Source organism: Delphinapterus leucas, unplaced genomic scaffold (assembly GCF_059928025.1).
Source record: "Delphinapterus leucas isolate spDelLeu-1000000601 "Yukka" unplaced genomic scaffold, BTC_Dleu_Yukka2 spDelLeu_asBTCV2_sq25, whole genome shotgun sequence".
Taxonomy (NCBI): domain Eukaryota; kingdom Metazoa; phylum Chordata; class Mammalia; order Artiodactyla; family Monodontidae; genus Delphinapterus; species Delphinapterus leucas.
The window spans coordinates 14013251-14299071 of NW_028322234.1; the positions used below are offsets into that span (position 1 = coordinate 14013251).

Sequence of the window (285821 nt, forward strand, 5' to 3'; positions counted from 1 at the left end):
CTTCTCTAAATGTTTGATAGAATTTGCCTGTCAAGCATGTTGTCCTGACCTTTTGTTTGTTGGAAGATTTAAAATCACAGTTTCGATTTCAGTGCTTGTGTTGATCTGTTTATAGTTTCTGTTTCTTCCTGGTTCAGTCTCGGAAGGTTTTACTTTTCTAAGAATTTGTCCATATCTTCCAGACTGTCCATTTTATGGGCATATAGGTGTTTGTAGCAATCTCTCATGGTCCTTTGTATTTCTACAGTGTCAGTTGTCACTTCTCCTTTTTCATTTCTAATTCTATTTATTTGAATCTTCTCCCTTTTTTTCTTGATGAGTCTGTCTAATGGTTTATCAATTTTGTTTATCTTCTCAAAGAACCAGCTTTTAGTTTTATTGATCTTTGCTATAGTTTCCTTCATTTATTTTTCATTTATTTCTGATCTGATATTTATGATTTCTTTCCTTCTGCTAACTTTGGCGTTTTTTTGTTCTTCTTTCTCTAATTGCTTCAGGTGTAAGGTTAGGTTGTTTATTTGAGTGGTTTCTTGTTTCTTGAGGTAGGATTGTATTGGTATAAACTTCCCTGTTAGAACTGCTTTTGCTGCATCCCATAGGTTTTGGGGCACCGTGTTTTCATTGTCATTTGTTTCTAGGTATTTTTCGATTTCCTCTTTGATTTCTTCAGTATTGGTTATTAAGTAGTGTATTGTTTAGCTTCCATGTGTTTGTATTTTTTACAGATTTTTTTCCCTGTAATTGATGTTTAGTCTCATAGCGTTGTGGTCGGAAAAGATACTTGATACGATTTCAATTTTCTTAAATTTATCAAGGCTTGATTTGTGACCCAAGATGTGATCTATCCTGGAGAATGTTCCATAAGCACGTGAGAAGAAAGTGTATTCTGTTGTTTTTGGATGGAATGTCCTATAAATATCAATTAAATCCATTTTGTTTAATGTATCTTTTAAAGCTTGTGTTTCCTTATTTTCATTTTGGATATTTGTCCATTGGTGAAAGTGGGGTGTTAAAAGTCCCCTACTATGATTGTGTTACTGTCGATTTCCCCTTTTATGGCTGTTAGCATTGTCCTTGTGTATTGAGGTGCTCCTATATTGGGTGCATAAATATTTGTAATTGTTATATCTTCTTCTTGGCTTGATCCCTTGATCATTATGTAGTGTCCTTCTTTGTCTCTTGTAATAGTCTTTATTTTAAAGTTTATTTTGTCTGATATGAGAATTGCTACTCCAGCTTTCTTTTGATTTCCATTTGCATGGAATATCTTTTTCCATCCCCTTACTTTCAGTCTGTATGTGTCCCTAGGTCTGAGGTGGGCTCTTGTAGGCAGCATATATGGGTCTTGTTTTTGTATGCATTCAACCAGTCTATGTGTTTTGGTTGGAGCATTTAATCCATTTACATTTAAGGTAATTATCAATATGTATGTTCCTATTACCATTTTCTTAATTGTTTTGGGTTTGTTTTTGTAGGTCTTTTCCTTCTCTTATGTTTCCTGCCTAGAGAAGTTCCTTTAGCGTTTGTTGTAAAGCTGGTTTGGTGGTGCTGAACTCCCTTAGCTTTTGCTTGTCCGTAAAGGTTTTAATTTCTCCGTTGAATCTGAATGAGATCCTTGCTAGATAGAGTAACCTTGGTTGTAGGTTTTTCCCTTTCATCACTTTAAATATGTCCTGCCACTCCCTTCTGGCTTGTCGAGTTTCTGCTGAAAGGTCAGCTGTTAACCATATGGGGATTCCCCTATATGTTATTTGTTGTTCTTCCCTTGCTGCTTTTAATATTTATTCTTTGTATTTAATTTTTGATAGTTTGATTAATATGTGTCTTGACATGTTTTTCCTTGCATTTATCCTGCATGGGACTCTCTGTGCTTCCTGGACTTATTAACTATTTCCTTTCCCATATTAGGGAAGTTTTAAACTATAATCTTTTCAAATATTTTCTCAGTCCCTTACTTTTTCTCTTCATCTTCTGGGACCCCTATAATTCAAATGTCGGTGTGTTTAATGTTGTCCCAGAGGTCTCTGAGATTGTCCTCTTTTCATTCTTTTTCCTTTATTCTGCTCTGCAGTAGTTATTTCCACTATTTTATCTTCCAGGTCACTTTTCCATTCTTCTGCCTCAGTTATTCTGCTATTGATTCCTTCTAGAGAATTTTTAATTTCATTTATTGTGTGTTCATCATTGTTTGTTTACTGTTCTTCTAAGTCCTTATTAAAACGTTCCTTGTATTTTCTCTATTCTATTTCCAAGATTTTGGATCATCTTTACTGTCATTACTCTGAATTCTTTTTCAGGTAGACTGCCTATTTCCTCTTCATTTGTTTGTTCTGGTGGGATTTTACCTTGCTCCTTCATCTCCTGTGTGTTTCTCTGTCTTCTGGTTTTGCTTAACTTACTGTGTTTGGGGTCTCCTTTTCGCAGGCTGCAGGTTCGTAGTTCCCAGTGTTTTTGGTGTCTGCCCCCAGTGGCTAAGGTTGGTTCAGTGGCTTGTGTAGGCTTCCTGGTGGAGGGGACTAGTGCCTGTGTTCTGGTGGATGATGCTGGATCTTGTCTTTCAGATGGGCCAGACTGCATCTGGTGGTGTGTTTTGGGGTGTCTGTGACCTTATTATGATTTTAAGCAGCCTCTCTGCTAATGGGTGGGGTTGTGTTCCTGTCTTGTTAGTTGTTTGGCATGGGGCGTCCGGCACTGGAGCTTGCTGGTCGTTGAGTGGAGCTGGGTCTTAGCGTTGAGATGGAGAGCTTGGGAAAGCTTTCACCATTTGATATTTCGTGGGGCCAGGAGGTCTCTGGTGGACCAATGTCCTGAACTTGGCTCTCCCACCTCAGAGGCACAGGCCTGACACCTGGTCAGAGCACCAAGATCCTGTCAGCCACACAGCTCAGAAGAAAATGGAGAAAAAAAGAAAGAAAGAAAGAGAAAAAAAGAAATAAAATAAACTTATTAAAATAAAAAATAGTTATTAAAAAAATTAAGAAGTAATAAAAAAAAAGAAGAGAGCAACCAAAACAAAAAACAAATCCACCAATGATAAGAAGCGCTAAAAACTATACTAAAAAAAACAAAGGACAGACAGAACCCTAAGACAAATGGTAAAAGCAAAGCTATACAGACAAAATTACACACAGAAGCATACACATACGCACTCACAGAAAGAGAAAAAGGAAAAATATATATATATCCTAGTTCCCGAAGTCCACTGTCTCAATTTTGGGATGATTCGTTGTCTATTCAGGTATTCCACAGATGCAGGTACATCAAGTTGACTGTGGAGATTTAATCCACTGCTCTTGAGGCTGCTGGGAGAGATTTCCCTTTCTCTTCTTTGTCCGCACAGCTCCTGGGGTTCAGCTTTGGATTTGGCCCAGCCTCTGCGTGTAGGTCGCCTGAGGGCGTCTGTTCTTCTCTCAGACAGGACGGGGTTAAAGTAGCGGCTGATTCGGCGGCTCTGGCTCACTCAGGCCGTGGGGAGGGAGGGGCACGGAGTGCGGGGCGAGCCTGTGGCGGCAGAGGCCAGCGTGACGTTGCACCTGCCTGAGGCGCGCCGTGCGTTCTCCCGGGGAAGTTGTCCCTGGATCCCAGGACCCTGGCAGTGGTGGGCTGCACCCGGGAGGGGAGGTGTGGAGAGTGACCTGTGCTTGCACACAGGCTTCTTGGTTGCGGCAGTAGCAGCCTTAGCGTCTCATGCCCGTCTCTGGGGTCCGCGCTGTTAGCCGCGGCTCGCGCCCATCTCTGGAGCTCGTTTAGGCGGTGCTCTGAATCCCCTCTCCTTGCGCACCCTGAAACAATGGTCTCTTGCCTCTTCGGCAGGTCCAGACATTTCCCCGGACTCCCTCCCGTCTAGCCGTGGCGCACTAACACCCTTCAGGCTGTGTTCATGCCGCCAACCCCAGTCTTCTCCCTGCGCTCCGACGGAAGCCCGAGCCTCAGTTCCCAGCCCCGCCCCGGAGGGTGAGCAGGCAAGCCTCTCGGCCTGGTGAGTGCCGGTCGGCCCTGATCCTCTGTGCGGGAATCTCTCCGCTTTGCCTTCCGCACCCCTGTTGCTGTGCTCTCCTCCGCGGCTCCGAAGCTCCCCTGCCTCCCTCACTCCCCGTCTCCGCCCGCAAAGGGGCTTCCTAGTGTGTTAAAACCTTTCCTCCTTCACAGCTCCCTCCCACTGGTGCAGGTCCCGTCCCTATCCTTTTGTCTCTGTTTTTTCTTTTTTCTTTTGCCCTACCCAGGTACGTGGGGAGTTTCTTGCCTTTTGGGAGGTCTGAGGTCTCCTGCCAGCGTTCAGTGGGTGTTCTATAGGAGTTGTTCCACATGTAGATGTATTTCTGATGTATCTGTGGGGAGGAAGGTGATCTCCGCGTCTTACTCCTCCGCCATCTTGAAGGTCTCAAAGGTATCATCTTTTAAGTGATACACTGCAATAAATGAGCAATTACAGCTTAAGATTCCAAACTTTCCCTCCGTAATCCAATCATGAGATTCTAGACACCATCATCAATCTAAAATGCAAACCTGATCAGCTACCTTACTTTTTAAAAGTCTTAAATATCTTTTTAAAAAACTTTTATCTTTACATTGGAGTATAGTTGATTAACAATGAGGTGTTAGTTTCAGGTGTACAGCAAAGTGATTCAGTTATACATATACATGTTTCTATTCTTTTTCAAATTCTTTCCCCATTTAGGTTGTTACCTAATATTTGAGCAGAGTTCCCTGTGCTATACAGTAAGTCCTTTTTGGTTATCCATTTTAAATATAGCAGGGTACTTTTAATCTTTCATTTATGTCTTCAGCAGATACTTACCCTGTTTTCCTATCATAATTATTAACGTTGCCCTTTTCATTCCCCAATATATCCCAGTTGAGAGGGACAATTATTTGGTCTCCCTTTTATAGAGCACACACATTGTGTGCAAACTCTGGGGTAAAATCTGTGATCCAGAAATAAACTAAAGAGACTCACTGCCCCTGTTGAAGTTAACCTTACTGAGAGGAAAGAGTTATAAAGAGCGCACAGAATTTATAACACACTGTATAGAAATAACTTCTGTGATGAACCGCAAGGTTTTATCCAGCCAACAGCAGTAGAATTAGAATGACGTGGCCTACATAATTTTAAATTTGGTGGAACACACATTGAGGAAAGTAAACATGAACAGAGGAAACTGTTTTTTAACCCTTTTATTTAACCGAAGAAATTTAATATTATCATTCAAAATGTAGCCCCATCAGAATGAAGTGCAAGATATGTTATATCCTTTTCTTGTTTCTGAGCCTTGAAAGAGTATTTTAACATTACAGCCCATCTAGTTCAAAAGTTAAATTTGATCTGTATCTAGATTTTATAAGATTTCCAGTAGCAAGAAAGATTCACACAAAGTATTTTTTAATCCTCTTTCGTGGATGTCTATTCTAGAGTTTGACTCGTTTTTCTAGAGCAGTTTTAGCATTGTTTCATGACAGAATTACTATGTTTATATAATGTCTTGATGTACTTTACCAGATGAGGGTAACCCAGAGACTTTCCTGGCGGTCCGGTGCTTAAGACTCTGCCCTTCCACTGCAGGGGGCATGGGATCAGTCCCTGTCTGGGGAACTAAGATACCACATGCCGTACAGTGCAGCCAAAAAAAATAATGTGACTCTCCAGATGTATGTAACTCAAAATTTTTTCCCACTCATATTTTCCATCCCTTCTGTCTTCCTAGTGAATTTTGGTGAACTTTGACTCCGAATATAGCTTAACGTGATGGAAGTTACAATTTTTTATTATCTATTTGCGATTAATTGTATCAAAAGGAATAATTTCCCCCCTCATTGTGAAACTGCTCTCTCTTTTCTTTAAAAATAAAGCTATAGGGCGTCCCTGGTGGCGCAGTGGTTGAGAGTCTGCCTGCCGATGCAGGGGACGTGGGTTCGTGCCCCGGTCTGGGAGGATCCCACATGCCGCGGAGCGGCTGGGCCCGTGAGCCATGGCCACTGAGCCTGCGCGTCCGGAGCCTGTGCTCCGCAACGGGAGAGGCCATAACAGTGAGAGGCCCGCGTACCACAAAAAAAAAAAAAAAAAAAAGAGAAGAAAGCTATATATTTTGTTTTTGTTAGAGTGAAATTAAGCATTTAAGTGATTATGAAGGTGTTGATTCCAGCAAAAGACTGGATTAAAACTGCAAGACAGTTCAAGAGTAAATATCCCAACAAAAGCACAGTGTGGACAATATTGAAAAACTCAGGACAGAGTAAAAAGAGAAGTGGGATGTGATTAAAAGGGGGAGCAGAGGGAATTTGATGAGAAATTGATATCACAATGAAAATATACACAAGCATGTTCCAAACGGATGAAAGACGTCAACCCATACATGCAATTAACTCAACATTCTTTAAGCAAAGAAAATACATGGGAAACAATAATGAGCTACACTATGGTCTAAAAATCAGAGTGAATATCAAAGATTTTAGAAAATGCAAAGGCCAAATAAGCAAGAAAATTCTAATTGGGGATGTCTAAACATAAATAAGATATAGATCAACAGAGCACCATTTTTTTTTCGGTATGCGAAAAAAACTAGTTTATAGAGAGAAAATGTAAAAATAAAAGAATTAAATTATAGTGAAATAAAGACAGTAAAGTGACTGTTTATGTCAGAGGGTAGGGAAGGAATAAGATGGTTGGAACCATCTCGAATTTACCAGTAATTAGGTGAAATGTACAAAATATTGAGTTCTTTTCAATGATTCTGTGATATAGACTTCACAGACTTGTTAGTAAATATTTTGGACATTCTTTTATTGATAAACATTTATACAATCTGTAGTTTTCTCTATGAAAACATAAGTTGTGTGGAAATTTTAGCATATAGAAACGTCCATAACTATTTTTGTAGAAGGCATCCATACTGAGTGAAAAAGGAAACATTAAATTTTTGATAGAAAGTACAAACAGCACCCCCATTCACAAATGTATTAAATTTTTTAATATAGTATTTCATATTATTCAATAGTGTCTAATATTGTCAATAGCCCCCAATCCTTGTGTTTGTGTGGAGAGATTTGGGAATCTCTCCAATGCCTCTGATCTGAGATGGAGTGTGTCCTCTCGATTGGGTTGTCTCCTGATTGGGTTGTCTCCTGATTGGGTTGTCCACTCTCTTCCCCTATAAAAGGGGTAATCAGAGGCAGAAGTCACTGCGTTTTCCAGCAAGACACAGGCTGTCTGCATCTCAAGGGTGGGTCCAAGGACAGCTCTCGGAAGATGGGGGAACCTGAATGGACCAGTTTTCCAAGCCAGCCTCTTCTGGTGAGTGTGGAATCCATACTGATGGCAAAAGTGTACATTAGAATGCTTTTTTCTTCTGTAAAATCTAATTTAGCAGAATTTAGCTCTAAAAACAAGAAGGTATGTCATTGAAAGTTATTTCCCAGGTATTAATGTTTCTTAAGAAATAGTCAAGATTGTGTATATTTTTGTATATGAAGTTTTTTTGGATAATAGATGAAATGTGTGTGTGTGTGTGTGTGTGTGTGTGTGTGTGTTTTAGCCAAAATCACTAGGTAGTGGAAGTAGTATTTGGCCCTAGAGTGTTTAAATCATTCTCCTCTATGGACAATTATTTGTCCACAATGTGTTTGGTCTTTTTTTCTTCTTCTTTTTTTTTTTTTTTTGCGGTACGCGGGCTTCTCACTGTTGTGGCCTCTCCCGTTGCAGAGCACAGGCTCCGGACGCGCAGGCTCAGCGGCCATGGCTCACGGACCCAGCCGCTCCGCGGCATGTGGGATCTTCCCGGACCGGGGCACGAACCCGTGTCCCCTGCATCGGCAGGCGGACTCTCAACCACTGCGCCACCAGGGAAGCCCCTTTTTTTCTTCTTTTTAAAAAACTTCTGTTCCCTGCTTCAAATAGGGCTCTCCAGTTTCTTTGTCATCCATCATTGTAGTTAATTTCTTTTTCCTACTCTCCCTTCTCACTTCTATTCCTCCCTATTCCGCTCCTTCCCTCTCTGTCTTTGTGTTGGCCTTGCTGTAGATCATAGCACCTAATTATACCTAATGCTATTACTAGACATTCCTTAGTCTAGAGCCCTTTTCTCTCACCAAGATTAAAATAATCTAGGGCAATGACTTTGTTAAGTTAAATTCCGAGTAGTGTGTTTTAGTACACAACTTGGCATATAACAGCTGCTCTATAAATAGGCAGATCATTTTTCTATCAAACATTTTTCTATCAAGCATTTTTCTATCAAACATTTCATTACACTTTGAGTAATGAAAGGGGTAGTATTAATTATAATGTCAGGACAACAGGAATAAAGTGAGTTTTATGTTTTCCCTTTAAAAAAATGTCTTCGAAGACAGAAGTGTGAGATTTAAAAGGAAAGGTGCACTGATTAGGTTCACAGTTTACACAAATTACTGTGAGGAGACTTAGAATGGATCACAGAGAGAAAGGATTGAAATCTTTGATTGCAGTCCACCACAAAACAGACTAACTCATTTTATCATTGTAGTTGTGTGCATTTATTAGAAAAATTTGGAAAGTAGTTTTTGGAGTTTGCATAACTTCTCTTAAAAAAAGATATCTGAGCACCTTGGAAAGCCAAAGCACTAAATGACTATATCAGTGGAAACATTAAAATTCTTATTATCCTCTCTTCATTGAGTACCCAACTTAGTGAGAAAAGCAATCTCAAATAAGTAGATAATAGTCCACATAAAATTAAAATTTACACAGAGAAAATGTAAGATTAATTTTGATATGGGAACAGGAAAGGTTATTCTGTGGCATTTTGTAGGTCAAAGGAAAGGTGCTCAAGAATTATTCAAAAGTTGGGAATCTTCAGGTAGATTCAGGAGGGCAAATGGAAGGCTAATTGGTATAAGAATGTGGGATGGTAGGGCGTCCAGAATGCCATTCAGGGGCAAATGCGATATTACTTCCAACAAGTGAGTTTGTGGAGACATTGAGATAAGGATGAACTATTTGGGGAATTGGCTGGTTCAACTTGGGACCTGGTCACAGTGAGTTGAGTCATGGATATTATCACTGATCTGGTGGGTAGGCAGATGGATATTTGGGTCTTAGAGTTGAAGCCAGATCGGTGAATCTGTGAGCATTTCTAGTTCATTAATGCTATTTGAAGGCAGGGGAATGGATGGGATTTCCTAGAAGACGGTTTGGATGTAGAACAGATGTGAGAGCAGGACCGACTTCTAAGAAGCATCAATTGTTGTGTTGAGATAGTAGAGAGAGGGTAGGAGGAGGGGAAGGATGGGAGTCAGGGAGTAAACATTGTTATTTACAGGGCTTCCCTGGTGGCGCAGTGGTTGAGAGTCCGCCTGCCGATGCAGAGGACACGGGTTCGTGCCCCGGTCCGGGAGGATCCCACATGCCGCGGAGCAGCTGGGCCTGTGAGCCATGGCCGCTGAGCCTGCACGCCCGGAGCCTGTGCTCCTCAATGGGAGAGGCCACAACAGTGAGAGGCCCACGTACCAAAAAAAAAAAAAATGTTATTTACAGTGGAAAAAAGGAACTTTATGATGAGAATGTGGCCTTTCTAAGTTATGTTATGAGCAGGAGAATATTTGAGTGAAGATGGGACTTGGGTTTGAAAGAAAAGTATCAGAGTGTTGAGAGGTACATGATCTCACTGAAGATGAGGCACTAAAGAACTATGAAAACTAGGTGATTGCATGTCTTAAAGCAAAGTAAAAAAGAGATATCAAAAAGTTTAATGTCTTGGTATTCAAAGAAACCTGTGATCTCTTTGTCCAGATAATGTTGGATTAGGGGGTACCAGCATGTGCGGAGTTGACAGTGACAGGGGTGGTAAGAGGAAAACATCCTCAAAGGAGGATGGAGGAGGGGAAAGTCTGGAATTGGTACTGGGCAATGACCTGGAGCTTTCTGTCCTTGACTCCTATCTGTTTGATGTCCCAGACTTCAGTTCTCAATGTGTGGTGCCGGTACTAGAAGCAGCAGCGTCAGTTGGAATCACCTAGAAACGCAATTTCTTGTCCCCACCCCAGACTGACTTGCATTGAGATCCGGAAATCTGAGTTCTAACAACCCTCTGAAAGACTGTGACGCAGAGTAAATTGAGATTCATTTCTCTAGGGAGACAGGAGAGTGGTTATCCAAACGAGCTGAGGACATTCTCCATGACTGGCAGTGGTTTTCCTCCCCCACTTTATTCAAATGTTACATTTCGTTTTGTTTTCACAGGGGAAGCTCAAAAGAAATATGATGCCTGAGTCGTTGGAGAAGAAAAGACAAGACCATTTAGCCAAGGCCAGACAGAGACATCGTGACGGAACTGCACTTCCTATGAGGCTGACCAGCTGCATTTTCAAGAGGCAAGTCACAAAGATAACTTCTCATCCTGACAATGCAGTCAGGCGCCGTCGATGCGAGGGGACCTTGGAGAAGCCCCAGCAAGCCTGTGCATTCAGGAGACTGCAGGGGCTCCAGGTCTACAGCCCTGAAGGAGAACCTTTCAGCACGTTGGACAGCACAATTATTTTCGGAGTAATTGCCCTGCGTGGTGCAGGTGAATCCCTGGGCCGTGCTGGTGCCGGGTCTCTGCACACCAGCCCTGAAGCCATCACTGCCCAGTGTTCAGACGGGGCAGAGATGATCCCAGGATTGGATCTCTTCCTCCCACAGACCCTCTGCAGGCAACGAGTAACATATGCAGATATTCGCCGACAGGCTCAGAAAGTGAAAAGAGCAAGGGAGAGACTGGGTATGGCCTTGAGGGCAGACAGGCTTGCCAGGGAGACAGAGAGAACCAGGAGCCCTGAGAACTAGATGAAAAATGGACAAGACTGTGCTGAAGAAGCCGAGTGCTGCGGCCCCTGGGAAGTGGTTCACTGAAGGACAGCCCTCCGTTCTACTTGTCTCTTTAAGTGTCAACTGTGTTTCTGGACTGAGATGCTTTGTTAGATTAACATTGTACTCTATTAAACTCTTCTTAGACAAAAACGATAAGAGTAAACGTTTTTGTGAGTGAGAGATTGGGTTTCATGTGACAAGAAAAATGATTTTTCCTTACCTTTGTACACTTCAATCTCTGTCAGGATTTCACTATTGAATTCTACAGAGGTAATGTAGTCTGGGGGGATTATTTAATGTATTTTGTTATAATATTTTCTTACATTGCTTACACTTAGGCAAAAAATGATACCTGCTGTAGAGATTATTTTTTATTATTAATGCTATAAAATTTTATTAAGCTTGCTTTTTACTTCTCATTTTAACATCTTTTTTTTGTCATTGTGTCAAATGCTAAATCAGACATGATTTTTTTTTAACATCTCTATTGGAGTATAATTGCTTTACAATGGTGTGTTAGTTTCTGCTGTACAACAAAGTGAATCAGCCATACGCATACATATATCCCCATATCCCCTTCCTGTTGCATCTCCCTCCCACCCTCCCTATCCCACCCCTCTAGTTGGACACAAAGCACCAAGCTGATCTCCCTGTGCTATGCGGCTGCTTCCCACTAGCTATCTATTTTACGTTTGGTAGTGTATATATGTCCATGCCACTCTCTCACTTTGTCCCAGCTTCCCCTTCCCCTTCCCCATATCCTCAAGTCCATTCTCTAGTAGGTCTGTGTCTTTATTCCCGTCTTGCCCCTAGGTTCTTCATGAACAATTTTTTGTTTGTTTGTTTGTTTTAGATTCTATATATATGTGTTAGCATACGGTATTTGTTTTTCTCTTTCTGACTTACTTCACTCTGTATGACAGACTCTAGGTCCATCCACCTCACTACAAATAACTCAATTTCGTTTCTTTTTATGGCTGAGTAATATTCCATTGTATATATGTGCCACATCTTCTTTATCCATTCATCTGTCGATGGACACTTAGGTTGCTTCCATGTCCTGGCTGTTGTAAATAGAGCTGCAATGAACATTTTGGTACATGACGCCTTTTTTTTTTTTTTTTTTGCGTTACGCGGGCCTCTCACTGTTGTGGCCTCTCCCGTTGTGGAGCACAGGCTCCGGACGCGCAGGCTCAGCGACCATGGCTCACGGGCGCAGCCGCTCCGCGGCATGTGGGATCTTCCCGGACCGGGGTACGAACCCGTGTCCCCTTCATCGGCAGGCAGACTCTCAACCACTGCGCCACCAGGGAAACCCCATGACGCTTTTCGAATTATGGTTTTCTCAGGGTATATGCCCAGTAGTGGGATTGCTGGGTCGTATGGTAGTTCTATTTTTAGTTTTTTAAGGAACCTCCATACTATTCTCCATAGTGGCTGTATCAATTTACATTCCCACCAACAGTGCAAAGGGTTCCCTTTTCTCCACACCCTCTCCAGCATTTATTCTTTCTAGATTTTTTGATGATGGCCATTCTGACCAGCGTGAGATGATATCTCATTGCAGTTTTGATTTGCATTTCTCTAATGATTAATGATGTTGAGCATTCTTTCATGTGTTTTTTGGCAATCTGTATATATTCTTTGGAGAAATGTCTATTTAGGTCTTCTGCCCATTTTTGGATTGGATTGTTTGGTTTTTTGATATTAAGCTGCATGAGCTGCTTGTAAATTTTGGAGATTAATCCTTTGTCAGTTGCTTCATTTGCAAACATTTTTACATACTCTTTTTAAATGTACTTTTTAAAGGTTCATTTTTTTTTCCTAGAACTTGATTTTGAAAATATTATTGATGAGTTGGCTTCTAGTAAAACAAAGAAAGTAAAATTTTCATAAATTCTGGTTGTTATAAATAAAATATTTAAATTTAAAATAATATTTTACATCCTAATATCCTTACATTTCAACTTTTCAATTTTTTTCAACTACTTTAATGATCAGGGATGGGAAGGCACATTGTCAGTGGTCAATAAATATTACTTGACTGGATGGATTTGTATTTTGCGGTGTAAGGACGCCATAAATTATTTGGATTGTAAGAAGACAATGTTATTGCACTTTATGGGATTTAAGAACTATGCAGGTTTTATCCTGTGTCTTTTCTCCCTCTAGTGGAGGCATATGAGACATGGGGGTGAAGAAATACACCAAGCTTGATGTTTATAGTAAGAAAAAATCCTATTGTGGAGATCACAACTTTACCCACTTACTTTAGAAATATAGGATTCCTGAAGGTGACTGTATTTTAGACCAACATGTAACACTGTTGCAGAAACAGATAAAGCCTTGCACAGATCTTCTTCAGAAAGAACTTTAATTCAACCATTATAGATTTATAGGTCCTAATAACTAAGAGGAAATGGAGATCCAACCTTTCTCTTTGTCTATTTCAAGTTGTAATCAAATGCAAAATGTTGACAACCCATTGGCTACTGTGTCAGATGGGGCAATTGTCACAAGTAATGTTTCATAGCAAACCACCCATGAAACTAAGTGTCTGAAAAAAATGAGGCTTGATTGTTGCTGCTGAGTCTGTGGGTTGGCTGGGGCAGTGTGCTGATCTTGGCTGGGCTCACTCATATGACCACAGTCAGCTACAAGTTGGCTAGGTGGCTGACTATGGAAAACCTCAGCTGGTATAATAGGATTACTAAACTCTCTTCCATATGTTTCTCACATATGTCCAGCAGTTTATCCTGGGCATATTCTCATGGCAGAGGCAGGTATGCCAAATCAAGCAAGATTAACCATGTAAAGGGAAAAAAGGATGGCACACTCACTTTTGAAACCTCTGAATCACACTTGCTAATATTCCTTTGGCCAAAGCAAGTCTCAAAGCCAAGTCTGAGTCAGAGTGGGAAGGAGTTACAAAGTTGCAGGGAAGGGGTGTGGAGACATGGAGACCCGTCTTGAGGCCACTGATGCAATCAATCTACCTATATTGGCTAAATGTAAGAGCTGTGCAATCTCATTTCAATATCCCTTAGAACTGTCACCGCTGTACTGAACACTCTGGATAAGCCAAGCATTGAAGACCCACCCATCATAAATGAACCCTTGTTTGTAAACATGTGTCAACCCCCTCCCAAATTGTGGCTGCCACAAATGACAAAAACCAAGCCTCTGACAACCAAGTTTAATGTTGCTATCAAATTTTCCAACACATGATTATTACTGAGCCAATTGAATCCTAAGTGGTAAGTTGATTCAAAGTAAATATTTAGTCTCTTCTCTGTGTCCCCAAGAATTCCTGAGGTCAAAGGAAGAGAAGGCAAGGGGCCAGGGATCTGGAAGAGGAGCTCTGTTATCAAGAGCTCAAAGCCCAGCTCAGCCACCTACAGCTGTGTAATGCTGAGAAAGGTACTTAAGCTCTCTGGGTCTCATCTTAAAAAGGAGAGAATTCATTCATTCCCTCATTCATTCAACGTATTTATGGAGAACCTACTAAATACAATTCTCTGTACAGATGGAGTTCAGAGTTTGTTGGAGACACCCCCCCCCCAAAAAAAGGGAAATTATAGTACAGGGCTAGAAAGCATGAAGTTGTACAAAAAGAATTAATAAACAGAAAGCTAAAGTAAATAGATTTGGGAGGTTAAAAAAGGGAGTTCTCAAGTCCTGTGTTGATAGCAGAGCCCAAGAAAAAGAAAGACTTCTCTTCTTTCCTGGCAAGGACTCAGCCAATAAAAGCCTTGGACTCTTTGTTTACTATAGCCCTCTTAACTTCCTTTTCCTCTCTTTTAAAAGAATTCTCTTTCCCTTGCTGTACAGGAACTTGCATGTGGCTCACCACACGTTGCATATTGCAGACCCTGAATTGCAATTCTCCACTGATACCAAATAAACCCATTTTTGCTGGAGAAATATCTGGCAGTCTATTTGTTTCAGCTCAACAAAGCCTTAGGAGGCACACAGAGATGATATCTTATCCTACTTCAAGAGATTCAAAGAATAATATAATATGGTAAATCAACTATACTTCACTTTTTTAAAAAAGAGAGATTCAAAGAATATTTCCTAGTGGAAGGGATGACTAAGCTGAGACTCAAAGAGAGGATAACAATGAATCAGATTTTGAGGAAAAATGTCATAGGAAGAGGGAATGGCAGGTGTAAAGTCCCAAAATAAATGTTTCCTTTCTGGCTTTAAAGACAAGCTGAGCTATCAGCATGGAAAACAGAAGAATATTCTAGAATATTCTAGAACATTCATGAGTACAACACAAATCCCCTGGGGATCTCATTAAAATGCAGGCTGTCTGTGCTCTAAAGCCCGCGAACCACAACTACTGAGCCCACACGCCACAACTACTGAAGCCCACGTGCCCTAGAGCCCACGTGCTGCAACTACTGAGTCCATGTGCTGCAACTACTGAAGCCCGCATGCCTAGAGCCCATGCTCCACAAGAGAAGCCACCGCAAAGAGAAGCCTGTGCACCACAACGAAAAGTAGCCCCCACTCACCGCAACAAGAGAAAGGCCGTGCACAGCAATGAAGACCCAACGCAGCCAAAAAGTACATAAATAAAACAAAATAAAAAGTAAAAAAAAAATGCAGGCTCTGGTTCAGCAGATCTGGGGTGGCACCTGATGTCCTACTTTTCTAACAAGGTGAGGCTGATTCTTCTGGTCCACAGACTACACTTTGATTAGGGAGCTATTAAAGTGGCCACAGAGGGGAGATCTACATGTTGAATTTTCACTTCCTTCTCTTTTTTTCAATTGAAGTATAGTTGACTTACAGTATTATGTTACTTTCAGGTGTACAGCATGGTAATTTGATATTTTTATAGATTATACTCCATATAAAGTTATCATAAAATATTGACTATATTCACTCTGCTGAACCTTACATTTTTGTCACTTATTTATTTTATACCTAGAAGTTTGTACCTCTTAATTCCCTTTGACTGCTCCTACTTACCAACATAACTCTTTTAAGTGTTTCTGCCTATAAGTGTGTGTGCTTTATTTATCCCCTGAGGCTCTCCTTACAATTTTACTGACCATTTCTATAAAAGCAGGAGGGTTCTTTGTTGAAAGGTAAGGCAGTCAGTCAGAAGACACATCATTTATTGAGGGCTACTCTCTGTGTCAAGCATGTGATAGATGCTGGAGAGGCACTCTTGAAACCACACATCAATGGACTTAGGACAAAACAAAATGGTAGCCAGAAGTTCTTGGTCCCGCCATTGCACTGCGATCTGTTATCTCCGCAAAACTCTGGAAAGTCAAAGAGTTGCAGAACACAGAAGATAAAATGGTAAGCTGGAACAGGAACTCTTGTTTCTCAGCAGGGCGTGAAGCCATGGGAAGACCATCCCACATATCCATCCATGATCCGAATTTCCCAGAGAGTTCTGGGGCTGGCAAGATCCTGCATTTCCATATTAAGCCGAGAAGAAAAGATTTCAGCGAAGGCTCCTGCAGGCACCTGCTTTCCTGAAATGTTGTTTCATAGTGTATTTGAAAGCAAGAAAGGACTTTAATCCTGTGAGAGAAATTAGAATCAGAAACAGTGGCAGGATTAGTACAAATGTGGGTCCAGGGATCAGATCTATGTGGGCATGGGTCTTAGAAATACAGACAGAGATAAATATGACAATAAAAACTAGAAGGATAAACATTTAAATGTTAACAGTGATTACGCCTAGTGTGGCAGGCACTGTTGGCAGACTCAAAAGCTATTCTCAACCTCTTTACTATTGATATTCCCATTCTAGAAGCTAGAAAGCAGAATACTTGTTTTTTCAAATTCCTTTGTAACTATGAGTAGTCATGTGATGCAGTTCTGACCAATTAGGTGAAAGGGAAATCTGCTAAGGGGCTTCTGGAAAAGCTTTTGTTTCCTGTTAAAGGGAGAAGGTTGAAAGGAGAGTTTACCACTCTGCACCATCCCTCTCCTTCCTGCCTTGAACGTGGTCACAATGTCTGGAGCTATGGCAGCCATCTTGCAACCTTGAAAATAATTGATGAAAAGTCAACATGCTGTCAGTGGAAAGGAAATCTAGGGAGAGCTTAGATCCTTAACAATACCACTAAGCAACAGAACCAATACCAGCAACACCTAACTCTGGACTTCTATTCTTGCAAGAAAAAGAATTTCATATTTATTTAAGCCACTGGATCTTAGTTACTTGTGCTTGGAATACATCAGTGAAAAAAAATAAGACCTTCTAGTGGGGGATGGAAGACCATAAAAATTAAATGAGATGAATAAGGAAATTACAGTGTTAGAAAGTGGAAAGCATGGAAAAGAAAATCAAGGCAAGGTGCATGGAGGAAGCATGAACACCAGGGTAGGGGAATAGGAGGCTGCACAAAATACAGTTGTCAGAGGAAATGTCATTGATAAGAAATGACTGGAACAAAGATTTGAAGGACGTGAGGGAAGTGAGGGAGTTGTCCATGCAGGTATCAGGACAAAAACATTCAAGGCATTCAAGAGCATTCAGTTCAAGGTTCCTAAGGAGGAAATGAGCCTGCCATGTTTGAAGAATCTTGAGCAGGCCAGTGAGGGTGGAGCAGAGTGAAGCGAGAGGTCAATTAATAGAAGACAAGGTCAAAAAGGAAAAGAGAGTCAGATTAGACAAGGCCTTGTGGGCCACCAGGAGGACTTTGGCTTTTACTCTAAGGTGGGAGCCATGGAGTGTTGTAGGCAGAGAAGGAATGTGACCTGACTCAGGGGTTCACAAGTGCCCTCTGGCTGCTGTAGGGAGAATAGACCAAAGGTAGGGCAGGGAAAAGGTAAGAGAGGCAGCAGAAGAACGCTTTTGTGGCTATTTCCATCATCCTGGCTAGAGACTTGCACTTGGACCACAGTGGAAGGAATGAAGGGAAAGAGAAGCGATCAGACTCTGGATCCATTTTGAGAAAAAGTCATCAGGATTTGCTGATGAATCAGAGATGGAAGAGAGTGAGAAGAAAAGCAGAGTCAAGGTTAACTTCACACCTTCACTCCCGAGCAATAGAAAAATAGAGGACCCTACGTGGAAATGAGAGGTAGGGGAATCAGAAGCTTATTTGGAATGTGTTACATCTGCGACATCTATCAGACATCTAAGTGGGGGCATTTGGAAGGTGGCAGGTTATATGAGTCTAGAATTCAGGAGAGGGGGCTAAACTGCACATTATTTATAATTTGGGGGTCATTGCTAATAGATGGTGTTTGTAGCCATAAGATTGGATGAGATCCATTGTGTAGAGGAAAATGTGCGCTTCGAACAAAAATGATGCATTGTTAGAGGATACCCCTTTGGGTATTATCTGATCTATGGTGGAGCTATTTTACAATTCTGTAAATTTTAAATAACTGACAGTGATGGAAAATAATTTCATGGAAAAATCTGTTTTTCCTTTACTTGCACTCTCATTTCAATATTATTGAGATTATATATGTATTTAATTCACATATATTAATACATAAGTAATACACATATATGAATTTTAAATATATTATATGATACTAATAATTATATATGTCTGTATATTTATAATTATATGTATGATTATATTATATTAATAATTATATATAATGCCTTTATATTAATAATTATGTATGAAATACAATTATGTATAATTATGTATAATTTATAGATATTATATATGAAATTTATATATAATATATATATTATATAATATAAAATTTATATATTGTAATGTGAATAATTATATATAATGTCTGTATATTTACAATTATATGTATAATTATATAATATATAATTATATGTTCTATATATTACATATAATTATCAATGAGGAAACCAGGCAGATATTATAATTGGTTCAAAAGAGAACACAAAGAACATACATATATATAAAGTAGTAATATTATGTATTAGGTATACATTGTGAACACTGTGTACATTATATGTGTGCTATGTATTATGTGTACATTATATACATTGTACACATTATATGTATGATGTAATACACATACACGTCTGTTCTTTGCGTTCTCTTGTGAACCAGTTATAACACCTGTTGCTTCCCTCACTGATTAATGAGCAGAATAAAATCCTTGACAGGTGCTTATTTTATATCTGTGAGTCATGACTTTGTCTCTTTTAGTTTGCATAGCTACTGAGGGGCAGAGCTGGCATTTAAACCCAGGCAGTCTGGCTCCCAAACCCCCACCCTTAAACCCCAAACTTTATCAAATGAGTTAATACCCGTGTACGTGTTTAGCTCACAGTAGGTACTCAACATAGAGTGCTGTCTAGTATTGCTAAGAAGCAGACATTCTGTCTGACCAGAACCTGCGTACAACATGCAGACTCTCACCGTTTTGGAAGTGGAGGGAACGGATGACAGTGCGATCCTTGAGGTGTCGGACTGGGAGCTGGGTTTGGTCTTCCTGGTCATGCATCTTCTGTATTCTTCCCGTACCTGAAGGTGGAGACACATCACGGGGAGTTGAATCACTCTTAGATGCAGGGCCATGTGTAGGCAGAGGCATGAGCCCTGGAAGGAAGGGGACTGGGAAGGCGGCAGCTACCTACCTGGCGGTTGAGCAGACAATGAATGAGGAAGATGAAGGCTCCTTGCAGGCTGTTGATGATGGTGAACAAGTAAGCCATGATATTGGCCATGGGTCCAATCTGGAAAATGCCCAACACCCAGGAACACCCCAAGATGAAGATCTGAGCAAAGGCTTTGAATGTCAGTAACCTGGAGGGGAAGATTTGCAGAGGATAAGGTTCTAGGAGGTGGCTGTTGTCCTCATGGGCCACCACTCTCCCAGGTTTAGCCTGAGGCTGCCACCATGTGACCCGTCACCTGGGTGAGAATAAATGTGGAACAGAGGCTCCAAGCCTAGAGGTAGGAAAATCAAGTCCTACAGACATTGAAAAGGCAATTGGCCTACAGATACACGTGGACACAAAGATGTGTGGACACATGTATTTAATGCAATATTGTCTGTAGTAATAAAAGGCTAGAAGGCACTATTTACAATAGACAAGACATGGAAACAACCTAAATGTCCATCAACAGGTAAAGAAGATGTGGTTTGTGTGTGTGTATATATATATATATATATACATATATATCTCACATATATGTTGTATATATATGTATATATGTGTGTATATATGTGTACATTTCTATGTATATATATATATACACACACAAAGGAATATTTACTCAACCATTAAAAAGAATGAAATAATGCCATTTTTATCATACTAAGTATGATAAAGTATGTAAGTCAGAAAGAGAAAGACAAATACCATATGATATCACTTACATGTGGAATCTAAAATACCACACAGATGAACTTATCTACAAAACAGAAACAGAGTCACAGACATAGAGAACAGACATGTGGTTGCCAAAGCAGGGGGAGGGGGAGGGATGGATTTGGGGTTTGGGATTAGCAGATGCAAACTATTATATATAGAATGGATAAACAACAAGGTCCTACTGTATAGCACAGGGAACTATATTCAATACCCTGTGATAAACCACAATGTAAAAGAATATGAAAAAAGAATATATATGTAAAGCTAAGTCACTTTGCTGTACAGCAGAAATTAACACAACATTGTAAATCAACCATACTTCAATAAAAAAATTTTTAAAGGCTAGAAGGACCTACCTGTCCAAGAATTTGGGACACATCAAGTGAACCGTGAAGCCATCATATGAAATACTATGAAGCTTTCCTTTTTATTGGAGGCAAAACTCACATACCATAAGATTAACCATTTTGGCCACTGAAAGTGTGCAACTCAGTGGCATTGAGCACAATGTACAAACATCATCACCATCCAGCTCCAAAACATTTTTATCACCCCAAAAGTAAACTATGTACCTATCAAGGAGCCGTTCCCTATTTACTTATCCCGCAACTAAAACAACCCAAATGTCCACCAACAGATGAATGGATGCACACAATGTGGTCCATCCATATACTGGAATATTATTCAGTCATAAAAAGTAATGAAGCACTGACGCTCGCTACAATGTGGATGAACGTTGAAAACGTGCTGCTCAGTGAGAGAAGCCAGACACAAAAGGCCACATAGTGTATGATTCAATTGATAAGAAATGTCCAGAATAGACAAATCTATAGAGATAAAGAGTAGATTATAAAAACTTTTTTTTTTTTTTGCGGTACGCAGGCCTCTCACTGTTGTGGCCTCTCCCGTTGCGAAGCACAGGCTCCGGACGCGCAGGCTCAGCGGCCATGGCTCACGGGCCCAGCCGCTCCGCGGCATGTGGGATCTTCCCGGACCGGGGCACGAACCTGTGTCCCCTGCATCGGCAGGCGGACTCTCAACCACTGCGCCACCAAGGAAGCCCTAAAAACATTTTTCAAATGAGATGAGAGTCACAATGTACTAGAGTGGATAAGGATACAGGCTCTGGGTCAGACTGCCCACAAATAAATTCTGACTGATTCATTCACTAACTTTATGGCCTTTGTAAGTTACTTAACTTCATTGTGCCTTAGTTTCCTCAAACTGATATAGAGATAATAATACAGTACCTATACAGGGATATTGCTTGCTCTACAGATGAAATAATGAGATGGGAAGACACTAAGGGTGCTTAGAACAGTGTCTGGCACAAAATAAATATTTTCGTTAGTTGTTTTTTGTTTGTTTGTTTGTTTTTATTTTTTGACCATGCCATGTGGCTTACAGGATCTTAGTTCCCCAATCAGGGATGGAACCCGTGCCCCCTGCAATGGAAGCATGGAGTCCTAACCACTGGACCGCCAGGGAATTCCCTTTTGTTAGTTGTTTGTTTGTTTGTTTTGCGGTACGCGGGCCTCTCACTGTTGTGGCCTCTCCCGTTTCAGAGCACAGGCTCTGGACGCGCAGGCTCAGCAGCCATGGCTCACGGGCCCAGCCGTTCCGCGGCATGTGGGATCTTCCCGGACCGGGGCACGAACCCGTGTCCCCTGCATCGGCAGGCGGACTCTCAACCACTGCGCCACCAGGGAAGCCCCTTGTTAGTTGTTTTTAACCTTAAGTATTGATATGATGTAAGCTACATAATATGTGGAAAACACAAAGTGCAGAATAATACGTACAGTATCCTATCATTTATGTAATGGATATATAAGTATAGAATGTTCTGGAAGGAAGGTCAACTTAAGTGATAATGGCTGCTTAGGGTAGGAGGGATCTGGGGACCCAGGGGGTCAGGGGAGAGATAGAGAATGACTTTATATGTGTTCCCTTTTTCACTACTTAATTTTTCTTACTATTGTATGTATTAACTTTGTTTTAACTTTTTGCACTAACTTTAAAAAAATAACTTTAAAAAAGTATTCAAGAGGAGTGAGGGATTGGACACTGACAGGAAAATAAGTAAAGGACGTTATCAGTTTACTGCTGATAAAAGCTAGACAATGTCTGGTTTGAGTAGGTTCTTAAAATGAACTTTAGTTGAATGATGAAGTTAAGAAAACAAATGGCCTATAAGAATATGAAAAAATCCCACATCTGTAAGATAAAATATATATATATGAAACTAAAATAATGAGATTGTAAATTTCATATATTAATTCAGGAAAACAATAAAAATGATAAACACTAGTTTAGTGCAGGTAAACAAGCACTATTGTAAATGGAAACACTAGTTTAGTGCAGGTAAACAAGCACTATTGTAAATGGAAACATTTTCTGGAAAATGATTTGCAATATATACTAACAGTGTTACAATACAACCTACTCTGACTCGGGCAATTTCATGCCTATTATTGTATTTTTTTTGAATTTTATTTAATTTATATTTTTATACAGCAGATTCTTATTAATTATCTATTTTATACACATCAGTGTATACATGTCAATCCCAATCTCCCAATTCATCCCACCACCATCCCCCCTCCCACTTTCCACCCTTGGTGTCCATATGTTTGTTCTCTACATCTGTGTCTCTATTTCTGCCTTGCAAACTGGTTCATCTGTACCATTTTTCTAGATTCCACATATATGCGTTAATATACGATATTTGTTTTTCTCTTTCTGACTTACTTCACTCTGACAGTCTCTAGATCCATCCACATCTCTACAAATTACCCAGTTTCATTCCTTTTTATGGCTGGGTAATACTCCATTGTATATATGTACCACATCTTCTTTATCCATTCCTCAGTCGATGGACATTTGGGTTGCTTCCGTGACCTGGCTATTGTAAATAGTGCTGCAGTGAACATTGGGGTGCATGTGTCTTTTTGAATTATGGTCTTCTCTGGGTATATGCCCAGTAGTGGGATTGCTGGGTCATATGGTACTTCTATTTTTAGTTTTGTAAGGGACCTCCATACTGTTCTCCATACTATTATTGTATTTAATAACAACAGATGTGTAAGAAGATTTGCCTACAAGGGTATTTCAAGATAGGATGGTTTATAATAGTAAAAAAAAAAAAAAGAAACAACTTAAATGTCCATAAATAAGGGATGATTTAAATAAATTGTGCTAGGTCTTTACACTGAAACCCTATATATAAAAAAAAGATATTGTCAACAATTTCTAATTAAATAGAAAAATATTCATTACATGTTGTTAAGAGAAAAATGGTTATAAAAATAAAATAGTATGATTCTGGTTTTGTAAATATGTACATATAAGTATGCACAGTAGAAGAATTAGAGAATATATTAATAGTTCTAATACAGGAAACGCTCACTCCTCCTAGGAACTGTACTAAATGCTTCGTAAGCCACATGAAATGGGCAGTGTTAGCATCCCCGTTCTACAGATGAGGAAACTGAGTTTCAGAGAGGTTATGTAACTTGCCTAAGGTCACACAGCTTTTAAGTGGCAGTGCTGAGGTTTGAGACAGCCTGATCCAGACACTGTGCTATTCCATTTGGGGCACAGGACCAGGCTTATAAAAGGTACTCAGTGAACATTTGGGGAAAGAAGGAAAGGAGACTAGAAGAGGAGGGGAAAGGAAGGATGGACAGTACCTGGTGTATTTGAGCTTGGAGACTTCAGTACTGACGCTGGAAATCTGCTGCCTCAGGATCCACAGTGTCCCAGTCAGGAGGATGGAATTGATCTACAGAGTCAAGCAGAAGGGATGGAGAGACTGGATATACAAAAGGATAATGGCCAGACCATCTATAAAAAATAGAACTCTGACCCACAGTCTACAGTAACCACTGCAGGAAGCCACACAATAACTGACCCCAAATGACCAGGACTTGACTAATAATTGACAGCCTCCCTCATTTCTGCCCCTGCTTCCAATTTAGGGCCAAAAGGAGAAAGCCAGTACGTAACCCTAACCAATCACATAGAATGCCTTGCTTTCAGTTAGCCTACCCATAGGGTCCCCATGCCTACAGCCTCCAAGCAGGGCACACATGAAACCTTCCCTTTTTTCCTCTATAAAGCTTTCCCACTCATCTGCCTGGTTTTTAGTCTCTGACCAATGCAAGCGATTTGACAATGCAAGTGGTTGACTCCCTTGCCATAGCAATCTCCTAATAAACAGCCTTTGCTTGCTCTTGGATGATCTTGCTTTATTTCCACTGGATGCATCTGGGAAGTTAGTATCAAGACCAGTGCCCCATCATGGGTTGAATTGTGTACCCCCCACCACAAAAAATAAGATATGTTGAAGCCCTAACCCCCAAGACCTCAGAATGCTACCTTATCTGGATATAGGGTCTTTACTGAGATGATCAAATTAAAATGAAGTCATTAGGGTGGGCCCTAATCCAATATGACTGGTGCCCTTATAAAAAGGGGAAATTTGGACATAGAGACAGACATGCACAGAGGGAAGACAATGTGAAGAGATACAGGGAGAAGACAGACACCTACGAGCCAAGGAATTCCTGAGACTACCAGAATTTGGAGAGTAGACGGGAACAGATTCTTCCCTAGAGCCTTCAGATGGAGTGTGGCCTGCTGACCCCTTGATTTCAGACTTCTAGCCTCCAGAACTGTGAGTCAATAAAATTCTGTTGTTCTAAGCTACCCAGTTTGTGATACTTTGTTATGGCAGCCCTAGGAAACTCACACATGGACCCCCAAAACCTGATAGAAGTAAGCAAAACCCCTCTGGAGGAGTAAAACCTCAAGAATTCCCAAGATTTAGATCAGTCAAATATGAGCTCACAATTAACAATTACAAATGACTCAAAGAAACAAGCCACCATGAGTGAGAGTCAGAAGACTCTCATCTTGCAGGACTGTAGAATCTAGATTGGAGGCAAGGAAGCAAGGAGATGGTACTCAACCTCCCCAGGCTTCCCAGAGAGTAGAAGGGTGGCTCCCAGGGGATGGGAAGATGTTGGTCTAAGGGTACAAAGTTTCAGTTATGCAAGGTAAGTTCTAGAGATGTAATGTACAACACGGTGACTTCTGTTACAATACTGTATTATAAACTTGAAATTTGCTAGAAGGGTAGCTCTTAAGGGTTCTCACAACAAAGAAAGAAAAGGGAAAAAAAAAGGTAAGTATGTGAGGTGATGGATTTGTCAATTAGGTTGATTGTGGTGATCATTTCACAGTGTATACCTACGTCAAAACATCAAGTTGTACACCTTAAATATATATAGTTTTTGTCGATTAAACCTCCATAAAACTTTTTTTAAATGTCCATGGGGCTTCCCTGGTGGTGCAGTGGTTAAGAATCCGCCTGCAGGGGACACAGGAGCCCTGGTCCGGGAAAATCCCACATGCCGCAGAGCAACTAAGCCCATGCTCCACAACTATAGAGCCTGTGCTCTACAGCCCGCGAGCCACAACTACTGAGCCCACGTGCCACAACTACTGAAGCCCGTGCGCCTAGAGCCCATGCTCTGCAACGTGAGAAGCCACTGCAATGAGAAGCCCGTGCACCGCAACGAAGAGTAGCCCCCGCTCGCCACAACTAAAGAAAGCCTGCGTGCAGCAACAAAGACCCAACACAGCAAAAAAATAAAAATAAAAAAACCTCCAGGTTTCCCTTTGCCTCTTTCCCACCATTTCCCTCTCCAACCCTCCCCCCGCCACCAACCAATTGCTCTTAATTTCTTCCTACCTTTTCTCTTATTCAACATCTGTACTCAGAAGAGAGCAATAGACCCATTCTTACTGAAACACAAAGGATTGATAAGATTGTGGTCCCTTCCAGGGGATTTGCACGCTGGCATTAAAAAAAAATTTACAAATCAAAGAAATTACACTCTAACTTGGAAATCTCAGGAATCATGGATCAGAATGGTGCACGCTTTTGAGGAATAAGTGACCAGAGCTTTGCAACATCCACTGGCACTTCTTGATCCCTTGGGTGTCCTTGATCCTCCTCCAAAACACACTGCAACAAGCAATCAGCTTACCACTATAATTGTGCACACTGGCCCCAGGAAACTCCAGATAAACCCTGTCTCTGTATTCAGCCAGCAGCTATGGAGAAAAACAGGAGTCAGTGATTGTCTCAGAGTCCTGACCCTAAAATTACTCACACCCTGCCAGATGTGCTAATGGGAGAGAATATTGGCAGATGAGACTGGCGTGAAAATTTTCATGATGGACCAGGTCACATTTCAGTTTTCCTCTTTCAGACCTTCTTCCTGGGTTAATGTTCCTGAAATATTCACTTAATGCCTTGTGTAGAGCTCATTTCTCAAGTCATAACCTCTGTAACCCCTTTATCCAGACCTCTCCACTAGTATACCTTGTCATTCAAATCTCAGCTCGAACATCACCTCCTCTGAAAAGCCACTACCCTGGTCCTTTCCTAACAGAGCTTGCTGCTTTTTTTTTTATAGCACCTATCATAAATTATCTTCTTCAGTTATTTATATATTGTAAATTGTCCATCTTCCCCTACTAGACTATGAGCTGCATGAGAATTTGGACTTTGAACGTTTTAGCCATCTCTGAATACCCAGCACTCAGTGCAAATCCTGGCATGGATGAGGCATTCCATAATTATTTGTTAATAGGAATGAAGCAATAAAGGGAGGGAGGGAAGGAGGGAAGGGAGAAAAAGAAGGAAGAAAGGAAGAAAGGAGGGAGGGAGGGAGGGAAGGAAGGAAGGAAGGAAGAAAGGAAGAAAGGAGGGAGGGAGGGAGGGAAGGAAGGAAGGAAGGACGGACGGAAGGAAGGAAGGACTATTCTGCCATGTTTTGTAACAGCACCCCAATATTCCTTTAGCAGAAGTGTGCCTTCCCCAGCAAGAGAAGGAAAATAATCAAGTTTGGCCAACCAGATGTTCTCTCCCTGGAACGTAAGTCACCAGTAGTAGAGTGATCAAAAGGCAAGAAAATGTTTGCATCGTGAGAAAATGCTGCCCATATCCTTTCAAGGATAACTACTTCAGTAAATACGGGCCAATTTCCTCATTAGCATCTGCATCTCTGCCTGAGGGCATCAGACTAAAAGCTTTAGAAAATTTGTTCCCCCAGGGAGCAACCCTCAACCAATGGCTGATGGGAGGTAGCTGGATAAATATGCCAGCTCCCTCACCTCGCGGGTGGGATAACTGTGGTATGTGCCCCACACGGTCCCCCAGAGGTACCTACTGGGATTGAGCCCCAGTTACCTACAGCAGGACCTTCTCAGGAATGCACCCTGTATTTCCTCCTTCTATTCCCTGTCTCACTTCCCCACTCCCTAGTGCCTCCTGAGATCATTTCAAAGCCTTGCCAATGTTACTCCTCTCTTCCAAAACTTTCTGTAGTTCCTACTACCTAGAAGGTATTCACCAAATTCCATGCCCCCCCCAATTTCCTCTTCTTCCAATCCAATCCATCTATTCTCCAAATACAGCTTGAGCTCTCCCTTAGGCAAGATTTGTCCTCACTTATGTGTACATTTCAGTAGAGCTTTCAAGGCTCATTCAAAATCTACCTCCTCCAGGAAGGCTTCCATGAACTTTCCAGCTCCCATATGCCCTCATCCCTCTCTGGTCTGTGTCAGGGCTTATACTACCCACACCAACATCAGGCACTTCATCATGGTGGCCTTGCATTGTCACCACTATCTCCTGACAAGATAGTCAGACCTCACAGACATAAAAAACAAACTTATGGTTTCCAAAGGGGAAAAAGGGGAAGGGATAAATTTGGGATTAACAGATACACACTACTATATATAAAATAGGTAAACAACAAGGACCTACTGCATAGCACAGGGAACTATATTTAATATCTTGTAATAACCTATAATGAAAAGAATCTGAAAAAGAATATATGTATATATTCTTATGTGTAACTGAATCACTTTGCTGTACAGCTGAATCATTGTAAATCAATTATACTTCAAAAAAAATAAATAAATGAATATTTTTTTAAAAGGCAGTCAGACCTGAACTCAACTTGGACGCTTACTAGATATGTGACCCTGGGCAAATCCTGCAGCTGTGCTGAGCCTCAGTTTCCTCTGTAGCTACCATTTATTAAGCTGTTACTTTAGTCACTGTTGGTCTTGGGGCCGCCATGTACCGTAGCACAGGCGGTGCACTGCACAAATCTAGAGGGCAGTATTAACACTGTAGTGTCATTGAATGGTGTTGCTGTACACAGTGGAAACATAGGAATTTTGTTGAGAAATACCAGAGATAATATATATTTGTAAAGCTTACAGGGTTTAGATTATGAAGGGCACTCTTTTAACATGAATTCCATTCCCTCAGCCTTTATCTCATGACCTCACCTGAAGTATAAGCCATCAGCAGGCAGGGAGGAAACCTAGATATTTAATCCCCCAAACACAGCTCAGCAAAGTGCCTATAGCACCAGGGTGATAAACAGGGGCCCTGGGATTGGAAAGACCCAGATTCAAGTCCTCACCCTGCCACTTTTTCACTGTGTGATAGTGAGAAATTCTTTTCACCCTTCTGAGGCTCACTTTCCTCATCTGTAAGTTACAATAACAAGGGTCCATCCTAGGATGAAATGAAGTAACTCACTGAATTACAGTCTCTACCCTATCCACATACTACTTGTCCTGTCACTTACCTAATTTTTCCCTCAAAATTGACTCAACTTTTTACTTATACAATGGAATCATGTCTATACAATGGAATCATGTCTGTGAAATCATGAGTTTGATATGCCAGCAATTTTTTTCTAATGCCCTACAAAATAAATACAAAAATATTGTTTAATTAGGCCTCACTAGCATACTACCTAAAATCTTCTCACATAGAATCATGTGATAAACCTACCTCACTTTAAAACAGTCCATGGCAATAATGATGGTGGTAAAAATAACATATATAATGCTTTACACTGTGCCCAACACGGTCTAAATGTTTTGCAGATAATAATTCACTTAACACTCACAACAACACTATGATCCAGGCATTGTCATTCCCTTGCATTTAATAGATAATGGAATGAAAGCGTACAGAGTTTAAGTAACTTGCCCAAGGTAACACGGTGGTGGAGCCAGGATTCAGACCCAAGCAGGTTGGCTCCAGAGTCCACGAATTGAAACCTTGTGCCATCAAGGTCATTGTTTACATCACCACCATCCACGGATACTATAGTGCAAACAATGGCTCCTGGATTTGTGCAGTGCACAACCTGTGCTACTGTATATGGCAGCCCTGAGACCAACAGCACATAAAGTTAATAATTTTCAGGGAGATAGAAGGAGGTCACTTACCGATTATACATCCCATAACCTTGTGGTTGTATGACGGCAGAGACAGCCACCACCAGCGCCGGGAGCCCATAGCCAAAGGCACAGAGATACCTCATCTTGATGTTTCGAGAGCTGAAGTAATTCACCACTTTCAGGTTCCTGGCCATAAGGAAGAGCATCACAGCCTCCACCAGCATCCAGAAGAAGCAAGCGAGGAAAAGGTAGTGCAGAAAGCCCGCGATGATGGCACAGCCCATCTGCAGGGAAGAATCAGGCACGTTCAGGATCCCCTACTCCAGAGAGCAGGTTCAGAGGAAGAGGGCAAAGGAGAAGCTACTTTGATTGGAGATCCCCAAACATGGCCCCTTCATTCATTCCACAAGTACTTATTCTTCACCAAGGTGGCTCCATCCTTTTGGTAGGGTAACCAATCATCCAGCTTTGCCTGGTTTTCTCAGGACGTATAACTTTCAGTGCTAAAACTGGGAGAGTTTGGGGGGAAACAGATATATGATCACCCTTCTTTAGGGGATGGTTGAAGATATGGGGGAGGGGAAGGGGTCCACAAACTACAGCCATGGGTCGGCTGCCTGTTTTGTAAAGAACGTTTCATTGACATACAGCCACCCCCATTTATGTATTCTCTATGGCTGTTTTCACACTAAAACAGCAGAGCTGAATAGTCACAGCAGAGACCATAGTATCTGCAAAGCCAAAGATATTTATATCTGCCTCTTTACAGGAAAAGTTTGCCCACCCCTGGTCACGTGATAAGAGTGAGGCGCACTACTAGTCTTTAGTTCTCAGGGGGTCTGGAAAGCGAAACATCCCGCAGTGAGAGGGGTAGTTCTGCATCAAGAATGATCACCCCACCTGAAATGTCAGTAGCGCTCCCTTTGGAAAAACCCTGAGAGCCTACTGTTTCTGGCACAGTTACTGGGGGTAAATTGGCTAAAGTTCTTGTTCTCACGGAGCACACAGTCTCATGGGGGAGGTAGATACACAATCAGTAAAATAACCCAAAAAATCAATATGGTTTCAAATAGGTGCTGAGAAAGGAAGCAAAATAGAGTGATAAGGAGTAGAATTTCTCAGCTGTGGATGCAACTAGAGATTATCATACTAAGTGAAGTAAGTCAGAAAGAGAAAGGCAAACACCATATGATATCACTTATATGTGCAATCTAAAATATGGCGCAAATGAACCTACCTACGAAACAGAAACAGAATCACAGACATAGAGAACAGACTGGTGGTTGCCAAGGGGGAGGGGGGAGGGAGAGGGATGGACTGGGAGTTTGGGGGTGGTAGATACAAACTATTAAAGATAGAATGGATAAACAACAAGGTCCTACTGTATAGCATAGGGAACTATATTGAATATATTGTGATAAACCATAATGGAAAAGACTATAAAAAAGAATGTATATATGTGTATAACTGAGTCACTTTGCAGTACAGCAGAGATTGGCACAACATTGTAAATCAACTATATTTCAATAAAAAAAAGAATTTCTCCACTGTAGCATTAATGATATTTGTAACACGACTGCCAGATTATTTTCTGCTGGGGGAAGGGGGGCGGATGTCTTGTGCATTGTAAGGTGTTTAGCAGCATCCCTGGCCTCCACCCATTAGCTTCCAGCAGCATCCCCTCCCAGGGGTGACAACTAACAACGTCTCCAGATATTGCCAAGTGTCCCCTGAGTGAGGATGGAATCATCCCAGGTGAGCACTAATGGCTTAAAGAGTAGTAGGAGGGACCACTACAATATATAACATGATCAGGGAAATGATTTTAAACTGAGACCTATCACAAGATGGAGTCAACTAGGTGAGAAGCTGGGGAACGAGTATTGAAAGAGGGCACAGCACATGCAAAGGTCCTGAGGTAGGAAGTAGCATAGAGGGAGTTGGGTAACGATGAGCAGAGGCAGATTCGGAGATGATGGGGCTGGATGGGGACACAGCCTGAAGGATATGAGACCTGATTGTTGGTCTTGTCTACACCGGTGAGGAAGAGAATCTTGGCCAAGAAGAGGCACACGCAGAGGTGCAGGTGGAGGTAGGTGTTGTGGTTTTGGATGGTACGACACAGCAGGAAGGTGATGATGGCCACGGTGAGACACACCAAAGAGATGATCATGCCCACGTGGCTAATGATGTACAAAGTGAACTCCATCTGTCAGGAAAGAGATAACTGTTGGTCTCAGAGAAGGATCAACATACCCCCCAGGCAGGAAAATGAATTATCCAGCCTCCTGGCTTGGATATATAGAGCTTGGAGGCCTTTTCTCCCTCTGACACTCAGCGTGAACTAGATATTGTCCATCATCATCCTTTGGCATCCATCAGCACCCATTCTCACCTCTGTCCTATGCCCTGTTCTGCGAGGGCAGGACGTTTACAAATGACATTTCCCATGATCTCTTGGGGGTTAAGATCCTGAATGTCATTTAGGTTCTCCAGTGAGATGTATGCATGAAGGTTTTGAAAGGCAGGATGGAGGCAGATACCAGCCTTCTGCAGACAGGAGTGAGCTGTGGCTGGACTCCACCTGCCGACTATCCGATCTTTAATCTTTAATTTCCTGGATGTGGGGTGAAATGACAGCTGCAATTTTTGACCTCTGCATTATTGCTGCAGAGGGGTGATCTTGAAGCCAAAAATCCAAATGGCAGCCCCCTGACTTCAAGTCCTCCATCCCTTCCTGTGATTCTGCGAGCATCCAAGTCCCTGTATTAAATACTTTTCTGCTTGAAATACCTTGAGTGGTTCCTGTTTCCTGCTCTGAACCAGGACTGATAATAGGTGTTCAGAGATGCCCCAACTTCTGGGAGTAGAAATGGCAAGTTGAGTCCTTCTCTATGCCATAATTTGTAATTAATTTTAAGTTTATTTGGGTGCTTTCTGTGTGTTAAAGATATGCCAGGCACCATCTCATGAGCTCTTCTCTATGATATTGTGATGTAGCAGTTAAGAGAACTGACTACAGTTTTAGCTGTTTGAGCTTGGGCGAGATACTTAACTGCTCTGTGTCTCAATTTCCTCATCTGTTACAAAGAGGATACTAACAGTAACTACCTTATGGAATTGTTCTAGGAGGATTCAGTGAAAATACTTGAAGTACTCACAACAGTGCAGGAAACATGTATGATATAAGTGTTAATTTTCATCATTCTTTTTTCTTTTTTTTTTTAATGAGATGTTGATGCTTTTTAGTTTTGGTTTTTGGCTGTACTTTGTGGGATCTTAGTTCCCTGACCAGAGATTTGAACCCGGGCCGTGGTAGTGAAAATGCCAAGTCCTAACCAGTGGACCGCCTGGGAGCTCTGACATCATCATTTTTTACTTGTTCTCATTTATTTATTTATTTAGGCCGCATTGGGTCTTTGTTGCTGCACGTGGGCTTTCTCTAGTTGCGGTGAGTGGGGGCTACTCTTCGTTGCAGTGCGCAGGCTTCTCATTGAGATGGCTTCTCTTGTTGCAGAGCATGGGCTCCAGGCACGCGGGTTTCAGTAGTTATGGCACACGGGCTCTAGAGCACAGGCTCAGTAGTTGTGGCACACGGCCTTAGTTGCTCCGTGGCATGTGGGATCTTCCTGGACCAGGGCTCAAACCAGTGTCACCTACATTGGCAGGCGGATTCTTAACCACTCCGGCACCAGGCAAGTCCTTCTTTTTCTCAGTTTTAAGGTGAAAGAACTGGGCTCAGCTCAGAGAGGTTGAGTGACTTGTCCATGGAAACACAGCTAGGAAGTGACAGAGATGGGGCTTGAAACTAGACTAGTCTTGCTCTGGATCGAATACTCTTAAGTTCTAAGCCTTACATTCCTCTAAATAGCATTTAGGACCTCCCTGACAAGGAATAGAACCTCCCACCTGGTAATATAGACAAGGATACTCACCACAGCACTAATGTCTATTCTCTCTATCGAATCTAACCCCTCACCAAGGCTTATTTCAGGTTCCATCTCCTCCCTGATCTATCCCCAGTCCTCACTGACACAACACTCAGTTCCTACAGCACAAATTCTTACACCATTTACAGGCAGACCTCAGAGATATTGGAGGTTCAATTCCAGACCACCACAATAAAGCAAATATTGGCAATAAAGTGAGTCACATGAATTATTATCCCCAGTGCTTATAAAAGTTTTGTTTACACTACACCATATTCTACTAAGTGTACAACAGCATATGTCGAAAAAGTGTACATACCTTAATTAAAAAATATTTTACTGCTAAAAAATGCTACCATCATATGAGCCTTCGGTGAGTCTTAATCTTTTTGCTGGTGGAAGGTTTGAAATATTGTGAGAATTACCAAAATATGATGCAGAGCGTGAAGTGAGCAAATGCTGCTGGAAAAATGGCGCCAATAGACTTGCTCAATGCACACAGGGTTGCCAAAAACCTTCAGTTTGTTAAAAAAAAAAAAAAAACAAGTATCTGCAAAGTGCAATAAAACGAGGTATGCCTGTAGATGATTCTGTAGAAAGAGACTTCTGGACTCAGACCATCCTGGGTTCAAATCACAATCCCACTAATTACTGGCTTCATGACTAGACTGGCTGCTGAGCTCCAGTCTCCCATCCTGCAAAATGGGTCTAAAAACACTTAAAACAAAGGGTCCAGGGCTTCCCTGGTGGTACAGTGATTAAGAATCCACCTGCCAATGCAGGGGACACGGGTTTGAGCCCTGGTCCGGGAAGGTCCCACAGGCTGCAGAGCAACTAAGCCCGTGTGCCACAACTACTGAGCCTGCGCTCTAGAGCCCCCGAGCCACCACTACTGAGCCCGCACGCCTAGAGCCCGTGCTCCGCCACAAGAGAAGCCACCACAATGAGAAGCCCACGCACCACAACGAAGAGTAGCCCCCATTCGCCACAACTAGAGGAAGCCCACGCGCAGCAATGAAGACCCAATGCAGCCAAAAATAAATAAATAAAAATTTAAAAATATAAAAAAGTAAAAAATAAATAGAGCGTCCAGCCCATAGGAGGTGCTCAGTAAGTGGGGTCCGTGATTGTCATCGTGCCTGCACCTGTTTAGGGTCATTTATCGTTTTATATATGAGTGTCATGGCTTCCCAACCAGACCATGAATTCTCTATGGGCAGAAGTATGGCACACACCCCTTCTATCCCCCATAACCCCTTCCCACAACACCCAATGCCATGAGAGGCATACTATGGATGTCTAGTCAATGTTTTCCCACTGGATCTGGGGAGCTAGAGTACAGAGCATCAGTACTGACCGTGAGCTCCCCAGCAGCCATGATGATGGCCAAGTTCACCATTCGATTACAGCTGCAGCCAGTGTGCGTCTCAGAAACTTCAAGGATTGCACAGCCAGACGGTGTCCATCTACCTCCTTCAACATCTGTGCTCCAGGAAACGCAGATGGGACTCTCAAAATTCCGCTTTGGCTGAAAATTCAAAGGCTTTGGTTACCTGAGAATCCCTCTATTCAGGAATCCATTCAGGATTCAACTTGATCAACCTCAAGAAGATGTGGGTATGTTCTGTAGGGAAGGGAGAAAAATGCTGATATTTCAATGTGCAGTAATGAAAAGAAATGTCTTGGGTGCCAGACCTGTCTCTACCACTAACTTGGTCATAGCTAATGTAAAATACCTGTGTAAATGTTCCTGCATCAACACGACTTAATCTAACCTAAACCTTGCCCATTGATGAATGGGGAAATGCCACATAGAAATAGGAGAGCTCATTTTTCTAGTGGTGGATTTTGGGAAGTGGCTTGAGTTATCAGAAATTGTGGACACTTGCTGCTTTAATGGGTCCCCATCAAAAATGAGAGTTAAGCTCACTTGAGAATGGGGAATTCTCAGAATGCAGATGGGGGTCCAATGGAAACCTCTTCACAAACCTCAATGTTCTCCAGAGTGTAGATGACTGGTTTAGAGAACCCAACTTTCTTCTCTCCTGTTATGATGCCCCCAACAATGCGAGAATTCAACTTCAACTTCCTCTTGGAGTTGGCCAAGGGGATCTGAGGGTCTTGGAAGAAGCGCTCATCCAAAACGGACTCCATACCCGCAAAGGAGACAAAAGCCACCCCGTTGATCCCTGCAATTTCCCCCAAAAGCAAAAAAAACAAGGGGGGGGGGAATCATTTGCTCAGTAGTTATTATAGATGACCCAGCCCGTCCACACACATGCACACTTTCATATCCCATGCATCTCTGCACCACTGGCTTGCTCTGAGAATTGAAACGCCAGTGGACTTCCAGGTAGGTGAGCCTCACCTACCAGAGGCTCTGGTACCAAAGGTACCATAACCTTTAAAAAAAAAAATCTGGAGGTGCTATCACCTGGAAAAAATCTTGGCTATATTTAAAAGTAAATTTGAATTTGTGTTTTTAAGGGACAATTCAACTCAGCAGTGGGAAATAAGTTCCCCTCCCACATTTATGGTTATTCTTGTTCAGTCTCTTTGGTGGGCTTCCGCTTTCAATGTTGGTGGTCTCCAGGGATGTGTCCTAGCCTGTTCCTTGTGCCCTCCAGAGAGCATATAGATCAGGGAGCAATGAACAATGACCTACAAGCTAATCTGGCCATTGCCTGTTTTTTGTAAATAAAAGTTTCATTGCAACACAGCCTCACCCATTCATTTACATATTGCTTATGAATGCTTTTGCACTATGACGGTAGAGCTGAATCATTGAGACAGATTGTATTGTCCTCAAAGCCTAAAATATTTACTAACCATGCTCTACGGGAAAGGTTTGCCAATCCCTGATACAGATTAGCACTGTCTGCCAGAAATATCGTATAAACCACATATGCAATTTTACATTTTCCAGTAGCCACATTTCAGAACAGTAAAAAAAAAAAAAAAGGTCATTTTAATTATATATTAACTCAATACCTACAAAATATTACCATTTCAACATGTAGTCAATATAAAAAATATTAATAAGATAGTTTACATCCTTCATCTTTGGCACCAAGACTTTGAAATCCAGTATGTATGTCACCTTCACAGCCTAACCACACTCGAAGTGCTCAATAATAAAACATGACCAATGGCTGCTGGATTGGACAGGAAATGGCTTGACACTCCTGTACTGTGAGATTATTTTTTTTATTAATATTTTATTGGAGTATAGTGGATTTACAATATTGTGTTCGTTTCTGCTGTACAGCAAAGTGAACCAAACATACATATACACATATCCACTCTCTTTTAGACTCCATTCCCAGAGATAATTTATTTAATGTCTGACTTCCCTAGCAGATGTTAAACTCCCTGAAGGCATGGGCTATTTCTGCCTCTACCATCATTTCTTTTTCTTTTTTTGGACATGCCTTGCGGCATGTGGGATCTTAGTTCCCCAACCAGGGATTGAACCCGTGCCCCCTGCATTGGGAGTGTGGAGTCTTAACCACTGGACCGTCAGGGAAGTCCCCCTCTACCGTCATTAATTCCCTCACATCTTGGCACAGGTCTTGGCACCTAGGAGGCGATCAATAAATATTTGCTAAAGAAATTAAAATTAAAAACAAAATAAATACATGCACCCCAATGTTCATTGCAGCACCGTCTACAATAGCCAAGACATGGAAGCAACCTAAATGTCCATCGACAGATGAATGGATAAAGAAGATGCGGTGCACATATACAATGGAATATTACTAAGCCATAAAAAAGAATGAAGTAATGCCATTTGCAGAAACATGGATGGACCTGGAGATTATCATACTAAGTGAAGTAAGTCAGACAGTGAAAGACAAATACCATATGATATGCCTTATAGGCAGAATCTAAAAAACAATGATACAAATGCACTTATTTACAAAACAGAAACAGACTCACAGACTTAGAGAACGAATTTATGGTTACCGGGGTGGGGGGAAGGGTGGAGAGGGATAGATTGGGAGTTTGGGATTGACATGAACACACTGCTATATTTAGAATAGATAACCAACAAGGGACTGCTAGAAAAAAATTTTTTTAATTTAAAAAAGTTTTAAAAGGTAATAAATAAATATTTGCTGCTTGAATGCACAATAACCACCCTCTCTGATTCTCAGGAGTGGGTCTGTACCTGTGGATTCAGATTCTTCGACTGTGGAGCACCAAATCTTCATCTCATCCCCTTTCGCTTTCAAATTAAAGGCCTCATTCTCTTCAATGCATCCTTTGTCGATAATTTTGCTCTCAATGTCTAAAAGGGAGAAAGGGAGAATTTACAGGAGGTCACCCAGAAAGTGGGTCTTGAATTTGGTTTCTGGCCAAGAAAGGGACGCATCCCTGGTTGCAAGAGAAGGAAAGGACAGACAGAAAGGTCGTGGGAAAGATCCTGAGGCCCTTGATGAATGACAGGAGGACGGTAGCACCAAATAAATGAGAAACCCAATTGTAACTCTAGGAGTGAGCGCTCACATCCTTAGGGGATGCGTCAGGGAAAGATGGGCTTGAAGTCAACAATGATGGAAAGCAGCAGAGTCATGGCCCTCTGACTACTCCAAATTTAGACAGGTTTTCCAAAGCCAAAGGAAATTGAAAGAGTCTGGAGCATGTCCAGCATAGTGGACAAGAAGGGTTCAGGTTCCACAGTCACTAACTAGGAGGCCTAGCTCCGCCACTCACCAGCTGTGTAAACGTGACCAGTGAATTAACACAATGCCAGGCACTCGATAAATGGGAGATGTTGTTACGATAATTGGACTTGCTTTGCTGTACGTTCAGAGGTTTGAAACAGCTGGGGAAATGGTAAATGGCAAAGCCATGCAGAATCACATGGCCAAAGTCACCCGTCTAAATCACCCCCCAGGTGTGACCTTGACACCAAGGATATGTCCTACCTAAGTGGTCCGTCTGAATCGTCTGACTGACATTCGCTGAGGGTTTCAGAAGAGCTGCCAAAGTGGTGCTTTCCACGCTCTCCAGTAAGACTGTGGCCAGGGTAGATGTCTTCTCTTTGGTGAAGTTGGACCACATGGATGTTTGTTCAATCACAGAGGCAAAGCTCTCAGCCGTACTCTGCAAGGAAAGGTGTGTTTGCTCTCTCTCTCTCTCTCTCTCTCTACTCTTTCTCTTATCAGTTAAACAGCAGCTGTCCCCTCTCTCATCAAGAGAATGGGTTGACAGTCTAGGATAATGAAGAATGTAAAAGGACATTCACTCAGCCTCCTTTTCCTGATTCAAGAAGCCCCACTGGGAATGCAAATTGGTGTAGCCTTCATGGTGTGCAGTAAGTCAGCACTTGTCATGGCATAAATTGCACATATCCTTTTAACTCAGCAATTTCCCTTCCAGGAATCCCTCCTGCAAGAAATACTTAAAAATTGTGCAAGGATCTTGGCCAATCATGTGCATTTCAGTGTGGTTTGTGATAGCAAGAATTCGGAAAGCCTGAATGTCCAACTGATTGGTTAAATAAAAGATGATAAAGTCAAATCATGGGAGAGTATACAGCTGTTAACAAAAGAATGACTTATATCTATGTATATTAACAAGCAGAAAGGTCCATGAGCTACGATTACGTAAAGCAAATTACAGAATCACATGTTATATTATCTCCTTTCGTTTAAAAAGAACAAGTACTTTAATTTAAAATTTTATATTTATGGTATTTATGTTTCTGGCACTAATTGAGATTTTAAAATAAATATAATTAATACTTATTATGAGCCAAGTATTAAGTGCCTTATATATACTAATTTATTTAATTTTATGAAGATACTTATGAGATAGAAGCTATTATTATTTCCATTTTGGATGAGAAAACAAAGATACATATCTAGTAGGTGGCAGAAGCAAGATTTGAACTTTGGCAGTCTGGTATCAGAGGTGGAATCCTTAATCACTGCTCTAAACCACTCATAGTAGGTACTCAATGTGTGCGTCAATGTGTGTGTGTGTGTGTGTGCGTGTGTGTGTGTTATACAAGCATTCACAAAGCAAAAAAAGATATGGAAAGCTATGCATCTAAATGTTAACATTGGTTATGCCTACGGAATAGAGTTAAGGAAAGACTAGCAATAATAATATTAATATTAATGCTGATACTGTGCCCTTGATTATTGATTATTGTTAATAAACTGACTATAAAAATGTAATCCCAACAAAAAAATATGAAGAGAATTCACAAGTTCACAACCTAATAAATGAAGGGAAGAAATTAGTTGACTCCAATCCAATGGTGAAGGAAATTAACTAAAATCTTAGCAGGGAAACCAATTTCTATGTATCCAAATTTGATGATAAGAAGATGAAAAGAATTTCAATAAAAACTGGATCAGAGTGAAACTTGAGAGATGTTTGTCTGGGAAAAACAGGATGCACTGAGTTTTGTAACCATATCCCAAATGAAAGGCATGAGTTTGGGGTCCCTCCCCACCGACAGAGCAAAAAATCTCAGCTAGACTCATCCTGAAAAACTGTGGTTCTCAATTCTGTGGCTGCTGAAATCTCATCCAAATCCCCTTTGACATTAAATCTCTTCTGCTTAGCTAGGAAGTTTATTTTATATCCTCAGGAAAGAAAAAAAGTAGCAAGCAAGCTAAAACTCCATAGTAGTAATACTTTTGTGTTAATTTTAGAAGGTTTTGTAATCTTTGGCATAATTTGGAAATCTATTGTTTAAAGGGCTGGAAGACTTTGACACATTAAAGGAGACCAATTAACCGCATGATTTCATGGCAAAAAGCAATTAGATGTGATTTTAATACGAACAATTTAAGAGAACATGGCTGTTGATACACCGTATTACACATTTTTTAAAAACTCTGAATTATTATATTTATGCATGTGACTGAGTGGATTTATGAATCCCTTAAGGGCATAGTGACCTTGCCTTTTAGGTTTGTAAATCTTCCTCATTAAGTACTTAAAATCTGGGGAGAAATGAGAATATTTGTAAACATGGTAGAAAATGTTTGAGGGAATTTAAATAAATTTGTTGACAGCGTTCATTGTTTATACAAATTTCATCTGAAAACCCTATGAATAAGTGTACACTTCATGAATAAATATGTTATACTAATAAATTAATTTAAAATTCACCAGAATACAAATGAAAGTGTTCTTCTTATTTTCATACAGATTTATAAATGACGTAACAACATCCATAAGTTGCAACTTAAAGTCTTAAGAGAAACTATTTTTTTAAATCTGCAATTGTAATGACCTAGTCATCCCACTCCTAGGTATTTACCCTAGAAAAATGAAAATTCAAGTACACACACACACACACACACACACACACACACACAGATAAATGTTTATAGTAGGTCTATTGATAATCGCCAAAAGCTGGGGTGGGGAGCTTCCCTGGTGGCGCAGTGGTTGAGAGTCCGCCTGCCGATGCAGGGGACACGGGTTCGTGCCCCGGTCCGGGGGGATCCCACGTGCCGCAGAGCGGCTGGGCCCGTGAGCCATGGCCGCTGAGCCTGCACGTCCGGAGCCTGTGCTCCGCAACGGGAGAGGCCGCAACAGTGAGAGGCCCGCGTACCGCAAAAAAAAAAAAAAAAGCTGGGGTGGGGATGGAGGAATGAAGAGATCTTGGTCAAGTGGAAACAACTCCAATATCCTTCAAAGATGAGTGGATAAACAAACTGTGGTCCATCCAGAAAATGGGACACTACTCAGCCATAAAAAGGAGTGAAGCACTGACACAGGCTACAATGTGGATGAAACTTGAAAACATGGTGCTCAGTGAAAGAAGCTAGACTCAAAGGGCCACTTACTGTGTGATTCCATTTACAAAACACTCTTGAAAAGACAAAACTGTAACGACAGAGAACAGATCAGGGATTCACAGGAGCTAATGGTGGAGGGAGTGAATATCTGACTATAAAGAGGAAGCCCAGGGCTTCCCTGGCAGTCCAGTGGTTAAGACTCTGTACTTCCACTGCAGGGGGCACGGGTTTGATCCCTGGTCAAGGAACTAAGATCCCGCATGCCCCGCTACACAGCCAAAAAGTTTAAAAAAAATTAAGTGAAAAAAAAAAGAGGAAGCCCAGTGGCGTGGGTGGGGGTGGGGGGAGGAGAGGAGGGTCAGGGGAGGGGGATGGAACTGTTCTGTTGTCCGACTGTTTGAAACTCGAAACATGATTATGAAGACTTCACTGTTACCTTCAGAGAGACGACGGTGGTTTTGTTTTTACAGACGTCATCCAGAATGCTGAGGGTGGCATTCATCAGTGCACAAAAGGAAACCTGCATCCCAGAGGGAAGAGCATTTGTGAGCGTCGATCAAGTGTGCAATGTACAGACTGGGCCATTGAGCCCACCACGTGGGATGGTCCTGGATTCCTGAGGTGTCACAAGTCTCTAGAATTCTCAGGGAGATGAAAACTCACCTTTTGATCAGAATTGGAATCATAACATCTTTCTCTTCCATAAATAAGAAGAGAAAACATCAACCAACAGCAAAACTATTGAGTGGGGTGGAAAAGACCAGTGGTCCAAGTGGAATATAATTCAGCCATGAAAAGGACTGAAGCACTGACACAGCTACAACACTGACGGACCTTGAAAGCACGATGCTCAGTGAGAGAAGCCAGACACAGAATGATACATAGTGTGTGATTCCATTTATAGGAAATATCCGGAATAGGTAAATCAATGGAGATAGAAATTAGATTACTGTGTATTGGGGGCTGATGCCAGGGGGGAATACAGAGTAACTGTCAATGGGTACATAGGATTTCTTCTGGGGGTGATGAAAACGTTTTGGAGATAGAGGTGGTGGTTGCACACCATGGTGAGTGTACTAAATGTCTCTGAATTGTACACTTTAAAATGGTGAATTTTATGTGCATTTCACAATTTAAAAAAAAAAACAACAGTGAACCAAAGTGCATGGGAATTCCAAAGCTAATTTACAAACTCGTATTTAATATAGTGACATCAATACCTGAAGATGCTTCTGGAGTCTTTACTTACTAGAACGACTTCATTAGAGAACCAAGACATCCAAATTCCTCTGCCTGGCCTGGAGGCTGCGTTATCACCCATCCCACGTCACACAGATGCAGCACATACACCTTCACTAATAGTGAGACTCCAATACCATTTCTTCTTTTAGTAAACGAATCCCCAAGTTTTAGATAGACAAATGTCCTTCCCGTCCAACTGTCCTTGAAGCTATGTGTAAGCAAAAGTGATACTGGGTCATACTCTTAAAGGGAAGGACTGTGCCTTTCACTTCCCCTTCTCTTCTGCCCACCAGCTGGAATGCAGACTTGATGTCAGGAGCCGGAGCAGCCATTTTGGACTAAAATGGGGGAGACTTGTGTTGCTGATGGTAGAGTATTATGAAGCCATCATGTGAGCTCTCAGCAGCTTATACTCAGACTGTTACAAGGAGAGAAATAAATTTATACCTGGTCTAGGCCACCGTATTTTTTGACTTTGTTAAAGCTGCACAGCAACCTTCTACCTAAGTGCCTTCTGGGAAAACTTCAAGAACTAGGAACCTTCAAAAATATTTACATATTCAGGCTCCACTGCTGCTCCCACTTGGCATAGCTGGGCCCACTCATTGTTGGGTATCACATCTTCTTTACACTTGAAGGGAACCCCTGAGAAGAAAAAACAAAAACAACCAAATCAAACGTAACCACAGCAAGATATGATTAAAAGGCAAGTCTGATTTCTTCACCCCCTGCTTGAAATCCATCCATTGTCATATTATACAACAGTGGAAATGAACAAACTACAGCTACATGCTACGTCAGCAACGCTGAGAAGCATGACGGTAGGTGAAAAAAGCAAATCAGAAAAGACTATACATAATATGATACCATCGTTATAAAGCTCCAAAGCAAACCAAACTAAGGAAGGAATGTTTAGAGGGGGAATATTTTAAGTAGGGGAATTACAAAGTTCCATGTGGTTCCCTCTGGGGAGGAGTCAATGGTACGGAACAGGGAAGACACATGTAGGAAACTCAATGGCATTGATGATGTTCTAGTTCTTATGTTGCCAAGGGCCTCAGATGTACTCATTTTATTATTATACTTCATTTCCTCCATATAAGTTATCTATACTTTTAATATATCAAATAATCCATAATTTAAAAAAATGTAAACCTTTCAAACTTCTCCATGGATTGATGCTTCAAAAATAATTTATCAAATGAGTGATTAATGAATGAGTAAATGAACAGAAAAAGAGAGAATATGTGGACGAGGTACAAAAAGAAGAGGGTACAGAGGTTGGGAAAAGTGAGGATTCTACAACCAAAGCAAGACACAGATTGCATTGCCAAGACATGCAAGGAGATTATTACTTTTGCAACTGAAGTTGCCATATTTCCAGGAGACTTCTGGATTGGGATGAAAGCCCACCATGCAGCCACAGCTGTAGGAGCCCAGGGTATTGGTGCAGACAGAATTTGGGCCACAGGGTGATGGATCCTGGAGGCATTCGTCAATATCTGTGAAGAACTCAAGAATATCAAACAACTCTGAGGAGTAAGGAGATACTTCTTTCCAGGGATGTCCAGCAAACCCTCCACTCACCTATGCAGTCCACTTTTGGGTCTGTGGAGTTGAGCTGTCCATTGCTTGGTGCAAAGCCAAGGTGGCAGGTACAAAAGTAGCTCCCGGGGGTGTTGGTGCATGTCGCATTGAAAAGGCACTTATCAAGGCACTCATCAATATCTGTGGAGTAGAGAATGGGCATGAGGCAGAGTGGGCCACCAAGCCAACAAAAATCATGCTTCGCCTTCCAAAGCAGAGAGTGGTCGCTAAAACATGGCATCCCAACCAGGAACTACATTTCCCAGAATGCTCCGCATGTAGATGGGATCATGTGACTAGCTTTCACTTATGGGAACATGACATATGTCACTTCTGGGCCAAGGTGGTTAAGAAGTGGGTGTGCCTTTTCTCTCTTTCCCCACCGCTGGCTGGAACCAGGAATTCTAATGCCCTAAGGGATAGAAGAACCAAGAGATACAAGGAGACTGGACACCTGTGGAGGAAAGCTGCCCTTTGGCCAAGTATATCCATATTGGATTCATTTGAGAGTAAGAAATTTCTATTATGTTGAACTAGTGGTTCTCAACTGAGGGAGATTTGCCCCTCTGGGGACCTTGGGCAATGTCTGGAGACATTTTTGTTGGTCGCTGGGATCCAATGGATCGAGGCAAAAGATCCTATAATGCGCAGGACAGTCCCCCAGAACAAAGAGCTATCCAGCCCCAAAAGTCAATAGTACCAAAGTTGAGGAGCCCTGACCTAACTAATCTCCCTCAGAGGGTTTCTGAACCAGCTGCCATGCTCTGAGGAAGCCCAAGCAGCCATGAGGAAAAGTTCATAAGGAAAACTGAAGGGCCAACTGAGCTTCCAGCCAGAGACCAGTACCAACTACCAGCCATGTAAGCAAGGTCATTTTGCACCTGCTAACCATCCTACTGCCCCAGAAACACCATATGGTCAACCCACAGAATCACGGGCAAGAACAATTCATTGTTGATATAAGCCACTACCTTTCAGGGTAGTTTGACCTCCGCTGAGAAGTCCCCAAAATGGCTGGAAGAGTTACCTGTACACTTGAAAGCCTCAGGTTTCTCAGGGCTCCACAAATCAGGTGAAAAGAACCCTGGCAGGCAGGAGCAACTGTATTTTCCCAGGTTGTTGGTGCAGACGGAACTGGGACCACAAAGTGTGGAGTTCCTGGAACATTCATCCACATCTAAGCAGAAAATCAAAAGGATGAAGGAGGCTGAGGCTACAGCAGCAGTTCATAGCCCTACCACTGACCTAAAGCCAATGGGTTTCCCCAGCTCCTCCAGGCTCACCTTCTTAAACGCATTTGCATCACTATGAAAAGGAAACATTTAGAGGCGTGTGTATGACCCATGCAAATCTTCTGATGAGACTCCCCACAGCTCAGGATAGAATCCATACTCCTCATTAGAACATATAAGACCCTAAGAGTCTGTTCCCAGCTGAGCTCATCCTTTCCTTCTAATCCCTTCATAATTCATGACCTGGATTCATCGATTACCTGTAGGTGCACAAAGGCTCATTCTCTCTCACCTGTGTTCCCTCAGCCTCAAACCCATTGATGAATCTCAATTCCTCTTCAAGAAATCACTATATCAGAGTGGAGGGGTAAAGAGCATGGACATCTTGAGTTCAAAGCCTGGCTCTGCCCCCTTATAATCTGTGTGTTACTGGGTGCTATGGAGTGAATTACGTCACCTCCCCCCAAATTCATATGTTGAAGCCCTACCCCCCAGTGGGATGGTATTTGGATGTGGAAAATAATTAGGTTTAGATGAGGTCATGAAGGTGGGATCCTCATGAGGGAGAAGGAGAAGAAACACAAGCGCTTTCTCTGCCATGGGAGAACACAGCAAGAAGGCAGCTGTGTACAAGCCAGGAAGAGAGCTGTTTCCAGAACCCTACCATGCTGACACCTTGATCTTGGACTTCCAGCCTCCAAAACTGTGAGATAATAAATCTCTGTTGTTTAAGCCCCCCAGTCTCTGGTACTTTGTTATGGCAGCCTGAGCTGACTCATACACCGGACAAGAGAATTCATCTCCGTGTGTCTCCTTTTCCTCATCTGTGAAATGGAAGTAATCATAGAGCCCACCCCATAGTGTTGTTCAGAGGATTACATAAGATGATACGTTATCTTTAAACACTCAGAACAGAACCTGGGACACAGCAAGTACTAGGTTAAGTATTCGTTAACTAAAATAAAAAGTTAATGGCAAACGTGTTGAGCTTTCTTTGTGGCAGGCAATGAGGAAGATCCTTTACATGCATCCACTCAACAACGCTCCCAGCAGCCCTGTGAGGTGCAAACTAATATTTCCATTTTTCAGAGGAGGAAACTGAGGCTTCAGAATTGTGCAAAGTCACATAGCTTGTGAAAGGCACAACCGGGATTTAAATTCAGGTTCTGTCTGGCTCTGGAATTTTTACATGACAGCTTTCCAGGCTTTCTTGAGTCTCAGAGACTGGAAATTTGGTGATTAAATTGATATCTGTCCTGCACAAGCCCACCCTGAGTTACCAGCAGGTGTAGCCTCATTCAGAGGCAGCAGATCATGGTGGCTGAGGTATGAAGTCACACTAGGCATAGTTCTACCATGACTCTCTTATTTCCTTTCTACTTGACCTTGGGAGAGGTGATTCCACCACAATGGAGCCTCAGTTTTCTCATCTATAATATGGGTATAAAATACCACTGATAGCATCAGGTTGTTGGGACAACTGAATGAGCACATATATAGAAGAGCTTAGTGCCTTGGCTGGGATCCTGCCTTTAGGACTGTGTACCTGCTGTTTCCCCCTCCTGGAACAGCTTTCCCCAGATAACCCGTATCTCACTCCCTTCAGGTCTTTTCTCAAATATCAACTTCTCAGCATGGCTTTTCCCTACCACGCTATTAAAACTACAACTTCACCCTCGAGTATTCCCTACCCGCCTGTCCTGCCTTCTTTGTCTTCATCTCCTTTAACTATCCCTGACACACAATATGTCCATGAACGTATTTTGTTTGTTCCCTATCTCTCCCCACACTGGATGATAAGTTCCATGACAACAAGTATTTTTGCCTGCATTACACACTGCTGTATCCTCCATCCCTAGAATAGTGCTTGGCATGTAGTAGGTGTTCAGGAAGTGTTTGTTGAATGAATGCATGAATGATTATTGGCTTCAGCTTTGCAGATGAGGGCTTTGAATTCAGCTGAGACCCACCTCAAATCCTCCCCCACCACTGGTGTCTTTGCAAACAGATTGGACTTGATTCCCCAAGAGACCCATGAACCTACCTTCACAAGTCTCTCCCAGGCCCTGGAAACTCATCTTTCCCCTGCTGGATTCAAATCCTGGGTTGCAGGCACAAGAGTAGCTTCCAAGACTATTGTGGCAAGTTGAATGCTCTGGGCAAGTTCTGGGATCAGCACATTCGTCCACATCTGGTGAGTGGAAATGGAAACCCCGGTCAAGGCAGAGGAAGCAGTGAGGACAGGAGACTGCAATCAGGAGATTCACTCCACCGGTTCTCCACCTGATGCTCCCCAATACCCAGACTTTCCCCTTCTCTCTAACGTCCTTGCAGCTAAGCATAGTCTTGAGAATAATGCTGGCCAACCGTATGCAAGCAAAATGGTGGCAAATAGTTTCAAGTCACAATGATCATAGATTGCAGAAATGGCTGTCATCCTTTACTCCTCCCTGTGTCCACAACTTGGGATGAGGTTTGTGCTGTACCATGCGACATTGCCACTCCTCTCTTTAAGATGTGGAGTTGTTTCCCCAGCCCTTGACTGTAGCTGGCTCTATGACTTGCATTGGTCAATAAATATGGCAGAAGCAATGTGGTGCCAGTTCCAGACTTATACCTCAAGAAACTTACTTGCTTCTGCTCACACTTTGGACCCATTGCCTCTGCCATATGAACAAACCCCAGGTTAATTTTAAAAAAAAAAGACAAAGTGCAAGAGAGTTGGATCATCCCAGATGAGCCCCAGATATGTGAGACCCACAGCTGTCCACAAACACATGAACAAGCCCAGTGGAGACCCAAAGAACTGACCAGCAGAGCCCAACCTAAACTGCCAACACGTGGAATCCAGAACTAAACAAATGGTGGTTGTTTTAACCACCAACTTTCTGGAGTGATTTGTTACTCAGCAATAGCTAACTGCTACAAATAGATCAGAAATGTCAGAGATGACTTCAAATATCTCTAACTCCAAGCCAAGGGTGTATGTTGAGGGCTTGATCACTCCATGCCTTGCTTGATAGAGTCACCCTCCCTTTAAATAAATAATAGTGCTGCAGCAGACTCAGGAAGATGGAGCCCTTTTCTCTTGGTGAGAATATTCTGGTTGCAGTGCAGAGGATAGATTCAAGGGATCAACACTAGAAAAAGGAGAGACTAGTGAGGAGGCTGTTGCAATACTGATGAAACCTAAACCAAGGATGGAAAAGAGTGAAGAGATTCAAGACATATTTAGCAGGCATTTTGCCCAATGACATGATGACTGATTTAATATGGAAAGGGAGGGAGGATCAAGAATAACTCTCAGGTCTTCATTCAAATACCTTTCAGGGAAAAGTTTTGAAGTTTGGGTCTGAGCTCTCCCCAGGATAGAGTTTATCTCAGTGCTACTGACACTTCAGACCAGATCATTCTTGGCTGTGGGGAGGCTGTTCTGTGCATTGGAGGATGTTTAGCAGGGTCTCTGGTCTCTACCCACCAGTTGACAGTAACACAAACCACCCGCCTCCACCACCAGTTGTGACAACCAAAAATGTCTCCAGACATTGTCAATATCTCCCCCCCACAGGGTGGTGAGTGAATCACTCTAAGGATCGAGCTCCCCCCCACCGTTACTCTCAAGTACTGCCTGACCCACTGCTTAACTCATAGTAGACCCTCAACGGGAGTTCAAATTCAGGTTCTTCTACTTAATAGCTGTGTATTCTTAGACAAATGACTTTACCTCTCTGAGCCTCGACTGGATTATTTCTAAAATGAGGATCATAATCCCTACCACATAGGATCACTATATGAAGTTCTTAATTAATCAAGTAGGTAAAGAAGATGAGGTTCTCTATACCTTCACAGGTGGAGTTTTTAGAGGTGTATCCAACTTGGCAGCTGCACCTGTAGCTTCCCAAAGAGTTGGTACACTCAGAGTGCTCTGGGCAGACCCCACTGTCGAGGCATTCATTAATGTCTGAGGGGCAGTGGAGGACATTGGGGAGACAAAAGATTAGGTGTCTATGGTTAGAAACACAGGTACCCAACTCAGTAGGAGCTGTCCACCAAAGACCCGTGCCTGAGAGCCTGAGCGCATTACCTGTACAGGCGAAATGACCTGGCTTTCCTGGGTTCCAGTTATTTCCAGTGGGAGAAGAGAAACCAGGCAAACAATTGCACTTATACCTCCCCGGCAGGTTTCTGCAGACTGAGTTAGGACCACATGGTGGCTGGCTTTGAGAACATTCATCTATATCTGGAGAGAAGAAGAGTCAGAGTGTTACAAATTTTCTTCATCTTGTGAAACAGTTTGTATTTTCCAAAGTTGGTTGAAACAATGTCTTCCATCCCATATGCCCTTAATTCAACGCCCTTTCATTGGTATTCCTTCCGTCAAGCCCTGGGGTCTATATTTCCTCCCCTTGAATCTGACCATGCTTGTGACTATGGTGGTGGTGACACTAGGTCCTAAATATACCATGCAAGTCATAAAAATGTCACACACTTCCACCTTGCTCTCTTGAGAAGCCGGTGCTTGACTCAGCCGCCACACTGTGAGGAAGATCAACCAGCCATGAGAAAGCAGCCCACGTGGAGAAGAACTAAGACCTCCAGCCCACAGCCCTGGCAGAGCAGCCAGCCAACAGCCAGCACAAGCTTGCCAACCTTCTGAGTGAGCCCCCTGCAAACTGGATCCTCCAGCCCCAAGTTGAGCCGCCCCAACTAACAATGTGTAGAACAAAGTCAAGCCATCCTCAGCAAACTCAGTCCAAATGGAAGATTCATTCATGAGCAAAATAAATGATTGCTGGTGTTTTAATACACAAAGTTTGCTGCTCCCCAGCAATAGATAACCAGAAGAGTTTCCAAACCCACCTCTAGGAATTTACTCATTGAAGCACCCATAGAATTGTGCAGTCATGGTACCATGGGGTGGTCCTCCCCTAATCTCCTTCAGACCTACTCTGTCAAGTCACCCTAAATAAACACTTACGATGCACTTGTTGTGCAAACAGAACTTAAAGGCAAGTTCCCTATAGCTCCCTCCCAGCAAACTGTGCCTCTCCTAGAGAGAAATCTGTACCTGCCACTATATATCAAGATAAGATCACAGGAATGTTCATTCCAGCTTTAAGTCATGAAACATTAGAAAGACCTAGTGTCCATCAATTGCAGGGTGATTAGGTCTGGAGTTGACATAAAGAATAAGGTAGCATGGTCCTTCATTTGATAAATATCTATCAAATATTCACAATGTGTTAGACAACACAGGTCAAAGACATAGAGCGGACAAGATCCTTGCTGTAGTATCCACCATTATGTAGATGGGGAATGTTGCCCTCACCCCTTATTTAAAAACAAGGGACCAACAAGACTACTGTGCTTACTGAATAACCCATGAACTGTAGCCTAAAGATTTTAAAAAGTATGTTTGTACAGATGACCAATGAAAAGATGCTCAACATCACTAATTATCTGAGATATGCAAACCAAAACTACAATGAGGTATCACCTCACACCAGTCAGAATGGCCATCATTAAAAAGTCTACAAATAATAAATGCTGGAGAGGGTGTGGAGAAAAGGGAACCCTCCTACATTGTTGGTGGGAATGTAAATCGCGGCTGCCGCTATGGAGAACAGTACGGCAGTTCCTCTTAAAAACTAAAAATAAAGTTACCATATGATCCAGCAATTCCACTCCTGGGCATATATCCGGACAAAACCATAATTTGAAAAGATACATGCACCCCAATATTCATAGCAGCACTATTCACAATAGCCAAGACATGGAAGCAACCAAAATGTCCATAAACAGATGAATGGATAAAGAAGATGTGGTCCATATGTACAATGGAATATTACTCAGCCATGACAATGAATGAAATAATGCCATTTGCAGCAATGTGGATGTACCTAGAGATTATCATACTATGTGAAGTCAGACAGAGAAAGACAAATACCGTATGATACCACCTGTATGTGGAATCTAAAATATGACACAAATGAATTTATTTGCAAGCCAGAAATAGACTCCCAGACATAGAGAACAGACTTGTCATTGCCAAGCGAGTGGAGGGGAGGACGGAATGTGAGTTTGGGATTAGCAGATGCAAAGTATTGCACATAGGATGGATAAACAACAAGGTCCTACTGTACAGCACAGGGAACTATATTCAGTATCCTATAATAAACCATAATGGAAAAGAATCTGAAAATATACACACACACACACACACACAGACACACATATACATATATATATATAGCTGAATCATTTTGCTGTACAGCAGAAACTAACACAACATTGTAAATCAACTATACTTCAATAAAAAATAATTTTTTAAAAAACTGTGTTTGGGGTTCCCTGGGAACTATAATAATACAAATCAGTTATCTTGTTCAGAGCTCAGCAAATGATTTACAGCCCATAAGTCAAATCCAGCCTGCTCCCTGTTTGTGTAAATAAAGTTTTATTAGAACACAGCCCCACTCATTTATTTATGTATCATCTATGGCCGCCTTTGCACTACCCCTGGAGTACTAAGTAGTCAAGAGAGATCATTCAGCCAGCAACCTCCAAAATATTTACTATCTGGCCCCTTACAGAAAAAGTTTGCAGACCCCTGCAAACTATGTCAGAGGCATAGTCGGACCTTTACAGTCAAGAGGAGAGTTTGGGTCTAAATATAAGGAATACAAACCAAAAACTTAGCTTATTCTGGGAATTATTTTAGTTTCTATTATTTATGTTGATAGTAGCTCTTGGGACTGTACATGTGCCTAACACACGGTATACACTACCGCATATAATCACAAATACCCTTTAATGTAGGTACTCTTATACTCCCATTTTACAGATGGAAATAGTGAGGCTTAGAGAGATTAAATACAATTTCCCAACGCTTCACAACTGGACTGTGGCAAATAGGTAAGTGGTTGAGAGATCGCTGTTACACTCAAAAAGACCTGGGTTTGAATTCCAGTTTGACTGATCCTAAAGAAGTCGTTTCAGTTCTCCAAGCCTCGGTCTTCTCATCTGTACGGTGGAGATCATCACAACGACTACACTTGACGTAATGTGAAAATGCACATAAAGCCCCTCACACAGGGCCTGGCACTCAATACATGCAGAAAATCTTGTGATTTGCATGGAGAGGCGACCAGAAGGAAATCAGTGGTTATTTCCAGATATTGACAAACAGCATAATTTTGTTTCTTTTTATTCTAACACTTGTCTCTAGTCATTGGAGGTTTTTGTGACCAGGAACAGTAAGAAAGAAAGAGGGGGGGAGGGGGAGGGAGGGAGGGAGGAAGGAAGGAAGGAAGGAAAGAGAGAAAGAGAGGGGGGAGAGAGAGAAGGAGAGGGAGGGAGGAAGGAAGGAAGGAAGGAAGGGATTAAGAAAAAAGAAGAGAAAGAAAGGAAGGAAGGAAGGAAGAAAGAAAGGGAGAGACAAGGAGGGAAGGAGGGAGGGAATAACGCTTGGGAAAAAAGAAAAAGTACCTACATCTGCTGCCCAACCAGCTTCCACCTGATTTTCCAACTAAATGCTAGCGGATTTTGAGGGGGCATGAACTCACCTTTGCATTCCACTTGTGGGTCCCTGAACTTCGTCTGTCCATTGCTGGACAGGAAGCCTTTTTTGCAAGTACAGTAGTAATTTGTTGAAGTGTTGGTGCAGGTTGCGTACGCCGGACACATGGTGGTATCAGCACACCCATTCTTTTCTAGGCAATGGAGAAGAAAGGATTTGGGTTAGAGCACCGAGTGGGGCTGCAAGGGAAGCCAGCGCAAGAGAAGGAAGGTGACTGTTATGGGTTGAATTGGGTCCCCCCTCCCCAAAATGAGTTATTGAAGTCCTAAACGCTGGTCCCTGAGAATGTGACCCTATTTGGAAATAGAGTCTTTGTAAATGTAATTAAGACCTAAATTAAGATGAGATTATACTGGAGCAGGGTGGTCCTTTAACCTGATATGATTGGTGTCCTTCTAAGAACAAGAGGCGAGGCACAGAGACAGGGAGAACAGCACGTGATGATGGAGGCAGAGATCAGAAGGGTGCAGCTACAAGCCAAGGACCACCAAGCATGACCAGCAACGCCAGAAGCTAGGAGAGCTTGGAATAGATTCTCCCCTACAGCCTTGAGAGAAAGCACCTTGATTTCAGACCTCTGGCCTCCAGAACTGTGAGAGGATACATTTCTGTTGTTTTGAGCCACCTGGTTTGTGGTAATTTCAGCAGCCCTGGGAAACTGATACAGCCACCAAGGGAGCTCAGTGAAGGACCTTATAGACCCCAGACCCTTGCTGCTCCAAGTGTGGTCCACAGACCAGGACCTGCCTCATCTGGGATCCCCAAGAGATCTTGGGAAATCAGACACTGATTCGGATCTCGGGATGGACTTAAGATTCTGCATTGTTAACAAGTCCCTGAATGAGCATCAGAGCTCTAGACAGAAGAGTTATGAGCGAACATTACAGCCCTGCAACTGATTTTATTGCAGCCCCTGCTGACATCCGTTTTTTTTGTTTGTTTGTTTGTTTTTTGCGGTACGCGGGCCTCTCACTGCTGTGGCCTCTCCTGTTGCAGAGCACAGGCTCCGGACGCGCAGGCTCAGCGGCCATGGCTCACGGGCCCAGCCACTCCACAGCATGTGGGATCCTCCCGGACCGGGGCACGAACCCGTGTCCCCTGCATCGGCAGGCGGACTCTCAACCACTGCGCCACCAGGGAAGCCCACCTGCTGACATCTTGATTTTAGCCCAGTAGGACCCATTTCGGACTTCTGACCTCCAGAGCCGTAAGATAATGTTTTTGTTATTTTAATCCACCAAGTCTATGAGAATTTGTTACAGCAGCCACAGAAAACGAATCCAGTTCCGATTATACAGCTGTGGAAAACTGAGGGTCAGAGATGTTCAGTGACTTGCCCAAAGACACACAGCTGGCGAGGGGTGGCAGCAGATCTGTCAAAATCCAAAGTGTGTGGTTTTCACTACTGCTGGGCAAGAAGAGGTGGGTCTGGCTGGAAACGGAATAAATCTTCAGGCAATTTCTAAGACAATTCTATGCAAAAACTTTTTCAATTGGTTGTTTCAAGTCTTTTGTCTTGATGGACTGTAAGCTCCCAGAAGGCAGGGGTTTGTGTCTGTCTCATTCGGTGGGTGCTCGGTAATGAAGACCTCACTGAGAAGGTAACATTTGAGCAAAGACCTAAGGGAGCTGAGTGAGTGAGCTACGAAACTATTTAAGGCAGAGGAAACAGCAAGTGCAAAGGTCCTGTGGCAGGACCATGCCTAGTGATGTCATGGAATTACAAGATGGGTGTGGTTGGAGCAGAGTGGATGACAGGTGCATGGGAGGAGGTGATATGACAAAATCACGTAGGATCTGCTGGACCGTTGTAAGGTTTCAGCTTTTTATCAGAGACAGATGGGAGCCATGGGAGAGTTTGAGCAGAGGAGGAATACAGCATCACTTGGGTTTTAACATGATCCTTCTGGCCACTGGTTGGAGGATGAACTGTATCGGAGCAGAGGTAGGATGACCAGGTAGGAGGCAACTGCACTTGTCCAGGGGAGCGATGATGGTGGATACAGCCCAGGTGAGAACAGTGGCGCACATAAGATTCTGAATTTATTCAGACAGTCATGCTAATGGGATTTGCCGATGGATTGGATGTGGGATGTAATAGAAAGAGAGAAGTCAACAGAAGTGCCCCCATCAATTAGTCAGATTTATAAAGTGCTGCAAAAACAAAAGGGACAGATTTTCATTACTAAGGTCTTGAGAGCCAGAGTCTTTGCTACCTGCACACTGCCTTATTTATCCCTTCCCTGCACTATGCCTCAGGTTGTATCTCTCTTCTCATTTCCAGCTTCCTCTTTCATCTGCAAAGGCAACATTTCTTTTTGCAGATTTACTGTGTGTTACCACTTGTGATCTCTCAACTCTGAGTTTCCCATTACTTTCTTTCTTCCTCTAGCTCAATCCCTCAGGACTCAAATCCACCCCAAACCAGAATAGCAACACGGTCCTGTGTGACCGGCCACCTGCTAGCTTCTCTGGCTCATCTTCTACCTGGTCCCACCACCCACACTCACCTCTGCTCAGTTCTCCAAATTCTTTCTGGCCTGCAGATCTTGAGACGTGCCAGAATCATGTGAGCCAATTCCTTACAATAAATATTTACATATACTTATATGTAGCTATCCATTCTATTGATTCTGTTTCGCTGGATAACCCTGACAAATACAAACACCTACTATATGCCAGGCAATATTCTAAGCCCTGTGGATTCAGCAGAGGAACAAGACATACAAAATTCCCCACCTTCACGGAGATGATAATCTGATGAGACATACAATGTCAAAACTAGGGTAGTCGCTGAGAAGATAACTCATGAGCTGAAGCATACAGAAGGTGAGGGAGGGAGCCATGTATATATAGGGAGCAAAAGATTCCAGGCAGAAGGAACGGCACATGCAAAGGCCCTGGGGCAGGACAGTGCCTGGTGTGTTGCAGGACCAGCAAAGAAACCCAGGTGGCTGGAGCAGAGTGAGCGAGGGGGAGAGAGAGGGAGGAGGGGAGGGCAGGGAGGAGACAGGGCAGGTCGTGCAGGACTTTGTGGGCAGCAGGGAGGACTCAGACTTTTGCCCTGAGGGAGGAGGGAGCCCTGGAGGGCTGTGGGCAGAGGTGGGGCAGGACCTGACTCAAGGGCTCACAGGCGCCCTCTGGACATTCTTAGAAGGGCAAGGAAACAGGAGACCGGGGCAGAAGCCACTTCAACAATCCAACCGAGACATGCACGTGATCCTCAACCGTGAGCACAACAACTTAATAGATGGTCACTTAATTGACGAACATAGAAAATGAGACTCAAGGAGGCAAAGAGACTTTAAAAAATATAACTAGAACTACCATTTCCTAGGTGTCTTCCACCTGCCCAGCCCCTTCCTTAGATGTTCTGCAGTCGTCACGATAATGTTTTGAGGAGAGATGACCAAGCCATCCTGGTTTTCCCAGGACTTTCCTGGTGTTAGCACTCAAAGTCCAGCATCCTGGGAAACACCCCTTCCCTCCAGTCTGGGTCAAGCCAGGATAGTGGGTCACCCTACTTCAAGGTAAACATTAGGACTCCTTTCTACAGATGTGGAAAGGGAGGCCCAAGAGAGTTTGGAAAACCGTTTCCAGGTCACACCACGAGTCAGGATGCAAGAGAAGAGCCAAGTAGAGTGGACGGGTGTTAAGAGGGAGACATGTGCATCATCCTGGCTGTGCTCCACCACTGGCTACAAGCTTTGGCGCAGCTGCAGCCGAGCCAAGTAAGAACCAGTTAATTTGTGATGCTCAGAGGAGGAGACAGAGGAGGAAGGGGGGAAGGAAGAGGGAGGGGAGGAAGAAGATGAGGGAGAGGGAGTGGAAAGGGGGAGGGGTTGTCATTAATCAGGTGACAAGGGAACTATATTCAATTTCTTGTAATAACCTATAATGGAAAAGAATCTGAAAAAGAATATATATACACGTGTGTGTGTGTGTGTATAAAACTGAATCACTTTGCTGGATACCTGAAACTAACACAACATTGAATATTAACTATACTTCAATTTTTAAAAACAGTTTAAAAAAAAAGGGGGGTGGGGGGAATTCTCTGGCAGTCCAGTGGTTAGGACTCTGTGCTTCCACTGCAGGGGGCATGGGTTTAATCCCTGGTGGGGGAATTAAGATCCCGCATGCTGCGCGGTGAGGCCAAAAAAAAAAGTTTTAAAAATATGGGTGGGGGGATAGCAGCGTCTCTCGGCCCTACCCCCATCCAATTTACCTGATTGGCATCGCATCCCCGCCACTGTCTCGCTGGCCTAGAAGTATTGCCTGACAGATGCAGGAGTGTAACGGTCTCTGAGCAGGTGAACCTCTGTGATGTAATTCACACTCCAGAGCTCCTCCTGGGATCAGGCTGTGGCTGAAACTCTCCTGAAACACCTTCTGAGTGGCTAGTTCTTCCCCTATCCAATCCTGCTTCCCTCCCTCCCCTACAAGTGTCTCCTGAGAGTCCTTCCTTACTAAATTACTCACACAAGAATCCTCACCTCAGACTCTGCTTCTGTAGAAATTAACCAAAAGCAGGCGGTGATCCTTATTTTTGTTTCTTTGGGTTTTTAAAAAAAATTGTTTTTATTGAGGTATAGTTGATTTACAACGTTGTATTAGTTTCGGGTGTACAGCAAAGTGATTCAGTTCATGTACATATATATATTCTTTTATATATATACATATATATATTCTTTCAGTTCATATACATATATTCTTTTTCAGATTCTTTTCCATTATAGGTTATTCCAAGATATTGAATATAGTTCCCCGTGCTATACAGTAGGACCTTGTTGCTTATCTATTTTATATATAGTGCTGTGTATCTGTTGTTTCATTTGTCTTTATCTTTTTTTAAGAAGGTAATAATTACTTATAGTAAAAAAATTCAAACAATGCAGAAGTATATAAAATTAAAAGTGAGGATTTCCCTGTGCCCCATCGTTATACTCAGGGGTCACCACTAGGTTAGGTCCTATTCACAAGCTCAGTCATGTAAATATAACATCAAATATAATTGAATTTATAAATTCACACAATTTTCTGAACACAAATGGTATCACTTAACATACAGTCCACTGTGCTGTCCAACACAGTAGCTACTAATCATATATGGCTGTTTACACTGAAATCTATTAAAATTAAATAAAATGAAGCATTGATTCTTCAGTTGCACTAGCCTCGTTTAAGTTCTCAGTAGCTCCATTGACTGGCGACTACTGTAGATCTAGAACGTGTTCATTGTCATAGAAAGTTCTTTTGGACGGCTCTATTCTACTATTACTTTCTTTTTCATGTAACCAAGAGCAGCAAAATTTGCCAAGGGTTGAAGTTGAGCAATGGGTACATGGGAGTTTGTTATACTATTTTTCCTACCTTTGAATGTTGAAATACTTCTACAGTTAAAAAAATTAAGAAAATAATGTTTGGGGCAATTTTCCAAGTCAGTTCACATGACCAAACTTAAGCTTTTTATCAGCTGTATAGCATTCCATTATATCCAGGGGCTCTAACTGTGCCAGAGATAGCTAGGTAGCCCAAGACCAAACAAAAACTTCACACTCTCCTTTCCGTGGTGTAGAATTGACAGTAGGAGGCAACTACCCTGCCATGGACTACATTTCCCAGCTCACCTTGCATCCAGGTATGGTCACGTGACCATGAACGGCGTTGACGTGTGTCACTGCAGAGCCTGAGTTTTAATAATGTGGCTTCGCCACTGTCTGCAGAGTCTCTGAGATACTAGTATGGCTGAGCCACAAAACAGAAAGCATCTGGGTCCCCGAATCACTACATGTAGGAAAACCACCCACCAGCCAGAAATATCCTCACTGGGCTCTTAAACAAACAAGAATGAAATTTCTTTTTCTTAAGCCACTGACAGTTTGGGGTTTATTTGTTACAGTAGCTTGAGCTGGTCTCACAAATGCAACAATTTATCCAGCCAGCCCCCTGGTGTAAGCATACATTTAGTTTATTCCAAGTTGTTACCATGTTTTTTTTCCCCAGCGGACAAAACACCCCATTCAGAGGCCACACTTCACTGCTGCAAGATGCCATAAGCTATCCCTACGCAAACACCCACACACCATCTCGGGAGGAACGAGAGTAGGGTGAGGAGATTTGAAAGATTAACTCTTCGTACCATAAAGGCTGAGTTTCCCAAATAAGGCTGGGCCAGGAAACTGAGACACTGAGAACACAGAACTGGCCATGTTTCTCCTCCTGGATCCAGCAGGAGCTTGTGTGGAAGATCAGAATACTGAACAAAACATCTAAAAATGCACTTTTTTTCCCCACGTTGAGTTGTAGTTTAAATAAATCCCATCCCCATCCCCACTGCCCCATCATTCATGAAGCTCTTCTCACACATGCCAGGTAGTATACAACGTTACCTCTTTGGTTTTAAGCTTCACAACATCCCTGTGACATAGGAAACCTCGTTACCTGTATCTCGCAGCTGAGGAAACTGAAGATCAAAGAGGTCGTGTGACCTGCCTGAGGTCACACAGGAAGTTTAAGGCACAAGAGAAAAAGCTTGGGTGGGAACCAGGAGACCTGGATGTTATCCCTTGCCCAGCCACGGACTAGTTTGTGGCAAGTGTCCACCTGTGTCTCTGCCTCCTGGGTCAGAAGATTCTCCTCCCCGCCACACTGGGCATATAGATTCCCCAACTTACGTCTTGCCATTGATTCCAGTGAGGGTAATGTGAACATTCCCCAGGTGTATATACCACAACACTCTGTGAAGAAAGAAAAGAAAAACACCATGACCCATCAAGAAGCTCTTTGGACTCAACCTGAAAAACTACTCTTGGTGTAGCCTCATAGAAACGGGTTTGATGAGCTTAGATGAAAGCCCCAAGTGAATGACAAGCATACATTATTTTATATAACATTCACAGCCACCATTCCTGCTTTTCTGCACTTCATTTTCGTTTTTCATTTTGTTTGTATTATCTTCATTTTTTTTTCATTTATAAAGAGTTCCAGATGATTTTCAAAAACATACATTGAGGAAATTCCCTGGAGGTCTGGTGGTTAGGACTCCGCACTTCCACTGCAGGTAACATGGGTTCGATCCCTCATCGGGGAACTAAGGTCCCGCAAGCCGTGCAGCACGGCCAAAAAGAAAAAAAAAAAAAAACTAATAAGAACCTACTGTATAGCCCAGGGAACTCTACTCAATATTTTGTAATGGCCTATATTGGAAAAGAATCTAAAAAACAGTGGATATATGTATATGTATAACAGATTCACTTTGCTGTACACCTGAAATTAACACTACATTGTAAATCAACTATACCCCAATAAAAATTAGAAGGAAAAAAACATCCCCATACATTGAAACATGCATTCTCAAAAGAAATAATATCTGCCCCCAAGAGCAAAGCTTGGTTCTTGGGGAGAGACGAAAAAATCTTACTCTTCATGTATAAGACACATACAGATATACATATAATATATAAATAAGTATATAGTATATCTGTAGTATTAAATTTTAATGGGAGGGTAAGACAATTTTTTTAACATCTAAAAGGCAGTGCAGCCCCCCCAACATTCAGCTCCTCTCCATCATCACATCATATCATCACATCATCACCAACACCATCACCACCATCGTCAATGTCAACATCACCACTCTTTGCTTATTAAGGGCAGAATAGAGTGCTAATGGCCAGCACCAGTGCTGACACCCCAAAGAAACAAGTCTGCATCTTAGCATTTGAGGTCCACAAATTACCTGCTCCTTCTAACGAAACCCGCCAGTCGACAAGTCCCACGGACCCAAACTCCCAACTTTCTTATTTTCACTAACTGAAATTCTCTCGCTCTTTACTTATTTTAAAGGCAACAGAACATCGTGTTTAAGCATACCAGTGCTAGGGTCAAAATGCTTGGGCTTAAAACTCTGCTTCACCAATTACAGACTACGTGGCCTTGGGAAAGTTACCTAATCTCTTTGTGACCACATTTTCTCCTCAGTGAAATAAGGGAAACGGATCCAATGTACAACACGGAGAAAATCCACACTTGTTGCTTAGATAAGGTCTCCCATTCTTAGAGTTGAACCAAAGACCCAAACTCACGAGACCCGTGAAGGAAACCATGACATGGAAGATAAGCAAGACCCAGAAAAACTGAGAGCTGAAGAAAAGTAAATGGCTCCATCGCATTGTTCAGGCCTCAGCACAAACATCACTTCTGCAGAAATACCTTCCCCTGACTTCCCTCTTCTACGTAAGCCCCAGTCACACTCTACGACAATTTCTTTCAGAGCGCTTGCCACTCCCTGAAATGCTTTTGTTTATTTGTTATTTGGAGCGGCATAGTTTAGAGATGTACAGACTCTGGATCCGGGATGCCTGTTTTTAAATCCTAGCTCTACCCCTTACTAGCTAAATGGTCTTGGGCAAGTTATTTAATCTCTTCGGCCTCATTTTTCTCCTTTGTAAGATGGGACTATTTTATTGGAATTGGGGTAGAGTTGCTTTACAATGTTGTGTTAGTTTCTGCCGTACAGCGAAGTGAATCAGCTATGTGTATACATAGATCCCCTCTCTCTTTTGGATTTCCTTCCCATTGAGGGCGCCACAGAGCATCGAGTAGAGTTCCCTGTGCTATGCAGAGGGTTCTCATTAGTTATTTTATACACAGTAGTGTGTATCTGTCAATCCCAATCTCTGTATTCATCCCACCCCCGCCCTTTCCACCCCTTGGTGTCCATATGTTTGTTCTCTACATCTGTGTCTCTATTTCTGCTTGCAAATAGGTTCATCTGTACCACTTTTCTAGATTCCACATACACGCGCAAATATACGATATTTGTTTTTCTCTTTCTGACTTACTTCACTCTGTATGACAGTCTCTAGGTCCATCCACGTCTCTACAAATGACCCAATTTTGAAAATAAAAACAAAAATAAACAAATGGGACCTAATGAAACTTAAAAGCTTTTGCACAGCAAAGGACACCATAAACAAGACAAAAAGACAACCCTCAGAATCAGAGAAAATATTTGCAAATGAAGAAGCTGACAAGGGATTAATCTCCAAAATATACAAACAGCTCATACAGCTCAATATCAAAAAAGCAAACAACCCAATCAAAACATGGGTGGAAGACCTAAATAGACATTTCTCCAAAGAAGGCATACAGATGGCCAAGAAACACATGAAAAGATGCTCAACATCACTAATTATTAGAGAAATGTAAATCAAAACTACAGTGAGGTATCACCTCACACCGGTCAGAATGGCCATCATCAAAAAAGCTACAAACAATAAATACTGGAGAGGGTGTGGAGAAAAAGGAACCCTCTTGCACTGTTGGTGGGAATGTAAGTGGGTACTGCCACTATGGAGAACAGTATGGAGGTTCCTTAAAAAACTAAAAATGGAACTACCATAGGACCCAGCAATCCCACTAGCCTGAGAAAATGGGACTATTAATGACCCAATATCAGAGGCATTTAGTGAAGACTGAATGCATTCTCTATTTGAGGAACTTAGAACGGTGCTACTTGGGAGGTTGCTATCACCGTTAGTGGCTTTCTTTCTTCCTATCTCCTCCCACCGGTATGTCAGCCTCACAAGGGCAGAAACCTTGTTTGTTTGTTCACTGCTCTCTTCTCAGTGCCTAAAACAGCACCCAGCATACCGTGGGTGCTCAGGAAATACATGTCAACTGAATGACTATAACGAAACTCTTCCTTGACAGATGAATTCCCTGAACCGACTGATTTTGGTCAAAGGTTCCCCAGTGAAGGTGTTTGCAGTGTCTAGCCTAGAATTATGATCTCTTGGCTGGACAGTTGAGGCCCTCTCTTTTCCTTACCGTCTATTTCCAGTGCAGGCTCTCCCCAGACCCCCTATTCAGGCTCATACTCACCCCAAAAGAGGAGAAAACTGAAGCTCCACATCGTGCAGGTTCTGTCATTCAATGAAGAGTACTTTCTCGCTGTTCCCAGGGTTTTCAGTAACAGAGGGTGCGGGGAGAGGGGAAGGGCAGAGCCAGAATTGCTCAATGCAGCCAAGGCATCATGGCCCTTTTTGCTAAGTTGCCTCCACTCATAAAGGAGAGTCTGACAAGCCTCTAATCCTCTCCTTTCTCCACAGTGAAGAGAAGTTTGTCTGGCTGATGGGTCCCTGTGTGGGTCTATCTCCCTCTCTCTCTCTACTTCCTTCCTGCTCACTTTTTTCTTCCCCCAGCAACATCTATCTCCTGTCTCTCATCACCTTATTTTATTGCACCCAATAATAAATAAGCTTCCACTACCCAATGAAGCAAGCCCCAAACTCAACGGTCTCCTCCCAGCCTGCCCCCATACAAACCATCATCAGAGCCCTCAGGTACCAGGCACTGTGCTAAACATATTTCCAATAAAATTTAAGTTCACCGTCATGTCAACATCATATACTAGGGATTCCTACCCTCACCTATTTCACCAAAAAAGTACAATTAAAATGGAAACCAAGGTTGAGAGAGGAGATGCGACTTGCCCAAGATTACCCGGACCCGAGCTTTGAATCCAGAACCCTCTGACTCCAAGGTCTAGAGCTTTCACCATTTCATTTGCCTTTAGCTCCCCACAATATCTGATCACTGGACAGTGACACACCCCATTCCCAGCACTGCCCCCAAACCAACCCAACACACACACACACACACACACACACGTGCCATCTCATAAACACGGTGATCTAGGAATGTCTTAGTTAGGGTCCCCCAGTTGTAGATGCTCAGACAAGGATTCTCGTGAAGGTAGTTCATCAGGGAGGTGACCCCAAAAAACTCCATCTGGGGATGGGGGAAGTGAGAGAGGGAAGGGAAAGAACCTGCAGTGAATTTTATCAGGCAAATTACCCAATAAGAAACTGAAACTTAATGTGGCTGGGGACCTCTGGAAGGTAACCTAGAGCACACTCTTCAGAGTGATCCCAACTGTCAGGGGAGGGAGTTGGGGTATTTATCCACCAGCTACTGTCAGTCACTGATTGAGGCTTGTGTCAACCCAAGACCTGGCCTCCAAGCAGATAGAATGGGCTCCAGTTCATAACCCTGTTGAAGACAAAATGCAGTGGCTGGCACATGTCAGTCTAGTGTGCCTTAAGGGTTGAAGGTCATAGGTGTGGACGGGCACCAAGAACACCTGCTCCAAGCCAAAACTTAGGTGCAAAGACCAGTCCCACGTTCTTGGGAAGAAGAGCCCCACTTGCTTTTATATTCTTCTTTTTTGCTCTGTGCAAGGCAAAATATACACCTTGGAGTTATGGTAGCTGAAGCAGATCCATCAGTGGTTCCATCTGTTCATCAGGAGACCCTACCCAATGAGGCTGCAATTACGAGCCAGCACAGAAATACAGTAAAGTTCACCAAGAAGGGAGATGTTAAGAGAAGCTCTGGAGGATAAAAACACTCTAGCACCAGATCGCCAGGGGTCCAAATCTTGTCTCCACCGCTTGCTAGTTATGTGTGGTCCTGGGCAAGTTCTTTTTTTAATTTTTTTTAACGTCTTTATTGGAGTATAATTGCTTTATAATCGTGTGTTAGTTCTGCTTTATAACAAAGTGAATCAGTTATACATATACATATGTTCCCATATCTCTTCCCTCTCGCGTCTCCCTCCCTCCCACCCTCCCTATCCCACCCCTCTAGGTGGTCACAAAGCACTGAGCTGATCTCCCTGTGCTATGCGGCTGCTTCCCACTAGCTATCTGTTTTACGTTTGGTAGTGTATATACGTCCATGCCACTTTGTCACAGCTTACCCTTCCCCCTCCCCATATCCTCAAGTCCATTCTCTAGTAGGATAAAGAAGATGTGGCACATATATACAATGAAATATTACTCAGCCATAAAAAGAAACGAAATTGAGTTATTTGTAGTGAGGTGGATGGACCTAGAGTCTGTCATACAGAGTGAAGAAAGTCAGAGAGAGAAAAAGAAATACCGTATGCTAACACATATATATGGAATCTAAGAAAAAAAAAAGTCATGAAGAACCTAGGGGCAAGATGGGAATAAAGGCACAGACCTACTCTTTTTTTATTTTTTATTGAAATATAGTTGATTTACAATGTTGTGCTATTTTCAGGTGTACAGCAAAGTGATTCAGATAGATATATACATATATATATATTCATTTTTTTACATTCTGTTCCGTTATAGGTTATTGCAAGATATTGAGTATAGTTCCCTGTGCTCTACAGTAGGTCCTTGTTGTTTATTTAGTTTATATAGAGTAATGTGTATCTGTTAACCCCAAACTCCTAATTTATCCCTCCCCTCCCTTTCCCCTTTGGTAACTATAAGTTTGTTTTCTATGTCTGTGAGTCAATTTCCGTTTTGTCAATAAGTTCATTTGTATCACTTGTTTAGATTCCACATATAAGTGATATCATCTGGTATTTGCCTTTCTCTGGCTTACTTCACTTGGTATGATAATCTCTAAGTCCATCCATGTTGCTGCAAATGGCATTATTTCCTTCTTTTTTATGGCTGCGTAATATTCCATTGTATAAATATATCACATCTTCTTTAGCCATTCACCTGTTGATGAACATTTAGGTTGCTTCCGTGTCTTGGTTATTGTAAACAGTGCTGTTGTGAACATTGGGGTGCATGTATCTTTTCAAATTATGTTTTTCTCTGGATATACACCCAGGAGTAGGATTGCTAGATCATATGGTAACTCTACTTTTAGTTTTTTAAGGAACCTCTGTACAGTTCTCCATAGTGACTGCACCAATTTATATTCCCACCAACAGTATAGGAGGGTTCCCTTTTCTCCACACCTTCTTCAGCAATTAATTTCTCTATGCCTCAACATGCCATCTGTAAAATGGGCTTGATAAGCAGGACATATTTCATGGGGTTGAGGCGAGCATCAGAGGAATGGCTGTATATGACAGATCCTGACACACAGGAAAATCTCCAAGGCTTGGCTATTACTCAAATTCTTTGATAGTCCTTCCTTCAAGAGGGGGAAACCTAATTCTTCTCTCCTTGGGTATGAGCTGGACTTAGTGACTTGTTTCTAAGGAACAGAGAAAGGAAGATGTGACCTTGTGTGGGATCTGAGACATCTGAGGTTGTAAGCATCATGGTGGTTTTCCCCCCCCTCTTTCTTTCCAGGATCATTCACTGAAAGGACATCAGTTACCATGTTGTGAGGACACTCAAGCAGTGCGATGGAGAAGCCCACACGAGGGGGAACTCAGATTCCAGCCAACAGCTTGACTGTGACCTCCTGAGAAGACCCTGATCGAGCTCCACCCAGCTAAGCCACCCCCAGATTCCCAACCCTCAGAAACTGTAAGAAAATTAAAAATGTGTTGTTTTAAGCTGTTACATTTGGAGAGTGATTTGTTACACAGCAGGAGATAACTGATACACTTAGAAGCAATTGTCCCTGTCAGTTAAAAAAAAAAAAAAAAAGGATCATCATAACATCATAGGGTTTGAGGTTTAATGTGATAAAGCCATAAAATCCTGCCTGGCAAAAATTATACTCAATATTATCAGTTATTATTGACATTGTGTCAATAATAAGTGGTCACAGCTACTGATTGGAGGCATGGTGCCAGCAGTGACTCAGTTAGAAGAGTCAGCAAGTCCATTTCAGGCAGGACCTTCCATTGAACATGAAAGAATTTAGACCGTCTCCGCAGGGCAATAAAAGAGATTTTAGTGAGGAAATAATGGTCACATTGGTATTTTACAACACTTGTGTTGTGTAGTATGGGTGTCATACAGGATGTGGTCATGGGTGGGGAGATGGAGAGAAGAAAGGTGTGATGACCTGGAGGAGGGCAAGGGCTGTGGAGACGAAGAGGAATTTAGGAGGCAGGAACAGCAGAATGGGGGGATGTCTGGATGTAGGTGGGGCGTCTGGGACCGAAGGAGGAATTGACCGTTGGAGGTAAGGTTTTTCAACCAAGTCCAGATTCCTCAGGGGGCCTGGGGGCGAGACGAGGTTGTGGATGAGTTTCCTGATGCTCCCAAAACAAATCGCCGTAAACATAGCGGCTTGAAACAACACAAATTTATTACATTACAGGTCTGGAGGCCAGCGTCCCAAATGAGTCTTAGCGGGGCTGAAATCAAGATGTCAGCAGGGTTGCGATCCTTCTGGAGGCTCTAAGGGAGACTCTATTCCTTGTCTTTTCCAGCTTCTGGAGAGAGCCGACATCCCTGGGCTCAAAGCCCCTTCCTCCATCTTCAAAGCCAGCAATGCAGTATCTCCAAAATCCCTCTCTCTCTTTCTCTCTCCCTCTCTCTCTCTCTCTCACACACACATTCACTCCATGGATGGATGGATAGATAGACAGATGGATAGATGGATAGATAGATAGATAGATAGATAGATAGACAGTAGATAGATAGATGATAGATAGATAGGCGATAGATAGATAGATAGATAGATAGATGATAGATTTGTCTCATTCCCTCTGTCTGCAGTCTCTCTCCCTCTCTCTCTCCGTCTCCTTCTCTCTCTGACCCTCCTTCCACCCCCCTTTAAAAGGATTTTGTGATTACATTAGACCTACTCAGATCACCCAGAGTATTCTCCTGTCTCAAGACCCTTAACTTCATCACACCCGCAAAGTCCCTTTTGCGGTAGAAGGTCATATATTCACAGCCTCCAGGGACTAGGATGTGGCCAACCTGGCGGGGGTTGGGGGGAGCCTCATTATTCTACTGACCGCAGATGGGGTCTGGGATCCTGGTGAGTGATTGGGGGTGCAAGCTGCCAGTCACCCTTCAAACGCTAAAGAAGTGACCGAGGCTATGAAATCTGGATGGCAGAGATCCTCCGGGGATGAGGGCAGGTTTAGGGGGTGAAGAAAGGGAAGGAAATGCACAATTCTAGTAAAGTGGCTTGTGGAAGATGAACTATTGTGACTTTCCCGGCAAAGGGGAAATTGAGGGACACTCAAGACTACAGAAGTCAGTCTGGAGGAGCCCCAGAGACGTCACTCATCTGTACTTCCTTTTTCTTTATTGGAGTGTAGTTGCTTTACAATGTTGTGTTAGTTTCTGCCGTACAGCAAAGTGAATCAGTCATGCGTATACATATAGCCCCTCTGTTTCAGATTTCCTTCCCATTTAGGTCACCACAGAGCATTGAGTAGAGTTCCCTGTGCTCTACAGTAGGTTCTCATTAGTTATCTATGTTATACATTGTAGTGTATGTATGTCAATCCCAATCTTCCAGTTCATCCCACCCCCCCTTCCCCCCTTGGTAACCGTAAGTTTGTTCTCTACATCTGTGACTCTATTTCTGCTTTGCAAAGAAGTTCATCTCTACCATTTTTCAAGATTCCATATATAAGCGATATTATACAATATTTGCTTTTCTCTTTCTGACTTACGTCACTCTGTATGACAGTCTCTAGGTCCATCCACATCTCTGAAAATGGCAGCACTATTTCGTTCCTTTTATGGCTGAGTAGTATTTCATTATATATATGTACCACATCTTCTTTACCCAATACTCATCTTCACTCTTAATGAGGGTGTCGGAGGGAGGGTGGCTCCAGGGCAGCCCTACCCAACTTGACGTGTTCCTCCTATACTCTAAAACCCCCCATGGCTCCCTAGTACCCTCAGGATGAAGTGCAGGCTCATTAATACAGCACTCAAGACCCTGCCTAATATACCATAATTCAAAAAGAAACATGCACCCCAATGTTCATAACAGCACTATTTACAATAGACAGGACATGGAAACAGCTTAAATGTCCATCGACAGAGGAATGGAATATTACTCAGCCATAGCAAAGAATGAAACAATGCCATTTGCAGCAACATGGATGGACCTATCACTCAGATTGTCATCCTGAGTAAAATAAGTCAGACAGAGAAAGAAAAATATCGTATGATATTGCTTATACGTGGAATCTAAAAAAAAATGGTACAAATGAACTTACAAAACAGAAATAGAGACACAGAGGTAGACAACAAACTTATCATTACTGGGGGGGTAAAGTGAGGGAGGGATAAATTGGGAGATTGGGATTGACATATACACACCACTATATATAAAATAGATAACTAATAAGGACCTACTGTATAGCACAGGGAACTCTACTCAGTACTCTGTAATGACCCATATGGGAGAAGGATTTTAAAAAGAGCAGATATATGTATACACAGAGCTGATTCACTTTGCTGTACAGCAGAAACTAGCACAACGTTGTAAATCCACTATACTCCAATAAAAGTTTTTAAAAATTATAAAATAAAAACCACAATGCAAATACAAAAAAAAAAAAAAGACTCTGCCTAGTCTTATATTGGTCCCCCTCTGACTTCATTGTTTCCTTCTCCCTCCAAAGCCCCAGTCATCCTAAACTAACCAAAGTCTCCTGTAGTGGACACTGTCGATGGCATGTCCAGCCACCCTTGAAGCTGGACACCCATCCGCCAGCTGCTGTGGGTGTTGCCTGCTAACGGCTCACAGCTTCCTGTTCTCCAGAGAACTGCTCTCCAGTTCAATGCCTGCACAAACCCTCAGAGCCAGCCCACGGCCAATAACCGATGGTCATGGAGGTCAAAACCTCACTCCAAAGTGAGGTCAAGGGCTTCCCTGGTGGCGCAGTGGTTGAGAGTCCGCCTGCCGATGCAGGGGACACGGGTTCGTACCCCGGTCCGGGAAGATCCCACATGCCGCGGAGCGGCTGGGCCCGTGAGCCATGGCCACTGAGCCTGCGCGTCCGGAGCCTGTGCTCCGCAACGGGAGAGGCCACAACAGTGAGAGGCCCGCGTACAGCAAAAAACAAAAAAAACAAAGTGAGGTCAGCTGGGTGGTGTTATTCAGGCTCCAGGGATGCCCGTGGGGTCAGGCAGAGGCTGGGCTCCAGCTAGGACTACCTCCGTGCTCAACTCTTTCTTCTATCCTACCCTGTTCCCCTCACTTGTCCTCTGCTAAATGCCCTCCCTCAATCAACCCTGAAACAAGAATCCTCATGGCAGAGTCAGCTTCCAGGAGGGCCTGAGAATCCCTTCCAGCCATTAAACACTAAGCTGTCTCCTGACCCCAGGTCTGACATGGATACTCACCCCATATCCTATGCATCTTTCCCATGGAAATATCATCTCCTCCCGTGGGGAGTGGGGGAGGGAGCTTTCCAATATAAATACCACCTCCTCCAGGGAGCCTTCCCATGTAAATTTCACCTCCTCCAGAAAGCCCTCCCTGCCCTCCACTTCAGGATTAGCACAGACCTCCTCTGTGCTCCCCGAATCCCAACACTCAGTATGATCTATGCTTGTTTGAATGTCTGTTTCTCTCCAAAGACTGGGAGCATCCCCTGGGGTAGGGAAGGAATTCCGTTGGCTGTTGTATCCCAGAAAATTAAGAAACAAATGAGACGGAAGAAAGAAAGAGGAGCTGATGAATCTCCTGACCCTCCCCTGGCCCCAGAAAGATGACCAGAGATTTGAGGGCGTGGGAGCTGGACAAAAGGAACAGGAGTCCTAGGAGGGATGCAGTTGATGAAAGACAGAGCCACAGCTTCCTTAGAAGGATTCATAGTTATCCGGGCTCCTCAGACCCCTGCCAAGCAGGGGTGGTTTGTTGACAATCCCCGAGAACCACACCCGGTTCAATGACTCCTTAGGATGACTTACAGAACTCAGCCTATAGCCATCGTCACAGTGAGATACAAAGAAAATCAACAAGAGGAAAGAGTTGAGGTCCAGAGGAAATTAGGTGCCAGCTTCCAGGGTTGCCTAGGGCCAGGAGTGGAGGGAGGGAAGGATTACAAAAGGGCTCAAGAAAACTTAGGGATATGATGGAAACGTTCTGTATCTTGATTGTGGCAGAAGTTATCAAAATGCATCCAATTTTACACTTGTGAAAGGAAGCAGATTGTTGTACATAAATCACCCCCTCAATAAATTTGGTAAGATGGGCTCCAAAGTAAAGAGTACCCAGACCCAGCATTCCGCCAAATCATTTTACTGTGCATGCCACATGAAGGGACCCAATTGTTATATTGCACATACTGTGTATAAAGGGACCAAATTATTTTATGCTATGTAAAGGGATCAGAAGACATGAGTTTAGAGTTTCTCCAGTGAAGTGTGGTCTCTTTTTCATTTAAACATTTGTTTAACTAGAAAGCTGATGTTATTTCACAATGCTAAATACACATGACCCAGCAAGTTTAGGAACGATCTAAATCTATACTTCCTTTAAAACTAAAATGAGACAACAAAAACTAGTACAGTTCATGTTTCCTAACTGCACCCTGACACGTAAGAAATGTTTCTTGGAAATCCTTCCACATCGATAGTTAGAGCCTGGGTACACCCCTGAACCTACATAGTGAATGTGTAATAATTTGCATTTCCATTTCCCTGTGGGTACATCACTGGTGTTTGCAAGCATTGCTGTACACCTACTCTCCCTCTGCAAAATAACTGCAGAAACTCAGTTCCCTGAATGGTTTTCTAGTTATCATTCCATCTCACAGCTAGAGGAACTGCAACTAGACCTCGTTTGGACAGAACCAGAAGCAGAACCAGAAGAAGATGTGGATAGACAGAGCTATGAGAGAAAAATAATACATCATCATATTTGCTCCCTAAACCTAGGGCCCCCCCACCCCAAAGTGCAAGCAAGTAGGAGCCAGTATTTGAGGAAGCAGCTCTCCAACAATGTAAGAAGAAAGTGGCCCTCGAGGTCTGAGCCTCTGAAAGGAAGGAAGATTCTGGAAGGAGAGGAACTTCAGGAGACAGCCCAAACAAGAAATATTCTAAACTCATATTCCATGAGCTTAGAATATGCTGGCAGATAGAACTAGTTTCAGTGTATTCGTTTGCTGGGGCTACCCTAACAAAATACCACAGTCTAGGTGTTGTGGGCTTACACAACAAATATATATTCTCTCATGGTATAGAGGCTGGAAGTCCACAGTCAAGGTGTTGGCAGGGCTGGTTCCCTCTGAGGCCTCTCTCGTTGGCTTGTAGATGACCGTCTTCTCCCTGTGTCCTCACATGGTCGTCCCTCTGTGTGTGTCTGCATCCTAATCTCCTCTTCTCTTAAGGACACAGTCCTATTGGATCAGGGTCCATCCTAATGAATTCATTTAATGTAATCACCTCTGTAAAGACCCTCATCTCCAAGTACAGTCACATTCTGAGGTCCTGGGCGTGAGGACTTCAACATATACACTTTGTGGGGGGACACAGTTCAACCCATCACACTCACATTCCAGCTCCAACCACTTAGCATGTGACCTTAAAACGTGATAGCCTCTTTGACCCTCCCTTTTCTTATCTACTAAAAAAATATGTCTACTTCTGGAAGCAACCTAAATGTCCATCGACAGAGGAGTGGATAAAGAAGATGTGGTACATATATACAATGGAATATTACTCAGCCATGAAAAAGAATGAAATCATGCCATTTGCAGCAACATGGATGGACCTAGAGATTGTCATACTAAGTGAAGTAAGTCAGACAGAGAAAGACAAATACCATATGATATCACTTATATGTGGAATCTAAAAACATGATACAAATGAACTTATTTACAAAACAGAAATAGACTCACAGACATAGAAAACAAACTTATGGTTACCATAGAGGAAAGGGGAGGGAGAGATAAGTTACGAGTTTGGGATTAACAGATACATACTACTATACATAAAATAGATAAACAACAAGGTCTTACTGTAGAGCTCAGGAAACTATATTCAATATCTTGTAATAACCTATAATGGAAAAGAATCTGAAAAAGAATACAGATGTAGAGATAGATAGATAACTGAATCACTTTGCTGTACACCTGAAACATTATAAATCAACTATACTTCAATTAAAAATTAATTAGTTTAAAAAATATATATGTCTACTTCAAAAGTTATCATCGGGACTAAATGAAGTAACACATCAAAAGCATTTAGAGTAACAAGTACACAGTCAACAAACATCAACTATATCATCACTATTACAACACACTACATACATACACATACATGTACATGTATATTATTATTACAGGATATGATGGTGGGGCTCTCTCTCGGTCAGGCTGCAGTTCCCAAACATGGGAGAACATAACAATAAAATGCAATAAAAGAGTTTTATTATATCATCCAAGCAGAGCTGGCAAAATAGATGGCTAAAAGCCAGGCTTGTGATCCCTTAGCTCAAGGGTCAGCAACTTTTTCTGTAAAGGTCCAAGTAGCAAATATTTTCTACTTTGGAAGCCTTTGGGTCTCTGTTGCCACTTTGTCATCTTACTGTGAAAGCAGCCATAGATGGCATGTAAATGAGTGTGGCTGTGTGCCAGTAAAACTTTCCCTGTGGATTCTGAAATTCAAATTCCATATACTTTTCACTTGTCATGAAATATTGTTTTTCTTTTGATTTTCTTCAACCATTTTTTTTTCTTTTTTCTTTTTGGCCGTACCACGCGGCTTGCAGGATCTTACTTCACCTACCAGGGATCGAAACTGCGCCCCCTGCAGTAAAAGCCTAACCACTGGGCCGCCAGGAAATTCCCTCTTCAACCATTTACGGGTGGTAAAAACCACTCGTAGAAGCATTACTCCCAATAGCCAAAAGGTGGAAACAGCCCAAATGTCTGTCAACAGATGAGTGGACATACAAAATATGGTATATCTATCTGTTACCCAACCAAACTTGGGTCCAAGCTACGGTGTGAATATATTATGCATATTTACCACAATAAAAAAATTATAAATTTTTATAAACCTTCAGTAGCTTCCTGTGGTAACCACTGAAGTTCTGCAAGAAGTCTTTGTGAGAATTAGAGAACAATGCCCCCCTTTGACAACTGCAGTTTAACTCAGGATGAGTTTCAGTATCCCCTTATTCCCCTAACCAAGCACTTTTCTACCAGATGCAAGTATATACAGAAACACTGGCTTCCCATTAAGGTTAGAAAAAATCCCAAGTTTTCACCATGGTTTGTCCCTGTCAACCTCTTACTTCTCTCTTTTCTCTATTTCAGGCCACTTTGACCTTATTACTAGTTCTTGATTTCACCAAGCTCATTCCTCATACCTCCATAAAGCGGTTTAAAAAAAAAGAAGGAGAAGAAAAAGAAGGAGGAAATTTGTCCCATGTCTGACTTCATTGCCTGAAATTCCACTATTAGAGAGTCATTCCTTTGGCTAAAAGCATTTCCCTTCCAGAAAATACAGGGTACTGACTCAACAGCCTCCTCAGAGGCTTTTCACGTGCCATTTCCTCTGCTTGAGGTACAAGTTTTTCCTTCCCGCTTTTCCATGGTGCACTCTCTCCATTCACTCAGGGTCTCAGTTCAAATGTCAGAGATGCTTCCGTGACTGCCTGATCAATAATAACCACCCACCACCATCAAGATACTCTCTACCCTGCTACTCTACATACTTTTTCTCCACGAAGCTAATCTCTAAGTAAACTCAAGATGAGGCCGCATCTTTGCTCAGCTTTCTCTCCTGCCCCTTCCTGCTTCCAGAGGTCAGTGCGTCCAGGGAAAGAAGGGAGATGCAAATTATACAGGGCCCTGTGGGTCATCCTAAGGGTTCAGCCTGGTGCCTGGACTCTATGATATTGGTTGTGCTTTTGCAGAATGGATTGGAAATTGGGGAGATATTACTGGAGACAAAGAAAGTGATGGTACTTTAAATGACTTTAAATCAGCCATAGCAGGTGTAAAATACCATGCCAACATCCACTGATTAAATCCCCTTACTCCATGGCTCCCTACCTCCTGCAGTTTAAATCTCAAACTTGTAAGCCTGGCCTGGAGCCTGCTCTTCCAGCCTGGTTGGGGAACAGTCTAAGCAGAAAGCTTAAAGTCGGAGAAGACAACAAGGGGGCAGCACACAGCTTCAAACTGGTGAAGTGAGGACACAGTGGGGAAAGATTTCACGGGACCTGAGCACCTCCTGCCCCGTCTCAAACAGCGTGCTGGGTCCCCGAGGAGAGGATTTCGTCAACAGTCCCCATGAAATGTAATGGGGTCCCAACATGAAAATCCACCGCAGGAGTAAACTTTGGGAGGTGATGGATATGTTGATGGCCTTGATGGTGGTGACGGTTTCGCAGGTGGATACGTATCCCCAAACTCATCGCGATGTATACACTCAACGTGTATAATTTTTCATGTCAATCATACCTCAGTAAACTGGGTTTTAAAAGAAAGAAAGAAAATTTGCCCTGTGCCTGATTTCATTGGCATTCCACCATTAGAGAGTCATTTCTTTGGCTTAACTTTATCTTCCAGGAGATACAGGGTACTAACTGAGCCCTGGAAGGGATTAAAGAGGAAGAGTCTTTGGACCACAGTAAAAGGCTCTGGATAGAGCCCACTCCACCTACAATAGGTGCCTTCTCAACAGTATAAACACATGCTTATCCTTCAAAGACCAAGATCCAACCTCTCCTTCCAAGAAATTCATCCCTCTAGGCTCCTCCGACTCTGTGTTTCTCCCTCTTGCCCCACCCACATGAGGCTGTGAGTGTTTGTATCCAACAAGACTCTGAAATGAGACCTCTATGGATCCCTTCCCTGTGCTTTTGGGTGAATGAATCGGGGGTGGGGGGAGCGTACCCCTGGGCAGTGTGATGATGCTGCAAAGCCAAAAGCATCAGGGGCCCTTTCTGGTGCCCAGACCTAGGCCCATATAGACAGGTTTGTGAACAAGCACACACACCACACACACACACACCCCTACCTTTCTCTGGTCTCTCCTCCCTGCCCTAAGCAGAGATCCAGGTATCAGCCAAAGAGGTTGGGGCACTACTGCTAGTGTCCACCAGGGGGCAAGCTTGGCTTAACTTTGTTGCTATCTGCCTTTGTAATGCCCTCGTGTGTGTGTGTGTGTGTGTGTGTGTGTGAATGTGTGTGTGTGTGTGTGTGTGTGTGTGTCTTTGTGATGCTTATAAATGTTTGATCCAATGGGTATCTGTCCGATTTCACCTGTGGATGCCTTCATTGGAGTTAGTAAGGTCCCAGGGCAGGGTGTATGAGTGAATATGTTTGAGGTGTGTTATCTGTCAGTCTGTCTTCCTATTTCAGGTACCGTCTGTTATGTGTTTGGGGTGTGTTTCCGTGCCCGGCTGAGTAGATATATGTCTCCGTATCTATAGCTTTATATGTGCACCTGTGAATTGCAGGTTGAAAGGAGGTGTCAGTATTTTTACATCTGTGTATGTGTTTCTGTTCATATTTCAGTCCATTTTGGTGTTTGGGGAGGGGAGTATTTGTGTCTGGGGTCTGTCGGCCTGTCGCAGTGTGGGGGAGTATTCCTGTGTCTGTGCATTTCTGGAGCTGTCTGCTTGCTGCTGTGGATGTGGGTAGATCCTTTTTGTCTGTCTGTCTGTGACCACCTGTGAGTCTTCTTGCCAGTTTCTATTTGCTGTATTTGCCCGTCTGTGTGTATTTGGGGGGCTGTGTTTCTTCATGACAGTCTGTGCATATGCTTGGCCTGTTATGTGGGTGTATCTTCACAAGGGGCTTTGTATCCATCATGTGTGTTATGGGTTAAATTGCACTCCCCCCCAAAAAAAACCAAATTCACATGTTGGAGTCCTAACCCCCAGAACCTCAGAATGTGACCTTTTTTAGAAATAGGGTCTTGGCAGATGTGAAGAGTTAATTTGAGGCCATGCTGGAGTAAGGTGGACCCTTCATCTAGTATAACTGGTGTCCTTATAGGAGGGAAAAATTTGTTTTGTTTTGTTGTGGCTTCGCAGCCCTCGGCCCTGAAAGTCCTAACCAATGGACAGCCAGGGAATTCCCTAGGAGGGAGAAATTTGGGCACAGACAAACCCATACAGGGAGGACACCATGTAAACACTGGAGTTTTGCTACTACAGGCTAAGAAAGCTCCCAGGAGGTAAGAGACAGAGATGCCTGAAATAGATTTCTTTCTGGCGTCTTCAGAGGGAGCACGGCCCCACTGAAAACACATTGATCTTGGACTTCCAGTCTCCAGAACTGTGAGACAATACATTTCTATTGTTTAATTAAGCCACTCAGTTTGTGGTACTTTGTTACAGCAGACTGAGCGAGCTAATACAGTGTGTGTGTGTGTGTGTGTGTGTGCGCGTGTGTGTGTGTGTGTGCGTGTGACAGCCGGATGTAACTGACAGCCAGCACCAGAGATCTTCCGAGTTAGGTCATCATGGGGTTGCCCTGTGTTCTTTTCCTTTCTCTGCCAGTATATTCGGGTGACAGCTGTTCCCTGGATCCAAAGTCTCCAACCATCAGCAGGCCACTCCAGGGCACACCTGAGGCCCCTCCTCCACCAGCCAGCAAGAGGTGGCCTCCTCCAGCAGAGGTCTGCCTGGTCCCTCTGGGGGCACATAAGGAAGCAGGTCCAACCACTTCTCCAGGCCCTCACTCTCTCCTCCCCCTCTAAGCAGAGTTAATGCTCATTTGCACATTCCCCGAAATTCCCCCCATTTTTCTTTCTTTTTAAATCGAAGTATAACTGATTTACAATATTGTTAGTTTCAGGTGTACAGCAAAGTGATTCAGTTATACATATATATATATACTTTTCCATTATGGTTTATTACAGGATATTGAATATAGTTCCCTGTGCTCTACAGTAGGACTTCATCGATTATCTATTTTATATAAAGTAGTTTGTATCTGTTACTCCCATACTCCCAAATCATCCCCGCCCCCCATGCTTTCCCCTTTGGCAACCATAAGTTTGTCTTCTATGTCTGTGAGTCTGTTTCTGTTTTGTGAATAAATTCATCTGTATAATTTTTTAGATTCCACATATAAGTGATATCATACAGTATATGCCTTTTTCTGACTTACTTCACTTAGTATGATGATCTCTAGGTCCATCCATGTTGCTACAAATGGCGTTATTTTATTTTTTATGGCTGAGCAGTATTGCATTGTGTGTGTGTGTGTGTGATGTACACACACACACATCTTCTTTATCCATTCATCTGTTGATGGTGCATCCCAATTCTTAGGGCACCAGTCACATTTGATTAGGGTCCATCCTAAAGACCTTGACCTCATTTTAACTCAATTACCTCTTTAAAGAACCCATCTCCAGGGCTTCCCTGGTGGCGCAGTGGTTGAGAGTCCGCCTGCCGATGCAGGGGACGCGGGTTCGTGCCCCGGTCCGGGAAGATCCCACATGCCGCGGAGCGGCTGGGCCCGTGAGCCATGGCCGCTGGGCCTGCGCGTCCGGAGCCTGTGCTCCGCAACGGGAGAGGCTGCGACAGTGAGAGGCCCGCGTAACGCAAAAAAAAAAAAAGAACCCATCTCCAAATACAGTCACATTCTGAGGTCCTGGGAAGGTTAGGACTTCAACATACAAATTTGTGGGGACACAGTCAACCCATAACTGCCAGTGTCACAAAAGTGAGTGAGGGGACTTCCCTGGTGGTCCAGTGGTTAAGAATCCCCCTTCCAATGCAGGGGACGTGAGTTTGATCCTTAGTTGGGGAACTAAGACTCCACATGCCATGGAGCAACTAAGCCGCGCGCCACAACTAGAGAGAAGTTCACGCGCCACAACAAAATATCCTGCATTCCGCAACAAAGATCCCGTGTGCCGCAACCAAGATGCAACACAGCCAAATAAATAAATGAAGTGAGTAAATGAATGAATGAATGAATGAATGATAGAACGGGCTCTCTGGCAGGTTCTGGTTTTGTTCCAAGTATTCACTGCCTCTCCCTGGAAGAGGAGTAAACCTTTCTGCCCTACTGATGCTGCTCTGGGCCATACGACTTGCTCTGGCCAATGAAATGTCTTCTTGTCATCCCCAAGAAGAAACATTAGGAAAAACTGAGTGGTCCTGCCATCTCTCTTTTCCTTCTGCCACAATCCTGACACATCCCAAGGCTGGAGGTCTCCAACAGTGTGATTCCTGCAGCACCTTCTCCTTCCAGAAACTTCTTCTTCAGCAGAGTTGAGGCCAATGTGTGAAGGAGCTGTTTGTGAGATGTTGGGAAGGGGAGTCATTTGTTACAGCAGCAATACTCAGCTCAAGGTGACTGATACAGGTCGTGTTGTGCTGGGGCTTAAAGACACAACCAAAGACCCCCCAAGACCAGGGTTAGAACTCAAGTTCAAAGTTCAGCCTGGGGCTGGAGGACAGTGATTCAAGACCTCCAAGAATAAGTCCATGACCTCAACCTCATTGACACCACTGAATTAGACAACCCAGGTAGCCACCTTAGGTAAATTCATGGCGTGGCTCAGGAGGAAGTTGCGGGGGAGGGCAGAAGCCCCTCCCCATAATCCCTGACCCTTGGAACTCCATTCCCTCTCCAACACCCTGTTTCCAGTTTCACAGCCCTTCAAACACGGAGCACACGTCACACCAGACTCTGGAGTCTGGATCCTGCACCTGGCCCGGTGTGCACAGGTGCCATCTGAGCACTGGCTTACCTGGGGTTGGGGAGAGAACCAAGGAAATGATTAGGTCCCCACCAGCTACTGGAACAATGGTTAAGAAGGTGAAGAAGGCGTCTTTACACTTAGACACAAACTAACTATGCTCTCAAACAGGTGATTTATCTTTCTCTGGTTCAGAAAGGTGAAGTCACTTTTCCAACATGTGACGGCTAACTTTGTAAGGGCAGAGCTGACCTTAGAATCCTCCTGGAACCTTGGCCAAGATGCTCAACTGCACACGAAGCTGGTTGTGAGATTATATTAGATAACGTCTGTGAAGAGCTTACTATCGTGGTACCAGGCAACGTTGAATGTTCAACATGGGGGCTGCCTCCATCATCAGGGGGTGGAGTAATATTCACAAGTCTTAACTATTTTCCATCAAATTAATATATTGCCCATGGGCCCTCCTCAGCCTTGGCCACCATCATTTTTTTTCCTCCTAAGAGTTATTCCTGCAGGAGATTTACCAAAGAAGCACCTTCCTGGCTTTCGAACTTCAAAAGCCTAATTAAAGATGCTTATTCTTGGGTTTTGAGCCCCCACCATCTAAGCCCTCAAGGGCTCTAGATAAAAGTCTGGCCAAAGTGGTTGCCAGGGGACAGTGGGAGAGGGAAAAGGGAACTCATCGCTCAATGGGGACGGTTTCCCTTTTGCCAGATGACAATTTCTGGAGATTGATTGCACAACAGTATAATATTCACCCCATTACTGAACTGTACAGGTAAAACAGGTTAGGATGGTAAATTTGATGTTATGTGTGTTCTGCCACCATTTTTTAAAATAATAAATTCTATTAAGTAAAAAGAAAGTCTGGCTATAGATGCAGAAAAGCATTCAGGCTGAGTCAATCTTTTCTGCAACAAAATAGATCATGGTTTCCCAGTGTGGACGGGAGGAGCTGGGTGGGAAAGACAGTTAAACTCAGAGACAGGTCCAGAGATGCATCCCTATATCTCATTAGCCCAACCCCAGTCTAAACAGCTTCAGGATCAAGTGAAATCTGAGACATCGTCCTCCCAAAAAAATGCAGATATATGCAAATCCTGGATTTTCTTTCAGAGGATTCAAAGCTCCTCAGGGATCCACGGACCACTGGTAGGATCCATGTGCCTTTGACCAATGGGTTCAAGATGTCTAAAAGATAGCCCCAAATTACAGGGCACCAAACAGAAGCAAAAACACTGGAAAGGCATTTGGATTCTCCATGGAATGGTCATTAATCAGATTAAGCAGAGCTAAGTCTTGAAGTCTGACAAAAATAGGGGCTCTGCCATTCTGTGATACCAGATGAGGACTAAAGTTTCCCTGGAGCCCCCTGGACCCCAGGATAGAGCAGGCTCTACGGAGTTTCCCCACACCCTGCATATGGCAGCATCCATTGAGTAGGGATGGCTGCCAAGGACTGTGCAGACCCTGTCAGCATCCCACCCGTAGCGCCCCAGTACTGACAAGGTCCCTACAGGTCAGTGGCTCCAAATATGCCTGTGGTTCTCTGGTCACCAGAGAATGTACTGCCTATATAAGAGCAGCTCTCAAGCCATGACGAATGGAAGTTGGTGGATAAATACCCCAGCTCCCTTGCCTGTCAACTCCAAGGCTTGTTCTATACTGACTTCCAGAGGTCCTGAATAAAGAGGAGCCCCCATTGCCCAAAGCTGTCACCTCATCCGTGCTCCCTGTGTCTCCCTCCCCTTCCCATCTCTCTTCCCTTGCTCCATCCCAGCTGCTTCCTTGGATCACCTCCCAGATAGATTTTGCACCCCCAAATCCTTGTCTCAGGCTCTGCTTCTGGAGCAGCTCAACCTAAGACAGTGACTGTATAATTTATCATCCAAACCAGGACACTTTGGAGAATGAAAAGGATCGTGGTTAATAACTACACTAGGGCAATAGCCAGGACTGTCCCGGGGAAACCAGGATGTAGAGTCATTCCACTCAGCATTTAAGGGGAAACAGCCAGATGCGCTGCATGAGCCAAGAGGGATGTGGAAAATGCAGAGGCACCAAAGACGAAACAGAAGCAATTACGTCTCAGCAGGAGGCAGTGATGGAAGATAACCACCAAGAACCAGCAGTCTTTGCAACACTCCAGTGCCAAAGCCCCTGGAGTTGAAACATGACCTTGGAGAGAATTGACTCAGGAGACCCAGATTCAACTGAGATGAAGGTTTTTACCACTTAGCAGAACTGGAGAGGCTCCAAATAGTAATTATGTCCTATTACAGAAAAAAAAAATGAGAGTTCCATTTTTGTGATCTGGAATCTGTGAGCATAGAATTCTTTCCTGCCACGTGGGGGTCCCATTTCCTATTTCAGGTTTTCTTTTAAATGGCAGAGAAAGGTGATGGAGCCGGAAAGCAGGAATTAGTGAGGGGGCTTTTGTCTGTGTCCCAATGCCCTTTCCCATCTTTCCCTTCCCAGGTCTGACACAAGTCCATCCATTCATCATTTTATTAAAAGCAGTTGACTTGAGCCCTGCCTTCTCAAGGGGACCCAAGAGGAAATCAGTGTATTATAAATTAACCATGGCAGGGCATCATCCCAGGAGGCCTGCCAGCTGGACGCTAGCCCTCCACAGTCCATCCCGGACTCTCAGCCCGCCAGGAGCTTTCACAGCCCCAAGGCCCACTGCCTGCTCATCCCAGGCTCAGAGCCTAGAGTTTCTCATCGCTCTGGCAATGTGCCAAAGCTCAGCAGTACTCAGAATAATCCTCTTCCACATAGTTGGAGGGGAACCAGCCAACCTGGAAAGAGACAGGGGAGTGGTCAGGGCAGCCTCTGCACGTTCTCCCACTGTTCCTCGACACACCAGGAAGGTTCCCTCCTACCTCAGGGCCTTTGCACCTGCCATACCTTCTACCCCAGAAAGTACCTCCCCTAGATACACCCTCGGCTGACCACTCCCACCTCCTACAGTCCTTTACTTACATGTCACCTTATCAGTAAGGGCTTCCTAACCATCCTATTTAAAATTGCAAACCCCATCCACCCCAACAGTCCTTATCCCCACTTCCTGCTTTTCCATAACACTTTTCACCATCTAATTGATTATATATGTTACTTATTTATGGGCTTCTTGTCTGTTTCCCCTCCCTTCACTACAACAGGCCAGGGATTTTTGTCTGTCTTATCATCACTGAGTTCCAAAAGCCTAGAATAGTTCCTGGCACACAGTAGACACTTAATAAATATTTGTTGAAAATATGGATGGATGATGCAAGAGGGCGGAGATATGGGGATATATGTATATGTATAACTGATTCACTTTGTTATAAAGCAGAAACTAACACACCATTGTAAAGCAATTATACTCCAATAAAGATGTTAAAAAAAAGATGGATGGAATGATGGATGGATGGATGGATAGATGGATGGATGGAATGATGGATGGATGGATGGATAGATGGATGGATGAAATGATGGATGATGGATGGGTGGATGGAGGGAATGATGGATGGATGGAATAAAGGATGGATGGATGAAATAAAGGATGAATGGATGGATGGATGAATTCTTTACAGCCCAAACCTTCCTAAACATCCCAAAATCCCTCCTCAAGCCCTAACTGTTCTCTACCACGCACTAAATTTACCCTCCAAAGTTCCTAAAGCTGTCCACCTAAGCAATTATCTAGGTCACTTTCCACATGTTTCCCTCTGGTAGAATTGAAGCTTCTAACCAGTGTCTTTACCTGCATTCAACAAATATTTCTTGAGAAACCAATACAAGCAAGGCAGTATTCTAGAGGCTAGGAATTCATCAGCAGATGGAATAAAGAATACTTTCTGCCTTGTGAGACAAAAATAAGAGCCAGGCAGAAACTTTTTTGAGAAAATTTAAGTTCCCTCCTGAAAGTCCAAATTCAGGCAGACAAAAGAGCACAAAAGGCAAAAGCGGTTGGTCTCAGCTCTGCCTTTTCATGCATTCAATAAATATTGATTGACATACTATGTGACAATCAGTGTTGCAGGCACTGGTGATACTGCAGTGAACAAGATAGAAAAATCCCTCCCCTCGTGTTCCCCAAACATGCCAATCACCCTCTCACCCCAGGGCCTTTGCACGTGCTGGTTCCTCTGGAATACTTTCCCACACCTCCCACCACCCATGACTTGGCTGACTTAACTCATCCCTCAGTGATCAGCTTCGTCTCTCAGAAGGCGCCCTGACCTGCTCCCAGGATGAGCTGGGGGTTCCTTGGGGGCTCCCAAGGTGCCTTATGATTCCCCATCTCAATCTCAACCACTCACTGTTGTAACTGCATGGTTACAGGTCTGTGCTTCTCACCAAACTATGAGTTTCAGGAGGGCAGTGATTCTACTGTGCTCATTTTTGTCTCCTTGGCACCCAGCTAAATGCCCAACACATAGTAGGTGCTCGATAAATAAATGCAAGGCGCATAAATGAAATCTGTCCCTTCATCCCTTCCTACCAGGGAAGCCCTTCACACGAGCCCCTGCCCACTCACTCCACTCCATCATCCCGTAGAGCTTCACTAGAGCCAGCTCACCCCACACCCTTTCCCTGGGGCTGCCAAACTCCGCCCCAACTCACCCGGCCATAGATCTCCCCTCGCCACCAGCCCTGCTGCCCCTTCTTGTTAAGGATCTTGATGATGTCACCCTCTTTGAGGGACAGCTCTGATCGGTCCCGGGCGCAGAAGTCATAGCGGGCTTTGGCTGTGCCAAAATACTTGGTGCTCCCTGCTGTGTGGGAGAGAGCAGAAGTGGGAAAGGGCCCTGGAGCAGACACACACCTACCGTCTGGGGGCAGTGGGAGGACAATGCTCCAATAGACCAGGATGAAGAAGGGCTCCTCAATGCTTCCTTCCACTGAGTGTTGGGTGGCCTGTGTTCTGAGTGTACACAGCTGTCTTCCCAGAATCATCCTTCTAGCCCAACCAGCATCCAAACTTAGAAAGTAATACCAGTTATGATCTTTTAAATGTTACGTATATATTCATAGTGAAAGAAACAGAAGAGAGGTGTGGAAGTTCTCATTCTAGATAATATTAATTATACTAAAGAAGTCCAAGGGTTGAAAAAGAGAGGGAGAAAGATAAGAAAGGGAAAAACTTTCCAAGGTACAATATTAAGTGATATTGTAGACTATAAAATTAATTTGTAGTATTTCTGCAAATATGCTAAGATTGAACATCCAAATATCCACCGGGATGAATAAGTAACTTGCAGACAGATAGGAACATCTATTTGATTGGGTGATGAGAATAGGGATAATTTTGGTCTCAGTGTCTTAATGTTATGCTGGTGTTGCTTTTTCAAAAATATAACTTTTTAAGTGGTGAATTGTTATTTTATTGGTAAACATTTTAACAATAATTAATTTTAAAACCCCTCTTTAAAAATTTTTTGGACATGTATGTAAGAATTCAGAAACTCCACCACCCAGGCGACTTTTCTGAAAAACGTACTCCAAAAGGCACTCCAGAAAAATAAAATTCGAATCAGAATAAGAAATTTTAAAAATAAAGGGAAACACAGAAAACAAGAAATATAGACAGTCTGAATAGTTCTTGATATTGAATTTGCAAAGTGAAATGCAATGGTGAAGAAAAAATTCCTAAAATATAAGGTATGATTGTTTTCATTCATAGCAAACCGTAGCCTACATTCCAAATAACTTCAACAAACCAGGTGGGTAAGAGATACAAAGGAAAAGGAAAGAAAGAGCGTACTAAAGGTCTTGCCTTTCTGTGGGAGAAGGTTATTGATACTAATTCATGCCTGATATTGATACAAAAATAAAGGCTTAAAATGTGTAGGCGAGAACCCTTCTGGTTCCTAGTGTCTTCATCTTCCCAAATATGAAAGTAAACTCTTTCGTCCAAGTAAATGGATATGCAAATCTCTCAAGAGCAAAGGGACAAACTGGAGGTGGGAATTAGCTCAAGCTGTTTCACAGATAGGACTTTTCTATGCCCACAGGAAGGAATGTCCACGGCATCCCCAAACTTTCCCTCCACAATGGGAAGGAGCTGGCACAGCAGGTCCCCAGCTGGAGACAGCCTACCTGGTGGTTTGCTGATGGCTCTCCTCTCAGGCTCCTTGAATGGGAACTGCAGGGTGGTGTCCAGTGACTTGAAGCAGTCCTTCAGAGAATTCTGTTGGTAGAATTCTACAAGCTCCTGCAAAGAAAACAGCAGGACAGATGCTCTCTCAGAGGGCCAGCCCACAATGGGGACACAGCTGGAAGGAGCCACATCCAACTCCTCATGTGAAACAGGTCCTCCTTCTGGCCTCCCTGGCAAAAGACACCTTGAATGCTCCCCACGATGGGGAGCTCACTCTCTTCCTGGTCAGCCAGGACCATTTTATGGTGAAGAAATCACATTGCCTCAAGACAGTTCTCCTAACAGCCAGTTCATTTCATGATAAATTTACCAAATAATCAACTTGCCTGACGACCAGCTCACCAAAACCAACCCTCCGTGGGTGTCAAGAGCACTATTTTTACAAATAATTGTAATAATAATAAATGCTGTTTACTAAGTACCTACTGTGTGCTGGTCAGTGTGCAACCACACATCATCAAAAATGGGCTGTGTATTATTATAATAATTTTGTATCAATGTTCAACTTCCTGACTGTGATAATGATACAGCAGTGAGGCAAGAGAATGTCTTTGACAGTCGTGCTAAAATACTTATAGGAAGGATCATGATGCCCGCAAATTACTCCTAAATAGTGCAGAATAAATGTGTGAATGTGTGCGCAGAGAGAGAGAGGGAGACAGAGAAAGCAAAAGAGGAAGAATATTAACCATCAGTAAATCCAGGTGAAAGGTCCACAAATATTCATGACACTATTCCAGCAACATTTCAGTAATTTTTCAGAAATAAAAAATGGGGGCAGGCAAAATTTTCAGAGTAAAAAGTTTGGGGGCAAAATAGATTTGTGGAATGAGTGAACAGTCCCTAACCTTTTGGGCGGTCAAAGATCCATTCGAGGCTCAAGTGAAATTTGAGATACCTTCCTCCCCCCCAAAATTGCAAATATATGCAAATTTCTGGATTTTCTTTCAGAGGATTCAGAGGACCCTCAAGCATTCGCCGACCATGGGTAGGATCCATGTGCCTTAAACCAACGGGCTTAAGATGTCTAAAAGACAGCCCAAAATTATAGGGCACCAAACAGAAGCAAAAACACTGGAAAAGCATTTGGATTCTCTGTGAAATGGTCATTAAGCAGATTAGGCAGAGCTAAATCTTGACATCCGGCAAAAATAGGGGCTCTGCTATTCGGTGATACCAGATGAGGACTAAATCTCAGTTTCCTGCATGTGCGAAACGGGAACTCAGAGAGCGGGCTGAGCGGATGAAGTGCAGTCCTATCTATAACAGGTTTGGCACTCGGTAAGTGCTTTGTGAATGTTCACTGATGCTACTGTTGTTTTTGTTGTTATGATTCTTCTCCGTGTCGATGATTAGGGAAATGAGTTTAAAGCCAGTTGCTCCATCGTGCCTCTTGGAGGGGCTGTTCTGAATGTAGGAAAGGGGGTCCCAAGTTGGAGCTTCAGAGAGGGTCCTACCTAGATTCTGGAAGGCTGGGTTTAGGGATACATTGGCCCTTACCATAAGCCCCCGGAAAGCCTTCTTCTCTGTAATCCGGTACAGTCCTTCTGCTGTCATGATTTTAATATGCTTGACCTCAACATTATACCTGGAAGCAGGGAAAGAGAGCAAGACGGTCACTGGGTCCTGAGCCTGGGAATTCAGTCCCATCTCCTGTCGAGTCTCAGCCTCATGCTACACACCCCCAACCATGGAAGAAGCGTTCTTGGCTACTTCAGGGAGGGGGTGACCACTGGAGCCCAACAGGATCCCTTCCCTGGAGCCATTGCTTCTCTAAACCTTAATTTCTTGCTCCATATAACAGGAATCATCTTCCTTGACCCACGGGGTTGTTGAGAAGTCAAAAATACCTTATAAAGAAAGCACTGTTGTAGAGTAGATAGGATGAAATCTCCACTTCCACTAATATGAATGACCATAGAATCTAAAGGATGTGCGAGAAGGGATCCATTTCCACCAATATGGCGGACCACAGACTAGTAAGGAAGAGGCATGAATTGGCAGAACTGGTTCTGCCAATATGAAGAACTAGATAACCAAAAAAATCTCCTACTCAAAAAACCCCTAGAAATGCCGTGAAAAAAATGCTGAGCTCTCAAAAAAGTAAGGGAAATCACCAGAGGCCAAAAATGAGGATGAAACTTTAAAGTATATATATATTTTTTTTTTTTGGCCACGCTATGCAGCTTGGGGATCTTAGTTCCCCAACCAGGGATCGAACCCTGGCCCCCAGCAAGAGAAGCACAGAGTCCTAACCACTGGACAGCCAAGAAATTCCCGAGGAGCATATGTCTTAATCACATAGAAACATGAGATGAGTTACTGGATCCCTGTTGGGTAGAGAGTTGGCACTGAGACCCACCCACACCCATAAGGGTGGACTGTCAGAAAGCTACATCCTCAGGAAAAGAGGTGGTCTAGAAAAGCCCACCCATGAGCACAGCAGGGACCATGTGAAAGCTTGTCTCAGACCCAAAACAGAAAAGTCACCCTTGAGAATTCATAACCTCAGTCCTACCCTCTTATGGGTTTAGTATTTATTCTTAAACCACCTGTGTAGTCCGGGAAACTAAGGAATTAACCAAAAATATTTTAACCTGAAAAAGAAATGAACTTGTTGGTGATTCCCAACAGAAGCAAATGCAAAATCTCTGGGGACCCAGGCAGCAAAGATACCCACAGGGAAAGCCCCACTTAAAATCACAAGACCCAATGACAAAACCAACAAGGAAACAAGTCACCACAAGCAAGAAGGTGCACCCAACAAACAGCAAGGCAGGAAAGCCAGGGTCTGCAAGACTTGGGTCCAGACTGCATTTCTGCCTCTTCCTAGAGTATGCTAAATACCTCCTGGAGCCTCGCTTAAGAAGCGTTATCTCTTTCCTGTGGGTTGCCAGTCGAGTAAAAGAAATCAGAAAGATTAAAAACACCTAGGACCCTGCAGGAGCTCAATAAAAGATAACTGTCGTGACTGTACATCTTTCTTCTTCCCAAGCACCTGCAGTGCCCAGGTCACAAGGGGAGACAGGTCAGGAAAGGAGGAATTACTTAATGCTGATGGCAAATTCTGCAGCATCTTTCACCCTCTGTCGCACCAAAAACGTCCCGTCCGAGCGGTTGGTGAGGATGCTTTCTGCCGCGGCTCGCTCCATGGGGCCCGCGTACCTGTCGAGATACACCAAGGAGAAAGGTCCACACAGCCCCTATGTTGCCCTATTGAGGCTGCTTTTCCCCCCAACCCCTGTGATTTCTTTTTAAGTGAATGACAGCCTGGGTCTAGCAGCGCCCTTAGACACTATAAACCTTGGGGGAGGCATTGGCCAGAGTCCCGAAGTGGCAGTGGCCATTAGATATCTGTAAGTCACACCCAAGGTTTCACCCCTGGATTGCAGGAGACAACTCGGTCCTTTGGGTGTGACTGTGTCTCAGTGTGACACAATAAGAAATATATATTTGGTTTCTGTGCCCCCCATCCTTTCCTGGCACGTAACTCCTAAAAGCTTCGGAATCTCCGAAGTGATTACGTGTCTTTTTGTATGCTAATGAGATGACTGGAGGCTCTTTGATAGCCTCAGGATGGGGGCTGGTGGCCGGAAGAAACAACCCCACCCCTACATATGGGGAGAGAAGAGGGGCTGGAGGTTGAGTTCACTAATGGCCAGTGATTTAACCAATCTTGCCTACGTAATGATGCCTCAACCAAACCCCAACCAAATGGTTTTGGAGAGACTCCAGGTTGGTGAACACAGGGAGGTACGGGGAGGGTGCAAGCCCAGAGAGGGCGTGGAAGCTCCGCCCCCTTTCCCCATACCTTGCCCTGTGCATCTCTTCCATCTGACTGTTCCTGAGTTGAATCCTTTTATAATAAACTGGTAATCTAGTATGGAAACTGTTTCTCCAAGTTCTGTGAGTTTGTGTTAGCAAATTACCAAACCCAAGGAGGGGGTTGTGGGAACCCCCCATTTATAGCCGATGGGTCAGAAGTAGGGGTGGCCTGAGCTTGTGATTGGCATCTGAAGTGGGGGATTGTCTCGTGGGACTAAGCCCTTAACCTGTGGGATCTGATGCTAACTCCAGACAAACAGTGTCAGAATTGAATTGAATTGTAGGACACCCAAGCTGGTGTCTGGAGAACTGGAGAATCGTTTGATGTAGGAAGAAAATCCCACACATTTGGTTTTAGAATTGCTGAGACTGTGAGTATAGAAAAACAGTTGTTGGGTTTTCTTTCTTTTACTTGGAATTTGGCATGCCTGGACAGGTATTTACTGAGTGTCCACTGTCTGTCCATCTCTGTGGTCACCAGGACGGAAATAGGGTGAGGAGAGTGAAAGATAGCCTTAGGTACAAAATTTAAAGGGCAAGCCCCAAAACTCAGACATCAAGATAAATAATAACAAGTAAAATAAGTAGTATTTTAATGCAGTATTTTTAAAGTGCAAAAACATCCGTAAAAGGAATGAAGTACTGAAATATTCCACAATGTGGATGAACCTTGGAAACATGATGCTGAGAGAAGCCAGTCACATAAGGGCACGTACCGTATGATTCCATGTATATGACACATCGAGAACAGGCAAGCCCATAGAGACAGAACGTACATTAGTGATGGTCAAGGGCTGGGGGAAGGGGATGGGGGTGATTGTTAAGGTGACGGGGTTTCTTTTTGGGGGGTGATGAGAATGTTTTGGAGCTAGATAGAGGTGCTGCTTGCGCACCATTGTGAATGTACTCAATGCCATTAAATATATCGGGCTGGCCAAAAAGTTCGTTCGGGCCTTTCCATACGGGAAAACCTGAACGAATTTTTTGGCCAGCCCAAGAGACGTGAAAATAAATAAAGGTGTGACTATGACTATTTTATGCTGTAAATGTAAATATATAACATACATAACATATATTAATTATAGATAATATATAATTATATGTGATATATCAGTGTGGACATGAATATATTTATGGCATAAATTTAAATATAAACATAAAAAATATAACTATAGATAACACAATTATAAATAATATATAAATATGAATATGAATGTGTTTATGCTATAAATGTAAATGCATAACATATATATATTAATCATATACTATATAATTATAGATAATATATGTGGGACTATGCATACATTTGTGTCATAAATTTAAATATATAACATAAATAATGTATATGAACTATAGACAATACATTTATCATATAAAATATGAATTATTTATTATATATAAATACAAATATGTTTATGCTATAAATGTAAATATGTAAAAATATATATTAATTATATACTATATAATTACAGATAACATGTAAATGTGAATAGGACTATATAAGTGTGAATATAACATAAATAATGTATGTTAATTATACACAATATATAATATAGATAATATATAAATATGAATACAAATATATGCTATAAATATAAATATATAGCATAATATGCATTACTTTTATATAATACATAATTATATGATCTATAAATGTGAATATGTAATATAAACTTAAATATTAACATAAATGCCACTTTGGTTAATTTTATGTCATGTAAATTTCACCTCAATTTTAAAAATAAGTTCCAAAAAAATCTGTGGTGAGCAAAATGTCAAAATTTTAAATAAGGACAAGATCTGACTCCGCAGTTGCCCGATTCACCACAATTCACCTTTCCCTACTCCCAGCCCTATCATATCCTGTGTCTTTATTTACAGTTTTGGTATCTTGCTCATCGCAGATTTTTTTGCCTTCCGATTTTTTAAAATACTGCATTAAAATAGTATGGATCTCGATGCCTGAGTTTTTTCGCACCCCCTTAAATGTTGCACCCAAAGTCAGGGTCTCACTCTCCTCAATCCAGTTCCGGCCCTGGTGGTCTGGTGACAACATCTGGCAGGGCAGGGGCAGAGTGAGCACAGCCTCAGGTGACCACGGTTTAAATCCTGGCTCTGCCACCTAGCTGCTCTGTGACCTCGGGAACTGAGTTTGCTACTTTGAGCCCCAATTTCCTTTTCTGAAAAGAGGAGATAAAACTGCCCATCACAGAGGGACATTTTTGACAAACGGCCATAATGCAGTTGGTGCACCTCATACATGGTAGGCATTCACGACACGGGTGTGTTATCATGCCCTTTGTGTAATAAGGTCAGGCTTTGGAGTCAGCCAAGCTTGGGTTCGAATCCGACCTCCTTCACTTCCTCACTTTGTGATACTGAACAAATCACTTGTCCTCTCTGAGCCTCGGTTTCCTCCTTTGCAGAAAGAGAGTAAGAATAACACGTACTTCAAAGTGTTACTACCGGAATTGAATGTGTCCTTGAAGTGCTGACACACGGTCATAAAAACAGTACAATAGCATGTCCGAGTCTAAGATGCCAATGATTGTAAAATTCACTGTGGTTTCGTGGGCAATTACGAAATAAAAATTAACTACCCGTAAAATTAAGCAGAAGACCCAGACACCACTCATTGTAAGAGCCGTTCCAATGCCAGAGATGTTAAGACGTGGGGGAGAAAAATGTGTATTTTAGAATGCGTGAAATGCAGTCGTAACAACGAGTGCCAATAATAACAGATAACAAAGTGCTTTTTGTGTGCCAGGAGCAGAGCTAAGCACTTCATAGGCTCATGGAAACCGCCTAACAGCCTTATGAAGCAGACATTATTAATCTATTTTCCAGAGAGGAAAGCTGAAGCACAGAGAAGTTGAGTTACTGGCCAAAGGTCACAGGACTGGATAATATTGGAGTCAGGATCTGAACCCAGGTCAGTGGGCTCCAAAGCAACACTGAAAACCTCCATCCCTCACTGCTCTATCAGTAGTAGGTGCTTAAAAAAAAGGGGTGGGGGTGGGGATGGGGAGAGGGAACTGCCATCATATCATCACCATCATTTTCCTTCCGGTGAGAACATAATGTCCCAAAGTCAGGGAACTTCTTTTGTTTGTTCTCTCCTCAGCACCCCCCAGCATAGGGCTGGAGCCAGCAGTTAATGACCAAGGTTTGAAGAATGGATAACTGATTGGTTGGTAGCCCCCATCCCCACCCCAATGCCCAGCCCAGGCATCCACCCCAAAGCACCCCAAGTGAAAATTTAAAAAGTGGTTCTACTTACCAGAGATGAAGAGACAGGTCCTGAGGGGGACCCTGGGGACACAAAGACCAAGACTCAGGGCAAAGAGTCCAGCACGCAACAGGCTTCAGGGCACTACATTCATTCATTCATTCATTCATTTTTTCCACTATCATTTATTGGGGGCCTGTTATGTGCCGGGCACTGTGCGCTTCAGTGGAAATACAGTCCCAGAATCCAGGGGGAGAAATCGGTCCACCCTCAAATGAATCAGCTTTAAAGAGGCAGCTACATTTGTAGGCAGAAATTGGAGAGACGTTCAGATCTTGGCTTCCGAATGCCACGTTCCAATGAAAGGACCCAGGCTCCTTGGGAAAATGGTTGATTCCAAGATTGGGGCAGAAAAAGTACAAGAGAAGTCTGCTCTTGTGCTAGAAAGTAAGGAAGGGCTCAAAAAATGATGGGGACATGTCGAAAGGACAGAAGAGCCAGCCTGAAGGGGCTCCCATTGGTCAAGGGTGGGACAATTTAAAAATAAAAATCCAGGAACATTTCCTGAGATAGATGACACACAGATACATAGATAGACACATAGAAGATTGATTGATAGGTACATAGATACACAGATAAATACAAAGATGATTATTAGATAGATACATAGATGATTGATAGATACACAGATGGATACATAACGTAGATGATTGACTGATACACAGATACACAGATAAATACATAAATGATTATTAGATAGATACATAGATGATTGCTAGATACACAGATACAGATGGATACACAGATAGATACATAGATAGATGACTGATAGATACATAGGTACACAGATGATTGACAGATACATAGATACAAAGATGATTGATAGGTACATAGATGCATACTTATATAATACCTAGATATATAGATTAGAAGAGACAGTTCTTCTTTACAATAGAATATCTGCTAATAACTTCGCAGGAAAGGATGGAGTTGGAAATTCATAATGTAACTCCACAGTGGAGAAATGACCCCAAGCCAAAAAAAAAAAAACTCAAAGATATTTTTGGGAAAAGTATAAACATATACTCTGGATTACATAATATATAATGATTTATATTAAATATAATAATTTATATAATAGTATAATGTCCTTGTTGAATTTCATGTCTTTAAAAATCATGCTATGATTATACAAGAGAAGGTTCCTGTTCTTGGGAGATATTCAGAGATGAAGGAGAAATACGTCTGTAAACTTACTTTGAAGTATCTCAGGAAAAATAAATAATAGACATTTTTAAATAAATAAATTGTGCAGAGAAAGATGATAGAGCAAATGGGACAAAATGTTAACAGGTAGTGAATCTGAGTAAAGGATGTATGGAAGTTCTTTGCATTATTCTCAGGACTTTTCTGGAAGTCTGAAATTACATAAAATGAAAGGGATAAAAACGGGACTTTCCCTCTGCAGGCTCCTATGAGGTCTGTGAAGCAGGGTCATGAGGGAGGATAAGATTTGGGAAGAGTGGGGAAGATCTTAAGTCATCATCAGGAAGAGGGAATCAGGGGCTTCCCTGGTGGCACAGTGGTTAAGAACCTTCCTGCCAATGCAGGGACACGGGTTCGAGCCCTGATCCAGGAAGATCCCACATACTGCAGAGCAACTAAGCCTGTGAGCCACAACTACTGAGCCTGCACTTCTAGAGCCCGTGAGCCACAACTACTGAAGCCCTCGTGCCACAATTACTGAAGCCCGTGCGCCTAGAGACCGTGCTCCGCAACAAGAGAAGCCACCACAATGAGAAGCCCGCGCGCCACAATGAAGAGTAGCCCCCGCTCGCCGCAACTAGAGAAAGCCTGCGGGCAGCAATGAACACCCAACGCAGCCAAAAAGAAATAATAAATAAATTAATTTTTTTAAAGAAAGATGAGGGAATCAGGGGAGCGGGGAACAGGTGAAGAAGGACAGGGGCCGGGCAGAGTTGTGGGCAGGTCTGTTCCCAAAAGCTGGGCAAGGAGGCACGGGGTGGGGAGTGACCCTGTAGAGGACTCTATTCAGTGCCCCAGAAGGAAGGCAGGGGTTGGCCAAACTTCTAGACCCCTGCTTCTTCTCCTGATGATGGAGAGGATCTTCACACAAGAAAAAACAAAGAGAAAACGACTGGTCATCTTTCCCAGGGTGGCCCCCTCTCTGGGCTCAGTCATTGAGGTAGGGAGTGACCTGCCATGATGGGCGGCCCCCTCCTGATCTCAGGAGCGTCTCCCCAATGCTGCAGAGGGTCGTGGGACCCTCTCTGAACTCCCCTGCCCTCTCTCCAACCAGACTTGAGACACTCACATGCACGTAGGGCTTGACCCTGTTACAGGGAAACCAGCCAACTTCATTGGTAGACGTATTCCTGCCCTAAGAAGATGGGAGGGAAAGACGGACAGAGAAGTTACAGGCATCCAACATGTGTGTGTGTGTGTCCATCTTTCACCCAACGGCCACTCTGCTTGGCCATCTATCTCTCCATGGCCTGGATGCCCAGAGAGGTGTCAATCAGTATCAACTTCCTGGGAAGACCACCAGCTCAGAAGGGCCAGGCCAGCCCCAGAAATCCCCATAGACATCACTCTCCCCAGAGCAGCCATGTCCAGTTGTGCCATGATCCCATTCCCAAGGTCACCTACACCCTGACCCCAAGCTCAGGTCCTTCTCCATCACTCCCACAGCCCCAGCCTGTACCTCCCACCAGTTCTGTTCGGCTTCGGCCTTGGTGAGTTCCACAATGTCTCCAGGGCTGAGGCGTAGAAAAGGTCCAATGGCTCCAGGGGGTGGAGGCAGCCCATAGTACTCCTGGCACACCTCCATCTTGGGCAGGCCTGGAGGGGAGGGGAGGTGGTGATACAGAACGGCTGGTAGTCCGGGACTTTGAAACCTGAGTCTCACCACTCACCAAGATGGCGAAAATTAAAAAGACAGACAATAGCAATATCAAGTGGCGGCAAGGATGTGGATGGAGCAACTGGAAGTCACCTGGATTTCTGTATTCTATTTTTTTTTGCTTGAATAAGTTTTTAATATGAAAATATTTTGAATAATTTTTTTTGGCAAAAACAGGGAGGGTGGCCACCACCCCATAGCCCATTCCTACATGGCCGTAGGAATCCACTTTGGAAAACTATTTGGCTGTATCCACTAAAGCTAATTCCACTCCTGATGTATCACCAAGAGAAATGAAAACATAGGTCCCAAAGAGTCATAGCCAAGAATGTTTACAGCAGCTCTCTTCACAAGAGCCAGAAAAATTGGCAACAAACCCAATGTCCTCAAGAAGATGGATAAACACAGCACAAAATACAATAAGCAGCGAAAAAGAACAAATGACTGCTTCAGGCAACCGCCTCATATGCAGTAACTGAGTCCATGCTGTACAAGTTCATATGGATGAAGTTCAAGGGCAGGCAAAACTAATCTATGATGACAGAGGTCAGACAGTGGTTCCCTCTGGGAGGCAGGATGGACTATAGCAGTGAGTATGACCCACACCATCCAGTAAAACTTTCTGCGATGATGGAAATGTTCTATACATTAATCTGAATGGTGGTTACATGGGTGGAAATTCAGTGAGCCATACATTTAAGATTTATTCATTTTATACACCTTATGGTATGTATTTTCTATCTCAATAGAAATATTTCAAAAAAACAAAACACAGAAATATTTCCATCTCAATAGAAAATTATATATATATATATAATGGATATGAGCAAGTGTATATATGTGTACATATATACGAACATATATGTATTGGCTATGTTTAACTATATATATATAGAGAGAGAGAGAGACTCACATATACTCATATATATTTCCTCCTGTTGAGGACATTTGAGTTGTTTCTAATTTTTGACTATTACAAATAAGACTGATGTATCTATATCTAGCTGTAGATATAGAACTACAGCTAGATATCTATGTATCAGGATAGATAGATAGATAGATAGATAGATAGATAGATAGATGATAGATAGATCGACCTGAAACTGAATCTTTACACTGATTCTGTACGACTGTGAGCAAAGAGTTTATTTTTCTTGGCCACACCAAGTTCTTTAACAATGCCTTGCCGTCCTGCTTCCTAGCCTTCGCACATGCTGTTCCCTCTGCCTGGAACACTCCTGCCTCCTCGTCAGTCTGACTACTCCTTATCCCTCAAGTGTCCACTTTAATGCCACCTCCACTGAGAAGCCTTCCCCGAAGGCTCAGATTCATCAGGTCCCCCGGTTGAATGTTCTGGAAAACCCTCTACTTCGCGCACCTCAACTGCAATGACTTAGCCAAAGTCTGTCTCCTGCTACCAGCCTGGGAGCTTTGGAAGGACAGGAAGCACACTGTTTTTAGTCACCATTTGCCCCAGACAATATATACAGTAGATGCTGAATAAAAATCACCCATCACGACTGTGATCCCACAAACATCATTAATATATACCAAAATCCAGCCTTTCCCCACTGCCATTGGGATGAAAAGAATGCTGGCTTGGCCAAACTCTGCATCCCCTGCAACAATCCAGTTGGACTACACTTTGCTGAAACTACTCCATTATGATAAGATTTTGTGATACAGAATCAGTACGAGAAGGGATGAGGTATGCCCAGCCAGCTAAGACTACAGATGGAGTTTGTCAGTGAGAAAAAAAAGGGGGGGGGGCGGGGGGCAGTGAATAATAAAAGTGAATGGGAGGGGGTGGAGGGATAAATTGGGAATTTGGGGTTAATGGATACACACTACTATATATAAAATAAACAACAAGAACCTACTGTATAGCACAGGGACCTATATTCAATATCTTATATTACTGGATCAATATAGTAATAAACTATAATGGAAAAGAATCTGAATATATATAGATATATATAGATATATATATATAGATATATAAATGAATCACTTTGCTGTACACCTGAATCATTGTAAATCAACTATACTTCAGTTTAAAAAGTACGTATATACATTAAAATGTGAATGGGAGAGAAAGAGCATCTTAACAAGGATTTCTGTGTTCCGTGCATCCCCTTCACAGTGTTTGAGCAAAGCTAGTAAAGAATTTGAGTTCATTATTTACAAATTCCTTTGGGGTTTCTAGGACTGGAACAAATGCTTTATAAGCAGGGCATTATGTGGTCATTAATATAATTGTTGAGATCTGCCCCTGGGCCAGCATCACTGAGGCAGATTAGATTTATTTCTGCCCCCACAGCGCCCCCTTCTGACTCACCCAGCTCATTCCTCTTTTTGTCTTGAGCCCGCCGATGTGGCTTATCCTGGAGGAAGAGACCAAGACAGCAAGTATCGCTACCTGTGCCCAGCCTGAGGGCTCCTCAGCTCTTATCTGAGCACCCAGCAAAGAGCCATGCCCATTGCCAAGGGCTCCCGGGTCCTGCCTTCCCTACCCACCCCCCTGATTTTCCACGCACAGAAAGGAGCATGGGGGTCTTACCTTCTTCATAGTTCCTGCAAAATCTATAAGAGGGTAAAGGAAATACTAGTTAGAATGGGAACCCCCCACCCTCCATGCAGAAGCAAGCCCACCTCCCAACTTCAGTCTCCTGGTACCTTGCCCGTGTCGACCACATGGAGGGACCCTCCCCAGACACTCCTTGTGTGCAGGTGCACGGCACCGCTGGCAACGGTAGCCCTGATAGAAAGTGCCTCTGGGATGCAGGGAGAAGATAAAGAAGAGAGTCAGTGATGTTGAATGAACACAGCCAATCGTTTTACCAACAACATAAAGGGCCCCTTTGTGTTCTTTTTAGAGCAGGACAGAGATGGAGAAGCTAAAGGTCAAAGGAGGGCCTCCCCCCTCCCAACTCAGGGCCATGACAGCCAAAGAGGAAGAGCCAACCCAGCCCAGGACCCAGGTCCATCCTCCCAGACTCCCACCTCAGCAGCATCTGGCAAGCCTTGCAGGACGTGGTGTCCTCAAAGGAAAACATCTGAAAGTCATGCCCATTGGCAGTGGCGTTCTCGGGGTAGATGTTGGAGCTGGTGAGGGAACGGAACATGGATGGAACAGGATTCAGCCATAAAAGGGAATGGAGTACCAACACACGCTGCAGTGCGGATGGATGAAGACTTCATTCTTTTTCATGGCTGAATACTATTCCATTGCATGGATATGCCCTGTTGTATTTGTCCATCCATCCATTGATGGACGTTTGCATTGTTGCCACCTTTTGGCTGTTGTGAATAGTGCTGCAATGAACATGGGTGAAGACAGAAAGCGGATTAGTGGTTGCCAGGGGCTGGGAGCAAGGGAAATGGGGAGTGATCACTTAATGGTTGCAGGGTCTCCTTTGGGGTGGATGAAAATGTTCTGGAACTGGATAGAGGTGATGGTCGCACATTGTGAATGTACTAAATGCCATTGAAATGTACACTTTAAAATGGCTAAAAAATAATAAATAAAATAAAATGGCTATGTTTGGGGAACTCTCTGCTGGTCCAGTGGTTAGGAGTCCGTGCTTTCACTGCCAAGGGCCTGGGTTCGATCCCTGTGGGGGAACTAAGATCCCACCAGCCGCGCAGCACAGCCAAAAAAAAAAAAGTCTAAGTTTTTGTTATGTGAATTTCACCTCAAGAAAAAGAAGGAGGAGGAAGGATTTTCAGGCTGGTGACTGAAGCTTACGAAGACTTGGCATTCTGGTGATGCACACAGCCTTCAAAGACTGTCCCTCTCATTTCCCAGATGAGGAAACTGAGATTCAGAGTGGTCCCATGGCAGAGATGAGACGACAGCACAGAATTGCCTCCCAGATCCTGCACCCAAATGCTACAGTCCTCTGGGGATAGAAAGATGGAGGAGGAGGGTGTCTTACATGGCCATCTCGAACTGCTCCAACCACTTCTTCTTCAGTTCTCGTGTCTTGAAGAACAGCTCATAGCCCTGAGCACCTTGGTCCTCAATCAGGAGGAACATGTGAGTCCACTGCAGGGAAGCAGGGTTGAAAATGAAGGCACCTGCTCGGAAGAGGGTGGGACCACACGCCCATTGACCCTACCACTGTGGGGAGAAAAGGGTCAAGCCAACTACAGCCTGTCTGCTCCCAGGAGAGCCATGCATGGGTTAACATTGCAAAGGGCTGCCCAGGAGAAGCAAATACACATTCACAAATCTAAAATCACACAACACACGCACTGGCATTCCAAAGGCCAAGTGGAGAGCTCAAGCGGCATTGAGGCTCCCCAGCACTGAGGTTCCCCAGTTACAGCCTCCAAGCCTCACCTTCTTGTTGTCCCGCTCTCCGGAGGAGTCATCTCTAACCTGGAAGCTGTGCAGGTTCACAAAGTCCTTGAGGTCGTAGGTGTCTCCTCGGCGCTTACAGATGAGCAGAGCTTTGTCGAGCAGGAAGGCGTACCTGGAAGCAGCTGGGTCAGGTGCCCCTGTCGGGCTCCTCCTTAAGTCCCCACCAGCTCTCTGCCTGATCCCCTCCCACCTTCTGGGCCCCCACCCTGCTGTCCATCTAGGATTCCTGCCCTTTTCCTCCTCTGTGACCAACTTGGCCATGCCTACCTCACCCACGTGATCCTTACAGGTCCTGCCACCTGTCGTTCTTGGCTCCTCCCACGCATCCATGCTGGCTCTGCCCCGCCTCTCCATCTAGGCTCCACCCACTGGTCTGTGTGGCCTCACCCACCTGTCTATCTAGAAATAGGGCCAAGCCCCTGTCCAGACTTCACTCCAGATCCGTGTTGGCTCTGTCCACCTGCCTAACTAGTAGCCTGGCCCCGCCCCTGTCCAGGCTCCACCCCAGATACGTGCTGGCTCCGCCCACCTGTCCATCTTGGAGCGCCGCTCCACAGAAGTGATCTTGAGCTCGCCATCGATCTTGGGTCGGCCATAGTGGGCCAGAGACTGGTCCTACACAGCAAACGGAGTGTCCGGTAAGGGGCCACGCAGGATACCAAACCCCCTCCCCACGTGGCCACGGCCCTGGCCATGCCCGCCTCACCAGGTTCTCGATGGACAGTTGGAAGTTGGTGATCTGCCTCAGCGTCTCGTTGTCACGCTTGACCTCGTTCACGCACTGTGCCAGGTCCTGGGGGTGGGAGAGGGGTGAGCCTGGGCCCCCCCCCACCTGGCCGGAGACAGGGGGTCAGCCCCCAGCAGCGGATGGCAGAAGGATGTCACTGTCCCCAAGGGGGACGCTGCGAATAACTCACTCGGCGGAGAGGTGTGTCCCCGTGCGGTGGAGGCAGGGGTGGCCCGTGGGTATGACCGTGCCTGGATGGTACTCACTGACTTGAATGCGTATGTGTCTGTGTGTCCCCGTCACCACTGTGTGTGACCACTCACCCTCATGGCATCCAGGGCCAGCCGCAAGTTCTCCTTCTCCGTTGCGTCCTGCGTGTGTTTCACCAGCTCCTGCGTGACCCACACAGACGTATATCACCCGGGGCCTCTGCCCTCTCATCCTGGGGAGCCTTCCAAACAAGCCTGGCCCACCAGCTCCTTCTTCCTCTTTCTGCTGTCCCTAGAGGCATGGCCCCAATGACCCCACCCAGAGAGGGGAGCCCAGCCCCTAGGAGCCCTTGCAGCGAGGTCGATGTACCAAACCCATGCCTGGGCGCGCCCTTGGGCACCTGGAGAAGGAGGTGATATTTGAGGACCCGCTGCATGGGCACCATTAGCAAGTCCCGTAAGGTGAACCTCCCGTTGTTCGCTCGCTGAGAACATTCCTGGGAGATTGGAGAAAGAGGTGAGTGAGAAGAGGTAGAGGCAGGTGGGGATTTTTATAGAACGTGAAGGTTCATCTTTCCCCCAAGGAAATAAGGAAGAATGTCACGGGGTGAGGGGTGGTTTAAGACCCAGCTGGAAGGCTGCCTGGGGAAGAGGTCCAGGATTCCTCAGCTGAGGGGGGCTGGAGAGGGGGAGATCGACAGGTCTGGAGGGTCCCCACTGTGGAGACCAAAGAAGCTGATGGATGGCACACACAAGCCATTCCTCAGCATCCCTGCCCCGTCTGTGCTCCCACTAGACACACGGGTCACGGTGGGGTTCAGTCCAGGATCAGTGCTCAGCCCAGGATCAGGACTTGGCTGGGATCGGGGTTCTGTGTGAAGTTGGGGTTCAGCCCAGACTTGGGGCACAGCCAGGGTTGGAGCTCTGGCTGGGGTTCAGTGTGCCCTCAGAGTTCAGATCAGGGTCAGAACCTCAGCCTGGCATCAGGGCTCAGCCCAGAGTCAGGGTTTAGCTGGGGTTAGGGCGCAGCATTCTGGTCCATCTCCTCCTGGTCCATTTCTCCCAGTTGGCTAGTCAGTACCACCCTCCCCAAACCTTCAGCGGGCCAACTTCTGGCTGGGCTGCAACAGAAAGGGATGCCATCTCCAGCTCGGTTTCCTTTCTACTGCCCCTGGAGCCTGGGAAGGAGTGGGAGACACACACACGCACACACACACACATACACACACACACACACACAAAGATGTAGCCCATCCCCCCACCTCCAGCTTCATCTGCACATCCTCCCGGGCTGTAGCCACACGGTCCAGGTGCTTGCTGGCTGACTCCACCTGGCTGCAGTAGCGGCCATAGATGAGGAACCTGCGGGAAGAGGACAGGTGGCCGGAGAATGGCAGCTGGCACCAAGGTCAGGCAGATCTGGGTGTCAGTCCCAGCCCCACCTCTTCCCAGCTGCATGACGATGAGCCTCAGTCTCCCTGTCTGTAAAATGGTCGTAACAATGGCACGCCACACACACACACACACACACACACACACACGTGGGGTTATTATAGCATTAAATGAGATAAAGCACAAGAAGCTCTTATCAGAGCACCTGGTGTATCGTCTCTGCTCAATGTTCATTTATTTAATAAGCATTTATTGATCACCTACTGTGTGCCAAGCCCCATGTTAAGCATCAATTTACTCGATCCTCACCACAACCCCAGGAGATATGTTCCTGGATCACACTGATTTTATAGATGTGGAAGTAGAAGCACAGAGAGGTTAAGTGACTTTCCAATGCCACACAGCTCTCAAGAGGAAGAGCTGGGAATTTAACCAGAGATGGGCAGCCCCTTGCCCATGAGCAAAGAAGGAAAAGCCCTCTCTGTCCAGTGGTCTATGAGGGTAGGGCCTCCCAAATGCCCACTCAGGGCAGGGTGACCTCCAGAGGTCTGGGCTGGCCAGCTGGGTCTCACCTCTCCTTGTATTTTATGAAGACCTGGTAGAGGGTGGGTGCACTGGGGTTGGCCAGGGCTTCCTTCATCTCCTTTAGGAAGTGGGTATGCACGCGAAGCAGGTCCTACTCGGAGAGAGGCGTAAGGGCTGGGGCGGGAACCTGGGGCTCGGGATGCCGGGTGGGAGAAGGGTCATCCACCCACCCTATGTCATTCATCTTCCACCCCCCACACTCCAGGGACAGGCGAAGCCAGTAGACCATCCCCACTGGACAGAAGTCCGGGAGGGCGGGAATTGGTCAGTTCACCTCAATGTTGATGAAGATGATCTCAACGTCTTGGGGTTTAAGGAACCGCTGCAAGGGCTTCATAAAATGCTGTGGGGGGGGTGGGGGAGACAAGGATGAAGGATGAAGGAGTCCCAGAGAGACGGGGAGGAGGAGACAGAGACGGAAAGGGACGAACAGAAACACAGAGACTGAGCGAGAGAGAGAAACGTGTAGAGAGAAAGAGACAGAGGCAAGGAAACAGAAAAGGAGAGAAAACAGAGATGGGAAAAAAGTCCACACGAAAACCTGTACAAGATTGTTCAGAGCAGAATTAGTCATCATAGCCCCAAAGTGGACACAACCCAGATGTCTGTCAATGGATGAATGAATAACAAAATGTGGTCCATCTATGAAAAGGAGTGAAGCACTGACACACGCTACAATGTGGATGAACCTTGAAAACATGTTGTTCAGTGAGAGAAGCAAGACACAAAACACCACATAGTGTATGAGTCCATTTAAATGAAATGTCTAGAATAAGTAAATCCATAGAGACAGAAAGTAGATTAGTGGTTGCCAGGGGCTGGGGAGAATGGGGATTTAAGGGGTGGTGGCTAAGGGATATGGGTTTTCTTTGGGGGATGATGAAAATGTTCTAAAGTTGGGAATTCCCTGGCGGTCCAGTGGTTAGGACTCCGCACTCTCACTGCCGAGGGCCCGGGTTCAATCCCTGGTCGGGGAACTAAAGCCCCACAAGCCGCGCAGTGCAGGCCCCCGCCCACTCCCCACCAAAAAAAAAAAAAAGAAAGAAAAAAATGTTCTAAAATTAAGCAGTGGTACACAACATTGTAAATCAACTGTACTTCAATAAAAATGTTAAAATAAACTGTGGTGACGGTTTTACACCCTTGTGAATATACCAAAAAACATTAAATTATAGATGTTAAATGGGTGAAATGTATGGTATATTGATTAAATCTCAATCAAACGGTTAAGAAAAGAGGTGGCCAAAGGACAAAGAGGAACTAGAGAGTGAGAGACAGTAACAGAGATAGACGGACAGAGATGAGGATACAGGAAAAGATAGAGACAGGGATAAACAGACACAGAAGGAGAGAGAGATAAACAGAGGAAGAAGTAGGGAGAGACACAGAAGGACCAGAGACGAGGAGAGACAGAGAAATACAAAGCAGTGGGGACAGGTAAGAGCCCCAGGCCCGCAAGGGACGGATGACGCCTCTCCGCTCCGCGCATGCGCATGGCAGGGGCGGGGACTGAGCATCGCACCTGTTGGATGGAGCCCAGCGTGTCCGTGTACTTCTCTTCCGTCTGCTGGATCTCCCGCAGACAGCAGCACCGCTTGTCATACTCTGTCATCTTGGGCTGAGAGCGGAGAGGAGAGGCCGGTGTTGGGGTGTCCAGGGCCGCGCCCCACCCATACGCCTGCCCCGCCCGGCCCTGCTCTCCCACACACCGGCATGGGCACCGGCTCTGTGCGCATGAGGTCCTCGTACACCTCGTCGCCCTCGGCCTCCTCGTTCTCCACGCAGTCGTACAGGTCCTCATCGTCCTCCACCGTGTCGCTGCGGAGGCGGAGTCAGGCAGGGCCAGGGGCTTCCCCCAGACCAGGGACCCTTCTGATCCCCTGGGGCAGGGTCCCGTCCCCTCAGACCCCCTGGGGCAGAGCCATGTCCCCTCAGACACTCAGAGCAGGATGCTGATCCCCTCATACCCCAGGGCAGGGTCTTGGTCCCCTCAGACTCCCCAGGGCAAGGTCCTGTTCCCTCAGACACCCCGGGGCAGGGTCGTGGTCCCAGACACTCACTCGATCTGGTCGGACAGGCCACTGTAGATGTCCTCATCACCCACACTCTCCTCCTCAGTGGGGAAAGGCCTGGGGGAGCCAGGATGGTGTGAGCCAGAGGCCAGAGGGCCAGGTGGGGAGGGAGCTTCCAGGAGGAGGAGTATTGGGGCCAAATGGGTCCAGAGCTGTCGGCTCAGATAGTTACTCACATGATCCCCTTGTTCTGGGCAATTGGGGTCCAGGACAGAGCGGACAGAGTGTAGATGACCTGTGACAAGGGCCGAGGCTGCTCAGCAAGCCCCTTACCCACCCACATGCCAGAACACAGCCTCCAAGCACCTGACCTTGAGGTTAGATCCCATGCCCCTGGGAGCCTAATTTGGGATTTTCCCACCTTCCCATTCCCCGACATCAGCATGTCAGCATTCCTTTAACTGAGCACCCACCACTTGAACCCCTTGCTCTAGTCAATCCTCATAATCACTCAGAGAGGATGGAGTGATATTACTTCCAAGTTAGACAAGGGACTTAAGGCTCAGAGAGGCGTGGCCACATATCAGAGGTCACACAGCAATTGGTGGAGCAAGGACTCAAACTCAGTTCCACATGTCCTAAGCCAGGCTCTTTGCACCTGGTGTACAGTTTGGTCTGGCCCATCAGTCCTTCCCCAGTAGCCTTGGGCTTGCCCAGTGTAGACGTTCATGGAAATGAATTGAAACCCAATCTTTGGGCTCTCAGTGTCCAGCTCACAGGCAGCTCAGTCCCAGCTCACCTTCCCGAAATCCTGCACATCAAAGAGGTCAAAGGCCTCAAAGAGCTCACTCCGCTTGAGGCCAAACTTCTCATAGCAGGTAGACAAGAAGGTGCGAATATTCTTGAGGCACAGGAACTGTGGAGAGATAGATGAGAATGGACAAAACATAATGGGACCGGGGAGAAGCTGACCTTTGGCCATCTGGCTTGGGGACTGGTGCAGAAGAGGAAAAAGAAAGCACAGCCCCCCCACCGAGTAAAGATCAAGCTGTACCTGAAGCCAGTATACCCCTGAATCCTTTTTTTATTGAGGTAAAATTCATAAGATATAAAGTTAACCATTAACAGATAACAAAATGTGGTGTATACATACATTTGGAATGTTACTCAGCCATTAAAAAGGAATGAAATTTTGATTTCTACTACAACACAGATAAACCTTGAAAACTATGCTAAGTGAAATAAGCCAGACACAGAAAGATGAATATTGTATGATACCACCTACATGAGGTCCCTAGCATAGGCACATCCATAGAGACAGAAAGTATGGTGGTGGGTAACAGGGGCTGAGGGAGACGAATAGGGCGTTAGTGTTTAATGGGGACAGAGTTTCTGTTGGGGAAGCTGAAAAAGTTTTGGACGTAGTGGTAACAGTTACACGACATTGTGAATGTATCAAACGCCACTGAATTGTACACTTACAAATGGTTAAAATGACAAATATTATCATTTTATTAACGTATCAGTCATATATCTTTATATAAAATTTTATTTATAATTATAAAATATATTTATATCATTTTACTTATATATATATCATGATAAAAATTATGTATAGTTTACCACAATAAAAAAGTTTAACCATTAACCATTTTATTTATTTTTTTAATTAATTTTTACTGGCGTATAGTTGATTTACAATATATATTTACAATATATATGTATGTATGTATGTATAACTGAATCACCTTGCTGTACACTTGAAACTAACACAACATTGTAAATCAACTATACTTCAATTTTTAAAAATTCAAATAGATAGATAGATAAACAAACAAATAAAACAAAATGAGTAAGTCCATAGAAGAGCTGAAATTTAACTCCAGGATGGTGTGAACCTGGAGCCAGTTTTCTTGACTATAGCTTCAATGCTTTGCCTTGCATGCAGTGGAAACCAGCATGAGCTCCCTCCACGTGCTCCATTCCCAGCACTGTCTATATATTGTTTTAAATTTATGTATTTTTAAATAAAAATTGTATATATTTAAGGTGTGCAACAGGACGATTTGATATGCTTATTTATAGTGAAATTACTACTACAGTCAAGCTAATAAACATATCAACTCTTCCCATAGTCGCCATGTTTTTGTGTGTGATGAATGCTGTTGAAATCTACTCTCTTAGCATATTTACGGTGTTACTAAGTACGGTCACCACGCCTGTACCCTAGACCTCTAGACTGACTCATCCTATGTACCTTCAACTTTATACCCTTTAACCAACGTCTGCCCATTCATTTCCCTACCCCCACTCCAGCCCCTGGTACCTGCCCTTCTACTCTCTGCTTCTATGAGTTTTACTCTTTCTATATAGAGAGATCAGCTCACCAAAATTAATTTAAAAATTAAACAGGACTTCTATGGTGTGTGTGATTCAGATACATATTTTTTTTCAGATTCTTTTCCATTATAGGTTATTACAAGATATTGAATATAGTTTCCTGTGCTATACAGTAAGTCCTTGTTGGTTATCTATTTATTTTTATTTATTTATTTATTTTGGCTGCATGGGTCTTCGTTGCTGCGCGGGCTTTCTCTAGTTGTGGCGAGCGGGGGCTACTCTTCGTTGCGGTGCGCAGGCTTCTCATTGCAGTGGCTCCTCTTGTGGCGGAGCACGGGCTTAGGCATGTGGGCTTCAGTAATTGTGGCTCACGGGCTCAGTAGTTGTGGCTCACGGGCTCTAGAGCACAGGCTCAGTAGTTGTGGCACACAGGCTTAGTTGCTCCATAGCATGTGGGATCTTCCCGGACCAGGGCTCAAACCCACGTCCCCTGCATTGGCAGGTGGATCCTTAACCAGTGAGCCACCAAGGAAGTCCCAGTTATCTATTTTATATACAGCAGGGTGTATATGTTAGTCCCAAACTCCTAACTTATAGAAATGTTTTTATCAATTTAAATGTTTCTTTGTGTTCCTAGCTTCTTGAAAAGTTTTTGTATTTGCTCATTTTATTGAATCAGGAATGGATGTTGACTTTCATTAAGTGATTTTAAAGATCTGTACAGGACGATCATGTGTATTTTGTTCTTGATTCTATTAATGTAGTGAGTTATATTAATCGAATCCCCAAACATAAACCTTTGATTCTTTCTGAATGACTCTAAATTTTTCTCTGCATTTGAAAAAGGTAGAAATGAGTCACATGTTATCTATGGGCTCTAAAATGTAAGTGTAAGACCCTGGTTATAATTTTACTCAGTGTCATTAATTCCTTTGTATCTAAAAATTATAGATTTTTGGAGGCTATTCTGCCTCAATATTTGTGGATGCTTTTGCTAGCACGCATGTGGCCACATTTAAGTCAGGTCAGAAATGATTAAAATGATGAATAAAGGGAATTTATTTTTAAATTTAAAAATATATATATATCATATTTATATGAGAGGTATCATGGAATCCTTGCAACAATCCTGCAAAATAATTATGATCATTATCCTTGTTTTACAGATATGAAACTGAGGCAGGGACAGGCAGCTGGGGTGCAAACTCAGGCAGGTGCATTTATGAATCAATTCAATACACACTGTTCTTTGTATCTGTGAATCTCACACTTTCATCTTCAGAGTGTATCTTCTTCTCAATTACTGCCACATCCACAGCCTACCTAAGCCATTCTATGTGGAGCATGGACTTTAACTTTAACATAAATTAATGTATTTAAGGAGAGAACATCCTACTCTCAAAGGAAACCAGGATTGAGTGCTATAAGCAGAAGCCAGTGTAAAACAAATATGATGTAAACAGTGTTATACATCACATTTATTAGCTGGATCCTGTTGCTTGCCCAAGGTCTGTTCTGTCAAAAAGAGATTAGCAACTATGACAGATGCATAAAAGACACAGTAGCAATTCAACATCCATTTATGTTCAAAGAAAGAGAGGAAGAAGAACTCTTGGCAAAGTAAGAATGGAAAGGAACTTCTGTAACCTGATAAAGAGCATCTTGAAAAAACCTTCAACCTTTGTCTTAAGTCAAAAGCAAAACATTATACTTCAGAGCGAAATGCTGCAAAGATTTTTTTTGAAATAAGAACAAAGGCAAGGGTGCCCGCTGACCATTCCTATTAACTATACTAAAGATCTTAGCCTGCGTTGTAAGACAAGACAAAGAAATAAAAGGAAAGACAGAAAAGAAAGAAATATCAGTACAATGCTCAGTTTTGCAGACACTACGATTGCCAACATAGATAAGCCCGAAAGAATATACACATAAATAACTGGAATTAATAAAATAGCAATGTTACTGAACACAAAATCAACACACAAGGTTTATTGCATGTTGGTACATCAGCAACAATCAATCGGAAAATGTGTCTTTTTTTCAAGATTACATTTGCAAAGTTTTAGAATAAGCAAAACTAACCTACGGTGATAGAAATCAAATCAGTGGTTGCTTCTGGGGTGGGGAGGGTGGTAGAGATTGACTCAGAAAGGCCACAAGTGATAGAAAAGTTCTGTATCTTGATAAGGGTATGGGTTGCACAAGGGCACATGCTTGCTAGAACTGATTGGATGGTAACTTGAAGAACTGAGTATTTTTGTGTATGAAAATTGGACTTCAACTTTAAATGGATAGCATTTCCCATCGCCTAAAAAATGTAAAACAAACAATCGAACAAAAAAGTTGATTAATATCTAACCCATCTAACAAAAGAAGTACAAATCCTATATGGAATAAATTATAAAATTTTACGGAAAGATATGAAGGAAGATCTAAATAGGGTGAAATATATACTAATTCTTATCTAGAAAGACTCAGTATTTTTAAAATTTCAGGCTTCTCCAAAATTGAGCTATAGATTCAATGCAATTTCTGTTAAAAGCCCAGAACGGTTTTTCACTGAACATCTTTCATGTGACCATCACTGAACTCCAGGGCTTTCTCTTAAACCTACTACCTTCAATTCCTGGAGCCAGTAGGAATATCCTGGGATGGTAAAGTAGGGAACAGGATGGAGAATAAATTCCCAAAGCATACAAGAAGGGAATTCCCTGGTGGTCCAGTGGTTAGGACTCCACGTTCTCACTGCCAAGGACCTGGGTTCAATCCCTGGTCGGGGAGCTAAGATGCCTCAAGCCCCAGCAGCGCAGTCAAAAAAAAAAAAAAAAAAAAGGATACGAGAAGATCCTACTTGCTGTGTGTCTTTGGGCAAATCACCTCCCCTCTCTGAACTTGTTATGAAAGTTCCTAAAAAATGGACCATCATAATGCCTACTGTGCCATGTTGTTGTAATATGATAGAATAATGCATGTAAAGGGCTGGGCATGGTGTGAGCCCTCAGTATCTGGAAATGATCATTATCATCCACACTATCACCGTTATCACCATAATCACACCCATTGTTATCACCATTATTACCATCATGATTATCACATCATCACTGTTATCACCACCACCACCATCACCACCGTCATCATCACTATGGTTGTAATCACCGTCAGCATCTTAGCTCCAGCTGGAAAGCCCAAGAGCATTCACTGACCCATCAATTTTCAGAACTGCAAAAGACCCCAGATATCCACTAGTCTCCAATGTTCATCACCCAGAGAGAGGAAGAAGCCCAGAGAGGAAGAAGAAGGACCTCTTCAAGATCACAAGGCAAACTGGGTATCTCGTAGCACCTCCCAGGCCTTAGTTCTATTCCTGCTGCCTACCTGTGGCAGAGGTCACTGGCAATCCACCAGAATTCATGCTTTTTCTTCCACGATATGGAATTGTGGCTGTAAAGTTGTCCGCACAGCCAAGGACTACATTTTCCATCCCCTCTTGCAAATGGGTGTGGCCATATGACTGGTTCTAGCTCACGGAATGTGAGTATTCACCATGTGCATCATTGTCAGGGCCATGCATTAAATTTAAGAAGTGGGATTGCCTTCTTCATACTCCATTTTCCCCTGTTGTCTGCAGGCAGACAGACATGATGCTGAGACTCTAAGGGATAGTAAAGTCACAAATGAAAATAGTCTCTGAATCACCCCATGAGAGAAAAACCTCCCACCTGGTACCAGGAGGAACATTGGACTACTATGTGAACAAGAAATACATTTCTATTACATTAAGTCACTGAAAAGGCTTATTTGTTACAGCAGCTAGTGTTATCCTAATACAGTAGCCTTAAGGGCCAGAGTCAGCTGTGGTCTGTTGGATCCTCAGAGGCCCCATGACTGCCCACTCCAGTTCTTCTTGTAATTGTTTCACTAATTACACACATGGAAATAAACAAATGGCTGGAATCTGGGCTAAAGACTCCTCTCATATCTGCCTGGTGAACTCCTACTCATCCTTCGAGGCCCATCTCCAATATCTCTTCCCCCATTTCTCCACCCAAGTGGAATCCTCAACCTCATTCCCCTACCCCAGGATCCCTTAGTATAATGTCTCTCCCCACCCCAGGCCTGACCACAAGGTCTGTGACCTGCTCTGTTCCCTCCACCAGAAGAAAGCAGAGCCCAGAGTTGAGGCATCTCTGGAGCCTGGATGTGGTGGCATGTAGTAATGCCCAATTAGTGTTTATTGAATAAATAAACAACATGGGGATAAGTAGAGGAGAGTCTGGACTTCTTTTCCCACCCGGGGTCAGGTTTTCAGAACAACGCACCGCCCTTTCATTACCATCAACTTCTTCATTTACAGCTGCGGAAACAGGTTCCTTCATCCATCAGTGGGCACTTCAAACTGAATAGGTTCAAGGCGGACATCGTGGCTACTTTAAACCCACTCCTACCCCAGGCTCTCCATCTCCACACAGAGACTCAGCTGAGGAACCCAGGATGATTCTTAACACTCCCCAAGCAACATAATCAAGTTAGATTATGTTTATGGATTATTTTCTCCAAACCAGGAATGCATCTAAGTGTTTTGCAAGTATCAGTTCATTTAATCAGTTAGAAAAGATACATGCACCCAATGTTCACAGCAGCACTATTTACAATAGCCAAGACATGGAAGCAACCTAAATGTCCATCGAGAGATGAATGGATAAAGAAGATGTGGTACATATATACAACGGAATATTACTCCACCGTAAAAAAAGAATGAAATAATGCCATTTGCAGCAACATGGATGGACCTAGAGATTGTCATACAAAGTGAAGTAAATCAGACAGAGAAAGACAAATACCATATGATATCCCTTATATGTGGAATCTAAGAAAAGGATACAAATGAACTTATTTCCAAAACAGAAACAGACTCACAGGCTTAGAAAACAAATGTATGGCTACCAAAGGGGACAGGTGGGGAGAGGGATAAATTAGAAGTTTCAGATTAACAGACACACACTACTATATATAAAATAATCAACAAGATCCTACTGTGTAGCACAGGGAACTCTACTCAATACTTTGTAATAACCTATATGGGAAAAGAATCTGAATCACTTTGCTGTACACCTGAAACTAGCACAACATTGTAAATCAACTGTACTCTAATATAAAATTAAAAATTTTTTTAATTCATTTTATCCTCCCCTTCAAGTCAATCAAGAGGTACTTCAGATTCACCATCCAAACTACCTCTCAATCCAAGCCCTTCTCACCATTTCCATTGTCAAATCCTAGAGCAGACACCTCCATCTCTCACCTTTGTGACTGTATTAGCCTCTTCAGTGGTCTCCCTAATTCATGTTTCACCCCTCCCAGCCCACCTCCACACAGCAAATCTGACCATGAAACCTTGCCATGGTCACCCATCGACCTCAAAATAAAGTTCAACTTCACCGTGGCCTGCAAGATTTGGTCCCTGTGGAATTCTGCAAGAACTATCTTTTTTCTCATGCTACCTCCCCTACCTCAGCTCCAACTTGGCAAAGATGGTTTCCCCACCCCAAATGCAATATATTTAATGTTTTCTTGCCTTATGCCTTGTTCCCTCTTCCTGAATGCCCCTTGTGATCTTTTACATGTAGATTTCAGCCCCTACCATCTAGAAGTGGAGTCTATTTCCCCATCTTCTGTGTCTGGGCTGCTCCCGTGACTGACTTTGGCCAAGAGAAAGTAGCGGAACTCACATTGTGTGAGTTTTGAGCTTAGGCAACCAGACCGCATGGCAACCTCTACTCTCTCTTTCTTGAAACACTGTTGCCAAATGAAAGAGCTCCGGTTAAACTACTGGAGGATGAGTGGCAAGGTGGAGCAGAGATCAGCAGGCTTTTGGAGGCTGCAAGGAGGCAGGAAAACACCTGGTCAGCTCCCTTTGGGGTCCGTGGCACCTCCATCCGTCCAGTCGGGGGACTCTAGTGGTCTTTCCCTTCCTTTCTCTCTTTTCCTTTAGTTTTGTTATAATAGACGTTATTTTTTAGAGCAGTTTTAGCCTCACAGAAAAACTGAATGGAAGGTAGAGACTTCTCATACACCCCTCTACCCCAGTGCATGTGTAGCCTCCCCCATTACCCATATCCCTCACCAGAGAGGGTACATTTGTTACAACCAATGAACCTACATGGACACATCATCACCCAGAATCCGAAGTCGACATTAGGGTTCACTCTCGGTGTTGTACATTCTATGGATTTGGACAAACGAATAATGACATGTGTCCACCATTATAGTATCATACAGAATATTTTCACTGCCCTAAAAACCCTCTGTGCTCTATGCATTCAACCTTCCCTCACTTTAACCCCTGGCAACCCCTGATCTTTTTACTGTCTCCGTAGTTTTGCCTTTTCCAGAATGTCATAAAGTTGGAATCATACCGTACATAGCCTTGCACATTGGCTTCTTCCACTTAGTAATATACGTTTAAGGGTCCTCCATGTCTTTTCATGGCTCGACAGTTCATTTCTTTTAGCGCCAAATAACATTCCATTGTCTGAATGTACCAAAGTCTATCCATTCACCTACTGAAGGGCATCTTGTCGGCTCCCAAGTTTTGGCAATTATGAATAAAGTTGCTATAAACATCCGTGTTCTGCATGGGCCATAAATTTTCAACTCCTTTGAGTAAACATACTTTCTTTTGAATTAAACATTATCATTACATTTCAAACCCATGTGCAATAGTCTCTAATCGCATGCCCTTCTTTCCCTCCCCACCGGTAACTCCTATCCAGAAATGGGTGTGCGTTGTTCCCATCGGTGTCCGCGTTCTTTTACTACACATGCATGTGTCCACAAACAATATATGGTATGGTTCTGTTCTGTTCCATGCCCCTTGCCTTTCTGCCCCGCCCTCTCCCTGCCTCTCTACAGCCTCACTTCCCAAAGTTGTCTCTGAAGAGTAGCTAGGTGAATCAAAACTGCCTGCAGGGGCCAACCCCTGCCCTCCGGAGGCTCCAGCGCTTTGTAGGAGGAACCGTTTATTGAGAACTAAGCCTTTTCCAAATCTTACACTAGGAGTCTGACATGCACAGTTTTGTTTGTTTGTTTGTTGGCCGCGTGGCATGCAGGATCTTAGTTCCTCGACCAGGGATTGAACCCACGTCGCCTGCAGTAGAAGTGGGTTCTTTTTTTTTTTTTTTCTGTAAGCGGGCCTCTCACTGTTGTGGCCTCTCCCGTTGCGGAGCACAGGCTCCGGACGCGCAGGCTCAGCGGCCATGGCTCACGGGCCCAGCCACTCCACGGCATGTGGGATCCTCCCGGACAGGGGCACGAACCTGTGTCCGCTGCATCGGCAGGCGGACTCTCAACCACTGTGCCACCAGGGAAGCCCTGGATTCTTAACCATTGTACCGCCAGGGAAGTCCCCGACATGCACAGTTTTGTTTAATTCTCCCAACAAAGTTGCTACTGTGATCTAATGACAGTTGCTACTGAGATCTAATAACTAATAATGTTATTAGTTGCAGGCTCTAATAACGTCTGCCCTTCCAGTTATCCAAACCCAAAACACTGGAGTGGCCTTGACTATTTCTCTCTTACTCCACTGCCAATCCAATCCGTTCCAAAATCCTATCCGTATATATTCAAAATATACCCAGAATCCCACCCACTTCTGTCCACCTCTACTGGTCCAAGCCACCATCATCATTCCCCTGGATAACTGTGATGGCCTCCCCAGTGGACTCCTTGCTTCTTTCTCTTTTTGTTAAATTTTTTTTTGGCCGCGCAGCATGCGGGATCTTAGTTCCCCAACCAGGGATCGAACCCGCGCCCCATGCAGTGGAAGTGGAGTCTTAACTACTGGACCACCAGAGAAGTCCAGGACTCCTTTCTTCTGCTCCTGGGCCCCTGTAATTTATTTTCAACCCAACAGCCAGAGTAATATTGTCAGAACCCTCCCAAGACAATCCACCCAGATACAAACCCAAGTCCACTCTGCAGCTCACAAGACCTGCACAACCTTTCCCTGTCACCTCCCTGCCCTCACCTCCTCCCTATCGTCACTATTCCTAGAACATGTCAGACACGATTCAGCCCCAGGACCTTTGCATGGACTATTCTCTTCTTCTTAGAATGTCCATCCCCCCATTAACCTGGTGCCTCCCTTCCTTGTCTCTTTTGGGCTTTTGATGAAATGTCACTTCTCAGGGAGAACTTCCCAACCACTCTATTTAAAATCGTAGGGAATTCCCTGGTGGTCCAGTGGTTAGGACTCAGCGCTTTCACTGCTGTGGGCCCAGGTTCAATCCCTGGTCCGGGAACTAAGATCTTGCAAGCCATGTGGCGCAGCCAAAAAAATAAAATAAAATAAAATTGTAACACATGTATATTTCACTTATTTATTTTGTTATTGTCTGTCTGTATCCCCCCACCCCACCCCTCCCACACACACTAGGACATCAGCTCCACGAGGGCAGGATTCTCTGTGTAGCTGGTTCACTGCTGTAGCCTCAACACCTAGTACAATGCCTGGCACACAGTAGGTGCTCAAAAGAAGTTGGTGAAGGAATGAAACCCCATTTGACAGATGGGACAACTGAGGCTCAGAAAGGAGATATCCACTTCCCAAGGATGCACAAGTAGAAATGGGGAGCCAGATACCAGCTCTCTGCGTCCAGAGGTCACACTCCTCACCCGGCCTCTTCAAACCACGCCAGGCTGCCTCATGGTGCCACGTCGCAGGTGGCATTTGGGGGGGTTCAGCACATAACAGGAACCATATGTACCACTCTCCAGTCCAGCAGCCTTTGCAAGGTCATGGGCTGACTCCAGGTTCACCAGGGACAACAGAACAGATGGCCCTGTCTGGCCTAGGGAGGAAGTTCCCCGTTGACCTCAGGAAGATCAGCTGAGACTTAAGACTGCTTCCCCCCAGTCATGTGACACCTCAAAGGGGGAAAGGGGGTATGACTCATTAGCCCCCTGGCTGGAGTAGGGCCAGCTAAAGCAAGGGGCTCCCTCCGACAGCAGGAATGACAGAGGTTAGACCACTAGAAGGTCTAGTGGTAGCCTGAAGTGTGGGTGAAGTTGGCAAAGGACAAATGTAGGAGGGGCATGGGAGACTATTTCCTCCCTGTTGGGAGAGGGGGCAACCCCCTCAGTTGGCTCAGAACCTCAGAGTCGGGCTGGCATCTTGCCCATATGCAAATCAGCACCCAGACACTTCCCCTTTGCCTGCAGTTCCCCCAACATCACAGCCCCTGCCCCAGACAAAGAAAGAGCTGGAAAGTTTGGCCAGTTCACCACCCTCTTTCAGGGAACCAGTGTGCAGGGACAGAGGCCCCTTTGGGTGGTGGAGATGGGGGGACAGGAGATGGGGGGCATGGAGCAGGAGAGGGAACCCAGAGCTGAGCCCATGAGTGCAGGAGCCAGCTTCCCCACACCCACCCCAGCCCCAGGGAGCCTACCGGAAACAGGAAATGCCTGTTACCAGGGTTTGCTCAGGGGAGTCGAGAAAGAGGGGCCCTCTGTGTTCAGCCCTTGCAGCCCCTTAATCTCGAGGTTGCAAAACTTCATTATGCAGACCAGAGAGGGTGGGTGTGCTGTGCACCCTTTTCGAAGCCTGCAAACAGAGGTGCAGAGTATAAACGCCTCTTCCTGGCCTTCAAAATCCACCCTGCTCCCGCCGTCTCTCTCCTTTCCCCTCCCCTCCCACCCCAGCACACGCTCAACATCTCACTGCCAGTCCAGGGGGTCAGACGTACAGAGTTTGACTCCGAGCCCAGCCACTGCAAGCTGAGGGACCTTGGATGGGTCACTGTACCTCCTGGTGCCTCTGTTTCCTCATCATCACCATAGGAATAAAAATACTCACTGAATCTCCACTCTAGCCCTCGGCCTACCATTCAGGGTCATACATTCATTCAGCAAGCATGTATCGAGTGCCTACTGAATACCAAGCCCTGGGACCTGTCGGCAGCCAGACAGAACCCTGTCCCCACAGAGCTTACAGTCTAGTGGCAAGACAGATGCTGAGCAGAGAGGCACATGAATCACTGGTTGATCACCACTGTGGTAAGCCTGCATGTGAAAAAGCACGGAGCCCTGTGGGATCTGGTTAAGGGGGAGATGAGTCTGGTAAAGCCAAAACTCAGAGACGAAGCAAAGAGAAGAAGCAGTCCAGGAAAGCCTTGCGCACAGCCAGTGGGGAAATGTCAAATGGTGCGACCACTTTGCAAAAGTGGTTTGGCAGTTAACAAGCTAGATGTGCACCTCCTATATGACCTATTCCATCCCCAGGCATTTACCCGACAGAAATGAAAGCAAGTGTTTATACAAATGTTCAGAGAAGTTTTATTTGCCAAAAAGTGGAGGCAACCCAAACGCCCATGGACGGGAGAACAGATAAGCAAACTTAGTAAGTCCATGCAACGGAATACAACTCAGCCAATAAGGAATAAAGAACTAAGACACACAACGGTTCAGTGAATGGCAAAAGAGTTATGCTGAGTGAAAGGATCAGCCTCAAAGAGTACATATCTATGCTCCCCTTGATATAAAACTCTAGAAGATGTGTAATAGGGAAGAACAAAGCTAACTACATATTGGATCTGTTTCTTTTACTCTAGCCCTTGTATAATTGCCTTTGCTACAAGAATGTAGTCTGTAGCCTGAAATATACAAGATAGCCCATTCTCAAGGCTCTGACCTTTAAAGGTATTACACTTTTCCATTCATATGGAGATGAAAGTTGTTCAGAGAATAATGTTAATCTTGTTGGAGGTTTCTAGGAACATTGTGACCTAACCTACGTGGACAGCTGCAAAAACAAAGGATTCTGGCACCAAGAAGTTTGCAGCAACCAACCACACCCTCTCCCCTTTTAGTATAAAAGAAGCCTAGGGCTTCCCTGGTGGCGCAGTGGTTGAGAGTCTGCCTGCCGATGCAGGGGACATGGGTTCGTGCCCCGGTCTGGGAAGATCCCACATGCCGCGGAGCGGCTGGGCCCGTGAGCCATGGCCGCTGAGCCTGCGCGTCCGGAGCCTGTGCTCCGCAACGGGAGAAGCCACAACAGTGAGAGGCCCGCGTACCACCAAAAAAAAAAAAAAAAAAAAATCTAGCTCAGGGAAGATGGTTCTTTGGGACACAAGTCCATCTTCTCACTCTGCTGGTTTTCTGAATAAAGCCGCTATTCCTTGCCCAAACCACCCATCTCTTGATTTATTGGCCTGTCATGCAGCAGTCGAGTTTGGACTTGGTAACAGATACAAACTAATCTATAGTGACCAAAAGCAGATCTGGGATTGCTTGGGAATGGCAGGTGGGGGTTAGGTAGGAGGGATTACAAAAGGGCAGGAGGAAACTTTTGAGGTGACAGATATGTTCACTCTCTTGATTGTGGGGCTGGTTTCACAGGTCCAGTATGTCAACATTTATCAACTTGTGTATTTTAAATATGTCACTGATTGTATGTTAATATGGCTGTTTTTAAAAAGCCAGCAGGAGACCAGATTCCTGCTGTGTGTTCCCCTAAAACTAGGAGCTTTAGAGGAGCTTTTCAGGGTTGAGAGGATGGGAAGAAGGAATACTGTAAGCCACCATTGGTCAATAATGCAAAACACCCTCCCCTGTCCCATTTTTTGTCCCTACCCTTGATAAAACAAAATAAGTGAGACACAAATATATGCTTTTTCTGTCCAAATAAATCTTACTTTAGAGTGTGAGGTGGGGAAAAAGTGTTCCAGGCGAAGAGAACAGCATACAAGGGGTATCTGCTCATTTAGCCACCCCTTCATTGATTTGGCAAATATTTATTGAGCATCTATTATACTCCAGGTACTGGTTTAAGTGCTGGGAATACAGCTGTAAACAAAAGAGATTCACATCCCTGCCCGTGTGAGGCTGACATTCTGGCAGGAGACAAACAACAAGTGTTACATGTATATATATATATATATATATATATATATATATATATATATATATATATATATAGCTTGTTAGAAGGTGGTAAATATTAAGCGAGAAAAATAAGATAAGGGGATGGGGCATGCCAGGAAGGGGTGCGATTCTAAATGAGAGGGCCAGGGAAGGCTCATGGAGAGAGTGACATTTGAGTAAAGACTTGAAGGAGGGAATGATCTGGGTAGGTGTCTGGAGGAAAAGCATTCCAGGCAGAGGGAACAGCCAATGCAAAGACGCTGAGATTGGACCCTGCCTGGTGCTTTGGAGGAAGAGGTTAGAGACCAGTGTGGCTGGAACAGAGTGAGAAACGGGGAGTAGGAGGGAGTGAACCAAAAGATGCTGATTTACCAAAACCAGGGCCATGTGATCAAAATGGGGCAAGGGTTGTCATGAGAGCATCCCACCATCCTGCCATATCTCCCGGAGTCCCAGAGAGTGAAGCACAAATGATTGATGCCTTTGGAAGCTTTTTCTTCAACTCCCCCACTCAATCACAGATCAGACGGAAGGCAACAGCCCCACATTTCTTGGGGGTGCTCAGATGCTGCACCCATCTTGGGGTCATTCTGGGTCCCCCAGGCAAACAGGCACAAGACAGCCACCCCAAGGTGTAGTTCTGGAAACCCCATCCTTTGAGGAGTCATGAAGTCACTGTGGTGTTCTTTCTGGACCAGAGGGAACTTGGGGGAAGCTGAGGATGGACTCATGGGAGGCAGGTCTCTGATGGGCTGTCCGGAGGAAAGGCAATTAGCTGTGTGCTTGGGGCCTGTGACAGGAGAGTCCTAAGAAAGGAGATCTGGGTTTGATCTAAGACTGAGCTAAACTCCAGAACAAGCAAAGCCATTAAAGCTTAGGAGGACTCTGCCACAGGAAGTAAGACCATTGCTTATCATTGATTCTCAGGCAAATAGTAGGAACAGCAGCTTTCTTTAACTGAGATAATACACTGAGCTCAAAGAGGCAGTCACTTCCTCAAGGCCTGCTTGCTCTCAGATCCTACCTGCCCTTCCTTTGCTTTGCTCTGTACCGAAGGGAACTACATTTCCCAGGTTCCTTTGCACCCTGGCTTCCAGGTAGTTTCAGCCAATGGGAGGCCCAGGCAGGAGACCACAAGGTGGGACAGAGAAGCCAGGGTATCTCTCCCTCTCTTATTCTGCCTCTCCAGCAGCAAATACACACCTCCGTGGTCTCAGCTCCCTGAAGACAGCTCTTGCCCAAAGTTCTAGCTCTTGTTAAATGGTTCTGGCCCCTGGCTCCCGGTCACACTACCTTCCTTCTATTTTTTCTCCAGCCTAGTGGCTACTCTCTGGGTTACCTTAGTATCACCCGTCTCTTCTCAGCAATCCCATCGCCCATTAGCCAATTCCCTGAATTAAATCCTCTCTGTTTGAAAGACCTGAGATGACTTCTGCTTTCCTGGCTGAATCCTGACCAGGAGAACCAGAAATCTGAATCTAAGACTATCTCCGTAACCGCTAGAAAGGCTCATATGCTCCCCCCAAAAGAGGCAGTATTCTTATAGTGCTTGTGGTCACAGGTTTGGGGACCTGGCTACTTGCATTCGAATCCAAGCATAGCGACTTATTCACCTGAGCAACTTACTTAAACTTTCCACGTTTCTGTTTCATCTGTGAAATTATGATAATAACAGGTAACCGATTGTGCTTTCCAAAGATGGCCACAAAAATATCACCGATCCAGTGTGCTCTTCTGTACTGTGACTTGTCACACCCCCCTCAAGAGATGGAGTTTGATTCACCTCCCGTTGAATCTAGCCTGGTCTTAGCGACTTGCTTGTCACTGAGAATGCAGCCAAGTGCACCGTATGATTCCTAAGTAGGTTAGAAGAAACCCTCCAGCTTCTGCCTTGGTTCCTTGAGAAACACTTGCTCTCTCTCCACGCTCCTTCTCAAAACCCCAGTCGCCATGTTGTGAGGAAGCCCAAGCCACATGGAGAGACCAGGTTTCCAGGCAACAGCCCCAGCTGAGCAGAGCTTCAAGTCATCCCAGCCCAGGCACTCAACAGGGGAGTGAAGAATCCTCCAGATGATTCCTGCCCCCAGACATTCAAGGTTTCTCATCACAGAGCTGACAAACCATCATCACCATGCCCCATCTGAATTCCGGACTCACTGAATCTGTGAGAAGGATAACATAGTTATTGACATACATCACTTAGTTTGGGTTGGTTTGTTTCACAGTAACAGATAACTGAAGCACAGAGGTACTCTCTCCATGAGTTTGCTGTGAAAATCAAATGAGTACATAAGTTGTAAGTAAGTAGAACAACACTTGCACGTAGTAAGTGCTCAGTAAATGGGAACTGTTTCTGTTGTTATTCGTTATACTTTCTGAACCTATTCCCATCCACTTCATTAAAACTGTTCTTTTCATCTTAAAAAAAAAGAGTGGATATATGTATATGTATAACAGATTCGCTTTGCTGTACACCCGAAACTAACACAACATTGAAAATCAACTATACCCCAATAAAAATTAAAATAAATTTTTAAAAAAACTATTCTTTTCAAAGTACCAAGACCTGGATGTGGATACGCTTTGCTCTTTGGGTCCCTTGACACTATGCCCTTCTGGCCACTTGACACTACAGCCCTATGAGTTAGGGACTATCCTTACCCCCTTTTCAAAGAGGGGGAAACCAAGTCACGGAGAGGTTCAGCAACTCACCCAAGATCCCCAAGTCAGGATCGGCACCCGGACCCCCAGGCAACCGGAGTCCACGGCCCTCAAACAGGGTTTCTCAGTCTCAGCACCATTGATAATTGGGCGGCTGTCCTGGGCATAAGACGACATGTAGCAGCATCCCTGGTCTCTACCCACTCGATGCCAGGACCACACCACTCCATCCAGTAGTGACAACCAAAAACATCTCCAGGTACTACCAAATGTCCCCTTGGAGGACAGAGCCGCTTGCCCCACCCCCAGTTAAGAACAACTGTGCTGTGGCCCGGGTTCAATCCCTGGTCGGGGAACTGAGTTCCCACAAGCCGCGCCACACGTTCAGGGGAAAAAAAAAAAAAAAGCCGCTGCAGTAACCACCATGCTGGGCTGCTTTCTATCTCCAGGGTCGCATGGCCCAATCAGAACTCCCCAAAACCTGTTCCTCCCCCAGGCTTCCCATCTCAGCAAATGATACCCCCACTCATGCGGGTCCCTAAGCTACAAACTTCAACATCATCTGACCTCCTTTCATTCACTCCCAGGCCCCCTCCATCCAATCTGTTAGCAAGTCTGATCAGCTCAACCTCCAAAATGGGAGTCAGATCTATTGTCCCCAGTTCCTCGTCCAAGCCCCCATCACTTTTCCCTGGGACACCTTCATCAACCTCCTCCTCCCAGGTCTGCTTACTGTCACCTCTATTGCCCTTAGAGTCCAGTACCCACAGAGCAGCTTAAAACACTCCAAGACTTCCCATCATATTTAAATCCCACACACATCCCCACAGCCACCTCCAGTGAAGTGCCTTCCTCCCAAATATCACTTCGCTCTGCTCTCCCTTCTCTTGCTCACCTTCTGCCAGCAGATCCTTCATTCTCATCCTCCTGCCACAGGGCCTTTGCACAGCCTTTGTCCTCCCTGCCCCCATGCTTCCCAGAGCTGGTTCCTCATCCTTCAGCTCTCAGCTTTCCTTGACCATCCTCCAGAAGCCTGCCCCCTTTGTTCTTCTCCATCCTGACCCCTGGCTTATTCTGTCTGCAGCGTTTACTACTGTGTTTTATTGATTTGCCTGTTTACTGTCTGTAGCGGGTTAAATGGCAGACCCCAAATAGATACATCCACATCTGATCCCTGGCACCTTGGTGAGTGTGATGTTATTTGAAGAAAAAAAAAAAGGACTTTGCAAGACAGCATTAAGGATGTCAAGGTGTGGAGATCTTTCTGGATTATGAGACAGACGGACACGGAGGAAACAGCCACGTGAAGATGGAGGCAGAAGCTGGAATAACGCAGCCACAAGCCAAGGAACGCCTGGAGCCAGCAGAAGCCGGAAGAAGCACAGATCGGATTCTCTCCTGTAGCCTGGAGATGGAGCAAGATGCTGCCGACACCTTGTTTTCAAACCTCTGCCCTCCAGAACAGTGAGACAATATAGCTGTTGTTTCAAGCCACCCAGTTTTTGAGACTTTGTTACAGCAGCCACAGGAAACAAAACACAGGCAGCCTTCTCTCCCACAAGGCCATGAACTCAGGAGAGCAAAGAGGAAATCTGTGGTGTTCTTTCCCATCACCCCAGCCGTCTGCACAGCGCCTGTTGCCGATGATAAAATAAACGAATGCCTAACTTGAAGAAGCTCTCAATCTCACCTTCACCCCAGCCAGTAATTGTTCACTTCTCTTTGGATTCCACCCCATCCCCCCAACCCCGCCCACCCACCTCCCCACTCCCCTACCCATCCCCCACCTCCCTGGACACAGGAAACTCACTCCCTCCAAAACAGTGGTTCTCTCAGGGGCAATTCTGCTCCCCAGGGGACATTTAGCAATGCCTGGGGACATTTTGTGGTCACTACTGGGGTGGGGGGAGAGTGGGTGAAGGTCAGGGATGCTGCCCAACTTCCTACAATGCACAGGGCAGCCCCCAAGACAGAGAATGAAGCCCCAATTTCAGCACTGCTGATGTAGAGAAACTCTGGACTCAATTTATTGATAGTACTTGATGCCAATATAAACATCGATTGATCGATTGCCTCCTAACATCTCTTCCCCGTTCTTTTGGTAACAGTCCCTCAGTTTCCCAGGTGAAACAGCCCCTCCCCGAGCCTAACTCCTTTGGGTAGAGTCGACCCCGCCCCCAACTCCAGAAATAGGCATGTGACCTGGCCTAACCAATCAGACCATACACATTCTCCCAGGCACAGCAATTGATTCAGAACTGAACATGTAACATCCCCCCCCCAAACGTTCATGTCCAATGAAAGAGAGATCTGGGGTTTAGAGGCCATTAAAGCGACCCTCCCATTTTCCATGGGACACACAATTGTGGGAATAAAAATTTGGTATATCTGGGCACTCTCGTTTGCCTCCATGAGGGGAAAGGATGACTGAAAATGGAGGGAAACACCACAAAGAAAGCAGAGTTAAGAGATGGAGTGCAACGGGGAGAGAGGAGAGGGTTCCTGAGATATCTCCTGAGCTCCTGGATCCAGCCAGACCTGAAGGCATTTCCTCCCAAGCTTTTCAGTTATATGAGGTAATATTATTTTTGACTAAGCCAGTTTCGGTTGGGTTTTCTGTCACAAGATCTAGGACTCTTGCTTGAAACTTCTGCAGACTAAGTTCAGAATTTCCTCAGACCTTAAACTTCTCCAACTGAACGTCCCTTATTTCTTCCACTATTCCCCAAGGGACCTGACTCTCATGTTCCTCTTAAAGCCCAGGTCTCAGAACACCATCCCTGAGATCAAAGGGGACAGTCCATCTCTACAATGTAGTGAGATCTTTAAAAGCCCAGCTATGCCCATCCAACACACCCTCTGGTCCTGCCCACTTCCTGGCACCATTAATGTTAGCAAGGGAGACAAACAGAACTTTGTCTTTCGGTCCCTCAAATATTTCCCAAACTCCCACCCGCAAATTGGCGTGTCACCTGCTCCAGGAAGCCTACCCTGATTGTTTCTGGGGGTTCTCTTCTCTCTGCTCTCACAATACCCTGGGCTTCACTCACCCGTCACTGAGTGTGTTAATCTGTGTTGTAACTGCCTATTTCCTCATCTGTTTCCATGAGTTTCATGATGGTCTGCGTCTCATTCATCGTGGGATTCTCCAACAGAGTGTCTCAGAAATGTCTCTGAGGTGGGTGGTAGTATCATCATTACTATTGTTGTTATTATTGCTGTTATCACCGTCTTCATTTGCCTCATTTTACAGATAAGAAAACAAAAGGTGAGAAGCCACATAACTGGGAACTAGTAAAGGCAGGATAATCTCAGGCAATCCATCCTCAATCATCGCTAACCAACTACCACTAACCAGTAGTAAGTAAGCACTCAACAAATACCTCCTAAATCAGGGAGGGATCAGCAAACTCTGTAAAGAGGCAAACAGTAATTTTTTAATTTTTTTGGCTTTGCAGAGAGAAAGCAGCCACAAACAATGTGTCAACAAGTAGGCAAGACCTTGAATTAAACTTTGTTTACAAAAAGAGGCAGCCAGCCCATGGGTTATAGTGTGCTGACCCCTGTATTAAATGACTGAAAAAATGAAGTGAATATTTGATCAACATTTATTGAGCACCTACTATATGCCAAGTGCTGTTCTAGGAACTGGGGACACAGTTGTGAACCAAACAGACAAAAAGCTTTGCCCTGACACTCCAGTGGGGGAAGCAGATAATAAGCAAATAAGTTAAAAATTATGGTAAGTCAGAGAGGGCTAAGTACTGTGGAGGAGGGCTTCCCTCGTGGCGCAGTGGTTAAGAATCCGCCTGCCGATGCAGGGGACACGGGTTTGAGCCCTGGTCCGGGAAGATCCCACATGCTGCGTAGCAACTAAACCCGTGCTCCACAACTACTGAGCCTGCGCTTTAGAGCCTTCGAGCCACAACTACTGAAGCCCACGCGCCTAGAGCTCATGCTCCACAACATGAGAAGCCACCGCATCGAGAAGCCCGTGCAACCGCAACAAAGAGTAGCTCCCGCTCGCTGCAACTGGAGAAAGCCCACGCACAGCAACGAAGACCCAATGCAGCCAAAAACAAACAAACAAACAAACAAACAAATAAATAAATAAATAAGTACTGTGGAGGAAAATAAAAGAAGGAAGAGAATGGTGGGGGGGGGCGTAGGCAGGGGCAGGGGGTGTGATTTTTACATATGGAAACCAGGGGAAATCTCTCTGATAAAAAACCTTCAGGAGATAAGAGAACAACCAGGGTGTATATCTGGGGGAAGAGGGATTTGTAGAGAAAGAACAGCACGTGCAAAGGCCCTGGAGCTGAATTGCACCTGGTGGGTTCTAGGAACAGTGAGGGCAGGCCCACATGGCTGGAGTAGAGTGAGGGAGGGGGAGAGAGGGAGGAGGTGAGGGCTGAGAGGTGGGCAGAGGCCAAATGCATAGGTTCTTCTGGGTCATGATGAGAACTTTCACTTTTACTCCAAGGGGAGCCATGCGTGGGAGGGCTGGGAGCAAGGGGAGGGACAGGGGTTTCCAGCATCCGCTGTGAGAGTCCTGAAGGGTGACATTTCCCAGTATTGGGCCCAGAGACGAAGTCAGTGAACAGAACAGAATGGAATGGGAAAGAACGCACAGCGCAAATGTTGACACCCCCACCCAGGCTTCTGTCCTGGTCAGCCCTAGTGGACATGTTTAGATGCGATCTTCCACCCAACTCAACCCAACCCACTTGGCTGAGATTTGCTTGCACCAAGCCCCACCCCAAGTCCCCAGCTGCATCCTTCCCCCATGGCTCTGGTCCAGGTCTTCCTCATTCCTCATCCCACAGAGGTTTCCTCTAAACTAGCCCCCCCCCAGACCTGCAACTCTGAAGCCAGCTAGGCATCACCCTGAGGTCCTCTGGCACTGCCTTCTCTATATCCACCCAACCCATTTCCTCGTCCTCCCTGGCACCCAGCTAAGCTACATTCCCATTCCTGTCTTGTGGTTGGATGGGACCATGTGACCAGTGGAACAAGAATGGAGGTGATGGTGCCACTTCTGGGCCTGGCCCCATGAAAACCTCTCAGGGTTTCCCTCCTCATAACTCCCTCCTTGTCCTCTGGCTGAATAGAGAACTCCAAGGGCTTCAGGGAGGATGGGGCCATGAGACGGAAAGAGCCCAAGTCCTGTAGGGACTCTGTAAAGAAGGGCTATCCTCTTAATCCCCCAGTTGACCCAAACTGGATTGTGATATAAGCTAGAAGTAAACTCTTTAAATTCACTGAAGCAATGCATTTCATTACAGCAGCTAACATTTTGCACCCAGACCTATACCACATCCTACAGGCAAGCTCAGATCCACTGAAATCAAATTAGCAAAAAAGAATGACTCCCATTAATTTAGCACTTGCTATACATTAATTGTACGTCAATCACCATTATAAGAACTTAACTTACCTTATCATGTTGAACCCTCACATAACCCTGAGATAAAGGTGCTGTCCACACCCCCATTCTGTAGATAAGACAACCTGGGCAGAAATAGGTTAAGTAATTTTTTTTCTCCAAGATCACAAGGCTAGTAAGTACCTGACTTGAAATTCAAAGCAGCCCAATATATAAAGAGTTCCTAAAAATCAATAAGAAAAAAATGCCAGCAGTCCTAGAAGGAAAAAAATAATGGGCAAATGATATGAACAAATATTATTTTGCAGAGAGAAAATATAAATAGTTCTTAAACATAAGAACAGAGGCCTTACCTCACTCAGAATAAGAGAAATGTATATTGAGTCATAATGAGCTTCATTTATCACCCAAGTTGGCAAAACTCCAAAAGCTTAACAACTGTTGGCAAGGCAGTGGAGAAACCAGCATTCTCATTGCTAGAGGTAATGTAATTGGAACAATGCATATGGGAACAATCCCATACAGAGAACAATTTGGCAGGATCTACTGAAAACACAGACTCACCCGCTTTGAGCCAGCAAACCCTTCTGAGAATTTATCCCATGGATATACTTGCTCATGTATCTGGCTGCAATAATAACATTTATATGTAGCTAGATACTTTTCTAGGTTCTTGATAGTAACTCATTTATCCTTCAGAACAATGCTTCCAGATGGGTATTTATTATCTCCATTTTACAGATGAGGAAACGGAAGCACAGAGAGGTTAAGTAACATGCCCAAGGTCACACAGTAGAGGAACCAAAAAACAGTTCATGGACAAGGTTATTCATCACAGTTAGTTTGTCAGAACAAGAGCCTGGTGCAATCCAAGTGCCCATCAATAGGGGTGATGGTAAATTAAGTGATCCCCAAACCGTGCAATGGAATACAGTTTAGAGAAACTGTCCCTGGCCACATGCCTGCAGGGTGGCCAAAAAAGAAACAGAGTAGGGATCCTGGTACCAGGCTGCCTGGGTTTGAATTTCTGACTGTCACTTTCAAGCTGGGTGCCCTGAGGCAAGTGACTTAACTTCTCTGTGCCTCAGTTTTCCCATGTGCAATATGAGGATAATGATAATATCTACCTCGTAAATTGTTATGGAGATTAAACAAGTCAGTGTATAGAAAGTGTTTTGACCAGGGATCAGCAAACTTTTTCTACAAACATCTGGATAGTAAATACCTTCACCTCAACAGGCCAGACACTCTCTTCATCAATTACTCAACTGTAGAGTTGTAACTGGAAATCAGCCATAGATAATACATAAACAAATGGATGTGGCTGTATGCCAATAAAACTTTATTTATAAAACACACTTGTGGTTCAGATTTGGCCCTCCCATTGTAGTTTGCCAGCCCCCAGTTTAGATGAATGCCTGGCACACAGTTAGCCCAGTATAAGTGGTTTGTTAAGTAAATGGACAATCTAGAATATCATGCAGTCATTTTTTAAAGAAGAATGAGAACGATCTCTATGTATTGATTTGGAAAGATTCTCAAGATGATGGTTAAAGTGAGAAAAGCAGGGTATAAAGCAGTGGGTGGTATGTGCCATCTTTTGTAGTAAGAGACGAGGGTAGTTAATAAAAACCTGCATTCCTATTTGCATAAGGAAATTCTAGAAGGCTATATAGTCAACTTAAAGAAAAAAGGAGTCACTTATGGAGGAAGGTAGCACCTGGGTATCTGAAGAAGATGGCTAGAGGTTACATTTTTTTCCCTGTGCACCTTTTTATGTGTTTTGATCTTTGAATGATACACATGTATTATTTAACCAAAGTGTCAAATATTTTAAAGATTCTACCAGGCTGTCTGTCCCCCAGCACAGGGTGTCGCAACCTCAGCACTGTAGACATTGGGGCCGGATAATTCTCTGTTGTGTGCGACATTGTCGGACGTTGAGCAGAATCCCCGGGCTCTATCCACTAGATGCCAGTATCAGCTCCCAGACGTGACAACCCCAACTGTCCCAGGACATAGCCAAGGATCCCCTGGGGGCGAAACCACCCCAGTTGAGAACCACTGCCCTAACCCAAACTCCTCCAGGCTGTGCTGCCAACCTTCCCCATATCCCTCATTTTCCCTAAAAAGACTTTTTATAGAGGGTTTATCAGGTGTCGACACAGTGCTGAGAAGTATTGAAATACTACAACAGTCTTCCCCCAAAAAGGTGCCGTTTTTAGCCACAGTTCACAGATGGGGAAACTGAGGCTCAGGGAGGCGAAGCCAGCAAGTGATGCTGTCAGGACTGGCTCCCAGGTCTGTCTCCTCCAAGCCACCACCATCAACCCCCACCCGAGCCCACACCTCCTATTCTAACTCTCCTACCCTCTCCCTTCCCTGCCTCTGCCAACAGCACCAGCATTTACAGGCTGGGGACCGAAGCACAGAGAGGTTAAGTAACATGCCCAAGGTCACACAGTGGAGGAACTGAAAAAAGATTCATCATCTTGGCTCCAGTGACCACTCCCATCCTGAGTCTAATCAGCTCCCCCGTCCTGGTGGATCTTTCCCACAATGACTGTCACATTTGTCTCTTCCTCTTCACTTCCTCAGCTTTAAAGTTTCATCTCTGCCACCCGGAATTTGGGCTCCCAGAGAGAGTAAGAGTGTCTGGTCATCACTGTGGCTGCCTATGATGGTGTCATCGTCTTTCTGGGTCTCAGATCTCAGCTTGGAGACTCGCTTCAATCTGACCTCACCCATGAATCATGCCCACCAGCCAGCCCACTCACTGCCCTGCAGCACAACTACGTGGGAACCGAGCTGCTCCCACCTCAGAGCCTTTGCACTGGCAGTGCCTCCGGCCAGGAGTGTTGTTTCCTCAGACTCACATGACTCGTTCCCTCACTTTGCCCAGGTCTTTGCTCAAATGTTGCCTCCTCAGTGAGGCCTCCCAGACCTCCTACGCAAAAGTGCAACCCCACATTCCCAAGCCCCCTTCTCCAGGCCATGTACCACCTCTGACAATGTATATGTTTCCTTATTTGCCCACTGTCAGTGCCTCCCACTAGAATGTGGGCTCTTCGACAACAAGGGTTTGTGTGTGTCTTTTTCCCACTGTCTCAGCACCAAGAAGAGGCTCAGCGTACATGATAATTGTTGATGAATGAACGAATGAATGAATGAATTAATTAATTAATATGCTCTTCCCACTCTCTACCCAGGGAACAGTGGAGCGAAAGCCGAGGAACTCTGAGGAGGAAATGAGAGAAACAAGGAAGCATCCTAATTCCAGGCTCCACACCTTTATGCCATTGTGTGTCCCCCACCCCATTCCACCCCCATCAGGAGCCCTCCCTTTTCTCTCTCTGCCCTTCCATATCCCACTGGTAGTTCATGGCCCGGGCTTAAATCTGTTGATGGACAGGGACTTGAAAACTTAGAGAGGCTGTTCTTGTGATACCTCCCTCCAACTTAATGTGACCACCTTTTAGCTTCCTGCTCATGGCCCCACTGTGAATGGGGCACAGGGCTGAGCTTCAAAGGGAGACAAAATGCACAGGGCAGGATGGCACAGAGCTCCCAGATGGGGAGGATCAAGGATACACCCCTGCCCAGTGCAGGGCCTGACACAGCTAGGCACCGGAACCCAGAGCAATTAGAAAACTCCTACTCACCCTTCAAAACCCAGCACAAATGTCCCCTCTTGCATCAAGCCCAACTCTCCCAGGCAATGTCTTGCCTTTGCTCCAGGGCCCCCAGCCCAGAGATTTCTTCCTCTGCCCTGGTCCTGACAACACAGGGCTGGGGGATGTCTGTCTCTCCCAGTCTGGGAGCACCTTGAGGGCCAGACCCAGGCCTGGGTCCTCGGTGTTGCCCAGCACAGAAAATCAGGACACATTAGTCCCTGCAGCTGCCCTCCTAGAGAATAATGCCACAACCCCTTGCCTTTTATCAGAAAACCAGCTACAGAGAAGATGCAGGGAAGGATAGAAGTTCATCCTTAAGTCTAACCACTTTCCCATTAGCTGCTGTTGAAGCCTCACTGGATCTCGACTGCTTGCAAGTCTGGGGCCTGACTGGTCTGACAGCTACTTCCTTCTGTGTGGAAGCCAGGAGGCAAGGAAATGGAGGAAAATTTGGGATGGCCTGTGGCCAGAGCAGGTGGCTGGGGGTGGCAGGGGAATCTCTAGGGTTCCCCCGCCGCCATTCTTTCAGGAAGCCTGCCTGGGCTAGGGGAGGGTGGGCCTCTTCCACGTGTGGCCCTATCCTCAGGAAACACCCCCAGGGACCCCCATAGGCCCACTCCCTGATCACTGACTGCCCCTCCCCCCATCCGCACAGGGCATCTCAGGCCAGAGAGGAGGCAATGCCCCAGCCTGCCCACCATCCGTCCCCAGAGAGGTCCCCCTCTAGCCCACAGCACGTCCAGACAAGCCTTTCCTCCCAGGGTAGGGCCTGAGGGCTGGATAGCAGGTGTCAGGCCCGCAGGGCAGGCAGGGCAGCCCCAACCACCAGCCATCACTTTCCACCCAGAACTCAGGAGGCCAGAGGGAACCAGAGAAGGTACAACAGAAAGAGAATCCAGTCCAGTTACCTCCCCCACCCCACCGCATTCAAATAGGGATTTGAATAGATTTCCTGAGCTGGGGGCGGTCACAGTCAAATCCTCCCCCGCCTGGACCCCGGGGCCCTGGCAGAAATCCCTACAGAGAAAAAGCAGCTATTTCTAGGTTCCCAAAACCCCAGGACCCACTCTCAGGGTTCTGGACCAGGTCCTGCCTCAATGTGCCCCCTGGGATGGATGGAGTTAGGAAGACCAGAGCCCCAGGCCCATAGCACCCCACCCGCCCCATGCTGCCCCAGGCCCAGGCAGGAAGCCAAGGGGAAGATGTGAGGGGAAGGAAGGGGCCCAGTGCCTGGGAGGAGGAGACACATGTGGGGGAAGGAATCGGAGGAGGCCCCTCCCCCATAGCCGGAATCTTGTGGCGTGGGGGGGTCAAAGGAGTTGAAAACCTCAGACACCCTATTGGCCACCCAGGGGGTTCCTAGCCCCCCTCAAGACCCCCACAGAATCCCTTTTTGGGGCTTGATCCGCACTGGAGCCAGCCTGGGGCTTTGGGAGCTTTAACCCCAAGTTTGCCAGTTCTCAGCCTAGATGTGGGTTAACAGTGAGCCTATGAGCCCATTCCCGTTAACCTTGGGTGGGCCACCCCTGTATCCCCGAGTGTTACAACCCCCATATCCCCCGTACCCTGTGCCAGACCCCGCGGCGGGGGGGGCATCCTCCGCTCTACACGGCTGGCCCAGAGGTGCAGAGCATCAAGTCCCTGGGTACCAGCCTGGGATGCCTCCCACCACCCACCCTGGGGCAGGTCCGTCAGTGGCCATCTCACCTGGGACATCTGGGGACGCAGGTTGACCTCCCGCAGGTTGATGGCTTGGGGCAGCAGGTTGTTGAGCAACTGGCACAGAAGGACGCCATCCCGGAGGGCCTGCGCCAGTTCGCACACCTGGGCCCCATCCCAGGTCACGCGGTGGCTGGGCGGCAGCACCCGGCACTGGATCAGCCAGTGGGTGCACTGGCGCCACAGCTCCATGGCTGCTAGCTTCCCGGGCCGGCCTGTGCACCCTCGCGGCCTCCTTCGCCGCCCGCCTGCTTGCCTCCGCTAGCTAGCTACCACTTCCTCTTCTTTGCCTGTAACTGTCGCCCTGAGACGGGGCGGAGGGGGAGCCGTGGGAGTTGGGGGGGGGCACCTGCAGCCCAGCCCCAGCCCAGCCCCTTTCCAGCAGGACCTGGCCTCTCCTTCCCCCACCAACTAGCACTGGGGCATCTGGGAGTGGGTTCAGGGTAACAAGGCGGAGGCCTGCCGCCTTCCTCTGTGTCCAACCCAAGAGCGGTACAACCTCGGAAACATATTCAAGATCCACCCTGTTCTCACCCCTCCCTCCTCCGCCTCCACCCTCATCCAGCCCCCAACCTTGGCAGCCTGGACCAGCACAGTGTCCTCCGCCCCATGGCCGGGCTCCTGTCCTCACCTCCCCACCCCCAATCTGTACTCCCCACATCAGAGGGCACCTATGAACACCTAAGTCAAGTGGGGATGCCCCACAGCCCCCCTCGTCTGGGATAAAAGTCAACCCTGCAGCCCACAAGGGCCTGCATGAGCACTCATCACCTCCCTGCCCTACTTCTCCCACTCTCCCCCACTTTGCGCTGTTCCAGCCAAACGGGCCTCCTCAGTGTTCTTCCAACATACTAGGTAGCCCCAGAAGCTTGCCCTAGAATCCTGCCACAAGGCCTTTGCACATGCTAGTCCTCTGCCTTAGGCAATTTCACGGCCAGCTCCCTCACTTCCTGCAAATCTTAGCTCTAGATCAATCGTCTTCTCATGAAGTTTTCCCAAACCTCTCCATTTCAGATCACAGCCTTTTTTCCCACCCCATAACACCCTATCCCACTTCCCCACCTGTTATTTTATTATACTTATTTCTTTATTGTGTATTGAGAAATTTGTGTCTGGTGTTGGAACCACTCCCCCCAGCACCTGGCACATATACATGCTCCATAAATATTTGTTGAATGAAGAATGAATGAATAATTGAAAGCTCTATGGCTCTACCTCTGACATTTATCCCAAATCCGTTCATTTATTTCCATGGCCCTGGCCACCATCATCTCTTTTTTTGGACTTCGATAGTGTCGTTCATTGGTTTAGCAAATATTTACTATCTTTGTAGCCCTTATCATTACCTGAAATCATGTGCTCGACGAGGTCTCTCTACCCACCTCCACCCCACTAGATTGTGAGTAGTCTCCCCCCTCCGTCTCACAAGCACCCACCCACCCCACCCGCCACCCGAGCCACCCCCCGGATTTTCCTTTTTAATTATTGTAACCACTAAGGGGCGCTAGACTCCTTTCACTGGACATACCCCCTACCCTCTGACTGTATCAAAACCAGGCGGGGAGTGGGTCAAGGAAGGGATACCCTTCAGCCTGTCCTGAGACTGGAGTCTCTTCCACATTGGCAAATGGGGAAGCCCAGCCTGGAAATTCCCAGATTTACGATCCTACAGGCACCAAAACTTTCTTCCCCAACCATCCGTGGCTCTCTATGCGCCAATTTTCTCATCTGTAAAGTGACAGTAACCTTCACCGTTTAGAATTATGGTAGGGGTCAGAGATGGTGGGGCTGCAAAGATCAGAGGAAGACAGGATAGCGTTCCAGGGCTCCGGGCTTGAATCCCACCTTGACCAATCACAAGCCGTGTCAAACTTGGGCAAACTTGGGCTGAGCTGTCCCATGCCTCAGTTTCTGCATCTAGAAAATGGGGTGATGAAAACAGAACCCATCTTATTGAGAGGTCTACGTAAAAATGCAATGTGTTGAATCTGGGCAAGCAAAGAGAACAGTCCTGGCATACAGTAAGCGCTTAATGAATGTTAGCTGCAGCTACTGCTTTCAATTCTGTTGTTATTATTATGCGCCCTCAATAAACTTGGCCAGAGCGTCCTCTGTCTGGTTCCAGATCCCTCCCTCCCCCACCTTTCTCACCCTTGTCTCCGGGCGACAGGATGGAAGCCCCCCTCCCCTCCTTCCCTCCACGTAGGAAACCACCTGAAAGTTTACCCCCCAGTCCTGCCAGAGTCTAGATCAGCTCCAACGTTCTGTTACTAGGAGAGGCTGTCGTGTTTTCCCGCATCTCTCTCCACAAAACCCGACACCCAATGGGGTTCCTTCCCGGAAACCGAGGGGGGTGGTCTGGAGGAAGCTCACCCGGTCACGTCACAGCCGCCACCACTCCCTGCCAGGCGAGAGAGCCCGTAAGGACCGCCCCGCCCCTGCCCGGAACACTGAGGGGCTAGGAGACACCGCCTTGCCCCTTCCCAAGGGGCCAGGGATGCTTAGGACCAGCCGGAGGCCCTAAGCGGAATCTAGGGGCCTGGCTCTAAGGGGCGGAACTAAAAGAGGAGTGAGGCGATGAGTGGGCGTGGTCAGCCCGAGAAGGGCGGGGGCAAATTTAAGGGGGTGGGGTCCACTAGTAGGAACGGAGTTCCCAAGGGGGCGTGGTCTACGGGAAGAAGGTTTTTATCTGAAGGGGGCGTGGATAGCGAAAAGAAAGTTTCTAAGGGGGCGGGGCGAGAACAAGGGGGCGGGGTTACGGTTGGGGGAGGGGCGGGGCCTGGAGGGGCGGGGTTTAAATGGGAGGGACCAGGTGTTGGGGCTCGGTTCCCCTCGGGCGCGGTGGGTGAAGGCTGGACTTGGCTGGGACGGGGAGGGAGGGGTCGGGAGCCGCAGAGCCTCAGGCTTCCGCCAGGCCCCAGGTTCTTGGGAGCTCCGCGGGTCCCGGCCCAGGTGAGTGAGGGGCCCCAGGCAGATCCAGGACCGGGAGATTACTGGGGCAGGGAGTTCTCTTTTCCAGGTGGGGCCACCAGCTCTCAGGGAGGATCTGGGTGTCTGTCCACGTGCGTCCGCGAACGTAAAAGGGGTCGCCTGACTGGGACGCTGTGTATCACGCGTGTCCGTGTACCTGGGCGTCCTCCTCCAAGCGTGTTTTCTGTGCAACACGGAAAGCCTCCCTGCTTCCACTTTTGCCTGAACGGTGTTTTTAAACCACAGACCAGATCGTGCCCCTCCCTCACTTCAAACCCGTCCCGTAGCTCCCCTTCCACCCCACTGAGATGAAAATTTGAGGTCCACCAGTTCCTGCATCGTCTCTGCCTATCTTACTGCTCTCCACTTCACTCCTGGCTCACAGCACGCAGCCCCACCAGTCTCCCTGATGATGTAAGATGTAAAAAGCAAGCTCCAGGCCTTTGCACTTGCCCTATCCCCACCTGAACTGCTCTTTCTCCACATCTTTGCATCACTGTCTCCCCTCTACTGAGGTCTCAGCTCCTACGTCACCTGGTGGGAGAGAGCCTCCTGACTACCTGTTTAAGGTGGCCTGCCCCAGCCAGCCTCCTTGACATTTCCCTGTTTTATCACCTTCATTGTTCACCCTTAGATATTACCTTCTTCATTCATCCTGCGCTTATTTGTTTTGTGTCTTGCCCACCGGAGGGGCCTTGGTCTCATTCATCACTGTTTCTCCGGGGTCTAGAACAGAGCCTGGCACACAGTAAGCATTCAACCGGTCAATGTTTGCTCAAGTTTGAGGCTCCGCGTCCACCTGTGTCCCTGTGTCTCTGTGCAGGTGGCTGCCCTCCTGCACATGTGTATACGTGTGTGTGGCCAACAGAGCATGAATAATCCCCTTCCTCCTTTCCCCAAGCTTGCCTCTCACCCACCCCCTCTCCTGACTCTGCCCTGTTCCTCTCTCTTCTGCCCAGGTATCCAGAAATTATTCCAAAGGACGCAGGGCAGGTGGATGACTTAATTGGCCTGTGGCTGACCTGTGCCCACTCTGAGCTCCCCCTGAACTAATCAGAGCCTTGTCAGCGACGCACCACCACACCCACTAAGGGGCACTTAAGACAGAGGAAGCTGGAGTCCGGGGACTCTTAAGACCAAGGCTGGGCCTGGCCCAGGTGACAAACAGGAAGTGCTCAGGCATCCAGGAGACACACCTGGCTTTCAGGTATGTGGCACCGGGAGACAGCACTCTGTTCAGCTCCCCCGCCCCTTAAGCCACCTAGGGCCAGTCTGGGAACTTCCTGACCCTTTCAGGCCCTCAGCCCAGCTGACTCAGGTCATAAGAATCCGGGTGCTATTTCCCTGCAGACCCCGCCAGGCCCAGAAGATCTTGGGGGCAGGGGAAGCAAAAAGCAAACCGCTTGCTTCCCTCCCATCCAGGGCAGTTTTTTCCACCAGACACTTGAGACACACCGGGGCCTGAGGCCTGTGCCATGATTAACATGTCCTAAAGCATCTGAGACCTAAATTTGACTGCAGTAATAAGGAAATGGATCTGCTCCAAAATATGAAAATCTGCAAATGCTTATTTGCTGACAAGTCTACAAAAATATGACCCTTTAATGTCCTTAAAAATGGCATTACATGGGGCTTCCCTGGTGGCGCAGTGGTTGCGAGTCCGCCTGCCGATGCAGGGGACGCGGGTTCATGCCCCGGTCTGGGAAGATTCCACATGCCGCGGAGCGGCTGGGCCCGTGAGCCATGGCCGCTGAGCCTGCGCGTCCGGAGCCTGTGCTCCACAACGGGAGAGGCCACAGCAGTGAGAGGCCCATATACCACAGAAAAAAAAAAAAAAAGTGGCCTTACATTGGAAAGGCACCTATGGGTTAGATTTTTGTACAATCTAAGAATCCTTGAGTATGCATATAGGTGACTGAGATGCTATGGACTTTAGTAAATTAAATTCTCCCCAGCCTACAATTTCTTTCACCCCAAGAACCACCTGGCTTGCTCCCTCAAAATCCTTCCAGTGTTCACCAACAGAGACCTTCCCGGGCCACCCTATGGAAAAATCTTAACTCCACCCCTTGAATCTTCATACCCCATCCCTGGTTTCAGTTTCTTGTTTAGGTCTCTCGGATCTATCCTATACTTCCTCATCTAGTTACTTATTTTTCCAATCACAGTCTTCCCTACTAGAACATCCCTAAGGACAGGAATTCTGGTCTGTGTTGTTCAGTGCTAGGTCTCTAGTGCCGAGAAGGGGCATCTGGCACACAGTGGGTGCCCCATGAATGTTGGTTTGAGTGAATTTGTTAATTAAATTTCGCCAAAACGTAGCAGTATGTCATCTGCATAAAAAAACTGCATTACGTTTGAAAGCAATGCAGAGGTCTTTTCCCTTTGCAAGAATCCCAGTGAATGCATGACTCTTTCCGTGAAATCACAGCCTATTCTAAATTAAAGTTACTCATAGCCAGATTTTAATCTGATATATATATATATCAAATATAATTCAGATATAATTTATAATTAAGATATATAATCGGACTATGGGTAACATCTTTAACTTAATGTATAAATATATAAATAGTTATACAAAAATGTTTATATATTTTAAATATAAATATTTATATATAATTATATTTATATATTTTAAATATAAATATATAAATATTCTATATTAAAATATTATATAGTCTACATTAAAATATTTAAATAGATTATATATAATTTATGTAAAGATATACTATATATTAAAATACAATATATATTTTTATATATGCATATACAGAGAGAGTTGCATTTTAAGGTTCAATAAGATATGGGCTGCTGTCTTCAGAACCATGAGGAACATGGAAGGGCTGAGCCGGATGCTCAGGATTCAAGAGTAACTATTCCCATTTTACAGATGAGGAAGACTGGGGCCTGTTGGAAGTACAAAGCACAGCCCCTGCACCCTCTGCCCCTGAGAGCTCCATGCAGGTGCCACAGGATGGAGAGGACTTTGCTGGCCAACCCTGGTACCACGGCCCACTGTCCCGCCAGGTACCGCTGCCTCCTGCAGGACCTCAGGACCATCTGATGGGGAGTCTCACCCCTTTGACCTTTGACTTACTGGGTACTCCTGGATCCCAGATGAGGGGCTTAGGGTCAAGATCTATCGGAAAAAGTGGCTCAAGGGCTGGGGACTGTCTTGAAGCTTTATTGGTGTGGCATGTCACTTCTTATATTTAAATTTTCACTTCCTTTGGGATGGTGTTGAGGATGGTGTTGGGGATTGAAGAAGGTCCTAATGACCCCTCAAACCACCCCTTGGCTCTGCTTTCTCTCTCTGGATCCCAGGCCACCCGTGGCCACCAGGGGCCCATCTCCCTCTCAATCCAAAGTTCCTCACCCTCATCTCCAACTTAGGGGTCACCTTCAGGAGTTCCAGGACCTGGGGTATCCAATCAAATCATGAGAGGCAGTGTAGCTTAGTGGTTAAAACACCACACTTTAGCACCAGACAGCCTGGGTTCAAGTCCCATCCCTACAACTCACATTGGGTGTGAACTAGGGCAAGGTATTCGATATCTCTGGGCCTCAGTTTCCCCATCTGTAAAATGGGCATAATAGTACCTACCTCTTAACCTTGGTAAAGGATGAAGTGAGTTCATACATTTTACAACTAAAACAGTGCCTGGCAAATAACAAGGGCTATACATGTGCCCATTGTGCATACTGTCCAGTCCCCAGCCCCCATCACCAGCTCCACTTTTCCCCTCTGCAATGTTGTGGCCCTCAGCCCCTGTTTTCACACCAGCCACGATGGCTGGCATAAGACTGCTTGACCATTATTTTAAAGGTTGATTTAAAGGCCGCAGTCTGTTGGGAAGGACCCAGTGAATGGCTTTTCTGGAAGCCACATTTGCATAGCAAGCTCAGTGCATGTCCTTGGGTTGGAAGTTGCATAAGTCAGTGCTGGCTAGTGGCTGTAAAAAACATTCCCAAGATGTCACCAGCCAGACTTGATCAACATTTAAGGGTGTGACTTCCCTGGTGGTCCAGGGAAGACTCTGCACTCCCAGTGGGCAAGACTCCACACTCCCAATGTAGGGGACCCAGGTCTGATCCCCTGGTCGAGGAACTAGATCCCACATGCATGCTGCAACTAAGGGTCCACATGCTGCAACTAAGAGTCACATACCACAGCTAAAGATCCCGCATGCCGCAACTAAGACACGGTGCAGCCTAAATAAATAAATATTAGAAAAAAAAATGTAAGGGCTAGTTCATGTCACAACTTGAGGGGATGCAGAGCTCCAAAATGAGTCAGACCCAAGACCTTTCCATCCTGTGTCTTCGCCATCCCCTAGGGCTTTGGGGACATCAACTGACAGGACAGAACCTGTAGGATTGTACAGGAGAATTTTATTGGTCAGGTCGGGACATTCCCCACAGCCCTCCTGCCCTCATACCATTGGCCAGATCTTGTCACATGACAGCTAACTGCAAGGGAGCCTGGGAAATGTAGTCCAGAGGTATGCCTATGAAAAAAGAAGGAATGGTCTGACACAATGGTATCCAGTCTCTGGGTTTTTTTGAGTGGGTGGAGGGGGGTGGGGAGTCATCATTAACTACTGATACAGGCTTATGCCTAAACCCCTTGCCCCTGTCCTCCATCCCCAGAAGGCTGAGGCCCTCCTCCAGCAAGATGGTGACTTCTTAGTTCGTGCATCTAAGTCCCGTGGGGGCCACCCTGTGATCTCCTGCCGTTGGCGGAGCTCAGTCCTACACTTCGAGGTGTTCCGTGTGGCCCTGCGCCCCCGGCCAGGCCGGCCCACAGCCCTCTTTCAGCTGGAGGATGAGCGTTTCCCAAGCCTGCCTGCCCTGGTTCGCAGCTATGTGACCGGCCAGCGTACACTGTCCCAGGCCACGGGAGCTGTGGCATCCAGGCCAGTGACGCGGCAAGGACCTATTCGACGCAGCTTTAGTGAAGACACCCTTCCAGACGGCCCGGCTTGGACAGAGCCACTCAGGTACCACAGGCTCCCAACCTCCCTGACGACGCCCAACACCCCCCAGGGTTCTCCACCTCGGCACTGTCCACTAGTGACATTTGCGGCCAGATTATTCTTGGCCGTGGGGGACCGTTCTGTGCATCGTAGGATGTTCAGCAGCATCCCTGGCCTCTATCTACTAGATGCCAGTAGAATCCTCTGTACGTCATCCCCCTAGTTGTGACGACCAAAAATGTCTCCTGACATTGCCAAGTGTCCCCTGGGGGTATCAGGCACCCTGGTTGGGATCCACTGGTTCCGAATGATGGGATGTAAGGTTTTATGGGTGTTGATGGGGGCTGCTCTACGCAGAGTAGGACAACACATCTCCCCCATCTCTGTCCCCAGGGGTAGGAAGCGGAGTGACAGTCAGCCCGCAGGCTTGGAGCATATGGGGCAGCCAACAGAAGACCACCCTGGTTCAGGTAAGGGTCTTCCAGGACAATACATAGCTCAGAGACTGCTCTGCCACTCACTACCCAAGTGAACTTTGGCAGGTGACTTAACCTCCTGGAAAAAAGAGATGGTGATGCTCTCAATGTTGTCATGGTAATGAAAAAACACAGGACTAAGGAACTTTGTAGGTGCTTAAAAATGTGGGTTTATGATGATTCCAAGAAGCCCTCTGTTCTCTAACCATGGCTGACCTCTCTAATAATTCCTCTCACATCCCGTACTCACTCTGGCCACATAGTCTTCCTTTCAGTTGCTGGAACCTTCCAAATTTGTTCCTGCCTCAGGGCCTTTGCATTTGCTGTTCTCACCATTGGAGAGCCCATTCCCTAATCTTTACCTGGCTGACTCCTTCTCATCTAATGTGAGTTCTTCAAAGCAGCTGACCCTGACCATCCTACATAAAGGAGGAGTCCCCCTTATACCCTGACTGCCCTGTCCACACCACCCCCCAATTCAACATGCGCCCTCATTGTGTGCCAGACACTCTGCTAAGTGCTGAGATATGTCAATGAACAAGAAAGACAAAGATCCCTGCTCAAGTGGAGCCAACATCCTATTAGAGGAAGAAGGGCCAGGAACAACAAAAATGAGTCAATTACATATGCTTTGGGTTAAAAATTAAAAGCAGGACACAGTAAGGAGTATGCGAATGGTAATGAGTATTACAATTTTAAGTACTAGTTAGGAAAGGTCCCATGGAGAAAGATTTGAAGGAGATGAAGGAGGGAACGATGTGGATAATTGGATGAGAATGACCCAGGCAGAGGGAATAGCCATTGCAAAGGTCCTGGGGCCAGAACAAGAGTTTGAACTGTTCACTGAACCAAAAGGAGGTGAGTGTAGCAGAAACACTGGGAGTGAGGGGGAAGTCACGAGAGATTGGGCTCAAACTGTGAGGGCTTCTTGGACTAATATGAGGACTTTGGCCCTTATTCAGAGCGAGCTGGGAACCGTGGGGAGGTTTTGAGCCCCTATAACAGGGTCAACTTAAATGCTTAGTAAATACAGAGTCTCCCAAAAGTCTGGGTGCAGTTTGAAGTTCCAATAACCTCAGAAGTAAATATGCCACAAACTTAACAAAAGACATCATTTGAAATTTTGATAAATTCAGTTTCTTTGATGCTTATGTAGCTTTGTGAATTTTGAATGACATTTTTCATTTTAATTTCATACAGTCAGGGCTTACCATCTTCAATCAGAGGGGCAAAAACAAAGAATTCAAACTTGAAATGTAGTATTCAAAAATTGCAAAACTACATACGTGTCAGAGAAAGTTCGTTTTCAAACCATTGGTAAGTGTGTAGCATTGATGTTGGTGAAGTTGTTCAATTTCAAAGCCGCACCAAGATAGGCTGGGATACCTGGTTATTGGCTGAATGAGTGGATGAACCAGGAGGTTAGTAGCCCATGAAGCCACTGACCCCTCCCAGCTATCTTCTCTGTGTACCTCTTTCACCCCCTCTTGTATGACACCCAGGAGCTTCCACTATGCCTGCATCTGCCCTGCCTCGGACAGGTAGTGACTCCGTGTTGCTAAAGGTGCCCGTTCCCCTGGGGTCCATTGCTGACAGCCTCAGGGCCTCTGATGGGCAGCTTCATGCCAAGGCACCAACCAAGCCACCTCGAACATCCTCACTGATGCTGCCTGATGCCTCTGGACGCCCCCCAACGTACTGTGAGCTGGTGCCCCGAGTGCCCAGGGTCCAGGGAACACCTGCTGGCCACAGCTGCCCAGAGCCAGAGGCGCCATGGTGGGAGGCTGAGGAGGAGGACAGATGTTTTGCAAGACCGCAGGCAGAGGTCTCTTTCTGCCCACCTGACAACCCCTTCGGCCTGCTGGGCTCCCAGAATCGGCCTCTGGAAACCGAAGTCCTGCATACTCTCCATGGCCTGTTCCTGGAGCACCATCCTGGGAGCACCGCTCTCCACCTGCTATTGGTGGATTGCCAGGTGGGTCACCTACAGAGGTTTTTCCTCCCCAGGCAGGGGCTGAAGCCAGGACAAGGGCCAACCCCACCTCACATCTGTATACTCACACTGCTCCCTTGACTTCTCTACTCTTACCCTGGCCCCCCATCGCCAGGCGACTGGCCTCCTGGGAGTGACCAAGGCTCAGTGGGGCGCCATGGGGGTCGCCTCTGGTCTGGAGCTGCTCACACTTCCCCATGGGCATCGCTTGAGGTTGGAACTGCTGGAGAGGTGAGCCAGCCACCTGGAATCCCTAGGGTCTCCAAATCTCCCCATTCACGGTCCCCTAGGGAGGTGGGGCATGGGCAATGCCACCGACTGTCCCTCCTCACCCCCGCATTGCAAACCTCCCCACTGCCCCCAGACCCTTGCCTTCCGCCTCCACAGGCTCGAGACGCTGGCACTGGCGGGGGCGCTGGCAGTGCTGGGCTGCGCAGGGCCGCTGGAGGAGCGCGCGGCCGCCCTGAGGGGCCTGGTGGAGCTGGCCCTGGCGCTGCGGCCAGGGGCAGCGGGAGACCTGCCCGGACTGGCCGCGGTCATGGGCGCCTTGCTCATGCCCCAGGTGCGTGGGAAGCGGGGATGCGGAGGAGGCCAGAGAGCAAGTGATGGGAAAAAGTGGAGAGGAGGCGGGCTCAGCTCTCTTCCTCCAGGTGTCGCGGTTGGAACGCACGTGGCGCCAGCTGCGAAGGAGCCACACCGAGGCTGCGCTGGCCTTCGAGCAGGAGCTGAAGCCACTGATGCGGGCGCTGGATGAGGGCGCCGGTGAGTGGCATCTTTCGATGAGTGGTAACTAAGCGGAATCCCAATCCGGTCCTAAGCCCCGCCCGGGTCTTAGGTCCCCGCCCCTGCTTCTCTCCTAAGCCACGCCCCCTGCCCTAGGCCCGGCCCCTGATTCACATCCAGCTCTATGCTAGGCTCTGGCCTCTGGGTCTCGTGCCAAACCCCGCCCCTTCCTTCTGTCCTAGGCTCCACCTTGGCCTTACATTCCGCCCGTTGTTTCGGTCCTAGGCTCCGCCCCTTAAGCAAGGCTCCGCCCCTTAAGCAAGGCTCCGCCCTCCTCGCCCTAACCCCCGCCTTCTGTGCGAGTCTCGGTCGGGAACTAATCCCTAGGCCCCGCCCTCACTCTGTCCCAGGCTCCGCCCCTGCCCTAGGCCGCTCCCCGGTCCTGCTCTGGGCCAGGCTCAAGCCTCTGTTTCTGACCCAGACCCCAACCATTGCTTTGTCCTAGGGTGCCTCGGCCCAAAGTATGTCGCACCCTCTTCACCCTAGGACCCGCCCTCTGCCCCTAGCCCAGCCCAGACCCTTCCCCCAACAGGACCCTGCGACCCGGGGGAGGTGGCGCTGCCGCACGTGGCGCCCGCGGTGCGCCTGCTGGAGGGCGAGGAACTCCCCGGGCCCCTGGACGAGAGCTGCGAGCGGCTGCTGCGCACCCTGCACCGGGCGCGTCTGCTGGCCCGGGACGCGCCCAGATTCCGCGAGGCGGCGGCTCGGCGCCTGCGAGGTGAGCGCCTCCTCTGCGCCGGGTTGCCAGAGGGTCCCGGAACACCCCTCATGCTCCAACTCGGTGCCCCCAAACCCACCGAGCCAGGAACTAGAGCCTCCCACCACGCCTCCCAGAGCCCCACCCAAACTGGGACGGCCCGGCCCCACGGGGTTCTCACCCTAACACACGCCGCAACCTGCAGTGTAGACGGAAACAGTGCCCTCTGCCCGCAAAGGGCGGCCCAGCCCCCCAGAGCCACGCCCACAGGGCCTCACTCCCACTCTTCCACCAGGGAAGGCCCTGCCCCTAGAGGATCTCGATCCGCCACCAAGAATGCCCAGCTCCCTCCAAAATGACTCAGACCTTCAACCTGGTAGAATAGAACGGCGCCCCCGCTGAGCTCAGAGCCACACCCCTCTCCTGCCCTGGGGCAGCCCAGCCTCCAGGATCCCCCACCTGGGTCGTCCCTGCCTTCACTGGTGACCTTAGGCCCCCTGTCCCTCCAACATGGGCCGACCTCCCCCCCCCCAAGTTTGTCGCGAAGGACGGCCCGGACCCCAAATCCCACCCTCGGGCGTGGCTCCATCTCCAGGCACAACCCCTAAAGTGGGTCCCCCAGGATCTCGCCCCAGGAACAGACTGCCCCGGTGCACCCACCGAGCCCCTCAGCCACCCCACCCCCACTGCTGCAGACTCAGGAGCTCCCTCCCGGCTAACCCTACCCAGTTGTCCAGGTAATCTCAGGCTGAGTCCCTCCGGGGTCAAAGTCCCGAGGGAACAAGGCGGGTGTGGGAGGGGCAAGGCAGTTGCCTGGGCCCTGCCCCCAGCCCCACCTGGCCCCGCCCCCAGGATTCCGGCCCCACCCGGAGCTGAGAGAGGCCCTGACCACTGGTTTCTTGAGGAGGCTGCTCTGGGGGAGCCAAGGAGCTGGGGCGCCGTGGGCCACACGTCTTGAGAAGTTCCAGCGCGTCCTCACCGTCCTGTCGCAGCGCCTGGAGCCTGACCATTGAGAGCACAGACCGCCCCCCCCATCTTCACGCTGGGATACCAAGGCTTCCATGGAGACCAAGGAAGCCGCCCAAGCTTCCTCACACAGCCAAATGCAGTGGGGACCTGCACCCTGCCTCACAGGAGGGGACCTGGTTTGCAAGAACCCACACTGTGCCCTAAAAAGGCACACTGATCCTGGCGGAGGGCAGCCTCCTCCCCACACTAGAAGACCCAGATGTCTGGAGGCTCTGGCCGCCCTCTCCCACATGCCCCCTCGCATATCCCACAAAGGGTGAACGTGTGGCTTTTAATGTTAAAGAGAACTTGCAGATCTGTAAGAGGCCTGAGTTCAAATATGTTTTAAAAGCTGTGTGACTGGGCCTCCCTGGTGGCGCAGTGGTTGAGAGTCCGCCTGCCGATGCAGGGGACACGGGTTCGTGCCCTGGTCCGGGAAGATCCCACATGCCGCGGAGCGGCAGGGCCCGTGAGCCATGGCCATTGAGCCTGCGCATCCGGAGCCTGTGCTCCGCAACGGGAGAGGCCACAACAGTGACAGGCCCGCGTACCGCAAAAAAAAAAAAAAAAAAAAGCTGTGTGACTTCTACTAGATCACTTGACTTCTCTGTGCTGGCCTTCAACGTAAAAGTGGGGCTGTGTACTTTCTAGGGGTTATGGTGGGGATGAAAGCTCAACGTTTGAATGAGTTCATAGGTGAAGAGTGCCTGGCACACAGTAGGTGCTCAACAGGTGCTACCTTTCCTTGGTGAGCTGCAGTGAACACCAAAGGGGTGATGTCTGGCACCCTCCTCCCTACTAGAGTCAGAGACAAGCACCCAACTCCTAAGAAGGGGCAGGGTTTGTCTATGGTGTCCCCAAGTTCGCTTCCCCTTCCTCGTTCCCTGTGTGGCCCTTAAGGAGGGTGGTATTTGAATATCCAACCCCGGTATCCAAATCTCCTAATAAGGCACAGACTACAGGAACTTTCCATCATTTTTTTATATAAAACAAAACGGCCCCAGCCGAGCGGCAGGAAGAAAAGATTCGAAACATGAGTATGTACATCGATGGTAGAAGGCACAGCGGGTCCATGTGGGGTGAGGAGTGGGGGGGTGGGGCTGGGGGCAGCAGGTTACACAGGTCTCAGCTGAAGCCACGGGGGAAGAAATAAAGTGCGTAGGTCCTGGGGCACCCCCCGTGGCCCAGAAGCAGCAGCCAACAGCCCCCCTCTTCCTGCCTCTGGCAGGGTTCACTTGAGTGTGACACGGAGGTAGGAGGTGGGCACGTAGCCCTCACCTCCCTGTTTCCGCCTGACTCGGGTCCAGCCGTCGCCTTTATCTTCTTCCATGAGACTGAGGTCCTCGCCCTCGGCCATGGAGATGGTGCCCTCGCTGGACCCTGTCGTGGGGGCGGCGGTGGGCTCAGGTCTGCTGGAGGCGGATCTCAACAGAACCCAGCCCCAAACACCGCCCCCAAAGCCACTGATGCGCCACCCAGGCTGTCCTTACCTTCAAAATGGTAGATGGCCACACAGTGACCTATGGGGGATGCAGGCTCCTCCTCAAAATCCTCATCGAACTCCGTGTAGATGGGAGCATCCTGACCCTCCTCGGAGGGGGGCTCTTCAGAGCTGGTTGGAGAAGGCAAAGCAGGTGAAGACAGGTTCCCCCGGGGTCCGGGGACAGACCCACACCGGCCTCCCTGCTCACCTCTCCTTATCCTGTGATCCGTTGTTGCTGTTGCTGCTGCTGTCTGGTGGGGCGCTGGCTGGGGGGTCTGGAGGCCGAGTGTGCCGGCCCAGGGTGTCCCCCCGGTTGCTTAGGACCCGGCTCTCGGCTTCTGCCAGCCAAGCCTGAGAGGAGGGGACCGCACAGTCAGCTCCATGGCCAGGCTCTGGGGTCAGCCCACTCTGGCCTGGAGGTTTCCTGAGATCACCCATGCACACCCAAGGCAGTGATGAGAAACAGCTGAAGCAGCCCCCCCAATACCTCCCTGTCCCCCTCCCTCCCCCAAGAAGTGACTCAGCCAGGCCTGCGGGCCCCGCCCCTCCCCAGGGTCTTCCCTGACCTCATACTTCTGTACTTCCAATTTTAGACGCTCGATGTTGTTCAGGGTTTCTGTGATCCGGGGTTCCAAGCTGGCCGGGTCCCCCATCTGGGGTGTCTTCTCATATACATCCTTCATTTTCTTCAAGGCCTCCCTAGGGTGAGACAGACGGAGGAGAAAGAATCCCATGTGATTTAACAAACAAAAAATGTGGGCTTTGCTTCAGGGAGCTCAGCCAGTGCTTCATAGCTTGGGTTCAAATCCCAGGGTGGGCATTTCTTAGTTATGTGAGTTTGGGTTAAGTTACTGAAACTGTGTCTCAGTATGCTCGTCTGAAAAAGAGAATAATGGGATCTGTATAGCTATGTCTATACATCTCCTGGGAGTTGTCACAAAGATGAGAGCAGTGCCTTTATGTATTCAGATATATATTGAGTGCATACTACATACCAGGAACCTGTCCCAGGCATTAGAAATATAGCACTAAACAGGACAGTCAGGGTCCTACCTCTACTCACAATCTCTCAGGAAAACGGGAATTCTAATGATGCACGTAAGGGGTTTAGAATGGTGCCTGGAATACAGTAACACTCTCTAAACGCTAAGTATTACTATCATTAGTCCCCTGTCCCTACTTCCTCCATGTAATGGTTACAAGCATGGTCCTCTGGACTATGTCAAACCTGGGTTCAACTTCTTTCCAGTCCTAGTACCTGATGCACATTACAGATGAGGAAACTGGAAACAACTAGAATTCAAGGCCAGTCCGCCTGGACTCCAGAGCATGCACCCATAATCCCCCCATGATAAAAACTCAGGAATGACAGAGTTCTCGAATGGAACTTTACACCAATAAAAGCCGTTTTTGTACAAGAAGTTCTGTGCAAACGGCAAAACATCATTTGGCTGTCTGTCCACAAGTGGCAAACGTCATTCTTATTATGTAAGAGGACTGGGAAGAGAATCTTGTTGCTTGGAAAGAGTGAGTAAAGATTTTCTTTTTTTAATCTGGCAGGTTTCTTTATCGCTAATACGTTAAGTGTTTTGAGTTATTAAATGAATAACCATATGCTTCTTTTTCTTTTAGCCAATTAATGAAGTAAGTGAGACTGATAGATGTTTTGATATTGAACCATCTTTGCATTACTGGGATAACACCCGAATGATCATGATTTTTTTTGTGGTCTTTTTTTTTTTTTAACTGCAGTAAAATATACATAATATAAAATTTCCCATTTGAGCTATTTTTAAGTGTATGGTTCAGTGGCATTAAATTCATTCATGTAGCTGAGCAATCACCACCACCGCATGATTTTTTTTTTTTTTTTAATACACCATTGGACTTGCTTGGCGAGGATTTTGCAATCTAAGATCATAAGTTAATTAAATAAGTCCATAATTTTATCTTCTTGAATTCTTGCTAACCCAATTTTGGAATTGAGATTCCACCAGCCTCCTAAATGAGCTGGCAGCTTTCACTCTTCTTCTGTTTGTTGGAATGACTTATGTAAGATGGGAAGTCAGCGTTTCTTTTAAGTGTGGTAGGAATCACCTAGAAACCCATCAGGGCCTGGAGTTTGTTGGGGAGGAGATCTTCGAGTATCATTTCAATGTAATTCATTTATTATTTCACCTTGTTCCTTACCTGCCCACCCCCTCACCTTACCTCTGGTCGATCTCCTTCTGTAGTTCACGGTTCCGTTCTTCCAGCTGCTGCTGCAGCCGCTTTCTCTGCTGCTCCGGGGGCAAGTGGCTGAAATCCTCAGTCACCACTGTCTGCAAGGCGGAAGAAGGCTGAGCTCGGGAACACAGAGTCTGAGCTTCCAGGGTCTAAGACATGACTAAGACACACCAAGTCCACCTTCCTCCCCACCCAAGGTTCTTGGGGGGCAAGGCCATGCACAGAGCAAAGCAGGTCCAGGTGGGGCCATGGAAGGAGGGGGCCCAGCCGGCGGCAGGAAGCGAGCCCAGGGTCCCGCCACCCGGCCGCTGGGCAGGCTGGGGCCGCCCACTCCTCCTCCCCCGGAGGCCTCACTTACCCCACGGCTGCCTCGAAGGCTGCGGAAGGATGCTAGCCGCGGTTTGACTGACTTACTGATCTCACTCAGTATGGCCAAGGGGTCGAGGCCGGAGCGGGGGGACGGGGGTCCATTAGGTAATGCCGAGGGCAGGGGGCCCCCCAGGGGGGAGAGGGGTGGAGGGCGCGGCTACCAGCAGGGGCCAGGGAGGACATGGGTCAGGAGGGGCAGGAGGACGTAGAGAACAAGGACGGATGAACGGAAGGACAATGGATGCAATAAAGAAAAAGGGGAAAGAAACCAAATGGAGAAAAGAAAAGAAAAAAAAAGTAAGAAAACCACAACTCAAGATGTACAATCACACACACAGAAAATGCATGCAGAGGGCGACACAAAAATCTGGGAGGTGGCAGGAGGGCATTAATTAGATTGTGAGCCAGAAGGCCAGACCCCTCCCCCACCCTCCACCTCCCTTGCATCCTATGTCCAGTTTCTAGAATGGAGACTGGGGGTACAGGGAGGCCCATGTTTCTTGTCCCCCTCCCCAGCTTTCTGGGCTCACAGTCTAGAAGGTGGAGGGAGAAGCATGCAGGAATCAAGGTCTCAGACAAATATGGGGCCATAGACGTCAAGGGCAAACTGAGAGAAGGGTCAAAGGCATGAAATACCAAAAGGGTTACAGCTGGGGTTTAAGCTGGGGGACGGTACGTATAAACTGAAGAAGGGTATCAAAGTATACACCAAGAGGGATCCAAAGTACAAAACAGGAGTCAAAAGGTATAAACTAGGGACGAGGGGATTGTCAAAGGTGTAAGAAGCCAAGGGTGTCCAGGTATGTGCCTGACACTGAAAGCTAAAAATCCCGAGAAAAACCAGCCTGAGGGTGGGGCGCCCAGAGATGCACCGGAGGATTGGAGAGACCCAGGGGGGAGTCCCTAAGGCTGGTATCCCAATCCCTCACCCAGCCCTGAATACCCAAAGCAGTTCTTCTCCCAGCATCCCGAGAAGCAGCAGACAGACGCCACAGGCCCCCCTCCTTGCCCCCCACTCCCCAGCCTCAGGGGACTCCCAGGCCAATTGCCCGGCCGCCTTCCTTCCCTCCAGCCCGGGCCAGCAGCCAAGAGAAAAATTCCTGCCCAGGACTCGGCGTTCTGGCGGCTGGGGCTGACTCAGTGGGGGCCCCTGCTGTCTCCACTCACACCCATCCCCTCCACCCCAAGGGCCCCGGCCCCCACCTTGTTCTTCTTGCTGAAGGGCCAGCGCTTAGCTCGGCTGCGACCGGGGCCTCGGAGCTCAGGCCGTCCATCTGAGGGGGTGCCCAGGCTGCTGTCCGAGGGCACGCGGTTCATGGGCTGGCTGAAGTCTTCAAATTCCACGTCGCCCGGCCGGGCAAAGCCTGACTTGTGCAGCTCGATTAGGACCTGGGAGTCCTGGGGGAGGGGATGGTGAGGGGCAGTCAGGGGAAAGACTGGGTGCCTAGCCTTTGGGCTTCTCCTCCTGCCCTCTCCCACCCCCCACCCCCGCCCCTGTGGTCCACTGGGACCAGGCACCCACGTTCTTGGCATCCACAGCATCCGCGGCCACCTTCATGCCCTCCAGACACTTGGCGATGATGGGTACCACCTGCAGCTCAGCCTCTGACAGGAGCCTGTACCCAGCCCCCAGGTGGGTGGCCCGCCGCTCGTCCATGTCCTGCAGCTTCTGCAGGGACAGGGGTGTGGGGTCTCAGGGGTGCTGATGGAAGGGCTGGTGGCAGAGTGATTCACTACACGAGCATGATGGAGATCCACACTGGCCCCAGCCCCAAGCCCAGTCTGGCAGGGAAACACAGAATCGAACACAGAGACTTCCAGCTCAGTGTGGTCAGGGAAGAAACAGGAGGCCAGGGAGATTTCAGAGGAGAATTTGAGGACCTCCCCTCCCCTTGCCTAGGGAGTCAGGAAAGGCTTCTCAAAGGAGGTGAAGCCAGGGATTTCAAGAAAAAGCAGACCCAGCACCAATACTGCCAGTCCCAGGGCTGGGACAGAGAGTAGAGTACAAGGCTGAAACAGAAGAGGGGAAATTCGAGATCTTTCAGAGGTGTTGTTAGAGTTGGGGCTTGGAAGAATAAGTAGGAGTTGCAAAAGGAAAGAAAGACAAATCTGGCAGAAAGAACAGCTTGAGTAAAAGCGGAGCACACTTTGACTATTTGTTTCTAATTCCTTCTCAATTTAGAGATTAGGGCATTACAGCCAGGGTTTTGACAAATGTGTAGGAGTTGGTTAACTCTGGGGTTTCAGGGGCAAGGTGGGGCTGGGGGTGTGGAGCACTTACATTAAATATCTGGGGCATCTGGGAAAAATAGAAGTGAGCCTGGTCTCGGTTGAAGCGCTGTAGTTGGGCTGCATATTCATTTTTGCTTTCTTCTGCCATGTGACTCCGAAGGTGGGCCTGTTGCTTGGCCTGAGGAATATCGAGGTGGGGGTCATGGCCCAGTTCCAGCCTTGCCCAACCCTGACCCCCAAGTGTGTCTCAGACCCCACAGGCACCTTCTCCACATCAGCCTTGGTGGCATTGATATCCTGGTCCAGCCGCTCGGCCGTCTGAGCTGCCTTCTCAGCCTCCCGGCAGTCCCGCTCAAACTTACGCTTACTCTGTGTTGGGGACAGAACCAGAATGAAGGAGCCACCAACCAAAGTTTCATGGACTGGTGGGAAGTCACCCAGCAAATGGGGGTCGGGGCTGGAAACCCACAGCAGAGGTGGCGTCCTGGCCAAAGAGGATACCTCTGTGGATTGGCAACCCTCACCCAGCTGCTCGGGGCCAGAGCCACGCTTCTCCACACCCACAAACTCACATTCTCTAGCTGCTTGAATCCACTTTCCAGCTGCTGCTGGGCCCGACGGCCTTCTTGGAAGTGCTATGGAAAGAGGGGGTGATAAGGCTCACCCTGGTTTCAGGGGCCCTTGGGAAATCCCAGAGAGGGGATCACCCACCATCTTTCTCTCCTGTTTCATCTCCTGTGAGTACTTGGCCAGCTCGAGACAGACGTGGACACTGAGGTTCTCGGCCACCAGCTCCCGCTGGCCCGCAAAATCATTCACCTCTTGGAGAATCTGCACAAATGACTGTTGCTGGCTGAACCTGGGATGCGGTGGAGGGGGACAGGGGCTGAGGGTCAGGGTCCCCAGGAGCCACATGCCCCAGGACCCACCTCTGTATGAGAAAATGTGAGCCCCAAGACATTCACCCCAGAAGCAATGATATATTCTGGTCTGCATCCCCAACCCTTGGGGGGGACAAAGAACTCACAATTCTCAGAATTTGGGGGGTTTTAGAAAGGGGATATGATGCTCACACCACCTTTTTGCATCACCCTAGGGGTGTCAGCGGCAGCATCCTGTAACCAAATACTATAAATGTTTTTGCAAGGAGAAATATTAATGTCCACGCTAAGTGGGATAAAAACCAAGACCGTAATGAACGTAATAAACATCAAGTCAGTTCAGGTCGGAGGTTGCCTCCAAACAAGTGACCAAAAGAACTTTTGATCTCTAGAGCTTTTTGGATTCTGGACCTGGGGACCTGGAATAAAGTGAAATGGTGTGGGCATTGTTTAAACACGTTATCTTAATCTTCACATGAGCCCCTACAAGGACATCACCATCATCCCCAATTCACAGGAGAGGAAAACAGAGGCATAAAACTTAAGTCACTTGCCCAGAGTCATTCATTTAGTAACTGTTGGAGCCTCTCCCATTTAACAGGCGAGGAAAATAGAGGCGGAGAGCTTGAGTCAACTGGCGGAAGCAGTTTGGCTGGAAAGTAGTGGATTTAGAATTCCAACACAGGTAATACGGTTTCTGCATCCAAGCTCATACCTCTAGGTGGAACTGGGGTGAGAAGTAAGGGGTCTGCTTGGGTGGCCCAGCTTGAGGGAGAAGAAGTGGGTCCCATACCCCCTGCCCTCCCAAATCTAGCCCTGCATCAATCCCCTCTTCATTCTTACTTGGATTCTGGGTCATCTTTGCCAGGTCTTTTGGGCATATATTTTTTCACCAGGCTCCTACGGAGAGAGGCAGGAAGGCTGAGCCCCCAGCCCTCCAACCGCTCCCCCTAACCCCAGGGCGAGGCCACCCTAGGGTCTCACCGCAGCTGCTTTGCATAAGCCTGCTCCACCTCCGTCCGCTCTTTCACGAACTTCACGTATCTGTCCAACAGGTCCAGACCCCACTGCGTGTGCCGCTCGAGCACCTCAAACTGATCCTAGCGGGGGATTGGGAGGACTGGGGTCGAGACCTTGGGACCCCACAGCCTCCGACCAAGCGGCAGGGGAACCTCCAGGCTTCAAGCTCCAAGAAGGCGTGGTTTCCCGGCCCCGCCCCGGAGCGGCGCGGGGGGAGGCAGGAAACCCGCAGGAAACCCGCGGGAACCCCCTCCCCTTCCCGGGAAGGGCCAGGGAACAGGGGCGGGGCCCCAGCTGGACTACAAGGTCCCCTCTCCCGACGTCCAAGAGAGGTGTGGAATGGGACAAGGCCACTCCCCCTGCCCCGGCTCCCCTAATCCCCCCCAGATTCCAGAAAATCCGGCCGGCCCGGCGTAAGTCAGGGCCAGAGGCGCAGGGTTGCCTGCAGCCTGGGGGGCCTCTGAATGGCCAGAGGGTGGGCACCAGGTTCCCCCGGTTGCCATGCTTCCCCGGGTGCCCCGAAGGGTGACTCAGTTTCCCTCACTGATTCCACTGCGCCTCCAAAAGAAATCCCAGCATTGGTGTGGGGGGCGATCTAGTTACCCTGGGACACCCAGGAACCGAGGAGTGCCACCGTCCCCAGAAAGAGGAGGGGTCAGAGGTCCCGGCTAGGAAAGGGGAAAATTTCTGGGACTTCCAGGGCACAGGTTCGAGGCGGTCAGGTGGCGGCCCCTCCCAGTGCCTAGGGCGGGCTGGGGGAGGGGGCTGAGGCCGAACCTCGCAGCCCCCTTCCCCCTACAGGGTCCCAAGCCCCTGGTTGTTGATTATAGGCAACGTGAGGGCGGTCTGTACTTCCAGGTCCCACGTGGGGTTGATAGTGGCCAGAGGGTCCCCTCCCCCGCCCCAGTCGGACAGGCGGAGGGCGGGCAGGGGCCCAGGGGCCGTAAGATAAGCCGCCGGCCCAGTCAGGGCGCTCAAAATAGGTGACCTCTCCCGGCCGCTCCGGCCTGGTCCCAGGACTTCTTTTGCCCTCCTCACTATGAACCCCGTACCTCAGTTTCCCTAGGCCGCTCCTGCAAGGTCGCCCTCCGCTCCCGGGCGTCCTGAAACGCCCTAGGAAACTCCGAATGAGGGCGGAAAGCGGGGATTCCAGTGGTCGGTGGAAGGGAAAGCGCAGAGACCCCTCTAGGGCACTGCAGGGCAAAGCGGGGGTCTGGACCCCAGGAAGGTAGGAACTTGGAGCCGGGAGGATCGGACTCACCCACAGTTCGGTGCCCCAATCCATGCTGCTCCCGCCGATGCCAACGCCGCCGCCGCACCCGGTCCCCACCGCCCGCCGCCGGGAGACTCAGCCAGGGCTCTGAGCCCGGCCCCGCCCCGTTAATGCCCCGCCCACTCCAGGCTCTGCCACGCCCCATAGGCTCTGCCACGCCCCCGCCCGCGCGGAGCTCCGGCGCAGCCCCCTAAAGGTGAGGCACACCCCAGGAGGCGGGGCCCCAAAGACGCCCCGCCCCCTCTTAAAGGAACGTTGCCGCCCGAAGCCACTGGACAGACTCCTTAAAGGACCCCCACCCATTTTCCAAATCCCTTAGGACCCCTCTTGTCCTCCCCACACCTAACCCGCCCTGGATTGTTTTTCCTTTCCTTTTTCCTTTCAACCATTCATTAAAGGGCCAAGACACAAACCCCAACCCAAGAGGTTCTTCCCCCACCCCATCGCAGGGAGAACCTGAGGTCACCTCGCTCTTGCGGGCCGGCCCGGCTCCAGACGTCTACGTTCGTCCCACTAATGGTCTGGTCCCTCCGGCCACAGGGCGGATGGGAGGACTTCGATCCTGTCCAGGACGCGCCTCCACCAAGGCCTGGTCCATTAGCGCCCCCACCGCATCCTGCCTCCTTCCCCAAATCTGCGCCTGGAAACTAAGGACGAGCTGTCCTTGGAGCGCCGGGCCCAGGCCTTTCCCCGGCTCCCGTCCAGTTCGAGCCTGCACCTGCCCATTTTCCAGTTGCATCCATTAAGGCACAACAGTTTTAATTGTCTGCACCGACCCTGGGATTCCGACTCCACCCCCGACGCCCCTAGAACCCTGGGGCTTGGAAGTCTGTCGTCCCTGTCATAAAAGTCTGTTCACACGTTGTTAATCCCTTTGAGGCACTGGGATGAAAGGGGAGAGATCCTAGCAGCAACCTCCTTCATCCTCTCCCTCTTTTGGTGCTTTCTCTTTGGCTACAGAGGTGACAGTCGCCCTGCTGGGGCTGGGGGCTCCGGGACCCCGGGGACAAGTTAGGCTCTGAGCTCGCAGGCTCCCAGTACACAAAACCGAGGAGCCCAGGAGGATCGCTCCGGGAGCCCACACTGGGACAGATGGCTCTGCGAGGACCTGGCCCCACCTGCTGGTGGCTTCTGAGTTAGAAAACTTCAAATTACAAAGTAGACGTGCTCCGGAGGTTAGAGGATCAGATCGAATCAGGAATTCAGCCTGGGGTCTGGAACTCGGTGGCTCAGCCTGGGAGTAGGGTCTCAGCCTCTAAATGAAGTTGGGATTCATCCCAGGTTGGCACCACAGTTGGGATGGAGTCTGACTGGGATAGGAGGCTTAGCAGAGGGGTCAGCCACCCAGTCGAAGGCCTGGGACTCAAACTAAGGTCCACAGGTCAGTCCTAATCTGAGGTCAGGGGTCAGTCCTAATCTGAGGTCAGTCCAGGTGGAAGCTCAGCCAGAGATTAAGGCTCAGTATAGGCTGAGGGTAGTAGGGGGTCGGGGAGTCTAAGTTTCGGCGGAGGTCAGGGTTCAGCTGCAGGTAGCTGGGGCCAGGATTCAGCCTGACTCAAGACCAGCCTGGGATCTGGGGATGGGCCTCCAGTTGCCTCACTCCAGGACAGAAGGGTCCACCTAAGGCTGGTGACTCAGCCTGGGATCATGGGTCATCGAAGGGTCAAGATTTAGCTTGGGGCCAGGTTTTGGCCTCTCGGTGGATCAGGAAGATTAGGAGAACAGGACAGGCTTTAGCAAATGCCTGTGTTTACCAAAAGCCTGAGCTTTGGCTGGGAGCCACATCCCCGGGGTAAGAAAGGGGACGTCCGTCCTTAGGGATACTGGGAAGTGTAGTTTATTGAACGCCCCCTTGAGCTGTTTGCCCCCCCCCCTGCGTTCTGGGTAATGTAGTTCTGAACGGGTCTGTCAGTTAAGAGTGGACGGAGGAATTCCCCTTTAGGGGCCGGATATCAGGTCCATCACAATTGGTTGGATGAACTGTTTATCAGAGTACATCCGGGGACAATCTTTCTAGTGATTGGTGAGCTTGGAGGCGGGGTTGAGCGATATCAGCACTTCCATTCGGGGCTCGGGCTGTCCATTTGGTGTCGTACAGGGTGCGGGCTCGAGAGGAGGCGATTACTGATTGGTTGAGTGGGCTGAGAAAAGCTGAAGGGTCGGCCCCCACCGTGCGACGATTGGCGGGCTTAAGGGCGTCAGAGGCGGTGTCAGGGGAGGCGTTGGCTTCAGAGATGGCAGTGAGCGAGAGGAGGGGGCTCGCCCGCGGCAGCCCCGCGGAGTGGGGGAAGCGGCTACTTCTGCTGCTGCTGTTAGGCGGTTGCTCTGGGCGTATCCACCGGCTGACGCTGACGGTGAGTCCCGCCGCGCGGCGGTCTGGGGTGTGGGTCGCAGCTTTGGCCCGGAAAAGCCCCTGGCTTGGAGTGGTTTCGTCCGGATGGAGCGGTCCGGCGCCCCCCGCTTCCAGGTCCGGAGTGGTCTCGTCCGAGGAGCCCCCTCGGTCCTCCTGTTGGAGTTGCCTGGCCCGCCGCGCTGTAGTCGTGCCCCGCCCACCGGGGGGGGGGGTTCATCTCCGGAGACGGCGGACTCTGAGTCCTCTAAATTCTTGGGATTGCTTTGGGGACGCTAGGGACCCTTGACGCCACCCAGGGAAGTCCCTGGGGGTTCTAGAATAGGGTCCTCTGGGTACTCACTGGGATCTTGGGGGCTCAGTTGGAATCTAAACATTTTCCGGGAGGTGGGGGCCAGGCACCCCAAGATGCGTAACTCTGCTCTCCGGGTGATGCTTACCCAATAGGGAGACTTCCAGGTATCCCAGACTTTCGAATCCTGGACTCTCCGAACAGTGGCCAGAGGATCCGGAGCCACCCCTGTCCCTGCCTGGGATTAAGGTTATGGCCTCCAGAGCTGGCCGTCTCAACCTCTCCTGTCACCCTTTGGACCTGTCCTAAATATAGAGATACCCAGAGGGGCCCGAAGCCCTTGGGGGAACCTCATGCTAGAGCCCTGGGGCTGGGCTGGTGGGAAGTCTGAGCTGCCTCTGCCTTCTTGGTCTCTGGCAGGGGGAGAAGCGAGCAGACATCCAGCTGAACAGCTTTGGCTTCTACACCAACGGCTCTCTGGAGGTGGACCTGAGCCTCCTGCGGCTGGGCCTCCAGGAGACAGATGAGAAAGCCCCATTGGTGAGGGGCTTTGAGGAGTTTGCTGGAGGAGGGAGAGGTGCACAAGTTTCTGAGCTCCGCCCCCCTCCCCCCGCCCCAATTCTGGATTCACATCCTACCTCTGCCTCTCACCCATGTGATCTTGGGCAAGTCCCTTGATCTCTCTGAGCCTCTGTTTCCTCATCTGTAACTTAGGAATAATAATTTCTCATGCAGTACGTGCCAGGCACTGAGCTGGGGGGAGGGGAGCCTACCAGTGAACAAGACAGCCCCAGTTCCTGCAGTCAAAATGAGAAGTTAGTGTTTATCGAACGTCCGCCGGGTACCAGGTACCATGCAAATCTATTTCCATGAGTCTGTTCTGTCATAGCCACCTCTCAGGGATGCTGTGAAAATATTACACCTGTAAACCCAATTTTACAGGTGTTTACACAGACTCAGAGGCATGTGGCTTACTCAGAGTCCAAGAGCCTGGATGTAGATCCAAGTGTGTTGGCTTCCAGAGCCCAAGGCAGGGAGCCATGAACATTCTATTTAATTTATTTTTTACATCAACATTTTAAATGGGGGGAAACAGGGTGGGTAGGTCGAGGACCAGCGAAGGTCTCCCTGAGGAAGTGACATCCCAGTCAAGGGGCAAGGATGGTTAGGAGTTAAAGGAAGAGGGTTGTGGGGCTGGGGGCAGATGGGAAAAGTCAGTGAAGTGAGTGAACACGGAATCTCACGCTTAGTAGGCTTTGAGGAAATTCGAGGTTACGTTACTATTGCCACTGATCGAGGTGGCTTGGAGGTCCCTGCTGGTGTCCCTCACATCATCTCTTTTTCTTGCCAGGTGGGGTTCAGCCTGACCCGTGTTCGATCTGGCAGTGTTCCTTCCTATTCAGTGAGTGGAGGGGGCAGAGGTGGAGGTGGGGAGGGGGGGAGTGTGGAGGGGCAGGGGTGGTGGAAGGGGAGGATGTTCTGTCAGCATCTGGAATCCAAAGGTCCCTGTCCTTTCCCAGAGCGGGGAGCAGGGAGAGACCCTCCCTTGCCTGGGTGGATGGGGAGGAAGGCAGAGTGAGGCTGGACCAGTGGGAGGGGGTGACCAAGGCTCCCTGCTGCCCACTCTCCAGAGCCGGGACCCTCACGACTGTCCTCTCCGGAAAAACAGTAGCAACCTCCTGGCTGTCTTCCTCATCAACACCAAGGATTTGCAGTGAGTTGGAGGGCTGGTGGCTCCCCTTAAGATCCATCATTGGGGTTTCCCTGGTTGTGCTACACACATGAGCTGATCAGGTGGAATCAGAACCAGCCAGAAAGAACCTTGACTCCTTTGGAGAAAGCCACTCGCTTTTTTTTTTTGGCCGCACCACGCGGCCTGTGGGATCTTGGTTCCCAGACCAGGGATTGAACCCGGGCCCTCGGCAGTGAAAGCACCGAATCATAACCACTGGGCCACCAGGGAATTACCGTCACTTGCTTTTTAATTTTGCCTTCAAGCCTTCTGATTATGGGAGGGAGAGAGGGGAGGAGTACCCAGGCAGTATTAGGGTCTCAAGGCAGAAGACCCAACACAGAGGGGTGTTGTGAGAATTAATACAAGTCATTTGTGCATGTAGGATGCACCCTGTGCGCCAAGCAGCATCCTGGGACCTTTACAGGTGTTAACTCATTGACTGCTTAGACTGTTATTATCCCCATTCTAAAGATGAAAAAACTGAGGCTGAAAACTGGGATTTGAACCCAGGGTCCAAAGATACTCTGTTGCCTCTCTGTATATACAGCATTTTCTTTTTAAATAGTGTGTACTTCAGTAGAATGAGTGACTTAATGTCACAGGAAGTGACAACTAATCCTCGGTACAGGCAGCTCAGGGATGCAGCAGCCATCTCGATGGGTGGTGGCCAAATGCTGCAACTTGGTGACCACTGATGGAGCCCAACGCTGAGCCCCAGAGGGCCCGAGGGGCCATTGAGTCCCTCAGCAGAGCAGGTGTGCCTGACCCCAGCCTTCAGCCTCCCAGCCTCATCCCACAGGGTCCAGGTACGAAAGTATGGGGAACAGAAGAAGCTGTTCATCTCTCCCGGGCTCCTCCCCGAAGCGCCCTCCGAACCAGAGCTCCCGAAGTCAGAGCACAGGGTCAACCCCAAGGTGGATGGCGGTGAGTCAGGGTGGCCGTGCGGGCACGGAGGGGTGGGTGGGCAGGGCCGCTCCACACGTCCCGCCCATCATTCTGCTGTCTGTCTATCTCTAAAGTCACCTGCTTGCCCCTGGCAGGGACCACTACTGCACCCAACAAGGCCAAGTTGAAACCCACAGGGTCACAAGCCGACCAGCAGGTATGGGGAAGCCAGGGCGGGAGGGGGGAAGCCCTGCCCCCAGGGGGGGCCGGCTGATGCTCCATGGAGGTCCTCTGTCCCCTCAGGGCATTGCTGGAAAGGACCAGGACCTGGTGTTGGGCCTGGGCCATCTCAACAACTCCTACAATTTCAGTGTGAGTGTCCGGGGGTGCCTGCAGCCCCTCCCCTCCACAGTGCGGGGACCACCCACGCTGAGGCCTCCTCTCCCCTCTGTCTGCCCCACCTCCCAGTTCCACGTGGTGATCGGCTCGAGGGCCGAGGAAGGCCAGTACAACCTCAACTTCCACAACTGCTACAACTCGGTGCCGGGCCAGGAGCAGCCGTTCGACATCACGGTGAGCAGGGGTGACGAGGGTGGGCAGCAGGTTCGCGGAGCGCTCACTGCAGGCCAGGTGCTCCGTGCCCATTTGGGAGACGGGAAGACTGAGGCTCAGAAACAGGGAGTCGGCCAGCGAGAGAGCGGGAGAGCCGCAGACTCACACTCAGGGCCCCGCAAGTCTGGAGCTAGCACGCAATCCCCCTGCCCACCGCTGTCCCCTCCCCAGGTAATGATCCGGGAGAAGAACCCCGAGGGCTTCCTGTCGGCGGCGGAAATCCCCCTCTTCAAGCTGTACATGGTCATGTCCGCCTGCTTCCTGGCCTCCGGCATCTTCTGGGTGTCCATCCTCTGCAAGAACACGTAATGCCTTTGCCCCTGGGGGTTCTCCACCTCCCCTCATCACACCTTCCCACTCCTACCCCTGACCGATGCCCTCCCACTCTCTTCTGTCCCCGACCCTGCTGCCAGGTACAACGTCTTCAAGATCCACTGGCTCATGGCAGCCCTGGCTTTCACCAAGAGCGTCTCTCTCCTCTTCCACAGTGTGAGAGCCTTGGGCCGGGAGCAGGATGGGGTGGGCTGGGGTGTCAGGAGCCAGGAAAAAGCCCCTACAAGCCACTCCTCAAATCTCTGCAGACCCTGGGCTTGGGAGTTCCATTTGTCCATACATTTGTCCATCCATTTTATCACCGTGGCCGGCTGTGCATCCAGTCCTGTCCAGCTGTGACCGCCCACCTTTCAGTCTGACTGTCTGTGGGTCCAGCTATGAGTGTCCACCGGGCTGATTGTCTAACTGTCCATCCACCTGACTGTGACCTTCCCTCCATTGTCATGGCTGTGACTGTCCAGCCATCTGTCCGGCCGCCGTTCTGGCTGTGACTGTCCCTTTCTCGGTCCACTCACCATCCTGATCATGACCTTCTGTTCAGGCCACTTCCTGGCCACCCATCCGACAGCGACTGTCGGTGTTCCCAAACCACCACCATCTCCATCCCCCCGTCCATCTGTCTGACTGTCCATCCGTCCATCCACCTCCAGATCAACTACTACTTCATCAACAGCCAGGGCCACCCCATCGAAGGCCTCGCTGTCATGCACTACATCACACATCTGTGAGTGCCCTTCTCTGCCGGGGGCAGGAGGTGGGCAGGGGAGGGCTGGGCCCCCGAGTCTCACCACAGCCCCTGCCCGCCTCCACCAGGCTGAAGGGCGCCCTCCTCTTCATCACCATCGCCTTGATCGGCTCTGGCTGGGCCTTCGTCAAGTACATCCTGTCCGACAAGGAGAAGAAGGTCTTTGGGATCGTGATCTCGCTGCAGGTGCACATGGAGGCCCCAGGGTGGGCAGGTGGACATGAGTGCAGGCTGGGCCCGCCCATTCCACCCACCCCACCCCCGCCCCGCAGGTCCTGGCCAACGTGGCCTACATTGTCATCGAGTCCCGTGAGGAGGGCACCAGCGACTACGGCGTCTGGAAGGAGATCCTCTTTCTGGTGGACCTCATCTGCTGCGGCGCCATCCTCTTCCCCGTGGTCTGGTGAGGACCCCCACCCGATCCCCTCCCCTGCAGGCACGGGTGGAGGCAGTGCTGACTGCCCCCCACATCACCCACTCGTTCCCAGGTCCATCCGGCATCTCCAGGACACGTCTGGCACTGATGGGAAGGGTGAGCTGTGCCCTCGGCCCTCAGCCTGCTCCTGGTCCCTCTTGCTGACCCCTGGATGCCCCTTCCATCCCCTCTGACTGCCTCTTCCTGCCTCTCCACCCCGTCACCATCCTGGGATATCCCCCTCCACACTATGCCCCTGAGACATTCACCCAAATGTCCTCCTGTCCCCAGCCCTTCTCCACCCCTGTCCCCTTCGTCCTGCCCCCTGCCTCCTTCCCTTGACCCCCGCTCTCTGTGCCTACCCCTCAGTGGCAGTGAACCTGGCCAAGCTGAAGCTGTTCCGGCATTACTATGTCATGGTAGGAGCCCTGTGCTCACTCGGGAAGTTTGGGAGGGGGAACAACCAGCCCATTGGCACACCCACCCTAACCCCTCCATCTGCAGTCCCCCGGAGCCCCGCCCCCCCCGCCCTCTGCCCATAATCCCCGGCCCCCCTCCCCAGGCATCCCCAGTGGTCCCTCAGCCCTGTGCCCACCCGTGTCCCTGCAGGTCATCTGCTACATCTACTTCACACGGATCATCGCCATCCTGCTGCGGGTGGCCGTGCCTTTCCAGTGGCAGTGGCTGTACCAGGTGAGCACTGAGGCCCCAGGTGGGGCGGAGGGTGGCCCAGACAGTGGAGGTGGAGGTGGGGGCGTGTGCCTGACACTCCCACTCTGCCCCCTTGGCCCCCAGCTCTTGGTGGAGGGCTCCACTCTCGCCTTCTTCGTGCTCACGGGCTACAAGTTCCAGCCCACAAGGAATAACCCGTACCTGCAGCTGCCCCAGGAGGACGAGGAGGATGTGCAGATGAAGCAAGTGTGAGCCCTCGGGCTGGGGTGGGTGGGGCTTGGGCAGCAAGGGGCCGGGAAGGCGGGGCTGTGGGGGCAGGTGGGTGGAGCCTGGGGCAGGGCCAAGAGGCTCTGGGGTAGGTGTGGTGGGCTGAGCGGGCGAGGCCTGGCTCCCCTCGGCTCACGGATTATCTCCTTAACTGTCTGTCTGCCTGCAGAATGACCGATTCTGGGTTCCGGGAAGGCCTGTCCAAAGTCAACAAAACGACCAGCGGGCGAGAGCTGTTGTGATCATGTCCCTGCCTCGGACACTCCTTCATCCCCCTTCATCCCCCTCTCTTCACACATTCCCTGCTCCGGCTTCTCCCAAAGAGCGTGTGGCGAGGAGGGGGCCAGTGCTCACAAGGCATCCAGCTCCCTGGGACCTGAGTTCCTGGAGCCCATTCAGAAGAAGACAGACAGCCCCCCTCCCTCACAGATGTTGAGCACCCTGTCCCCACTTGCAACTGTACAATAATGACCGATCTGTTTTGCTACTCCAGTTTCTTGCCTTTCTGGGGGTTGAGAGCTAATGCAGGGGTTTGAAATTGAGAGATCCGTTGGGGGCACGGGGTGGGGAGAGGTTGCAGTATCCATTGCTTTGCACATTCAATAAATGTTAATTGAGTGACCACTGCGTGCCAGGCCCTGTGCCGGGTCCTGAAGACAGAGCAGTGACCAGGACCCATCCGGTCCCAACACTCAAGGTGTCACCAGACGGTTCCATCACAGGGCCCTGACCCAGCCTGGGGAATCAGAGGTGAGCAGAGAGAGTGGGGAAAGACGCAGGCCCAGATGAGGGGACAGCGTGTGCAAAGACTGGAGGGGAGAAAAAAAATGGTGATTGGGTGACTCATAAGTGGCTCAGGCTGAGTGCTGTATTCTAAGGCTTCTATTCTAAGGCTTCCAGGGTCTTTAACTCTTGAAAAGCTTATGAGGCACAGAAAGGCTATGTAACTTGCCCAAGGTAACACAGCAAACAAGTTGTTAGAAGGCTCAGGACTCAAAAACACCAGCAGTCTGGTTCCAGAGCTGCCCATTCCCACTGTGTGCACTGCCCCTCTGCACCTAGACTCCCTGCCACCAAGCCTCTTGACCTTGCCCCCATTTGCTGTGTGACTCTGTTAAGTGGTTTAATCTCTCTGTTTCCTTGCATGTAAAATGGGGACCCCATAGAGTTGAGCATCACACATGATAATGGGAGTCTGGCTCAGCACAGTGCCCTGCAACACAGCCTGACCTTTCATGGATTTCTCTGAACCTTGAGGAGTTCAAATTAGAGATGCACCTGGTCACACACCTGCACACACACCTGTGGGCAGACCGCCACGATGCATTTCTTCCCCCGCCCCGCTTCACTCTTTAACTAGAACGCTCTGAACCTATTTTGGAGCTCTGAAAAATACTCCTTGGTGGGGACTACAGGCATGGGCCAGGGGGAGGGAATCAGGCTGGGGTCAAGGCTTCCTGCAAGCGGAAATATGTCTAACTAGGGCCCAGATGAATATATAGCCCAGCCAGACAAAGAAGGAAGTGGGAAGGCATTGCAGACTGAGGAAATTATGCAGCAAGGCAATGCCCAGAATAGCTTGCAAGCTCCACTGCAGGTCTGGCTTGGCCAGTGGGAGGGCAAGAGCAGCTGGCAGAAGCCTAAAAGCAGGCAGACACACTTGGACTTGGTTCTGGGGCCCACGGGAGCCAAGGAAGAGTTTAAAGCAGGGCGGGACATGGTAGTACAAGGATGGCGTTTTATACCACGTGCATGCTGGGGTGGGCAGTCATGGCTCTCCCAAGTTGTCCCCGCCCTAATCCCCAGAGCCTGTGACTATGTTCCCTTACATGACAAGAGGCACTTGGCAGGTGTGATTCAATTAAGGATCTTAGAATGAGGGATGATTCTGGATTATTCGAGTGGGTGCGTTGTCATTACAAGGGTCCTTTTAAGAGGGAGGCGGGGGCTTCCCTGGTGGAGCAGTGGTTGAGAGGCCGCCTGCCGATGCAGGGGACACGGGTTCGTGCCCCGGTCCGGGAAGATCCCACATGCCACGGAGCCTGTGCTCCACAACGGGAGAGGTCACAACGTGAGAGGCCCGCGTACAGCAAAAAAAAAAAAAAAAAAAAAGAGGGAGGTGGGAGGATCAGGATCAGAGAATGAGATGTGATGCTGTAAACAGGCTAGTGTGATGTGCTTTGAAGATGGAAGAAGGGGCCACTAGCCAAGGAATGTAGGCAGCCCCTAGAAGCTGGAAAAACCCAGGAACGGATCCTCCCCTAGAGCCTCCAGAAGGAACACAGCCCTACTGACACCTCAGTTTCAGACTTCTGCCCTGCAGAACTGCAGCATAATAAATGTATTGTTTTCCAGTGTTCTGTTTGTTTGTTTTTGGTTTTTTTGGCTCAGCGGCCATGGATCACGGGCCCAGCCACTCCGCGGCATGTGGACCAGGGCACGAACCCGTGTCCCCTGCCTCGGCAGGCGGACTCTCAATCACTGTGCCACCAGGGAAGCCCAATAAATGTCTTGTTTTAAGCCACCAGGGCTGTGGTCATCTGTTATAGCAGCAGTCAGAAACTCATACGGTTTAAGGAGCACAAACTCTGGAGCCCAGCTGCCGGGTTCAAATCTCAGTTCTTACCAGCTAGAGGATCTTGGGCAAGTGGCCAAAGCCCTCAGTTTCTTTATCTGTAAAACGGGGATAGTAATAGCACCTAAGGCATTTGGAATAAACAAGTTAGATGCATAAAATCGTTAAGATGCTGTAGCTGAGATGTTCACAGTCATTAGCGCATATTCCTGTATCATGCATCATAATTTTATAGAAAGAATGCAAAGGTGTGTTTTAGAAAAAAAAAATGCCCAGTTGCTGTGGACTAGATGACCTGGAAGAGGTGAGTTTACAGCAAGGAGGCCGGGGCCTTAGGGATGGAGAGAAAGGATGGGTTGGGAGAGACAGCCTAGGGGTCACAGGGCTGCTCACAGGGGATGGATGAGGGAGAGGGAGGAAGCGGGGGGGGGGGGGGGGGGACTCTGGCTTGGAGGCCCGGAGGGACTGTCACCGAAATAAGACAAGAGAGAGGAGGGACAGGTGTTAGTAAAAATAAAATTCAAGTACATTGTGCGCTGGCCATGTGCTGGGCACTGGACTCAGCTTGCCTGATGCCACGTGCTGTCACCCCAAGACTCAGAGGGAGGTTCCATGGTTGTGAATGTCTAATTTACAGATGAGGAATCGAGGCTGGGGGAAGGCAGAGCTGCAGTCAAAACCTCTGGCCCGGAATTCCCTGGTGGTCCAGTGGATAGGACTCTGCATTCTCACTGCGGTGTCCTGGGTTCAATCCCTGGTCGGGGAACTAAGATCCCACAAGCCCTGCTGCGCAGCCCAAAAAAAAAGGGTCCCTGGTGCCCAGGCCTCTGCTATGCTGTGTGAGGTGGTGGAGGGAAGGAGCCAGAGGGCAAGTGGATGGGTTTAATCAGGTCAAGGTTAACCACAAGTTAATGAGTAATGAGTTGGGAAGGGGAAGTCCAGGCTGCTGGTGGGGCAGGGAGCTGGATGGGGGAGGTGGTTGGAAGCAGGGCCTGGCTCTGGGTCCTGGAGGAAGATTCCCAGAAAGCAGTATAGCACCCATCCTGGAACCGGCGGGGGTCGTGGGGAGGGGGAGAGGGGGGTCTCTGCTGCTCCCTGGCATGGCGGCGCCTGTATGGGGAAAGGGTGGGGATGGGGTACATCCGGGAGATAACGGCACTGAGGCAGGTGCAGGGGAGGGGAAGGGGGTACCTGGGCTCCCCCCACCTAGAAATCATGCCCATTTTTCACTTTATTCTCTGTTTGCACCCCAGCTAGGGTTGCCAGACAAAATACAGGATGCCCAGTTAAATTTGAATTTCAGGTAAATAACAAATACTTTGTCGGTATGAGTTTCCTAGAGGGAATTCCCTGGCGGTCCAGTGGTTAGGACTCCGCGTTTCCAGGGCAGGGGGCCTGGGTTTGATCCCTGGTCTGGGAACTAAGATCCCGCAAGCAGAGTGGCACAGCCAAAAAAAAAAGAGTCTCCTAGATATCCCACTTAGAACCTGCCCAGCAGCCTCACTCTCCCTCCTTCTCTCTCTCCCCTGCCGGCTTATCTTGCCTGCCATCCCCCTCCCAAACTTCTGGGCGCAAATGTCCATTCCCCAGGAAAAAGCCTGGAAGAATTCCTCTGGTTTCCTTCCCTTCCAGGAGACCTTGGTCCATTTTCACCTCCATCCCTCTGGTCAATTCTTGGAGGTCATGGGCAGGACCCTTCCCAGACCTCCACCACCATGGCCATGAGCCTTCTCTCCAAGCCCAGGGCTCCAAGCCATCTGTGTTCCCTTAACTGTCAAAACAGCAGGAACTACCATCAGTCCCATTGCTCAGATGTACTAACAGAGGCTCTGGGGTAGGAAGCAGCCAGGCTTGCAGGGAGACCGAGGCCAGCAGGAATTCCTTCTCAAGGTTGTAAAATCACAACCCTGAATGCTTTAAGGCTATAATGAAACCAGGAGACTGGGTGGGTATTTTGGTGGCGGGAAAGGGGAGGAAGATAAATATTGGGGTTTGGGGGAATCCTAGCAGGTGGCCCCCTTCCCAGTTTCAGAAGTGGAGCCCCATATCTGGAGAGTAAGCAGGTGTTTGCCTAACCCGCCTCCTCTTCCAAAGAAAGGGTGTCGCAATCAAAGCAGACACAAGCCAGGTTTGTTCTACTGCTCCATGCCACCCCCTACTTGGGGCACGGGGGCATGACCAGGAAAATGGCACGGTTTACAGGAAATCAGAATGAGGTCCCAGTTAACCCCTTCAAGGAAGCTTTGGAAAACAGCCCTCCAGGGGTCTGGATCCCCCATCAACACACCATCCCCCTCTGACACCTGACTTCACATCCCCCCTTCCGCCAGATGCCCAACTTAAAATCAAATTAAAATGACACAGAGGCAAAAATACAAAGTTTTGCCAATATGCCCTCAAGGGGAGGCCATGAGGAAATTGGCGATTCTGTGCAGGGCCGGCAAGTATGCAAATCAATATAATTATGGAGGAGAATTTAGCGATATCTAGCAAGATTACCGTTGCACGCAGGCTTTGATCCAGAATTATCTCTTCTCTTTGCAGTAAGAACCCTTTGAAGTTGCTGCTGTTATAACTCTACTTTACAGGAGGAAACTGAGGCTCAGGTGGTTATCAGTAAGTTGCCCAAAGTTTACCACTTAATAATTGTGAGAGCTGGGAAATAAGGCAAGCTCAAGATTACTCCCTGGAGGGAGCGTGGTTTTGTAACAATAGGAAGTCTGTCTGTCCACCAGTCTGGTTACTTCCACACAATGTAATACTGGGCAGTTGCCTGTAAGAACAAGGAAGCTCTCTGAGCACTGATATTAAACAATGTCTAAGGTATATCGTTTATGAAACAGCAAAAGGTGTAACCCAGGGAGACCAGAAGAAAGAGTGTGTAGAGCTTTGCTGATGTTTGCTTTTAAAACGTGTGAACATTTGTAAACATATAAGATACCTCTGGAAAGAAACACAAGATTTGGTTACATGCTCATGTCTGAGACCCTGATGGCTAGCGATAGGAGCAGGAGGAAGGTTATTTTTAGATGCGGAACCATAGGAGTATGCAAAAAGTTAAATACATTTTTTAATAATAATAATAATATGCTAAGAGGTTGCTGATGTAACACAAAAGCTAGCCATGGGACTTTCCTCAATTATGACTTTTATAAACCATCACAGCCACTCAGGCCTCTTTTTTTTTTTTTGGCCACAGCTTGAGGCATGGGGGAATCTCAGTTCCCCGACCAGGGCTTGAACCCGTGACCCCTGCAGTGGAAGTGCAGGGTCTTACCCACTGGACCGCCAGGGAAGTCCCACTACTCAGGTTTCTTGATGAGAGGAGGTGAAGGGAGCTCCAGGCTCTCCTTGCCCTAGAAAATATTCTTACCTGGATGGTGAGCTCCTACACATACTTCAAAGCCCAGCTGAAATGTCCCCTCCTCCAAGAAGCCTTCCCTGACCCCCCAAGAAGATGAGTTCTTTTCCACTGGGGAAGGCACTCCATGGGGCTAGGAGCTTTGGTGCTGGACTCTGTCCCCCACCCCAACCCCAGCATGGAAGATTCTAGAAGTGGGACTCCAGCTGCCAGCATAGAGATGGACTCACAGGGAGGGTTTGGTGAATAAATGCACAGCCAAAAGTGGACTGAGGATCAGGCCCACATATCTGGGGTGGGGGGGCCCCTCTGTCCTCAATTTTCCTCTACTACCAAGTGAGTGTGACAGGGAAAGATCCCTGTTCACCAGCTGGCCTTGACCCTGAGGGAGTCCAGGGCAGGAGGCTGTTGTGTTCCTGTTGCAGGAGGACATGCCCTCGGGTTACTTACCCCAAGTTCATGCTGCCCCACAGACTGAAAAACTTAGTAAATACTATTGAGAAATCTGGGGCAGTACCAGGGAGTGGGGAGCCCATGGGGAGTGGAGGGCTGGGCTGAGGAGGGAGAAAGGCGGGAGCTAGATAAAAGGCAGCCTCCAGCAAGCTCTGCTCACTCCTCCCCCCGCCCCTCTGTCTCTCTGTCCCTCCGTCCCTCTGTCCCTTCACTGTCCTGGCACCATGCATCCTACCTCGGGTCCCAGTCTGCTGCTGCTGCTGGCCAGTCTCCCCCTGGCCCTGGGGGACCCCATGTGAGTAGTCACAGCCCGACCCCAAACAAGGCTGCTTCTGAGATGGGAGTGGGCATTTGTGGGTACAGGTCCCTGCAAGTTTAGGGCGCATGCGCGGTGTTGGGTGATTCTGTGGACGGGAAGTTTGGACTTCATAGGATCTGGGAGTTTGTAGTTTCAGGATTTAAGGGTTTAGGGATTTCGTATGGGTGTATGTGAATGAGGAGGTGGAGTTGGTTGTATTTATAGGTCTGGGGTGCTAGAGGTTTAGGGTGTTCCAGGGTTGGGTGTTTAGAGACTTGGGGTGTTTAAAGATTTAGGGGTCAGGGCTCCCAGAGTTGGTGGTTTTGATTTGGAGGTTCAGGAGTTGATGGGATTTGAAGCCCCTGAGCTGTCTGCCGGTCACCAGATCCCCTGTGGGAACAGGGGCTGGGGCAGAGCGCTAACCCGGATAGGGCTGGCATCTCGGGCTCCAGGCATGACAGCTCCATGCCCTGTGCTCCCCTCTGGCAGGTATTCCATGATCATCCCCAACATCCTGCGTCTGGAGAGCGAGGAGACGGTGGTGCTGGAGGCCCACGAAGGGGAAGGGAATATACCAGTCGCCGTCACTGTCCACGACTTCCCGTCCAAGAGACAAGTGCTGTCCAGCGAAAACACCGAGCTGAACAGTGCCAATGGCTACCTGGGCACCGTCACCATAAAGGTGGGCACGAAAGGGAGCCCAGCCCCGCTGACACCCCACCCCCTCTTTGAGTGCTCCCGCTGCTGAGCCCCTCCTCCCTCTCTGAGCCCCACCCACTCTATCTGAGCCCGGCCCCTTCTGTCTGAGTCTCCTCCCCATTCTGAGCCCCTCCCCTCTCTGAATCTCCGCCCCTTTTGAGTCCCTCCCTTTGCTGAGCCCCTCCCGCTGCTTCTTCCAGTGCTTTCTCTGAGGTGCCTCCACCTTTTTTTTTTTAACTTTTTATTTTATATTGGAGTATAGTTGATTAACAATGCTGTGATAATTTCAGGTGTACAGCAAAGTGATTCAGTTATACATATACATGTATATATTCTTTTTCAAGTTCTTTTCCCATTTAGGTTGTTACATAATATTGACCAGAGTTCCCTGTGCTATACATAGCCCCCTTATCTCTCTCAACTCCACCCCCTTCCTAGCAGGACCATCTCTGAGCCCCCCCACCCATTTCTGAGCCCCTCCCCTCCAAGCCCCTCCCCCTCTAAGCCCTCTCTCCTTTCACAACCCCTCCCCTCTCTGAGTCTCCTCCTCTTTCGGAGTCCCCTTCCCGTTCTGAGCTCTCCCTCTTCTGAGCCCACTGTCTGATTCCCCCTTCCCGTCCTTCCCTCTGACTCCCACCCCCTCTCTTGCCCTTGCCCTCTCTCCAAGTACCCTTTTTTTCCCCAAACCTTGGCAAACAAGGGAGACCAGGAGTGATGGGCAGGCTCTGTTGTGAAGAGGGGCAGGTGTGGATCCAGCCAAAGACAAGGGGCCCTAGAGCAGACGCCTAATAATCCCCTGTTCATGCCCAGATCCCGGCCAGCAAGGAGTTAAAATCAGACAAGGGGCACAAATTCGTGACTGTCCAGGCGGCCTTCGGGAACGTCCTGGTGGAGAAGGTGGTGCTGATAAGCCTTCAGAGTGGGTACCTCTTCATCCAGACGGACAAGACCATCTACACCCCAGGCTCCACGGGTAAGGGTCTGGGGGTGGCTGGAGAGGGCCGGGGGCAGGGCTGGGGGGAGGGGCAGGGCCTCACCCAGCTCTCCCTTTCTCTCCCGCCTCGTCTCAGTCCTGTATCGGATCTTTACCGTTGACCACAAGCTGCTGCCCGTGGGCCAGACAGTTATCGTCAGCATTGAGGTACCAGCCAACCGGGGCCCCAGACCTACCCGGGGCAGAGACTCGGGGAGAGACAAAGAGATAGAGACAGAGAAAGAAGACACCGGCAAAGGCCCAGCAGCAGAGACCTAAAGGCAAAGAAATATGTAGAGGCACACAGATGGGGAGAGGGGGCGGGGGCCCAGGGAGACTACGTAGAGAGATGCTTGCGCCCGTGGATTATGGGTCCCGATAAACCCCTGGTCACTGTTTGACTCTGGGCAGGTCACTTCACCTTTCCAAGTCTCCTTTTCCTCATCTGAAGATTGGGATAATGACAGACGCTAATTCTATGTAGTCTGTTCCGGCTAGTGCAGCCAGAGGGCGCTTGTGAGCACCCCTCCTCTGCCCGCAGCGCTCCAGGGCTCCCACCTCCCTCGAGGTAAAAGCCCAAGTCCTCCCCGCTGCCCACTAGGCCTGGCCCTACCTACCCCGTCCCCTCCCTGCCCTCACCTCCTCCCTGTCTCCCCCTCGCTCACTCTGCTCCAGCCACGCCGGCCTCCTCACTGTTCCTCCAACAGCCCAGGCACAGTCTGCCCCAGGACCTTTGCACAGGCTATTCCCCCTACCCAAAAAACCCTCTTCCTCCAAATTTCCACACAGCTTGCTCCATCACCTCCTTCAAGTCTTTGCTCAAATATCACCAGTGTCCCAGTTTTACAGTGGGAACTCTCTGAGCGCCCCATAAAATTGCAACACCCAGGGCTTCCCTGGTGGCGCAGTGGTTATGAGTCCGCCTGCCGATGCAGGGGACACGGGTTCGTGTCCCGGTCTGGGAAGATCCCACATGCCGCGGAGCGGCTAGGCCCGTGAGCCACGGCCGGAACCTGTGCTCCGCAACGGGAGAGGCCACAACAGTGAGAGGCCCGCGTACCGCAAAAAAAAAAAAAAAAAATTGCAACACCCCCTCTCTCACCCCCCCCAACCCCCCCCCCCCACACACACAAGCACTCCACTCTCATTTTCCCTTCCTCCACTCTTATTTTCCTTCCGGGCCATCTCCCTTTAGCATCTTCTAAATTGGATTTATTCATTTGTTAATTGCACCTTCTCCCAACATCCTTTGAACTTAAATTCCAAACGGAAAGGAATTATCTGTTGACGCCACGCTTGCCAGGTAGTAGGGTAAATAAAAACTTACTGGAAGAAGGGAGAGAGGGAAGGAGAGGGGAGAAAGAAGGAGGGAGCGATGGGCAAGGAAAAACAAGTGTAGGAGGAACAGAGAGAGAAGGAAGGGAAGGAATGGAGTATGTGCTCCTCACGGGGTCTTCGTGAGTATGTACTGAGATCACACAAACCTAACAGGGACCAGGTTCTGAAAGCTGTGAGCTGGCTTTAGGGATTGTGGGATATGCGGGGAACAGAGAACACAACACACACCTCCTCTAAAGGCACAGAGCTGCCCGGCTCCCATGAAATGTCACCTTGTGCCAACAGGAGCACGTTATCCACAGTTACCCCAATTTCCAAGAGAAGCCAGAATACCAGATTCCTATGTGATGTCTCCTGTTGTTTAACTGTTGGCAACAAATGAAATCATATGTGTATTAGGTCAAGCCATGAGACATTGCTATGCTTTAGGTCAAAAAAGGCAAATGTGGGCAATTATGTGTGATTTATACAAATCAAATGCTTAGTGCAGGGTCCTGCACAAAAGTAGGCGATAAATGCTAGTTTTTATTAGTCTTCAGAGAGACACTGATCACCATACCAAACCAGTGACATAGGAGCTATAATTATCTCCGTTTTCTAGATGTGCACACTGAGCACAGAGAGGTTAAGTAACTTGCCCACGTCACACAGCTTGTAAGTGGCACAGTGGGGATTTGAACCCAGGCTGACTGGCTCAGGTGCATGTTCTTAACCACTGCCCCTGTAGACACGACACAGTGTCCAGACACAGAGAGGGAGGGGAGAGCCAAAGGGCTAAGCCTGGTCTCTGAAGAGCCATTTCTCTCCCTGTCTCCCCACAGACCCCCGATGGCATTCCCATCAAGCGGGACTCCCTGTCTTCTCACAACCAGTTTGGCATCTTGGCCTTGTCTTGGAACATCCCAGAGCTGGTCAAGTATGTCACGCTCTCCAGGAGGGGGTTCAGGGCTCCCCTACCCCAGAAGAGGGAGTGGGGGGCTGCTAGGTCTGGTCAGATCACTAGCCTGCTTTCGCCACAGCATGGGGCAGTGGAAGATCAAAGCCCACTACGAAGATTCTCCGCAGCAGGTCTTCTCTGCTGAGTTTGAGGTGAAGGAATACGGTAAGGGGAGCAGGGAGCCGCAGGTGGGAGCGTGGGGAAGGAGGGGGGAGCACATAATTCTGGGCCCAGTGCTGGCTTACTGCCCACCACGACCTGTTCCCCCAGTGCTGCCCAGTTTTGAGGTCCAAGTGGAGCCTGAAGAGAAATTCTACTACATCGATGACCCAGATGGCCTGAAAGTCAACATCATTGCCAGGTGAGGGACAGGGGAGGGACCAGCTAGGGGGAGGGGCTCAGCCACAGCCAACAGAAGTTTGGAGGAAGACTCATCTTTTTAAGGAGGGGAGAATCTGAGACTCTCCCCACCTCACAGGTTCTTGTACGGGGAGAATGTGGATGGAACAGCTTTCGTCATCTTTGGAGTCCAGGATGATGACCGGAGGATTTCATTGGCCCACTCCCTCACCCATATTCCGGTACCTAACAGAGGCCCCCTCTAAGTCTCTTCCACTCTGAGCATCCTTCTTGTCCCCATCAGCGCCCCTCCCGCACCTGAGCCCCCCTCCCCACCCCAACCCCCGCCTCCGCTGAGCCTTCACTGTCTCCCCCAGATCAATGACGGTACTGGGGTGGCCAAACTGCAACGACAGGTCTTGCTGAACGGGGTACAGCCCTCCCAAGCCGATGCCCTAGTGGGCAAGTCCTTATATGTGTCTGTCACCGTCATCCTGCACTCAGGTGAGGCCAGGCTGAGGGCAGGGGCCCAGCACCACTGCACGGTCCAGTCTGAGATGGGAGGCCCAGTATGAAGGCAGAGTCCAATCTGAGGGGGGAGGCCTGGTCCTGAGGAGTGGCCCAGGAGCCCACCCTCACGATTGGCCCCCCTCAGGCAGCGACATGGTGGAGGCAGAGCGTACCGGGATCCCCATCGTGACCTCCCCCTACCAGATCCACTTCACCAAGACCCCCAAGTTCTTCAAACCCGCCATGCCCTTCGACCTCATGGTGAGACTCAGGGCGGGGCTGCAAACCCCCTTCACTGCTCCTGAGCTTGACCATGCCTCTAGGTCTGCCTGAACCCCCTCCACCTGGCCTGCACCCACAGGTGTTCGTGACGAACCCCGACGGCTCCCCTGCCCGCCACATCCCAGTGGTGACCCAGGGCACCAATGTGCAGTCCTTGACCCAGGAGGACGGTGTGGCCAAGCTGAGCATCAACACACTCAACAACCGGCAGCCCCTGACCATCACCGTGAGTCCAGGCCAGCCTCGCGACCCCACATCAGGAGACAGGGGGCTTGATTTTGTAGAGCAGGGTCCTGACATTTGCACAAAGGGATCCTGTCCTGGGCATACGGGGGGGGGGGTCCTTTCATTTGCATAAAGGGATGTGCCATCCACAGAGAGATGTTTTCATTTACATAGAAGGGCTCTTTTTTTTACTTTATTTTATTGAAGCATAGTTGATTTACGATGTTGTGTTAATTTCTGCTGCACGGCAAAGTGACTCAGTTATATATATATATGACTGAATATATATATATATATGTATATACCTTCTTTTTCATATTCTTTTCCACTATGGTCTATCACAGGATACTGTATATAGTTCCCTGTGCTATACAGTAGGACCTTGGTGTTTATCCATCCTATATATATATGGTAGTTTGCATGCATAGAAGGGTTCTCGTCTGCACAGCAGGGTCCTACCTTCTGCCTAGACGTCTTATAAGGACCCTTGCAATGGCATTGCGCCCACCTGGATAATCCCATCTCTTCCCCATTTCCTCAAGATCCTTAACCTAATCTCATCTGCAAAGTCTCTCTTGCCACATAAAATCCCATATTCCCTGGTCCCAGGGATATGGGTGTGGACATCTCTGGGGGGCCAGCATGCATCCATCTTTCCTTGCCCAGGTACGCACACGGCAGGAGAATATCCCAGAGGCACGACAGGCCACTAGGACCATGCAGGCCCTACCCTACAACACCCAGGGCAACTCCAACAATTACCTGCACCTCTCTGTGCCCCGAGTGGAGCTCAAGCCTGGGGAGACTCTCAATGTCAACTTCCACCTGCGCACGGACCCCAGCCACCAAGCCAAGATCCGCTACTACACTTACTTGGTCTGTGGCTTCCTAGAACACCCAGCACCCCCGGGAGCCCTCCACCATCCCGGCTGCCCCCGCCATCCTCCCTCTTACCTTTCCGATACTTATACCGACCTGTTCTCCCCAGGTCATGAACAAGGGGAAGCTGTTGAAGGTGGGGCGGCAGGTGCGAGAGCCCGGCCAGGACCTGGTGGTGTTGCCCATGACCATCACACCGGACTTCATCCCTTCCTTCCGCCTGGTGGCCTATTACACGCTGATCACCAGCAACAACCAGAGGGAGGTGGTGGCCGACTCCGTGTGGGTGGATGTCAAGGACTCATGTGTGGGCACGGTAAGCTTTGTGGCATCTCTCTGTGCCCATCTGGGGACTCTCCGCCTGGCTGTCACTCTCCCCATCTTGGGCCCTCTGGCTCTGTCTCTCTCCAACTCCTTTTTAAAATTTTTAAGTTTATTTTATTTATTTATTTATTTTGGCTGTGTTGGGTCTTCGTTGCTGCACTCGGGCTTTTCTCTAGTTGCGAGCGGGGGCTACTCTTCGTTGCGGTGCACGGGCTTCTCATTGTGGTGGCTTCTCTTGTTGCAGAGCATGGGCTTTAGGCGCGTGGGCTTCAGTAGTTGTGGCACATGGGCTTAGTTGCTCCGCGGCATGTGGGATCTTCCCGGACCAGGGCTCGAACCAGTGCCCCCTGCATTGGCAAGCGGATTCTCAACCACTGCGCCACCAGGGAAGACCTCTCTCCGACCTTCTGAATCTGTTCCTCTCCCCCATTTGCAGGGTTCCTGCCTCTCTCTTCTTCTTTTCTTCCCTTTACGTTTCAGTCTCAGTATCTTTTTTTCTTCCAGTTTTATTGAGATGTAATTGACATACAGCACTAACTTTAAGGTGTAGAGCATAATGACTTGACTTACGTACATCATGAAATGATCACAGTAAGTTGAGTGAACATCCATCATCTCATAGAGGTACAGAATTAAAGAAATAGAAAAAATAATCTTTTCCCTTGTGGTGAGAACTCAGGGTTTCCTCTAATGACTTTCATATATAACGTACAGCAGCGTTAATTATATATATTTGCATCTTGTACCTTACACCTCTGGTACTTATTCATCTTACAACTGGAAGTTGTAATTCAATTCCCCCTCCCCTTACCTCTGGTAACCACAAATCTGATCTCTTTTTCTGAGTCTGTTTGTTTGTCATGAAGTACAATTGACCTACATCACTATGTTAGTTCCTGGTCTACAACATAGTGATTCGATATTTCTCTACGTTTCAAAGTGTTCACCACGATGAGTCTAGTGAGTGACCGTGTGTCACCATACAGAGATACTACGTGGTTATTGACTTTCATCCCCAAGACTCATTTATTTTGTAACTGGAAGCTTGTACTCAGTATCTCTCTTGCTCCTGGCTTTCTCTCTTTTCTTGACTTTCTGCCTGATGCCGGTTCTGCCTGCCTCCCTTCCTCTCTCTCTCCTTTCAGTCCAGCCCAGGACCTCCTTTGTCTTTGGCTTCCAGAGACCAGGGCCTTGCAGGGCTGACTTCTCCCTCCCTCCCCTCCAAACGTCCCCCCACCCAACCCCACCCCTGACCATAGCTGGTGGTGAAAAATGGCGGGAAGGAAGAGAAGCACCATAGGCCTGGGCAACAGATAACCCTGAAGATCGAGGCTGACCAGGGGTCCCGAGTGGGGCTGGTGGCCGTGGACAAGGGCGTGTTTGTGCTGAATAAGAAGAACAAATTGACCCAGAGTAAGGTATGCCCCCGCGTCACTGAGGTTGGTTTAGAGACGGCGTTGGGTTGAGGTGGGAATGGTGCTGGGGGGAACAAATGGGTTTGAGTGTGGGTTAAGTGTAGAGGTCCGAATGGACGCAGATACGGGGATGGGTTGAAGTCAAATTGACGCTGAGAATGTGGATGGACAAGGGTCCAAGCTGGGGATGGTCCCGGGGATGGACACAGCTCCAGGTCTAACTCCAGATGGTCCACCATGGCCGGCCAGCCTGGGGACCAGGATGAGGATGGGTGGGGTGGGGTTGGATGGACGTGTTGGCCAATCGGTGGAGGCATGGCTGACCCGGTCTCGCCACACTCTCGGCCTCCACTCCCCATGGCAGATCTGGGACGTAGTGGAGAAGGCAGACATTGGCTGTACCCCAGGCAGTGGAAGTGACTATGCCGGCGTCTTCACGGATGCAGGGCTGGCCCTCAAGACCAGCAAAGGCTTACAGACCGCCCAGAGGACAGGTGAGGATGCAGCCAGCAGCAGGGCTAGGGAGGGGCAGGGCTTCCACCTCCCAGATACTGAGAACAGGTTAAGGGCAGCGCTTTGGGATGGGGGTGGGGGTATTGAAGTCCCGCCTCCACCACCATCTAGCGTATTACTTCTTTCGGAGCCTCAGTTTCTACATCTGTCAAATGGGATCAATAACACCCCGACCTCACGGGGGGCTACTGTGGGGAGGAAACCAAGGGCACACAGTAGATGCCTAATCCATCTGGTTCCCGGTCCACCTGCCCTTAGATCCTCAGTGTCCGAAACCAGCCCCCCGCCGACGCCGCTCGGTGCAGCTCATGGAAAAGAGGACGGATAAAGGTGGGAGCCCTCCGTCGGCGCTCGCCCACCGCTTCCCACCCGAGATCCAGCCCCTACGGGATCCCAGACGGAGAGGGAGGGGGAGGGCCTGGCCGTGGGGAAGTTCTCCCTGGGGTCTGTCCTGAGTGCCTCCTGCTTCGAGGCTGAGGGGGTGCGGGGCGGGGGATCTGTGCTCCCACAGCCGGTCAGTACAACAAGGAGCTGCGCAAGTGCTGTGAGGACGGCATGCGGGACAACCCCATGAAGTTCCCGTGCCAGCGCCGGGCCCAGTTCATCCTGCAAGGCGACGCATGCGTGAAGGCCTTTCTGGACTGCTGTGAATACATCGCCCAGCTGCGGCTGCAGCACAGCCGCGACGGGACACTGGAGCTGGCCAGGAGTGAGTCCGGTGGCAGGGAGGAGGCCCCTGTCCAAGGGAGGAGGAGGTGCCTGTCCAAGGGGGAGGTGCCTGTCCAAGGGGGGGAGGTGCCTATCCAAGGCGGGCAGGTGCCTATCCAAGGGGGGCAGGTGCCTATCCAAGGAGGGGAGGTGCCTGTCCAAGGGGGGGGAGGTGCCTATCCAAGGGGGATGGTGCCTATCCAAGGGGGATGGTGCCTGTCCAAGGGGGGAGGTGCTTATCCGAGGAGAGAGGAGGCGCCTGTCAGAGGAAGAAAGAAGCCTTCAGATGAGGAGCTAGGTGATTCAGGTCTGAGGGAAGAAGGACCAAGTCCAGTGGGGGACTAGGTCCTTCTTCCCTTGCCTGGAAGGCTCATCCTGAGGCAAAGGAACTTCCTGCCTGGGAGGGTCATCCTGGCCCTGGCCCTGTCACTCTGAAGTTTGACCTTAGCAGTGCCCAGGACATCCCTGGTCTGAGAGCAATTCTAGATGACAGGGCTGGTCACACTAGTTGCCAATGGGAAGACTAAGATGGGTTCTAGCCTTGCCTTCACCAAAGAAAACTAATTCATGTTGCCTTCCAAAGAGAGGTGCCTAACTTACGCCTAATCAATGTTCATTCATTCATTCATTCACTCAGTTCTGGATGTACACACTTGAAACTTTATATCTCAGGCCAGGTCAGTCTTAAGCAAAGCCAAGAGAAAATTCTCTTAGAAGCCTATTTCAAGCAAAACCAGAATGATCTCCACCACAAAGTGGCATTTACAGAACTAACAAGAGTCCCCACTGCCGTCTGCTGAGAGGCAGAGGACCCCGGTGTGAACTGATCCCTCCTTTTTTTAAACATCTTTTAATATGTCTTAACTAAGAGAAGGACTTTTCTGCCAGGATGTGCTTTGTCAAAACTGAATGTTTGCAGGCACCTCTCAATGGCCGCCATTGCCAAAGTGGTCAAGTAGGTCTAAATTCCTTTACCTGGAAAGCTAGCAACTCCTCCACCCCTCCCCTGCTCCAAAGACACAAAGATTCCCAACACACATGAACAAAGACTTCTACCTTCAGTCTCTTTGCAAATTGCAATAACTAGACATGGTGCTGTCTGCTCCAGTGACCCATGACTTTTCTTTCACAAAGAGGAAATTTGGACAAAACTTCTGATTTACTGGGGTATAATTTACACACATGGGTGTTTTGTTTTTTTTTTTTTCCAGCATTGTGTCATTTCTGTAGCCAGTTGGGGTGAGACAGAGGGTTGATTAAAAGTTAGTACCCCAAGGGCACTTTGATGGATTATTCCAGAGTATGGGTGGATTTGGGCATCTATGGAATTCCACCTTCTTTGTCGTTAGACAGACCCAGAACCAAATTAAAATCTGTTCATCGTTTTTTGAGGAAAGCCCAGCCAGGTTTGAACTCTATTCCAGCCCAGCTTCGTTTACGTGCAGACGGGGTCAAGCTGGCATTTAAAGGCCACCATCTCTTCAGCAATCTCCATCAAGTCTGGGGAATCTCTCAGCTCACCCCGTTGCTTTCAGGATGGACTTAACCATCAGACACAGCAGGCATGGTGTTTGGGGGCCAATGATGCTTTTAGAGGCTCATTCATGCAAATGTTTTCATTCCCTTGGAAATCAAAGACAGGAAAAAAAATCAATCCAGTTCAGCCTGGCTTATTTTCACCTTTCTACCAACAGAATTGTAAAATATGATTTTTAATTTTTTTTATGGAGAAAGGAGCCCCCAGAGGCAAATTTGCCTAGGGTCCCCGGAAGTGATCACGTGACCCTGGGTGTGTCGCTGCTAGGAATCCCTCCAGGGTATTATAGAGATAAATATCTAAAAGGGAACGGTGGGGAAAGTGGGTCTGTTTTAACTCCCACCCCCCGCAGGTGACCTGGATGATGAAATAATCCCGGAGGAGGACATCATTTCCCGAAGCCAGTTCCCAGAGAGCTGGCTGTGGACCATTGTTGAGGACCTTAAAGGCCCAGACAAAAATGGGTAAGGCTGGGATGCTCCCACTTCAACCCACCCCCAGGCCAGCCCCTATCATCACCCCAGACTGGACATTGAGTTTGCACGCACCTCAATGCCCCCTCTTTTCTGGAATCATTGTGGAATCACACAACCTAGACTAGAAGAGTTGGGGCTACCTACATGTGCCCACCCACCAGCCACTCCAACCCTGTCCCTTGGGGCCCCTCCCTACCAGCTCTCCCCCTCCACCATGCTAGGTATCTTCTAATGCCTCCCCTCCCCGATCCAGAATCTCCACGAAGCTCATGAACGTGTTTTTGAAAGACTCCATCACCACTTGGGAGATTCTGGCTGTGAGCTTGTCAGACAAGAAAGGTGAGAGAGGATGGTGGTCTGGTCCTCAGGAGGCCAGGACCCCAGACCGCCCTGGGCATTTTCTCATTCAATCCTGACAGATCCTTTGTTTCCTGGTGGCTGACACTTTCCTCTGGTTCCTGGAGAGGCATTAGAGTGTAGAATGTGAGTGACATTGTGCTTTTTGTAAATAGATTTTAGTTTTAGTGCAGTTTTAGTTCAGAGCAAAATTGAGAGGATGGTGCAGAGATTTCCCATATACCCCTTTCCCCACCACAGACACAGTCTCCCTCACCATCAACATCCCCCACCAGCATGGTGCATTTGTAACAATCGAAGGATGCATGGATACATCATTATCACTGCAAGTTCTTAGCTGAGGTCAGGGTTCACTCTTGGTTTTTTACGTTCTATGGGTTTGGACAAATGTATAATGACATGTATCCACCATCATAGTATCATACAGAATGATTTATAGCAACAAAAACTTTGCAGGGGTGATGTTGCCATGATACTGGGTAAAGCAATTAAGAAAAAATAGGGCTTCCCTGGTGGCTCAGTGGTTGAGAGTCCGCCTGCCGATGCAGGGAACGCGGGTTCGTGCCCCGGTCCGGGAAGATCCCACATGCCATCCGGAGCCTGTGCTCCGCAGCGGGAGAGGCTGCAACAGTGTGAGGCCCGCGTACCGCAAAAAAAACAACAACAAAAAAAAACAGGCCGACAAAGGAAAACTAAAAGAGGAAGCGGGATGAAATGAGTGATTGAAACATTGGTGGTTAGATTGTGAAACACGACAAAAAGAGGTGTATGTGTACACCCCGTGCCCTCCCGCCCCACCGCCACCAAGGACTGGGTGTGAGACCCTGACACACCCTAGCCAAATATGGATGACTTATAGCAGGTCTGAGAATGGGGCAAGGAGAGTGAGGCACTGACTTTGAATGCAAAATTAAGTGGGTGCCAAAAAACTCAGTCATCAAGATAAATCATATTTTCATGCAATAGTTTTTTTGGAAAAAAATCAAAATGAATGCAAAAAAAACATGTTGTACAAAATATCCAAATTTTAAATATAAACCAGCACCGTGCCGAGTCATAATGGAGTTTGAGGTAAAAGGAAAGATGTGTCCCATATGCATGTTTTATGTATATTTAATTTTTTCCAGAGCATTAAAGAGGTTGAAAAACTATTGAAAACACTGAAACATTTTAAAACTAGGTGTATTAAAACTCACAACATTAAGTGTATTTTATTTATAGCAAACTCAGAACTTAATATACTCTAGTATAAGTTTGTTTAGTTGTAATTTATCATAAATTATACTTTATTATCATTTTACTTTCCTGGCTTCAAGATTTTCAACATCTGCTTCTTTGTCTATCTTGCTTCTAATGGAAGGTATTGCAATTTTCTGCTAATTTCTCTTGAACAAGTGATGATGGCAGATGAAATCATATACACAGAGCACATAGTTTTCCTTCTGCCTGAGACTCCAAAACCACTCAGCACAGTTCTAGTTTGGGGCCCCCATCCCTGTTTCAAATCAGAGCATCTTCATATTTGCCTGTTGTACATTTCCATATATCGAGATTCTGTGTGAGGTTCCCTCTACCTAAAAAAAAGTTCCTGCAGCTTGAAAAAAAAAAAAAGTTGAAAACCACAGTTAGATCCTTGCCCCTCAAAGCCTATTCCCTGGGCCAGCTGCAATCTGGTAAAGTAGGTTTACCAGGGAGTTTGTTAGACATTCAGAATCTTAGTCACTCCTAACCTGCTCAGTCAGAATGTGCATTTTATTACTGGAAACATCTTCTGATCCCCAGGAGATTTGTATGGACATGAATGTTGGAAGAGTTCTTCCCTGCACCAGCATTTCTCAATCTCATCACTGATGTCATTCTGGGCTGGGTCATTCTTTGTGGCAGGGGTCTGTCCTGTGCAATATAAGATGTTGGGTATCTTCATGGCTTCTACCTGCTAGATTCCAGTAGCAACCCATCTCCCTAGTTGTGACATCCAAAATGTCCCCAGATATTACCAAATGTCCCCGGGGGGGGGGGCAGAATCCCTGTGGTTTTTAGATCTTGCCTGTGATGTCTTTTCAACATCATTAACTCTCTACATATTACCTCATTTAATGCTCACAACTACCCTATAAGGTTGGTACTATGATTCTCCTACAACTGAGAACACTGAAGCCAGGGAAAGAAGGTGACTTGCCCAGGATCACAAATGAATGAAACTTTCAGGAATCCAAACTTCAGAATAAAGACTGAAGCATGATAACCAATAGAACTTGAAATTTTTAGACTTGTGAGCTATTAGGAATTAAAGAGTCAGTAAGGTTAAAAGCAAGGAGCTTCCCAAGCCCAAGTGCCTGTGTCCAAATCGCAGGTCCTCCTCTGGGCAGCTGTGTGGCCTTCGTCAAGTTACCCAGCCTCTCTGTGCTCATCCGTAAAATGGGCACAATAGAAGTAGTACCTATTCAAAGTGTTGGGATTTTATAATAGTGATAATAGTACCTGACACATTGTAAATGTTCAATGAGTGTGAGCTATTATTTTTATTATTGGAGTCGAACATGCTTTAGGGATCAAAGGGTAAATTCCTTTCGGAGATGCATAGACGCTCCCTTAAATGACACAAAGCAGGCATCAGAAGTCATTTCTTTCTTTCTTTTTTTTTTTTAACTGAAGTATAGTTGATTTACAGTGTTGTGTTAGTTTCTGGCGTAGTCATGTCTTTTTTTAAAAAATATTTATTTAGGGCTTCCCTGGTGGCACAGTGGTTGGGAGTCCGCCTGCCGATGCAGGGGACACGGGTTCGTGCCCCAGTCTGGGAGGATCCCACATGCCGCAGAGCGGCTGGGCCTGTGGGCCATGGCCACTGAGCCTGGGCGTCCGGAGCCTGTGCTCCGCAAAGGGAGAGGCCACAACAGTGAGAGGCCCGCGTACTGCAAAAAAAAAAAAAATATATATATATATATTTATTTATTTATTTACTTTTTGGCTGCGTGGGGTCTTAGTTGCAGCGCGGGCTCTTCGTTTTGGCATGAGGGCTTCTCTCTAGTTGTGGTGTACTGGCTCCAGAGCACGTGGGCTCTCTAGTTGTGGCTTGCATGCTCAGTAGTTGTGGGTCACGGGCTTAGTTGCCCTGTGGCATGGAGGATCTTAGTTCCCAGACCAGGGATTGAACTCACGTCCCCTGCATTGGAAGGCGGATTCTTAACCACTGGACCACCAGCGAAGTCCCTCATTTCTTTTTAAGGAAGAGATTTTTAAAAAATGTATTAGGTTTTCAGAAACAATTGAGCAAAATATGTAGAGAGGTGCCATGTACCCCTCTCTCCCCCAGATTCCCCTATTGTTAACATCTTGCATTAGTGTGGTACGTTTGTTATAGTGGATGGGCCAATACTGATACATTATTACGAACTGAAGTCCATAGTTGACATTAGGATTCACTCTTGGTGTTGTACATTCTATGGGTTTGGACTTGACTTGTAGCCACTGTCACAGTATCACACAGAATAATTGTTTCACTGCCTTGAAGTGACAGGAATTGTGTATCAGAAGTCATTCCTTTTTTGGTTCTCTTTCCATTCTTCCTTCCATCTCATTCAAGGAGAAAAGCTAAGTCTAGTGCAAGGATGTCTTTACCTTGTCTCTACTTCTTGTTTAACTCCTTTTTTAAACGAAGAGAGAGTGGTCTAGCTTTCTGCAGGCAACACAAGCTAACTAGTATTTAACAAAATCATTTTGTTTTCCTTGAGGTAACCTGTGTATAGCACAAGAACCTGGGTTCTCATGCACCGTAGTAAATTAAATTTGAGTTTAAAAATGTAAATAGTAGGTAAGAAATGGTAAATTAAACCAGTGACTATAGCAGACCCCCCGAGGGTGATGAGTAAATGACTGTAGATTGGGAAATAAGGATTTTGTTCAAGCCTCTGATTATTATTTTTTCTGCCATTGAAGAATACGGAAAATTATCAGATCTTTTTTTTTTTTCTTTTTTGGCGGTGGTGCGTGGCTTATGGAATCTTAGTTCCCCAGCCAGGGATTGAACCCTGGTCCAGTCAGGGATTGGCCCTCAGCAGTGAGAGCAGGGAGTCCTAACCACTGGACCGCCAGGGAATTCCCTCCAATCTTAATAGATTTCTTGGTGTAACATTATTATTAATGTGATAATTTTTCACAAATTTCACTTGCATCAACACTTTGCTTACATTTAATCTGGTAACTGTTGTATCACAAGTAACCACTGTTTTTAAGCATCGTTTTGCTCAATGTTGTTAACAAAATTCAACTGAGTAAATTTGAAGATCTAATTAGGTTTGTTAAACAATTCATGAGCTGGGCAGCATCTTATCTGGCGAGGAGAGAGATACTCAGAGGAATTGTACAAAATGAAAGGTTTTTATAGAATGAAGGGTAGGGCAAACAAGTCATCAGCAAGAGAAAAATGTCCTCATTGGAGGAAAGTAACAGTTCAGGTAAGACAGTTTCTCATTGGCTGAGCTGCAGTGTTTTCATTGGCTGGGCTTGTTGCTGGGCGGGAAGAAAATCTTCCTTCCTCCTGCTGTAGTTAAGTTAATTGCACTTTCTGTTTGGGAGTGCAAACATCTCTTCCAGTTGGGGTCTGTAATTGAAGCTTCTTCCTGTTGGGATCTGTTGACATCTTCCTGTTTGGGATAACATCTTCCTGTTTGGGATAACTGAAGTCAGTGGTAGGGCATCAGAACTCCCTCTTCAGGCCTTCCCTTCTCCAATTTTAGTTGAGGTGTCCTTTCATTAATTTTTACAATGTAGATCAGCACTGTCCATTAGAAATATAAAGCAAGCTGCGTATGTCATTTAAAATTTTCTGGTAGCCCCACAAAAAAGGAGTAGATTAAATCAATTTTAATAATACACTTTATTTAATCCAAATATATCCAAAATATTATTATTTCAACATTTTGTAAAAATTTGCAAAACCACTACCACAGTAATCATGTTACAATAGCAAATCTATTAATATTTAAGAATAACCGATTAATATCTCAAATTTATTAATCAAGTTTGTTTTTTTTTTTTTTGTTTTTTTTTGTGGTACGTGGGCCTCTCACCGTTGTGGCCTCTCCTGCTGCGGAGCACAGGCTCTGGACGCTCAGGCTCAGCGGCCATGGCTCACGGGCCCAGCCGGTCCGCGGCATGTGGGATCTTCCCGGACCAGGGCACGAACCCGTGTCCCCTGCATCGGCAGGCGGACTCTCAACCACTGTGCCACCAGGGAAGCCCCATGTATTTTATTTTTGTTTGTACTAAGCCTTTGAAATCTGCCATGTATTTTATACTGACAGTGCATCTAAATTAGGATGTTAGCTTTTCATTGAAAATACTCTGATCTGTATTTTGGGATCCATAAAATTTACAGTTGAAAAGGTAGATTGGCCTATCCAAGTTGTTCTAAACATACTTAAACTAAAACCTTTAAAAGTTTTCCAATCACTGAATCAAGCATCCTTTTTAAAATTGAGATGTAATTGACATAACATGAAAGTCACCATTTGAAAGTGTACAATTCAGTGGTTTTTATTACATTCACAATGAGCATTGGTTTTTTTAAGTTTAAATCTAAGTTAATTAAAAGGAAATAAAAGTAGGAATCCAGTTCTCACTCTCAATCGAGCTAGCCACATTTCAAGTGCCCAGTGACCACTTGGGGCTACCATTTTGGAGATCATACATATAGACCCTTCATTTATGCTTGCCTTCTTCCCTCCTACACATCTATCTATGAGTAAAATCACAGAGGAAATGGGAACCATTAAATCATGGCAACTCCCAGCCACCACCACCATCTGTAAGTTATCGCCGTTAATGATGGTTCGTCTATGGGCTTCTGCAAAGACAGGCTGACCTTGGGACAGCTCCAGTGGTCAGAGGTAAGCACTGAGACATTGGTAGGGGCAAGAACTTGGACCTGAACTTGGATCCAGTCCACCTTGCCCACTCCCTGCCCCACCCCTGACACTTCGTGTTCTGTTTCCACCCGGGCAGGGATCTGTGTGGCTGACCCCTATGAGGTCACGGTGATGCAGGATTTCTTCATTGACCTGCGTCTACCCTACTCTGTTGTGCGCAATGAGCAGGTGGAGATCCGAGCTGTCCTCTACAACTACCGGGAGGCGGAGGAGCTCAAGGTGGGCTCCTGGTGCAATGGAAGCATGATGGGGGCTTGGAGAAGAGGGTCTGTGGTACATTCCCCTGACTTGATACTCTCTCTCCCCGGCAGGTGAGGGTGGAATTGCTCTACAATTCAGCCTTCTGTAGCCTGGCAACTGCCAAGAAGCGCCACCAGCAGACTGTAATCATCCCACCCAAGTCCTCGGTGCCCGTGCCTTATGTCATTGTGCCCCTGAAGGTCGGCCTCCATGAGGTGGAGGTCAAGGCTGCTGTCTACAACCGCTTCATCAGTGATGGTGTCAAGAAGACCCTGAAGGTCGTGGTGAGTCCTTGGGGTACCTGCTGCCGCTCGTCCTTCAGGAAAGGCTCCTGTTCTCCCTGTGCTGTCAACCCAGGTTAGAGACCCAGGCCAACCTTAGGAAATTCAGGAGTCCTGGAGGTTTGGAAGCAGGGCCGGGATTAGGGTGAGGCAAGTGAGGTATTCTCCTTGGGCACACAATTTTAGGGTGCACCCAAAAGCTCAAACAAAGATAAATAATATTTTTTTCATTAAAATATATTTTAATATCAAATATGACATTTTGTAACACCTTTCAGCATAGGAGTTTTCTTTTGACTTTAAAAATCTTGGTGGGAATTCCCTGGCAGTCCAGTGATTGGGACTCAGCGCTTTCACTGCTGTGGCCCCGGGTTCGATCCCTGGTTAGGGAACTAAGATCTCGTAAGCCGCACGGTGCAGCCAAATAAATAAATAAATAAATAAAATAAAAATGTTTATCTGTAGACACATGACAGCTCACATTGGGCCTTTGATTCTAATTAAGATAGCCCCTATTTTAATTGAGCACTTATGTGTCAGCCACTGTGTTAGTACTTATGTACATTCTTTCATTTATTTTTTCATTTTCTTTATTCTTATTTATTTATTTAAAATTTTTGTTTTACTTTTATATTATTTGTTTTATTTTTAGATTTTTATTTTATTTAGCCCATTGAGAGGCATTTGGTTTAGAAACAGACTCTGGAGCAGACTACCAGGTTCAAGCCCAAATTCTGTTCTGCTCACTGTGTGACCTTGGGCAAGTTACTTCACCTGTCTGTATCCCAGTTCCCCCATCTTTAAAATGGCATTGATAATAGCAGTACCCACTCCAGTGGGTTGTTGTGAAGATTACATGAATTAACCCCAGGAAAGCAATCTTCTAGGCACATAGGAAGATTTCTAAAGGTCTTGTTATTTCTTTATTAATTTATAATTTTATTGTTAATTTGCACAACAGTGGGTATGAGGTAGATGTTTTTGTTTTTGTTTTTTGTGGTACGCGGGCCTCTCACTGTTGTGGCCGCTCCCCTTGCGGAGCACAGGCTCCGGACGTGCAGGCTCAGCGGCCATGGCTCACGGGCCCAGCCGCTCCGCGGCATGTGGGATCTTCCTGGACCGGGTCACGAACCCGTGTCCCCTGCATTGGCAGGCGGACTCTCAACCACTGCGCCACCAGGGAAGCCCGAGGTAGATGTTTATATTACCTCCTTATAAGGAAGGAAGCTGAGGCACAGACAGGTTAAGTAACTGACTTCCAGCCATACAGCTAAGGTCAGGTGGAGGCCATAATGCCTTATGCTACAGTAATCCCAAGAACAGTGCCCTGCTGACTGTCTGTCTGTCTGCCCTTTTATTCACACGACTCCCCCTACCCCTAACCCTGTCCAGCCAGAAGGAATGAGAGTCAACAAAACTGTGGCTGTCCGCACACTGGATCCAGAACATCTGGGACAAAGTGAGTCAGCGAGGCAGAGGGGGTGAGGCCTGGGTGGTGATGCAGGGTGGGGTGGGAGGGGGCTGGTGCCATCTGTGTCTCCCATTCACCCGGCAGAGGGAGTGCAGCGAGAGGAAATCAAAGCTGCCGATCTCAGTGACCAAGTCCCAGACACGGAGTCAGAGACCAAGATCCTCCTGCAAGGTGAGATGCCCTTGGCCCCAACCCCAGGGGACCCAGAATGGTGTTGGGGGGCCATGACTCCTAAGCAGGGAGCCCAGTTCCATCTAATCCCAGGAGTATTTAACCACTGTGTTTCCCGCCTCCTCTTCAGCTAGAACCCCTCCTTAATCTGCTTTATAGAAGGCTCCAGGCAGTACTTAGTTCAGCAAATAGCTTTTGCTGATAAAGAAGCAGTAGAGTTCAAGAGAAGAAATTCTGGATTTCATTGCCTCGGATGGAGAACTGGGGCAAGAAGGGGCAAGACGGAGCTGGAAAGGCACCTTGCAACTTGAGAGCTGTAAGGTTTTGGGAGGAGACCCTTGGTTTCCTCATCTGTGATGGGGCGAATAATAGTATCGACATCTAAGGGTTGTTGGGAGGATTAAATGAGATACTGTATGGTGTTAGAACAGAGCCTAGCAAATAGCATTAAGCATGATAAAAGTATTCATGGTTGTTGTTCCTGGAATTATTTTACCACTGGTGTAACCAGAGGACCCAGGGACCGGAGTTCCCCTGTGAAGCAGAAGCCCACTCCCACTGCCCACAAATGCAGAGCCCCCTCTAGCCACTCAGCCGTGCATCACTTCCATCATTGACATGCTCCCAGCTGTCCCTGACCCCTTGGGCCCTGGCTGGTCAGAGCCTGGAAATGCTGGGGGCAGCCCCAGACTTGAGTGCCATCCTCACGCCCGGCTGCAGGGACCCCAGTGGCCCAGTTGACAGAGGACGCCATCAACGGGGAGCGGCTGAAGCACCTCATCCAAACCCCCTCGGGCTGTGGGGAGCAGAACATGATCAGCATGACGCCCACGGTCATCGCGGTGCACTACCTGGACAACACAGAACAGTGGGAGAAGTTCGGCCTGGAGAAGCGGCAGGAGTCCTTGGAGCTCATCAAGAGGGGTGCGCGCCCCACCCGCCCCTCTGAGCCCCCTCCGCCCCTGAGACGCCACCTCTCTGAGACCCGCTCCTATGAAACCCCTCCACCCCTGGACCCTGCCCCTCTGCGCCCCCTCCACTCCTGAGACCCCGCCCATCTCGAGGCCCCGCCCCTCCTCTGAGAGCACTCCCTCACCCCTCTCTGAGCCCCTCTCTGAGCTCCCTCCCCCGCTGAGGCCCTCTTGCCCCTGAGAACCCTCCTCTCTCTGAATCCCCTCTCCTCCGAGAACTCCTTCCCCTTCTTCTCTCTGATCCTCCCACCCTCTCTGAGTCCCTCTCCGCTTTAAGCTCCCCTCCCTCCTATACGCCCGCCCCCTGCCCAGAGCCCCACCTTTCCTCTCTGGACCCCTGTCCCGCCCCTCACAGAATCTTTATCCTCTTTCTAAGCCCCTCCCCTACCTGGCCTACCCACCCCAGCCACCCCCTCCACTCAGCCTCTAGTGACACTTCTCTCCTCCCTGCAGGGTACACCCAGCAGCTGGCCTACAGACAACCCAACTCGGCTTACGCCGCCTTCCTGAGCCGGCCACCCAGCACCTGGTGAGTCTCCATGATCAGCTGGCCCATCCTCAGCCTTGCACCTCCCTGAGCAGGGCCTGGATCCCGGCCTGGGGTGGTCTAGGCGGGTCGCCACCCAGAGTCAAGGTACCAGCCCGCTGTGTAACCTGCAGGCAACGCTGGGCCCTGAGATTTGGGAAGGGAACCTGGGCCAACCAGGCTAGGCCCTGCCTCTCTCTGCTCATTGGTTGTCTGGGATGCCAGTCTCCGGATCCCAGAGACAATTGGCTCATGCTCTGTACCCACCCACCAGGCTGACAGCCTTCGTGGTCAAGGTCTTCGCACTGGCCTCCAACCTCATCGCCATCGACTCCCAGGTCCTCTGTGGGGCCGTCAAATGGCTGATCCTAGAGAAGCAGAAGCCTGATGGAGTCTTCCAGGAGGATGGGCCCGTGATACACCAAGAAATGATTGTAAGAGGCAGAGATTCGGAGCAGGCTGGGAGAGGAGGGCACCTGAGCATCACAGGATGGACGGGAGGAAGATTCCGTCATCCACCCACTGCCCAATTCACTGTGTGTGGGAATAGGGAAATGAGGGAACTGAAAGCGTCATTCCTCCCTTGCAAAAACCAGAGACCTGCAGGATCTGGTGCAAAACGAAATTCCCCCGGCTCCCCATTGCTCTTAAACACAGAACTCAGAGCTGTGGTCCTAAAAGTGTGCTCCCCAGGCCAGCAGCATCAGTAGTATCTGCAAACTTGTTAGAAATGCAAAATGTCAGAAATTCTCAGGCTGGACTCCAGAGGCACTGAACCAGAAAATTTAGGGGCAACGCCTAGGAATCTAAGTTTTAACACCCTCCCCCCCCCACCCCCACCAGGTGTGCTTAAGTTGGAGAATTGATGCCTTAGCCTGACCTTTCAGGCTTCCAGCCTCATAGCCTTACCTCCTTCTTTCCACACTCCACCTGTACTGCTGGGAGCCTTGCTCTATACAGACACAGGGCCTTTGCACATGCTGTTCCTGCTGCCTGGCATGCTAACACCTGCCCTCTTTGAGAGTTTACTCCTACTCACTGTTCAGATTGTGGTTCCAGCTATCATCCCTCAGGGACGATTTTCCGTGACTGAGTCACACTCCCACTGTCCTTTCTCAATGCCACATCCACTTCTCCTGTGCAGCACTCATCAGTTTGTAATTATATATTTGTTGATGAGCTGGTTGGTTCCTATCTGTCTCCCCTACCAGATGGGGAGTTGCATGAGGGCTGGGGCCGTAGCCTGGTTTTCATCCAACATCTCAACCACACCATCAGCAACATTTGCAGAATGAATGAATGAATACCAAAGAGCTTGACCCTCCTGGGGAGAAACTGGGAAGAGACCCAGCGCTGCCTTGACCGGCTGATCCTACAGGGGGGTTGGTTGGCGTGTGGGAACACACTGGTGACCCTATCCTTGTTTCCTGCTTCTCCTCTAGGGTGGCTTCAAGAATCCCGAGGAGAAAGACGTGTCCCTCACGGCGTTTGTTCTCATCGCGCTGCAGGAGGCTAAAGACATTTGCGAGGGACAGGTCAACGTAAGTGTCCCCCGCTCTCTCCCTTCTTCCTCTCCCCCACGCAGGACACATCCACCTGGGAAGGTGAGGTGTTGCTTTCGGGCCATTTCCAGTCCTCCCAGTGCGGTAACAACCACCACAGCAGCCATAAGAGTATCTAACTAAGATAACTCATCTAAGAGTGTGACAAGTTTAAGTCCTGTAATCCTTGTAACAGCCCAAGAGGTAGGCTACTCTTATTATCCCCAGTTTACGGAAGAGAAAACTGAGGCACAGAGAAATCAAAGATCGGGTCCTTTCTGCCTGCTTTACCATCGTCAGAGAGTTGTAGCCAATTGCAACAAAAGCCCCTTCAGCTTGCTTTCCACAACACTCCTACATCTGTATCCTTGCTGCTTCCCTAAAGAAAACTCAGGACACAGAGCTAAAAGGGGAGTGGGGGCGGAATCCTCAAGATTATTACCTTAGTCTGAGGGATCTTTCAGGAGATTTTTAAAGGGGTCCATGACCCCAAAAGGAAAAGCATTAAAAATGTTGGCTCATTGCTATCCCCTTTTCCTCTAGTTTTGGTTCTGAAGCAGAGAAGCTTAGAAAGGCTCCTGAGAATCTGTAATCACTCAATCTGCTTTGCCCTGGGGTTTTGAGAGTGGGTTGTTTGAATTTTAGTTGCCCTAGTGGGGAACCTCAGGACCTCCCCTTCAGCCAGCTGCTTCTCCCTCCTCAGAACCCCAGAAAAGAGGTGGAGGGGAGGGGGCTGTTACCTTTTATGCCCAAGAGGGACCCAGGCCTTCCTGGTTCCAACCTTGAGGATTTGAGAGAAATTATAGCAGAAAAGAGCACTAGAACTGTGGGGTCAGACAGAACTGACCTCAAATCCTGACTCTCAGGCACTTCCCCTTGCTGGGCCTCAGTGTGTGCATCTGTAAAATGGGTGTAATAATCTTTGCTTTTTTTAAGGACTCTCTGAGTTGTCCTAGATGTCACACATGTGACCTAGATTGTACAAAAATAGATGGGAATTTTATTTTAGGGATCTAAGAATTTATCGAATTCAAAGATGAAAGTAGGGACTTCCTTGGTAGTCCAGTGGTTAAGGTCCGATCCCTGGTTGGGGAACTAAGATCCCACATGCCTGCGAAGTCAAAAAAAAAAAAAAATGAAAATAGCCTCAGGGACTCTGCCAGGATGCTTTGTTCTTCATGTTCTCACATGTCTTTCATTCCCTTCTTGCCCAATAATTCAACTTTTCCCTGCCATCCAGCCTGACTGGCAGAACATGGCTGTCTTCCTTGGCGAAATAGTCAGACCAAGGCTAGAGCTCAGATTCCCAGTGAAGGATTCTGATTGGCTCAGCTTGGGTCAGGGATTCACCCCTGGACCAATCAGCTGAGGCCAGGAAGTAGGTCTTAGTGGGCAAATATGGCTGCTTCCACTGTGGCCATGTGAATGAAAGGGAGGAGGTATTCTTACAACAGTCAAGGACAGATGTAGGAGGGATAGCTGGGCAGGCAAAAGGATTGTTTCTTCTACAACACAGCATGAAGTATGGCATAGGCTGTGGAACCAGACTGCTGGCGTTTAAATCAACAGGATGCTGCCCAGCTTGTGGAAGCCAGTTGTTAAATTTCCAGGACTTTGCAAGCTGGTTGTTAAAGACAATCATTGTTAAAAATTAAATTATATAAACTTACAGTTAAACTGCAAACATTAAACACTAAAAACACAGGTAATAAACACTTAAAATGTATCACTTCCTAAATATTTTGCTACCTTTTATCATATTCTCTTGAGGTTACTTTTGTCTATTGTATCTGTATGGTGGAAATATTATATGATGTTGTGTTACTGCCCATCTTTTCCCAAATCTACATTCAGTGATGCCACATTGCTAGGTTGAAATCAGCCATGATAGTATTGACACCATGGAAATCAGCAAACACTTCAAATCATGTCTTCCCCCAATCCCCATCTTTCTGGGTCACAGTATTTTTATCTGCACAGCAGGATAATGATGAAAATAATACCTGTCTCATAGGATTTTATGAGATTAAACGAGCGGATATATGACTGGGACATAGTAAGAGCTAGCTGTGATGATGATAATGATTGGATAAGAGGTGTTCCCTTGGTGTGCTGAATCTGCCTCATACTAGCTCACGAGTGCCTTTTGGGGGCATCTCTTCCCCACTGCATGTTCAGGGACATCACATTAGTAGCTTGAAATTGACCATCGTGGAAGTTTTTACACCACAGTAATTGGCAATCTATAAACTAGCAACCCCTCCACCCACCCCACCCCTCCAATCCCGTGCCTCCACTGGAGAGCTGGTTGTTAACAATGTTGTTTAAACATTTACTAGCACAACACAGGGTATATAGACTCCCCCGCCCCCCCCACCCCAGCACAGAGTAGGTACTCAGCGACAAAGCAGCTCACATTGGGAAACCCTCGAAAATAGACAGATGCAAGGCAGATAGGTCCCAAGGACAGAAACCACCTGGTGCCCAAGAAGTGATGCTTATGTGATCCTTACCAGTTCTCTGTGGCAGCAACGCCCACCTGACCAGAGTACCCAATCCTCTTTCTCACAGAGCCTGGGGCGCAGCATCACTAAGGCAGGAGACTTCCTTGAAGACCACTACATAGAGTTGCAAAGGCCATATACTGTGGCCATTGCTGGCTACGCCCTGGCTCTGTTGGGCAAGCTGGATGATGACCTCGTCAACAAATTTCTGAACACAGCCACAGGTGAGGGGCAGCCTGGAGGGGTAAAGAGGGATGCATGGCTGGGGTGTGAGGGTGGCCCTCTCGAGCTGGGATGCATGGCTTTAAGCTGCACTGGGATGGACAGCTCCAAGCTGAGCTGGGATGGATGACTCTATGGTGTGAAAAGTCCTCAATGTAAGCCACACAAGAAGGTTCATTGCACAATTCATTCAACAATGTTGAATGTTGTGTGTTGAGCACTTGCTATGACACGGCAGTGAGGTGTCATTAAGAACATGGGCTCTGACATCAGACAGATATAGATTGAAATCCCACTCTGCCACTTTCTCACTGTCTGACCTTGCTTAGCCTCTCTGGACCTTAGTTTCCTCATCTTACAATGATACCTATGTCATAGGGTGGTTGTAAAGATTAAATGAATAATGCAAGTAGAAAAGGGTCTAGCATACTGTAAGAGCTCTATCACTGATAGCATCATTGCCTTTAATATTGTTAATAATATCATTATCTCAAGGGTAATTAAGATCCGATAAGATAATGCCATAGGGAATTCAGCACAGTGATGACACTGTATCATGTTTGCACTCACTGATGATAAGGTATCTCAAGTAACATAATGTAACATATACTAAAGTGGCTTAACACAACAAAAGTTTGTTGTTGGTGAACAGCTCTCCTCCATACAGTGATGCAGGGATCCAGGCCTCTATCTTTTCCAGGCTCTGCCACTCTGGGGCCTCAGAACACATCCCATCCAAGCTGAAGGGGAAGTAGGAAGACTGTGCAATGGAGGTGGACCAGACATGGAAGGGTCCCCATCATTGCCGTGCACATTCCATTGGCCAGAGCTCAGTCATGTGGCCATACCTACCTGCAAAGGCATCTGGGAGATGTAGTCCAACTGTGTACCCAGGAAGAGGAGGGTATTGTTCTTAGTGACAGTCTCTGCCATTGTTACTTTCTTAGGCACTTGGGACACCACAGTGAATACAGCACAGCTCCTGCCATTATGGCCTCACACTCCAGTTGAAGAAAGAAATGAGTTAATAGATTACTGTAGAGCATCATAGTGCTGGGACGGGAGAAGCACAGGATACTTTGAGAGACAGCAGGAAGAAGGGCCTCACCCAATCTTGGGGTGCCATTGAAGCTGAATTGTATAGGGTGGGTAAGAACTAACCAGGAGTAGATGGAGAAAAGGTGCTCCAAGTCAAGGGAACAGAATATGCAAAGGCTCAGAGGTAAGAATGAGCATGGCAAGTTTAGGGAATCTCCTGCAGTGGGGCTGCAGTTCAGAATTCAAATGGAGAAGTGAAGGTTAATGAGGGAAGAGAATGAGGCAGGAGCCAGCAGATTGAGGACCTTGAATGTGGGCCAGGACACCTGAACACCAAGAGGTCTAGTATGAGTCTTTTTTCTGAGCTTTCTCTGAGCTATTTACAGGCTGGACAGAGCAGTGAGCATTATGGGGTGGGGGTTCTCCCTGCAGAAAGGAACCGCTGGGAGGAGCATGGCCAGAAGCTCTACAACGTGGAAGCCACATCCTACGCCCTCTTGGCTCTGCTGGTGCTCAAAGACTTTGACTCTGTGCCTCCTGTTGTGCGCTGGCTCAATGAGCAGAGATACTACGGAGGTGGTTACGGCTCCACGCAGGCAAGTAGCCCCACACCCCCAGGCACCTGCATCCCAACCTCCTATGGCCTCCCATTAGCTTTCTGGAGAAGACACTGAGACCAAGAGAGGCAGTGCTTCTGTCCCATGAGCCAGGATGATTGGAATGAAGTTGAGAAACCTTTTTTTTTTTTTAATTGCAAACCCATCTATGGATTCTAGACTACATTCTGGATGCCCCAAGCTGTGTTCTGAGCCTTCTTTTCCATCCTGGTGTCTAGATCATGTCCTCAGGGCCCAGGTTCAGGTGTGAGCCTCTCTCTCCCCCTGTCGGTTCTAGACCATGTTCCCATTTCTACCACGTTCCCTTCTTATCCTGTCTCACTGGTGGGTTCTAGACCAGGTTCTTAATGATTCTAGGCCATTATCCAAGCCTTTCTCTCCCACTGGTGGGCTCTAGGCCATGTTCTCAGTTCCATCAAGCTCTCAGTGTTACCACATCTTACTGTGAGTTTTAGACCAGGTTCTCAGTTATTCTAGTCCCTAATGAGTTCTAGACCACGGGTTCAGTAACCTCAAACTCCAGCAACCTCAGATTCCAGTTTAACCCTTTTTCTTTCTGGTGGGCTCTCAATCACATTCTCGGTGTCAATTTTGGGTTCTAGATCAGAGGCTTAGTGTTCCCAGATTCCAATTTTATCCTTTTTTTCATGAGTGGGTTCTAGACACATTCTCAGTGCCTCTAAACTCTTGTCTCAGACTCTCTCCTCTGGATGGGTCTAGACCACCTTCTCAGTGTGGCTAGACTTTCAGTCTTATGTTTATACTTTCTGGTGGGTTCTAGACATGTTCCCAGTGTCTCCAAGTTCTGGTCTGAACCTCTCTCACTCAGAGAGTTCTAGGACATGTCCTCGGTATCCAGCAACCCCCAGTCGTATTCTCACCCTCTCTGGTGGGTTCTAGGTCACAGCCTCAGGGCCCCAAGTCTGATCTGAGTCTCTTCATCCTTCAGTAGATTCTAACCACTTTCTCAGTCGCCCAGATTCACCCTCTTTCTCTGTCATGGGCAACAGGCCACTTTCATGGTGTTCCAAGCCTTGGCCCAGTACCAGAAGGATGTCCCTGATCACAAGGAGCTGAACCTGGATGTGTCCATCCAACTACCCAGCCGCAGCTCTCTGATCAGGCATCGTATCATCTGGGAATCTGCTAGCCTCCTGCGCTCAGAAGAGGTATAGCCACCTGGCGAAACCCTCATCACTTTCATCCTCCATGCCAGTCAGAGTTTGCTAGGAGGCGGGAGGGAGGGCAGATGCCCATCACAGCCAGGGGAAGGCTTGGTTCCCAATGCTGTCTCTTCTCTCTCCCCACTCCCCACAGACCAAGGAAAATGAGGATTTCACATTAACAGCTCAAGGGAAAGGACAGGGTACCTTGTCGGTAAGGAACGGGAACCCACACCTTCTTGGCCCACCACTTTCTCTAGGTTCCTCTGCCCCAGAGGCACCCTCCCCTTCCCAAGTCAAGTGGGCTGACACCTTGTCTCCCCTCTCATCTCGCCAGGTGGTGACCGTGTACCACGCCAAACTCAAAGGCAAAGTCACCTGCAAAAAGTTTGACCTCCGGGTTTCCATACGTCCAGCCCCCCAACCAGGTAAAAGGAGTCCAGACCCTATCTGTCACCCTTCCACCACCCCCATGCTAATGTCTCCCTCCCTCTTGGATCAGAACCCAGGAAACCCCCTACCCCATCCTTCTGTCTTCTGTGTTTCTAGTCAAGAAGCCTCAGGACGCCAAAGCCTCCATGATCCTTGACATCTGTACAAGGTAAGAGATGGGTCACTGGGGTTCATCTTGGCCATCCCTCTGTCTCTAGCAAGACTTCTTACAAATAATAACTGTGATGCTTAATGCTTTCTGAGAGTGTATCGTGCATCTAGTCCTGTGCTAAATACCCACAAGGAGACAGCAAGCAGTCCTCACTTTGCATGACAGTGTGAGACTAGCAATGACAATGTAAGCTGAGTCTGTACAAAGTCATCTTAATCATCCATGAAATTACAACTGTTCCATGACCTTTATTTTATTTCTTTTTAAACATCTTTATTGGAGTATAATTGCTTTACAGTGGTGTGTTAGTTTCTGTACTTTCTGCTTTATAACAAAGTGAATCAGTTATACGTAAACATATGTCCCCATATCTCTTCCCTCTTGCGTCTCCCTCCCTCCCGCCCTCCCTATCCCACCCCTCCAGGCGGTCACAAAGCACCGAGCTGATCTCCCTGTGCTATGCGGCTGCTTCCCACTAGCTATCTATTTTACGTTTGGTAGCGTATATATGTCCATTCCACTCTCTCACTTTGTCCCAGCTTACCCTTCCCCCTCCCCATATCCTCAAGTCCATTCTCTAGTAGGTCTGTGTCTTTATTCCCGTCTTGCCCCTAGGTTCTTCATGACCTTTTTTTTTTCTTAGATTCCATATATATGTGTTAGCATACGGTATTTGTCTTTCTCTTTCTGACTTACTTCACTCTGTATGACAGACTCTAGGTCCATCCACCTCACTACAAATAACTCAATTTCATTTCTTTTTATGGCTGAGTAACATTCCATTATATATATGTGCCACATCTTCTTTATCCATTCATCTGTTGATGGACACTTAGGTTGCTTCCATGTCCTGGCTATTGTAAATAGAGCTGCAATGAACATTTTGGTACATGACTCTTTTTGAATTATGGTTTCCCATGACCTTTAAAAATTTTAGTCACAACATCAAAAACTCTCACACTGCCAGTTTTAAAGGTCTGGAGAAACGAAAGTATAGTAAGATGAGTATTTGTTGAGTACGCTGTAATTTAAAACATTAGAACACTGAGACAACAATTGGTTGGGTTCCTTTTTCCCCCCCTTGTAAAACACTTATCCAAAGCACTGTGGTTGGGACAGTGTCTCCTTTTTTCTCTTTGTCTAACTTATGAGATAAAGCAAGCATCTTTTCGTGCCATAGTGAATTGTCACGTTCTCTTCTAAGTTTGGGTCAACTTCCAATATTTCATTCTTTGAGCTTTCAATGTCATCAGATATCCAAGAGACCCTTTAATGTGATGGTTTTTGCTGGCGTCCCTTCCTCTGGGACCTCCACATCCTTTTTGTCACAACCACTTTCCTCATTTATGTTGATCAGTTTGCCTCACTAAGTTCCTCTGGCCACGTAGCTAGTCTTGCAAACGGCAGCAGAGTCAACCTCCCCGTGGTCTGCTATTTTTTCTCTAATTCCATTTATGTTTTACTCAAAGTTTACTTCCAGTGTTATCACTCTTCATTTCATGGATGTGCTTTCATCTTTGTTGGCCAATTCCCTCTTTCAATGATCCATTTTTGTAAAATGTCACACAGGTTTTTTCCACTGTGAGAGAAAGGAGTGACACGACTCACTCCTTGCTGTCTGTGTGTGAACTGAATAATGGATGCTCAGTGACCCAACAGACTCTGAAAGAAGGGATGTGATTGGTCACTAGTTGTGAGGTGCATCTGTTATTTATGAAGTGATTGGTGGAGTGAAGAGCTAGCAACAAGATTTGTACTTTATGTCATTACTCACGATGAATATACCGTGGTACTGAAATCCGAACCATGGTGCTGAGGGACTGGTGCCATTGAACTAGACCATGGTAACGGGATCATGCAAAGTGAGACATGCCCATATTCTTATATCTTCATTCTCTAGAACTAAGGCAGGGAGAGGTTAAGTAACTCATCAAATGTTACAAAGAGCTGGGATTTGTACCCAGGCAGTTGGGCTTCAGAACCTGAGCAATTAATCACCTTGATCATTACGCTCCATTTCCTGTATTCCCCTTGGGGGAAATGTTTCCTAAAATCGAGCCTCACTCTGTGCTGTTCTGTGGGAACTAGAGGCCTCAGTCCCTGATATGACCCCCCTGTTCAGGCAGTGACCCCCACCTTAGGGCCCAACCCCTCTCCCCCTGCCCCATCCAGGTACCTGGGAGACCAGGATGCCACTATGTCAATCCTGGATGTATCCATGATGACGGGCTTCTCTCCTGATATTGATGACCTCAAACTGGTATGAAGGTCTTGGGCTCGGGGGCTGGGATCCATGGGAAGGAGCCCAGGGTCTGGAAGGAGCTGGAGGGAGGGAAGGGGATGCAGGAGGGATTTTCACAAGCCTCACCCTTCCCCAGCTGAGCACTGGTGTCGACAGATACATCTCTAAGTATGAGCTGAACAAAGACTCCACAAAGAACACCCTCATCATCTACCTGGACAAGGTAAGGCTTCCATTGGGATCTTGACCCCTACCTGGCTGGCCTTTGCTTCTCCATTGGCCTTGTCTCCAGGTCAGGCCAGCCCCAGCCTAGGGGAGACAGGGTCTGGGATGCTGGTGTGGGAGGAAAGGGCATGTAAAACAAGGTCAACCCACCTTCTAGAAGCATCTCAGCTTTTTTTTTTTTTTAATTTATTTATCTTATTTATTTATTTTTGACTGCGTTGGGTCTTCATTGCTGCATGCGGGCTTTCTCTAGTTGCGGTGAGCAGGGGCTACTCTTCGTTTTGGTGCGCAGGCTTCTCATGGTGGTGGCTTCTCTCGTTGCGGAGCACGGGCTCTAGGCGCACGGGCTTCAGTGGTTGTGGTGCACGGGCTCAGTAGTTGTGGCTCGTGGGCTCTAGAGCGCAGGCTCAGCAGTTGTGGCACACGGGCTTAGTTGCTCGGCGGCATGTGAGATCTTCCCAGACCAGGGATCAAACCTGTGTCCTCTGCATTGGCAGGCGGATTCCTAACCACTGCGCCACTAGGGAAGCCTGCAACTCACCTTCTGACCACTCATGTTCCGACCTCATTTTTCACTTGCTCCCTCCAGCCTCTTCTCATCAGAGTCTTGAACAACCATTGAAAAAAACCACCTTGGTTTAAAAAAAAAAGTGCTCGGTGGAGAAAAAGGACTTCCCTTGCTCCCACCCCCTAGCATTTCTCTCTTCTCTTATTTTCTCTCCATCTAGCCTTCTCTTGCTGTCTTTATCTTGAACATAATTCCTTCTCTTTCCTGCTTATTTCTTCCCCTTCTCGTATCCGCATATCTTCCCTGCTAACTCCCTGTACCCTCACCCCATGTTAGTCAGCATAAGCAACACTAGCTACTATAATAAAACCCCTAAGAATAAGGGGGTCTCAACACAAGAGACTTGTATGTCCCACTCGTGTAAAGTCCAGCTGGTACAGGAGGTAAGGAAGGGGGCTTCTGCTCCATGTGGTCACGCAGGGATCCACGTACCTTCCATCTTGCGGTTCTGTAATCCCTAGGATTCTGGACTCCTCTGCTGGATCCATCCTTTCTAGAAGAAAACGGGGTTGTGCATGAGATGGGTTTTTTCTTTTCTTTTTTTTTTTTTGAGATGGGTTTTTTAATGGTTTTCTTTTTTGTATTTTAATTTTTGTATCTTAAATTTTTTTATATAATTTCAACCTTACAGACAAATTTCAGAGCACAGTGAAGAAGTTCCATATAACCTTTACCCAAATTCACTAATTGTTAGCATTTTCCTCCAAATATACATGATGCCTATGTATATGTACATATATATGTATATCTGTTTCCTTCCTTCATCTCTCCCTTCTTCCCTTTCTTTTTTCTTTCTTCCTTTCTCTTTATTTATTGCAACTTTATTGAGATTTAATTGACATATAACATTGCGTAGGTTTAAGATGTACAGTGTAATGATTTGATATGTGTATATATTGGGAAATAATTACCACAATAAGGTTAGTTACATCCATCCCCTCACATAGTTATAAAGTGTGTGTGTGTGTGTGTGTGTGTGTGTATGTTAAGAACTTTTAAGATCTAATCTTTTAGCAACTTTCAAATGTCTATTGCAGTCTTGTTAACCATGGAATGTTTTTAAGGATATAGATAGCAGTCCTTGGCCAGAACTCAATCACATGGCCGCATGGAACTGAAAACATGCTGAGAAGTGTAAACTAGCCATGAGCCGTGGAGAAAAAAAAATGGATTTGATGAACTGCTCATTAATTTTTTGGCAGAGATTCCTACTCCCCCCCCATCTTGCCCACCCATATCCTTCCTTGATCCCTCAGTTTCTCCACCACTGCTCCAACCTCCAGGCCCCATGCTGGACTTCCTCCCATGTCACCCCCTTGACCAACCTCCTCCTTCTTTCCAGGTCTCACACAGCCTGGAGGACTGTCTATCCTTCAAAGTTCACCAGTACTTTAACATGGGGCTCATACAGCCTGGGGCAGTCAAGGTGTACTCTTATTACAACCTGGGTGAGCAGCTGTCCTAGGGCCTGGGGTCCCAGGGATCTGGGAATTAGGAGTCTAGGGGTCCCAGGAATGCAGGAGTTAAGAGTCTAGGGGTCCCAGGGATGCAGGAGTTAAGAGTCTGGGGGTCCCGGGAATCCAGGGGTTAGGAGTCTGCGGTTCCCAGGGATCTAGGAGTTAAGAGTCTGGGAGGGTCCTGGGAATCCAGGAGCTAGGAGTCTGGGGGTCCCAAGGATCTAGGAGCTAGGAGTCTGGCGGGTCCCGGGAATCCAGGAGCTAGGAGTCTGGTAGTCCTGGGGATATGGGAGTTAGGGGTCTGAGGGTCCCAGGGTTGGGGACCTGGCCTCAGCAGGTCTGATGGACTGGAGTTGGGAAACTGAGCCCCCCCAGCTGTGGTCTCTGGGGTGGAGGCCCTAGCCCTCGCCATCTCGTCTGCCCACAGATGAAGTTTGCACCCGGTTCTACCACCCGGAGAAGGAGGACGGGATGCTGGACAAACTCTGCCACAAAGATACATGCCGCTGTGCTGAGGGTGGGTGCGCAGGCGCCAGGAGGGGTGGCCACGCCCACTGGACCCCTGATTCCACGGGGTGGGGGCGGTGACCCAGGAGGGCTGGGCATACTCGTGGGTGGTAGGCCCTGAACGAGAAGCGGGACTTAGACCTTGTCCCCCGCCCACCCACCCATCCACCCACCCCACAGAGAACTGCTTCATGCACCACACGGAGGACGAGGTCACCCTGGAGGACCGGCTGGACAGGGCCTGCGAGCCGGGCGTGGACTATGGTGAGTCTGGCGGGGGCGGCGCGCGCATGCGTGGTTGTGTGTGAGCGGAGGTGTGACGGCGCGTGTGGTCATTGCTACGTGTGGCTGTGGTTGTGTGTGTGATGTGTTGTGAGGGGCTCTGATTGCACGGGGAACCGTGGTCATGAGGGGGATGGTATGTGGGCGTGTGTGAGAGAGGTGTTTGTCCGTGGACAGGAGCAGCTGTCGTTGTGCCTGTGACTGTCGTTGTGGACGGCTGTGATTGTGTGCATGGCTGTGAGTGTGGCTGGGTATGTTAACTGCGGTGGGGGGCGGGCAGGGGGCTTGAGCCTGCCTGGCTGTGGTCCTGCCCGTATCGGATTGGGAGGAGCTGGGTGACGGCGCCCCACAGACAACCCTGCCCAGGACCCACGCTGTCTTCTTTCCCCCGCCCACAGTGTACAAGACCAGACTTCTCAGGAAGGAGCTGTCGGATGACTTTGACGATTACATCATGGTCATCGAGCAGATCATCAAATCAGGTTAGCCCTGCGTCTGCTGTCTTTCTGCCTCCCCCTCCCCCGTGTCCGTCCCTCCCCCCAGCTCAGCTTCCCTCTCCCTCCCCTCCAGGCTCCGATGAGGTGCAAGTTCAACAGGAGCGTAGGTTCATCAGTCACATCAAGTGCAGAGAAGCCCTCAAACTGAAGGAGGGGGCCCACTACCTCGTGTGGGGCGTCTCCTCTGACCTGTGGGGAGAGAAACCCAAGTGAGTGCCCGCCCTGCGCCTGTGCGTGCCCACCTCCCCCCGCCCTTCCCCTCCCCCTCCTGACCTGTCTCTCTTCCCCCAGCATCAGCTACATCATCGGGAAGGACACCTGGGTGGAGCTGTGGCCTGAAGCGGATGAATGCCAAGACGAGGAGAACCAGAAACTGTGCCAGGACCTGGCCAACTTCACCGAAAACATGGTGGTCTTTGGCTGCCCCAACTGATCCCACCACGATTGTCCACCCAATAAAGCTCCAGTTCTATTTCACAAGTCTCCCAAAGTCTGGAGCTCTTTGAGAGGGGGAGAGGCAGCTGTGATCCCCCGCTGCCTCACTTGCAGCTCAGCTCCATCCTACAGGAACTTCCTGTAGTTCACCTGCAAGTTCGCAGGCTTCCTCACCTACGGCGCATGTGCCTGCCTCACCTGCACCCAGCCGGAAGTGCACCTGCATCTTCCCCTGAATCTCAGCTGCACCTCAGCTCCATCCGTACCTGAATTTTCATTTGCGTCCTCACCAGCAGCTCACTGCCCCTTCACCTGAGTTCTCAGCACCTTCCTTACCTGCCTCTTTATTGCATTCTCGCCTGAACTCTTACCAGGATCTCATCTGAATCTTTACCTGCTCTCTCACCTGCACGCTCAACCTGCACACTTGCCTGTATTTTCTGCGTCTTCACCTGCTTCCCCCACCTCCATCTTTACCTGTAAACTTACCTGTATCTTTACAAACATGCTTACCTATACTGCCTTCTCACTTGCACCTTCCCCTGCGTCTTTACCTATGTGTTCACCAGCATCAGAACTCTCCAGTCCTCCTCTGCCTTCTCACCTTCATGCTCACCTGCGTCCTTACCTGCCATCCTCACCTGTCCTCATCTTCATCCCATTTGCTCTCATCCGCGGCTCACTTTCACTCCATTTCCCGTCTCACGCATCCCACTTGCACCGTCTAGACTCGCCCCACCCTCCAGGTCAACACTTTGTAGGTGGGCCCGAACAGGCTGGTAAGATTGTGTGAGGCGGCTGGGCCTGGAGGGAGTGGTAAAGGTCAGGCAGGGTGATGTTTCCAGCTGGAGCCCTGAGGGACCAAGCCAGAGATGTGACTCGTATCTCAGCGGTTGAAGAAGGAGTGCAGAGGCTGTTGTGGTCACAGCCTCACCAGAAACACATGGTGGGGCAGCAGCCGCAGCTGAGTGAGGCCACTGGCTGCCAAGGGGCCCCAAGTGCCTCTTCTAACTCCACCTGTGGTCCCTCGAGGACCGTTGAGGGTGGAATCCAGGCTCCGACTCGGTAAGGTCATCACAGGAAAACCCCCCTGAACCTGGAAGTCACGCCTGCATAGCCCCCTTCCCCTAAGACCCTGGGTCCTGGAAACCCCACCTCCCAACTTCAGGCATGTTGGGGAAATTGACTCACAGCCTACCCCCACTCCCTCCAGCCTCCAGTTGCCGGACACCCCCATCAAGGGGAGACACAGAGATCCTCATTACTCACTAGGTGTCACAGCTGACATCTGCCAGGCCCCCCTGCCCTCCTTTATGTGCAATTTTTTGTTTCTTGCTCTGTTTCTTTAATGTGTGGGATGTTTTTGTTTTGTTTTTTACTTTTTTTTTAGCATCTATGTTTCTGGGCTGTGAACAGCACAGACAGGACCTTACATTCTAAAGACAGCATGGAGTTGATTTCAGACAGTGAGGGTATCCAAAAAGGGAAGGAGATCAGGGTGACCAGGGAAGCCTGCCTGCAACGGGGCCAACCAGCAAAGTCACTTAGATTGAAGGATGGTTCAGTTTATGTGTCAATTTTGTTAGGCTATGGTGACCAGTTGTTTGGTCAAATACCAGGCTAAATGTTTCTCAGAAGGTTTTTTTTTTTTTTTTGAAATATATTTACTTTTTATTGAAAACTGCACTGAACACTAAATGTCCACCTTTACAATAAACAAATACAGTAATGGTAACACACTAAAATAAAACATATTTCTGATAGCCATTATTTTTCTGTTTGGGACAGTTTTGAAGGTTTTTTGGTCACAAAACAGGAATGTCAGGACTTCCCTGGTGGCGCAGTGGTTAAGAATCCACCTGCCACAGCAGGGGACATGGTTTCGAGCCCCAGTCCAGGAAGATCCCACATGCCGCGCGGAGCAACTAAGCCCGTGCGCCACAACTACTGAGACTGCGCTCTAGAGCCCGCAAGCCACAACTACTGAAGCCCACGCGCCTAGAGCCCGTGTTCCGCAACAAGAGAAGCCACCGCAATGAGAAGCCCGCGCACTGCAACAGAGTAGACCCCGCTTGCCGCAACTTAGAGAAAGCCCGCGCGCAGCAAGAAAGACCCAGCACATACAAAAATAAGTTAAATAAATAAATTTATTTTTTAAAAAACTTGAAAAGGAAAACCGAAATGTCCCTATCCAAAGGCTCAAAATAGGCCATCTTTTAACCAAAAAGGCGATGATTCACAAAAGGCTATGAATACAACATGTAACTAGATGATATAAATCTAATAGAATTTGTTAAAATCAGTCACATCTAATAACACACCTGAAGTATTCTTATATAAAATATCTCATGAAGAAAAGAAGACTTTATCAATGTCTAAAAAAGTGCGTTTGTTCATAGACAATCTGACAGGTTACCATAAAATGTTTCCTGAGACATAATGCAACATTCTTCTTCTTGAACACTTTCAGTTCAAGACTTGCCACTCAATAAAATAGCTGAGGATATGAAACTGAGAAAATATTTTTGATTATAAACAGCTTGTGAAACTTAATACTTTTTTTTTTTTTTTTGCGTCATCAGAAGGCATTACTGAACTCACAACCAACTTGCCCGCTCTGTATGCAGTTCAGATGGGTGAGGCTTCTCGGTACAGAAGCCTGTACTGCCTTTGATCCTATGCTCGTGGTTGTCTAACACAAACAGTTTTCTCCCCATTTTGTAGTAATTTAACCTTCCTATTAGCAAAAAAGGTAGCCAGCCCCCGTGGACTGAAGGAACTAGAGTCAGGATGGTGATTTCCTCTTACTATTTTTTATTTTGATGTTTGGAACTCTTTTTTGTTGTTGGGTTTTGGGTTTTGGTTTTGTTTTTATTTTTAAACTTTTTTTTTTTTTTTTTTGGCTACGTTGGGTCTTTGTTGCTGAGCGTAGACTTTCTCTAGTTGCCGCGAGAGGGGGCTACTCTTTGTTGCGGTGCGTGGGCTGCTCAATGCGGCGGCTTCTCTTTGTTGAGGAGCACAGGCTCTAGGCGAAGGGACCTCAGTAGTTGCGGTTCGCGGGCTCTAGAGAGCAGGCTCAGTAGTGGCGCACGGGCTTAGTTGCTCCGCGGCATGTGGGATCTTCCCGGGGGCGGGGGGGCGGGGGACAGGGGAACCCATGTCCCCTGCATTGGTAGCAAGATTCTTAACCACTGAGCCACCATGGAAGCCCGGTTTTTGGATTTTTAATTTTTTTTTAATTTTTTGTTTGTTTTCAATTGAAGTATAGTTGATTTACAATGTTAAGATGTTTGGGACTCTTGATGCAACATTCTAGAGCAAGGGGTTCAGGACCTGCTGTGCCCAAGAGACGGATAAAGGAAAAAGATCTATTTATTCTTTTTTATTTTTTTAAAGAAATTGGCAATGTCATTTTTTCAAGTATTTTTTAAAAATTTATTTGGCTGTGCCAGGTCTCAGTTTCGGCATGTGGGATCGAGTTCCCTGCCCAGGGATCGAACCTGGGCCCCCTGCATTGGGAGTGTGGAATCTTAAACACTGGACCACCAGGGAAGTCCCAAGATCTATTTACTCTTTGTGATTGGATGCACAGATGAAAAACTTAACTCACGATAACAGAAGTTGGTCGTTACTAAATCACGTCCAGTCTTTTTCCGTGCTTCTGTAAGCAGATGACATCTTCAGTTTGCCCCTGTCGCTAGCTCTCTTGTGGTTTTAACACCATCCATGATGCAAATGTCCAGAATCAGTTTAAAAGACCGTCAAGTTCCTTTTCTCTTGGTTCATCTGTTTTTCTCTCGGTGCCAGTTGTATCCAAATGATTACCTTCCGTCACTCTCTGCCATTGCTTGTTGGGGGTGTTCTGGGCTGTCCCCATGTTTTCGTGGGCTGGTTGGGAGAGGGAGCTTGGGAAGGGTGTGCCACCGTGGGGAGGTTGTGGGTCCCCAGGATGCCCCGGGGCGTGATCCCTTCCAAGGCTGCAGGAAGTCCTCCCGGAGCCACGCCCATGATGCCTGGCGGGCGTCTGTAGGTGGCACCATCGAACTCTGGATGAATTGCTCGCTCATCTATTACGGACCAGGGTGCTGTTATGACCAAGAATTCCTAGTTCACACAGTTTCTTAAGCTTTCTGGCATGCCACATGTGATTGCCTAGCTGGTCTCTGCTCACTATACCAGGCCGTGTGAGGTGTACAAATGAGATGTGGTGCATCTTTCAAGGGACCCTGAGCAAAGCCGAAAGGCTCCGATTGGTGCACCTGGAGGGCCACCCCCGCGTATCCTGCTTTCCTTGAGGACTTAGGCTAAGACTTTCTCGTCCACCAGTCCTCCGCGGGTGGCATTCACTAGGAATGCCCCTTGTCTCATCTGGTTTATAGTGAAATCAATGATGAGGTGGCGGTTATATCCGTTGAGACTACAGTGCAAGGAGATGCAGTCTCTCTGATACAGTAAGTCCTGTAGGGTGTAGATCCTCTGCACACCCAGGGACGGCTCGATCCCATCCTGCAAGTAGGGGTCATAAAATATGATGCTGAGGGAGAGAGGGAGACGCAAGAGGGAAGAGATATGGGAACATATGTATATGTATAACTGATTCACTTTGTTATAAAACAGAAACTAACACACAATTGTAAAGCAATTATACCCCAATAAAAATGTTTAAAAAAAAAGACACTAGAGCTATTCAATGGGGAAAGGAATATCATTTCAATAAATAGTGCTGGAACAACTGGAAACAAATAAAATATGATGCTGAATCCAAACCATCTGCCCCGTGCGACAGAGCACATGAGGCCCAGCATCTCCCCACGGAAGCAGGCTGCCCCTGAGGCAACCTCCCGGATCAGCTCGACGCTCTGTACCCACGGGCTTTCCGCAGTGCCTGGTACAGCCATGGGTTCCCCCGGGACAGATTGAGGATGTGGCAGATGGTGGAGTCGTCTGTCTCTTCCACGGCCGCCATGGGATGTTAGCACGAGGCGATCCCGAGCTCGCCCACAGCCTTGCCGTCCGCGTGGTCGAAGCTGCTGCCTATCCGCACCATCACCCTCGGGGCCTCGAACTCCTTCAGGTCCTCCCCGGTGAGGGTGATGATGTGGTACATCGTGGCACAGACAGCCTCGTTTAAAACCTTCCCGTGGATCTCCTGAGGGGACTGTGGGTCACAGAAGGCCACGGTGGCCAGATCCTTCAGGATGGGCATCTCCACTGTGCAGTCTCGGCCATGGAGCAGCACCACGGGGGCGTGGGGGCGTGCAAGGGGCCCATTCATGATCTAGGGGAGGATACCTTCACAGATTCTGTCCAATCGCTGTCGCTTGACTTTGTGCTTATCCACAACGGCCATTCTTTTTTTTTGGTCGCGGGACACGCACCGTTCCGGATCTTAGTTCCCGACCAGGGAGCGAACCTGTGCCTCCTGCAGTGGAAGTGTGGAGTCCTAACCACTGGACTGTACAAGGGCCATTATTTATCGAACTTTGCACCTCTCTCATTCAAAAGCCCAAGTGGGGCTCTAAGAACTTTGGGACCCTCTCAGGAGTCTGCGGGCATTATGCCACTAAGCACCCAATATAAATTTGTCCACAAACTCTATAGTTCACGTCATGGGCTGTCCGTCTTTTCTTTTTTTTTTTTAAATTAATTTATTTTATTTATTTATTTTTGGCTGCGTTGGGTCTCCGTTGCTTCGCGCAGGCTTTCTCTAGCTGCAGCGAGCAGGGACTACTCTTCATTGTGGTGCGCGGGCTTCTCATTGCGGTGGCTTCTCTTGTGGAGCACCGGCTCTAGGCACGCGGGCTCAGTAGTTGTGGCGCGCGGGCTCAATAGTTGTGGTGCACAGGCTTAGTTGCTCTGTGGCATGTTGGATCTTCCCAGACCAGGGCTCAAAACCGTGTCCTCTGCATTGGCAGAAGGATTCTTAACCACTGCGCCACCAGGGAAGCCCCTGTCCTTTTAAGAGATTCCAACTTTATTGATTTAAAACCATTTCAGGTGATGAAACCCAAAGCAGGAAGATTCTGCTTCTCCTGGAGTTTCTTCTCAGGGGGCAGGAGACGCCAGCTTTCCTTATTTATGGGCAGGAGGGGCTCTGGGGTTGGACGGGACTTCCAGCAGCTAACTCTCCCCTGTAGGTATTTTTAAAGATGTGATTCACACCTATGGCCAGTTGACTTTAAAAGCAGATTACCCATGGGACTTCCACAGCAGTCCAGCAGTGGAGACCCTGCGCTTCCATTGCAGGGGCATGGGTTTGATGCCTGGCTGGGGAACTAAGATCCCACATGCAGTGTGGTGTGGCCAAATAAATAAATTAATTAAATTAACTTAAAGCAGATTACCCTTGATAATGTGGGTGGGCCTCTTCCAATCAATTGAAGAGCTGAGGAGAAAAAGTGAGTTTCCTGAGGAGGAAAGAATTCCAGCTGGCAGTGTGCAGATTCTGCCTGAGATTCTTGCCGTCAGACTCAAGACCACAACATCAACTCTTAACTGAATCTCCAGTCTGCTGGCTTGTCCTACGGAGTTCGGATTTACCAAGCTACAAAATCACATGAACCAATTCCTTACAATCAATCTCTCTCTTGATTGATAGATAGATGATAGATATTAGATATAGAGGTACATTATTGGTTCTATTTATCTGACTAACCCTGCCTAATATGGGTGGTCAGGGAAGGCTTCTGTGAGGAGGGGGTTCTTGAGTCAGGACATAGATGACAAGGAGGAGCCAGTCATGGGGGATCTGGAAAAGACTGCTCCATGCAGAGGGAACAGCAAGTGCAAAAAGCCCCAGATGCCCAGGTGCAAGGGCTTCAAGATAATGAAGACCACTCAGTGTCTATTCTCTTTTTTTAAATTATTTTATTGAAGTATAGTTGGCTTACAATTTTTCTTTTGCCCCACCATTTGGCTTGCAGAATCTTAGTTCCCTGACCAGGGATTGAGCCCGTGCCCTCGGCAGTGAAAACACAGAGTCCTAACCACTGGGCTGCCAGGGAATTCCTCTTAATGTCTATTCTTACCTCAGCAAACAGCCCTTCTTCTATAAAGGGCCGTATAGTAAATATTTTAGCCTTTCAGGACCGAGAGATAAAATAGAGGATATTATAAAGGTACTTATAAAATGAGAGGAAGATTCCAGCCTGCCATATGCCCCATTAGCTTGGGATTGGCCACCCAGGGTGGAGGATGTGATTTGTGCTCTGCTACTGGAAACATTCTCTGGATGAAGAATGATGGGCCCAAGACTTGGAGATCCAGGTGGGTAGAGAGGGTGTGGGATGACCACTGAGGCCAGTTTCTCTCTGCTCCAGTGACAACCAGATCTCAGGCAACCTCTCTCTCCCAAATTCCAGCTGTCTCATGTGGATTAGCTGGCCAGAGTTGAGACAACATGCTGAGTCACCAACTCCCGGAATGAGATTCATCCGCTCAACACCCAGTAGCTGATGACAGAGGACATGCCAGCATGTAGGTGGCAGCCAGTATGACCAGCTACAAAGGGTGGACAGGGGTGAGCATCGGCTGCTGGCCAAGGAGGCCGGCACTGGAAGCAAAATGGGGAAGAGGGGCCAGAGGAGGATGCCCCATCTGAGACCCCACCACTCACTAAAGTGCCAGCCCCCAAGAGCAGCTCCCGTGGCTGTACAGAAACATGAGCCTGGCCTGATTCAGCCCATGAGCCATAATTTGCTAACCCCCACAAGCTCAATGGAAGGTCATTGGAAGATTTTAAACATGGAAGAGGGGAGACCTGACTTACGTGTTTAAAAGCTGAAGCCAGCAGTTCCAATCCTAGGTACACACCCAAAAGAATAGAGAGCTGGAACCCAGACAAATACATGCACACACGTGCTTGTAGCAGCACTTTTCAAAATAACCAAAAGGTGGAAATGACTTAAATGTCCATTAACGGGGGAATGGATCAGCAAAATGTGGTTCATCATACACTGGAATATCACTCAGCCTTAAAGAGGAGTGAAGCACTGACACTCGCTACAATGTGGATGAACCTTGAAAACATTATCCTCCGTGAAAGAAGCCAGACACAAAAGACCACGTAGTGTATATTTCCATTGTTTTGAAATGTTCAACACAGGTAAATCCATAGAGCAGGACAGCAGACGAGTGGTTGCCAGGGTCTGTGGGTGGGAGAGTTGGGGAGTGACTGCTTCATGGTTATAAGGTTTACTTTGGAAATGCTTTGGAAGTAGGTAGCGTTGCACAACATTGTAAATGTACTAAATGGCACTGAGTTACTCGCTTTAAAATGGTTTGTTTTATGTGGTGTGAATTTACCTCAAATAAATAAATAAGTAAATAAGCGAGGCCATGCCAGCTCCAGGGTAGAGAATGAATTATAAGGTGGCAAGAGGTAGAGTAGTACATCCATTTGGGAAGCTACTGCAAGAGTCCAAGCAAGACCTGATGCCTGCGGTTCCAATCCTAGGTATACACCCAAAAGAATTGAGTGTCTTGGTGCATCTGGGCTGCTATAAGAAGATACCCTAGACTGAGCGGCTTAAACAACAGATATGTACTTCTCACAGTTCTAGAGGATGGAAGTCTGAGATCAGGGTGCCTAAGTGGTTGAGTTCCAGTGACAGCCCTTCTCCTGGCCCTCTTCGTGGCTTGTATCTGGCCTCCTCCTCTCTGTATCCTCACATGGCAGAGAGGGAAAGAGAGCATGTATCTTATATCTCATCTTATAAGGACACTAATCCCATTCAGGAGGGCTCCACCCTCATGCCCTAACACCTCCCAAAGACTCCACCTCCAAATACCATCCCATTGGGGGTTAGGGTACCAACATCAATTTGGAGGGCACATAAACATCCAGTTCATAGCACTTAGGGTGGTAGCAGTGGAAATGGAAACAGGTGGGCACATTTGAGATCTGGTTTAGAGGTTGAATCAACAGGGCCTGCTGAGGGTAGGATGTCATGACAGGACGGAAGGAGGGGTCCAGGACGACTCCCAGGCCTTGAGTTTAGTTAGCTGAGTAGACAGTGGTTCTACCCTCTGACTGTGAGTTTCAATTAAAACCTGCATGCATGCACACACTTGTGCATGCAGACATGCAAGCACACTCAAGCACGCACCTGCACATACATGCATGAACACGCATGCAGGCGTGCATACACAGCACACACATGCATACACACATGCACACACTCACACACACGCATATACACACCCACACGTATGCACACACACAAACCACTCGTATTTTCCACTGCTCTTATCACCATCTCAAACACTAAATAGTGTTTTCTTACTGGGCTTTCTTATTAGTTTTTCTCAGCCTGCTAGAATAGGAGCTCCATAAGACCAAGGACTTTTGTCTCTCTTCTTCATGGCTGTGCCCCCAAACCTAGAACAGTGCCTGGCACACAGGAGGTGCTCAGTAAGTATTTGGCAACCATGTGAATGACATGGCCAGAAGGGAAAACTGGGGCTTTCCCTCTCCCATCCCCACCTGAGTCACATCTTCAGGTGCTTCTGGAGAGACTCTGAGTGAGAGAGAGATGGGGCCGGGCCAGGGGTGGGGGGACAGGAAGAAGAGGAGGATGAGTGGGGAAGGGGGAGGGGCAGCCCCGGGACCCACAGGCGCCTGTCGGCAGCGTGAAAAGCCCAGGAGTGTTGGGCAATCGTGGTTTCCTCCCAGCCCGCAGGACCCAGCCGTGCCAGCCCAGCCCCGGGCGTCTTGGGGCCTCGTCCGCTCAGGCATGGAGGAGACAGTGGTGAGGCCCTCGGTGTTCATGGTGGATGGACAGACGGACATCCCTTTCACAAGGCTGGGGCACAGACGCAGGAGACAGCCCTGCAGTGCAGCCCGGCTGGGCCTGGGCCTCCTGCTGCTGCTGTTGACGACCGGAGTGGCTGTCCAGGGCTGGTTCCTGCTGCAGCTACACTGGCGTCTGGAGGTGATGGCCGCCCCCCTGCAGGTAAGTGGTGCTGGGATGGGGGTGGGGGGGGCTCGAAGCCAGTGTCACTGAGCATCTGTGTGTGTGTGTATGTGCAGAATGGAGGACAGACTAAGAGCATCCCAAGGCAAGTTAATTCACCTCTCAGAACCTCAGTTTCCTCATCTGTAAAATGGGCATGATAATAAGCATCTTCCTAGGGAATAAAATATGACATTGTGTGTGTGGTGCCCAGCTGGCCCACAGCAAGCATTCAACCAATGGGAACTGACATTTTTTTTTAATTGAGATATAATTGACATAGGACACTGTGTAAGTTTAAGTGTACAACATATTAATTTGTTACATAAATATTGCAATAGGGTTGCTATTGTAGTGTTAGCTAATGCCTCTCTGGTATCACATAATTATCATTTCTTCTAGTGGTGGGAACGAACAAAATCTAAGCCTTTAAGAAGTTTAACGTTTATAACACAGTTGTGTTGTCTGTAACCCCTGAAATCGACATTCTGACATGGCTAGTTATTATTATTTTTTTAATATTTACCTGACTCTTCCATTTAGCCACTTTTATTTTTATTTTTAATTTTTTGGCCGTGCCGCGCAGCACGCGGGATCTTAGTTCCAAGACCAGGGATGGAACCCGCACACCCTGCACTGGAAGTGCAGAGTCTTAACCACTGGACTGCAGGGGAAGTCCCTGACACAGCTAGTTATCACCAGCTGTAACCTGATCACCATTTTGGGGACTGTCACTAATCCACTGCGTCCGAGTCTGTGAGAATCTCTCTCTGCATCCATTTCCCATTGGCCTTGGATGTCTCCGTCGGTCTGTCTGCCACACCTGTGGGTCTGTGTGTCCCAAGCCACGCCCATGTGGTCTCAGCCTTTTTGCTTCCAGGTCCTTTCTCCTCATGGCGGGAACTGTGCTGCTGTCCTGCACCCATGTACCCACACGGCCATGTGCTCACCTGTCTACAGCCCATGTGTTGACATCATGTGTCTTTGTTTCTGCGTCTCCGTGTGCCCAGACCCACGTGGCTCCATAAACCACGCAACCCACGTACCTGCATCCACGTGTGACTTGTCAGTGTGTCACACAAGTGTCCAGATCTGTGCCCATGTGTCCATATCCACATGTTAGCATTTATGTCCAGGTGTCCAGCCATCCAGGTGGCCATGTGTCTTTGACAGCACTTTTTTAATAAACCCTTATAGTACCTGCTCTCTGCCAGGCACTATAATATGATTTTCACAAGAAAATTCGCTGAATCTGAAGCAGGCACTTTTCATGTGTCCATTTACAGAGGGGAAAACTGAGGAACTGGATGGTTAAGAGCCTGCTGGGTGGTGGGGTGTGAGGTGGGGTGTGCACATGGCCTTGGATATGTCCGAGGGTGATGTCTGTGCCCGTGGTCTGCATGTGTCTCTCAGCCACGAGTATGAGTGATGCCAGGGCGTGGGCCCCGCAGATCCTCACCATGGGCTGCTCTGCACTTTTAGGACAGAGGTGCAGGATCCTGGGATCAGCTGGTGCAAGGTGAGTCAGGGTCCTGGTCCCAGGAGAGGGGATGGAATTGTTCCCACGCTGCCCCCACCCCTTCAGCCCATTGCCCAATGTGATTTGCACAACTGGCCTAAGCCCCACAGATGCCCGTCCCCCAAGCTGGAGAAGCAGAAGTTTGGGTCATTCCGGAAAGGGTGGGGTTGACACCAGGAGGCGGACTGAATGACCCCTCTGGAGGCTTGCCCTTACCCCTCTGACTTCTAACCCTCTCTCCCCAGATCGGAGGCCCCAGCGGGCCAACCCGACAGCACACCTCACAGGTGAGGGGGCCCCCAAGTCCTGGCAGGGGCTAGGGGTTCAGCGTGTCCTGGGGAGACCAGACAGACACCCCAACATGGCAGCATATTCATTCATTAATTATTCACAGAGCTGCCCAGAGCACAGGCACTGCCTAGGTCTGTGAATTTCCTAATTTTATTTATTGAATAAACCCTTGTACCGGTGCTTACTCTGTGGCACGCACCGTGACGTTCTTTCCACCTATTAATTCATTAAATCCTTAGCCGATACTATTCAGAGCTCCATTTTACAGAGAGGGAGACTGAAGAACTCAGAGGTTATAAGCCTACTGGGCCAGGATGTGTTCTGCCACTTACAACTTCTGACAGTTTGGGCAAATCAATTGCTCTGTGCCTCAGTTTCCCCGCCTGCAAGAAGGGGATGAAACGAGTTAAGATGTATGATAAGCACGTTATTTTGCCACCTCCTGGGCCTCCGTTTCCCCACCTGTAAAGTGAGGATAAAGTGAGTTCATATATCTAAAGCTCTGGAACAGCCTAGCACAGAGGGGGTGGCACTCAGAGAGGGGTGGCGACTGGCCTGGGGTCACACAGCAAGTGTGGGACCTGTGCCTACCAGCTCCCCCTCTGTCTCCCTCCGCAGGGGCCAACTCCAGCCTGACAGGCAGTGGGGGCCCTCTGCTGTGGGAGACGAAACTGGGCCTGGCCTTCTTGAGGGGCCTCACCTACCGGGACGGTGCCCTGGTCATCGCCCAGGCCGGCTACTATTACATCTACTCCAAGGTGCAGCTGGGCGGTGTGGGCTGCCCCCAGAGGCTGACCGGCGGCCTGCCCATCACCCACGGCCTCTACAAGCGCACGGCCCGCTACCCCGAGGAGCTGGAGCTGCTGGTCAGCCGGCGGTCACCCTGTGGGCGAGCAAGCAACCCCCAGGTCTGGTGGGACAGCAGCTTCCTGGGCGGAGTGGTCCACCTGGATGCCGGGGAGGAGGTGGTGGTGCGCGTGCCTGATGAGAGCCTGGTCCGAGTCCGCGATGGTACGCGGTCCTACTTCGGGGCGTTCATGGTGTGAAGGAAGGAGCCAGGGTAGACTGAACGGAGTCCGACAGACAGAGACCTCAGAGGGTGCCTCGGGAGACAGGAAAACCAGCAAGCAGAGATTTTGGAGTGTGCCCAGAAGAACCCCAAACTCGACAGGTGGAGAGCTAAGTGGGGACCACCGGGACCAAGAACCCAGTTATCCCACAAGGTGAAAGACCCAGCAGGCACCTCTGAAGAACCAAAGGAGACTGCAGACCCTGCCATGGACAACACTGAAGACACAAACCTGGAGACTTGGGGGTCTGTTAGCCCCCAAGCAGGGGTAAAGCTGATCTGCCTGATATTCAGGAAAAAGGGGTGAGGGGTGGGTATTTATACTTCTGATTCAGAACTAAGTGGGACTTGGGGGTCCAGGGAGTTGGCTGAGAACAGGAAATGTCTTATCACCCTCTCCATTCTCACAAGTGTGGGCAGAGTGGGGGAGGGCAGATTTATCATCAGGACTCACCCACCAGTGGAGAGCCCAGCCCAGCCCCGCCCATGGTCTTAGTCACCTACCCAAGTCCCACCTACGGGCTTGTGGCCACACCACAGCCTGGCCATGAAGTTACACTCAGAGATGCAGGCATAGGGATGTGCTGGTAGATGTTTGACAACCAGGTTTTCTGGGAGAGGAGAGGCTTTGTAGCATCTGTCGATTTCCATGGTGTAAATATTCCCACTGTGGCTGGTCTCTGTCTCCCATATAAATCATCAACCAGTTGGCTGTATCCCAGCACTGCTAAGAGCTCACATTCCATCAGGACAGCAAAACTGTTTCAGCACCCAAGCCAGAGCCTGGCACAGAGCCACTTGGAAAATGTTTGCAGAAAAAAACACAAAGAAAGAGAGAGTGAGAGAAGGAAGGGATGGAAGGAGGGAGGAAGAGAGGGAGGGAGGGAGGGAGGGAGGGAGGAAGGAAGGAAGGAAGGAAGGAAAGAAAGAAATAAAGAAAGAAAGAAAGGAAGGAAGGAAGGAAGGAAGGAAGGAAGAAAAAGGGAGGAAAGAAAGAAAGAAAGAAAAGAAGGAAGGAAGGAAGAAAGAAAGAAAGAAAAAAGGAAGGAAGGAAAGAAAGAAAGGAAGGAAGGAAGGAAGGAAGGAAGGAAGGAAGAAAAAGGGAGGAAAGAAAGAAAGAAAGAAAAGAAGGAAGGAAGGAAGAAAGAAAGAAAGAAAAAAGGAAGGAAGGAAAGAAAGAAAGAAAGAAAGAAAGAAAGAAAGGAAGGAAGGAAGGAAGGAAGAAAAAGGGAGAAAAGAAAGAAAGAAAGGAAAGGAAGGAAGGAAGAAAGAAAGAAAGAAAAAAGGAAGGAAGGAAAGAAAGAAAGAAAGAAAGGAAGGAAGGAAGGAAGGAAGGAAGGAAGAAAGAAAGAAAGAAAGAAAGAAAGAAAGAAAGAAAGAAAGAAAGAAAGGAAGAAAGAAAGGGAGAAAAGAAAGAAGCTACCATCACAGCTACAGCATCACAGAGAATCACAGCCCCACAAGTTCAGTCACTCCTTCACAACCACAGACACATACACACAAAGCGTCAGATTCTCATACAACCTCACACACGTCATAGCATCACAAGCCCTCAATCACAGACACTGCATTACAACCACACAGGACACAGTCACACACAAGTCATCATCAGAGCCTCAGTCACCCACACAGGCCATGCAGTCACACACGTGTGACACACAGGATACAACGCTTCTCACATCAGACTTCCACATGCTGTCTCACAGTCACACCCATCACACACAGAGCATCACAATGGCACACAAATACACACACAGCCTCAAGTTCCTCCTAGCCAAGACATATACATCCTGAGGTGAGGACCAGACTTAGCCTGTGGCCCTGGTCCCCTTGACCACTGGTCTTGGAAATAAATGGTGAACTTTGCACCTGGATCTGTCTAGTTCTTAGGGGAAGGATGGCTCATGAAGGCATAGGGATAGATGGAATGACCCACAAAGGTCACTTTTACAGCTGAGAAATATGAACCCAGCTGGCTCAACTCCATGCAGGAAGCTTAGCAGGGAAACCAGAGACCTGATGCCCAGGTCTGCCTTAGCCTCAAATCTACAATTCCTGAGAAAGTAGAGGCTACACACTTCCAAGTACCCTAACTGCAGACATCCAGCACAGATTGGCAGTCTACCCAGCCAGTCGGAAGCTTGGAGTAACTGGGGGCATGAAAGAGTGTGGGGCGGGGCAGGTAATGATATGCGTACAAATCAAATGGTTTATGCAAATGAGCATGGACCCAGGAAGTAAGACTTCCCTGGAGTCTAGGATGAAGACTCAGACCTCAGAGGTGAATGAATCATTCTTGTTATTGTTGACATTGTTGTTGACACTGTTGCCTGGTATAGGGGTGAAGGGGGCTTTGTGATCAGACGGTCCTGGGTTCCAAGTCTACTCTACCACTTCCTGGCAGTGTGACCTGGAGCAAATCCCATCACTTCTCAGTACCTCTTAGGTAACAAGAGTCCTTACCTCCTAGGTTTATTGTAAAGATTAAATCCGATGAGGAAAAAGCCATTTGGTATGGTGCCTGGTACACAGTAAGAGATCCATACGTGTGTGAGTGCCGTAAGTGATTTACAAATGTTAAGGAGAGCATTTGTCAGGCACGTCCCCTACGCCAGGTATCTCGTGCAAGTCACACCTTTATCTAGATCCCTGGGCAGGAGCTGTCGTCGCCCCCATGTTCCAGATGCAGAGACTGAGGCAGGGATGCGTCCCCCACTCTGCCTGCACCAAAGGCACACAGCTTCATGCCTCTCTGCCTGTGTTGGGCTGGTGGGAGATGAGACAGCCCCAGACGCCCAGATCCCACCCATGCTGGAGTTTCCTTTACTCTCATCATGGTCTTTCTGTTTCTGTGGCTTTAATGAGGAGACCAAGGCGTGGGGAACTTATCAAAGCCACCAGCAGCCACCAGCGTCTGCCTGGGGATGGAACCTCTAAGTTTAGCCTCCGAAGATCATTCCTGGGAGGGGCCTTGATTTCAGATAAAGTGCAGGAGCAGCAAGGCCCCAGCCCAAGCCGGTGACCTACTTTACAACTTCTTAGAAGTCTATCTACTTGATTTCCGCTTTCACCTCTGGTGTCTTTTCAGATTTCACCCTCCCGCCCCACCAACTCTCTCAAGACCCAAAGTCTGCTATCCTCAGACTCCTTCCCAGCCCAGGGGCAGGAAACTCTCCTGCTTCTATCCATCTCTTGCCAGGATCCAGAGGTAATAGAAGGCAAAATAATGGTGATTACATTGTTTCTTAATTTCCTATGATGACACGATGCCCTTCCCTGCTACATCTCACTGCATACAAACACTGAGATGCATCATCTCGGAGAAACAGAATGGGTCTTACACCAGAGCCAGACCACCTGGGTTTAAATCTCTGCTCTGCCATTTCCCAGCTGGGTGATTTCGGGATCCATCCTCGGCCTCTTCAGTCCTTAGCAGATATTTTTTTGTGAGCATAGTTGTAATCACGTGCACATTTAAATGTCGGGTTCTTTTCAGTTATTACATAAGGTGACCTTACATCCATAGACCACGTCTAAGTCACTGAGAGTGTTTTTCAAATGGGAATTCATAGCCAGTGTTTAAACGTTACAAAGCTTTCCACGTGGACAAATCCAGATTTCATGGCAAGTTGGAGGTTACTACAACTCAGGCTGGGTAGCGATTGTCCCCTTTGGACAGGGCATGAGCTCACCAGCTCACAACAGTCTCCACCCCTCCCTGCGGTTTCCCACTTGAAGCCTGAATGTCAGCTGCCTTTCTTCATCATGTTTGCATGATTGTTTTTCTTAAAATAATAATGATCTTTAATTATAGGTCATACTTCTAATGTACCCCCTGCATGACAGGCACTGTGCTAAGTACATTAGTTCACAGTAACTCATTGAATTCTCAGTGGTGGGGGCGGGTACTCTTATAGTACTCATTTTATGGATGGGGAAATCTAAGCACAGAGAGGTTAAGTCATTTCTCCGTCAAAGGTGGGAAAATATATGACAGCCTAGATGACCATGAGTTTCAAGAAAAATGAGAGTTCCTAGTCGTATTAGTTTCCTATTGGTGCTTAATACAATACGAATTTGTTATCTTACAGTTCTGGAAGTCAGAAGTCAGAAATGAGTCTCATGGGACTCAAATCATGGTATCAGGGGGCCGCATTCCTTCTGGAGGAAAGATTTGTCCCCAAGCCCTTTTCTCAGGCTCTGCCTCTGTGGGAGCCCAAACTAAGACATGTGTGTAGCAAACATGAATCTCAGCTCGCAAGGAGTGAAAAAGAATTCAACTTCCTTTTATTCATAAAGCAACTTAATTTATGCAAAGGTCCTTTTGCACTGGCATGCTGAGACCTTGATATTAGTCAGTTGGGAACCATACCTCCCCACATGCTCCTGTTCCAAGACTGCCAAAATTCCAGGGAGCTTAGGAAATGCCAAGGCATTAAGGATGAGGGAGGGATCTGTCTAATTCTCTAGCTACACATGCACGCTGGTGCCCCGTCTCTTCTGATCCGCCTACCCTCTATTTTCCTCTTCGTGACCTATCAGAAGTGGTACTTTCTCTGCCACTCCTGAAGCTTGTTCGTGAAGCTGACTTTTAAGCCAAGTTTAGGTACAGGAAACTCTTTGAGGCTCTCTGTGGCTTCAGCTGCCCAGAGACACCACTGAGTCATTTCCTTTTTGGGGACCTGCAGCCTCTCTGCAACAGGGAGCAGTACTCAAGCCTCTTCTAGTTTTCAGTCCCCCTAGAACTTCTCTGGGGGAACCTTCCATGTTTCCAAGGTTGTTTTTTTCCAAAAAGCAGAGCACAGGAACTTCCTGCCCTGTCATGGCTGTTGAACTGTGTCTTCCCCAGAATTCATATGTTGAAGCTCTAACACCCAGCATCTCAGAATGTGACTATATTTGGAGATAGCACCTTAAGAGAGAAAATTAAGGTGATTCAAGTGGGCCCTAATCCAGTATGACTGGCGTCCTTATAAGAAGAGATTAGGGCACAGATGCACACAGAGGGAAGACCATGTGAGGACACGGGGAGAAGAGGGCCATCTATACAAACCAAGGAGAGAGGCTTCAGAAGGAACCAACCCTGCAACCCTTTGATCTTGGATTTCCAGCCTCCAGAATTGTGAGAAAACAAATTTCTGTTGCTTGAGTCACTCAGTCTGTGGTCCTTTGTTATGGCAGCTCCAGTGAACTAACATAGCACCCTAACCACCCTCCTGCCCCGCCCCACTGCCTAGGCATAGTTAAGATATGCCAAGTGCTTAATAGGGCAGTTCCTGGCACATACTAGGTGCTCAGTAAACATTGGCCGTCGTTGTTGACATTATCATTATTTATTTCTCCCATCCCTTTCCCCATTTGGGCAGAAGCTGGCTTTGTATGTCCATTTCTTCACAAAAGAGATGGTGGAAAGCAGGAATAACCTAAGAATCTCCACCTGGCATTGATCTCCAAAAGCATAAAGTAACGGAGAGGTTTAGGGTTTGGCCAGAATTGCGGGGGGGGGATACGTAAGGATAATTCTGAAGAACCACCCTGGCTTCAGAGCTCCCCGTGAGACCCACTGAAGCCCCTGCTGTCAGAGCCCAGCGCTTCCCTCTGCCGGGTCCTGCTGCCCTCACACCCTCACACACGCTGAACCTGACAGCACTTGGCAATTAACCTCCACCATGCAAATCTCCCTTGCAGAGCCTGTTTTGCGGAAACACAATCTTTTGAGAGCGGCCTCAGCTGACACAGACAGACCCTGCTCCTACTACAACTCATAGACATGCTGAATAAAGTATAATAAAATATTACAACATATAGATGAACTTGAAGAAAGAAACATCCCTAGATGCTTTGGGAAGAGAGAAATTAAAGCCAGAGTGACAATGGGGCGGGGGGGAGAGGCTGTTGCTCAATGGATCAGGGTGGGGGTGGGGATTGGTCCCAAAAGTAGACTCTAGGGGACAAAGAAATGGGGATGTGGTAACCCTTAGGGTCAGCGATGTGGCTCAGATCTATAGGACGCCAAGGAAAGGGAACTGGGGCCCCTGCCCAGAACCTGAAGCTTGGAAAAGTAGTCCATTCTGATTAAGGGGGTCTAGAAAAAGTCTACCTATTATGGGCAGGGAGGAGAGTAACCCACAAAGGATGGAGACCTCAGACCTGCGTCACGTGTGAGTGCATTTGGAGTCTCTACAGAAAGTGCAGGAAGCATAAGACAAGCTCCTTGCGGTCAGGGAATGTGTCTTGTTTTTTCCATCTCATAACCAGAACACAATAGGTTCTCAGATGATCGCGGTTGAATAAACTGACTGTGACTGACCTTGACCAACAGAATGTTACGGAAATTCCAGGAATTCTAGACTCTAGTCCTCAGGAGGCCAAGTAGCTTCCAACGTTTGTCTTCTCGGAGCCCCAAGTGGCCATGTGAAGAAGTACAGCTATCCGGTGAGAGGATGGGTGGACGGAGAGCCCTGGAGGATGAAATGATGTGAGAGGCAATCCGTAGAGTTCCACCAGCCTCAGATAAGCTGCCCCAATCCATAGAGCTGAAACTAACCATCCTCGCCAAGCCCTGCCGGGCCAACTCACAGAATTATGAGCAAATTAAACACTTGTTGTTTTACACCACTAAGTTTGGGGTGACTTGTTATACATCAGTAGGTAACTAATGGACTGTGCAAGCCCTTCTCTATAAGCACACAGATAGATAGGCAGGCAGACAGACAGGGAGACAAATAGATGGATAAATAGATGGGTGTTTCCATGGGTGGATAGATAAGTAAGGGGATGGATGAATGAATGGGTAAATGAGTGAAAGCATGGGTGGGTGGGTGGATGGATGAATGGATAGATGGATGGATGGATGGATGGATGGATGGATGGATGGATGGGTGGATGGATGAATGGATGGATGGATGGGTGGATGGATGGATGGATGGGTGGATGGATGGATGGGTGGACAGATGTGTGGATGGGCGGTGGATAGATGGGCGGGTGGATTGGATGGATGGACGGATGGATGTACAAACAAAGAATGAATAAATGGATGTTGAATGAATGGATACACACATAGATTCTAAATCAAACTCTAACCTTAGTGATAGCTTATTTTGGCAAAAAAAAACCCCACTAATTCATATCATGTAGGCATCCATTGTAGGATGTACCCCAATCTTAGAGTAAAATCTGTGGAACTAAGGCAAAAAAAAAACAAAAAAAACAGGGCTAATATATATGCCAGATTTATATATAGCTCAGAGGAAGCAATAGGTTGTCACGGGTACATTATCCTGATAGCAAGAAAGTCCTCTGAGAGCATCTTTTATGTCCCAAAAGGAAGCCAGGCAGATGATACAGTCTACTCCATTGGCCGATGTGTCTGTACCAAGACTAGTACCAATACTGTACCAACACTGCTTTCACTAATATAATGAATACAATAAGTCCTGCTATCTGGGAGGACAAAGCCCTTCTTATTCTACATCTTCAGGATTATCTTGGTTATGTATGGTCCTTTATTCTGTCAAGTTCCACGGAAAACCCAGTTGAGATTTTTACTGGAACTGCATCGAATCTGTAGATCAAACTGGAGAGTAGTGATGTCTTTATAACACTGACTCATCCAGTTAATGAACACGGTATAACTCTCCTTTTATTTAGGTCTTCTTTAATGTTTCTGAATAATGATTCATAACATTCTCCATAAATACTTTGTACCATTTTTAGGTTTATTTCTAGGTGCTTTACATTTTTCTGGTGCTGTAATCAATGTCACCTCTTTTTTAAATGATATTTTCTAACATTTGTTGCTGGTATATACAATGTAATAGATGTTTGCAGTCACCACAATAACACTGAAAAAAAAGTCCCTAAAATGGACGTCCTTGTCTAGATTCTGATCTTTAAGTGAATGCTTTTAATGGTTTATCATTAACGATGAATCTGCTGTAGGGTTTTTTAGGTGGCCTTTATCAGATTAAGGAAGGTCCCCTCTATTCCTAATTTGCTAAGAGATTTTTAAAATCATGAATAAATGTTGAATTTTATTCAATGTTTTCTCTACCTCTCTTAAAGTATCACGTGGCTTTTCCCCTTTAGACTGACAACGTGGTGAATTCTGTTCATCAGTGCTCTAACATTAATCCAAACTTTTATTCCTGGAATAAATCCAATTTGGTCATGATATATTTTTAATACATTCCTGGAGTCAATTGAGTGGTACTTTATAGAGGATTTTTGCATCTGTGTTTAGAAGGGAGATAGTCTGTGGTTTTTCTGACTCATACTATCCTGCAATTCTGGCCTCATAAAAGAAACTCTGTGTGTGTGTGTGTGTGTGTGTGTGTGTGTGTGTGTGTGTCTGTATTCTGAACTAGTTTGTGTGCTGTTAGCATTATTAGCTACACAGATGTTTAGTCGAACTCTCATGTAAAAACATCTGGATCTGGTGCCTTGTTTGTGTGTGAGTGTGTGTATGGGAAGATTTTAAAGTTATGATTCAATTTCTTTAATGAGTTTTAAATTCTTTAGACTTTGTGTTTTTCCTTGATTCCGAGTTCCTTAAGTTATATTTTTCTAGAAATGTGGGTATTTTATCTACATTTTCCCAATCATGGGTGAAGAGATGCCATATTGGTGAATAAAATCATTCTCCATGTCTTTTTAATGTTTCTTCAACCTCTGCAGCCTCTGTAATTATGTCCCCTTTCTTATCAATAATACTTCTTTTTTTTTACTATTATGTTTTTTACTTTTCAAACTATTTATTTATTTATTTGTTTGTTTGTTTTGGCTGTGCCAGGTGTTAGTTGCAGCACGCAGGATTTTTAATTGCGGCAGGCGGACGTCTTAGTTGCGGCATGCATGCGGGATCTAGTTCCCCAACCAGGGATCGAACCCGGGGCCCCTGCCCTGGGAGCACGGAGTCTTACCCCCTGGACCACCAGGGAAGTCCCGATAATATTTCTAATTTTCACTTTTTCTTTGTTTTTCCTTGATCAATGTCACCAGAAGTTTATCGTTTTTCAAAAAAACTAAATCTTGGCCTTTTTAATTTTTTGAGGAATCACCATACTGTCTTTCTATTGTGGCTGCACCATTTTACATTCCAACCAGCTCCCCAAATATTTGTTGTGTATTTTTCGGGGGCTCTGTGCATGTTTCATACATGTGGCCACGAGATCAAGGTTGTTCGTGTATTGTTCAAATCTATATCCTTACTTTTTGAAAATTGAAGTACAGTTTATTTACAATGTTTCAGGTGTACAGCAGTGATTCAGTTATACATACATACATACATATATGTATATATATATATTCTTTTTCAGATTCTTTTCCATTATAAGTTATTGCAAGATATTGAATATAGTTCCCTGTGCTATACAGTAGGTCCTTGTTGTTTATCTGTTATCTATATAGTGGTGTGTATCTGTTAATCCCAAACTCCTAATTTATCCCTCCCTCCCCTTTCCCCTTTGGCAACTATGTTTTCTATGCGTGTGAGTCTATTTCTGTTCTGTAAATAAGTTCATTTGTATCATTTTTTTAGATTCCACATATAAGTGATATTTGTCTTTGTCTGACTTTTCACTTAGTATGATAATCTCTAGGTCCCTCCATGTTGCTGCAAATGGGATAATTTCATTCTTTTTTTATGGCTGAGTAACTTTCCATTGTATATATGTACCACGTCTTCTTTATCCATTCCTCTGTCGATGGACGTTTAGGTTGCTTCCATGTCCCGGCTATTGTAAATAGTGCTGCTATGAACATAGGGGTGCATGTGTCTTTTCGAATTCGTTTTTGCCTTTTCTGGTATATCCTTATTTTTTGTCTGCTTGAGCTATGGATTGCTAAGAGAGATGCTTTAAAAATCTCCCACTTTAGTGGTGTAGTTACCTAATGTAACGTAATTTAGATCCTTCCCCCACCCCCATTTCAGGTCTTCAAGTTCTGCAGAGCATTTTTACATCAGTAGCACATCTCAATTCGTATCATCCACATGTTTGAGGTGTTCTGTCGATCCTTGCTTTATTTATTGTGAGACTATGTTAGTAAGCACGTACACATTGAGAATTGTTATATTTTCGTGACAGAGAGCTAGTTATATCTAGTAAGGCTTCCTACATTAAAGTCTATGTTGTCCAATAATAACAGGGTTAAATCAACTTTCTTTCTGGCTGTTTACCTCCTTTAACTGGCAACTTATTATACCTTTTAAGTTTAAATGCAAACAACACGTTACTGGATTTTAATTTTTCTTATCCAGTCTGACAATATTTGTCTTTTAATTCGGGTATTGTACTGATGCTGTCCAAGAGCAATGTAATGTGAGCCATCTCTGTCATTTAAATTTTTCTAGCAGCCACAGTCAAAAGGTGAACAAAATGGTGAAATTCACTTTAATAATACGTTTTATTTTAACAACATAACCAAACTATTATTGCCTCACAAGGAATCAATATAAAGTTAGTAACATTTTACCTTTTTTTAATTCCAGGTCTCCGAGTTCTGGGGTACATTTCACACTAACAGCACACCTCAATTCAGACCATCCACATTTCAAACGTTCCGTTGTGATATATGGCTTGTGGCCACCGTATGGACTAGTGCTGACTTAGACCATCTACATTAATTGCAATTACTAATATGTCTGGATTTATTACGTGCTTTCAGACGGTCCCTCCACTTCTATATTTTTTTTCTCTCCTTCCTTGCCTTGTTTGGGATTTTTCTCATTCCAATTTTTTCTTACACTCAGTTCAGAAATTACACATCCTATTCCTATTTTGGACATTTCCTTAGGCGTTTTTTTTTAAATTTTTTATGTTTAGATAATTTTTTATTGGAGTACAGTTGATTTACAATGTTGTGTTATTTAATTTATAAATGTAATCTATCAAAATCTATCGTTATTCAGTCTTTTTCATCTCCAAAAGCCTCCGAGATGGTCTGCCTGTATCCACTTTCACCCCCTACAGGCCATTCTCCACACAGCGGTTAAAGTGAGATTTTTGGTAAACTTTTTTTTTTTTAATGTGTAAAATGTGCAAAATCAGGCATCATCTCACGTAAAGACATCTGTTTGATGTCTTTATCAAATGTTTTTGATATCCAAAAACATTTTAGAATAAAAAAACCTTTTTATACTATTTAAAAAATGATCCAAAAACATTTTAGAATAAAAAAACCTTTTTATACTATTTAAAAAATGAAAATTACTAATCAAAAGGAACAAAAGCCAACTCAATTATCACAGAGAAGCAAAGAGTAACCAAGGATTGTAAATTCACTTTTTTAAAAAGTTGTTTAAACTTTTTAAAAAGTCGTTAAAAATTTAAACAAATGTCCATCAACAGAAGAATGGATAAAGAAGATGTGGTACATATACAACGGGGTATCACTCAGCCATTAAAAAGAATGAAATAATGCCATCTGCAGCAACATGGATGGACCTAGAGATTATCATACTGAGTGAAGTAAGTCAAAGACAAATATCATATGATATTGCTTATATGCAGAATCTAAAACAAAGTGATACAAATGAATTTATTTACAAAACAGAAACAGACTCACAGACTTGGAGAAGGAACTTATGGTTACCAGGGGGAGGGTGGGCGGGAGGGATAGACTGGGAGTTTGGGATTGACATGTACTCACTGCTATACTTAAAATGAATAACCAACAAGGACCTACTGTATAGCACAGGGAACTCTGCTCAGTATTCTGTAACAACCTAATTCAGAAAGGAATTTGAAAAAGAATAGATGCACGTATATGTATAACTGAATCATTTTGCTGTACACCTGAAACTAACACAACATTGTTAATCAACTATATTCCAATATAAAATAAAAAGTTTTAAAAAAACATAAACAACTTACATTTACTTTTTAATTGAGATATGATTGACATACAAAAAAGCTGTACATATTTAATGCACATATCTCTATGAGCTTGAAGATAAACACCCTTAAAACCATCACCATCAACAATGCTATAAACTTAAACATCACCTCTAAAAGCTTCTTTTCTTTTTTTGTGTGATAAGAACATTTAACATAAGATCTGCCCACTTCAAAATTTTTGAAGCGTACAATACAGTATTTTTAACTATATGCATTATGCAGTATAGTAGATCTTAGGACTTATCCATCTTCCATAACTGAAACTCTGTACCTGTTAAACAGTAACTCCCCATTCCTCCTCCTCGAGCCCCTGGCACCCACCATTCTACATCCTTTCTCTGCAAGTTTGACTGCAAGTCCCTCATATGAGTGGAATCATACAGTATCCTTTTGTGTCTGGCTTATTTCAAGTACCGTGAGGACATCCAAGTTCATCCATGTTGTAGCAAATGGCAGAATTTCCTTCTTTCTTAAGGCTGAAAAATATTCTATTGTATGTATATGTCATATTTCCTTTGTCCATTTATTCATTGGTGATCACTTAGGTTGTTTCTATACCTTTGCTATTGTAAATAACACTTCAATGAACATAGAAGTGTAGGTATCTCTTTGAGATCCTGACTCCAACTATTTTGAGTTTATATCCAGAAGTAGGATTGCTAGATGGTAAGGTAGTTCTATTTGAGGAGCTTCCATACTGTTTTCCATAGGGACTGCACCATTCTGTATTCCCACCAACACACACGCACACACGCACACACACACACACACCCTACTAAGATATTGATTGGGATTGCACTGAATCTATAGATCAATAGATGTTGATGTAGAATTCATGTTTTCACAATATTGTCTTCCAATCCATGACCACAGTATATTCTTTTGCCCCACGGCCACTTTCCTGCCAACGTTGATGGACGGTGAGGCCCTGTCCGCGGCCACCAATCAGGGGCAAGCTGCTGGACCTGGCAGATGGTTGGCTTCGGGAGGTGGGGCCGACAGACAAAGAGGGGAATCCCCCAGGAGTGCGCATGCGTCTGTCAAGTAAATAAACGACCCCAAGCTAGGAATGAATGGATGAATTAAAAGAGAAAAAAATAAATGAAAGAGGGAGGTAAAGAACTCCCTGTTTCCACGCACCTCAAATTCTGGTGCGCACGCAAACAAAGAGAACGTAAGCGTTAATCTTTACATAGCTTTACCTAGTATGGTTCTTTGAAGCTAGTAAATACTTGCAAATACTGAAATGAATAGTAACAATGCTGAGCCCATGTTTATTGGGAGCGATCAACAATTGAGACGAGAGATAAGGTTGGAAAGAGGGACAGGGACAGCCAGTAAAATCTCCCTTTCTTTCATTACAATTTTTATTTATTATACTTTAATAACATTATAAAATAATGTAAAACTTATAAGATATATTACTATATTTTTCACAAAAGAAATGCAGGTTCATTGTCGAAAATTTAGAAAAGGAAATCCAGAATAAGAAAAAAATGGTAAAAATCACTCAGAGATATCTATCCACTGTTACCGTTTGGGTGTATTAGCATCCATTATGTTTTAAAATATATACAGGTGTATATATATATTTTATACAAAAATGTAATTTTGTATATTGCTTTCGCTTAACAATAGTATACATCTTTCCATATTAACAAAAAAAGGGGGGAGTGACAGGGATGTATAGGAGCAAAGTGTTCGTATACTATTGAAAATATGTTGGTATTATTAAGACTAAGTTGTCATAAGGTTGCTAAGGGGTTGGGTTGTAATCCCCAAGACAACGACTAAGAGAATAATTTTTGAAGAGAAATGAAAGAGGAAAAAGACGGGCAACCAAAATGGTACACTACAAAAAGTCCATTAAATACCCAAAAAAGGCAGTAATGGAGGAAATGAGGAACAAAACGTATACAGAAAACAAATAGCCAAACTGCAGAAGGAAGTCCTTCCATATCGACACAGTAAGCCCTCTACATGAGAACCTTCAAGTTGCAAACTTTCAAAGACGCGAACGTGCATTCCGTCAACGTCAGGCGTGAGTGAAATTGCAGCTTGCCTTCCGTCTCCTACTGCTGACGATCCTTCAGCTCTACCATCTCCCACCTCCTGTCCCTCCTCCAGCCAGTAACTCTTCTTGCCTGTTCACCTGATGCCAGTCCCTGGATGCCAGCTATCGTACTGTGCCACTGTACTTTTCAAGGTACTGTACTGTAACATTACAAATGTTTTCCTTATTTTTTGTGTTTGTTTGTTATGTATTATTTGTGTAAAAAGTGTTATACACCTATTACAGTACAGTACTATATAGCCGATTTTGTTAGTTGGGTACCTAGGCTAAGTTTGTTGGACTTATGAACAAATTGGACTTAAGAACAGGCTCTCAGAACTCATTCAAATGTAGGGGACTTACTGTAATTGCTTTAAAAGTAAATGAATTAAACTTTCTGAAAAGGCAGAGGTTGGGATATTGGATACGAAAAACGTGGTTCATCTGTCCACAGAAGACTCACTTTAGCTACAAAGACACACAGACGTTGAAAGTAAAAGGATGGAAAAATATTTCATCTAAATAGTACCAGAGGAGAGCTAGGAGGCTATATTATTGTCAGACAAAATAGACTTTAAATTTTAAAAAATTACAAGGCACAAAGAAGGATATTATATATTGGTAGAGTTTCAATGCAGCAAGAAGATATAACAATTATAAACCTAACTAGACCACCAGGGACAAGTGGCCAGTGACAAGGCCCTGGCCCATCAGCTGTGTAGGAATGAATTTCCACATAGAGACGGAAAGTAGTGAAGCAAGTAAAGTGTTTATTGGGAGGAAAAAGAGTACAAGATGTGTGGATAGACACATGGGTGGGCTCAGAGAGAGAGAGTCGCACCCTCGTGGTAGTTTGAATCACTTTTATGGGACATTTCTTCTGGGTTCCCTTTGGCCAGTCATTTCGATTTGACTGGTTCAGAGTCCATATTTGGAATATCTCAGGGTCCTCCCCTGTGTGAGTACACATCTCTTAGCCAATATGGATTTTAACAAAGAAACCTACGGGTAGTAGACATCACTTACTATGGGATGGCGCCCCCTCCCTTTTTAATCTTCAGGGGGCCTTTCCGCACATGTGTAGTCAGGGAGGTCTCCTTGACTTTGAGAATGAGGAATATGTGATATTTTGTCTCTTATATGGGCAGGGCCCAGCCTCCTCCATCATCCTGCTTTTATGGAGTTTCTGCTATTATGGAGTTTCTGTCCACAGGGGAGAAACTGTTCAGCCTGGGGCCCATCTATCTCCTGCCTCAGGAAGACTTTGCTCAGTTAAACACTAAGGTGGGACTGAGTTATTAGGGGGAAGACCAGCCTATCATTTTTCCTTGAATTGGCTACCTTAAAAGAGTTTGTCATATGGAATCTAAGAAAAAAACAAAAGGTCATGAAGAACTTAGGGGTAAGATGGGAATAAAGACACAGACCTACTAGAGAATGGACTTGAGGATATGGGGAGGGGGAAGGGTAAGCTGGGACAAAGTGAGAGAGTGGCATGGACATATATACACTACCAAATGTAAAACAGATAGCTAGTGGGAAGCAGCCGTATAGCACAGAGAGATCATCTCGGTGGTTTGTGACCACCTAGAGGGGTGGGATAGGGAGGGTGGAAGGGAGGGAGACGCAAGAGGGAAGAGATATGGGAACATATGTATATGTATAACTGATTCACTTTGTTATAAAGCAGAAACTAACACACCATTGTAAAGAAATTATACTCCAATAAAGATGTTAAAAAAAAAAAAAAGAGTTTGTCGAAATAAAGAAATGAAATCTTATGAGAGCTTCTGAGATCCAAAGAAGGGACTCTCCTCCTGGCCGGCAATGGCCTTCTCAGGTGACTGAGAAACTTGCAGGAGTGGTGAAGGCAAGACCTCGTGCCGTGCAGCTGTCCCTACAGGGAAACCCACTCACTTAATTAACCAGCTGCTCAAGCAGGGATGTGAATAAGAACTGGCCATTCCTCAACCTGAGCACACGTGGTAGTCTTATGGGCCACCGGGAGAACCCAAGACACGTTAGAGGGCGCTGAAACAACTCTGGGGCAAAACTTAGAGGAGTTAAGCTCTCAAGTAGCACATTGGCCCACGTCACGATCCTCACTAATAATTTTATTTCAACAAACTGACCTCGGAATGGGAAATAAAGCTTTGAAAACAAAAGAAAAAGGAACAATAGATTGCCAGGCTCCAACTAATACCCCAGCCACAAAAGTACTTACTTAATTGGAAATTAAAGGAAATCTTGCCCTAAAAATGAGGGGGCTCTTTTATTGAGTATGCAGTTAAGTTAAATTAAGTTTAAAAATCTGGCTCGGTAAAAATATCTTTTCAGAATTCTGACTTTAAACAAAGGCCTTCTAGGGGGAACATGCATTTCTCTTCCTGTGTCTTTGAGATGTAAATGTTCTACCTGATCTTCCCTAGGACATTATCTGTGTGTAAATGTGTATGTACGTGTTTTGAAAACTTGACCTCTGCCATGCTATATTTGAGACTAAACTCTCCAGGTTTTACCTAGGTGACATCCTCCCCCACTCTCTTATGGAGAAGCCTCTTGCATCTTATTGGTTTGAATTACTGGGCTTCCCTGGTGGCGCAGTGGTTGAGAGTCCACCTGCCGATGTAGGGGACGCGGGTTGGTGCCCCGGTCCGGGGGGATCCCACGTGCCGCGGAGCGGCTGGGCCCCGTGAGCCATGGCCGCTGAGCCTGCGCGTCCGGAGCCTGTGCTCCGCAACGGGAGAGGCCACAACAGTGAGAGGCCCACGTACCGCAAAAAAATAAAAATAAAAATACCTCTGAATTACTATAATATGTATATTTTATTAATGGCCAAATGATGGATCGTTTTAAAATTGGAGAAACTAACAGATTGGTGAATCTAGAGCACTCTCATTATAAACGGCTGTTTTATTGGTACCTATAAAAACAAAAATCAAGTTAAAGGTGGAAAGAAATCTATCTGAAGATTAACCTAAGAACTTCTTTAGTTTAAAACAAAGAAAACCTGGCTTGGGAAGCTTCATTTGTGGTCTTGGCTTCCCCTCAATGTGTCTTTCAGATGCTAATAAAAGCAGTGGAATGATTAACGTTAACAGGAAAAATCCTGTAAGGAAAGTCTAGATACTATTTCCAACAAGGTAAAAATTTTTAAAGGAATTATCTCAAATGCGTAAAGAAATCTTTAGATGACTATTTAAATTGGGATAAATAGAATGGACACTTATGTGATTAAAACACCAGGTTTTGATATTACTACGCTACCTCAGGTTAAATGGGCCAAAAGGGACCCCCTACGGGTCCCCAGCATTAAAAGCAAAACAAGTTTGTTCCATTTACCCCAGTTTTTAAAAATATATCTAAGGAGCTAGAAAAAAAATTTACTCTGAGATACCTGATCAGCAATTATTTGGAGCAAGAGTCAGACCAAAGGGTCTGAGTTCCTTGGCTCAATGCCCCGCTGGGGATCCCAGAGTCTTTTATATAAAAATAGATAAATGTGAGGCAGGAGATAGATGGGCCCCAGGCTGAAAAATTTCTCCCCTACCGACAGATACTCCACAATAGCAGGAGAGAGGAGGCTGAGCCCTGCCCAGATAAGAGATAAAAGACCACATATTCCTCATTCCCAAAGTCAAGGAGACCTCTCCGACTACACATGCACAGAAAGGCTCCTTGAAGGTCAAAAAGGGAGGGGGCGCCACCCCATAGTAGGTGATGTCAACCTACCCATAGGCCTCTTCGGTAGAATCCATCTTGGCTAAGAGATGTGCACACACACGTGGGAGGACCCTGAGATAAACCAAATTCGGACTCAGAACCAGGCAAAGCAAGAGGATTGGCCAAAGGAAGCCTGGAAGAAATGCTTCACATAAGTGATTCAAACTACCACGAGGACTCAACTCTCTCTCTGAGCCCACCTGTGTGTCTATCCACATGTACTCTTTTCCTCCCAATAAACACTTTACTTGCTTCACTACTTTCCATCTCTATGTGGAAATTCATTCCTACACAGCTGATGGGCCAGGGCCTTGTCACTGGCCACTGGTCCCTGGTGGTCTAGTGGCTAGGATTCAGCCCTCTCTCTGCCTCGGCCTGACATCAATCTCTGGCCGGGGTACCGAAATCCTGCTTCAAGCTGCTGCAGGCCAAGGCCACCTGAGAACAAATGGACAGAGAGTAAAAAACGGAAAGAGAAAACTTCTAAAACTCCTCCTGTGAGATCAAAGCTTGATTGGATCCTAATGAAAACCAAAGTTAAAAGGTATAAAAGTTGACAGAATTGAGATGAAAGTGTATAAAATTGCTATATTTAAATGGGCTTTATATAAGGTGGTTACATCTCTTTTGTTTAATTATATTGTGGGGTAGGCATGTTTCACTGGGGAATGCTTCCCCTGCCTGGCATGTAAATCTGTGCCTCAGGAAATATTAATTGAACATACTAAAGAAAACCAATAGGGTTACCTGAGCCATACAAATAAATAAAAACTGGAAACTAACATTCAAGAGCTAATAAAAATAAAAATAGTTGTTTTGCTCTGGGTTTAACTTGCAAACTCAGAATGAAGATCTTTGCTAATGCCTTATACAAACTTTTGAAGTCATGATAAATTAAACTCTAAAGTTCTAGAACATAGAACTCATGAATTTCAGTTTAGTTAGAAATCTTCTCACTGATATATAGTTGGACAAATCAATCTCTTAGTATCCTTCAGGTGACAGATGTGTTCTTTGGGGAACTGAAGGCAACTGTCTTTCTCTTGCAAATCTCTACAAACCAGAAATGTAAATATAGGCCACAAGGACCTGGGACTGAGCCTAATTAGCTAAATCAGGCAAGACCTGAAACGAAGAAAAAAAAAAGAGACAAAGTGACAGTTTTAAAATTCCAACCGCTGGGAATGCTCCTTCAGCAAAACTTTACAAATAGTAAAGCTTTAGTCGTCTGAGCAAGCAACTTTAATGTATTCCAACTGCTTTTGTAAACTAGTAAGTTCATGTTGTAATACCTGATTCATAACTAAGTTTTTTTTAAGTGAAGCCGTGAGACCTCTAGTTTTGCCCATTTATATTATATGTCTGTCTATACATTATACATATGAGATATCTCTGCCTCTGGAAAGTATTATCAAAGTTAAATTTATAAAGAGGTCTATTTAGTTTAAAAGTAAGCACTTACAAATTAAATATAAAAGAAACCAGCCAAAATGACTTTCAGGTTCACGTGAACTGGGAAATATTAAATATTTAGTTGATACCTGGTATTAAAGTTTGTTGATCTAATTAATATGGACATGTCTTTAGAGTCATCAACATTAAGTCTAATACTGTATTATACCTAGGTTTAATAGAAGTCAAATAAGACCTTATAATATTTGTTACAAGGAAAATAACTTGATATGATGAGACTTTAAATGTAAATGAGATAAGAGCTTTTGGGTAAACTCTTTAAAAATATATTTTAGAAATGTCTACTTAAAATGATCTTTCCAGATATTTGGTAACTTAAAGTTCTAGAGTTGTGCTAATTGAAGTCATGGAAGCTTATTAAATAGATAATTTCAAGAAAAAGATACTGAGCCATCAATTACTAAATAGAGAAACTAAAGGCATTTAGGACTATTAATGAAAATGTTTAGTGCCACACTGAGATGTTCTCTGTAGGAAAACAAATGTTTTTAGAAATTATCGCTGATATTTATGTTCATCAATTTACAGAATGCTGATGTAAAAGACAGTTCATAGGGCTTCCCTGGTGGCGCAGTGGTGGAGAGTCCACCTGCCGATGCGGGGGACACGAGTTTGTGCCCCGGTCCGGGAAGATCCCACCTGCCGCGGAGTGGCTGGGCCCGTGAGCCATGGCCGCTGAGCCTGCGCGTCCGGAGCCTGTGCTCCACAACGGGAGAGGCCACAACAGTGAGAGGATCGCGTACTGCAAAAAAAAAAAAAAAAAAAGACAGTTCATAATTGCTTACTTCTTAGTTTTCACTAGAAATTAAGGTTTTTAAGAGTTGAGAATTCTAATTTAAACATGTAATTAAAGCTAATAGAAATAATAGGCATCTCAGTGTACAGTGTGTTTTCAATAAAGAAGGTAAGGGGAATGAAATTACATTTTATTGAGGAAAAAGAAAGACAGTATGTCTTAGAGCTGGTTGGTTTTACTTGGATGAATAAATAAGGGACAGGCTGATCTGGATACAAAAAATGATGAAAGGCTGTGGAAAGGAACCCTGAGAAAAATGTTTTATGCATGGTCAGGATTAACTAAATTTAGATCCAAGTTAACTAAGTAAATGGATTTTGTTAAGTAAGCTAATACAAGACTGAAATTTCTCTCTCTGTTAGAGTACTCCTTTTTGATAACAGACTGTGTGAATTTCTGTGCCCTCAAGTGATCTGTATTTGTTGTTTTCTTTTAATCGTTTTGTGACTTTGGTTAAATGAATAAGTATCGTTTCACAATGACCTATAATCCTGCTGTGTTTTAAAGCTTTGATATTTTTAACAAACTTCCCAAATATCAAAATCTAACTAAAGCTCCTTTAGCCTCCAGCTGACTCTGAGATGCTATGAAGGAACATTTCTGAGACATCTCAGAGAGGAATGTTAAACTAATTAAGTTTATTTGGTATGTTAAATTACTTCAGAAATATTGTCAAGTGACTGGAGATGAGTTTTAAATTATAGTGTATGGATAAATGTCATTAATATAGACATTCCAAAATTGATATGGAATCCTTAACATCTGATACGTCTTGATATAATCTTATCAGTCATAATTCTAGTTATTATCCTAAAATGTTATATGTCACAGAAATATCCAAGTTTCCTGCTAATTGCATTGTACCCGAATCTTTAACCATGCTATTTTAAGTTTTGTTTTTTATAGACAATCATTATCTTACACTGATGCTCTTAAAAAATGAGGATTTTCAAAAAGACTCATAAAAATAACTTTTTTTTAACAAATATAAATTTCTGATAGCCTTCAGATAATACTACTGAACTGGGTGATAAATGACAAAACTCTAGTGGAAAACCTGATCACTTCATCCAGATCAACAGGAATCAATTACATGGGACTCAATGAACTGATAGATATGATTTATAACGACTTTGGGAAATATACTAGCCTTCATCTTTGTTTTCCAAAAAACAACCTTTTCTCATGTTGTGATCTACAACAGGTTGATAAAGCATACCTTTATAAACGAAGATGAAGCATTTATCTCTACCTGATCCTGCTAGAATTTGGCTTTTCCAGCTGGCTGTCCTGTAAACTTTATGGTTTATTGCAACTGGATTACAACTAGTTATGTAACAGGGAAGATCAAAATCTGACTCTATGTTGGATCTGTTTCTTTTACTTTAACCTTTGCTTCCCGTCTCTTTTGTTACTATAATCGCTAAAAGGATGCTGTCTATAGCTATAAGAATACATAATGGCCTCCCTCAGGGAACACTGCCACCAGCCTGAATGTTAAACCAAAGTGCCTTTTTTAAGAAATTAACACATCCCCCCTCTGAGGCTGGCCAAACCAGGAGATATTTTTGCAAGACTTATGGCCTTTTTACTTTACTTCCTCACCTCTTCTCCTTCTCTGTTCTATAAAGGACATTAGCATCCAGACGCCAATAAGATGGTACTCTAGGGCACTAGTCCGCCATCTTCTTGGACACCTGGGATTCTGAATAAAGTTGCTATTCTTTGCCTCCACACCTGGCCTCCCAATTTATTGGCCTGTCATTCAGTGAGCAGACCAAGCTTGGACTCGGTGGCAGTTATACTAATCACGTTTTATTTTTTTTAATAAATTTATATATTTATTTTTGGCTGCATTGTGTCTTGTTTGCTACACGCAGGCTTCCTCTAGTTGCAGTAAGCGGGGGTGACTCTTTGTTACAGTGCAAAGGCTTCTCATTGCGGTGGCTTATCTTGTTGCGGAGCATAGGCTCTAGGTGTGAAGGCTCCAGTAGTGGTGGCTCGCGGGCTCTAGAGCACAGGCTCAGTAGTTGTGGCGCACGGGCTTAGTTGCTCTGCGGCATGTGGGATCTTTCCGGACCACGGATTGAACCCGTGTCCCCTGTATTGGCAGGTGGATTCTTTTTTTTTTAATAAATGTATTTGTTTGTTTGTTTATTTATTTTTAGCTGCTTTGGGTCTCCATTGCTGCATGTGGGCTTTCTCTAATTGCAGTGAGCGGGGGCTACTCTCCAGTGCAGTGCACGGGCTTTCATTGTGGTGGCTTCTCTTGTTGCAGAGCACGGGCTCTAGGCGAATGGGCTCCAGTAGTTGTGGCATGCGAGCTCAGTAGTTGTGGTGCACGGGCCCAGGTGCCCCATGGCATGTGGGATCTTCCTGGACCAGGGCTCAAACCCGCATCCCCTGCACTGGCAGGTGGACTCCCAACCAACCACTGCACCACCGGGGAAGCCCTGGCCGGCAGATTCTTAACCACTGCACCACCGGGGAAGTGCTAATCATCGTTTTAATTTGTTCTTTGTTTCCAAATTGTTTATAATTTGTGTCTACCTGCTGCACTATGACTTTGTCAATATTACTAGTGACATTACTTATATCCCTTCTATTGTATAAGATTTTGTCTCTTATAGTACTCAGTGTGTAACCAGGCCTCCAACAAAATTGATGGCTAAACATCTGGAGAAAATAGATCACATTTATGACTCCATAGAATAACTGTAATAGTGTGATTCTGAGGCAGGAGATAGATGGGTCCCTGGGGCAAACAGTTGGATTTCATTCTCTGTGGACCAATACTCCAAGACAAACACAGCAGGACTATTGAGGGAGGAGGCTGGGCCCTGCCCAGATAGAAGATAAGAGACCACATATTTCTTTCTCGAAGTCAGGAGCCCTCCATGACTGAACATGCACAGAAAAGCTCCTTGGAGGTCAAAAAGGGAGGGGGCGCCACCCCATAGTAAGTTATGCTAACTACCCATAGGCCTCTTCATTAGAATCCATCTTGGCTAAGAGATGCATGCACACACATGGGAGGATCCTGAGATACACCAAACATGGACTCTGAACCAGGCAAGTCAAAATGATTGGCCAAAGGAAACCTGGAAGAAATGCCCCATATAAGTGATTCAAACTGCCACGAGGGCACAACTCTCTCTCTCTGAGCCTGCCCGTGTGTCTATCCACATGTCCTGTACTCTTTTTTTCTTCCTAATAAACACTTTACCTGTTTTGCTACTTTCTGTCTTTGCGGGAATTCTTTTTCTGCAGAGCCGAAGAGCCAGGGTCTTGTCACTGAGCAGTGGTCAGTGGCTAGGATTTGGTGCTCTCACCGCCGAGACCCCACTTCAATCACTGGCCGGGAGCTGAAACCCTGCTTCAAGCTGCTGCAAGGCCAAGGCCACCGAGGTCATATTTAGTGCCAAAACCCAGGAATTCGGGAAGTCGAGATAAACCGCGGGCTTCACCCAGCTGCAGCTTGAGGCCCCTGACTTTCCCTCTTGCTTTCTTTCTCTCGCTTTGCTTTCTTTTCAGGACCCACAGGGCATAAGCTCTGTCCGCTCACAGCATTATGGCTCCTGCCAACAACACTGAGGGTGGCAGGGGGAGCTCCCCAGGCCATGAATATTCAAATAACTTTTGGGTGACAGCTGACGTTGTCCTTTGCGACATGGTGAAAACATGATTTCCGACTGTGCAGGAGCCCAGGGGGTCTCTCGCTCTTGCTCGCTCTCTCACTGCCCCACATGGAACCCTCCACGACGCCTTTCCTTCCCACCTTAGGGAAGGATCTCCTGGACATCATTCCTAAACCGCATCCCCGCCACTGCCAAACCCGGTGCTGCCTGTTTCAGACAAAATCGTCAAATGATTCCTAATTCTATCTTAGCTGTGAGACAGATAGGGCAAAGGATTTGGGGTTCTTCTGTTGTCGAGTCTCTCACCTTACTCAATGCCCAGAGATTTACTTTGCGAATTTCTCCGCCTCCCAGCCCTTGAGCCTTGAACCCCACGCCATCTTCTGTAGCACCCAACTCCAATTCCTCCAAGGATTTGTCTTTGCGTCTATAGGACCCCCTTCACTCCTGGCCTTGGCAGCCCACACACTGCTACAGACAGCCGATCAGGCTGGCCGCTACCCAGAAGCTCGAATTATGAACTTTGTAGGTGCTCAGTTGTGAGGAATACACCCCAGCGTAGGAAGACTTATCAAAGGACATAAGCTCTGTAGACAAGTGGTCCCTCCTAAGGAAAGTCCTGGCAACTGGTCTGCACTGGTTCAAACCTCCTCCGCTGACCGTGTTGGGGGAGACACCTTGCGCAAGTCTCCAAGGAAAGCCAAAGGCCTCTGGTCAGAAATCGATGGGAGAGTAGAGGATGCTTGAAACCCCATCAGGTTTGAAGGGAATTTGGGGGATGCCCTGAACCCCTTCAAGTTAAAGCCTCCTGGTAAATGTTTCTGGGACACTGGATTCCATTCTAGGAGAGCTCCCTCATTCTCGGTTACAGGTTACTTAACATGGGAGGGTCCCCCTCCAAGCCAGAAGAGACACCTCTGGAGTTTATCCTTAAGAACTGGACATTTTTTTTAATAGAAGGGCTAAGGAAGAAAGAACTCAAGTTTTACTGTAGCAGTGCCTGGCCTTTGTATAAGTTGGGGAATGGAGAAAAATGGCCTGAAAACGGGTCTCTAAATTACAATACCATTCTGCAATTGGACCTTTATTGCCGCAGGATGGGAAAGTGGAGTGAGGTTCCCTATATTCAGGCTTTCATGGTCCCTTACGAAAATCATGCCCTATACGGCTCTTGTAATTCAAAATTTGGGGAACCAGAAGACTCTTCTGACATTTTAGATGATCCCCTTCTCAGCTCTCCCATCTGTCAGTGGGGAAACCCAGTTCCTCCAATTCCTGCCAGTATCACTACATCTCCAGAGCCACCTACTTCTGGTCCCTGCGACCGATCCCAAACTCTGCCTCCCTATGTCCCTCCGTACCCTCCATTACCCCAAGAAAGAGAGGCTAGTCCCTCTGGGGTAACTCTCAGTGGAGCTTCCTATCACCCAGCATCAGGGAAATTATGCCCTCTTAGGGAAGGCATAACCAACTTACCAACTTTACCAACTTTAACCAACTTACCCCAATGCAGATAGAAACTGGGTAGATTTTCTGAAGACCCTAGTAAGTTTGTTGAAGTGTTCCATGCCCTAACTCTGATCTGTGATTTAACTTGGAAGGATGTCCAAGTAGTTCTATCTACCTGCTGTAACCCTGAGGAAACACAGAGAATCTGGACAGCAGCCCGGGGGCATGCTGACCAGCTGGCCAGAGACCCACCCAAACATTTTGCTACGGGTGGAGATGCAGTCCCAAATCAGGAATCCCCTTGGAATTATAATTCCCAGGCAAGAACAGAAGCCAGGAAGCATATGATCCAATGTGTATTAGAAGGAATGAGAAAGTGTATCAAAAAGTCAGTTAACTATGGAAAGGTTAAAGGAGTGACCCAAGAAGAAAAAGAAAACCCAGCCCTCTTTCACGGGCAGCTTGTGGAGGATTTTAGAAAGTATACCAACATAGGTCTCTCCACTTCCGAAGGTCAGTCTCTGCTGGGACAGCATTCCATCAGCCAGCTCACCCCTGATAGTAGGCAGAAACCCCCCAAATTACAATTTGGCCCACAAACCCCCATGTCCCAACTCCTAGATGTGGCCTTTGGAGTATTTAATAATCGAGATCAAGCTGCGGAAGAAGAAATAACCCAACATGAGAAAAGACAGGCCAGGGCTCATGCAAAACTGATAGCCGTGGGCCTCCCTGGTGGCGCAGTGGTTGAGAGTCCGCCTGCCGATGCAAGGGACGCAGGTTCGTGCCCCGATCCGGGAGGATCCCACGTGCCGTGGAGCGGCTGGGCCCGTGAGCCATGGCCGCTGAGCCTGCACGTCTGGAGCCTGCGCGTCCGGAGCCTGTGCTCCGCAACAGGGAGAGGCCACAACAGTGAGAGGCCACAACAGTGAGAGGCCTGCGTACCGCTAAAAGAAAAAAAAAAGTACTGTTGAAGTCCTTAATTTTCTTGGAGTCCTGGGTTACAGGTCTCTCAGACAAAGGCACAAATCTCGAAGCAACAAGTTAAATATCTGGAATATATTATAAACCCCAGAAGTAGACAGTTATCTCCAGATAGAAAGCAAGCTATATTAGGCCTAGGCCCTCCAAAGATGAAGAAACATACCTTTTCGGGCATGGCAGGATTTTGAAGAATTTGGATTCCAGGATTCAGGCTAATGGCTAAGCCCCTACATGAAGCCAGTAAAGACCCAGACACGGAACCATTATTTCGGAACAGGAAAAGGCTTTTAATGATGTCAAACAAGACCTCACCAGAGCCCCTGCTCTGGGTCTCCACAGTTTGAAAAACCCATTCATTTGTACATGGCTGAAAAGCAGGGGACATCACTGGGGGCCCTTATACATAAGCTAGGAGGAGTTCCTCAGCCCATAGGCTACTTTTCCAAGCAGCTAGACTCTATGGCCCGAGGCTGGCCTGGCTGTCTCTAGGCTGTAATTGCCACCGCTTTATTAGTAGAAGAAGCTAACAAGCTCACCTTTGGACAGCCACAGGAAGTCCAGACCCCTCATCAAGTGCGGGGGATTCTAGAGATAAAAGGCCATCATTGGTTAACTAGAGGCTGCCTTATTAAGTACCAGGCTTTGTTCCTCGACTTCCCAGAGCTAACCCTCAAAACCTGTCACACTCTCAACCCCGCTACGTTAATGCCCACCAAAAGCCCAGAGCTCACATTCTTGCCTCAAAACCCTTGACCAAGCCTATGCCTGTAGGTCTGACCTGACCGAGGGACAGTGGTTTACTGATGACATTAGTTTCATTAAAGATGGAGTCAGGAGGGCAGGGTATGCTATCACGACTGCTCATAGCAACATAGGAGCAAAAGCTTTGCCGCCTAGCACCTCAGCCCAAAAGGCTGAACTGATAGCTCTAACCCAACCCTTAACCCTAGGGGAAGGAAAGATTGTAAATATATGCAACGACTCAAAATATGCCTCCCTTGTTTTACATGCCCACGCAGCTATCTGGAAAGAGAGAGGACTTCTAAATGCAAGAAATTCCCCTAAAAAATATGGGGCTGGGATTTCACATCTCATAGAAGTGGTTCGAAAACCAAAACAGGCAGCAGCCATACACTGCCGTGGGCACCAAAAGGGAACTTATCAAATTTTCCAAGGAAACAACAGGGCAGATCAGGAAGCAAAGAGAGCAGCCCTGATGCCCATAACTGAAATGGCATTAATCCCATCCCTTACCCCTTTCAATGTACTCAGCTTCCGAAGAGAGCTGGGCATGAGACAGAGGGGGAACTAAGGGAACGGATGCCTGGTGGCACATAGCTCAGAAATTGCTCATACCTCTCTCTGACCAATGGAAAATTATTAAAGGGCTACATGATTCCCTCCATCTGGGGAGAGACGCAATGTCTACAACTGTTTCCCGACTTTTTACAAGGAAAGGGCTCCTGGAGACAAAAGAGTTACTCGAGCCTGTGCCCTTTGTGCCATACATAATCCAGGGGACAACCTCAAGCCTCCCCCTTTCGTTAGTCCAGCGATGTGGAACTTACCCGGGAGAGGACTGGCAAATAGATTTCACTCAGATGCCCTCTTTCCAGGGCTTCCAATACTTACTTAGTCGTTATAGATACTTTTACTGGATGGATAGAGGCCTTCCTTACTAGAACAGAGAAGGCAACCAAAGTGGCTAAACCTCTCCTAAAGGAAATTATTCCTAGATTCGGGTTGCTCCGTCACCTTCAGGGTGACAGTGGACCTTCATTTGTAGCAAAGGTCACGCTACCGCTTTCCGCAGGATTTAGGAAGTAAATACCACCTCCGTTCGTCCTGAAGACCTCAGTCCTCAGGAAAAGTAGAACAGGCTAATCATACTCTAAAGAAAAGCCTGGGCAAACTCTGTGAGTAGCCCTCTTACGGGTCAGAGCAACTCCTAAAACAACCACTAAGTTAAGCCCTTTCGAAATGACATACGAAGACCATTCCTTCCTCTGGACGTGCTAACTAACCCAGAAACCCGGGCTCATCTTAGATACATTATAAACCTAGACCAAGTCCAGAAGACTACCCAAGAGCACGGTAACAGAGTACAGCCCTTTCCAGATGACAATCACGGACACCCTGTTGTAAACCCTGGAGACTGGGTACTTTTAAAGACCTGGAAAAATGAGTCCCCTGGTGACCAACTACTCCCAAAATGCAAGTCCTGCTGAGCACTCCTACGGCAGTTAAACTCCAGGGGGTCACCAGCTGGGTTCATCTGTCCAGGATTAAACTTGTCTCCACTGATACGTTACAGGAACCTGAAGATCCACATTCCAGCCATCCCTGTGAATCCACCCCATCCTCCGAGTCTATACAGGATCCAGAGGACCCAGGACAGCCTGAAAATTCCAGGTGGATGAGTGAGCCACTCGAAGACCTGAAGCTTTCATTCAAAAAGGACAGAAGATTTCTTAGACCCCAGGCTAAGTACCCAGGATCACTATCTTCCTTTTTCCCTTCCGGCACTCCAATCCACTTGCAGAATAATTGATATGCTCTGGTAGATTTAGATAACTATTGCCTTCCTCACCCTTGCTTTCAGAATTCACTGAACTTCTCTGCCCATGCTGGGTGATTTAAATATAACCCTGACTGGTGTTCCTATGAAGCTACTAGTTGCCTTAGCTTTTCTATGCCTCCACGGGATGGACAGACAACTCTCTGGTTTGCATTGCACAAACTCTTGCTTCCTTCTCTCCGTTGACAGAACGCTGGATTTGTTTACCCCGAGCTAAGTCTATCAAGGACCAGAGCGACCCCCTTGTCCATCCCAGAAAGAATTTTAGCCAAGTTCCTAACGGAAAATGGTCTTCTACCAGAGACCCAAGGCTCAGGACTGTAATGTACAAAGTCAGAATTGTTCATGTTCCTACTGAAGAAAATTCTAACGTCTCTTGCTTAACCCTCCCCTTAGCAACAAAAGGAGAATATGAAGTCAAACTGGGAGGGTGAAGAATTGGCATAAAGCACCCCAGCGCTTTATAATGGACCCTCCTAAGCCAGAATTCCAGTTACCTATCTGTGCTCAAACTCTAATTCGCTACCCAAAGGAAGAAGGATCCACATTAAAGGAACAAGTATCAGGACGGTGGATGGAAAGTGTTGGGTATATGGTTGGAGAACATTTTCATGACAATAGAATTGAATGGCTGGGCCTTAAAACCTTAAGCCTGCTAGTCTACTGTGCCCCACCAGGATACATTTTCGTTTGCCAGGTAGATAAGAAACCATGGGCCACTAATTGCCTATGCTGATAACTCCACGCCCACACAGTGTATGCTGGGAATCTTGATTACTCCTTTCTCGATCCACTCCTTAAACGAATCCAAGCACTGGGCTAGTTCATTAAAACTGTTTGCTCATGGGCTTCCCTGGTGGCGCAGTGGTTGAGAGTCCGACTGCCGATGCAGGGGACACGGGTTCGTGCCCCAGTCCGGGAAGATCCCACATGCCGCGGAGCGGCTGGGCCCGTGAGCCATGGCCGCTGAGCCATGGCCGCTGAGCCTGCGCGTCCGGAGCCTGTGTCTCATACTCTTACTGCCATAGCTAACGGTACCGCTAACTCTCTCACTAATTTACAGAAGTCTTGGGACTTCCCTGATGGCACAGTGGTTAAGAATCCACCTGCCAGTGTAGGGCACACGGGTTCGATCCCCGGTCCAGGAAGATCCCACATGCCGCAGAGCAACTAAGCCCGTGTGCCACAACGACTGAGCCTGCGTTCTAGAGTCCGTGAGGCGCAACTGCTGAAGCCCGCGAGCCACAACTACTGAAGCCCACGCACCTAGAGCAGGTGCTCTGCAATGAGATAAGCCACCCCAATGATAAGCCTGTGCACCACAACCAAGAGTAGCCCCCGCTCGCCGCAACTAGAGAAAGCCCCTGCGCAACAACGAAGACACAACGCAACCAAAAATAAATAAATTTTTTAAAATTTTAAAATAAAAAATTTACAGAAGTCTCTAAATTCGCTGGCCAAGGTGGTACTTGACAACCGACTGGCCCTGGATTATCTGTTGGCAGAACAAGGAGGAGTATGTGCAGCTGCCAACACTTCTTGTTGGACGTGTACATTAACACCTCTTCACAGGTAGAGACGGACATTGAGAAAAGTCTACAACAAGCCACTTGGCTTCAGCAGACAATTAACCACCAATCCTCACTATTCAATTTGGGTGGGAAAATTGAAAACTGGTTTTCTAACTTGTTCTCCTGGATCCCACAAGATATTTAAAACTTTCTGACGGGAGGTTTCCATTTTCTTGTAACCTTCCTCATTTCAGCCATACTGATTTATGTTATATTTCGCCTAGCGTTCTGTTGTCTTCCATGCTATTGCAAATCTACCACTAAGACCTTTCAGTCCAACTAGGAGGCCTGGGACCAACAGGTTCAGAACTTCCATTTTAGAAACAGAGAAATGTACTAAGTTTTAAGCCTGAGATTAACAAAGATGTGCCGACCTTGTATAACCAGATTCCTATCCTTGCTTGAACCTCTGATTCTAATAGTCTTTTACTAATCTTTAGTCCCTGCTTCTCTAATCGAATTATTTAGTTTGTTTTCTCTAGGGCATGACAGGACAATGGTGATGCAGGGACTCTAGCCACTCCCCACAGCAGATCCTGCTGAAATAACAACAGAAGTCACCCTGCGGCCCCTTTATGAGACAGGGCGAGAGCTTCATGACCCTAACTAGGTAGAGCCCCTTGCCAGCCTGAAAAAGCTACAGAAGACAGACCTTCGCCCTTCATCTTCCCAATAAAGATTTCTTGGGGTTCACGTCTCTCAGGGGGATTTAAGGCAGGAGATAGATGGGTCCCTGGGGCAAACAGTTAGAGTTTGTTCTCTGTGGACTGATACTCCAAGATGAAAATAGCAGGACAGGGACTTCCCTGGTGGTCCAGTGGTTAAGAATCTGCCTTCCAATGTAGGGGACGCAGGTTCGATCACTGGTTGGGGAACAGAGATCCCACATGCCGTGGGGTGACTGAGCCCATGAGCTGCAACTACTGAGCCCGTGCACCACAAAAAGGACCCGACACAGCCAAATAAATGAATATTAAAATATATATATTAAAAAATAAATATTAAAAAAAAGAAAAGAAAAGAAAATAGTGGGACAATCGAGGGAGGAGGCTGGGCCCTGCCCAGATAGAAGATAAGAGGCCACTTATCTCTCATTCTCAAAGTCAGGGCACCTCCATGACTACACATACACAGAAAAGCTCCTTGGAGGTCAAAAAGGGAGGGGGCGCCACCCCATAGTAAGTGATGCCAACTACCCATAGGCCTCTTCGTTAGAATCTATATTGGCTAAGGGATGCACACGCACACATGGGAGGATATTGAGATATACCAAATACGGACTCTGAACCAGGCAAATCAAAATGATTGGCCAAAGGAAACCCGGAAGAAATGCCCCATAAAAGTGATTCAAACTACCACGAAGGTGTGACTCTCTCTGAGCCCGCCCACGTGTCTATCCACACATACTGCACTCTTTTTTTCCTCCTAATAAACACTTTACCTGTTTCACTACTTTTCGTCTTTTGGGGAATTCTTTTTCTGCAAAGCTGAAGAGCCAGGGCCTTGTCACTGACCAGTGGTCAGTGGCTAGGATTTGGTGCTCTCACCACCACGACCCGACCTCAATCACCGGCCGGGAGCTGAAACCCTTCTTCAAGCTGCTGCAAGACTCAGGCCACCCGAGATCAACTCTAGGTATGGGAAGAAGCAATAGGGGAAAATATCTCCAGGATCATAATAGACTAGAAAGACAGAGGACCCAGAGAATCTTTAATTATCAACAGGGCCTAAACCAGAAATTAGCCCCTGGAGCGGCATATCCACAAGAATTTCTGCCTGATCTGGGAAGAGCCTCCCAGTGCCATGGGACAAAATTTAGTCATGAAATGTCTCCCAAATATTGGTTGAATTCCTGACCAAGAGGAGGATCTGAGAAATGGAATATTTCCTGCCATACCAGTGAACAAAGGGTGTCACAGTCATCAGATTGCAGCCACAGCCTAAAGTGAGCTGGTGAGCCCTGAGGGAACTCAGGAAGGAAAGAATACCTGCCATCTAGCAGCCATCAGACTGCAGCCACTCCCTATGTTGAGCCCTGGGGAAACTCAGGGTGTGGAGACATGGGACACTGGCCCCAGATAGCTGAGGTGCATATCAGAGGAATGATTTCAGAGAGCCCTGTTGCATCTTCCCATACACAGAAAATCGCTAAACTCCTTAACTTGAAATATCCGGTTTTCTTTTAATTAACAATAATCTTTTGACATTCAGACTACCTGCCCTTGGTTGCAAAACTTATATATAACTTGACTCCCCCCTCGCTTCCCCTCGTCTCCTTGGAGCAGGTCTCCAGGGTTACTTGAGATGCTGCCTCCCGGGCTTGAAGTCCTAAAACTTCCCTCCGAATAAAACATAACTCTCAACTTTTAGGTTGCCCATACTTTTTAAGTCAACACTAGCTATTCAGGGGGGGCCACGTGTCTTAGTCAAGCTGCAGTGGTTCGGTTATTTTTGGTTTACACGAAATTTGGAAGGAAACTGAAGCATCAAGAACATGAAGGAATCTACACCTACAGAGCATGCAAAAGAAGGAATCATAGCTCCCCACACCAGTGTGGACAGATTTCAGAGAAACATAAGCTGAGCAAAAGTATTGGGGTTGCGGTTGCCCTTCTCACACCGTGCTTGCTACGTGCTCTTTTGCGTGGTTGCATTCCTAGCCCAGGTACCTTCCTTGTAAAGATGTCTGATAATGGTTCCTGATATAAGCATAGTCATCCATGTATCAAGGGACAGGGGAAATCTTGAAGACACGTCTCTACGCTGGTTCAGTAATTGTACTTTTCTACTTCTGTCTCTTCCCCTTTCCCTCCCGCAGACCTTGGGTCCATAAAATGCACAGACCTTTTGTTCAGGGTTCCCATAGTTTTGAGATGACTCCCACATCCGTGCTCTTCCAGCTGACTCTCCACCAGCATGCCATTACTGGGGAACGTAGAACAGGGGAATGTCAGTACTTTCTGCTTCTTTCTCATAACACAGTCAGTCATTAGAGCCTTAACTGTTACTTTCATTTTAACTCATCGTAATGGGCTACTTGGACACCTGGCAGCTCAGCTCTCTCCAGGTCTTCTGAACTGCCGAATGGCTCGTGCTTTTCAATCACCATCTTGCCTTCTTGTAACTGGTTGAATGCCAGAGATCCCATATAAAAAATTAGAGGCAATGTGAGGTCCTGGGAGATGTAATCCTCCATCTCCGGAGAGGATCATATTCTCCTTTGTTTAGGCAGCTAAGCTGGGGCCCCTAGCCCTTCCAGATCTCTTTAATTCACCCTGGGATTGAGATGATCTGTGTTAAACTCTGTGAGAACTAGTCTATTTCTGGGTTTTGCTCATTCTACCAAATGCCTCGGGTGTTCCCCAGGCCCCCTTCTCCTCGGTGGACCTCAACTCCATTTTTCGTCCCTCCAGCTTCATTAGAATGTTGAGAGCTCAGCTTGCTTTCTCCACCTCTGAGTCATCCCTGGCAGAACTTACTGATCGACCCCTGTGTGAAAAGCAGCTGCAGACCTCTGAACCTCGTGCCGCATCCCGATTCTGCAACTTTTCCCAGTCTTGCTAGTCCTCCCAATGTATCCAAACAGATTATTTTTATATACATTGTCCAGATTTTCTAGCTGCTCTGATGGGGGGAAGAAAAAGACCACAGGCTCCAAACTTTGAAACCAGAAGGTGCCATTTAAAAGAGCCACAGGAACACAACATTATAAATCAACTATACTTCAATAAAATAAATGTTAAAAAATATAAAAGAGCCACAGGAAGAAAGGAGGGAACCCCATACCTCAGTATTTTAATTCCAAAAACTAGAGGCTCGATATTCCACCTCAAAATTATTTTTCATATTTCCTTTGGGGTCCACAGGGAGGGGAGAGCCTTATACTCACAAGTCAACTTCAAAAGACTATTACATTTGAAAGGGATTGAAATTTACATTTTGGGGGGCAAGAAGGGAAGGCTCAGTGTTCATTCGGAAAAACCAAGGGGTATGTGACAATGAAGATGCAATGATGGGTCATGAAATTATATTATATCAACAGAGTAACATATTAGCGATACCTCTGTTACTTGAAACTTTTGAGACTTGTAACGTGCAATTTTATTGATTGTGGAAGGACTAATTATGTCATTGTACCCACCCTGTGGTTATGGAAATTCATACGATTATAGCTGCATACTGACTGGGCTGTAAATATGCCTTTGCAACCGTTGGTTACTGTATTGTTTCCCAGGGCTGTTGTAACAAAGTACCACAAACTCAGTGGCTTAAAACAACAGAGATTTGTCCTCTCACAGTTCTATAGTCCAGAAGTCCAAGATCAACATGTCAGCAGGGCCGTGTTCCCTGTAAAGACTGTAGAAGAGGTTGTTTTCTAGTTTCTTCTAGCTTCTGGTGGTCATGGTTGGCATTCTTTCACTTGTAGCTGCATCACTCCAGTCTCTGGCTTTCTTTACCTGTGTGTGTGTGTGTATCTGTGTGTGTATGTCTCTGTGTGTGTGTCTCTGTGTGTGTGTGTGTGTATTTGGGGAAAACTCAGCCTTCCTCCTGTGTTCCTCCTGTACTCTCACACTACTATCACACTCAATGACATTTCTGATGCCGGATGTGTGGGTTTTCCCCACACCAAGAGATTCTCGGACACCAGCTGGCTGTCCTACAATTCAACTCACTTCTGACACTCTGTACCCAGAGATAGGGTCAGACCCCACAGGTTAAGGGCTCAGGCCACAAGAACCCCACTCCCAACTTCAGATGCCAGTCTTAAGTCCAGGTTGTCATTTGTGCTGCTGACTGCATGGCTATAGATCAGACATTCCGACAGCCTCCTCCTTGCTTTTGATTAATTTGCTAGAGTGGCTCACAGAACTTGGAAGAATATTTTACTTACCAGATTATCGGTTTGTTATAAAGGGATATAACTCAGGAAGAGCCAGAAGGAAGGGAAGCACAGGGCAAGGTATGGGGAAAGAGCATGGAGCCCTCTCCATGCACACCACTCTCCCCAAATCTCCACGTGTTCACCAACCCAGAAGCTCTTTGAACTCCAGCCTTTTGGGTTTTATGGGGGCTGCGTTAACCAAGCATGATTGACTAGGGACTTCCCTGATGGTCCAGTGGTTAAGAATCTGCCTTTCGACGCAGGGGACATGGGTTCTATCCCTGGTCGGGGAACTAATATCCAACATGCCGCGGGGCAACTAAGCCTGCGCACTGCAGCTACTGAGTCCGCGTGCTCTAGAGCCTGCGCGCCACAACTAGAGAGAAGCCCACACGCCGCAACAGAGTCCACGTGCTGCAACAAAAGACCCCACATGCCACGACTGAGACGCGACACAGCCAAATAAATAAATAAGCAAGATTGATTAAATCATTGGCCGTTGGGTGATTGATTCAACCTCCAGTCCCTCTCTCCTTCCCAAAGATCAGGGGGTGGGATTGAAAGTTCCAACATTCTAATTACATAGTTGGATTCCCTGGCAACAAGCCCCCTTCACTTGGTGCTTTCCAAAAATCACCTCATTAATAACTAAAGACACCTATGTCGCACGCCTCACTTAGGAAATTCCAAGGGATTTTAGGAGTTTTGTGCCAGGAACAGGGATGAAAACCAAATTATATATATTTTTATTATGAATCACAATCTGTTTCTTTTCTCTTCTTTTTTTTTTTTTTTTTTTTGCGGTACGCGGGCTTCTCACTGTTGTGGCCTCTCCCGTTGCGGAGCACAGACTCCAGACGCGCAGGCTCAGCGGCCATGGCTCACGGGCCCAGCCGCTCCGCGGCATGTGGGATCTTCCCGGACCGGGGCAAGAACCCGTGTCCCCGGCATTGGCAGGCGGACTCTCAACCACTGTGCCACCAGGGAAGCCCTCTCTTCTTTTCTTATAAGAATAAGATCCTGGTTGGATTGAGAGCCCATTCTAATGACCTTATCTTACATTTTTATTATATCTACAAGGACTCTATTTCCAAATAAAGTCATATTCACAAGTACCAGGAGTTAGGACTTGAACATATCTTTTAAAGGGACATAATTCAATCTATTATAGTCACCATCAATTTAAGAGACTCTTGAAGGAGGTAGACAAGGTGAAGAATGATGAATCATAATGAGCAATATACGGATGGTTGTGGGGAATTCCATGGTTTCACTGCCAAGGGCCCGGGTTCAATCCCTGATTGGGCAACTAAGATCCCACCAGCCTCACAGTGCGACCAAAAGAGAAAAAAAGAAGAGGGTTATGCGTCTCACCATCAGATTGGGCCAGTGGTATTCTAATTCACCATGGCTGAGGTTACTTGTCCCCCTGTCGTGTTCTTTCCTTGGTTTGTCTTCAACGCCACAGGGTAACCCCCTTTTCTCTTCTAAATGGCAGTTCACAGCTCAAGACTTTCCAAATCTTTAGCAGTAGCTGTGGCTTCTGGCAGAGTGAGATTCCACACATTTAGGGCCAATTTTGATACAGCTGTGGCTTCTCGTCCACAGATCAGTACAGAGCTGACGTGAAATTATATTTGTGCGTCCACGTGAGTTGTCCAAGGTTTGGAAGCAATGGGAAGGGGTTATGAGGAATCTTCTGAGGTGCTGATGGTCTTATATAATTGGCATATAACACTGCAGAAGCTTAAGGTGGACCAGGTGACGATCTGATACACATATATATTGCAGTAAGGTTGGTTAACACATCTATCACCTAAAAAATTACAATTTTTGTCTGTGTGGTGAAGAATATTTAAGGTTTACTCAGTGAGCAACTTGCAAGTATATAATTATAGTCTTGTTAACAACTGTCACCACGCTGTACATTAGATCCCCACCACTTACTCATAACCGGATGTTAGTTTCATTTGACCAACATCTTTTCATTTCCCCCACCTCTCAGCCCCTGGCAACTTCCATTCTACTCTCTGTTTCTGAGTTTGATTAGTTTAGATGGCTAAAAGTTGGAACTTTCTGGCCATGATAGAGTAACAGGGATCCGATTTACCCTCTTGCCTTAAACAACTAAAACACTATCCAAAATATATGAAAAGATTATTTTAAGACATTGAACAACAGGCGTCACAGGACAATGATCCCTGAGAAGAGATAAAAAAAGAGGGATTAAGTAAAGACTTCTTAACCACGGGAATTCCCTGGTGGTCCAGTGGTTAGGACTCCTGCACTTTCACTGTCGAGTCACAGGTTCAATCCCTGGTCAGGGAACTGAGATCCCACAAGCTGTATGGTGTGGCCAAAAAAAAAAAAAAAGACTTCTTAACCAGGACACTAAAAACATGAACCATAAAAGAGTGATATAATGGACTTCACAAAAATTAAAATTGTTTGCTCTTCTAAATACACAATTAGAAAATGAAAACTCAATCATAGAGAGGGAGAAAATATTTATGTATTTTTATGTCATGCATCTAGAGATGGATTTGTACCCAGAATATATTTTACAAATTCTTACAACTCAGTAATTAGATGACAAAAACCTCAGTGAAAAAGACTGTCCAAAAATTGGATAGATATGTCCCAAAAAGAGATATACAGATGGTAAATGAACACATGAAAAGATTTCAATATCGCTAGTCATCAGGGAATTACAAATTAAAATACAATAAATTACCACAAGAGTGACTAAAACTAATGTTACAAACCATACCAAGGATCGCTGAGGATGTGGAAGAACTGGAACTCTCATACACTATTGATAAGATTGCTTGAAATATGGGATGGACAGGGGCTTCCCTGGTGGCGCAGTGGTTGAGAGTCCGCCTGCCGATGCAGGGGACACGAGTTCAAGCCCTGGTCCAGGAAGATCCCACATGCCGCGGAGCAAATAAGCCCCTGCACCACAACTGCTGAGCCCGTGCTCTAGAGCCCGCGAGCCACAACTACTGAGCCCATGCGCTGCAACTACTGAAGCCTGCGTGCCTAGAGCCCGTTCTCCGACAAGAGAAGCCACCGCAATGAGAAGCAGCCGTTGCGGCCAACTCCAAATCCTCCAGGAGTTCCCCCTTCACTCCAGGCCTTGGCAGTCCATACACTGCAATGGACAGCCTATTGGGTGGGCCACTTTCAAGCAAGCCACAATGCTCCCCTTCAAGGAGAGCCCTGGCAATGCAAACATCCCCTATCGGGGACCCCTCGCACGAGGGACCAGGTCAACCAGAGACGTCTGGTCAGGGATTGACGGGAGAGTAGAGGACGCCGAAAATCCCATCAAGCACAGGATTCGAAGGAAACGCAGAGGATGCTCTGAATCTCCTTCAGGTACCTCCTAGTAACGTTTCCGGGACACCGGACTTCATTTCTAGGAGCACGGTTAAGCCAGACGGGCTGAGAAAAGGAAAGCTTAGGTCCTGCTGTAACATTGCCTGGCCTTTATTTAAGTTGGGGAATGGAAAAATGGCCTGAAAATGGGTCTCTTAAAATTAGATCTTTACTGCCATAGGATGGGAAAATGGACTGAGGAAAACTTTCCTGACATTCTGAATGATCCCCGTCTAACTTCTCCCAACTCTCGGGGAAAATGAAGCTTCCCCCACTCCTGCAAGTTCCCTTACTCCTTCAGATTTTTCTGATCAAACCAAGATCTCACATCCCTGGAGGGACAATCCCTGCTGGGACAACATTTTATCAGCCAGTCTGCCCCTGTTATCAGGGCCAATTTGAGCACTATCTGGTCTAAATTTTAGCTGTGAAACTATGACTACAGAAAAATAAAGATGATTTTTGACAGTGTGGCCACAATATTCTTTAGATTCTGGAGAAAATTGGTTAAGATAAAACTTTTTTTGAAATTGCAAAAATGGTTCTTTTTGCACGTGCAATTAGAGAAAGCTAGCTTGTTTTTCTGTTCTGTTTTCTTTCATTCTTTTTTTTAATTTATTTTTGGCTGCATTGGCTCTTTGTTGCTGTGCGTGGGCTTTTCTCTAGTTGCCGTGAGCGGGAGATACTGTTCATTGCGGTGATTGGGCTTCTCTTTGCGGTGGCTTCTCTTGTTGCGGAACACGGGCTCCAGGTACACTGGCTTCAGTAGTGGCACGTGTAGCTTGTTACAATACTTTTTTTTTTTCTCCAGAATTCTGACCCCGAGGGACAAGTCCTACTAGGAGAACTTGCTTTTCTCTCCCTGTGCCTTGAGACCGTGGCTCTCAGGCATATTTATCTTATCTGGACCATCTCTAATTTACTAAGACTGAGAAGAAAAAAAAAATGGGAAGAAGTCTTTTAAAAATTTCCTTATTCCAACTGTTATTTCTTAACTAGTGAGTTTTATATTGTGATATCTGATTCATGACTAAGTTTAGAAAATGAAGCTAGATCTCTCGTTGTGTCTGTCTGGGTAGATGTATGTCTCAGTATGTGTCTTTGTCTTTGGATAATACTGCTGAGGTTAATTTGTAAATGAGCTCTATTTAATTGCCTTAAGTAAAAGTAAGCACTTACAAATCTAACAATTCTAAATACAAGAGAAATTAAGCTAAATGAATCTCAGGTTCACATGAACTGGAACATATTCAGTATTAAATTAAGACCTGGTATTAATGCTTGTTTGTTGATCTAATTAATATAGACATGTCTTTAGCATCATCAACTTTTTTTTTTGAGTCATCAACTTTTAAGTATACTTTCATTGTGCCTCAGTTTAACATAAGCTAAATAAAATCTTGTTACATCTGTTATAAATTTGTCAGCAAGGAAAATAACTCAATGTGAAGAAACTTTTAAGGAAATGCAAACGAGATACGAGCTTTGGGTAAATTTTTAGGAATAATTACTTTTTTAGATTGTCTACTTAGGAATAATCCCTCCAGATATTTGACAACTTAAAAGTTAGAGTTGTGTTAAATTAAGTTAAATAATGGAAGTTTATTGAATAGCTAGGTCATTTCCAAATAAAATAAGGTAATGAAACATTAAGTACTGAATACTGGCTTCCTTTTACAGAGAAAGGAAAAGTTTAGAACTGTTAATAAATATGTTTGGTGCCACACTGAGATATTTTCTATAAGAAATCCCATTTTCCAAGAAACTATTATTTAGATTTATGTTCTCCAATCTACAGAATGCTGATATAAAGGACAGTTCATGGTTGCTTAAGGAAAGTAGGATATGTGTTTTCAGTAAAGAAGGTATGAGGAATGGAATTGCATTTTATTAACGGAGGAGGAAGTAGGACTGACTTAGAGCTGGCTGTTTCTGGATGGGAAACTAAAGTGATGGATACAGAAAGTGATGAAAGATTTGTGGAAAGTGGCCCTGAGAAAAGAGTTTTGTGGATAGTCGGGATTGACTAAGTTTAGAATAAATTTAATCGAGTAAATGAGTTTTAAAAGTAAGCTGGTACAAAACTTGAATTTGGCTTTTCTCTCTGTTAAGAGGACAAGTTTTCTTAAGAAGTTGAACTGCCTTTCATAACAGATTTTAAGTTTCTTTACCCTTTAAGTGGTCAGTTCTGTATTTGCCTTTGAAATCTTTTTTTTAAGGAAAATTTGTTTTTGAATTGTAAAAGTCACAAGCTCATATGAAGATTGAAAAATACAGGAATTTAAAGAAAATAATATCACTCATAATTCCACAACTCAAAAATAAGCATGACTATTAATATTTTTGCTTTTTCCTACATACTTTTCTTTGCATATATATATATATAATATATATTGAGATAATACTATATACGCATGCTTTTATATCATACTTTTATCACTTAACCTTTTATAGTAAGCAATCAACTTTTGTTCAATACATTTTTTTAACATCTTTATTGGAGTATAATTGCTTTACAATGGTGTGTTAGTTTCTGCTGTATAACAAAGTGAATCAGCTATACATATACATATATTCCCATATCTCTTCCCTCTTGCGTCTCCCTCCCACACTCCCTATCCCACCCCTCTAGTTGGACACAAAGCACCAAGCTGATCTCCCTGTGCTATGCGGCTGCTTCCCACTAGCTATTTTACAGTTGGTAGTGTATATATGTCCATGCCACTCTCTCACTTCATCCCAGCTTACCTTTCCCCCTCCCCGTGTCCTCAAGTCCATTCTCTACATCTGGGTCTTTATTCCTGTCCTGCCCCTAGGTTCTTCAGAACCTTTTTATTTTTTAGATTCCATATATATATGTGTTAGCATACGGTATTTGTTTTTCTCTTTCTGACTTACTTCACTCTGTATGACAGTCTCTAGGTCCATCCACCTCACTACAAATAACTCAATTTCATTTCTTTTTATGGCTGAGAAATATTCCATTGTACATATGTGCCGCATCTTCTTTACCCATTCATCTGTCTATGGACACTTAGGTTGCTTCCAGGTCCTGGCGTTTGAAATCTTTTATTGTTACCTTGGCTAAGTGAATAACTATTGTTTCACAGTGACCTATGACCCTATCTGACTGTTCGAGACCCTTTTGATATTTTTTGACAAAACTTCCTAAATCAAATTCTACTGAATTCCTTTTGACCTCTAGCTAACTTTGAGATGCTTCAAAGGGCCCCTGAAACACTGCAAAAAGAAATATTAAACTATTTAGGGTCATTGGTATGTTAAATTACATGGGAAGTATTGTCAAATGAGTAATAAATATTCCTAGGTTATATTGTATGGTAAATGTAAGTAATATAGATATTCTAGAAATTATATACAGTTCCTGAAATTCTGACATGTCCTGGCAAAATGTTATCAGTCATAATTCTAGTTATTATCTGAAAGTGTTGTGTGTCACAGCAGTAACTAAGTTACTTTGTCAATTGCAATGTGATCAGATTTTAAACGTGCCTCAAGTCTTTTGACATTATAGACACTTACGGTTTCACTCTAATGTCTTTGCAAAAGTGCTTCCTTTTCAAGAAGATTATAGTAAGGACTTTTGGATAAATACAAGTTCCTGACTTTCAGACCATAATGCTGAACTGGGTAAGAAATTGAAGAATTCTAATGAAAATCCTGATGGCTTCATAAAAAGTTAACAAAAAGACTGAGTGAACTGGTGAATATGGTTATAATTTTTTATGGTTTCTTTCTGAAAAATTACTGGTTTAAATCTGTGTTTTCCACATATAGTAAAACATTCCCCTCAAACTCATTATGACTTATAGTAATTTGGTAAGTTATACATTTGTAAGCAGAACTGAAACATTTATCTTTTCTCTCTGACTGCTCCCTCCAGAGATGGGAAACTATTAGCTTCCCAGCAGCTTTATCAGATAAATTTGGAAGGCTACATACTAACAGGTACAGAAATCTCAAGGTATTTTGGGGACCTTGAAAAGGGAGGAATTCACCTACATCTGTTAGGCAAAATCTGTGATAAACCCTTGGCATGAGTTTCTTAGCCCTGAGAGGTCTTTTAAAAGTTCAATCTGGATAAATGTATGGTGGAGTAGAAGGACGTGCTCTCACTCCCCCTTGTAAGAACACCAGAATCACAACTAATTGCTGGACAATCATCCTCAGGAAGACACTGGAACTCACCAAAAATGATACCCCACATCCAAAGACAAAGGAGAAGCCACAGTGAGATGGTAGGAGGGACGCAATCACAGTAAAATCAAATCCCGTAACTGCTGGGTGGGTGACTCACAGACTGGAGAACACTTATACCACAGAAGTCCACCCACTGGCGTGAAGGTTCTGAGCCCTAAGTCAGGCTTCCCAACCTGGGGGTCCGGCAATGGGAGGAGGAATTCCTAAAGAATCAGACTTTGAAGCCTAGTTGGATTTGATTGCAGGACTTCAACAAGACTGGGGGAAACAGAGACTCCGCTCTTGGAGGGCACACACAAAGTAGTGAGCACATCGGGACCCAGGGGAAGGAGCAGTGGCCCCAGGGGTGACTGAACCAGACCTACCTGTTAGTGTTGGAGGGTCTCCTGCAGAGGCGGGGGGGTGGCTGTGGCTCACCGTGGGGACAAGGACACTGGCAGCAGAAGTTCTGGGAAGTACTCTTTGGCATGCAGCCTCCCAGAGTCTGTCATTAGCCCCACCAAAGAGCCCAGGTAGGCTCCAGTGTTGGGTTGCCTCAGGCCAAACAACCAACAGGGAGGGAACCCAGCCCCACCCATCAGCAGACAAGCGGATTAAAGTTTTACTGAGCTCTGCCCACCAGAGCAACAGCCAGCTCTACCCACCACCAGTTCCTCCCATCAGGAAACTTCCACAAGCCTCTTAGATAGACTCATCCACCAGAGGGCAGACAGCAGAAGCAAGAAGAACTACAATCCTGCAGCCTGTGGAACAAAAACCACATTCACAGAAAGATAGACAAGATGAAAAGGCAGAGGGCTATGTATCAGATGAAGGAACACGATAAAACCCCAGAAAAACAACTAAATGAAGTGGAGATAGGCAACCTTCCAGAAAAAGAATTCAGAATAATGATAGTGAAGACGATCCAGGACCTCAGAAAACAAATGGAGGCAAAGATCGAGATGATGCAAGAAATGTTTAACAAAGACCTAGAAGAATTAAAGAAAAAACAAACAGAGATGAACAATACAATAACTGAAATGAAAACTACACTAGAAGGAATCAATAGCAGAATAACCGAGGCAGAAGAACGGATAAGTGACCTGGAAGACAGAAGTGTGGAATTCACTGCCACAGAACAGAATAAAGAAAAAATAATGAAAAGAAATGGAGACAGCCTAAGAGAACTCTGGGGCAACATTAAATGTAACAACATTCGCATTATAGGGGTCCCAGAAGGAGAAGAGAGAGAGAAAGGACCCAAGAAAATATTTGAAGAGATTATAGTCGAAAACTTCCCTAACATGGGAAAGGAAATAGCCACCCAAGTCCAGGAAGTGCAGCGAGTCCCATACAGGATAAACCCAAGGAGAAACACACCGAGACACATAGTAATCAAATTGGCAAAAATTAAAGACACAGAAAAATTATTGAAAGCAGCAAGGGGATAAATGACAAATAATATACAAGGGAACTCCCATAAGGTTAACAGCTGATTTCTCAGCAGAAACTCTATAAGCCAGGAAGGAGTGGGATGACATACTTAAAGTGATGAAAGGGAAGAACCTACAACCAAGATTACTCTACCCAGCAAGAATCTCATTCAGATTCGATGGAGAAATCAAAAGCTTTACAGACAAGCAAAAGCTAAGAGAATTCGGCACCACCAAACCAGCTCTACAACAAATGCTAAAGGAACTTCTCTAAGTGGGAAACACAAGAGAAGAAAAGGACCTAAAAAACAAACCCAAAACAATTAAGAAAATGGTCATAGGAACATACATATCGATAATTACCTTAAAAGTGAATGGATTAAATGCTCCAACCAAAAGACACAGGCTTGCTGAATGGATACAAAAACAAGACCCATATATATGCTGTCTACAAGAGACCCACTTCAGACCTAGGGACACATACAGAGTGAAAGTGAGGGGATGGAAAAAGATATTCCATGCAAATGGAAGTCAAAAGAAAGCTGGAGTAGCAATACTCGTATCAGATAAAATAGACTTTAAAATAAAGAATGTTACGAGAGACAAGGAAGGACACTACATAATGATCAAGGGATCAATCCAAGAAGGAGATATAACAATTATAAATATATATGCACCCAACATAGGAGCACCTCAATACATAAGGCAACTACTAACAGCTATAAAAGAGGAAATCGACAGTAACACAATAATAGTGGGGGACTTTAACACCTCACTTACACCAATGGACAGATCATCCAAAATGAAAATAAATAAGGAAACAGAAACTTTAAATGACACAATAGACCAGATAGATTTAACTGATATTTATAGGACATTCCATCCAAAAACAGCAGATTACACTTTCTTCTCAAGTGCACACAGAACATTTTCCAGGATAGATCACATCTTCGGTCACAAATCAAGCCTCAGTAAATTTAAGAAAATTGAACTCTTATCAAGGATCTTTTCTGACCACAATGCTATGAGATTAGAAATGAATTACAGGGAAAAACACGTAAAAAACACAAACACATGGAGGCTAAACAATACGTTACTAAATAACCAAGAGATCACTGAAGAAATCAAAAAATACTTAGAGACAAATGACAATGAAAACACGACAATCCAAAACCTATGGGATGCAGCATAAGCAGTTCTAAGAGGTAAGTTTATAGCTATACAAGCCTACCTCAAGAAACAGGAAAAACCTCAAATAAACAATCTAATCTTACACCTAAAGGAACTAGAGAAAGAAGAACAAACAAAACCCAAAGCTAGCAGAAGGAAAGAAATCATAAAGATCAGAACAGAAATAAATGAAATAGAAACAAAGAAAACAATAGCAAAGATCGATAAAACTAAAGGCTGGTTCTTTGAGAAGATAAACAAAATTGATAAACCATTAGCCAGACTCATCAAGAAAAAGAGGGAGAGGACTCAAATCAATAAAATTAGAAATGAAAAAGGAGAAGTTACAAAAGACACCACAGAAATACAAAGCATCCTAAGAGACTACTACAAGCAACTCTATGCCAATAAAATGGACAACCTGGAAGAAATGGACAAATTCTTAGAAAGGTATAACCTTCCAAGACTAAACTAGGAAGAAACAGAAAACATGAACAGACCAATCACAAGGAATGAAATAGAAGCTGTGATTAAATATCTTCCAACAAACAAAATTCCAGGACCAGATGGCTTCACAGGTGAATTCTATCAAACATTTAGAGAAGAGCCAACACCCACCCTTCTCAAACTCTTCCAAAAAATTGCAGAGGAAGGAACACTCCCAAACTCATTCTATGAGGCCACCATCACCCTGATACCAAAACCAGACAAAGATACTACGAAAAAAGAAAATTACAGACCAATATCACTGATGAATATAGATGCAAAAATCCTCAACAAAATACTAGCAAACAGAATCCAACAACACATTTAAAGGATCATACACCATGATCAAGTGGGTTTTATCCCAGGGATGCAAGGATTCTTCAATATATGCAAATCAACCAATGTGATTCACCATATTATCAAATTGATGAATAAAAACCATATGATCATCTCAATAGATGCAGAAAAAGCTTTTGACAAAATTCAACACCGATTTATGATAAAAACTCTCCAGAAAGTGAGCATAGAGGGAAAGTACCTCAACATAATAAAGGCCATACAGGACAAACCCACAGCAAACATCCTTCTCAATGGTGAAAAACTGAAAGCATTTCTTCTAAGATCAGGAACAAAACAAGGATGTCCACTCTCACCACTATTATTCAACATAGTTCTGGAAGTCCTAGCCATGGCAATCAGAGAAGAAAAAGAAATAAAAGGAATACAAATTGGAAAAGAAGAAGTAAAACTGTCACTGTTTGCAGATGACATGACACTATACTTAGAGAATCCTAAAAATGCCACCAGAAAACTACTAGAGCTAATCAATGAATTTGGTAAAGTTGCAGGATACAAAATTATGCACATAAATCTCTTGCATTCCTATACACTAATGATGAAAAGTCTGAAAGAGAAATTAAGGAAACGCTCCCATTAACTTTGCAACAAAAAGAATAAAATACCTAGGAATAAACCTACCTAGGGAGACAAAATACCTGTATGCAGAAAACTATAAGACACTGATGAAAGAAATTAAAGATGATACCAACAGATGGAGAGATATACAATGTCCTTGGATTGGAAGAATCAATATTGTGAAAATGACTATACTACCCAAAGCAATCTACAGATTCAATGCAATCCCTATCAAATTACCAGTGGCATTTTTTACGGAACTAGAACAAAAAATCTTAAAATTTGTATGGAGACACAAAAGACCCCGAATAGCCAAAGCAGTCTTGAGGGAAAAAAAATGGAACTGGAGGAATCAGACTCCCTGACTTCAGACTATACTACAAAGCTACAGTAATCAAGAAAATATGGTACTGACACAAAAACAGAAACATAGATCAATGGAACAAGATAGAAAGCCCAGATGTAAACCCACGCACCTATGGTCAACTAATCTATGACAACGGAGGCAAGGATATACAATGGAGAAAAGACAGTCTCTTCAATAAGTGGTGCTGGGAAAACTGGACAGCTACATGTAAAAGAATGAAATTAGAACACTCCCTAACACCATACACAAAAATAAACTCAAAATGGATTAGAGACCTAAATGTAAGACCAGACACTATAAAACTCTTAGAGGAAAACATAGGAAGAACACTCTTTGACATAAATCACAGCAAGATCTTTTTTGATCCACCGCCTAGAGTAATGGAAATAAAAACAAAAATAAACAAATGGGACTTAATGAAACTTCAAAGCTTTTGCACAACAAAGGAAACCATAAACAAGACGAAAAGACAACCCTCAGAATGGGAGAAAATATTTGCAAACGAATCAACGGACAAAGGATTAATCTCTAAAATATATAAACAGCTCATGCAGCTCAATATAAAAGAAACAGACAACCCAATCAGTAAATGGTTGTAGTAAATCAGAAGACCTAAATAGACATTTCTCCAAAAAAGACATACAGATGGCCAAGAAGCACATGAAAAGCTGCTCAACATCACTAATTATTAGAGAAATGCGAATCAAAACTACCATGAGGTATCACCTCACACCGGTTAGAAAGGGCATCATCAGAAAATCTACAAACAACAAATGCTGGAGAGGGTGTGGAGAAAAGGGAACCCTCTTGCACTGTTGGTGGGAATGTAAATTGATACAGCCACTATGCAGAAGAGTATGGAGGTTCCTTAAAAAACTAAAAATAGAATTACCATATGATCCAGCAATCCCGCTACTGGGCATATACCCAGACAAATCCATAATTCAAAAAGATACATGCACCCCAATGTTCATTGCAGCACTATTTACAATAGCCAGGTCATAGAAGCAACCTAAATGTCCATTGACAGTCGAGTGGATAAAGAAGTTGTGGTACATATATACAATGGAATATTACTCAGCCATAAAAAGGAACGAAATTGGGTCATTTGTTGAGACGTGGATGGATCTAGAGACTGTCATACAGAGTGAAGTAAGTCAGAAAGAGAAAAACAAATATTGTATATTAACCCATGTATGTGGAACCTAGAAAAATGGTACAGATGAACCAGTTTGCAGGGCAGAAGTTGAGACACAGATGTAGAGAACAAACATATGGACACCAAGGGGGGAAAGTGGCAGGGGGGTGGGGATGCTGGTGTGATGAATTGAGCGATTGGGATTAGCATGTATACACTGATGTGTATAAAATTGATGACTAATAAGAACCTGCTGTATAAAAAAATAAATAAAATTTTAAAATTTAAAAAAAAGTTCAATCTGAGGCTGTTTATAAAATTTTCAGCAAGCAAAAAGCCTATATGATCAATTATAGTTATACAAATCATCAGGCCAAGTTTATGGGACCAGACTTATTTTGCAAACAAATTAGTCTTAATTTGGCTATATTTGATAGAAATGAGGGTAATTTTAGAGAGAAAAAGATTATTTCAGTGAATATTAAATGCCAGTTATGCTAATGGAGGTCTGTATTTACTAAGACTCCCTTCCTGGACAATTCTTTGCTGTTATGTTATTTTAATGTAAAGATTAATTGAATTATTAAAGGACACTCTAAGTTTGTTTCTGAAGCTTATCTCAGTAATCTACCTTTGGATGAAGGTCAGATGCCCCACGACCTGCAATCAGGGGATTAAGCATACTGGAAAAGACATAATTTAAAAGACTATCTCCAACCTAGATGGAAAGACCCTTATCAGGTACTCTTAACTAGCTCATGCACACTGAAACTGAAGGGAACTGACTCTTGCATTAATTCCCACTCACAAAGGGCCCCTGCACTGGACTGGCCTCTGGGAGGACTGCTGACCTCAAAATCACCTTAAAACAATGCTCAAACAGAGGAGAAGCTACACTCACACCAGGAAGAGAAGAAGGCATCAGAAGTAGACAGCTTACCCAAGATACTGGACCTGATTCATATTATCATTTACAGTGTTTTCCTGACCACTTGGGCCTTTGCATATGAGTCAAATGTTTTTCTACCATGGGCTCAATCCTATGCTAATTTAAAAAATCAATCCAATTGCTGGGTCTGTGGCCAATTACCTGTGTCTAGTACTTCTGGTTTACCTGAGTGGATTTCTCCACTCCAAGGCTCTCATCGGTTGGCCCTTAGGAAATTTATTTTAAAAGAAAAATTATAATCATGTTCAGGTCACTATTGATATTAGTTGGGATCCCCTCACCTGGCCAGTTACTAATGCCTGCTCTGACCCTGGCTGTAAATATGAATTTTCCTCTATCACTCAAGTTCAATCAGAGCAACAAGCACAATTTCAGCCAAGGAATAAAACCTCCCACAATTATGGGATGGATTTATGTAGTTAACACCAGGCTATGGTCATTGAAGTTTAAAGGCTCCTCTATGTTGGGAACAATTTAATCATAGTAAGGATAACCAGTCTAGTAACACTAGGAAACTGGGCTGGGTGCCTTATGGGCAGTGCCAATGTATAATTTCCCCGAAAGATCAGGATTGGTACAGAACAGATGAAGTCAGATGACCTGGGATATACTGGGCTTCACCTGATGGAAGTTCTTGGCTTAATTCTGACTTATGACTTTACTAATACTGCTAGCTCTATTATTTTTTATATTGTCTGTTTTACAAAATTGTTGTTTCTTGCATTACCAAATGTGTGACTGAGCCTCTTATAAAATGATATCTAGTTCCATATAGGATCAATGATGGTAAGAGTGTAACTCTAGATATGGGAAGAAGCAAGAGGGAATATTTTCCTGGACCATGAGAGACTAGTAAAACGGGTGGTCCAGAGACTTTCTGCCACTCCTAAGGCCTAGTCCTGTAATAGCACACTGAGTGTCCCATCAGTGAAATCTTCACCAGACCTGGGAGTGAACATTCCTAGCACCGTGGGACAAAACGGTCATGAAATGCCTCCCAAACCGTGGTCAAGTTTATGACCACGAAGGGGCCCTGCCAATGGGAAACTGGCACTTGCCATCTGCCTCTACAAAGATTAAATCATGGCCACTGCAGCTGCTGACCTCCAACACCCCCTGAAAGGAGTTCCGGGTGGAGATCAGGAATGAGACACTCTGTGCTCTGGGAAAAGCTGGCAGAACAGGTCTTCAGATAGCTAGATATTTTCAGGAGAAGATTTTACGAGCCCAAATTCTTGCATCTTCTCATACCTAGAGAAACACTGACATCGTTAACGATTACATCTGCTTTGGCTATTAAGGAGAAAATGACAATTAAAAAGTCAAAATGGAGTAGCTGTGGTTCAGACATCCAAGGAAATAACTAGGTGACACTATGGATGTGATTTCAGACAAGTCCTTGTATTGCTAAGAACTTGAGTTTTCTGAGCTGTGTCGGACTTGAGATGCCACCAGCTACTCTCAAAACAATGTCTGCAGGCAGCTGGTGGCCACAACCTTACTTTTTAAAGGTCTCCTCTCGTAACTATTATATTTTTAAACAATGAACTTGCTTTAGATAGTATGTTAACAAGAAAACACGTGTAGTGACCAAGAGCACCTGTTATCTATGTGTTAATACCACATCAAAAGTTAAAACCTACTTAGATAAAACTAGACAACTGGCTACCTGGCTAGGAGTCTCCCCAAAGTGCCAGGTCCAGACTGGGTTTCAGGCTTGTTCTCCTGAAAAGAAATGAGATCTATTTTGGCTATTAACGTCAGGTTGTCACTCCTCCAACTACTTCTAACTGGGTCTGTTACACCTACATCAATCATACTGGGCTAATAGAAGAGGACATCAAAAACGTATATGACCGGGCTTCCCTGGTGTCGCAGTGGTTGAGAGTCTGCCTGCCGATGCAGGGGACGCGGGTTCGTGCCCCGGTCCAGGGGGGATCCCACATGCCGCGGAGCCGCTGGGCCCGTGAGTCATGGCCGCTGAGCCTGCGCGTCCGGACCCTGTGCTCCGCAACGGGGAGAGGCCACAACAGTGAGAGGCCCGCGTACCGCAAAAAAAAACAAGTATATGACCATGCCAACTGGCTCCATTCTTTTGGACAGGGTAACCCAGACGCTGACTCTCATCTGGACCAGGATTAAAATTGCTACCAAATATAACCTGGTTATTGCTCCTGCCTGGGCCCCTGGTTACAGTAATTCTTTTACCGACCTTGGGCCCCTGCCATCTCAATCTGCTTGTCTACTTTGTTCTTTCTAAAGACACAACGGTTTCCCGGTGATGCAGAGGTTCCAGCCGCTCCTCGGAACAGATCGTGCGAGAATGACAGTGGAAGTCACCCTGGATCCCTTAACGAGACAGAGTGAGAGCTCTGTGACCCCAGCTAGGTAGGGTCTGCTAGCCCGTTGCCAGCCTGAAGAAGCTACAGAAGATAGACCTACACCCTTCATCCTCCCAATAAAGATTTCTTGGGGTTCACATCTCTCAGGGGGGATTTGAGGCAGGAGATAGATGGGCCCCAGGCTGAGCAGCTAGAGTTCATTCCCTGGGGACAGAAACTCCATAACAGCAGGGACCAGTGAGGAAGCTTAGCCCTGCCCAGAGAAATGACCACATATTCCTCATTCTCGAAGTCAAGGAGATCTTCCCAACTACACACGCACAGAAAGGCTCCTCGAAGGTCAAAAGGAAGGGGGCGTCACCTCATAGTAAGTGATGCCAACCTACCCATAGTCCTCTTCACTAGCATCCGTCTTGGCTAAGAGATGTGCACACACACATGGGAGGACCCTGGGATAAACCAAATTCGGACTCAGAACCAGGCAAATCAAAATGATTGGCCAGGGACTTCCCTGGTGGTTCAGAAGTGGGAAGATTATGTAGTTAAAGGGGAACTGAACACTGAGAGCCTTTGGTCTCCTTCCTTCCTGCTAGCACTCTGGCAAGGGCAACACCAAGTGGCACAGCCCTAGGGCAACTTGGGGACATTCACAGCAAAGGGACACCTGAGTTGGCATCTTCAAGCCGCCCCTGGTTCCCAGGGGCGATCTTACTTCCTGCACCCAGATTTCCGCCCCCGGGGCTGCCTCCCTCCACCCCCTCCCCTGCACTGTGCCCGGTCTCCCCTGGCTTCTCAGAAGTCCTGAAGAAGGGGGAAAATTACCTTGCAAGGGGAAGGGAGCCCATCACATCCCCTCCCTGCAGCCTCATCTTGCTTGCAGGTGGAGGAAGCTCTGCTTTCAATACTTCCTTAAACACCAGCAAACCACCCCAAGCAGAACTGCATCGTCTAGAGAGCAATCGATCGATGGAGCCCCCGCAGTGTCCCCAGCCCAGTAATCCAGAGCAGTGGGAAAACCCAGGCAAGTGATGCAAATGTGCAATGAAAGCCAGGCACTTCCTGCCTTCAAGTTCTTTGCTGTGTGGATTAAGCTGATATGTCTCTGAGCCTGCTTTCGGTGGAAAATGAGAATCAGAGCATCACCCAGTTCCTAGGGCTCGGGTGAAGGTTCCAAAAGGTGATACCTGCCGAGTTCTTAGCATGGGAATAAGCCCTCAATATGAATGACTCTTTGGATTGCTTTCTGTTTCTTTGTTACCACGGCAGGTGCCACATTGAATATGTGTGTGTACATCTCCGTTTGTGACACGTGCGTGCGAGTGTGCTTACGAAATGAAATCCTTGAAGTGAAACCGATGGACATTAGGGGAGGTGCATTTTGGGATCTTGATGGATTTGCCAAACTGTCCTTTCAAAAGGCTGGATCCATTTCAAATCCCAGCATCCGGGTATTAGGGATGCTTTTCACCTACATGCTTGCAACACCGTGAATCTTCAGATTCAACCAACGCTCTGATCATTTACCAAATTACGATAGGTGCAAAAGAAAAGGTGTATTCCGTGTGCTTTTAATTTTTAGTTATCTTATTCAGAACAGAGAGAATATCGCGTTTCACATTCGATCGTGTATCTTTTAAGAACCCGACTTCATATTCATCTCATTTTCTAGAAAGTGTTAGTCACTTCTTAATGACTTAACTTCTGAGTTATATATCTTAGAACAGTTTTGTCTATTTTGGGCCTATCAAACCTTTCTTTTTTCTGTCTTGCTGCTTGTGTGTATGTGTGTGCCTTTAACTTGGAAGGTATTTTTAATGCAGATGTTATTAATTTATATGTGAAACATAGCAACATTCTCTTTTATGTCTTCTTCGTTTTTTTCAACATACTTAAAAAGTCTGCACTGCACCCAGATGAATTTTTATGAATGTATCATACTTTCATAACTGTACTTAACTGTGCAGTTGTATGTACTTAACTGTACATAACTGTACATCTGTACTTTCATAACTGAAAGTGGGGTCTGGCTGTTCACTGTTCAAAAGCCAATAAAGAGGCAAGGTCGTTGGAAAGGAAAGTTTGCTTTATTTTCAGATGCCGGCGATGGGGGTGGGGATGGCGGGGGGCAGAGGGCGGACTTCTGACCAAAGGCCAACCCTCCGCCCCCCATAATCAGTGGGCAAGAGCTTTTATACATGGGGGGAGGGGACTACATGCAGAAACAGTCATTTTGAAATTGGTCAGCGGTGGTCTGACCAGCATCATCTTGATTGTTTCAAGTACAGTTCAAGTCTTCATTTCCAGGGTCGGTTTGTTCCCATTTCCTTAAGGCCAATTATTGGAATTGTGGCAACTTATGTCATGACTACATTCTGGTCATCGTGTAGTTAACTTCTTCCACCTGGTGGAGGTTTCAGTATCTACAAGACAGCTCACAGGATAGGGCTCAGAATATTATCTAGAGCCCTCGAGAAGGAACTAAAGGTCCTTGATTTTGCTTAATGACTAAACTATTATTATTTAGTCTTATCGGGCTGTTTTCCTTTGTTTCTGCATTCTCCCTTCTCTGATTAAACTCATTCTTTGGCTGAAATTTGTCTACAGACAAAAGGTAGGCAGAGGACGTTGGGAGGAAGGACCACAGGGCCCTGCTCCGTTTCACTTTCATGGCTTCTTTTTTGTTTTTTTTGTTTGTGAAAGTGACGAAATTTGCATTTTATAGCCAAGAGGGCTGGCGTCATCTTTCTGTGTTGATCAGCCACCTGAACTTCTTTGTGAATTGTCTGCTTGTACCCATTGCCGTTGTTCTAACGAGCATTTCCTGGGGGGATATAGCAACATTAAAAGCTAGCCTTTATTGACCACTTGCTGTGTGCCTGCGCTATGCTAAGGGCCTCGCATGTGTCTCTCCTTAAAATCTCATCACAGCCCATTTTATTATTATTTAAATTTTTTATTTTAATACAATTTTTAAAGGCTGCTTTCTATTTGCAGTTATTACAAAGTATCAGCTACATTCCCCGTGTTGTACGGTACATGGTTGAATCTGTCTTACAGCCAGTAGTTTGAACCTCTCACTCCCCTACTCCTATATTGTCCGCACACACACTGGTAACCACCACTCTGCTTTTTTTATGTTATATTCACCAGTTTGTTGTATTTCACAGCCCATTTTATAGATGGAAACATTGAACTTAAGCTGATGGGGGTGTGAGTTTCCCAAAGGCTAAAATGTGACATTCCAGAGATTGGAATCCAGGTGTGTTGAGAAACTCCAGACCCTACATACTTAACCATGCTCGGTAGCAATTATTTTTGACTGTGAATGGCTTTCAGCTAGATGGAGGTAGGGAAGGGATACCAGGTGGGCTGCAAAGAACCATCAAAGGTCCAGAGTGGGGACCATGACAAGACAGGGATTGGAAGGTCTTGCAGATGGAGTTAGCCAGCAGAGCTAGACTTTAGAACCCAGCGGGGGTTTCACACATTATGAAAGAAGGTCGGGGACAGTTCCGAGGATCACGCCCCCAGGCTCAGGAGAGCTTAATGTCCCTTTGAGGGTGCTGCTTGCTAAACCCTCAGGCCTGGGATCCTAGGGTTTTCATAAAGGAAGTTCCTTTTGTAGTTGGGGGTCTCAGGGAGTATACGATCACCTGGATCCCAGGAATTCTGGACACTTTTGTCTCCCCTCTTTCTTCTACCTGCCCTCCCACACCAGCAAATGCTGCTGGCTCCAGCTCTGACATCTATTCACCTCCTATTCACCCCCTTCTTCTCTCCCCCACCCCACTCCCAGCCCAGGCCAGGCCACTGTAACTCCTCACTCTGGAATGAAATTTTCAAGTCTCCGTGTCTACAAGTCAAGCTTCTTAGGCCACAGCCACGTGTACTTGGCACATACAGTCTGTGACAGCTGAGTGGCTTGATTCACTGATACTAACAAAGTACTGTCCCAACCCTACAAAGCCCAGGTAGTGTCTCTTCATCTTGTAGCTACGCCGTTGTTACTCGTTTCCTGAGGCTGCCATAACAGAGCACCACCCACTAGTGGCTTGAAACAACAGAAATTTACTCTTTCACCATTCTGGAGGCCAGAGATCTGAAATCAAGGTGTCCGAAGGGCTGCGCTCCTTTCAAAGGCTTTAGGGGAGATTCCTTCTTTGCCTCTTTCTGGCTTCTGGGGTTTGCCGGCAATCCTTGGGGTTTTTTTGGTGTATTTTGCATCACTCCAATGTCTACCTCCAACTTTCCTCTGTGTCTCTGTGTGTCCTCTCCTTTTCCTATGAAGACATCATGGGATGTAAGGTCCACCCTCATCCTTACTTCTCAAAGACCCTGTTGCCAGATGAGGTCACGTGCTGAAGTTCTGGGTGGACATGAATTGGGGGGTGACATATTCAAGCCACTACAGTCATCAAGAACGGGTGTCCTCCAAGACCACAGGGCAAGAGAATTGAAAGGCAGTGTGGCATGTTTACAAGATCAGGCTATGGAAGTGACCCTTGGTCCGCTTCTACTCTCTTCCTATTAGGCAGGTCAGTCACGTGACCGCATCAGGGGTGGTCCCACCACGGGGCCGTCAGGGAGGCTGGGAAGATGGAGAGGAACACATGGATATTGGGGGACCCCTCCTCCATCCCTGGGTGCTGTGGCTGTAGCCCTGAGGCCCAGCAGAGCATCTGGCCCATAGTGGATGTTCAATGAAGGTTTTTTGAATGAGTACCAGGAAGGTGAGTGTGGGAAGTCAAATAGAAAAATTGAGGGGCACCCTGGCCCACCTACTCTGCAGACTGGGGACCGGCAGAAGCTGGAGGGGAATTCCCTGCACTGTGGAACTGAGTCTGGTCCCTCCCTTTGCCGGACATCCCCAGGGTGGGGCATGGTTGGTCCCTGGCAGGTTCAGGCAGGCAGAGGGCCCCATAGCTGCATGAGAGCTGAGGTTCCTTCCCTCTTCCTGCCTCTACACACCCTCCACCCTGCCACACAGCTGATGAAGTGCTTGCAGAGGATCATGATAGCAGAAGAGGCCTCGGGCTGCCAGGTGCCCCACCGGCCCTGGGTGTCCATCCGGAAGGTGGCTTTGTTGCTGCTTCTCCTTGGCATGGTGATAGGCTGCCTCGTCTGCAGTGTGCGCCTCACCCGAAAGCAGCAGGTGGATTCAACTGGGGTAAGTCCAGAAGGGAGGATGAGAGAGACAGAGGTACATCTGCCTCCTGCAAGCTCAGGAGCATGGGGACCTCCAGCTGGGGCCGGGCCCTGGGGAGGGGGTGCAGCGCCGAGGGCAGGTAAGCAACTGAGTGAGGAAAGAATCAGCTCAGGGCAGAGGGATGGTGAGCTAGAGCGCAGACTAACAGACTCACGACCAAAAAAGAAAAAGAAAACAAAAAGATTAGAATGAGATGAATAAAAATCTGCCAGGGGGGCTTCCCTGACAGTCCAGTGGTTAACACCCCTCGCTTCCAACGCAGTGGGGCGGGGGGTTCGATCCCTGGTCTGGGGAATTAATAGCCCGCATAGCACGTGGCGTGGCCAAACAATAGAAAAGACAACTGCCAGGAAGAAAGATCTGGTGGAAAAGAACAGAGCGAGAGAGACCAGAGCAGGGAGGGGAGGCGGGGGCAAGGCTGCCCCCGGGGGTCTCCGGCTCTGGATAGTCAGTTCTGCCAACACCAGGAGGTAAATCCCGGGTGGAGATCCCGGGGTGGAGGAAGATACATACCATATGGGGGCCTGGAAAATGACTCGTCTTTGGTGTTCCCCCAGCAGGCTGACTCAGAGGCTGCTGGGGGCTTCTCAAAGCTGGGAAGGGGCGGTTCCGGGACCTCCAAGGACAGGAGGAACCCTGGACACCTACCACAGGGTCTGGCTTTGGGGGCTGCATTACGGGGGTGGGAGAGCTTTGCAGGGGAGAGAGGCAGGTGTGTCGAGGCGCCCTGTGTTATATCCTGGAAACTAAGAAGTTCTTCAGAAGGTCTTCTCTTCATGCTCACGGCTAGTTCAAACCTACTTTCTCTTTAAGAGTTCTTCACAAAGGTCCCAACTCAGTCCGGTGGGATGATGGGTGGATAGAAGGATGGGTCGAGAAAAGAGAGCTCTTCCCTCGGGAACACTCAAGACCTCTGGTCTCTTTTCTTTTCTTTTCTTTTCTTCCAGTGGGACTTAGCGGAGCTGCAGCTGAATCACACAGGTAAAACCAGATGCATATGTGTGTTGGAGAAAGAGAAAAGAAGGAGGGTGGGGGAGGGAGAGAGAGAAAGAGAAATTGAGAAAGGATGAGAAAAAGAAACAAAGAGAGGGAGATATGGCGGCTGAGCACCTGCTTCCTGGCTCAGCCTTTTGTTTTCTCCCTTGGGAGATCCCAAACCAACTAAACCAAGCTAATAGCCATCACTAACCTGCCTTCACTGAGGCCACAAACACTAATTAAGCGGCTACTGTGAGGCAAGCCCTGTTCTGGGTGTCCCGAGAGCCCACAGAACCGACAGAAATCCCTGCCCTGTCGGTGTTTCCCTTCTACCAAGGGGACCAGAAAATAAATAAATAAACAAGGAAAATATGCAGCATGCCAAGAGAGTAAAACACGCATCTGGTACTTCTGGGAGGAATATTAAGTAAGGGAGGGGGATCGGGCAGGCCAGCGTTGGGTTTGCCCTTGAAGATGCGGTCATCGGGGAAGGCATCCCTGAGAAGGGGGCTTTAGAGCAAGGACGTGAAGGAACGTGAGGGCGGGTACCATTTGGCAGTACTCTCCCAGCCTCTCTCTAACCCCCTTCCTCTTTGGGCCTCTCCCACCCCCCCCACCCCACCCCCACTCATCCCCGGAGGGAAATCTTCGTCTTTTTTCTCTGGGTGCTTTCTGCTCGGGCTGCTATGACAGAATAACAGACCAGAAGGCTTATAAACAAGACATTTCTTTCTCATGGTTCTGGGGGCTGTGAAGTCCAAGGCACCGGCAGATCTGGTGTCTGGCGAGAGTCCGCTTCCTGGTTCATAAACAGCCAACCATCTTCATTTTTTCTTTTTTAAGTTTTTTTTTTTTTTTTTGATGTGGACCATTTTTAACGTCTTTATTGAATTTTTCACAATCTTGCTTCTGTTCTTTAGCTGCGAGGCATGTGGGATTTTAGCTCCCCCGACTTAGGGATGGAACCCACACCCCATGCATTGGGAACATGGAGTCTTAACCACTGGACCACCAGGGAAGTCCCCAGCCAGCCATCTTCTCATCTTTTTGCTGGGTCTTCACGTGGCTGAAAGGGAGGGAGAGAGCTCTCCGGGCTCTTCTCTTTCTCTCCCCACCCCCCTTTCTTTTTTTTTTTTTTTTCTATTCTTTGGCCACCCCACATCACCCCACCCGGCCCCGCGGGGCATGCGGGATCTTAGTTCCCCAGCCACGGATGGAACCCGTACCCCTGCATTGGAAGCACGGAGTCTTAACCACTGGACCCGCCAGGGAAGTCACTCTTTCTCTTTTTAAATTGAGATATAGTTGACATACAACGTTGTATTAGTTTCCGGTGTACAACATGATTCTCTATTTGTATATATTACAAAACGATCACCACAGTGTCTAGCTAACATAGTTACAATTTTTTTTCTTGCCATGGGAACTTGTAAAATCTTCTCTCTTAGCAACTTTCAAATATACAACACAGTATCATTAACTCTAGTCACCATGCTGCACATCACACTGCCAGAACTTAGTTTATAACTTATTTTATAAGTTTTACCTTTCGACCGCCTTCACCTATTTTGCCCACCCCGGCTCCCACCTGTGGCAACCACCAGTCTGTTCTCTGTATCTATGAGCTTGAGTTTTGTTTTCTTTTAGATTGCACGTATAAGGGAAGCCATACAGTATTCGTCTTTGTCTGACTTACCCCTAGGTCCACCCATGTTGTCACAAGTGGCCGAATTTCCTTCTATTTTTATGGTTGAATTATATATATATATATATATGTATAATATCACATATATTATATATAATAATATATATAAACATCTTTATCCATTTTATATATATGTGTGTATGGTGTGTGTATATATATACACGCACAATCCATACATATGTATATGTATACATATATGTGTGTGTATGTGTATATACAGATATATAGATATATAGATATCACATCTTCTTTCTCCATTCATCCATCAGTGGATATGGGGTCTCTTTTATAAGGGCTCCACCTTCATGATCTAATCACTTCCCAATGGCCCACCTTCTAATACCATCCCCTTGGGGGTTAGGTTTCAACATGGGAGTTTGGGGCATTCCCTCTATGGCACTCAGTTTCCCTAAACCTCCATCCTTCCATCCCTTCTCCCACAACCCTCTCAGGATCGCGGCAGGACCCCAGGCTGCGCTGGCAGGGAAGCCCAGCCCTGGGCCGCTCCTTCGTGCATGGGCCAGAGCTGGACAACGGGCAGCTGCGTATCCAACGTGATGGCATTTATAGGCTGCACATCCAGGTGACCTTAGCCAACTGCTCTTCCTCTACGTGGACCGCCAAGCCCCTTAGCGCCACCCTGAGCGTGGCCATCTGCTTCCCCACAGCCCACAGCATTAGCCTGCTACGCCTCAACTTTCACCAAAGCTGCTCTGTCGCCTCCCAGCGCCTTACCTTCTTAGCCCACGGGGACATCCTCTGCACCAACCTTACTCCACCTCTGCTGCCCTCCAGAAACGCTGATGAGACTTTTTTTGGGATTCAGTGGGTGTGCCCTTGACCATTGCACTTCCTGGCCCAGATTTGTTGAGAAGGAGTTTTTTTCTTTGTTTTATCGTCAATTTATTCGTAAGTATTTTATTATTTTATTATTGTATTGTATCCAAAGGTTGTATTTCTCTTCCTGAGAATGCATTGGCTATTTTTTTAACTTTTTAATTATTTTTTCTTTTTTTGGTCGCACCATGTGGCATGTGGGATCTTAGTTCCCCAAGCAGGGAATGAACCCACACCCACCTGAAGGGCATCTGAAGGGCAGAATCCTAACCACTGGACCACAGTGAGATTGCATTGTTAATGCACAGAAACATAATTGATGTTTCTATATTGATTTGGGGTGTGTATGTGCTGTTTTTCTGTTTGTTTCTTTGTTTTACTTTACAGAATCTGTTTATTAGATCCAACAGTTTTTGGTTAAAGTATTTTTTAAAAACTCTTCTAAAAATAAAAACAATTTTATTTCTTCCTTTCCACGTCTGATACCTTTCTTTTTCTTCTACAATACCTAGGTCATTTTGCACCTATATCTGTAGGATAAATTCCTAGAAGTGGAATGGCTGGGTCCAAGAGGGTGTGTTTATAATTTTGATATTTATTAATAAATTGGCCTCTACAGGTGTGGAACCAATTTAGATTTTTAACCTGCACCATGTGACCATGGCTGCTCTGTGGGATGTGAAAAGAAGCTTTTCATTTGTCTTATTTCTAATAAAAGGGGAGCTTATTCCCCGCCCCCATACTTCAGTGTCATTTGAATCATTTGTATTTTCTTCTCTGTAAAATCATGTGTAGACACTCTTTTTTTTTAATTGAGGTGAAATTCACATAAAATAAAATTAACCCTGTTAAAGTGGCATTAATGCATTCACATAACTATATTCAGTATCTGGTAATAAACCATAATGGAAAAGAATATGAAATAATATGAAATATATATATATTTTTTGAGAAACCACCAAATAGTTTTGCAATGTGTCCACTCCTTGCCCAATTTTTCTTAACTGAGTCATCAACCTTTTGCTTTCTGTTTTGTACAAAGTTTTTATATGTTAAGGAATTTAGCCCTTTATCTGTAATATGAGTTGCAAATATCTTCTCAGTTTGTCTTTTAACTTTTGACATTGCCTATTTTTTTTTTTTTTTTTGCTGTGCATTCTTTTTATTTTTACATCCTTGGATGTAAATATCTGTTTCTTCTTTAATGGCTTGTGGATTTCCTGAGCCAACACTCTCCAAAATTCCACACTGCTCAAAATTGTTCTCACTTTACCTGGCTTGAAGTGCACAGGCTGAGACCTCATCTCTATCCTGGCATTTTCACAGTGCCCCCTCCCCAACACCTCCCTGCAAAATAAGTTACTTAATTAATTTAATTTTTTTTTTTTTGCGGTACATGGGCCTCTCACTATTGTGGCCTCTCCCGTTGCGGAGCACAGGCTCCGGACGCGCAGGCTCAGCGGCCATGGCTCACGGGCCCAGCCGCTCCGCGGTATGTGGGATCTTCCCGGACCGGGGTACGAACCCATGTCCTCGGCATCGGTAAGCGGACTCTCAACCACTGCGCCACCAGGGAAGCCCAATTAACTTAATTTTTAAAAAACCACCTGGGCTTACAGAGCTCTGGTTTCTCAGATATTGCCAAACTTCTCCCAACCTCTTCCTTCCCGCATTTATTTGTTTTCTTCCTTCTTCTCTCCTTCAAAACAATCACTCCTTTATTCCCTCTGCTATAGCCACCAGAAACCAACCTCACACCCACCCCTTTCCTGATCACAAAATCCTCGGAGATCTTAGAGTAACTTCTCTTCCCCAGTAGGAGGCAGAGACCTTGTAACTGGAAGTTCTTTGGAAATTGTCATCAGCTTATGCAACTTAATGGGATAAAAGGTATCAATCATTTCCCTACTCTCCTCCCATCACCATGGCAACTACCTAACCAATGAATGTCTGATCCTAGGACCTTATCCTGACTTTGATTATTCAAGATTTAATCATCTTGAATTATTAAAACTGCCATCTAGGTTTTCCTTTGGGTTAAGAAGGAACAAAATATTAGCAAACCAAATTCAACAATACATTTAAAGGATCATACACCATGATCAAGTGGGATTTATTCCAGGGATGCAAGAATGGTTCAACATATGCAAATAATCGGTGTACTACACCACATTAACAAAATGAAGGATAAAAACCATACGATCATCTCAATAGATGCAGGAAAATCGTTTCACAAAATTCAACATTCATTCATGATAAAAGTTTCAACAAACTGCCTATAGAGAGAAGGTACCTCAAGATTAAAAAGGCCATATATGACAAGACCACAGCTAACATCACATTCAATGGTGAAAAGCTGAAAGCTTTTCTTGTAAGATCAGGAACAAGACAAGGATGCCCACTCTCACCATTTTTATTCAACATAGTACTGGAGGTCCTAGCCAGAGCAATTAGGCAGAAAAAGAAATAAAGGCAGCCAAATCAGGAAGAGAGAAGAAAAACTGTCTCTATTTGTAGATGATGGGATTTTATATATAGAAAACCCAAAATATCCCACAAAAAAAACCTGTTAGAATTAATAAATTCAGTAAAGTTGCAAGATACACAATCGATATACAAAAATCAGTTCCATTTCTATGCATTAACAGTGAACTATCAGAAAGAGAAATTAAGGAAACAATCCCATTTATAATTCAAAACTTTAATCTAAGAGGTGAAAGATCAGTGCACTGAAAACTACAAGACATTGATGAAATTGAAGAGGACACAAACAGATGGAAATATATATCATGGTCATGGATTGGAAGAATTAATATTGTCAAAATGTCTGTATTACTCAAACCAATCTTTAGGTTCAATGCAATCCCTATCAAAATTTCAATGGCACTTTTCACAGAAGTAGAAAAATAATCCCAAAATTGTATGGAGCCACAAAAGACCCCAATTAGCCAAAGCAATCTTAGGAAAGAAAACAAAGCTGCAGGCACCATAGTTCCTGATTCCAAACTATATTACAAAGTTATAGTAGTCAAAACAGCATAGTGTTGGCATAAAAACAGACACATAGAGAGACCAGAAATAAATATATGCATATATGATCGATTAACTTATGAAAAAGTAGCTAAGAATATACAATGGGGAAAGGATAGCCTCTTCAATAATCAGTGCTGGGAAAGCTGGACAGTCACATGTGGAAGAATGAAACTGGATCCCTATCTTACACCATGCACAAAAATAAACTCAAAATGGATTAAAGACCTGAACATAATGGTAAATTCCTTAACATTGGTCTTGGCAATGATTTTTTGGATTTGACATCAAAAGCAAAGGCAACAAAAGCAAAAATAAACAAGTGGGACTATATCAAACTATAAAGCTTCTGCACAGCAAAAGAAACCATCAACAAAATGAAAAGGCATCCTAGGGAATGGGAGAACATATTTTCAAACCGTATATCTGACAATGGATTGATACAGAAAATGTATAAAGAACTCATACAACTCAACAGCAAAAAAAAAAAAAAAAAAGAAAGAAAGAAAAAGAAAAAAAGAATCCAATTTTAAAAATGGGCAGAGACTGAAGAGACATTTTTCCAAAGAAGACATACAAATGGCCAACAGGTACATGAAAAGGTGCTCAACATCACTAGTCATCAGGAAAATATAAATCAAAACCACAATGATCACACCTGTCAGATGGCTATTATCAAAAAGACAACAAATAACAAGTGTCGGTGATGATGTGGAGAAATGAAACCCTAGTACACTGTTGGTGGGAAAGTAAATTGGTGAAGCTGCTATGGAAAACAGTATGGAGATTCCTCAAAAAATTAAAAATAGGACTACCATATGATCCAGCAATTCCTCTCCTGGGTATTTATCCAAAGATTTAAAAACACTAATAAGAAAAGATATATGCACCCATCTGTTCATTGCAGCATTATTTACAACAGCCAAGATATAGAAACAACCTAAGTGCCCAAAAATAGATAAATGGATAAAGAAGATGTGATAGATGATAGATAGATAGATAGACAGATAGATAGACAGAATATTACTCAGCCATAAAAAAAAGAATCAAACCTTGCCATTTGAGATAACATGGATAGACCTAGAGGGTATTATGCTAAGTGAAATAAGTCAGACAGAGAAAGGCAAATACTGTGTGATTTCACTTACATGTGGAACCTAAAAAACAAAACAAATAAACAAACAGAACAGAACATAAACAGAGTTATAGGTACAGAAAGCAAACAGGTGGTTGCCAGAGGGGAGTAAGGGGGTGGAAGGAAAGAAATTTGGTGAGGGAGATTAAGAGGTACAAAAATTTCCAGTTGCAAAATAAGTGAGTCATGGTTATGAAATACAGTGTGGAGAATATAGTCATAACTATGTAGTATTTTTGTAGTGCTGTATGTCAGTTATATCTCAAGAAAACTAGAAGAAGAAAAAAAAACCACAATGAGATATCCCCTCACACCTGTCAGAATGGCTATCATCAAAAAGACAAAAGATAACAAATATTGGCAAGGATGTGGTGCAAAGGGAATCATTGTGCACCGTTGGTGGAAATATAAATTGATACAGCCACTATGGAAAAAAGTAAGGAGACTCCTCAAAAAAATTAAGAGTAAGATACAGCTATCCCACTTCTGGGTATCGACCTGAACAAATTGGAAGCAGGAACTCAAAGAGATATTTCTACAACCATGTTCATAGCAGCACTATTTATTCACAATAGCCAAGAGGTGGAAGCAACCAGAGTGTCCATCAATCGGTGAATGGATAAACAAAATGTGATATATACATACAATAGAATATTATTCAAGTTGAAAAAGGAAAGAAATTTGACCCATGCTACATGGATGGACCTTGAGTACATTATGCTGAGTGAAATAAGCCAATCACAAAATACTGTGTCATTCCACTCATAAGAGGTCCCTAGAGGAGTCAAATCCATAGGGACAGAAAGTAGGATGGGGGGGCGGTCAGGGGCTGGGGGAGGGGGATGGGGAGTGAGTGTTTAATGGAGACAGAGTTTCTGTTCGGGAAGATGAGAAAGTTCTGGAGACAGATGGTGGGGATGGTTACACAACAATGTGAATGTACTTAGCACCTCTGAACTGTACACTTAAAATGGTCAAAATGGTAAAATTTGTATTGTGTGGGTTTCACTACAATTAAAAATAAAAACCCTCGGTGGAGCCATCTCCTAATAACTGAACGGATGGCTACTTTGTATAGAGAGCTTTCCATGTGCTGGTCTATGAGTTAGCTAGGGTGCTCATAACAAAGAACAACAAACTAGATGATTTAAAAAACAGAAATTTGGGCTTCCCTGGTGGCGCAGTGGTTGAGAGTCCGCCTGCCGATGCAGGGGACATGGGTTCGTGCTGCGGAGCGGCTGGGCCCGAGCCATGGCCGCTGAGCCTGCGCGTCCGGAGCCTGTGCTCCTCAACGGGAAAGGCCACAACAGTGAGAGGCCCGGGTACCGCAAAAAAAAAAAAAAAAAAAAAAAAAAGAGGTTATACAATTTCCCTAAGACCACGTAACTCTGGAGGAGCTGGGATTGAAACCCAGGTCTGACAGATATCAAAGGCATCCCCCACAAGACCATCCTACACATCTTGCATCTTCATAATGTTTCCTGAACACTCAGGCTGACTCTCTCTGCTTCCAGAATAAACCACTTACCACGTGATATTTCAATAGATTTTTTTCTTTAATTTTCATTGGAGTATAGCTGCTTTACAATGCTGTGTTAGTTTCTGCTGTACAGCAATGTGAATCAATATGTATACATACATCCCCTCTTTTTTAGATTTCCTTCCCATTTAGGTCGTCACAGAGCATTGAGTAGAGTTCCCTGTGCTCTACAGTAGGTTCTCATTAGTTATCTATTTTATACATAGTATCAATAGTGTATATTCCTCTCACACTCCCCTTTCCCCTTTGGTATCCATAAGTTTGTTCTCTACATCTGTGTCTCTATTTCTGCTTTGCAAATAAGTTAATTTGTACCATTTTTCTAGATTCCACATCAATAGATTTATTTTAGGCAGCTGTTTCCCCCACTCTACTCTGAGTTCTTTGAAAGACACATAAACAAGAAGAGAAGAAAAGAAGGTGGCATTTGAGCTGGGGGTAACCCAGAGGTTATCCCCGGAACCTGTGAATATGTTACCTTATATAGTAAAAGGGACCTTGCAGATACGATTAAGCCTTGAGATCAGGAAGTGAGCCTGGATTATCCAGGTGTGCCCAATGTCACCACAAGTTCTTATAAGAGGGAGGCAGGGCTTCACTGGTGGCGCAGTGGTTGGGAGTCCGCCTGCCGATGCAGGGAACATGGGTTCGTGCCCCGGTCCGGGAAGATCCCACATGCCACGGAGTGGCTGGGCCCATAAGCCGTGGCTGCTGAGCCTGTGTGTCCAGAGCCTGTGCTTCGCAACGGGAGAGGCCACAACAGTGAGAGGCCCACGTACAGAAAAAAAAAAAAAAAAAAAGAGGGAGGCAGGAGGGTCAGAGAAAGAGATGTGATGATAGAAGCAGAGGCCGTAGTCAGAGAGAGATACGAGATGCTGCGCTGCTGGCTTTGAAGATGGTGAAGGGACCATGAACCAAGGAATGCGGTGGCTCCTTGAAGCTGGAAAAAGCAAGGAAATGGATTCTCACCCTGGACTCTCTGGAATGAGCACAGTGCCACCGACACCTTGATTTTAGCCTATTGAGACCCCTTTCAGACTCTGACCTTCAGAACTATAAGAATATGAACTTCTGTATTGTTAAGGCACAGAGCTGGTGGTCATTTTTCACAGCAGCCACAGGGAACTCACACGGGCCCTCCTCTTTGCCGTAGTGGTTGGGGTTCCGTTTTCTCACTAGCCCCTGCATCTCTCCCCCTCTCACCTCTCTCTTCATAGATCTGACTCCCTTCTCTCACAGAGCACCTGAGATCTGCTTTTACTGATGTGCAAGGAACTTCACATGTTTCAACAATCCTACCGAAGTTATATACCAGAACCCATCAAGAGGTTTTTTTTTTAACAAAAGGACCATCACGCACTTCCAGAAATGAATCGTGCCACCCCACTTGAAAGCCAAGGACCACTGTCACGATCATGAACCCCACTATGGCAGAAGTGGGGGGATGCCCGCGGGTGTGTTGTAAAATAGAAAATGAGGACTTCCCCGGCGGTCCAGTGGTTAAGACTCCATGCTTCCACTGCAGGGGGCACGGGTTTGGTCTCTGATCAGGGAACTAAGATCCTACATGACGCGCAGCCAAAAAATAATAATAAAGTAGAAAATGAGACTACAACCAGGTTATGCAGAGCTAAAATGCTAGGCTAAGAACTGAGTATTTGTTGCCTAGGCAAGAGGGAGCCATTGAAGGTGTTAGAGCGAGGAGGGCCCCGATTGGATTTATAGTTTCACAAGGAACCTTCTACATCATTCTCCCTAACCCCAGGACTAGATCAAAATTCTCTCCTCTTGTGCCTATATTATTACTGGTACTTTCCTTCATAGTACCGTTTACAATTAAACAGCCATACACGGAAATATTTGCTAACTGTCTATCAAGGCCAGGCTGGCCTTGTTTTCTTCAGGCATTAGCGTGTCTACAGTATCACATGGGAATGAGTGTAATAATGACAGAGAAGAAAGGAGAAGTACTTGTGAAAGGAAAGAAGGAAGGAAGGCTCAACATCCTTACTCATCAAAGAAATGCAAATCAAGACCGTCATGAGATACCATCGCACCCCCCCTAGGATGGCTATATTCGAAAAAGACAGACAATAAAAAGTGCTGTCAAGGATGGAGACAAATTGGAACAGTGGTGGTTAATGTCATGTGTCAACCTGACCGGATGTGTCAACATCTTGTTGGGATGTTCAGATATCTGGTTAGGCAATATTGCTGGGTGTTTCTGGAAGAAACTCTCATTTGAATCGGCGGACAGAGTGGAGAGTGCTGCCCTCCCCAATATGGGCTAGTTCTCAGGCCTTTGGACACCAACAGCTTTCCTAGCACTCCAGCTTGCAGACGGCAGGTCATGGGGCAAATTCACATGAGCCAATTCTTCATAAGTCTGTCTACATATGCATCTCTTACTGGTTCTGTTTCTCTGGAGCACCCCAACTAATACCGGAATCCTCACACATTTCTGGTGGGAGAGTAAAAGGGTGTAGCATCTGTGGAAAATGGTCCTGCAGCGCCTCAGAAGTTAAACATAGAGTTAC

General features: G+C 46.3%; 9 protein-coding genes and 1 pseudogene across 20 annotated transcripts; 6 read left to right on the forward strand and 4 right to left on the reverse strand.

Annotated features, from left to right (window-relative positions):
- Nucleotides 1–7938: 7938 nt before the first annotated feature.
- LOC111166099 (methyl-CpG-binding domain protein 3-like 3) lies at nt 7939–11457 on the forward strand. Its single transcript, XM_089905562.1, has one exon. The coding sequence runs from the start codon at nt 10184–10186 to the stop codon at nt 10793–10795; it is 612 nt and encodes a 203-aa protein (XP_089761688.1). The 5' UTR covers nt 7939–10183; the 3' UTR covers nt 10796–11457.
- Nucleotides 11458–15933: 4476 nt separating this feature from the next.
- On the reverse strand, nt 15934–62856 carry ADGRE1 (adhesion G protein-coupled receptor E1). 5 transcript variants are annotated; one of them, XR_002642538.3, is made up of 23 exons: nt 62629–62851; nt 59418–59480; nt 52727–52873; nt 49246–49401; nt 49003–49122; nt 47206–47352; nt 44957–45106; nt 43930–44070; nt 43698–43844; nt 42899–42987; nt 41537–41620; nt 38263–38440; nt 37503–37622; nt 35321–35520; nt 34689–34859; nt 31417–31611; nt 29451–29686; nt 26174–26240; nt 23810–23901; nt 19380–19548; nt 19162–19266; nt 16762–16836; nt 15934–16369 (listed from the first exon to the last, which is right to left on the reverse strand). XR_002642538.3 is itself a non-coding variant. In XM_022557289.3 (22 exons), the coding sequence occupies exons 1-22, from the start codon at nt 62657–62659 to the stop codon at nt 16364–16366; spliced, it is 2814 nt and encodes a 937-aa protein (XP_022412997.1). In that variant the 5' UTR covers nt 62660–62853; the 3' UTR covers nt 15934–16363. The 5 variants fall into 5 exon arrangements, 1 of the variants encoding a protein (XP_022412997.1); XR_016391519.1 differs by lacking the exon at nt 62629–62851 and adding an exon at nt 59750–59768; XR_002642539.3 differs by lacking the exon at nt 41537–41620 and having other exon boundaries at nt 62629–62855.
- Nucleotides 62857–81585: 18729 nt separating this feature from the next.
- Nucleotides 81586–132649, reverse strand: VAV1 (vav guanine nucleotide exchange factor 1). Of its 2 annotated transcripts, none has more exons than XM_022557092.3 (27): nt 132198–132649; nt 105307–105423; nt 104744–104802; nt 104556–104624; nt 104205–104313; nt 104018–104113; nt 102770–102838; nt 102483–102586; nt 101781–101880; nt 100920–101015; nt 100633–100701; nt 100289–100375; nt 100112–100197; nt 99562–99694; nt 99155–99264; nt 98220–98321; nt 97893–97990; nt 97777–97799; nt 97555–97600; nt 95019–95155; nt 94629–94694; nt 92345–92376; nt 88288–88404; nt 86740–86827; nt 85179–85293; nt 83703–83851; nt 81586–81892 (listed from the first exon to the last, which is right to left on the reverse strand). In XM_022557092.3, exons 1-27 carry the CDS (start codon nt 132399–132401, stop codon nt 81839–81841), a joined length of 2535 nt encoding a protein of 844 aa, XP_022412800.1. In that variant the 5' UTR covers nt 132402–132649; the 3' UTR covers nt 81586–81838. The 2 variants fall into 2 exon arrangements, with proteins under 2 accessions (XP_022412800.1, XP_022412799.1); XM_022557091.3 differs by having other exon boundaries at nt 83703–83854; nt 132198–132642.
- A 2329-nt stretch (nt 132650–134978) lies between these two features.
- SH2D3A (SH2 domain containing 3A) lies at nt 134979–149499 on the forward strand. 4 transcript variants are annotated; one of them, XM_089905560.1, is made up of 11 exons: nt 134980–135161; nt 136139–136386; nt 138073–138209; nt 139833–140182; nt 140552–140628; nt 142137–142609; nt 142743–142858; nt 143015–143189; nt 143278–143389; nt 143943–144128; nt 144703–144950. In XM_089905560.1, exons 3-11 carry the CDS (start codon nt 138141–138143, stop codon nt 144846–144848), a joined length of 1704 nt encoding a protein of 567 aa, XP_089761686.1. In that variant the 5' UTR covers nt 134980–135161; nt 136139–136386; nt 138073–138140; the 3' UTR covers nt 144849–144950. The 4 variants fall into 4 exon arrangements, with proteins under 4 accessions (XP_089761684.1, XP_089761685.1, XP_089761686.1 ...); XM_022557591.2 differs by lacking the exon at nt 144703–144950 and adding an exon at nt 144960–149499 and having other exon boundaries at nt 134982–135161; XM_089905558.1 differs by having other exon boundaries at nt 134979–135161; nt 143943–144796.
- On the reverse strand, nt 146068–155214 carry TRIP10 (thyroid hormone receptor interactor 10). Its single transcript, XM_089905898.1, has 16 exons — nt 155210–155214; nt 154588–154686; nt 154379–154439; nt 153291–153406; nt 153150–153206; nt 152137–152284; nt 151998–152060; nt 151690–151794; nt 151475–151603; nt 150716–150862; nt 150397–150591; nt 148810–148919; nt 147165–147297; nt 146807–146949; nt 146606–146727; nt 146068–146495 (listed from the first exon to the last, which is right to left on the reverse strand). The coding sequence occupies exons 1-16, from the start codon at nt 155212–155214 to the stop codon at nt 146347–146349; spliced, it is 1782 nt and encodes a 593-aa protein (XP_089762024.1). The 3' UTR covers nt 146068–146346.
- A 1604-nt stretch (nt 155215–156818) lies between these two features.
- On the forward strand, nt 156819–163397 carry GPR108 (G protein-coupled receptor 108). Of its 2 annotated transcripts, none has more exons than XM_022557423.2 (18): nt 156819–156953; nt 157662–157781; nt 158593–158643; nt 158873–158955; nt 159776–159900; nt 160017–160078; nt 160165–160233; nt 160330–160434; nt 160645–160778; nt 160887–160962; nt 161457–161530; nt 161620–161737; nt 161824–161954; nt 162040–162083; nt 162336–162385; nt 162576–162659; nt 162762–162886; nt 163075–163397. In XM_022557423.2, the coding sequence occupies exons 1-18, from the start codon at nt 156834–156836 to the stop codon at nt 163145–163147; spliced, it is 1644 nt and encodes a 547-aa protein (XP_022413131.1). In that variant the 5' UTR covers nt 156819–156833; the 3' UTR covers nt 163148–163397. The 2 variants fall into 2 exon arrangements, with proteins under 2 accessions (XP_022413131.1, XP_022413132.1); XM_022557424.2 differs by having other exon boundaries at nt 162762–162880.
- Nucleotides 163398–167771: 4374 nt separating this feature from the next.
- C3 (complement C3) lies at nt 167772–204885 on the forward strand. The gene is made up of 41 exons (XM_022557245.3): nt 167772–169589; nt 170082–170274; nt 171102–171264; nt 171362–171432; nt 173424–173518; nt 173622–173704; nt 173810–173900; nt 174018–174120; nt 174256–174382; nt 174534–174649; nt 174750–174896; nt 175562–175771; nt 175884–176090; nt 177358–177516; nt 177878–178007; nt 178285–178356; nt 178538–178735; nt 180624–180735; nt 181001–181086; nt 187108–187250; nt 187343–187555; nt 188945–189011; nt 189108–189194; nt 189915–190118; nt 190619–190694; nt 190966–191125; nt 192134–192232; nt 194804–194960; nt 196429–196592; nt 197624–197782; nt 197931–197990; nt 198114–198204; nt 198326–198377; nt 200553–200640; nt 200759–200845; nt 202758–202863; nt 203300–203389; nt 203560–203643; nt 204060–204143; nt 204232–204367; nt 204450–204885. Exons 1-41 carry the CDS (start codon nt 169519–169521, stop codon nt 204589–204591), a joined length of 4983 nt encoding a protein of 1660 aa, XP_022412953.1. The 5' UTR covers nt 167772–169518; the 3' UTR covers nt 204592–204885.
- Nucleotides 204886–208174: 3289 nt separating this feature from the next.
- LOC111166125 (C-terminal-binding protein 2-like) lies at nt 208175–210172 on the reverse strand (annotated as a pseudogene).
- Nucleotides 210173–214199: 4027 nt separating this feature from the next.
- Nucleotides 214200–225613, forward strand: TNFSF14 (TNF superfamily member 14). 2 transcript variants are annotated; one of them, XM_022557351.2, is made up of 4 exons: nt 214209–214546; nt 216029–216065; nt 216311–216352; nt 216975–225613. In XM_022557351.2, the coding sequence occupies exons 1-4, from the start codon at nt 214328–214330 to the stop codon at nt 217400–217402; spliced, it is 726 nt and encodes a 241-aa protein (XP_022413059.1). In that variant the 5' UTR covers nt 214209–214327; the 3' UTR covers nt 217403–225613. The 2 variants fall into 2 exon arrangements, with proteins under 2 accessions (XP_022413060.1, XP_022413059.1); XM_022557352.2 differs by lacking the exon at nt 216311–216352 and having other exon boundaries at nt 214200–214546.
- A 45023-nt stretch (nt 225614–270636) lies between these two features.
- Nucleotides 270637–278326, forward strand: CD70 (CD70 molecule). 2 transcript variants are annotated; one of them, XR_002642541.3, is made up of 4 exons: nt 270637–274020; nt 275007–275040; nt 277195–277651; nt 277789–278326. XR_002642541.3 is itself a non-coding variant. In XM_022557302.3 (3 exons), the coding sequence occupies exons 1-3, from the start codon at nt 273781–273783 to the stop codon at nt 277581–277583; spliced, it is 663 nt and encodes a 220-aa protein (XP_022413010.2). In that variant the 5' UTR covers nt 273757–273780; the 3' UTR covers nt 277584–278326. The 2 variants fall into 2 exon arrangements, 1 of the variants encoding a protein (XP_022413010.2); XM_022557302.3 differs by having other exon boundaries at nt 273757–274020; nt 277195–278326.
- The last annotated feature ends 7495 nt before the right edge of the window (nt 278327–285821 follow it).

What these genes read in the sequence shown, in the direction of transcription:
- SH2D3A (XM_089905558.1), top strand. Translation starts at nt 138,141, where the DNA reads ATGCAGGTGCCACAGGATGGAGAGGACTTTGCTGGCCAACCCTGGTAC. An exon ending in AGGTTGGAACTGCTGGAGAG is followed by an intron (nt 142,859 to 143,014) that starts GTGAGCCAGCCA and finishes CCGCCTCCACAG; the next exon opens with GCTCGAGACGCTGGCACTGG. An exon ending in GCGCCTTGCTCATGCCCCAG is followed by an intron (nt 143,190 to 143,277) that starts GTGCGTGGGAAG and finishes CTCTTCCTCCAG; the next exon opens with GTGTCGCGGTTGGAACGCAC.
- ADGRE1 (XM_022557289.3), bottom strand. Translation starts at nt 62,659, where the DNA reads ATGTGGAGCTTCAGTTTTCTCCTCTTTTGGG. An exon ending in CAGCAGTGGAGCCTGAATAT is followed by an intron (nt 41,621 to 42,898) that starts GTAAATATTTTT and finishes TCTGGGATGCAG; the next exon opens with GTTTCCTTTTGTGCACTGAT. An exon ending in ATTGTCTGCTCAACCGCCAG is followed by an intron (nt 19,267 to 19,379) that starts GTAGGTAGCTGC and finishes CTCCACCTTCAG; the next exon opens with GTACGGGAAGAATACAGAAG.
- LOC111166099 (XM_089905562.1), top strand. Translation starts at nt 10,184, where the DNA reads ATGTTACATTTCGTTTTGTTTTCACAGGGGAAGCTCAAAAGAAATATG.
- TNFSF14 (XM_022557351.2), top strand. Translation starts at nt 214,328, where the DNA reads ATGGAGGAGACAGTGGTGAGGCCCTCGGTGTTCATGGTGGATGGACAG. An exon ending in CTGGGATCAGCTGGTGCAAG is followed by an intron (nt 216,066 to 216,310) that starts GTGAGTCAGGGT and finishes CTCTCTCCCCAG; the next exon opens with ATCGGAGGCCCCAGCGGGCC. An exon ending in CCCGACAGCACACCTCACAG is followed by an intron (nt 216,353 to 216,974) that starts GTGAGGGGGCCC and finishes CTCCCTCCGCAG; the next exon opens with GGGCCAACTCCAGCCTGACA.
- GPR108 (XM_022557423.2), top strand. Translation starts at nt 156,834, where the DNA reads ATGGCAGTGAGCGAGAGGAGGGGGCTCGCCCGCGGCAGCCCCGCGGAG. An exon ending in GGTCACAAGCCGACCAGCAG is followed by an intron (nt 160,079 to 160,164) that starts GTATGGGGAAGC and finishes CTGTCCCCTCAG; the next exon opens with GGCATTGCTGGAAAGGACCA. An exon ending in GGATCGTGATCTCGCTGCAG is followed by an intron (nt 161,738 to 161,823) that starts GTGCACATGGAG and finishes CCCGCCCCGCAG; the next exon opens with GTCCTGGCCAACGTGGCCTA.
- C3 (XM_022557245.3), top strand. Translation starts at nt 169,519, where the DNA reads ATGCATCCTACCTCGGGTCCCAGTCTGCTGCTGCTGCTGGCCAGTCTC. An exon ending in AGGACTCATGTGTGGGCACG is followed by an intron (nt 176,091 to 177,357) that starts GTAAGCTTTGTG and finishes CCCTGACCATAG; the next exon opens with CTGGTGGTGAAAAATGGCGG. An exon ending in ACGTCCAGCCCCCCAACCAG is followed by an intron (nt 198,205 to 198,325) that starts GTAAAAGGAGTC and finishes CTGTGTTTCTAG; the next exon opens with TCAAGAAGCCTCAGGACGCC.
- CD70 (XM_022557302.3), top strand. Translation starts at nt 273,781, where the DNA reads ATGAGAGCTGAGGTTCCTTCCCTCTTCCTGCCTCTACACACCCTCCAC. An exon ending in AGCAGGTGGATTCAACTGGG is followed by an intron (nt 274,021 to 275,006) that starts GTAAGTCCAGAA and finishes CTTTTCTTCCAG; the next exon opens with TGGGACTTAGCGGAGCTGCA. An exon ending in GCTGCAGCTGAATCACACAG is followed by an intron (nt 275,041 to 277,194) that starts GTAAAACCAGAT and finishes CAACCCTCTCAG; the next exon opens with GATCGCGGCAGGACCCCAGG.
- VAV1 (XM_022557091.3), bottom strand. Translation starts at nt 132,401, where the DNA reads ATGGAGCTGTGGCGCCAGTGCACCCACTGGCTGATCCAGTGCCGGGTG. An exon ending in ATGTGCAGATGAAGCTGGAG is followed by an intron (nt 101,016 to 101,780) that starts GTGGGGGGATGG and finishes CCAATCTCCCAG; the next exon opens with GAATGTTCTCAGCGAGCGAA. An exon ending in GAGCAGTTCGAGATGGCCAT is followed by an intron (nt 98,322 to 99,154) that starts GTAAGACACCCT and finishes TTCCCTCACCAG; the next exon opens with CTCCAACATCTACCCCGAGA.
- TRIP10 (XM_089905898.1), bottom strand. An exon ending in TGAAACAGGAGAGAAAGATG is followed by an intron (nt 152,061 to 152,136) that starts GTGGGTGATCCC and finishes CTCTTTCCATAG; the next exon opens with CACTTCCAAGAAGGCCGTCG. An exon ending in AGATGCCCCAGATATTTAAT is followed by an intron (nt 150,863 to 151,474) that starts GTAAGTGCTCCA and finishes CTGTCCCTGCAG; the next exon opens with AAGCTGCAGGACATGGACGA.